This window comes from Cibotium barometz, chromosome 53 (assembly GCF_041138505.1).
Source record: "Cibotium barometz isolate CiBa-2024 chromosome 53, ASM4113850v1, whole genome shotgun sequence".
Taxonomy (NCBI): Eukaryota; Viridiplantae; Streptophyta; class Polypodiopsida; order Cyatheales; family Cibotiaceae; genus Cibotium; species Cibotium barometz.
This window is the reverse complement of record NC_141098.1, coordinates 22,019,727-22,308,084: the sequence shown is the minus strand read 5'-3', so window position 1 is coordinate 22,308,084 and position 288,358 is coordinate 22,019,727. Positions and strand designations below refer to the sequence as shown.

Sequence of the window (288,358 nt, the reverse complement as noted above, 5' to 3'; positions counted from 1 at the left end):
TCTCTCCCACTTGAAAAACGCGAGATGTCCTCATCTTGCAAACTGGGGGGTAATCCCACAACAGTTCGGCTTCTTTCTCCCAGGTGGCATCTTCAAAAGGATAGAACTTCCATTTAACCAATAATTCTCTCAGATTTCTATTCCTGGGAACCTTCTCTCAAACATCAAGGATTTCTTCAGGTTGGAGTTCCATCTGCCCTTGGGTTGAAGAAGTTAAGATTTCATCAAGCACATGATTCGGGCTTGGTATATACTTTTTAAGAAGACTGACGTGAAATACATTATGTACTTTAAGATGAGGAGGCAGAAGAAGCTCGTAGGCTAAGTCACCTACTTTCTTTGTAATCAGATATGGTCCACCATATCTGGGGGATAACTTCTTGTATTTTCCAATAGATAGAGAACTTCTTTTGGAGCATACTCGAATGAAGACCATATCTGCTTCTTCGAATTTTCTGTCTGTCCTCATCTTATCTCCATACTGCTTCTGTCTATCCTAGGCAGCTTTTATATCTTTGCGAATAAACTGCATCTGCTGCTCCATGTCGTCAAGCATCTGTCTGGACATCTCGACCCTAATCAATGGGTCGGACCAAGTTAATGGAGTTAAGCAATCTTGTCCATACAGAGCTTTGAATGGGCTCATCCCAATACTTCGGTGATAAGAAGCATTGTAGGCGAACTCGACTAGGTGGTGCAGATAGCTTAGACACTTCTTGGGTTCCCTGCCACCATAGCATGACCGAAGTATATCTGCGATTACTTGGTTCACCCTTTTAGTTTGACCATCGGTCTCGGGGTGGTAAGCTATGCTGAGATCAAAGAAAGTTCCTTCTGCTTCGAAAAATGCAGTCCAGAATCTTGACGTGAACTTGGGATCTCGATCACTTACTATTCTCCTGGGTAGGCCATGCAATCTGAAGATTTCCTTGAGGAACACTCTGGCCACATTCACTGCAATGTAGGTTTCTTTTACTAGAATCAGATGGGCAACTTTGGTTAGTCTATCAACTACCACCAAGATGGAGTTGTAACCCGATTACACTGAAGGTAATCCAGTAATAAAATCCATATTGATACGTTCCCACTTCATCTGGGGGACGTCTAATGAATGTAACTTCCCAGGCATTTTTACTCTCTCGGCCTTGACTTTCTGTGTGACAGGTCAGACATTGACGTACATGATTAAGTACATCCTTTTTTTAGACCAAGCCAAAAGAAGCTTTTCTTCACAGACATGTAGGTTTTTATGAAACCTGGATGTCCTGCAATAAGGCTGTAATGGGCTTCATTCAGAATTTGACCCCGTTAGTTCCCTCATCAATGGGAATGCATAGCCTACGATTATAATACATAATTCCATCATCCAGGCTGTACCCTCCTGCATAAGTAGGATAGCAATAGGGCCAAAGAATCTATCCTGCATGATCTTCTCTATTGCTTCAATAATCAAAGGATTTGACACTACAGTAATTGCAAGCAAGGAGGCTTTTCTGCTGTGAGGGCATCTACTACCACATTTTCTTTGCCTGGGCAGTACGCGGTCTTGAGCTTATCAAAAGCACTCTGGCACCTGGCAAACCATTGAAACAGGATATTCTTCTTGAGAAGATTAGTCAAGGGGAAGCTATGAGAGCATACTTTGGTATAAAAATTCTATACTAACCAGTAAATCCCAAGAATCCTCCAACTTCTTTCACTGTCTTTGGTTTAGGCCAATCTATGACTGCATGGACTTTTGCGAAATCTAGAGAAATTCCATCTTTGGATACCAGAAAGCCCAAGTATTCAACATGGTCGGCAAAGAAAGTGCATTTGCTCTTTTTTGCAAAGAGTTCATGGCAGGAGTCGGGTAATCTTTCAGCTAGTGATGAAAACACTAACATCCAAAACACCGGTTCTCACTTCTGAGCTCATCCCTCTGAATCCTTGAAAGAGGTGGGGCTCCTCAAAAAGTGTTCTGCGGGAAGGGTCTTCCTTCACTTCTAAATCTCCCAGTATCCTGATTCTGATTTGGGCCTTGCTGTCTCTTTGGGGGAGGAAAGTATGAAGTACTTCCCGAGGTTAGAAATCTTTTAAAGTTAAAGGGTGCAGGCTTTGGCGGGACCTTAACTACAAAGGCTTTGGCAAAGTTCTTTGCCATTCTTATAGCTTCGGCCATTGAGATAGGTTTGGCATTCTTCACTAAGGTGTCCAACGGCTCGTTCATTCCTCGAATGAATCTGGCCACCATCAACTGCTCTTCATCCAATTGCGGGGAATATTTGAGGAGAAGGGCAAAAGCTTGATGGTACTCTTCAATTGTATGGCTATCCTACTTTAGTACCAAGAACTCATTCATTTTAGTTTCAAGGAAGCCCGGAGGACAAAACCTCTTTCTGAGGTAAGCTTTAAGATCGGTCCAGGTCTGGGTATTCCGGTCGAGACGGTTAGTCTCGCAGTAATTCCTCCAAGCGACCCTGGTCATTTCCACAATCTTTAACCTGGCGAGAACCATCTTGCTTCTCTCATTATAGCCAGTTACATCAAAGTATTCTTCCATAGCCTCAATCCACTTCTCCACCACTACTTCACCTAACTGCTCCCCTTCACCCTTGAAGGGACCAGGTTGAGATCTGTGTAGGGCTTTTCGAACATCCGGATCTAACTCTTCATCATCGGTTAGAGAATCCGGGTTCCTTGCATGGGCCACGCGCCTCATGATTCTTACAAAATGAGACTTTCGTCAACTTAACTTTGACAACAAATTTATGATTATTTAATTTTTATAATTTATTCTTTAAACAAATAATTTTTTCATCATACTTCATGAAAAAAGATTTACTCTAATAAATTTATTAACCATATTCACAATCATGAAAACAACACGCATAAAGAGGCAAAACTGAAAAGGAGACATATCATGGTACACACGACTCATTACAAAAAGAGGTGCTGTAATTCTACTTCTAGGGATAAAGTGGCTAAGAAGCCTAAAAACTCGACATGAAATTCTGAAGTTCCTCTTTAAATGATCAAAGAGTTGAACATGCTCAACAAGCCCTAGCCTTATCAGAATCATGGCTAAGAAAATATTTGCTTGAGCCTCTGACGCTAACTGGTACTGACATTAATACATCGTCCTCCAAAGAACCACATATACCGACATTGCTCAATAGGATCAAAAAATTAAAGACTCTCAAAATGACGTGCGAGTCTCACTCTGCTTACTCGGATCGTAGCAGAGTTGATGAGGTGAATCATATCCTCACTCTAGGAGAGTTCAGGAATGCCAAATAGATTCTCGGGGTATCCATCTATAAATTTCCAATTCAATTTATGAGTTTTCAATTTTTGAAGTTCATTCAACATAATTTCAACAAGTGAAAACATTATTTCCTAGATTGACTTTAAAATTTTAAGCAACTTTTGTTGCTGTTATGTAAATTTACAACAGTGCTCTGATACCAACTCTGGGATCCCACTGTCCCCTCCACACATCGGATTCCTGGTAGCTGGCAGCGAAAGCAGCTCCCTCATACACAGGGCAGGGTTTCCCACTCGGGGCCTCCCCTCGAATGTCTAGGCATGAGACTAAGCCGGTGGTTATTCCGAAAACCGAAACCGGGAAAATTTTCCATGCCCAAAAAACGAAGACGATTCCACCATTTTTTCTTCTTAACAAATTTTTCTAACGAAGTCAAGATACTGAACTAACCTTCATCTCTAAATAAACCAGATAGAAGGGAAACTATTACAAACTTAACTTGAAGGGATCAACGCTTTTTTCCTAATTGAATCAGGCATAGCCATTGATCTATTCATTAGAGAAGTCTTCAAGCTTTTATTTAATTACTCGAGTTCTAAACGTATTCCTATTAATCAATTTTATTTTTTAAAACTCTACTGATTCCAGCCCATCCGGCCCATGGGTTAGCCACTGCCCAACCACTGGAATTGGTAGAACCAGACAAGTACTCACCCACCCATAATTGAATGCCTTTCTTAACTTTTACTTTAGAATACAGATACGCACACACTCCTCTTTAAACTTTAACTTTTAAAACAATCCATTGACAAACAATTATTGGTTACACATGTCATAACTCAAATTTCCATTCAATGCTTGTTTCTCACAAAACAGTATCACTCTGGACTCTCCGTTAAGACCAACAGGTCAGCAACAAGATCCAGTAACATATTACAATAATTTTCTCGTCATCATACATATATATATCTTCCACGACATATGCATGGGTGTCCTAAGAATCGCGAGCCCGTGCATTGCCTGGTCAGAACCCTCTAGGATCCTCCTTAGGTGTCCTGACACTTCACTCAGGGACTGCTTTGTCGGCCCTCGCCCATCGTACCGGAAGCATACCATTTTTCACCATACCAAGGCTAGTCAAGACCTGGGCAGGTTTTTGCCGCGTGAGCCATCCTTTGACACTCCCCACCAGCTGTTGCAACCGCAGTTCCCTTAGAAAAACACATATACCAAATGCTCCCTCCAGCATTCTGGCGTAAAATAGTCCTTTAAGAAAATAGGGCTTCTATCCAAGTTTTCAGTTTTGATTTTCTTTTGAATACAATGGGTATATCTTAAATCCGCATCCCAATACTTCTAGATCGTAGGTCTAAAATTCCAACAGAATTTCTTGAATTGGGTTGTTGCAAGATCAGGGTGTCCAGTTTTGTCCAGTTTTTGCTGGACTGGGACAATGCTTGGAGAGCAAATTTTAGGGGGTAAGGTACTTAAAATGAGATCAAGCAAATAATAGAAAATATGCTTGCCCTTAAATTAACCCAATATAACTTAAATTAATATAAATTAGTCTAATTAATCAAAATTAATTAAAAATATGATGAAATGATAAACAAATGATCTTTCCATACTTAGAGTGATCCAATTTATTTTTCCATAGATGCACCATTACAAGTACACTAGTCCCTATAGGTTTTAGATGATTCACATCAAAAATGTAATTTTACTAATTAGATTATTAATATTTACAGGCCTTCTGATAGTCTGGAAGAATTTTGAAAAAGAGATCATTAAAAATCCAACCATTGGATTTGCAATTTTCACTAGCCACCACATTCTACTAATGTCTCAGTATCTACCCACTCTTTTGATCTACAAGATTGAGGACTTTAAGTGGTACCTATTGTGGGTACAAAAAGTGGCGTATATTATAACACTTTAAAGACCTTGAAATATTCAAAGAAAATAGACAAATATCTTAAAATTTTCTCAAAAAATCAAGTTAAGCTCCATATTATGTGAAGATCTAAGGTACAAAGTGGGAATCTCATATGAGTTTATATGTAAAAGATATTAGCATTTTATGGAATCAGCTCAAATTTGGGACAGGGTGTATACATTAACTTTGTACCTAAGAAAATGAGGACTTTTGACTATCTAATTCTTAATCAAATTATGCAACTATATTTCCAACTTTGAATATGATGTTCCAACAAAAGAACTTGAAACGAAATTCCTTCATTTACTAGGAGAGATTAGCCACTAAAGGTAAACAAATGCCTGTTTTTTTACTGTTTACAGGGTGCCTGAGTGGACAAAACTGGGCACCCTGATCTTGCAACCACCCAATTCTGTAACCTTGATCCTCATATCAGAATCAAGGGTCTTAACTTGATTTCAGATTCGGTGGGTGGTGAAATTTTCCTGAACTGGTCACATCGTCTTTTCTTGAAAGTGACGAAGGAGATTAAGTCTTGGTCATAGGGTTTGAGTCTGGAAAGGTTCTTCCTGAACTAACTTTCTCGAAGGGTAATATTTCAATTACTACTTTACTGAATTTCAATCATTGAGTATTTTGCTTAACTGAATTTAAAACTAATCATGAATTCCTATGAGAAATAAATTAATCATTTATCTAAAAATTTGACTTCGATCGTTTTTTTGAATTTTCTCATTACCATCCTAGAGAATATGAAACGGTAGAATTCTCTCTCACAGAGTATTTACTTATTCATTTACCAATACGCATGGGATTTAAACATAATATTAAAGAGAACTCTTATTTTGATATAAAAATTCTGTATGTATCTATTTATGCATAAAATCCAACTTCTATGGAAATAACACTTTTATATAAAAGAAAATCCTTTTATGCATCTATTTATGTAAAAAAATCAATTTTGATGAAAGTGAAATTTTAATAATTAAAAAAATTCTTTTATGCATCATTTTATGCATAAAAATCAATATTGGTGAAAGTAACACTTTTATAATAAAAGAAATTATTTCCAATATGCATCTTTCTATGCATAGAATTTAAATCTAATAAAAATCACTCTTTTATAATAATAATAATAAAATAACCAATATGCATCTTTCAATGCATAGAATTTAAATCTAATGAAAATCACTCTTTTATAATAAAAAAATAACCAATATGCATCTTTCTATGCATAGAATTTAAATCTAATGAAAATCACTCTTTTATAATTTAAAAAAAAACCAATATGCATCTTTCTATGCATAGAATTTAAATCTAATGAAAATCACTCTTTTATAATAAAAAAATAACCAATGTGCATCTTTCTATGCATAGAATTTAAATCTAATGAAAATCACTCTTTTATAATAAAAAAATAACCAATATGCATCTTTCTATGCATAGAATTTAAATTTTAATGGAAATAACACTTTTGTAATAAAAATATTTATAATATGCATTTTTCTATGCCTAGAATGAAAATAACACTTTTAGAATACACAAATGGTGGGGATTACTCTTTTTGAATAATAAGAGATAAAACGTAATTCACAAAATTTAAGAAAATTTTGCCATAACCTCCTTTGTATGGCTGACCATTTTTCAATTTTTTCTATCCTCAAGTTACTTGAAAATTATCCCAAATGGTTTAAAGCATTCTAAACAATATGAAAAGTTTAATTCTAATAATTTGATTACTTATCTAGGATAAAGAAAGGTTGAATTTAAGAATGAAGAGAGGGGGAAAGCCTTTCCAAAACAAGGCATAACATCATTTTTTTATTTTAAATAAAACAAAAATTAGAAAACCATTAAAAGGAATAAAGAAAAAGTAGGATTTCTAGCTTACTTGAATTTTTGTGAGCTTTCCTTTGGCTTGATGGTTTGAGGGATCTACTCTTGTTTGCAACAAGGGTGGCCACCAATTCTTTTGAAGAGGGAAAAGTCAAAAACTAATGAATTATCAATAAATTCACTGTTTTTGGCTCTGGGGTGGAGTAGAGTAACATTGCATAAAATATTATTAAGCTTCTACAAAGGGGGAGGCTTCTATTTCAAGGAAAAAGTTAGCTTCTAACCAAACAAACTAATTCTAGAATTTTCCAAATCAGTTTGGTCAATTTTTGACCATTTTTGGGTTTGTTTAGCTTACTTTTTGGAACTAGACTTGAATTAGGAGAGAGGAGAGATGAAATATCTCAATATTTGAGAATTTAAAACTCCACCACACGTGAAATAGGCGCCTCCTTCATGGGGGGGAATCCCCACTCTGAGGTTTCAAAATTTTATTTTGTTAGTATTTCCTTTGGTCCTTAGTCCACTCTTCATCTTATGTGAGTATTTACTCATTTTTGGGAGGATTTTCTTTATTTCTTCAATTTATCTCCTCCATACATTTGGATGAATCTGATTGGCCCCTCAGAACCTTAATTTAAAATTTTTAAAAATTTTGGACCCTTAGGATAAGGCCTTTTGAACAGATTATAATTTATTTCTAATGCACCTTCTCAAAATCTTTTTCAACTTCTGTTTCAGGGGAATTTATTTTAATAAGAAGAGATATCCTAAACCCCGTTGTGTCCACTATTCAAAAAATGGGGCATTGATTTCATAGGACCCATTAATCCCCCGACTCAATACACACAAGCTCAATCCATCATTGCAGCCATGGACTATTGCACGAAATGGGTCGTGGAGGTAAGGGCTACCACTTTATGAGTCAGTGATCACTCACTTTAGATTCCTCTTGAAATTATGAGCAATAATGGCACACACTTTATTAATGAGGTAATAAAATTCCTCTTATAAGAATTCCTCGTCACTCACAAGAAATCTTCCCCACATTACCCCCAAGCAAATGGGCAAGAAGCAGAGAGCACCAATAAAGTTCTTTGTGCCATTTTAACTAAAAAAGTTGAATCCAGCCGCACAATTGGGAAAAAAAGTTGCATGCAGCACTCTGGGCCTATCGAACATCCTACAAGGCTGCCACCATTGCGACACCCTTCAGTTTGAGCTATGGTGCTAAAGCGGTCATGCCTATGGAGTTCTCAGTCCCGAGTTATTGTGGTAGAAGAAATACTCATAGGCAATGTGCTCGGTTTGCACCTATTCAAGCTTGAAAAGCTTGATGAAACACGCCTCCTCACTGTCTATAGTATGATTATCAAAAAATTGACGCGTAAACAATGGTTTGATGACTAGCTTAAGGACAAACAAATTAACGAGGGTGACATGGTTCTCCTCTTTAGGACAAAAGCCCATAAAAAGAAACTCAAACTCAGAGGCTTAGTACCTTTCCTAGTCACGATCCCCGCAAGGAGGAGTGCGCATAGAGACACTCGACATCGTCAAGATGGTGGGATATTTCAATGGTAGCAAATTGAAACGCCACTATGGCCCACTAACTGAAATCACCCTTGGGGCCATTCATGACCAAAAAAAATGAAAAACCAAACACAAAGAGATGAAACAAATAGCCCAACGAGAGGCCAAAGAGTGGTAAGCCAAACTTTGAGGGAAAAACATTGTGGTCAACATGTCCCCAGTAGTAGACCTTGAAGAGGAAGATTGGAAGGTGAAACCTGCTTGGTTGTGGTCAGGAGAATGACCACCCTAAAAAGCTTCACCCAAAAATTGGCTCTTGATACAGGGGCTAATCACAACTTAATGTCTTATGACATATGGCTTTCCCTCGGGAAACCCCCAAACATGAAGAGATAAAACAAACAGCCCAACGAGAGGTCAAAGACAAACTTCGGGGGAAAAACATTATGTTCAACATGGCCCAAGTAGTAGACCTTAAAGAGGAAGATTGGGAGGTGAAACCTTCCCTGTTGTGGTTAGGAAATGACCACCTCAAAAAGTTTCACCCAAAAATTGGCTATTGTCGATATACAAGGGCTAATCACAACTTAATATCTTATGACACATGGCTTTCCCTCGGGAATCCCCCATTAAAAGAGACCCCTGATGGTCACAACAGTGGCGTCGTAAGAAGTTCAATGTTTCAAATGGCACAATCATAACCTTATTCCACATTGGAAATAATCCCTTGGAAGGGAATTTTTATACGATGCATGTAGGAACTATGCATGAGGAAATTCTTCTCGGACGAGGATGGATGGTACACAACTGCAACTGGGATACAAGGACTGCCACCCTACAACTAGCCTCCAGCCAAGTTACAATCCTAATGACGGACGAAGAACCCGTGCCCTCTGATCACTCATGCCAAGATGATAACCTCCCTCCTTCCCTCACCGCTATTATTCCGCCCTCTAATTAACACCCCTCCACACCACTTATTAAAAAAAAGAGGCCTCTCCCCACTCTAGATACCTAGTTGCCTCGCATATCCTCACCACTATCCAATTCTGTAGCCCAATCTGACTTCCCCAATGTCACCACTGCTGCTGACCCCCCCACTGCTGTCTGCTGACCCCCCCACCACAAAATTAACCTCAGTAACAACACTAACCCTACTAACAAATCTAACTGATGCACACAAGGCACGCACTCTCACCAATGGATACTTAAGAAGCTTCTCATGGCCCAAGGGTATTATGAAGGTACCACTACTCTATGGATCCCACTGATCCACTGCCCATACTCACATACCGGCAACACCAGCTCCTCGTCCCCATCAAAGGAAACCCATTCGGAAACCCCAAGCCCACAGGGGTTGTTTCATCGACCCCACGTCCTTACCATTCTCACCATCAAGAGTGTACGCCCGTTCCATCCACTATGCCATGGTCGTATCAACTTCTAGCCACACCCATACCCTAAAGAAGCCACACAATGGTACCTTTATGGTTGCCACAACCATACCATTCTTTGCCACGCCCGTGTCCTTTTTGACAAACTATAAAAAGAGGCCCACCACTTAATTTTCCTCACTCTTTACAAACCCTTACCAAATTTTTTTCTTTAGCTTGTACCTTCTTGCCTCTTATCCTCCACCCAATGGCCAAGCACTCAGACTCCTCTCTCAAAGACCACACCCACACCCCATAGAAGAAGAAGTGTCCCAGTTGGGGGGACGCTTCGAGGAATATGGTAGGCACCCCATGTAGTTGTCCCACCTCGGGAAGCCTTTGATCAAACAAGTGAGTGGACACACTATCCACAGCCTTATTAAAAACAATCATAAGGTGGAGCACAAGCTCCTCTATTATACAGGGCCTTGCTATACAGAGCTGTCGAGAATCCAGCTATGTCACCTGCGTGGAGTAGATTGGGCTTGGCGGGCTGCCCACCTTGGAACCTTGGGGCCCCGATCTATTCAACTACCTATATTTGACCGAGACCTACGACGCAAATGCCACCACTAGAAAGCTACCGGACAAACGCATACCGTCCACGTGAGTCAAGATGTGGTCCGCAAAGCCCTACACCTCCCCACGAATGGACCAACCGTACGTGCAACTCACCAATGCCACACGTCTGGCTTGCAGAACCTACCACTACACCACCACTAAGGATGGGGTGAAGTGGGCCAACATTACCAAGGAGGAGCATGTAATGACGGCTAGGGCCCTGTCCTTTCTGCTAACCACTCCATGGATAGATCGATTCAACCGATGCAGCCTATCTACACTTGCCTAGGTCCACCAAGGCACACTCGTCCAACTAGGCAAAGTACTTGCATTAGGAGCTGCACTCCATATGTGCCAACCCACAAGAAAATCTCACGCGACCACATCTCTACTCACAAGGTGATGTACCATGCCCATAGGGTGGGATGAACTCCCTAGGGCCATTCAGCTAGAGGGACTAGTAGATGCAATGCCAACCTCTCTCCCTCCCCCTCTCTCCTCTCCCCACCTCTCCACCCCCCAAGAAATACCACCCCAACCCTCAGCCCCATAGGAGTAGGTTCCAACCCAATCTGGTCCTAGCCTAGATAAAGAGGCACAAGCCACGGAATCCCACTTCAAGGTTGCTAAGGAGGAGGCGCAACAAAGGCCTTTTTTGAGCAGAATCTATACAAAACCCCACCACCCACGGGCTCCTCTCCATTCCCTCCTCAATTCTCACAAGCTGGCCCATCTTCTCCTGCTTCCTCTCATAGAAACACGTTGTGGAAACCCTCCGATGGGCGCATCAACCCCCTCCTCCCAACTCCTGTCACCCCAACACAAGCACCCAACCACCCCCACCCAGCACCACCACACTTCCTCTCTTCCCCTCACAATCCTCTACACCCGCTCACCTCCCCACTCCACCTCCATCACCAACTCCTCCCTCACCTACCACTCTCAATCTCTACTTAGGCCTTCCCATAACCCTAAAGACTTACCCTCAACATCGGCAAGGCCTACCCCATTCCTTACCACAACACTCGGCACCCTTGCCTCGACATCGGCCACCCCTCTACCTTCGTCCACAACCGACACCCAACATCCCTTCCCCCACACCCTTGGAGGAAGGGGAAATCCCACCATCACCCCTCAATCAGGAGGAGGTTAACACCCCACTAAACCCTCTCAACTGATGTGATCCATTAGCTTGTATGAAGTTCGAGCATGCTATAAATATCCTACCTGGTCGACAACTCCAGGAGGCTCACATCATCAAAGTGACCAATTGCATGTACCTCCATGTCCTGCGACCATACCTAGATACCAAGCATCGCACCTGGAATTGGGAGCACCACCCTCAACAACACGGAGGCTACCATAGTCCCCCTGCCGGCTAATTGCCCCATCATGCTTGACCTTATGGGTGGACAAGCATCTAGCCTAGCGACTTCCTTTCCTCCTCGAGCCCTTCATTTGGGAGCAGTACTGCAAGGCATCATGCCAGATCCAAATTAATCCTGAATATCTTCTGATCCACTTGTGTTACACCTAGTGGCTTAGTGGGTGGCAAGAGAGAACTCAATCGGACCACCTTCCACGTCGTGATGAGCACCACCTCGGTACTGCATGTGTGAAGGTGGCAGGCTATAACCACAAGGATAGCCATCACCAAGACCAAGAAGACAAAGCTTAAAAGGGTGGCTAATCATAGAGCATGCATGCACGGGGTTAATAGTTGACAGCCATTAGTGTGAAGTACAACATGGTCATAGTTAAGAAGTAATAGTCTCTATGTTGAGAAGTTTCTTTGTAATGATCTTGTAATGAATCTGGAAGTAATACAGTAAACAAGGAGCAATGTTGTCGTTCATTATGTCTCTCTATAATGTGTTGAATAAGAGTGTTGTGTCTTTGTTTTAATAAAACATGTTATGAATGTGAAAGAGAGTGAGAGATTTATGTAGTAGAGTGAGAGCAGAGTGAGAGTGTGTGAAGTTCTAAAGCCGAGCAGTGTTCTGAGTGTCCCCATGACGACTTTAGAGTTGGTGTTCGAATCCAGAAATTCTGGTGGGTGTGGATGCACACTTCCCATGGTATTTCCTTACTGGTCTGTTACTTCGGCTGTCTTGCCATTCCGTCGAGAGGAAAATCGATGAGAAACACGTGGCAATCTTGCTGGGGAAACTCCACCACAGCTTCGCTGAAAAACTTCTTGTTAAATGGTCTATTACTTCAGCCCGCCGACTGTTGCCTTTTCATTCTACCAAGAGGAAAATCGACAAGAAACACCTGGCGATCGTGCTGGGGAAACTCTACTGTAACTCTGCTAGAAAACTTCCTGCTAAGGGAAACCTCTACCGCAATAAGGTCGAAAATCTTTCCTTTTTGGGAAATTATGGCGAAGCAGAAAAAGTCTCCACTAAGTAGCATTTTGCACCTTTAAGCAAAGGAAATTATGAAAGAGAAAGTTTTGGTTCTACTCAAACAAATCCTGCTAGAAATAGATCCCTAAAACAAGTCTGTGGAGAAGCCATAGCATGGAGGTAATTTTTTGGGCAAGTCAGTGCTGCAAGGACCTTCCACCACACAACCCAACCAGCAAAAATGGAGTCAAGCATGCCTTTTGCATGATTGTGAATGTATGGATAGAGAGAAGCAATGCCTTCCAAGAAACCCTCTAGGAAGCTTGCAGTTGGGAGTGTTGCACCGTTCTAACCAAGAAGATAGTGCGAAAACTTCTACAACCGCACACAAGCAAGAGCAAGCATCAGATTTCAAGCATAATTTGGACCAAGAAAAGGAGTGCCAAGAGCTAGAAGTTGTGCACAGTTCAAGTCCAAAAAGCCTAAGAAGGGTGGAGGAACAAAACCAAGAAGAATAGCCACAACAATAAAACCCCTGGAAAAGGTTCAAGGGAGCCATGGCATCCTTAGCCAAAATTTCCTAGTGCTCTCAGGAGAGAAAGGGGAAGATACAGATCTACATGTAAGGAGGTTTGAGCAATACTAGAAAGTGGCCAAACCTCAGGATGTGGAAGAACCAGAGCTAGAACCAGAGCTAAGTGAAATCCGCAGAGATACTTTCATGAACACCTTCAAAGACAGAGTCACGAAGTGGGTGTCAAGATACTAAGACAATCATTTCCAGACTTATGAAGAGGTCATGATTGCTTTTTTGGGGAGATTCCGCAGATAAAGTTCACAACTCAACTCTGTGATCAAATGAGAGAACTCTGACAAGAAGACATGGATGTAGATGTCTATGCACCAAAACTGCTAAGCTTGAGGCAGAGAGTGGCGGAACAAACCCGACCCTCAATGCAAATAGTTACAGATACTAAGACAAGAAGTGGGTGTCAAGATACTAAGACAATCATTTCCAGACTTATGAAGAGGTCATGATTGCTTTTCTGGGGGGGAGATTCCGTAGATAAAGTCCACAACTCAACTCTGTGAGATCAAATGAGAGAACTCTGACAAGAAGACATGGATGTAGATGTCTATGCACCAAAACTGCTAAGCTTGAGGCAGAGAGTGGCGGAACAAACCCGACCCTCAATGCAAATAGGTACAGATACTAAGACAAGAAGTGGGTGTCAAGATACTAAGACAATCATTTCCAGACTTATGAAGAGGTCATGATTGCTTCTCTGGGGAGATTCCGCAGATAAAGTCCACAACTCAACTCTGTGAGATCAAATGAGAGAACTTTGACAAGAAGACATGGATGTAGATGTCTATGCACCAAAACTGCTAAGCTTGAGGCAGAGAGTGGCAAAACAAACCCGACCCTCAATGTAAATAGTTACAGATTGGTCTATCCAAGGGCTTAAGGCCGGACATCCATGTAGCAATCAACACAAAGCAGGCAAAAACTAAAGAGGAGTTCGAGGAACTGGTCGAGCTGACCAAAATGGCAGAACAAAGAAGCCAAGAAATAAGACAAAAGAGAAAGCTTAAGAAAAGTGTCACAAACTGAGGAGGATGATTCAAGTGACACCTCATAGGACACTCTAGAGGCAATAAAGAAAAGAAAGGACAAAAAGAAGAAAACCATGAGGCCACAAATGAGCTTCGGAGAACTTGTGCTATAGGTGAAGCAACTGATGCAAGAGATGAAAAAGAGGAAAAGCTCAGAATTCTGCAAAAATGTGTTCTGATCTACAAGAGATGAAAAAGAGCAAAAGCTTATAATTCTGCAAAAATGTGTTCTTCTCTCAATGTAAACAAGAAGGCCACCTCAAGGAGGAATGCACACTACCACCAGTGTGTATCATTTGTAACATGTACAGTTATAGTACATGGAACTGCAAGTACAACTTGAAAAATAAAGCTCCCATGGTGAACAATATGGAAGGAGCGGAAAGAAGACCCCCAGGGATGGGAAGGTATGGGAGCAGAGGCCGCGTAAATTATTCAGGAAGAAGAAGCAAGGATATGCCAGTGGTTCTACAACCTTCACATGCTACTATTGTCAACACCCTAGGCACACCAAGGTAGAATGTGCCATGGAAAAAAAAACATGATGGAGAAAGACAGGCGAAATTGATGGAACTCAAAGAAAATTCGCCAAGTGCCAACATGATGCGGGCGGATGACATACACATGGAGGTTCAAGACATCTTGACAGTCACAAGGGCAAAAGAAAATGAATCTGGTGTAGTAATCACTCTACTAGATAATCAGGACTCACCCAAAGCCCACAAGAAGGCAGTTGTGGATTGGGAACAATAGGAGAAGGTGAGGATCCAAACCACCAAGGAAATAGAAGAAGGCAACGTAAGCAGAAGGAGGGTGACTCATGTGAAGTCATTATAGATCACCCGGAAGCAGATGGAAATCTGCACAAGATGCATGCAGAAGAGCACAACAATGAAATTTGCTTGGAAGAAAGCAAGAAGGATAATGATTGGTTGCAAACCAATGTAGTATTAATGTTATAAGATAGATAGGTTTTACTAAGACAAGTGCTGCACTTATGTCCAAGATTCAAGGCTAAAATCTTGATGGGGTAGGCATTGAAGGACTAAGCAAGGAATTGAAACACTCAGAAGGAGAAGAAATCCCAGAATTCAGCAAAATGTAAGCTAAGGAACTCGCAGCATCTAGAGATGATGAAGTGAAGAAAGTCACAACAATGTGCTCATCAATGATGCAGTACTCGATGGTGGATCCAGAGTAAATGTCACTACTGAGGAAACTACAGTGGGATTGATTCTCAAATGGGAGCCCATTCCATTCAACATAAGAATGGCAGATAATAGAATAGTGGTCCCTAAAGGGGTTATCTCAAGAATGTCTATATGAAAATTCAACAAGTAGACTTCAAGGTCAACTTGGTGGTCATAACCATTGAAAACCACACCGGGTCCTACCAGGTGTTATTGGGAAGGCCCTAGTTTAGACATGGCAAAGTGAAACAAAACTGGGGTAGAAATAGAATCTCTATCAGAAAAGGAAAGCAGAAAGTCCATGTTGATCTTTTTGATGTGAAGGGATCAGTAACACCTACTCAAAGGCTAGTTCATGTGGAGACAATCAATATGTCAAAAGGATTTGATGATGATGAAGAAGACAAAATACTATGTAAACATCATGACCTGGTGCCCTTATACATGTTATATATGGATGAAGTGATGGGGCACTATGCGGAAGCAAAATATGAAAATGTGGACAAAGTAGCCAAAGAAATGAAGAAAAGAGAATCAAATTCCCCAAAACCAGAGGGCTCAAGGAGAACAAAACTGAGCAAAACCATGCAGGAGAAAGCCTCGAAAGAGATTGAATGGGCCTAGAATCTAGAGCAAGAGGAAGAGATTCAAGAGATTCGTGATTGGGTGCACAAGAAAAAAGAGAACCAAAAGAAAAATGCTCCAAAAGTAAGCCCGAGGACAGACTACTACAAGAGGTGAATCTCGGAGATGAGAAAGAAGAAAAGCCTGTGAAGATTAGTCTAGAACTGGAAGAAGAATTCAAGCAAGAGTTAATGTCCTTACTGAAAGAATACTAAGATATCTTTTCTTGGTCGTACAAGGACATGGACGGCATTGACCCTAAATTCTTCCCGCACAGCATCAACTTAAGAGAAGAAGCCATACCAGTCAGACAGTAGAGGGAGCAGAATGAACCCCAACTATGCCAAATAAGTCAAAGAAGAAATTGACAGACTACTAAAAGTAGGTTTCATTGTGCGAGTAGAGAAAGCTTCTTGGTGGATATCCCCAATTGTGGGGTAGTTTCCAAAAAGAACATGAAGATCAAATTTGTGTGGACTACTGCAAGTTGAATGCTACAACTACCTCGGATCCCTTTCCACTCCCGTTTACAGACTCTTTGTTGGATGAGGTAGCTGGAAAGGAAATGTACTCTTTTCTAGATGGATTTAATGGGTATAGCCAAGTAAAAATGGCACTAGAAGATAAGGAGAAAATAGCCTTCATCATTGAATGAGGTGCCTTCATGTGGCGACTGTCATGATGTTCGACTTGAAAAATGCACCTACTACTTTTCAAAGTATGGTGCAAGGGATCTTCTATGATTACCTGACAGACTTCATGAAAGCTTTTGTAAATGACTTCAGCATGTCTGGAGATAAGGCAAAACACATCTATTATTTGAGGCCGTGTCTATAGAGATGCAGAGATACAAGGCTTAAGCTAAATCTAGATAAGTGTGCATTTGCAATGAGATCAGGAACACTGTAAGGACACATTGTGTCAGCCCAAGGACTGGCCATAGACCCTGCTAAAGCAAAGGCCATATCCAGGATGTTTGCCCTTAGAATATTAAGTAACTAGAGAGGTTCCTTGGTAAGGTTAAGTGGCATGCTACAATTTTAAAATATTTAGCACATATGGCTAACCCATTATATGCGCTTACCAAGAAAGATGCAAAGTATGAATGGAATCTGGAGTGTCAAAAAGCATTCCCATGGCTAAAGAGAATGGTGTCAATTGCACCAATAGTAACCACCCAAGACTGGAATGAAATGTTCCATGTGTATGTTGATGCTTCAGACAAAGCAATAGGTAGTGCACTGATGTAGGAGAAGCAAGAGGTGTATATGCAACCCATTCATTATCCTATCAAATCCCTCACAAGGGCGAAAAGGAACTACAACACAAAAGAGTGGGAAGCTCTCTCAATGATTTATGTTGTGAACAAGTTCCAACACTACCCATTGGGAAACAAGTTTGTTTTCCATGTGGACCATCGAGCCCTGATTTATCTGGTGAACAAAGCCTTTTTGGTAGGGAAGATGGCAAGGTGGATGCTTCTATTACAAGAGTTTGAGTTCACCATCCACACACCTGGCAAAACAAATGTGATGGTAGACTTTTTGTCCAAACTGGATTTTGGAAAACCTGCTCTAGATGGAGTGGATGATTAACTCCCAGATAGCAGCCTATTCATAGTAGCAGCTTGTAGAAGTGAGAGAAAATTGGTATTATGATATGATGCAGTTTCTAGAGGATGGAACTTTCTCAGAAGGTTACACTGCTAACAGAAAGAAAAGGATTGCCTTAAGGAGCAGAAACTTCACTATGGTTGTAGGGCAGCTCTACAAAAGAGGCATAGACCAAATCTTATGCAGGTGTGTCTCGGACCATGAGCAGCAAGCAGTATTAAGAGAAGCACACTATGGCATTATCGGAGGACACATGGGCGAGGAAATCACAGCTCGAAAAATTTTGCAAGCAGGCCTATAGGGGCCAACGGTCATGAGGGATGCCAACAGCGAAGCAAAGCAATGTAATGTCTGTCAACAAGATGGGTCAAGCTGGTGATTCTGATAGATTTACCATCTCGCCCATGTTGCTGCTGTTTCCATTCATGAAGTGGGGATTGGGTTTTGTTGGACCAATCAAGTCGCCCCCACAAAAGGCAACAAGTGTGAATACATCATTGTGCAACTGATTATTTCAACAAATGGCCGAAAGCTAAAGTGTGAAGAGAAATTTCGCGAAAGAGGTGGTGAAGTCCTTCTTCAAGGAAATTATTGCTAGTCATGAATTGTCGATGGAAATAGTAAGTGTGATCAGGGAACCCATTTCGTGAACAAGGTAAAAAGCTGCTTAATCGCCAGTGGGAGGATCTTCAGGACCCCAAGGATGGGGGCAAGCTCAACTAGTTTCTTGAAACAAACAATGTACATATGGAGGGGAAGGAACCCATAAAGATCTCTGAGCTTGTAGTGCACCATGCACTAGGGTTGCCAATGCACGGAGCATTGGGTGGACACAAGCATGAAGCCCAGAGTGGAGGAGGAGATTCCCAAAACAGGCAACATGCATCAGGTAAAAGATGTGTCAGATGAGACCAGGCAAGAGAAGTTTGTCTTCTTTCTACAGAATGTAATGTTCATGGGAAAGCCAGAAGATATGTCAAACAAAAACTATAGGTTCTCAGAGCGGCAAAAGCAGAAGAAAAGATCAATTGGGCTGCCATCTACAAGGAGAATTTGGCAAAGACACCGGCCATATGGGCCAAGGAAAAATAGCCAATGGTGGTGCATGCACACCTAAGGGCCATCGCACAAGCCACCAGGTTTGTGGATCTCAGGTCTGGAGAATCCTACGCGGAATGACCACACCACGAAGTTGGAGGATCCTCAAAACCCACCAGAGTGACCTTTAGCTCCTTTAAAGATGATGTGAATGATGAAGAAGAGTGGCAGAAAACTGCCCAGAAGGCCAGCAACAAGAAGAGAAAGCTCAAAGTAAACGAAGAGCTACTGCCAGACTCGGATAAGGTAAAGAAGTAGAAAGCAAAAGAATAAAGAAAAAGAAAACTAGAAGAGAGATAGAGATATGAAGCCTCCACAGAAGTAGAAAAGAAGAAAAGCTAGAAGAAGAGAAAAGGAAAAAGGAGGAAGAAGAAAAGAGAAGAAAGGAGGAGGAAGAGAGAAAGATGAAAGAAGGGGAACAACAGAAAAAGAGAAAAGAAGAAGTTCAAAAGGGGAAGCTATCTAGGGACTGAGCTGACCATAGCACCAAAACTGTAGCCTTGGGTGGTAGCCTTGGAATAGAAGATGTAGGAAGGACGAAGCCACATCCCCAAACTACCTGGAGAACTGGAGGCACAACTCCCCACCCAATAGATACACATGGACAAAGGGCTGATGATCGTAGCCCAAAGCATCCTTCCTTATGGCCTCACTTATGTTGAGGAATGTGAGTCAAAGGTCTGGAACACCATCAATCAGATGTGCACCCTGAATTAGCAACAACATGGGCTACTAAAAAATGCTACAACTAAAGCCAGGGACCTGAAGAGCAAAGCAAATATAATGGCTCACCATAATGTAGAAATGAAGAATAAGCTCACTATGGTGGAGAAGGGCTTAGTCCGGTAGAAAGAGATGAGTGAGGAAGATCAGAACCCTCACCAACGAGAAACACATGCTCAAAACTCAGGTGGACAGGCTCAGAGTAGAGTTAGCAGAAGCACAAAAGCCAACCACCAAGGTCTGGGGCAACTCCATCTAAGGGCTAAAAGAAGAAGTGTTGGAGAGCACAACAACATTGGCGACCACCCAGACAGAGGTCCAAGCGCTGAAGATCCAGGAGGAAGAAGCGATCATCTACCTTCAGCTTAATGCTAAAGTGGTAATCATTAAAACAACGAAGGCTAGACTCAGCAAGGTCTAGGCCCAGGCCTTGGGAGCCCTACTACAAATTTAGGAACAGATGGCTTGCAAGGCTCAAAAGGTCATCCATGACCTAAATGAAGATGATGACACAGACAAGGAGCAGCAGCAATAGCAACAGCAATAGCAATAGCAACAACAACAACAACAACAACAACAACCACAACAACAGTAGAGTAGCCTGCAGGCCAGGGGTTCCTCCACCCAAGCACTTTCGGAAAGGACAAGCAAGAAGCAGATGAGAACCACAACCTTGTGCTAGCTCTGAAGGCCACTTCTTAAAAGGCAGATCACTGGGAGAAGGAAGCTAAAAAGCTAGCAAAAAGAAACAAGGAATTACACTAGGAATTGCAGGATGCCACACCCCCTAGGAGTATGTAGAGATTTTGAGAGAGGCCATGGAAGATAGAGACAAGGCCAAGACATAGGCAGAAAAATACAAAGAAAAGTTCAAGAGGACATAAAGTTTGAAATCGTGAGCTGAATGCGCTAGAATTAGAGATGCAACACTGTCTAATGAAACTCAACTTAGACGAGAAAGGCCTGGAGACTGGGCATAGTACAAGATGGCACTTCACAGGCAAATAGATGAGGCACGTCCAGTGAGACGGAAAGGGTACAAACAGACAAAGACAACTATATTGTAGTGGAAGCTGGAGCTGGATGAAGCAAAAGAAGAGGGTGCCAGGCTACAAGCATAACTCCAACGGTGAAGGCTAATGCGGAATTAGCTACGGAAAACACAAAGATGATGTTGGTTGGTATGCCAAGAAAGGAGAGCGGATAACTACTGGTTGAGGTCTGGAAGCTGTAGGATGCCAAACCAAGCTCTAAACAAAAAAAATGTGCGCTTGAAAGATAAACTAGAAAATAGTTCAGCAAGTTCATGGGCCAGCACAGATACTCGGGGGGGTCACTATATGTAAACCTCTATATCACGTTTGTTCAAGGCCTATTTAAAAACTCCCTTATCTGTGAATTTTTTAGTGAATATAATGTATCCTTTCCTATTCAAATCTGTAATTTTTTTTAAAAATACAATAAATAAATCCCCTCTGTAAATATATTTCTGTAAGTTTTAAATATTTAAAATGTCCTTCTGTTGAACCCACGTGATACTTACATATTTATACAAGTGACCCCCCCGAGCACAGATAATCCATTCTTTGAAGCCTCCCATGTAATGTTCTTAGAAATGTTGAAGGCTAACAAAGAACTATTAGCATACTTTCAAAACGAAGACATAATAAGGTCCATACTTTCAAAACGAAGACATAATAAGGTCCATACTGACCAGGAAAACCCTTCCTCAATGCTCTCAATACTTGTTCTCTTAGACTCCAGAAGGAAGGAAGATGCTACCACCAAGGATGCAACCACCAACCAGCATCGATGTCTGGAAGTGGGGCACCGAAGATCCAGATGTGGAAAAGACACAAAGCCCACTTCCAGAACATCTGGCAGAATACAAAGAAACCACAAAAGTCAAGTGGAGGCCTATCCCCATGGCAGAAAAGGAAATTCTAAGGCACACCCCACTCTAATCAGTGGTAAGAGTTTTTGACTTACAGACTCCGCACACCGACAACAGAGGTCTTGGGTGCTCAAAAAAGTAGGCAACAAGGCTGAAGAGGATGTAGAAGCATGCCACCTACTTAGATAATGTGTACATTCTAGGTTGTACTCCTTTGGAAATGTTCATAAAGTTTAAAGATAAATTTGTCAAGGGAACAGGTTCGGGATCAGAAGCTCTAGCACCGGGCATGCCAGGTGTTGCGCCCAATGGCTCAATGGAGATAGAGAACTCAGTTAGACCACCTCCCACATCATGAGCACCACCTCGGGACTACACGTGTGAAGGTGGCGGGTTGTAACCACCAGGATAGCCGTTGCCAAGATCAAAAGACAAAGCTTAAAAAGGGTGGCTGATCACTACTACAGAGCATGCATGCACAGGGTTGAAGGTGGCAGAGGTTGCACGATGCTAATAGCTTACAACTAATAGTTGACAGCCAGTAGTGAGAAGTACATGGTCATAGTCCTTAGGAAGTAGTAGTCTCTATGTCAAGTTACTCTGTAATGATCCTCTAATGATTATGGAATTAATACAATAAACAAAGAGCAATGTTGCCATTCATTATGTCTATGTGTTACTCTCTGGTTGAATAAGAGTGTAGTGTTTCTTTTTTAATAAACATGATGTGTAGGTGAAAGAGAGTGTGAGAGTTATGTAGTGGAGTGAGAGCAGAGTGAGTGTGTGGAGTTCTATAGCGGAGTGGTGTTCTGAGTGTTCCCATGACCACTCTAGAGTTGGTGTTCTGAGTGTTCCCATGACCACTCTAGAGTTGGTGTTCGAATCTAGAAACTCTAGCGGGTGCCTACACGCCTCCAACGGCATTGCATGACTACTCTGTTACTTAAACTCGCTATCTTTCCATTCCGCCAAGAGGGAAATCGGTGAGAAACAGTTGAGCATGGAACCTTTTCCATCAGGAGCAGGAAAAGAACCCCACGCTTCTCTGTAACTTCATGTGGTTCTCTCCGCCGATGCCATAGAACCCATGGACAAAGAAACCATGTTCAAACACATCCATGACTTTATCACCAGATACGAGCAAGTGCCAGATCTAGTTGTGTTTGCCACCATCCAGTTCTTCAACCTCGTCTCATCACTTTCTTGGAGAACTTCCCATATTGGCGCCACTACCATGAGGGCAGTTAAGGCTTGGCCTTTGACCTCAACAAAGGCCCCACTTTGAAGCAACGTTTTGGCTACTACGAGTGCATCCAATGGATGCTTGCTTGGTGCCTACAAACATTTGAAGATATGATGGAGACAACCTTCTGAACGAGTTACAAAGTCTTCCATTGGGCCCTCCCACATCCCACATCGCAGCACGACTTCGTCCACACATACTGGATCTAATACCTCTAGATTCCTTGTTGCCAGCTCCAAGGACGGACCTGAATTAGGTAGGGGGTATGTTAACCACACTCGTTAACATCATTTTTCAAGTGTGGTTATAGTTCTTGTAATCTAGCATTGTGTAACCACGTTAAGCACTTACTAAGAAAAGATATATGAGATGACCGAGCTTATAGCTTGTGTAATGCTATAAGCTGGTTAATATGATTTTCCATGCGTGGCTATACTTCTTGTAATCTACAATTATGTAACCGCATTAATTGCGAAAAGATATATGGGATGACCAAGCTTACAACTTGTGTAATGTCGATCCTAGGAATGAGCTAGATGTACGTAGAGCTAGGAAGCCAATTTTGGGCCCCCAATTGTAAATGGGCGGTCAGCCATTGTAAAACGTGAGTTCATGTATATAAATGATTTTATGGAATATGAAAAGACAATCCCATTTGTCACAATTGAGTCTTGCATAGCATAAAACAAGAGAAATAGAACATCACCACATCAAGACACTATTAGGTGCAATCTTCCCCCCTCATGCGTGTAGCTCCACTTCCACGACATGAGTATTTTGAGAATTCTATTCAATATATAGACGAAGGAGCTATCAATAGTTGTGCGTACAAAATTGGGCTTGCTTTTCCACTTTTACAAAAATAGCTCAAACACTAGTGCTTATTCACACACTAAGTGCAAATAATCAAAACTCTTATATAGCAATGCCACGCACATGAATAATATGTACAAGCATTTAGCACATGGTCAACTCATAAAATAACCTTATGCACATTCGCACATTCCATTTATTACGCCAATTTCTCCACACAGTTAATCAGGTATATTTTTCTTTGATTATTATACATCAAAAATTGGATAAAATATATACATATTAATAGTCCTCCCATTTAAATCTAATTAATATTTAAATTCTAATTTATGTCTAGCTAGTATTTACAACCTAGTTAGTGTTTGATTAGTTTAGTTTAAGTAGTGCTTAATTAGTTTATTTTAGAGTTATTTAGTTTAAAATTAGCATATGCATACTAATTAATCCTATTTTAATGGAGCTTCAAAATACATAAGAAAATCAATATAGAAGAAAGTTCACCTTTCATTTGTTTGGTTGGACGTTGACGATGCCGATGCATGGGAGACTTCGGAGGGAAACCTTATGAGCCCAAACTGGAGAAAATTTTGAAATATTGTGAACTTGAAATTGGGTGGAAAACTTTGGGAGAGATGGCTAAACAGTCTCAATTGAGGGTGGGAATTTGAAATTGGGTCTAAACTTTGGGAGACATGGGCAAAATAGACTGAGAGAGTAGCTTGGCCCTAGGGCCAATCTCCATTTACATTGGCCCTAGTTACATCCTCAAATTTGAAATTTGAAATTTGAATTTCCCTCCCAAAAATTTGGAGTTCAAATTTCCCCCCAAAATTTGAAATTCAAATTTTCTCCCAGAATTTGAAAGATGGTCCAAGGGCTATTCTTGCATGACCCCAAGGTCTCAAGATCCTTTTGGGATAGACATGGGGCATCCAAGAATGGCCATAGGGCCATTCTTCTCATGCACAACAGGTGGAAGAATGGCCCTAGGGCCGTTATTGCATGACCCCAAGGCCTCAAGGTCATTTTGGAATGGCCATGGGATGGACATGGGGCATCCCCAAGAATGGACCTAGGGCCATTCTTTTCATGCACAACATTTGGAAGAATGGCTGGAACAATGGCCCAAGGGCCATTCTTGCATGACCCCAGGAGCTCAAGGTCATTTTGGGATGGACATGGGGCATCCAAGAATGGTCCTAGGGCCATTCTTTTCATATACTACATCTAGAAGAATGGCTGGAGCAATGGCCCACCAAGGGCCATTCTTCTTGCATGACCCCAGGGCCTCAAGGTAATTTTGGGATGGACATGGGGCATCCGTGACGAGTGAAGATCAATGCAAGGATGCAACAAAAAGATGCTTAGGGCTCTTGTAAAGAGTTCCAAGTTGTAGATGAGTGTGGGAGTGGGCTTGACAATAATCCCACATGGGAACTTTTGGGAGTTTTAGAGTTTTTGTATAAAAAGTGGCTCATTTGAGAGCTTATGGACACATTGGGCAAACTCATGTTTGAGCTCTCTTGAGACTAGCTCTCCCTCTTTTCCCATAGAGGTGCAAGCTCTTCTCTCTCCCCATCTACATTGTTGTAAGTTCTATTTTTGTTAATTCAATGCAATGAGTTGATGTTTGTCTCTCTTCTCATGTCAATTCTCAAGTGTGCATGTTTCTTGTTGATAGCTTCAAGGTTTGTGTGCATGCTAGGGAAATGAGTATTTGAGAATGAAGAATGCTTTGATCTTGTGTATGCAATAGCTTAGCTTTCTTCTTGTTTGGATGCATGAATGAGTGGGATGATGAGTGAGTGAGCAATAGCAAGATTGAGCTTGTGTGTGTGTTAAGTCTATGTCAATGGTAGTAGTATTCTTAGCATTCTCTCCATCAAATGGATAAGCTTTTGTGCACCGGTACGGGTTGAATCCCTAGCTCCGAAAGGGATGCAAATCCCATTGGATTGAGCTACATGTGGATCATACTACTCTTGCTACAAGTGAGAGAGTTTTTCGTCTCTCCATTGGCATCGCTGCCGGGGAGAAGACTCAAATCCGGTTGAGAGTGTGTGGAAACCACCACTATTTTCTCTTTTGGTTGCAAAACCATTGAGTGATTAGGTTAAGTTAGGGTGTGCGATCCCGGTGTGAGTGGATAAGGTTGGGATAAGAAAAAAACCATTGAGCGGTTGAGGTTTCTCCCGCATTGTTTTTTTTTGTTTTATTGCTTTTATTCTTTTTCAAGTACCGTTCATTATGCTTACCTTCATTGTTTTTTGTCATTTCATGCTTTCATGCTTTTTGTTAACATGTAATTAGTAAAAAAATAAAAAGAAAAGAGGTGCGTTGCATAAGCTCTTCCATAGCTTATGCAAGCTCCATAGGCTCCCGAGTGTGAAGCCCGCTTAAGGAAGAGAGGAGAGAGGGAAAGAGAAGGTAGAAAGGAAAAAAAGAGGAGGAGAGAGGTTGCAAATTTTGTTTTTTATTTTTGTTATATATATATATATATATATATATAACACACAAAAGGCGGTGGCTGTTGGCTGACTGGTTCAAAGACGGTGAAGTTGGCCGGCGTTGAAGTTGGCCGTGTGGGCCGGCGTTGAAGTTGGCCGTGTGAGAAGAGGCGTTGAAGTTGGCCGTGTGAGAAGAGGCCGTGTAGGAGGCGGTAGGCGAAGGCCGATGTGAAGGCGCCTGCAGCTAAGGGCCGGCGGTGGCACAGTGAAGTGCCGCTGTTGTGGCCAACGCAGGCAGCAAAGGGTGGCAGCCGTGTAGAAGGTGGAGCGGTCGACGTCGGCTGCAAGCCAAGTGTGGAGGCGCCAAAGAGAAGCAAAGCGAGGAGGCCGTTGGTTGTAGGCAGAGGCGGAAGGCAGGCCGAAGAGAAGTAAAGCGAGGACGGCTGGCAGCTGGAGGCGGGGTAGCAAAAGGCTGTGTGGAAGCGTGGAGGCGACTGGCAAGGAGACGAAGAAAAAAAAACACAACTGCAGCAGGGCGAAGGTATTGGCGCAAGGAGCTGAAGGGCTGCTGAAGGCTGGTGCGAAGACGTGGTCGGCTGTAGGGAGGCAGCGTGAAGTAAGCCCAGGCTGCTACCGTGTAGAAGATGCGAAGACGTGCCCGGCGGCGGTGGCTGTAGCATGAGGTGGCGTGGAAGGAAGTGGCGTTGCTACAGTGGCCAAGGTTGTTAAAAGCCATTGAAGGCCAGGTAAGGAGGCGCCAAAGAGAACGCAAGGAAAAAAAGCAGAGATGAGCGAAGGTGAGAAGGCGCTGAAGGTGCAGAGAAAGAAGCTGCGAAGGTGTGAAGGCCGGTGGAGTGGAGGGCAGCTGGCTGGCGAAGAAGCATTGAAGGCGAGAAGGCGCACCCGCAGAGCAGGAAAATCCGGAGCCGCACGATCCGCCGGAGGAGATAACGATAAGGAAAAAAAAAGAGGTTAGTATTTTTTCTTCTTTTTTAATTTGTCATTTTGTTATTTTTTTTATTTTTTTTGTTGACGATTTTTATGTTGTTGTATTTTTTAAAAAAAAAGAAAAAAACCATAAAATAATAAATTAAAAAAAGAAAAAAAAGAAAAGAAAAGAAATAGAAATAGAAAAAATTTGATAAATTATGTATTTTTTTAGGAGTCCATATTCTTTGCATATTTTATAATTTTTTATTTTTTTTTAAATTTCTGTAATTTTTTACATAATTAGTGTTACTTGCATTGTTTTAATTTTTTTTAATTTTGTGCATAATTAGTATTTTTTTACATAATTCATATTTTTATGTAATTAAAAAAATAATTTAAAAAATCAAAAAAATAAATAAATAAATAAATAATAGGATAGATAATTACACACATATTCAGGTTAGTTGCATTTAGTGGTTAGGTAGGTTAAAATATATATATATATATATATATATACATAAATATATATATATATATATATATATTTAAAAAAATTAAAAATAAAAAACAAAAACAAAAAAAAACCAAAAAAAATTGACCTTATGCACTTGCGGTCGGGACATCTTATAGACTCTGCCATAGGGCCTAGGGCACCGTCTAGAGTACCTACGCAAGAAAGTGGGACCCAATCAGTAGGAAATTTGGCAGATATTGCTGAAACCTTTTCCGAATCCCAATCTGATACCCTTTCCTCTAGAACAACTAGCTCATTGTCCATGGACAGTCTATGGCCGTCAAATAGTCATCCCTTAGTCCCAAGTAGGACACCCACAAGATCTTTTAATCCATTTGAAGCTGACACCATGGGGTTAACACTCAATGTGCGACTCCAATATGTCTGCACGAACGCTCAAAGAGCTGAGATCTTTAGGGATCCACAACAACGATATCTTGTTAAGATCGCAGACTTTTTCTCAGAACTTGATAGAGCACCTCTCGTCAATGACCAGGGTAACATGTACATGGGTGGAGATGATGTTCGCTACGAAGTCACCTATCATCCAGAGAATGTAGACAAATCAGGGGAGCTCTCTAAAAACGAGTTCTTAGACTTATCAAAGCTTTCCAGAGCAAGGGAGTCTAGAGATGATTGGCTCATTGAGCCGGACATGCTTGGACCAGCCAATGCCCAGTCCTCAAAGCCATCCATAGATGATTTACTTCTTGTAGATCTAAATTTGGACAGGGATAGGAAAGGCAAAAGCAAAATGGATCAGGGGGCTGAGAACCAATGGGAGTTTGTACGACAAATTCCAGTGACAAAGGTCTTACAGGATGACCCACTTCAAGAGGTCTATAAGGACTCTTTAGAGGGATATTATGCCACAACTAAATTGCCAGAGCTAGATCTTCCTCTAGCACTTGTGGTGGTAGTCGAGAAGATTGCCGGACACATAAACCGAATCGTTGATAAATGGGCCAATGAATACCGAACCTTGGATTGGAAGGAGATTCGGGAGCTCACGTGGAAAGGACAACCATTTTTCATGGAAGTGTTCTCAACAAATACAGCTAAACCAGGAGAGACAGCCTTTCTTGGAGAAACTGTTGCTCCTCCCCTACGAGAGTTCATTAGAGAGGGACCCTCAACATCAAAGTGGACCACTGCAAGTAGCCCAACTCTAGCAACAAGATATTATCCTACACCAAAAGTGCGACCACAGATCACTCCACAACAATGTTTCTCTCACTATGACAATCCGAGGGTAGGGGAGCCAACTCGGCCTTCCATAAATGCACCTCCTGAAATTCGGGTAACAAGATCTTTGGAGGGGGTTGGTGAGGCAGGTAATAGGGGACCCACACCAATTTGGGATGCATGTGGACCATCTTACCAAAGAGAGGAACAATTCCCACTGAGAGTGAGAGGCCGTAGGCCCTATGATGAGTATTCAAGACAAGTAAGGCCATCAACTCTTCAAAAACTGGTAAAGAAGTATGAAGGGTCAGGAGATCCATACAACCATGTAGCAGCATTTAGGCAAGCAGTTCGAGCTGAGCAAGTGGCTGACAAGCATACTCAAATTGAAGGATTTGGGCTCACTCTTGAGGGAAAGGCCCTTGCTTGGTTTCAGGCACTAGAGGCTTCAGACAAATCTTCTTTACGAGTTTTGGAAGAGAGATTCATTGCTGCTTTTTCCTTGATGGGGATTCAACATGACACGATAGCAAACATCTACTCTTTCAAGCAAGGCGAGACTGAGAGTGTTAGAGACTGTGTAAATAGAATGAAGTAGTACATTAATCGTTGCCCAAAAGATGAGAAGCCACCCTAGAGTCGATTAATTTCTCTCTTCTTAAAAGGACTCAAAAATTCAACACTGCATACACATCTCTATGCAAAGAAGCATACAAATTTCAATGAGTGTTGCCATGATGCTATGGATTTCCCAGATAACTTCAAATTCCAAGATGGTACTGGCCCTGAGGTGAAACCTAGAGATCAATGGGGTGATGACCAAAGTTCAGGGTCTAGCGCGCTAGTAAATCTAGACCAGATAGCTAACCTAGTACTAAGGAGATTGGACAGACCTATCACCCACCCATGCAGCCACAACAACAGCAGCAGCGAATGAGGAGTGTACTACCTACAGGTCCTCATCTTTGTGGAGCATGTGGTGGTAACCATAAAACTAAAGAATGTAATACCTTTTCTCCTCTAGTCACAAACCAACCCACAAAGAAGTGGTGCCAAGCCTGTGCTTGGAACTTTACCCGCACCACACAGGAATGTACTCGCATTGCAAGAATGAGACATGAGCGTGAGCAGCAAAGGGGTGGAGTGGCTCCACAAATGCATCAACAGTATACTAATTTTGAACGTAAGCCACCGATGGCACAAGAGCAAGCACGACCTATTCTTGGAGCTCAACCTCCTGCTCCTGGGACTGCTCGTGTGAGGGTTGTTGACTATGACAATTCAAATGTGTGTAGAGACTTGGTAAACCCAGGCTATGTGGAGGAGGAATATGCATCATATTCATCCAAGGAAAATCTCTTTGAAAGTTTTGCATTACCAAGCCAAGCACTGAAGGCCAGGGGAACAAAATTCTTTAATGTTGCTAGGCGGCTACCAACCTAGGACTCCAGGCCCCTCAGGTCAATGGCAGCAAAGGAAAGTAGAAGCCAAACTAATGGGCCCCTGTTATGAGTGCAGAGAACCCCATTGGGCTCGTGATTGTCCACATCGCTCAAGGCAAGCAGCTCGATCCAATACAACAGTACCACAGTTTTCACCAATTGAAAGATATTGTCTAGGGTGTTGTGTAGAACACTTTCCAAAGGATTGTTTACTGAAACCACATGAGGAAGGCACCTCTCAACCAAAGGTCTCACTCAACCTTGTAGAGGCACTTCCATCACCACCTTCATCTGAGAATGAGGATGTTGTGCCACTTAGAGTCATGACTAGATCACAGACACGAAATGTCGAAATGCAAACTGATGAGACACCTCGAACTAGGGATGCAAAGGCAAATCTAGTGGACAAGACCCTACATTCCAATAGAAAAAGGACCACTAGGAGGAAAAAAAACCGCAACAAGCGAACTAAAAGTGCATCCACTAGTTCTCAAGAAGTCTCTAAACAAAACATGAAGGATCAAACTTTTACATCCCAAGAAGTGCATGAGGAGCATCAACCTCAACCTGGGCCTAGTGCCAAACAAGATGAGGCTAGTACGACCGAGGATAGTTCTAGGGGTTCTGTTTTTGTGGATAAGGTGAATGAGACTCTAGATGCCATCATTGATGCTCATAGAAGTCGCATTGTAGCTTTGTCTGAGCTACGCAAGAAGCTTCAAGAATACCCAAACCCTCGTGAGGAGAAGATCAATCTAGCTGTACATCAGCAACTCATTAGGGAAGCTCAATCAATACTTGAGGGACCACCTCCACCTATTCCTCGGGGCCCAACCTCTCTTAAGCCAACATTAGAAACCATACCAGAAGTGTCATCAAGTCGGGAAATGAAAAGTGAGCTCATCTCACAAGCTCATAGCAAGAAGTCTGCACCAATTGACACCCCATTGAAAGAAGGTATTCTGCCATCACCTAGCCTTTCCTTCCCATGCAATGATGAAGTTATTGATGCTAACATGGCAAATGAGATGTGGGCAGCAGTTCATGAGAAAGTTAATGAGAATATGTCCTCTATTAGTTCACCTCCATTCTCTGAGGTAGATTTTACCAGAGGCACAGAAAACAACTTTAGACGCCCAAGCATCCAGGAGGAAGTTCAAACAATTGTTTCTCCTAGAAGTAAGCATACCATGAAAACCTTACCATCATATTTGGGAGAATATGAGAACTGTTCTCTATGCATAGAAGGTTGACAAAGGAGATGGATATGGGTATCGTGCAAGCTATTTTGTCAGCACCAGTGGCTTGTACCTTACCTTTGCTTGATTTGAGAAAGCTTCGACCTGAGTTGTGGAATGATATTGCCACATGTTTGTCAGAGCAGGTATTGCTACAAAAGGGTCACCATCATTGTACTATACACCCTGAGACAAAGCATGTTATGCCAATTCCTATCAACAAAGTAGAAAAATTTTGTGAGGACGATCAGGGAAATGCTACCCTCCCATTAGAAGTGCGAAAAGTAGCTTCAACTGCAATACTTGATAGTGGTGTAGGAGTGGGCATTGTGACAAGGTCCATTTGGGAAAAGTGGGGCAAACCAGCTATTAGGAGTACTAGGATGCACTTGCAGCTAGCAGATAGAAGCTTAGAACATCCCCTTGGGCTGCTTGAGAACATATTGGTCACCACATGTGGGATTGAATATGAGGACACCTTTGCAGTAGTGGATTTTGGAAAACATCCAAACTATGAAGTGATATTGGGTAGACCATTCATGCGACAATTTTAAATGATTCAAGATTGGGGATACAATTATTTGTACCTCCGACATGATTCTGTCATCACAAGGGTCAACCTAAAGAATCACTCATATCGTGATAAGGTCTCTAATAGATGAGTTTGATTCTGCTTCATCTGAGGGCTCAAGAGTTACATTGTCAGATGGGCGAGAAGATCTATGGATGTGTGGAGCCTCATGTAGGGATTTCAACACTGAGAGACTTAAGTAATCGAAGTGTATCAGATGAGGTATACATTCCACAACCCTTCCCTGAGCACTTAATTGATCCACTAGAATGGAGTCATGTCCTTGCAACATTATCGACATGTGCTTTACCTAAGCCAATTCAATTTTGTGACTCAGATGGATATGACATTATTCCTATATGAATGGTACAACCACGTGACCTTCTAGATGATTTGTACTATAGGGATGCATCCACAAATTCTCAGGAAAGAATGGATATCTATACTATGTCCAAGCACAAGATAGTATCAAAGACCAAGTAAAACGATCAGATGGATTCCAACCAGGAGAAAAGCTAAAAAGCGTTAGCAAAAATCGCAAAAAAAATGAAGAAACAAAAAACAAAACTCAAGTCTAAAACCGATTCAAAAGAGAGTGTCGGAAGTGCCAAGATAAAGGTTGAACAAAAAAATCCGATGCAAGATGGTAAAGGAGAGTTAAAAACCACATGGTCTTCAATGAGTGATGACTCAAGTGGACAAGAACAAGGTCTCAATGTTCCCCCCAACTTCACACAGTACACTCTTCAAGATCGGAAGATTGTTCTTCAACAGCCCATGCGACAAAAGCCAAGCATGCCAGGGGTTTCATATGATGGTCCAGAAGATGCAAAAAAGATTGATATTGCTAAGCCAGAAGAAGAGTCTCGCCATGTGTGGATTGCCACAGACTTGTCCTTAGATGAGGAGAAGTTATTAATTTAAACAATAAAGGAGTATCGCGATGTTTTTGCTTGGAGTTATAAAGACCTCAAAGGAGTTGATCCAAGCATATGTCAGCATACAATTCCATTGCGAGAGGATGTAAAGCCTTCCAAGCAACGTCCTTATACTTACAATGAGAATTTTGCACGAAAGATAAAAGAAGAAATAGACAAGCTCTTAGAGGCAGAATTTATCTATGAGATTGAACACACTGAATGGGTCTCCCCTATTGTAGTGGTGCCCAAGAAAAATGGAAAACTTCAAGTATGTGTAAACCTCAAGAAGGTAAATGCAGCTACTATACGTGATCATTACCCACTTCCAATCACGAATCATGTTCTGGAACGAGTTGCAGGGAAAAAGGCATATAGTTTCTTGGATGGATTCTCCGGTTACAATCAAGTGTCAATTGATCCAAAGGATCAACACAAGACAGCCTTTGCTACTAAAGATGGCATCTTTGCCTATCGTGTTATGCCATTTGGTCTAACAAATGCACCAGCAACCTTTCAGCGGTTAATGAGTCATGTATTCAAGGAGTACCTTAGGCAATTTCTTGAGATCTTCGTGGATGATTTATGTGTTCACTCACAAGAGCGAGATGATCATATAGAACACCTCAGACTTGTGTTTCAAAAGTGTCAACTTTATCGTATATGCTTGAATCCTAACAAGTGCAAATTCATGGTAAGACAAGGGAAAATTTTGGGCCATATTGTTTCTCACAATGGGATTTCAATAGATATGGATAAAATTGATGTCATTGTCTCATTACCTTGGCCTATCAACCCTAAAGGGGTACAAACATTCATGGGACATTGTGGCTATTATCGTCGATTCATCTACATGTACGTTGTCCTAGCCAGACCATTATATGCTCTTCTTGTAAAGTTTAATTGGACTGATGAGTGTGAGGAATCCTTTGAAAAGTTGAAGCAAGCATTAGTGACTGCACCCATCTTACGGGCACCAGATTGGAACCAAATCTTTCATGTCCATATTGATGCTTCAAACTTTGCAATTGGATGTATTTTGGCTCAATCGCGAGAACATAATAAGGATTTCCCAATCTCATATGCTAGTCGACAGTTGAACAATGCTGAGAAGAATTATACCACAACAGAAAGAGAAGGTTTGTCCATGATATATGCAGTGAAAAAGTTTCGCCATTACCTTTTGGCAAACAAATTCATATTTTTTGTGGACCATCAAGCATTCCTATATTTGGTGAATAAGCCTTGTGCAATTGGAAGGATTGTGAGGTGGTTTATCATCCTTCTTGAGTTTGATTTTGAAGTGGCAATCCGAAAAGGAACAACTCATCTTAGGGCAGATCATTTATCTCGAATCACCTCTAGCTAAGCTCCTGTGGGTGTGGATGATGATATGTTAGATTCAACACTTTTCCTTGTAGAGACAGCTCCTAAATGGTCTGAATCCATCTTAGAAATTTTGACAAGTGGGCAGATACAACTAGCGGGTCCTAATATGGACCTATGGCGACCATTCAAGTTAATCTGAGGGAGATTATATCGTCAGGGTAATGATGGAGTGTTGAGGCTTATGCCTAACCCTAACCAATATGAGGAGATCTTGGAATGGGCACATGCGGGTATCGGTGGAATCCATGCATCAGCTACTACTTGTGTGTGACGTATATCTCAGGATGGACAATGGTGGCCTACCATGCATGCGGATGCTGAAAAATTTGTTCGTAACTGTGCTTCATGTCAAAGTCAACAGCCAATTCATAATGTCACATTATTCCAAATTTCAACTACACCAGGTTGGAGTAAGTATATTGTGGACTATCTTCAGCATGGTCGGACTGATCAAAAAATTCCTAAACATCGAAAGCGTGCTATTGAAGTTGAAGCGGCAAACTATATGCTGATAGAGGGCCAACTCTACAAGAGGGGCAAGGATGGCAACTTACGCATGTGTGTATGTGAAGCTGACTACTTGAAAATCTTGACTTATGCACATGCAGGTGTTGGGGGTGGACATTTTTCGGGCAATACCAACTAAGTTGATTAGGTGGTCTGGGCTTTGGTGGCCAACCTTACAAATGGATGCCGAAGAATATGTAAAACGTTGTGACGATTGTCAAAGGACCAAACCTCCCATTACTAAGGACAATATGCCATTGCGGCCTATGTTAAGCACACGTGCTTTTGCAAAATGGGGTATTGATTTTGTCAGTCCCATTAAACCTCCAGCTCATCACACGCATGCTGAATATATTATAGTCGCAACTGACTATTTGACCAAATGGGTAGAGGCAAAGGCGACAGTCAAAAATGATGCCAGAATCACAACCAAGTTCTTGTATGAGTACATGTTTACACGCTATGGCTTACTTATTGAAATCGTTAGTGATCAAGGTGTGCACTTTGTGAATGAGGTCATAGAGTTTTTGCTTCAAGAATTTATGGTAATTCACAAGCGTTCTGCACCCTATCATCCCCAGACCAATGGACAAGCTGAGAGTACTAATTCTCTGCACAGTACTCACAAAGATTGTTGAGGGACATAGGACTGATTGGGAGCAAAAGTTGCACTCAGTTCTTTGGGCATATAGGACAGCCTATAAAACATCTATGGGTACAACCCCATTTGAGCTTGCTTTTGGGCTAGATGCAATTCTTCCCATTGAATTTCTTGTACCTACTCTACGAGTTGCTAAACAATTGGACTGGACTGGTCATGAGCTTTCACAACGCGTTGATGAATTGGAAAAGCTTGATGAGACCCGCTTATTGGCGGTAATGGGGATGTATGCCAAGAAGAGGAGACAAAAGCAATGGTATGATAGAAATGTAACAACTGGCCGCCGATTCAAAAAAGGGGACCTTGTGCTCTTGTACACACTTAAGAAACATAAGCGAAAGCTCAAGAAACGTGGCCTAGGACCGTTTGTGATTAATGAGCTTACTCCAAGTGGTGCAGTGCATTTAGAGACACTAGAAGGTGAGAAAATGCCTAACTTCATTAATGGAAGTCGTCTCAAGAAATACAATGAACCATTAACTGAAGCCATGCTTCAACAAATGCATGTTGCACACACACGGAAAGAAGCACATGACCTACTTAAACGTCAGGCTCAAGAAGAGGCTAAAGCTAGAGTTGCAAATGCCAAGGAGCGTCGCAAGGCTTCTATGTTGGCCTTACAGTTGGCTACTGATGAACCATATGTCGATCCATTCAATATTCAAGTGTGCCTTCATCTTCATGAGACTACCTACTTTGTCTCTGCCTTAATTGACTCTGGTGCAGATTATAATATTCTCTCGTTTGACACATGGTTAGCCTTGGGACAACCAACACTTGTGCACATTCCTGTTGACTTACGAAGCTTCTCAAGTGAAGATAACCCTATAGAGGGAAAATGTGTCATTATGATGTCCATTCAGGACCACCAGATGTCAGTTCACTTTTATGTGGCAAGTAAGTCCAAGGCAGTGGTAGAGGCTGTTCTCGGTCGATCATGGTTAAGTGCTACCAATTGTTCATTAGATTGGAAGAATAGACAATTCAAATTGTAAATTGATTCTGATTACATCTTGGGATCTGCTACTCCACGAGCTTTATCATGTCAAAAGGGTGGTGTTTCTACCTTACACAACCCACTTTCAAAATCTGCTCTTCAACCTCCAACACAAATGATGTGGACAATTGATGAGTACTCAAGTGAGGGCCATGGCTGGCATGTTCCAACTACTCTAGTCACTGCTCAAAGAAGGCCAGGCAAGAAGGAATTATCAATTTGGCTACCCAAAGATGCGTACAAACTTGTACCATCTAGCCTAGTTGATAAGCCTCCTAAAAAGCACATCTTTTCCAAGCCTAAACGTCAGATTGTTACTCGTTGGGTCCCAAAGCATGTTCTTAAAGCACAAGGCTATTATGAGGGTGCAACAATAATTTGGCTTCCTAATAAATGCCATGGTTTGCTAGGGGTAAAAGAGTGTATCAATAAGATTCCAAAAGCCACCCTCGGTTTTCCATATCAGTGGGTGCAAAAGAAATCAACACAACCTCTTCAAGATAGGATAGGTGGCTGTGATAGCACCTACAAATCTACTTGTGTTGACCTTCCCAAAACATGTATTGAATCACCAGTTGTCCCAATTTCTCCTTGTTACACAATTCCACCATCAACTTGTGTACCTAAGACAAGTCCAAGTCCAACCTCACATGAGTCTCCTTTGAGCATAGATTATAGCACTTCAATGCCTAAATCCTCTTATCTTGCTCAAATTCCTCGATAATTGCTAACCTTCCCACCTCTTAAGAAGGACATACCCAAAACCACAGATAAGGCATTAACACTATAATTGAAGCTCTTTGGTAGATCAGTGTTTAAATAGTCTTACATTTACTAATGTGGTTCCTTATGCCTTTAGAGGATTGTGTTCTTTTTGAGATGATCTTGTCTACAATGTTTTTGGTTGGGATTGTAATCATGGATATGAGTGTTTCTAAATTTCATTATTCTATGCCCAGATACCTCCTGATGGATACTTGGCGCGATACATGTCCACCATGCATTGACCCTGATAGTACTCGACCTGAACATCGCGGGGGTTATAGTGCTCCTCCTTTTCAAACTCATTCTAGGTACTTTTATGCTCCTTTAGGTGAAAATTGTTGTGGGCATCACTTTGTCACGTTATTCTATCAATAGCATCACCCATTTCCACATTGTCAAGAGTGTGCACGACTCGTATTAAGAGAAGCTTCACACATTTGTTGGATATGCCGCTTTTACTTTAGACGATATGGCACGGGCTTAATGAAACAAATTGTGGGAATTACACCCCAACGCCATAATCTTCTTAATGTGAGAATACCAGAGAGAGGACCAAATCAACGTAGATTACCTGAGGAGGTTCAAGCACAACAATGGAGGGATACATGCTTAAATGACTTGCAACCACCTATCTTGCAAGCCCTCCTTCCCCAAGCCTCAACATGTCAATTTTGGATCAATATGAGTACCTATATGGCGCAATTCCAAAATCGAAATTGTCTGCTTAACCTTCCCATAGAACCAATGCCATATTTTAGCGAGGAAGCACTCCTTCCTCTACCACCTTCTCCAGAGGCCGGTTTTTGTGAAGGGTTGTCCCTGCATTCTGAAGTAATTGATACCATCTTTCCAGAAGAAGTGGACACGGATCCACCACCAGTGCAAGGGTAAGCTCATCGAATCCACAATAAGATCAACAAGCCAGGGCACTTTTCTCCCACTGGGTTTTTCCCCTCGGCTATATTCGGTGATTGGCACGAATAACAAATTTTATTCCTTTCTTTTCTTTTCTTGTTTGTTAATAAAAATTTTGCAGAGATCTCAGCTAAACAAGAGCATCAACCACGCCCCAATAGTCCACCTACCGTGCACACAAATTAGGAAGGGGGGAGACATGCAATGCCTACAAAGAGCAAAAAGAAGCAAAACTTACAGCATCAGCAATGCATCAATGCAAACGCACAACATCAACGAGCTCTACAACAGGTGTATTCAAATCATATTCTTTTGTTCTTTATATGCTTTTAACTTTTGGATATATTGTTTGCATGTTCACACACAGTTGGCTGGTTTAAGTTTTAGATTAGTTGTTAAAATGTGGTGAGTAATTTCTAGATTCTTAGAGGACTTAGTAGAAGGTAATTCTATTTGAAGACAGTGTAGGATATATACCAACAGAGTATGCCAAGTTCTTATGCTCTCAAGGTATATTAGTTATCCCTAGTGGTAGCTACCTCTTAGGTATGAGCTAGGTGCTATGATTAATAAAAAATTTACGAAAAGATACCCTAAAAAAATATATACAAGTGAATCGAGACATGACGTGTCTACAGCCATGTGGAATGCTTGGTAGGACCTGGGGTTGTCTTAGCACCTTGGGGCCGATGCCTTGGTTTCCATGGGGTGCACACTGACGTCTAACAGATTCAGAAAAAAAGATCTTCAAGGACTCTATCGCCTTGATAGATGTTGGTAGGACTCTGGGGTACATTATGGGCCCTCGAGACCGATGCCCTCATCTTCATGAGATACTCCTTATGACAAAAAGAAAGAAAAGGGTCTGTCGCCTTTGAGATACTTAGCAGCCTTTAGATTCTCTTGGCGGAGGTCTCTTGGCCATTGCTTGGGTCTCATTGGGATGGAACCTTCATCTTTATCATCTTTTACACACACACCTCAAAAAAAAAAGGGAGAAAAGAAGAAGAGGTCCAATCACCTTTGCTCATATTTAGGAGTAGGTTTGCCACTTAGGAATAACTTAAATACTTGTAGGACATTGAGACTGCGGTCATAACCTGTGGTATACAAGCACACTTGCCTTTACATAGCACTATCTACCACTTAGTCTCACTTTGACTAGTCTTTACTCACCTATTTTAGCACTCTTTAAAACTCTAATCAGCCTTTCACTTGTATGCTCATGTGTGAAATTGTCATTGCTGGTTTTTTTCTTTTCTTTTCTTTTCTTTTCTTCAATAAAAAGCTTTACTTGTATCCATTGTTTTTTTTGCAGCTTTTGCTTCTACCGCGCTCGAGGACGTGCGCAAAATAGGAAGGGAGGAGTGTTGCGTGACGAGTGGACGAGTGAAGATCAATGCAAGGATGCAACAAAAAGATGCTTAGGGCTCTTGTAAAGAGTTCCAAGTTGTAGATGAGTGTGGGAGTGGGCTTGACAATAATCCCACATGGGAACTTTTGGGAGTTTTAGAGTTTTTGTATAAAAAGTGGCTCATTTGAGAGCTTATGGACACATTGGGCAAACTCATGTTTGAGCTCTCTTGAGACTAGCTCTCCCTCTTTTCCCATAGAGGTGTAAGCTCTTCTCTCTCCCCATCTACATTGTTGTAAGTTCTATTTTTGTTAATTCAATGCAATGAGTTGATGTTTGTCTCTCTTCTCATGTCAATTCTCTAGTGTGCATGTTTCTTGTTGATAGCTTCAAGGTTTGTGTGCATGCTAGGGAAATGAGTATTTGAGAATGAAGAATGCTTTGATCTTGTGTATGCAATAGCTTAGCTTTCTTCTTGTTTGGATGCATGAATGAGTGGGATGATGAGTGAGTGAGCAATAGCAAGATTGAGCTTGTGTGTGTGTTAAGTCTATGTCAATGGTAGTAGTATTCTTAGCATTCTCTCCATCAAATGGATAAGCTTTTGTGCACCAGTACGGGTTGAATCCCTAGCTCCGAAAGGGATGCAAATCCCATTGGATTGAGCTACATGTGGATCATACTACTCTTGCTACAAGTGAGAGAGTTTTCCGTCTCTCCAGACTCCACGGGCTCAAGGTCATTTTGGAATGGACATGGGGCATCCAAGAATGGTCCTAGGGGGATTCTTTTCATGCACTACATGTGGAGGAATGGCTAGAACAATGGCCCAAGGGCCATTCTTGCATGACCCGAGGGCCTCAAGGTCATTTTGGAAGGATATGGACATGGGGCATCCAAGAATGGCCCTAGGGCCATTCTTTTCATGCACTACATGTGGAACAATGGTCCAAGGGCCATTCTTGCATGACCCTAGGGCCTCAAGGTCATTTTGGGATGGACATGGGGCATCCAAGAATGGCCCTAGGGCCATTCTTTTCATGCACAACAGGTGCAAGGACAATTCATGCATGACCCCAAGGCCTCAAATATCCACTATTTTACTTTAAAGTGTATCACAATGCCTAAAATAGTGGCCATGGGGGCATCCAAGAATGGCCATAGGGCCATTCTTCCATGACCCCAAGGGGCCATGGGGCATCCAAGAATGGAAATGGTGCCATTCTTTTCATGCACAACATGTGTAAAGACCATTCTTGCATGACCCCAAGGCCTGAAGGTCATTTTGGAACAGCCATGGGGCATCCAAGAATGGCCCTAGGGCCATTCTTTTCATGCACAACAGGTGTAAGGACCATTCCTACATGACCCCAAGGCCTCACATATCCACCATTTTACTTTAAAATGCATCACAGTGCATGGAATAGTGGCGATGGGGGCCTCCAAGAATGGTCCTAGGGCCATTCTTTTCCATGCACAACATGAGGAAGAATGGCCCTAGGGTTATTCTTGCATGACCCCAAGGCCTCAGGGTATTTTTTGGGATAGCCATGGGGCATCCAAAAATTGCCCTATGGCCATTCGTTTCATGCACGACAGGTGTAAGGACCATTCCTACATGTCCCCAAGCCCTCATATATCCACCGTTTTACTTTAAAATGCATCACATTGCATGAAATTGTGGCCACGGGGGCATCAAAACATGGCCCAAGGGCCATTCTTGCATGACCCCAAGGGGCCATGGGTGCATCCAAGAATGGTCCTAGGGCCATTCTTTTTCATGCACAGCATGAGGAAGAATGGCCCTAGGGCCATTCTTTTCATTCACAATAGGTTGAAGAATGACCCCAAAGGTCATTCTTGCAATACCCCAAGGCCTCAAGGTCATTTTGGGAGGCCTCTTTTCATGCATAACAAGTCATCAAAGAATGGCCCTAGGGCCATGCTTGCATGACCCCAAGGCCTCAAGGTCGTTTTGGGATGGATATGGGGGCATCCAAGAATGGCCATAGGGCCATTCTTTTCATACACACCATGTGGAAGAATGGTCCTAGGGCCATTCTTCTCATGCACCCCAAGGCACGATAAGTGTAAGGAACATTCCTACATGACTCCAAGGCCTCATACATCACATTACATGAAATTGTGGCCATAGGGGCATCCAAGCATGGTCCGAGGGCCATTCTTGCTTGCATGACCCGAAGGGGCCATGGGTGCATCCAAGAATGGTCCTAGGGCCATTCTTTTTCATGCACAACATAGGTAAACTCAGAGGTCCGAACATAGCTCAGAGGCACAAAGGCTCGAGTGAACATGGACTCCAATAATGAAACTCGTGCGACACCTAAATCGATGACCCTCGCACTTATCATCAAATCACAAATAATAATATGATATAGACAAGATCCCTTATGTGTGACACACGCACTACTCATCACCTATCTCTCAAATGTAAACATATTAGTTATTCCAATTAATTGCCCTTCTCTATAATTAATCCCAATATGAAATGTTGATAGTCACAAACACAACATCCACTTACAACTTGTTTCACTATGATGAGAGTATCATTATACACATCATCTAGCATGGAGTGTATTGGCACTTGTACACCTTCAATTAGCATGGCACATCAATTGCATAGACCACTTGTTACACTTCAACCCAGTGTAGTTGTCTAGCATAGTGCACGTTTTTCACTTTGACCATAATACAGTTGTCAAGCATGGCACTATTTTTTACACCTCAACAACATACATCCGTCAAGCATGGTCTCAAGCTATACCAATAACACTAGATAACTAGTATTTAATGTGGGGTCACCGATGATACCAATTCATTAGGATGGCACACTAGTGTTTGGGCATTCCCATACAACTAAAGGGTGGACTTTATGTAACATCCCTCCTGCCTGGATAAGCAACTGACCTCAGTTGCTTATTTGCTTATTACGAGAAAAGGAGATTAATTGTCTTATAATATATAAATTTGAGTATCTTCTTTAATTATGACAAAAAGGCATTGTATTAAGGACTTGTATATGTAATAAATGCTCGTGTCCCATACCACTAGAAATTATCCCACACAAATCTAATCCTTCACATAGGATAATCTTGTGTCCCATACCACAAGACTAATATATGGTGAAAATTTCATAAAGTATAGTTCACGATGGAAGGACCAGTTCCTCCAAGAAGTTCTACTTTTGATATATAAAAACTCTCCTTAAATAAAATTTGTTGTAAAAAAATGAAATGAAATGAATATGTAGAAGTCTTCTTGTTTGTCAGTGAATTTTAGTACCTTTTTTTACAAAATAATTTGAGAAACGATAATTTAAAAAATTATAAAAGTAATAAACTTATCCGATTTTCGTTTGTTGGAAAGATGCTTGTCGTGCTCTTTAAGTCAATGAAAACGTAAGCTTTGAAGCCGATGATGATAAGAACTCTCATGAATTTTGTTGTCCACTTGTTGAAGTATGCATAGGAACTGCCTCTATGCATTTGTAGAAGAAGTAGAAATTTTATAAATGAATCCTCCGTTCCTCCTACTGAATTTTGGCTTTGATAAAACTCCCTCCTTTGCTTTTCTCTTTTTAAAAGGCTTTGAGGGGTTTGGGGATTAAGGAATATAAACTTAAGTAAAATATAAGCTTTTTGAGCTTATTAAAGTAATAAGCTTTTAATAGGTTATAGTAGCAAGTATTATAAAGCTTAATCATTTAAGCTTTTTAAAAGAAACTCTACACGACGATTTTTCTCTCTTGGTAGTGCAGTATGAAAACAAAAAAGAGAAAAAATAAAACCCGCGAGCACATAGCAGAAAGGAGGCGATCAACGGCTAATTGGAGCTCAAGGGAGAGAAAAAGAAGAAATCGGTCGAGGTGGCTAGTAGCACAAAAGAAAAGAAAAGAAGGATTAAAAACAAAAAGAGCCAAACAAAAATCATGGAGGGAATTTTTTTTTTAAAAAAAAGCTCAAGCACTAGAGCTTGTTCACACACTAAGTGTAAATAATAAAAAATCTTCTAACATATGTGCTAGGAATATAGCAACACCATGCATAAGCGTGCATAAATAATATGTACAAACATTTGGCACATGGCCAACTCATAAAATAACCTTATGCACATTCGCAGATTCCATTTATTACGTCGGTTTCTCTACACATTAATCAAGTATATTTTTCTACGATTATTGTGCATCAAAAATAGGATAAAATATATACTTGTTAACAGTCCTCCCATTTAAAGAAACAACTGTCCTCAGTTGTTTGGAAGAAATTGAATAACACAAAATGCTACAACAATAACATTGTGCTCGCTATTGACAACTGCTCTTAGTTGTTTAGAAGAAATCGAATAACACAAAATGCTACAACAATAACATTGTGCTCGTTCCGCTATCGACATCATAATCTACAAGGTAAACTCAGAGGTCCGAACATAGCTCAAAGGCACAAAGGCATGGCTCAAAGGCTCGGGTGAACATGGACTGCCAACAATGAAACTGATGCGACACCTAAATTGGTGACCCTCGCACTCATCATCAAAGCACAAATAATAATATAATAAAGACAAGATCCCTTATATGCAACACGTGCATTGCTCATCACCTATCTCTCAAACGTAAACATATTAGTTGTTCCAATTAATTTCCCTTCTCTACAATTAATCCCAATATGAAACGTTGATAGGAACAAACACAACATACACTTACCACTTGTTTCACTACGATGAGAGTATCATTATACACATCATTTAGCATGGAGTGTATTGCAACCTTTTACACTTTCAATTAGCATGGCACATTAATTGCATAAACCACTTGTTGTTACACTTCGACCTAGTGTAGTTGTCTAGCATAGTCCACTTGTTTCACTTTGACCATAATACAGTTGTCAAGCGTGGTACTACTTGTTACACCTCAACAACATACACTCATTAAGCATGGTCCCAACCTATACTAATAACATGAGATAACCAGTATTTAATGTGGGATCACCCACAATACTAATTCACTAGGATGGCACACTAGTGTTTGGGTGTCCCTGTATAACTAAAGGGTGGACATTATGTAACAAATGAACACTCCTAAAATCTAGTAGGCCCATCATAAGATTCACCTTCTTGTACTTATTTGGATTGTTGTTCTCTAAGACAAACTAGAAGAACTATAATTCTTTCATTAATTGTGTGTATGGCTTGAAATGTTCTAGAGCTGGTTTAGAGCTAGCTCATCTTCCTCTTCCTTTTGAGCCATGATTCTCTTGGCTTCCCTTTCAGCTTTAGTGAAGGCTTTTTTTCTGTTTCTTCTCTCACTCTTTAGTGAGTCAAGGCTATGCCTTTTCCTCACATTTTTCTATTGTTCGTTTCTCACTGTTTTTTACTACTTTGTTTAGTTCTTCACCCCATTCCTCAGAGAATTCCTTATGTAATGAGGCTTAGTTGGTTTTCCCTGTAAGATGTCATTGTTCTTAAGCCTTGTAGTGCTTTTGTTTAAACCATTTTCTAAGTCACAAACCTCTCGTTCACTCCTCATTGTTTGCACTATTTTTGTTGGATGAGGTGCAAGAAGTTCATTATCATAAACATATGATGGTAGTGGAACTTGAAGTCTTTCATCCTGAAGTTTTGCAAAACTTCCACGGGTCTTGCTAAAGTTCCATCTACCTATGAGATCCATTCAATCTAAGGCAAGTTTTTTCCATTTTTTCGAGCATTTCTTAGTGATAATGCTAACTCCCACTCCTCTATCTAGGATCACAATTGCTTGATATTCATTATGGTAGATTAGAATACTAGCATTAGTCTCATCACTCTTGTAATAGCAACCTAGTTGGTTCACTAGGATCTGGATGAATCTTGGAACACTACCATCCTCCCTTGGTTGGAGTAGACCTTTAGTGAACTTTCAACCCATTCCTTGACATCTTCCCACATTGTGGGGATGTGTTGCAACAATGATCCTATAGGTATGTTAATCTATGATGATGATAGGAAACATCATAAGAGTAGCCATATCTCTTGGTCTCTTCATAACTTGTAGTTCTATCTTGGGGTCATCTATGTAATCCTCCAAAAAGAAGGATCTTGGGAAAGGGATTTCAAATGTCCATGCCATGAGATCATTCCCTAAGTCATGGTGGTCTTCCTCTCTTTGCTCAGGGATTGACTTGAGCACATTATTTAATATTTCTTAGCATAGATAGATTGTATCCAATGCCTTGTTAGTCCTTCATTTTCCCTTGAATTTTACTTGACATTTTTCTACTAGGGGTTTAGATGTTTCTAGCTTCTCAATTTTGTCTTCGGCATTTGGATATCTAGTGACTCCTTTGGGAGTTACAAGTTTGTCATTAGCCTATTGATCCTTCTTTGTCATTATCTAATGACTCCTCTAGGAGTTACAAGTTTGTCATTAGCCTATTGATCCTTCTTTGATTGATGATCCACCATCATTTCCTATGATAACATGTCCTCTTTAATGGACTATGTTGACCCTAAATCTATGGTTCCTTTGTCCAAACCATCCTAAATTTGGACCCTTGCCTACTTTCTTAACTCGCCTTCTTCTACCTGGTTTAGAGACTGAGATCGCTAACTGAACATTTACCTTGCTTTGTTATTAGGTTTGGGCACAAGTTGAAAACTTTAATGGAGCCACTATATATCGAAATTGTACACTAATCATGCAAAGAATTGTGGCAAGATTGGTAGAAGTTGATATCTCTTCACTTGGTGGAAGCTTAATGCCTCTTCGCCTAATTTGTATGGATAGTCTTTGATTAAGTGATCCACTCCACATATGGAATATGTATAAGTTGGAACACTCGTCATTTGCCTAAGAGCTTGTGGTTGAGCTAGAAAACTTACCTTAAGTAGGTGTGCTACCACTCTGTGGGATTAATGGAAACATTACATTATAGCCGTTCTTATTGTTGAGTTAAGGTCCCATGCTTTCCACCGAACACCGTATGAGTGTGGCTCCTTACATAACGTGTAAAAGTCATGTAGAATATCCTACAACTCCTCATAATATCATGTGGTGTGGAACATTAGAAGTAGCGTGGCTCCTTGCATCACGTAGAACTCGGGCTCAATATAAGCTTAGGTGGAGTGGTAGTAGCGTGGCTCCTTGCATAGCGTAGAACTTATGCATAATATAAGCTTACGTGGAGGTGGTTGCATTGGTAAGAAAGATGTTGGTGTAGGTATGTTGGGTATTCTATATATACACCTTGGATAGTCTTAAATGTTATGGAGTTGTGCCATTGGGCTCTATTTGTGCGAAACTTGGCATGAACACGTTTTTAAGTTGAGTGAAATTAACTCCATCGTTAGGCTTCAAGGTTCTGTATTATTGGTGTTCCTTTCCATCTAATGTAAGGAAAAACAGATGAATCTTCGTTAGGTTGTCTATTGGCCCACATGTCTCATGTCTCATGTCTCACAAGTTGCCTGAAAGATTTCTATATGCTGAACTAGGTCTCCGTACACCGATAAATTTTTGTATCAACTTTTCTATATGACATGGCTTCGAAGATCCACGTTGGCCTTGGTGAACATGTGCTAAATCCCTTAGCCACCCCCCTTTCTATTTCAGTAGCCATTTTTAATAGATCAACTTGGGTAACTTTGGCCACCATTGACGAAGTCCGTCCCTGAAAGACCCATTGTGTTGTTGAAAGACCCATTGTGTTGGGTCTATGTTGCTTTAATTTTTTATATTGCCATGATTTTGCCCAATAGACTCTTTATTCCACCCTTTGTGAAGTGGAGGGGAGGGGTGGTGTTGCTTTCTAGCTCATGTCAAATGAATTCTTGCATGGCATTGAAAATTTTTTGCAAACAATGTTTGTGCCATGGATGTTGGGCTATTCACCTAGTTGCTCTGCACTTGTGGGTACACCAAGGATCTGTATTCTTCACACAAATTATGAGGTGAAGTCTTTAACATGCCTAGTTTTTTGTCTTGTGTTTTTCTAGTAGTGTCTGCCACTACTTGGACGATAGCTGAACGCAGAGCTCTAGGGTACCATCCATAGAACAATATAGGGACAATAGATAGTATCAATAAAAGATGTTTTTATATTAGTATCAATAAAAGATACATCACCCACAAGTAACAATGGAAGCTCCACTAGGAAAGTAGTAGCCAAAACAGTTCTTAAGGAGCTGTTGAAGCTCAGTATGGGACTCGAGTTCAAAGGAGGCATTATATATATATATATATATGTATATACTAGTATTGGATCCGCGCGTTGCTGCGGCCGACAGGTAGAGTTCTAGAAAAAATAAACTCAGTTTCTCCAATTTAGGTCATGTTTTAAGTAAACACAATACATTATTTCAAGTGACTTTATATATACATATCTCAAAATAACATCCATGTCTCATAGATTTATGGCGAAAACAAAAATATCATAGTAATGTAGCATACAAAGATGCAAAAAAGGACCAATATTACATATTCTCAAAATGCACCACGAAATACGTATTCTTAGTCAGTAATGTCAGAATCAACAAATTGAATTCTTCTCTTATGAGAAGGATCATTCAATTGTCTCCTCATCACAATACGCTCTTTATTGTAAAGCGGTGATCCATCCCGCACATGCTCTACTATCAATGAATGCAAAGGACCTGCACAAACGAAACAATGATAAATCAAATCTGCACATAACGACACATCGATAAATAAAATCTCAAAAAAATCTTATAATAGAAAAACATAATCAAAATTACCTCGTATAATAGAACATCAAGTCGATGGTACATGAGGAGCTCTAGTATAAAACGCATAACGAATACCAATGGCCATGATGGATGTAAGAAACAACCACTCATCGGGTACTGATGCAAAGCATCTGTCCATCTCTCTCCAAAACAAATAGACACCCCACTCCTCATCGGGAACACCAAATGATGCAAAGCATCTGTCCATCTCTCTCCAAAACAAATAGACACCCCACTCCTCATCGGGAACACCAATCCCGTACATCTCGATGCCTTCGTCGACAACTCTTACCATAAACGTATCAATGTCATGTAATATCCTAAAATCAAAGCATAACAAATAGATTATACAATTATTTATATATAGGTTCAAAAAATATTCATACAATGCCTAACAATTACACTTATACTTACCCATCCCTATAAGCATCAATCATAATCCCTGCTACGTGACCTGCAGTAATAGGAGCTGACCATAGCGGTGGCTCTGTATACAGATAGACATTAGTATAGAATTTCATGTTCCATACTTTGTAATCAAGAAAAGTTAAGCAAATATAGAGAAAAACTCACGTACTATCCTCGATAAAGGCATGTCCAATGTAAAGGTAATCTTAGACATGTCTGTCAAAACATAAACAACAAAAATAGGTACTTTTACCATGGACAAATATGTATAAAAAAAGAAATCACAACAAAATTAATCAAATTGCAGAACTTAAATAAGAAACCTGACTTGTCACTCTGAAGTCATTAAGATCTCCTTATAAACAATATTGTTTGTTGTAGGTGTATAACTTTGAAGATCATCAAATGAACACTCCACATTAGCGTTATCCTCAAGTAACACCTTAACAACATGAGGAGACCGTGCTCGTGACAACGCGACATACAGTTGTCCATGAGTAAACACTGGAGTCACCAAATACAACCCCAAGACATTTAGGATTTGGCCCTGTGATTTGTTTATTGACATGCCAAATGCCAGCCGCACGGGAAACTGTCTCCTCCTCATGGTGAATGGTAGTTGGGCCTCGCTGCATATAAAGGTAATCCGTGGAAGAAATACTCTTTCACCAACTTTAGTACCAGTGATGATTTCAGTCTCCAAGACTTTAGAGTGAAAGGCCTTACATATCATCCGCGTACCATTACAGAGTCCACGTCTTGGATCCAAGTTACGAAGCAAAATAACAGGAGCTTCTAACTTTAAAACCAAGCAGTGAGGTGGATATCCGCCCCGAAGGTCGATTGTGTTCAAAAATTCTGTGGAATACAGGAATGAATTTTTATCATTTTCAAGAATTGAATCTGCACTGAAATATTCCTTAGGCTCACCAGGCATTGCATCCAAAGCTGTCTTATTCACAATATCCACTTGACTGTTTATCGGAGCAAGAATAGCACGCTCACTAAAGTATGAAGCATATGTCGTAGTGATAGCCAATTCAGAGTATACCCAATGTACCAAGTCTTTAAGACTCGATCTTTGCAAGACCATATTACTTGGTAGTGTCACCATCGTATTATCATTGCTACAATCCACTCCATTCCCAATATTCATGACCCACTGTTTAAACTCATTGCATCCATTAGTATTTCTTGATTGAATACGCATATTTCCAGCTAACTTTAGAACTTTGATAGAGTTCCGTAGAAAGGAACGACACAATGCTGCATTAACAATATCCTCACGTCTTCCCTTCATAATAACAGGCAAGATTTGTCTAAAATCTCCTCCCATTAATACAACCTTTCCACCAAATGGCTTATCTGAGAATAATACATCTTGTAAGCTCCTATCCAATGCTTCAAAAGCATAACGATGAATCATTGGAGCCTCATCCCAAATAATGAGCTTACAAACTCTCAAAACCTCAGCAAGTTGTCCATGTACAAGGATTTTGCAAGTTGAAGAATTGTTTAGCTCCAGAGGTATCTTGAATCTAGAATGTGCAGTACGTCCATTCGCCAAGAGTAGAGAAGCAATACCTGATGATGCAGTGGCCAAAGCAACATACCCTTGTCCACGTACTCGCGCAAGCAAGCAATTATACAAATAGGTCTTGCCCGATCCCCCCGGACCATCCAGGAAAAAAATGTCACCTGCATCTGTCGCAATTGCATGCATTACAGCATCGAAAGCAACACGCTGGCTATCTGTTAAAGTTGACTCCATAGCACTTGACAGGTTATATTGTTCCACAGTATCAAAAGATCTCTCTTCCAAAAGCAATGTATTTTCACCCAAGACTTCCAAATCAGTTCTGTTTAGTTCAGGCATCCCTTCAAAATCTGCCAATGTCCGTCTCTGAGCACGAAGAATTTCTTCCAAATGTAGTGGCGCATGAGTTTCAGCTAATTGTTCAATACCAATAAACTGACCCCTGCTTCTCGATAACTAGTATAGAAAATCTTCTATCATTTCTTCTCGAAATCTCTTCCACAATATTCCTGGACAGGAAGGCTCACAAAATAGCAATATAGTATCAAAAAGACATCTCAATTGCAAGGCATTTTGCATAGATGATGCTTCCTCCATACATGCAACCCATTCAGAATCATCTTCCAGTATCCCTCTGGCAATGCAAGCTGCCTTGAAAGAAGGATAGATGTGACCATTGACCTACAAAACTACCAAAGCGGGATGACCCTCAAGTAGATATGACATGGTACTCATAACCTTGAAATACATATGTGGTACTCTTAACCCCGAGCTACCCCACTAGTGGAAAAGCTATTAGAAGCCCAAGTCTTCTACTAGGGGAACCCTCGCTACCCACACCACAACCCGTTAAGCAAAAAAGATCCAAGCCACCCTATTGATCCCCCATTAATAAACATTTTAATGGATCCCAATAGAACTTCTAGAAGACCAAGGATTCTAAGAAGGTATCACTTACCTCTAGGTTCTAAGATCAAAGAAAACTATGCCACCCTGAACCCCTGCAAACACACCCTAGAATATCAAATCCAAGTGGGTGTGGAGACCCAAGGCCATGTCTCCCAATGCCACCCCCAAAGGTTAAGTAGGAGAGGAAAGTAGTGACATCACCTCCAACTTGTGTACCAAACTCATCAATGAAGTAGTGCAAAGGTCCCATGGATGTTTCACCAAATCCATGCATAGACCCGGGTGCCAAGTAATCAACTGAGCTACATACATACTCCTTTGGCACTCTTAGATGCTTCCCCAGACCCAAAAGGATCACAATGGAGAGACGCCTCCATGTGCCATGTCACAACATTAACTTGCTAGTTGGAAGGCCAAAGTTTAGACAAGCGCACTCACAAAATGCCAACAGCGATGGTCTCAAGCTTTTGTCGTGGATGGACACACAGTTCTCCACCTTTTCGAGCCTACACGATAAGCCATAAACCCTGAACCCCAATTGTATTTATGTAACATAATACCCCCACTCAAGTGTATAGCCACATTTATCAGGAATGTTTAAAAAACTAAAAACCTAAAACAAAACTAGAAATAATAAAAAACTAAAAACATGTACATGCACTCACGTGCATAACCCACAAATGCATGTGCGACATCATGCCCCCACACACACTTGCACACACAACACACACTCATGTGCACAACCCACGGGCCACGACCACACATGCACACTCTCTGTACACACACATGTGCACCCAAACACACCCACGCATACATGCATGCACGTGCAAAATCATCGCACAACCTACATTAGTGCACATCCCATGCACATGCACACTCCTTAAAAAAAGTAAAAACCCTCGCATGAACACATCACCCACAATTGTACATAAACCTTGCATGAACACACCCCCCACAATGGCATATAACATATCCTCACACTCGTGCGCCCATAGAGCAAAAATAAAGTACACATGCACCCACATATGCACACACAAAAAACTTACTCCAATGGATGCAGAAAAAAAACCCCCCCTCCCCCCCTTTTTTTTGTTTAAATCCCCCCTTTTCCCCTACCCCTTAAAACATTTCCCCCCTTCTTAAAAATTTCTGGTCTTAATGACGTTATTTTTCTTTTTTTACATTTATTTTTCTATACTTTCCTTTTGTTGCCTTCCTTTTCTTTTTCCATTTTATTTTGAAGTTTTATTGTTCTTATTAAGAAAAAAATTATTTTAGTATATATTTATATTTGACTTTTTTTCCCCCCTACGTGGCCATGTGGCCATGCACGCCACGTGGCCGAGGGAGCCGCCAGCATGCTTCACCTCTATGTGCTACCACCCCTCGTGCTGCTCTCTGCGCTCAGCCCTTGACGAGCCACGCCATCCTCAGTGTCGTCCTCTGTGATGTTTTTGCCTCCTCTGGACGCACCCATGCGATGCACCCGTCTGCCCACCAATGTTTCTCTTTGTTGTCATATGCACGTCTCTTCCAAGTATTAATTCCAAAGAACTATGTTGGAAGCTACTATCTCCCTCGCCTTACTAAGGATGTAATTATGTTTTATGTAGCCATGGCCAATGATGCACATGGGCTACTTAATGTTATCCTTCACATAATTGAGGATGATGATGATGTATGTGTTCTTTGCTGATGATGTGTTCTTTGATGTAGATGTAGCCATGGCCGATTATGCACATGGGCTATTCGATGATGACCCTCATTTCATTTGAGGATGATACAGTTATTATGAAGGAAGGAAGAGAAAGCTCCGCCTTGCTACCATGAGAGACGATTCATTGTCGCATGGCTGCTGCCAAACCATAGAGGGAGGAGAGCTAGCTACTGCACGTTTCTGCCCATCTGAGAAGGTTATGCACGTTGCCGATCCAGAGCCAGAGAGCGGGAGAGCATCACCCGCCGCTGCCAAGCCGGAGAGAGAGAGAGAGCAACCAACCCTCACCACTGATAGCAACTCCCTCCCCCCACAGGCATAACCGCCCGCAACCCCTAAGAAACCGGCCCCAAACATCCATTGCCAAGAAGACAAGAAGACAAGCTACCATGCTACTTTCTAGCCAACCGATAAGCCTTTAAAGTTTACCAATAAACTCCCAAGCTCATGAAAGAACCTAGTAAGCAAGGTACATTGATGTGTCTCTTCAATACCCCCAAACCCCATCCTTCCCCAAAGAGAGGAGACATCTTGAAACCCAAAACCCATTTATTTCCTCACCCCGGACAACCATGGAGAAACCTTTAACCATCCACATGCCTCTAGCACAAGCCCACCCACAACCATCGCCTCCCCGGTAACCATAATCCCCATTCCCCCAATCCACTTAAAAGGAAGCTCATATCGGTTCCGCAATTGATATGTTTTAACCACGGGACTTCTTCGCACTAGAAGCACATTCGGGTGACGTGTCTGGAGCCCAAGCAGAGATGCCCATAATTTGAGATGTGGTAGATGGTAGGTGATTGAGGGAGCCTATGTTGACATTATCACTTAAGAATGAAGCCTACATTTTCACAGCTATGAGAATGAAGGTTAAGAGACTTAGCTTTTTTGGGTGAGTCGTATTTCCCCTTATCTCATTGTACCTCAATATATGCCATAAACTCAAAGAGATGGACATGAATAATGCAGATTTCATTAATCAAGCATAAATTCAAAGAGGGTATGATGCTAATTGTCATGTATGCAAGGGTAAGGTAGCAAATGACAAGCACAAAGACTCGGGAAGACTAACTTGATGATGGAAATGGAAAAGGCACCAAGGATCTTAAGTAGTGCCTACTAATATCGATGGTCTTTATAGTGCTAGTGGTGATGATGGCGGTAGTGGTGCCATTGTAGTGCTAGTGGTGATGATGGTGGTGATGGTGATAATGATGATGGTGTGTAGAGCAAAGTCCCTTTGTAGAGGTGACATACAAAGCAAGTCCACTCCTACATGGTATCCTTTAATGCATGGAGAAGTAGACAACACATGTCCACACTTGCATGGTTCCGTGGAAGCACTAGAGAGTCTTACATAGCGGGTCCACACCCGCATGATGGTACCACAAGGGATACGGCTTCATAGCATTGGGCTTATTGATAATTGTATAAGAAAGTCTCTTGATGTAAAGCTATCTATGGAGAAATGAACATACAAGAGGTTGTGGCCTCTGGGTGATTAATATAGTGTGATTAGGCGTGTACTTTTTAAGGAGTTTTGGCTCATTATGTTGTGTTAACCATTTAGCATGATGATGTGATATGTGATGAACATGAAAGCAAAGCATGTCGTGATGTGGTATTTTTGTCATGTCTTAGATGTCTTATGCTTAGTAGCTTGGTGATGTTATAGTACTAGGTGGATGGACTAGTAGATTGATGGTTTATTGGGATGGAGTTGGTTTAGCACAGGTAGCTTCACAAGAAAAAGTGAGAGTGTGAGACCCTCATGACAATGGTATCAAAGAACACTGAAACCAACAAATCACTAAGTTACCGCTCTCTACCATGTTGAAAGTTAGAGACTTAGAAAGGAGGTTCAGCACTCTAGAGCAGGGTGTACCTAATTTCAAGAATGAAGTAGATTGCCTAGACAATGGATATAATCAAATTTCATTAGATATGGCCACTTTGAGTAGACAGTTGGTGGATGCAAAGATTAGGATGGCATAATTCTGGAAGCCAAGGCTAGTGGATCAGTTAGCAAGATTAAGTCAAAGGAATCGGAGTCCTATGAAGTATCCAGTGAAGCCAAGGTGCTAGAGAATTTCCTGTATGACTGTGAGCAATTTTTGAAGTGTGCCAAGCTCACATTGGAAGCCAAGAGGATCTTTCTTGCATCTACCTTTCTTGCCAAAGATGCAAAGCTTTGGTGGAGAAACTACTTGGACGATGTGTCCAACAATAGGAATGTCTTCATCGTCTCAACATGGAGGAGATGAAGAAGGCTGTATAGAAGCAGTTTCTACATTTAAATTTGGAATGGAAAGCCAAGCAAGATCTGGATAGCCTAAAGTATACAACAAGTATTCAGGAATACATAAAGGCTTTCCAAGCATTGATGCTGCAAATCAAAACCATGTCAGATGAGGACAAGTTCTTCCACTTTACTCACAGGCTTCGGGAGTAGGCTCAAAATGAATTGTGGTGCCATAATGTGACCAACTTAACCCGAGCTTATGAGGCAGCAGACCACCTTGACTCTCATAAGCTTAGGTGTGTGGAGCCCAAGCAGAGGCTTCATTCTTAAGTGATAATGTCAACATAGGCTCCCTCAATCACCTACCATCTACCACATCTCAAATTATGGGCATCTCTGCTTGGGCTCCACACACCTCACCCGAACTTCATTCTTAAGTGATAATGTCAACATAGGCTCCCTCAATCACCTACCATCTACCACATCTCAAATTATGGGCGTCTCTGCTTGGGCTCCACACACCTCACCCGAACTTGACTCTCATAGCTTAGCAACAATAGGTGGTTACCAATCAGTCAAGTTAATGTGACCAACTTAGCCCAAGCTTATGAGAGCCGTGTTGTCAAGGTGGATCTTCATCTCCCAAGGGAAGAAGGGGGCATATTATGTCCGATTGCATCCAAGAGTGATTCTAAAGTGGGATTCAAGGGTGAAAGGGTGTACACACTATTGGCCAAAATAGTACAAAAATTCAAGAGTACTAATATCATATGTGAAAATTTTGCTTTAAGAATTTCCTTTCACAAAACATTGCATCCAACATAGCCAAACCTAAAAAGTACTCTAGTTTGACATGCAAAAGAATCAAAGTACTCAATAAGTACAATACTAGTACAATACTAGTACCAATTTTTCCTTGGTCTCAAAAGGAGTACTTTTTTAGACACCCTTACTTGCTTTAACCCTTCAGGTCAAAGGTGGTTTTAAAAATAAGAAAAAGGACTTTAAACGTGGCAGCACTATGTATGTTCCAAAGGGTGTAGCAGGAGATGCAACCAACACTTCCAAGAAGGGGGCTTTGAGAAGTAAAGCTGAAAGTTCTAAATATGGTGCGCTAAGTCCATAGCCAAGGGTAAAGAAGTGGATTGCTTTATCTATAGTGGTAACCATTTGGCTAGGGATTGCCCTCTTAAATAGTCCATGCCTGGGATGCAGCAACTAACAAAAAATCCAAGCTCCGGTGTACAGAGCTTGGGTGTCGTTCAGTCGGCTGAATGCAATTAAAGAAGGGGTTTAAGGGAACCCCAATAGATTGATGTACATTTCAGCCATAGTCAATGGGGAAGGGCTATGGTGGATAGTGGGGCAGCCCAAAATTTGATCACTCTGCAAAAAGCTAAGGAGTGTGGGATGAAAGCAGTAGATCCATCATATGTGATGAAGACCATGAATTCAGCAAAGAGGTTGAGCAAGAAGGGGGCCAGGGGCTTGCCTAGCACCGTGGGTGAGAATATGGATAGCACTTTGGCAAACATGGCTGAGGGCAGCCAAGGTGCTCACAGTCAAAACAAAGATAAGAGGCTAGCTAACAACATATTCATTCGTCTCATGAGCTTCTATGATACACATCCTATCTTCCTAATCCATTCTCTAGGGGTGGATTCCTCCCTTACAATATACATACTAAGAACTTTAAAGATTACAACCTCCTCGTAACACTATAGCTCAATATCCACACCTTGTCATCATGATATCTATTACAAGAAAGATCTTTGATATCTATTACACCTAGATATCCACACTTGTCTCATGATATCTTCTATTGTATGAAAGATCTTCCAATCCACAATCCATCAGGGAAGGGGATCTACCCTCACCATGAGAAAGGGAGGGGGAGATAAGAGCAGTCAAGAGAGATCTTTTCTCACTAGTGATGATGGTCGGAGAGGACTGAGAGCTTGGAGAGCACCGGCAGTGTGATGGTGACCAAAGAGGACGGAGAGCTCAGATAGCATGGGTGATGATGAACAAACAAACACAGCTGGAGAGGACAAAGAGCTCAGAGAGCACTAGTCAGTGGTGATGGTGGCACGACCGGAGAGGATGGAGAGCTCAAAAGAACTAGGGATGAGACAATCGGTGAGGTCGGAGAGAACTCAGAGAGCACCGATGGTTGAGGAAGCCAAGTGACAGTTGTCGGTGACATCAAAGAGCTCGAAGAGCATGGCGGCGACAAGGACCAAGTGTGGAGGACCTAGCTAGAGCCATCTACAGTGAGTGAAATCATTTATGGTTGTAACCTTAGTTTTTTTTTTTTTTAAAGACAAGCCCATTTTTGTAAGAAAAGCTAGTTTTGCATGTTGAGCTATTTTGGAAGAAATATAAAAAATACTTACATGTGGTGCTAAGTGGAGTGCCTCATCCAATGCTTTGTCTTGTGTTATTTCTTCACGCTTTTATATGCTTTTGCCATGGTTGATTTATTTGCAGATGTCATTCAAACCTAATTTCAAAGGTGAGTGGTGAGAGAATTCTCCTAATGCCAACATCCTATTAGCTTTGCCATGCATAAGAGCACTATGCAAAGACTCTTATAAGACTATATGCATAGAGTCTAAATTATGGTTTTCTTATTTGGCATGCATAGAGCTATAGCATGCTCCCACAAGTATCATTTTAATAAGGTTTGACTAAACATGTTAGTGTATAGTTGTTTTATATTTTTGCAAGTTTTCATCTTTTTACTGGGTAAGGGTTCATGCTTCTTCTTATAATAGCCCATCTCCAAATTCAATTTCACACTTTCTAGTCCTTCCATAAACTCATGGAGGGAGTAGAAGGTTTGTAAGTAGATATGGAGGGATGAGATTTTAATGACGGGAGGACTACACTCTATGGCAAAAGTTCAAAATAATTACACTCTATGGTAAGAGTTCAAAACAACCAAGTGTAAGATAAGTTTCTAATCCTTGTTTGCATGGCACCTCTAGTGTAATAAGTTCTTTTCTTCTTCTTATTCCGTCTCTATGCTCTTATACATAGATGCTTCATGCATAGAGTTCTTTGCTCTTATGTCATAAAGATTAGAGTTCTAAGTACGAATAAGAGTTTATGCATAAGATCTCTATATATTATGCATAGAGCTTTGTGTATAGAGCTTGTGTTTAGAGATATGCATGCATAGAGATCTATGCTTTCAAGCTCTTTAAAAAAAGCATATTGTTACTTTTTGGCATGCATAAGAGCATGTCTTTTTCATAGTTATTTTCCTCATCTCAACACCCAATATGAAATTGCCTATTTCACGGATTCAGTTGTTTTTAAAACAATCTTTTAATGAAACCATAGTATCACTGATCATAATCCTCCAAAATATCCGGTTGAATTCTAATTTCCAATCATTCTTTCATCGATGTACCTATGGCATCACTTCCCATGCTTCCACTTATGGGATAATCCAAGGCACATTCTAGCCATAGATCACAAGCTCGAAATCGCCAACCTTCCAACACCCTCCCTTCCATCACGTGGGCACGCTGTTACCCTGTTCTCGAGGGAGAAGGACTTCACCTTCATGGAAACTCAGTTCGCTAACTCCGCCATTCGAGCGCGAATGAATGCGAAATGAGCGCACAGATGCAACTCAACGTCTTAACCTGTGAACAGGTCAGCAATTTTTGTAATTTGTGAAATAGCTTTAAAATTTTGAGTGAGAGTGAATTAGAGTCTCACAAATCTTGAACCCTTAGGTAAGTGAAACACATGATGGTTCTTTTTTTAAAACCGCTCATCTTAGGAATCTTTTACTATAAGATTTTTACTTAGAGTGAATTATCGAGGTGAATATCGCCTGGAGGATGTATGCATGCCATGCATGCCTTTTCCGGAACGATCGCTTCAGCACTTCATGCATGGGACACGTGCCGGTCAACTGGTGGATTCTCATAGCCGCCAAATCGAATTGATTAATGTAACTCGTGTGGCCGCTCTTACGTGCTCTAACACGTCACGCTTTCACGAATCCTTTGCCACGCGTGGCAGCGCCCTTAACGAAAAAATATTGGAACCTGGTTGGGGAGAACCTTGAAGCTTCATTGAAATGGGTATTTGTAATATTAGACATCCATCACATCACAAGGTTATGTCCAAAAAAAACTGTGCCTAGGCCTATATTTGATGAACTAAAGACTAGGTAATAAGTGGGTTGCAAGTATGAAACGACCATAACTTAATCTATGAACATGAATATGTCCCATTTTTCACTTTAGGAGCTCCCTTCTATCTTGCCCTCTTTCCATCTTGTGTATGCTTCTCATCACTCATATTTGTGATACTTATCTCTTGATATTTTTTGTTCCATGAATCTTGTGAGTGTTCTAGCTCTTATATGAGCTTTGGTCGTACTAATTTATGGATGAGCTTGTGGATTTACTTGAGATTTATGACGTGAGTGTGGGAACCTTGCAAAGTGTTCTCTTAGGTGAAGGAGCAAGATTTGGGCTTTAATCTCATACTTAGGTGAAGTGAAGCTTGAGTATGGGAAGGGAGTGGAGAAGGGAAATATTCCTTGAGAGAGGAAGAGGGTAACACATAAAGATGTGCTAGGTAGGAAAGTGGGATTGAAGAAGGGGTTGTGAGTGTCTAATGGCGGAGAAATGTCCATTGTATTTTCTCTTCTATTGCTTCGAGAAGGTGTAGGCACAAGTAGGCACAAGGAAGAGGGTAACACATAAAGATGTGCTAGGTAGGAAAGTGGGATTGAAGAAGAGGTTGTGAGTGTCTAATGGCGGAGAAATGTCCATTCTATTTTCTCTTCTATTGCTTCGAGAAGGTGTAGGCACAAGGAGGCACGGCCCTTAATGGAGAAAGAAGGAGAGCAAAATCAAGTAGAATTGGTTCTCAAACTTAGGTAAGCAACACAACAATTCTTGTACGTGTACTTGTGAGTGTTCTAGCTCTTACATGAGATTTTGTCGTATTAATTTATGCATGAGTTCATCGATTTACTTGAGATTTAGGACATGAAATGGGAATCTTGCATAGGGTTCTCTTAAGCAAAGCAGTAAGCTTTGCTATCAAATCTCATACTTAGGTGAAGTGAAGCTTGAGTATGGGAAGGGAGTGGAGAAGGGAGAGCTTCCTTAAGAGAGGAAGAGGGTAACACATGAGGATGTGCTAGGTAGGAAAGTGGGATTGAAGAAGGGGCTATGATAGGGAAAATGGTAAAGAAATCTACATTGCATGGACCATTCTTCTAGGGCATTCTGTGCATATTTTTGCTAAATGATCCTAGAGCATTCGGTGGACCGTTTCACTGGCCCATCTTGGAGCATTCAGTAGACCATCCAGGAATAAAAGCACACCATCAACGATACATGAGAGGTGCACATACTAGCGTTGAAGGCACCGCATTGCCATTCCCAATGGGCATCTACCAGAGGTAGGAGATGCCACTAATTCCACCGCCTTGTAGGAATCATTTAAAATTTCCCCTCAACTCATCCTTGGGACATCCTGTTTGATCTAATCATGTTCATTGAGTGTTGTAGTCATTGGTTTTTCTGTCATGTGTGTGGTCCTACTCACTGTGATCACTACTCGGTGTGCACACTACAATGATGGATATGTAACAGCTTCTTAGAAGTAATGTAAATAATGTTTACAATATTCTTGACATTATATCATGAGTATTGAGGACTCCGAACATATTGTCCAAGGAGAACCACCACTTTTGTATACCGAGCAACCATCCCTACTACACTTCAACTTTGTCAATCATAAAGAGTGCCTAGAAGGCCATTTTTTTCCTTGTCCACTAGAAAAGACAAGGGGATCTTTGCCTATAAGTAAAGCCAAGTTTCAATCCAAGAAGGTAACATTTTTTATTCCCAATGCAAGAGAGCCTTTGAAGAATTGACCTGAAGTCAAGGATTTCACTGACATGATCACATAAACGTTCACATGTTATTAACATTTGTTATTAATAACGTTCTCCAAATCCGTTATTGAAGTTAATTCACATTAATATCAACATTATTGATTTTTCACCGCTTGAAATCTTGCACTAGGCTCACCCATTACACTTTGGTTGTTACTATTGGACCATATACACACCAATCAAGGTACTTGACTCATTGAATTTGTGATGTTGGACAATGTGCTATAGACAAAATGTTTGTCGTTAATATACCCTGTTAGTGTTGTTATCACGTTGTTAACATGTTATTAACGTTTGTTAATAATGTAAAATTTTACGTGATCGCGTAAATATCAAATCCCTGCCTCAAGTTTTATGTGAGCACTACTCTTTTAATGCCTTTTCTACTATCAGATCTAAGACAGATAAATTGATTATTTCAACAATATTTTCGAGCACTCATAATTTACTAAAGGCATGTTGCTTCTTGAGGTGAAACAACCACACAATTTAATGATTTCTACAAAGAACTCCTCAAGCACTTCAAAGTTTTCAAGATAATAAGAAGCAAGGTTGCGAGGTTATCGACTTGGAGCGACGCAATAAACCTAAGCTATCTCAAAATATCTTTAATGCACACCTCTTAGAGCCCTCCTTGACAAAAACCCCATACCCACATTCAAGTGTACAAGAGTATACATAGAAGATGTCATCCAAGTAAAAGCCACCACATGCCACAAGCCTAAAACCAAGCACTCTCCCACCAAGAGGCAAAGACATGTAACCAATATTTAAAAGCTACATGCCATTGCTTCACAACCTATCCTTGACTTGAAGGAATTTACTCCAAAAGCTCATAACTATATGCTATGTTGTTATATTCAAAAAATGTATTTATATCCAATTTTTTAACGAGAAAGTTAACATGGCCAAGTCAAAATGCTACTCATCTACCTCCACCAAGCACATAGTACCATCAAGGTGAACCTAAAGAACCCTTCCTATAGAGATGTGACCAAGACGCCTATCAATGACTTAGGGTTTGATATGACAGCACGTTCGAGGAGTTTAAACTTATGTCAAGTGAATGAGCATACCTGTAAAAGGTGTGAGCACGATGAAGAAACTTCCATTGCTTCACTGTCGAACCTTGAAGACTAGTTTTTTTTTATGTAAAGTAACTAATTCAAGAGATGTGTTGCTATCAATGAGAGGGAGTTTACGGTAGAACCCGTGTGCTAAACCCTCATGGCCTTCAATAGTTTTATCAATAAGCTCATAACTAGAGGCAACATGGTTAAAACAAATAGAGGTGTTGCTATCCACATTCTTGATGAGATGCTAATGGATGAGGGGCATGATAAAATGCACTAGGACAACCCTTGTGTGTGCGCTCTAGTAAAGTTTTGCCTTCATTTGTGACTACTATTGTCTAGTTCTTAGTTTGTGGTTTTATATCTTCATGATATCAGTCTGCACTTTTTTTTTTTGTATTGTGAGGGATATTTTTTATTTATTTTTAGCGAGAGAATGGACAAACCACATGCCATTAAGGCATGCTAGAGGGGCAGGTAACTCTCCACATTTAAAGTATATTGATAGGTTACCGGTGTCTCATAGACTGTTGTCTCTCTCTCTCTCTCTATCTCCAATTACAAGGCAATAAGATTACATACTGTCATACACTATTACTCATATCTGCTATAATAAATATTTATCATTATTCAATGGTTGAGACTTTCTATTTTCGCTCATCTTTTTTTATTCTCTTCTTATAAACTGAGTGTTTTATTCACTACATTTTTTCTTTTCTATTATACATTCATAAACCCATACAATTTGTTTCATTCTGGGTTTCAACTTTACATTTTCTTTCTTCATCAGACATGGATTCACACTTGTTGGGTTGAAACAACACACTCCCTTAAACAACCGACACAGCCACTGGTGGTGAAACTTCATGCTTGCTTTTATTCATAATTTTTCTTTGGAAAGCACTAGAGGAGAACCCACCAAGGTACTACTATGAAGAAGATGAGGTGTGTGCCTCCTGAGAACTTGATTGGCTCATTAAAATCCTCAGCATTTCACTCAGGGGCTGTCCTTGAATAGCAAGGGGCCAGCTTCTAATCGCTTTGATTAGCAACCTGCAGTTGCAATGTACGAGGATCATGTATTCTACCGGAAAATACACATGCACCCACTTCTTACATTCAAAAGGGGGACGGATTGGGGAGGAAATGGATGGAAATATGTTGCAATTTATAACTCCACATGGACAAAGATCTCATTTTCTCTTTGCTTTTGTGCAATGAATAGCAATGCTAAACCATCCAGGTAAGCATTTAGATGGGGCTAAAGGGGGTTTGAAAGGCACCCATCTTGTGTGTAACCAATCTATGTGAAGTTCCTTAGTAGGCTTTAAGTTGCAAATGGGACACCACGTCTTGATGGCAATTCACCTGGGCTTCATTGGCGACATGGTGTGCTGGCGTACTTTGCAACTAGATGCACATTTGTCTGCACAAAATTTCTACAGCATTTTCTACACCATCCTGCAGGGGAAAAGCGTAACCACGAATCAAATGAAGAGAAACAGATAAAGTAACAAGGAGAAGGAGAAGGGAAAGAAGGGGCAGAGGGAGGGACGAAGGGGGAGGGGGGCGCATTAGGAGTTGTTATATATTATCAAAGCTGACCTCCTTCCTTATTCTCTCTCCAAGAGCAGCAGCACATGCTTGCAATTTTGGACTGGAGGCTTCCTTTACTGCATGCAAAAGGTTCCTCACTGCTTCATCTTTTTCCCAGTTTGCAGGAGGTATCAGGTGTTGTTTCTTCAATGGATCCGGAGCTACCCCGATCCATGCCATCCGCTCTGCCCAGTAAAACTGATCAAGAATAAATGGGCAGATGACCTGTAAGATGCAAGAAACATCAATAACATCATGTAATAGTCAAAGTGGTGAAAACATTTGATAAAATAATTACAAATTCATTTCTGGAACCTGAGGAATCCCAGATTGAAGAGCAGCTGCGGTTGTCCCACTACAAGATATGATCAAAATGTAAGATATCACACATCAGAAGCCAAGCTTGGTGCGACAATCAATACCATAAAGATTGCTCGTGATTGTACCTGCCTCCATGGTGGATAATCAAAGAGCACTTTGGAAACAACCAGAGGTATGGCACAGAGCTGTTGAAGAAACCAAGTTATGGCGAGTACTGCTTGTAAAATAATGGAAAAGAACAGCATAACTCTATGCCTGCAAAAAAGATGATTTTTGGATCTACGCACCCAGAAAAGCAAAACAAGCTGTCACCAAACACACGCACTCCTTTCCTCAAGGACTTCAAGTCATTTGATTGGCCATCATAAAGCTCACTAGTCTGCACCCTAATCCCACTTGACTCGCTTGCACCCACTTTAGGTGGTGAGGTTGCATCTTGAGTCGCTGCAGCAGCCAAAACAGCAGCATCCAAGGGCGTATAAGCTGCTGTAAATAAGATAGCTTTACGATCAGCTGCTTGCAAGGCCGCTCCAAGAACACAAAGCATGCCTTCTGGATTGTCTAAAAGGCCCATGCTAGAAAAAAAAAATAGGGGGCAAAAAAGATAATATTAGATTCATGAAAGTCAATTCATATTTTCAAGCTCAAACTTCACTATTTCTGCATGGTATAATACTCAAAAGGTCTTTCAAACCATCAAAAGTATTGGGGAAAAACGTGCATGATGCTACAATCAAGGTAATAATGGACAGATAGAAGCGTTGTGAAGCACTCTGAGGAAGAGCTTGGTTTGGCGACACTCGTGTATACCTTACAAAAGCTGAGATGGGTGTGCACTGTGTACAATCAATGCTGCTCGATGTGTAAGATCCACCAGGATTTCCTAAACACAAACAACCAGATTAGTACCGAATAGAAGGGGTTCAAGCTAGCTCACCTCCCAACCATACATTCCATCCGGAATCACCCCTGAGCTGGAGACAAAGGCTCCAATCCCACAAACCATGCCAGTCAACACTGGTATGCCACTAACACCTGCTGCTTGTTGAGGCCTTCAAAGTTCGGCATGACCGTCCGTGATCCATCGAATCCAATCGTGTTCCTAAGGGTAATCTTGGTCCATCACAGACCACTAGTCAAGAGACATAATAATACACCCATAAGTCACTTATAAAGTGACAATCGCCGCTATAATTAACCATCCAATCATAAATAGCCAGTAATCATAGATTTACTAATAATCCACCTTACCCACCCATATCAGCTTACTTTTCCTAATCCCGGCCCCCCTAACCCTAACCGGATTAGGTCACTAATCCTGAGGATTAGCATTGGGTACATAGCATACTTCCCCTCTTAAGACATTTCCTCTCTTGGAAATAAAGCAAGGGAAACACACCCACCTCAAACATCTGCCTCCGAAATCAAGTTCATACTTGTCTAACGAAACCACATAGCTAGGTATCCAGGAATCAGTTCAACTAAAGGTAATATTCCTCCAAACTGTCACCATGGAAACAAGACAAACTAGAACCGATTCAGGCTCTTGAGAAACACAGCAATCTCTCAAAAACTTGAAATCACCGAGATGACTGTCTGCAAGCTACAACATAATACCTGTACCTAGGGAATAACTTCCTAACCTTTCCCGTCGTAACGTCTCATAACTCTTGTGTACTGTCAAGCAAACCAGCATTCCACTGGGTAACTCTCTCAATGAATGCCTCCTATCAGAATATAACCTTGCTATATCCTGAGCACTCCTGATAGCATCCGATGCACCGACTAGCTATCCTCTCAGAAACCTCTAGTTGTATCAATCCAAATAGCCTTAAATTCGATAGTTACCGAAGATGCAGGTTGAAAACCATTGTTACCGAAGATGCAGGTTGAAAACCATACATTAGCATACTTAGACTGTAATTAGTATCTGAATGCTAGTACAAGATAGACAAAACCGACCATAGGGATGTACCTCTCCCGATCAGATGGTCACCTGGAGACGTATGCATAAAGCATATCCTCCGAAACCTGATCACCCTCCTATTTGCCCAACAGACCAAGGATGATCAGCAAATACTTCCCTATCCGATAATCATCTCAGGTATCTCAGCACTCTCATCATAAGTAACCTTAGAGAATGCTCCTATCACGACCGTGATCAATACAAAACACCAATGATATAAGACATCGAGACTGTGTTACACTGTCGATAAAAACCCTCCAATCAAGTCAATATCTGTCATCGAAAGTCTCATGGAAACCAAGGCTATCGAAACCCACACTAAACATAACCTAGTTGTTGCCAGGAGTCCTATGCTCAGCATCATCATAGGAAAATTGACCAAATCATATGGTCGCCTGGTGCCAAATGCGAATAGCATTCCACCAAAATATGCTATATCCTCTCTGTTGCCTAACAGACCGAGAACAATCATCATGAGCAGGAACCCAACCCAGTCAATCATGATTGCCTGAAGTACATAGAAACTTCAAGTTCTGCCCAACCACTATGTCAAGGTAATCCAAATGCCAAACAACATCACAATGTTATTGGGACTGGGTCAAACTAGTATAACCCCACTAGTCAACACTACCACTCAGTCCTCGATAACAAATCCAATCACTAGATATTTGCCTCATTAGAGGATAGAGCTCATACCTTATGAACAAAGGCAAGTAAAACATCAGTTACCATCCAGCAATCACGAGTTCTAGATCACATCAGAGGTTAAAACATCTACCTCACTAAAATCCTGTAAACCGCACATGAAGTAGACCCTAGCATCCCATACCACCAGGATATGCCCCATATACGTTTTACAAATCCATTACTCACCAGTCTGCAGACCCCAAATATTTAAATTGCTAGCTATATCTGGCACAAAAACTAACCCTTCATAGAAGAATAAATCTATCCATGAGATCCACTGAAAGACCGTCAATGATACACTCTCTGAGTATGGATCTCTACAAAATATATGCACACAGCTCAAACCCACTAGTAACCCAACCGGTTTCCAACACCACTCAAAATAAACAAAACATATCAGCTTCACCATACCAATAACGAATTCATCACCCCAATCCTAGATCCAAACATAGATGCAATCAATCCGCAAAACAGCACTTCAATCATCTCCAATCCCTATCCATTTTTCCCTCTTCTCTGTAATTTATTCAAAAATCAATGCATCTCACCTTCGGTCAACTAACACCCAAACAGAAATATGGATGGATCCGTAAATCCTATATGCAACATATCCTAGTGTCCCATACCACCAAGATATACTCCATATAAGAACTCCTTTAGACCCAGAAGTCTAGGTTAGAGTGGTCAATTCCTTCCTGGACCGTGTCTTGACACAACTAGACTCCTACCTGAATGTCGGCCACTTTAAGGTTAGACCCCCACATCAATCTACCAATACAACATTCCCTAAGACCTCCCCAATCTTGGGATTACCATATGTGCTTAACACTAAAAAATGACAAACTACCTCCCCAATCTTCGGATTACCATATGTGCTTAACACTAAAAAATGACAAACTATGTCAAATTTAAATACCCCAAATAACATTGTTCCCGTAGCTACTCACTGGCACCGAGCATAGCCATAAATGCCTAACCAATCTTTTGAGTACTACTACCACAATAAGTCCTACACAAAAATCTTTGAAGAGCACTAATAGCTCGTCATTTCCAATCAAAGGACCCATAGAAAACTGCCCAAATAACCTGAGAAGAAGCCTAGGAAATCCCAAATAGTAGAACAGAATCACACTGCTCCTCGTAAGAGAGTAAATCCCAGCACAACGAAGTTCACAATCCTATTGAGGAAATTCACCCATTTCCACCCTTTGTATCTGCCCTCCCCAATGTACATGCCCCATCCAATAGATCCAAAATCCTTGGATAACTAGGTTCTATCAAAGAACCTCTTTCCACATACCAAAGCTATTGCATCTCTCATCCAGAAAAACTAAGACAAGGTCTTGGAAATAAGATAAGGGACACCATGTCACAAAGACATCATCCTCGTCTACCGTATGACACCTAGTATACTCGTTTAACCAACCACATCACATGGTTCATTCATGACCCCTCGATCACGGAGAAGGATATCTATTCTGTTGAGCCTTAACTTGCAAACTTTAGAATAACTAGACAAATACCAATAGAACTAGTACACCTTCAAGGAAAAGTAATTGAACAGAGACCCATCCTCCACATGAATATAACTGTAAAGCTATCTCATGTGACCATAGAGAAATCACATCAGTGTATCAAACCACATACCTGAATCGGTCTTGATCGTAGTCAAGACTCATGCTCCTCATGGCTTGGACTCGTGTGAGCCACAAAATTACCACCCCACTAAACCCCAGCATAAAGCCGTAACCTCTGTCAATGGATGCTCAAAAAATACCTCCAAGAGTACCATGCACTACAACAGAAATGTGCCCAATCTCCTCCATGATCCCTCTGTACAATAAATAAGACCTAGGGACCAGATTGTAAAGACCAAGGCTCCCTAATCAGTAGTGTCAAAACAGGCAAGATCAATGATCGTACAAGAAAATAACATCAACTACGAATGGCACTCAGCTATGACAAGCGTAGATTGCAATTGAAGTGACAACCCTGACGAAATTTTCTCCTGGATGTTTTTCTAATTGGTAAATAGTAAAATCATTGATAAACTATCCAGAGTAAGCAAAGTTAGGGACCAGATTGTAAAAACCAAGGTTCCCTAATCAGTAGTGTCAAAACAGGCAAAGATCAATGATCGTACAGGAAAATAACAACAACTACGAATGGCACTCAGCTATGACAAGCATAGATTGCGATTGAAGTGACAACCGTGACGAAATTTTCTCCTAGATGTTTTTCTGATTGATAACTAGTAAAATCATTGATAAACTATCCAGAGTAAGCGAAGTATCCCTGAATCTAAAAGTGTAAGAAGGATTCCCCATGTCAATCTTGACAACCGTGATAAACATGACAAACATGCTAGCAAAAATTTGGAGGTTCGGTGTCATGCTATCAACCATCCCTCTGATCATCGTCCCTTGGTATCCACCAGGTAGCCTACAATCACAAGGATCCACACAATAAAATACGTGTGTCCCCCTCTCGTACTACACAAGGCATGGAATGTGTATCTAAAGATATGTCGCGTGCACGCTCGTGCCATGGCTAATCCTGAGCATGAACATCAGTATTCCTTGATCAAGGTTGTTTCCGTACGGCGTAAGACGGCTTATCGTACAGAATACCGTACGGATCTTTTCAGGAAAAAAAATTTAAAATTTTCTTTTAAAAAAAATTTAATAAATTTTTTCCCAAAAAATTTAATAAATTTTTTCCCAAAAAATTTAGTTCTTTTGGGAGCTAATGGTCTTTTTTTTGCTTATCTATGGCTGTTTGAGCTTCCTCTATACTATGATGCTTCCCTCCTTTCTAAAATACTCCATATCTGGACTTGGAAATACCTAAGTTTATAAGTATTTTTTTAAAACACCGTATTTTATCGTATGATTTTTAAAAATATATATATATTGTACCATATTTTCCCGTCCGGTATCGTATCGTACGAACCGTACGGTATCGTACCTGACAACTATGTCCTTGGTTAATAAGCAGTTAGGACAGCAGTACATCTTCATCGCATCATCATCAACATCATCTGCAGCAGCATATCATCATCGACATAATCATCATCATCATGAAAGGAGGGCAGGGGACCATGTCGGCAGGCACCAGACGGTCCCATGCAGCAGGCGCCAAGCAACAGCTTGCATGGCAGCCGATTTGGACAACATTAAAGGTCATTAAAGGCAATTAAATGCCCATTTTCAGGTCCAGGCATCTGGCCGATTGCAGCTACGCTGGCCGACCAGTTTTTCCTAGGATAATATATAAGCATCAGTCATTGTTAAGTCATTTCAGCAAGTCTCGTCCATGCGCATGGCCCATGGCTACAAAAGCGCACTGCAGCCCATGCATAAAACCAGTGCAACCTGTTGCTACAGCACTTCAACAAGAAGAAAGTGTGATCCAATTAGGGTTTCTGCATTTACGGTTTCCAGGAACAAATTTCCCCCCTTCTTGCACATACCCTCCCGGGGATGGCCTACAAAATTCTTGCCAAGGCCATCAACCAAAGACTGCAGCCCTTTCTCCCTAACTTGATTCATGGTACACAGACGGGCTTTGTTCAAGATCAAAGTATTCCAGACATCTTCACCTTTTGGGAGGCGACCACATTGGCCAAGATGCGTCAGCAGATCTGATTGTTCTCCTTCTTTATTTTGAGAAAGCCTATGCGGAGTAGATTGGGGCTTTCTAGAGGGAACGATGTGCATGATGGGTTTCTCGAAGGAGTGGGTCCGAGGTGTATTGGGACTTTACTCGGCTTCACACAGCCAGGTTCTTATTCAGGAAGCTAGAGGTGACAAATTTCCGCTTTCTCACTCAATCCAACAAGGGTGCCCTCTAGCACCTTATCTCTTCCTGTTTGTCGTCAAGGCCATGAGTAGTTTTCTCTCCACATAGGAGACCAGACTCCAGGGTCTACATCTTCCCATCTGAGCACAAGAGGAGCTCCTTGATTCTGAGTTCGCTGATGTGATACGGCAGCATACCTGTCGGGGTAAGGGGAACCTCCAGAGATTCGCCGAGGCGATTGAGATTTTATGTCGTGCATCCCGAGCACAAATCAACTGGCACAAGTCGTGTGGATTTTGGGTTGGCTCATCGCCTACCCTAACTTGGCGTCCAGTTGAGGCTTTTCACTGGGTCTCGAGGGGCACTCTAGTTCGTTATCTTGGATGCCAGGTTGGCATTGGCATCTCCCCTAAGCAGAAGCTAGCCCCTCTTCTTCTGAGCATTCGGAAGAAGCTATTATACTAGTATTCTGTCAGGCTTTCCTTATCTAGCCACGTTGAGGTGGCGAACCAAGTTCTTCTCGCCACCATGTGGTACATCACCTCCTGCTGGTCTTTCTCCCAGACTTGTATTGGTCATATTCAGCATTTGATCCGAAACTTTTTGTGGGCTGGTAGTGACGAGATACCTACCCAAGCCAAGGTGGCCTGAAGAGTGATCATTCAACCGCGACACAGAGGGGGCTTGGGCATCATCGACCCCTTCATTCAGAGCTGTGCCCTGTTGGGCAAGTTGATTGTTTGAGGTCTTCTTCCAGGTAGTGAACCTTGGAAGGACTTCCTCTTGGCTAGGATCTCCACCCGCACCCCAATGCTAGGAGGCCCTTGGCCTCAGAGCACGAGATGGATTTTCCCATAGATGCGGGCACAAGGCTTTAGCGCAACATTTGAGGATAGATTTGCAGCCAGTCTCTTGCGTGCTTGGGATCATCTCAGGCCGGCCTTTCAGCAATCAGCTCTAGTAGCCTTTGAGGAGCGGCTCCAACAGCCTCTAATCTAGAATCCCATGGTCCATCTGCCTAGTGGTCACATGCTTGGAGCTTGCCCGCACGTATCATGGAGAGCTTTGAGCATGGCCCCCGCTAGGTCACTTGGAGATTGGCTTCCATTCAGACAATTGTCCCAGAGGCTTAAGAGAGAGGCCTTATTGGGATCCAAGGTAGAGACGGACTTAGCCTCAACATCGACTCCTTAATCCCTCCGGAGTGGCTAGCCACAATGCCAAACCCTCCTCCCCCGCAATGGCTAGGAGTGTCCACTAGGCACAATATACCTTTGGCAGTTCATGGCATGGGCCTTACTCACCTTCTCTATTGGACTTCATGGCAGACTGGAGAGAGCAAAGACCCCCTTAGAGGACTTCACAGGGGATGCACCTTGCAGAGGGTGAGGGTGATTGGTTTCATGCACATGAGTGGCACATCAACCCTCCACCGGCCAAGGTGGCTAGAGAGAGACTCTTGCGGTGATGGATTTGGGAGGGCCGGCCTCTCACCAGTATCAAGTGGGACCTAGGAGAGTGAACATGGCAGGATCCAGAGGACGGTGAGGAGAAACCTCGCACCCCCTTCTTCGCTTACACTGCTCAAAGGTGGAGGGCACTCCAATAGCAACAACACATTGGCAGTCCCAGGGCCTCCCGCCACACTCTCTCAGATTTTAGTTGGCACTTTGTTGGCCAATGGGGGTAGCCCAACATTAGAGACTCAAGGTGTGGCCGTCTTCAGGAGTCTCAGCGTCATTGTCTTTGGGATTCAGTAGGTTTGGCAGAGGATCCTACACGTTTTCACTATGGATCAGGCCCCCACCCATATTGTTACATGGGGCACAGTTGCTAGGCCAAAGAGGCCACGATCATCATGCCATATGAGGAGGAAGTTGGGGGACTAGCCCTTCAGGTTTCTCACCTTCATATTTCTATAGTACAATTCCAGCTCCTCCTACAAGTCGCTGGACTCCAGGTTCTAGCCAAAGATGGGAGATTTGCAACAATATAGCTATGTGGCATATATGGAGAGTGCGATGCAACAAAGCCATCGAAGGCACCCTCACCCCACCAACGGAGTCTATCTGGAGCATCTAGCTCAATATCATTCATACCCTCCAAGGTCAGTGGGGGCAGCTTCAGGGTGGCTCAAACTGCATGAGGAAGCACCAAGAAGCCTTTCTGAGGATCTAGCGGCACGGTCCCTTTCTTACAGATGGTGGTGGCAAGCTCACTTGGCATTATCGACCACCAGTGTGGTTGTTTCCCCCTCCCCCCATTGTATGAGATAGCCTTCTCCTCCTAGAGCGGCCAACCATAGGAGAAGTGCATCCTCCCCTTCTGTTCATCTTGACTCTCATCTCCCATTTGGGGACAGGTTTGTACCATAGTCACAAGAAACGTTTCGAGGTTTTTGGGGTTTTGTTTCGAAAGGTCCCTCGCCTAAGAAACTGCAAGGTTTCGAAAAATCAATAATTTCATAGAGTATAAATACTTAAAGAACTTATAGTAGCCATCTAAAAACATAGTGTAATGATGAAAAAATAGTCTCTTCTCACACATCTCGAGGAATCATCCTTATTTTGGTGAGGCATTTTGGCATTTTTTCTTGATTAGATGCCACAAGTAGTTCAATCAAGGACTCTTAATAAATTGAAGAAGAGAAGGTAGAAATTGGGAAAGATTTAAGACATTGAAGGAAGAAAAAGGGGAAAGAAGAGAGGAGAAGATGAGAAAACGAGAAGAAGAGCAAGGGAGAAGAAGTGGAGAGAAGAAGAGAAAGGAAGAAGAAGAGAGAAGAAGAGAATGGAGGAGGAGTAGATGTGAAAGAAGTAGCAGAAGATGGAAAAGGGAAGGAGGGAGGCATGAGAAATTTGGGCGAAACTGCCGTACTTGAGAGGTTTCGAGGTTTTTAAAAACCATTTCAAAGTTTCAAGGTTTCGAAAGCTAGAAATAGGTTTTTTTGTTACTATGGTTTGTACCTAGCCATTTTGGCTGTTCTAATAGAAGGATCTTTTTTCCGGAAAACACAAATAAATAAATAAATAGCATAGGACTGGGGAAAATACACTCCATGAGCATAACCACCTCCCTTGCTTCTTTGGACAGAACAATAATATGTTATTCTATGATCTAGGTGTCTCATCACAAACGAGGAGATCAAGTCAAGGATCCCACAACCTTTGTTTACGGAAGGCCAAACCATGAGCTAAAGCATTGAGGTGTGGAAACTTTGCCTAGCTTCTTAGCTCAAACATGAGCAAGCCTTAGAGCTTTGGATTATAAAATGTGAGGACTTTTAATAAACTCAGGTAGAGGCAGTCAAAACAACGAGATTTCCACATGACGGTCTAGAAGATTGCATCTAGCTCAAGCACTGAAAGTCCAAATTCATCCATATTTAATATGGTGCCAAGGGCATATTCCCAATAAATTGTAGTCTTTCTATCCTTGCCAATCCTCCCTAAAAGCTCCAGCCCCCAAAATGGAACCACATACATGACTGTAGTGCAAACTAGCAAGTTGAAGAGTTTCCTCTTCACCTAGAGGGATCCTTGAAAACATTGTGCATCTAGCCTGGACAGCCATGTCCATGGCTACATTGTGCATCTGTAATGCATCTCAAAAAAATTATCCGCCTTCAAAAACAACCCCTTGTTAGAGTATGAGTCCACAATCTCCACAAGTTTCCATCTGTTGTCAAAAGATGTCTCTGAATGGCATTGAGTACTGCAAGTGGTCACAATAAACACTTCTCAAATTTTGGCCAAAGAAAGTAAGAGTATATGTAGAGATGAAGTTTGATCAGGTTGGTGTTGAAAAACACTTCATATACCAAAGCTAAGGTGTGTATGATCAGAAGCCATCAGTGGTTGTGGTGTTTTGCACACACACAGGGAGTATACCATGAAGCCTATGCACTAACATTTTGGCAATAAGTTTGTAAATTACCGGCATCAATGTAATAGGCCTCCAATCAAATATGTGATCACACAGATGGTTTTTGGGCACAAGCTTGACTATGCCATGTTTCCAAGAATGCAGCAACTGATTTTCTTGCCATGCCACATTGATCATTCTCAAGAGGACCTCTTTCAAATCATCCCAAAAAGAAATGTAGAATTCCACCGTAAGGCCATCCCAGCCAGGGGACTTATATTTACCGAGGTGGAACAATGCATTATCCAGTTCTGTGTGAGTAAAAGGTCTCTCCAAAGCAAGAGCATTATCCGGCTCAACTATTGCAGAAACATATTGGAGTAACTCAGTCCTTGCATCAATCACTTGATTAGATGGGAAAGGAGGAGCAGAGAATAATTTCTGAAAATAGTTGTGGCATTCATCTTGGAGATCCAAAAAAGAATGAGTCCAAGAACCATCCAACTTCCTAACCCTCAAGCATGAGTTTTTCTTTCGAGTAGCATGCAATCCCTGAAAGAAAGCTTTTGATGAGCAGCCCTTGTCCATGAGGGGCTTCATTCTCGCCCTTATCTGCCATTTGTGCAATTTCCTCTTATCATTAGCAGAAAGTTTTGATTGAGCACGTGATAGGTAATCCTTTTCTGAATCCGTAAGTGGCCTAGATTGGGAAAACTCAGTCAATTGTTGCACTGTCTCTTTTGCCCCCCTAATCTCATTCCTCCATTCAGTCATATGCCACTTGCCATACTCCCTAATGACATTTTGCATACGAGAGACAAAGCTGTCCCAAGCAAAATTCATGTCCTCCTGGGCATGCAATAGCAAAGGATGAATAGCAAATTTAATCATCTGCCGGAAATATATGTGCTGAAAATATGCGCTGTTAACATGCAACAATCTACTCGGGAAAAGTGGCAAATCATCCAGAGGCATGCCAAGCTGTAAATTCATCCACAATGGAGCATGGTCTGACAATCCCAATGAGAAATCTATCAGTAGATGAGGGCTGAAATCTGCAAATTGTTGTGGATAAAACAGATACCATCTGTCCAGCCTTGCCCAATATGTGGTAAGTGCATTATGGTGAAAGGTATATCCAGGGACCGACCCTTGAAGAAGTAGCCATAAATCTTCAGCCTGCACAGAGAGAAGCATGTCATCCCATTTCTGCCTTTCCAAAGATAGCATATGAGACCGTTTTGTGGTGTTATCCCTAGGCAGAGGGGAATTATTAAAATCCCCACAGATGAATGCATTGGATCTCCATGGATATCTACATATAGAGTCCCACAATGTGGCCCTCATGGCCGAGGTCTGGGAGGCATACACTGATGCAAACTCAAAAATATCACCATTGACATTACATTGTATGACAATCCATCTGCCACTGCTGTCATTGAAGGCCAACTGAGGCTCCAACTCATGTCTCACCAGTATGCATACACCTGAATAGGTAGCGGTACCAGCATAATATATATCATAACCATGCAAAAAGCCATGATGTCCAGCCATGGAGTGCTGATTGTGCTCTTGCAAACAAACAATATCTGGCTGCATTTTATGTACATAATTCCATAGAAGCCTCCACTTTGAAACATTGCAGAGGCTCTGTACATTATATGTAAAGCACTTAAGTGTTTGAAGCATAAAAGGGGTATGTACAAAAAAGTGAGGATGAAAGGAGAACTTCAAAGAGGCTAAGCCTCTGCCTCCATAGGCTGCATGCCTTCACTACTCATGTAGGACATAGCATTTTCCCCCTCCTCTGAATCACATATGGGGATGCCTTTCTTCAAGACCCCCACCCAATTTTGAAGGACAGGGGCGGAGGCTGAAGTAGAAGTCTGTCCTGGCGAAGGAGAAGAAGCATCCCGTTGACGAGATTGAAGAGGGCGTTGCTTCAGAACAACTACCTTCTTAGGTTGTTGGAAACCATCCTGATCAATTCCCACAGATTCATTCAGCTTCTCTTTCCCTTTATCTTTTCCTTTTCCAACAAGCAAGTGCACCTGATTAGCTGATTTTGCATTCTTGGCTGCATTTGTATTTGCTGCCTTAGCTTGCAAATTCTCATTCTTTTCCCGGGGCTGAGGTGGCAAAGCATTTGGAGGGGGCTGATGGAGAACCATCGGGCATTCAGAAGCTAGATGCCCAAACTTGTGACAGGTAAAACAAGTACCTGCAAACACACCCCACTTCAATTCAAAATACTTTTTGCCCAATTGCACCCCCTCAACTTCGACTGCAATAGAAGGAGGGGTAGGTATATCAGTGTCCCAAAGTATACAGAATCTGTTACGGTTTCCCATGGGGCGTGGAGGACAAATAACCTGTCCCAAAGTGGCAGCCAGGCCAGGCAACTCTTCACGCATATAATCCGGAAAGTTTGCAACCTCAACCCATACTGGGCAGTGGTGCCGTATCAGGCTTTGGTAATCCTTGTTGGGGGACCAGGGCATAGCATGCACCATTTGCCTCCCATAAAACAGCGGAGAAAACTCAAGAAGCCTCTGTTTGCATGAAGCATCTGATAGATGCACCTCATAAAAACCTCTGGAAGCAAAGTATACTCCTTCTACAAAGCATCCTCCAAGGATGGATTTGATCCATTGTGCAACATCACTGGCTGCGGGAATTCTTCCTGGAAAGAATATTATGACCGCAGTTTGAGACAGCTTCCCGAGGGGATTCACAATGGACGGCAATTTCAACTTATAGGTGACCTCTGGAATGGGTTTGCCCCATTCTTGGCGAGACTGCTGGAAGTCATCTTTAAGAGTGTCATATACATATTGAGCTTCTGATGTAGATTCTTCCTGCAACAAAGGAGGCTCTGATAAGCGACGTTTCGCATCTGTATTTCTTTCTTTCCTGGCATATGTACAGACGTCCATTCCTTGAGCCATAATCAAAGCACGCAGGAAAAGGAGAGAAAGGTTGTCAAAGGAGGCAGATGAGATATTGACAGAGAATTCAAGCAGAGGGCAGAATCAGCAGAAGTGGATACGCAGGTACGTGGACAGATAGGGGAGGAAGATTGAGGGCTATTTGGCGGTCAGAGTGCAGAACAGAAAAGGAGAAAAACTGGAACAAAAAACTGCGAAGCAGAAAACAGAAGCGTAAACAGTGAAAGAGGGCAGCACAGGTGCGACAGACAGACGAGGAGCAGGGAGGATGATGAGCGTCAGTCTGGGAGACGATGGTCGGATGCTGCAGGCCGCGTTTAGCAGGGCAGAGCTTGCAGCGGGTATCCTCTGTCGACGTCTTGAAGGCAGGCGGCAGGGTGCTCTCTCTCTCTCTCTCTCACACACACACACACACACACACACACACACACACGCACACTCCACCAGAGTCATACACTCCCTTCTCTCTCACACACACACCACACACACACACACACACACACACACACACACACAGAGGAGCACATAAAAGAGAATGTCACCTTATGAGAGGAGAAGAAAGGATAGACTCTAAACTGAAACGAGAGTATGGAGAGAGAAAGATTGATTAACGTCTTTGGAGGGCTGAAACAGCCCAAGAGACCAATGATGATACGATATCTGTGAGTACTATGTTGGGAGATGCATAGGGCATCCCCTATAACCTAAACAAAGCACAATGAAAATGGAAACTGTGGCCAATGAGGTGATAAACCAAGTGGTGAATGTGTTTGCCTAGGACCAGGAGGTCTTGGGTTCAAAACCCCACAAGCCGCTTCCTCTGCAGCGTCACCTACAGGCGGATAAAAAGCACCTGGGCAGGCGCCTGCGGGCGGTGAAAAACAGTAACTACAGGAGGATTTTGGGCCTAAGGCTAGTTAGAAAAAAAAAATGGAAACTGGTGTCCACGAGAGGATCCACCAATTCACAAAGAAGTCGTGACATGTCAAAGGCTGATAGGGTTGCAACGTCATCTCAAGACCTCGTCTAGTCATGGAAATGATGAGGATCCAAAGTTCAAACTCATAGATCCTGATATGATTGGAAATGATTCTCTTCCCGAAGGAGAAGTGTCTTAGAATGGCATCTCATGGAAGGTGGTCTCTTCTACTGGGCTTTGAGCCTTTGATGTGTTCTGTGTGTCATCATCTGAAGGTATCTAGGAGCAGCTAGCATTTGGATTGTCAGGATGGAAACTCCCTGTGGCTGCAATATCTCTATGTGTGCCTTGATATTGTGCACTGGTCTCCTCCTCCCCACACTAGCTTTGTCCTTCTTGCCTCTTTGTCCCTTCATGCGTTGGTCTCTGTGTCCCTCATTTCTCATGCAGAAGAGGGCCACGTACATTTGGTACTCATCCTCTGTGGCATGACACAGACCAAATCCCTCTCTAAATAGGCAGTGAGAGAAGCATTTAATCTCATAATATGTTGGGCATCGAAGGATGGGGTGCTCTTCAGTCTCAATCTCATGCATAACACACAAAAAATGCGCATTACAATTACTTGGGAGAAAAAAAACTGTGCTACAATTTCATTTTCTTAAGGATAGATGAGAAGGAAGTCTATCCACTAGAGTATAGAATTATTGTAAGATTATGTTCCTATAGAAAATTAAGTTGTCCGTGGCATGTAATCGAGTTGGTAGTCGATGAACTCTGGAGCCAGAGGTCTCAGGTTCAATCTCAGCATGTTGCTTGAGATGGGCACCTCCTCACGTGAGGGTTGTATTCCGCCTAAGGGAAGGTATAGGGCTCTCCGCTCCCCCTAACCCTCCGAAATATGGGTCGAGATAGAAGAGTGGTTGAAATTTTGACTTATTATCAGGAACTCAACTTGGGGCATAAAAGGAGGAGACTGAATTCTAAAGCCGGATTGGGGGCATACTCATTTTTAAGGCAAAGAGAAATAAAGATTATTGATTGATAATTTATATGTTGTTTGAGAACCTAATCTCCAACAAACACAACATGCATTCATTCAAGGACGAACTTGTCAGATTTAAAAAGCACCGCACCTTCCAATGGAGCTCAGCCCGATAAAAATTGGAGGGGTGTTGGATTCACTGAGAAAAGCTACCAGCTCGGGAGAATTTGAGTGTTGAGAACCGAGTCCCCAAATGTGAGAGTCTATGTTTGATTCCCAAAACCAAAATCCACAAACATGTACATTGCAAGGCCAATAGGCTGGGTATTAAAAAAAAAAAAAGCAGCCATTAGACTGTTTCTTGGATAACCCAGGCACCAAACAACAAAATTAGGACACCACATTTCTCAAGAAAAACATAAATGGCAAGTAAAACATCACACATACAAGGGCACTCCACAACTTCTTTGCTGAAGCCATACCTGATTAAACACCACAGTGCAGATAAGGAACGTGGTAAAATGAGGAAAAAGCATTTACTGAATTTCCAACCCATGCACAAAGCACTTGCTGCCAAATGGTTGCTTTATGATTTTGATATGTTTTGAAGTACAAATATGCTTTCAACGCACGAGAAAGAAAATACATACAAAAGAAGAGGTTCATCAGGCCAACTTTGTGTGACTGGAATTTCCGTTACTGGATCCTGCAAAAATGAAACCCATCATTCATTATTGATCTCCTTGACAGACAACTGCATGAAACCTTTTCATTGCTTATCATCAGTATTTGACCTCATAAGTCAGCTGGTCAGATTGTCACAATGGGGCTGGTAGGGAGGTTTGCATTAGAAGCAATCATCAGCATGTATAATATTCCTGAATAAGGCAGAGGCAAGCACAATGGATTCCTGTTCAGAATTGAGAAAACAGGCCTGGAGTATTGGTCATGTAAGCACCTCCATATAAAGCACCCAGGGCACGTAGTTGGTAAGGATGGCCTTCATAGTGCCAATGCCTAGTTTGTTGCAGGGGGGATAATTTTTATAAGATTGAAATACATTCAATCTTTAAAATTAAGAGAGATTAGATAAACACGCAATAATACAAAACTATTTTCAACTAATTTAAAAAAAAAAAAAGCTAACAATAACAAAAAAAAAATGAATAAAATCTTGAAAGTGTGCGAGTGACACACTATTGCAGTTCCCACCAAGAAGGCCCAATCCATTCTGTCGTAGGCCTTCTCAGAGTCAAGAATAAGCACAGCAAGATCCTCGCCTCTGAGCCTAGTGGAACATTGTCACCTCCCAGAAAGTGAATATGTTATCCAAGATGCTCCGATGTTGGATAAAGCTGTTCTGGGTCGCATGGATCAAGTCCGGGAGATAAGGCTGCAGGCAACTACCGATTGCCTTAGCGAGGATCTTATAGACCGACCCTAGGAGAGTAGGTCCGAACACTACAAAGAACTCTCTTGAAACTCAATCACTTATCTGAGTCCAAAAGCAAGTGCTCACATGATATCTGTACTCAATCCTCTGTTCCTATAGGGCCTCAGGAGGCCAAGGCAGGCTGCTGAGGGGATAGGAGTTGGGCGGGGTCTCCGCTCCTAGAGTCGTAGCCACTTGAGGTCTAGGTGCCTGAGTGGGAGTGGAGTGACATCCAGCCCATCTGCCTGCAGATGAAACAATAACCCAGAAGCCCCGAGTACTCCACATGCTAAGGGAGGAAGGGCTCGTCGAGACAAGGAACAGCCACCTCCTGAAGGCGGTTCTCCAGTGAGGACAAGAGGACGCAGAGTGATGGAAGCCCCACGGCCCTGGCTTTGACCAAGGCGGCTGAAGGAGGGGACTCAATCACCTGTCCCAAGGTGCGGCCAATCGCTAGTAGGAGCTCCATGTACTCCTTTGGGAGCTCGGGGAAGCAAATAGTAACTGGAAAACCAATGACACCCACCAAGGGGTCCATGTCAGAAGAGAAGCCGTGGTGCCGTGGTGCAAAGAAAACCGGTGTTGCATGCACGGAAGCCTTGCTGAACTGATCCACAACCCTAAGCCTGATTAAGAACAAGATGCTAATTAAATATGATTAAGACAGAGGAGAGAGAAGAGCTGAAGAACTAAGCATCTACTCGACAATTGTCCCCATGCTTGCTATCCCTTTCCCTTAACACAAGGGCAGGTCACCTGCCGGAACTGATCATGCCTGTTACTAGGCCTTTGGAACTTATCGGAGAGTTTAATGATGTACTGGTTCTAAGTACATATCCCCAGAGAATGCTTTCCTCCAACTTCGCCTATTGCAGACCACTCCATACATGTAGGGGCTAGATGTCACTCCTAAGGGGTTGACCAAGGGCCTAGATTATGTACATTCTTTCATGTCACCTTTTTGTATCATATAAATACAAAAAACCTAACACTAACTCTCTCTCTCTTCTTCTCTCTCCTCTGTTCCTCAACATTTAGCCCATGGAAGTTAGGTCCTCAAAGGAGTACCTTAGTGGTTTCCCGGGAACAAGAGGTGCAACTTTAGTAGGTGCCTTGAACAACCTCAGCCATCAATCATAAGTCAGTGTGTTCAGGGACAAGGGTATACATGTAAGGGGACAACGTTGGAACAGATGCAAAGCCATGGAGTGGAATCAGAAGCATAGTTCCAAGGAGGTGCACAGATCCATCGGAAGAATGCAGCCTTCTACAATGATGAATATATACCTAAATGAATCCAAGAACATGCCCAAATTGACCTTATAAGAAAGTGCAATTTATAACCTCATGGTAGTCATCCACAAGACAACAAACAATCAACTCCATAGTGCATTACTATGACATCCACACTAACGTCATCAACGCCCAATAGTGGGTGTAGAACTTGGTATCGAGACATGCTCCCACACACACACACCCCACGCACACGCGCACACACACACACAAACACACATAAGAGCATACATTCATACAAAGGTCTGTGTACTGAGTTTCTGTCAGTGCTCTGGAGATACAAGGCAGACTCAACCATAATGAAGCCTAGCACTAAGGATCATAACAAAGAGAAAGAATTATTACAGCAAAAAGGTGGTTGATAGGGCATATGCACCACTAAAGATAGAAAGAATTAACACAATATCAACTGGCTGCAACTTGGACGAAAACTTCACAATGTGAAATTTGCATGTCCGCTAATATAGCATAAAGAATTATGCTGAATGAATGATGCCAATGATTGGCTTATGCTTATTGAGTGTTGGTCGACCAGCCTTTTGCTGGCCGACTAGGTGTGATGCCGGCCGACTGGACCTTTCCGAGTCATGCGTATTTTCCATGGGTTGTCGGCCTGTTGTATACTAGCCGACCAGCAGCCCTTGGTAGTATATATAGCACTCAGCCCCCCCACACACCATTGTACCGGATTTCGTGTATATAGTAGAGTTTATACAGCATTTCTCTCTCCTACTGTTCTGCGTTTCTGTTCTCACAGGTGTTTGTCTCATTTCCGTTGTCCATTCCGACATGGTATCAGAGCCCTAGGTGGCTTGAAGCTTGGAGATAGTGAGAGCATTTGGGACAGCAGCGATTGGTGCTGATTGGAATGATTTTGGGCTGTTTGGGATGTGGAGAAGCAGGTAGAAGGTGGGCATCATTGCTGGACAGCCACCTTGCATAGCAGTTGCAGCCTCTTCTTCATTTTTTTTCCCACCCCTTCCTTCACAAGACCTCCTGACCCCCGAGATGGCAGATTTGCTCCAGATGGCATAAAAGCATGTGAAGATCCCCACCCTCCCGACGTCCTAGGTGGACCAACAGTTGGATAGGAACAACTATGGCATCTGGAAGGTAATGATGGAATCTGTCCTGGAGTCTTATGATTTGGTTGATTTCATTCCGGTTGGAGTTCCAAGGCCAGTGCTGTGGGTGTGCCCGCCCGTGTTAGAATTCCCTCCATTTTTTTCTGTCCATTCCCAGTTTTGTAGGACCCGTAGGGAGGCGCCTCTTTTCTGCTGTCAGCGGTAGTTTTGTTGGCCGACCAGGAGGTGCCCGCTGAGTGCTCGCCGACGAGCCTTTTGCTGGCCGACCACGTGTGATGCTGGCCCATAGTGGTTGAGTACTTCAGGTACGGTGCGGTATGGTACCTGTACCGTACAAGTACGTAAAGTACACATCAAGAAAAGTACTTTAAGTACGCTCACGTTTTTTACTATATATATATATATATATATATATATATATATATATATATATATAGTAAAATAAGGAATATCTAGCATCCATACAATAATAGCATGAAAGAAAATGGTAATGCTAAAATGAAAACTAATCTATTAACTACTAAGCAATGACCACTCACTAAAATAATGAAAAAACGGGCCAAATAAGTGTTGTACATTGAACCTCATATTTGGTACGCAGACCTTATCCGTACGAGGTACGGTACGTATGGAGTGGTACGGAAAGTACTGAAGGTACACATCAGATGAGTATGGGTACGGAATGCAACTATGTGCTGGCCGACTGGACCTTTCCCAGTCATGGGCATTTTTCATGGGCTGTCGGCCTATTCTATACTAGCCGACCAACAAACCTTGGTAGTATATATAGCACTCAGCCCCCCCCCCCCCCCCCCAACACCATTGTACCAGATTTCATGTATATATTAGAGTTTATACAGCATTTCTCTCTCCTGCAGTTCTGCGTTTCTGTTCTCACAGGTATTTGTCTCATTTCCGCTGCCCATTCCGACAAAGAGAAGGGGGGGGGGGGGGGGGGGGGGGGGTGGTCAGGCAACACAAGAGCTCCAGCTGTGTATAGGACTTGAGCTAATATCCTTCGACGGAAGGCAGATAAAACACCACCTTACCCAGTGTCTAGTGTCTGACACTTAAATTCAGCCCTCAAAGTTGCCTTACCTACATTTGGACTTGTCAAAGCCTCTAATGGCAATGCATTACTTATTTAATACATCAAGACTAAGAAAATCCAAGATGGCACCACTAAACGCCTGGAAACCCCAACATGACCTGTAGTGGAAAAAATGAAATCCACCATTCATTACCTTGCCATAGAACTGTATGAAACCTTGCTTTTCATCAGTAGTTGACCTCATAAGTCACCCGATCAAATTGTCAATGGGACTCATAGGGAGGTTTGCATTAGAAGCAATCACCAGCATGTATAATATTCCTGAAAATAAGGCCAAGGCAAGCACAATGGATTTGAGAAGAAAGGCCTGGAGTATTAATAATGGAAACACCTACATATCAAGCACCTAGGGCACGTACTTGGTAAAGATGGCCTTCATCAAGGTGGAAAGGTACAGTAAGGTACGCATTCAGGTACGGGTTGAGATTTTGAGGTACGTTAAATACGTAAGGTCCGTAAAAACATAAAAAATATACTATATAGTGTACATATATATGTAGAAAAATGAATTAGAAAACAATTCATTTCTAAACATTCAACAACAGAATTACCAAAATGAGAGCTCCATCTGTCAACATGTTTCCTTCGCTATCATACTCTCACCTCTAGCTCTGCAATGGCGGTGACCGCATCGGCTGGCACCACCACCACATCATCATCATCTCTCGTTGCAATGTCTATATCAATGAGAGGAATGGCTATATTCGCACTTGCATAAGCCAGCTAAAATCGGCGGTGGCGGCCGGCCTAGGGTTTTTTTTTGGCCCAAATTTTTTTTAAAAACTGCCACGTACTTGCCAGTGGGATGATAGCTCAAGTGGTGAAGGTGCTTACCTAGGACCAAGAGGTCTTGGCATAGTAACATGGAACACCATTCCATAGCCTTGGGAACGAGGAAACGCGTTCCATAACCTCTATCGCTCCTGTTCCCGTTCCGCAAATGTGCATCCTTTGCTAAAGGCATTCCGGGTCTAATTTTTTAGTAAATGAGAATTTTTGTATTTTTCTATGATCATATCATATCATATGAGAGTAGAGTATGACCTTGCATCTAAAAGGCTGGGCAATATATGCCCTTGCATCTCCTATCTAAAAGGCTGGGCAATATATGCCCATTTTCTTTTCGGGTTCCCGTTCCCGTTCCAGAACAGACCTCCATTTCATCTGTCTGTTCCCGTTCAATGTGACTATGGGTCTTGGATTCAAAACCCCCCCTTTGTGCTTCCTCGGCGGCATCGCCACGGGTGGATAAATAAGCGACTACAAGCGGGCACCTACGAGCGGTTAAAAATCGGTAACTACGGGACAATCTTGGGCCAAAGGTTAGTCGCCGGGGGGGGGGGGGTCCATACAGTACCGTACTGTACACTCAAACGTGCCCCCCTTGGTGCTTCCTCGGCAGCATCACCACGGGTGGATAAATAAGCGGCTACAAGCGGGCGCCTACGAGGGGTGAAAAATTGATAACTACGGGAGGATCTTGGGCCAAAGGTCAGTCGGGGGGGGGGGGGGGGGGTACGGATCCATACAGTACCGTACTGTACACTAAAACGTACCTTATAATAAGGTACGTACGTATGGATGCAACCTTGGCCTTCATAGTGCCAATGTCTAGTTTGTTGCAAGGGAGGGGATAATTTTCAAAAGATTGAAATACATTTAAGCTTAAAAATTAAGCGAGATTAGATAAACACACAATAGTACAAAACTGTTTTCAACTAATCAAATGAAGCTAAGAATAACAAAAAACTAAATGAAGAAAATTTTGATAGTGGGCGAGTGACACTATCGTAGATCAAATGGGTAATTGCAATATTTTCCAGATGGTGAAGCTGGAATTGGAATTGCACAAAGAGATGCAAGTAGCGAACCAGGAACCCATTACAAACTTAAAAAGTCAGATCCGCACTATGGAATCCTCGCATGCCTCAGCACTCCAAGAATGCAATGGGACCATAGATGGATTGAGGGTCCAGTTGGAGCAGGAGAAAACTTCCTTGGCTGTGAAAGCACAGGAGTACATTGCTTTACAAGAATCCCACCAAGATCTGGTCTAGAAAAATACCACTTTATAGGAAGCTAGAGTGGCCACTTTGAAATAAGCTGTTGGTAGAATATTATGCTTCCCCAGGACCCGCAAATGAAGGGAGAGTTCTTCTTTTCGGGATTTCTCAAGCTTGATATCTCCAGATAGCTGCTTCGCCCTACAGTATCACGAGGTACTTATCACAAAGGGAGAGTTCTTCTTTTCAAGATTTCTCAGGCTTGATATCTCCAGATAGCTGCTTCACCCTACAATATCATCAAGTCAATTCCCTCAATCGTCGTGCCAAACTGGTGGATTCCTTGTTTTCCGAAGTTGATGCATTTGATGCTCGGATGCAAGGTCACCTCACTTTCTTGATTGATTTATATGATCAAGACCTGCCATTACCCAATTCTGGTAATTAGTCTACCATGTGGAGCCTGGATGATATGGCTCGTGTTTTTCAAACACAGGAATATGCATTTGTGAGACTTAGGATCAAGTTTGGTGCGTATTTCCCTGCGTATGTGCACGTACGCAACACAACCAAACACTCTCAAGTGCTTGTAGGACGGAGGCTTCCCTGTCCATACTTCCTCTGGCACTTTCCCACCAAGCCTTGTGTTAGGTGACCTGTTTATAAGATGAACGGCTGTCATAACAGCTTCAGCCCAAAAACCATGAGGTAACGTAGCATGTGACAACATAGAACGGACCTTCTCCTGAATGGTCCTGTTCATCCTCTCTGCTGTCCCGTTTTGTGGAGGATCATAAGGAGTAGAGAGATCCCTCTTGATGCCTTCAGCATCACAAAAGTCTTGAAACTGTTTGGACATATACTCTCCACCATTGTCGGAACGCAAAGCCTTCAGTGTTTTGCCAGTTTGATTCTCAACAAGAGCAACAAACTTCTCAAACACTGAGAATGTATCGCTCTTCAAACGAAGAGGATAAACCCACACCTTGCGTGTGGCATCATCAATAAAAGACACAAAATATTTTGCCCCTCCCAAAGAAAGCTGAGGCATCTCACATACATCTGTATGCACAAGCTCTAACTAAGCATCTTTCTGTCCAAGAGCTTTCTTGTGGGGGCACTGGAGTTGCCTGCCATATATACAATGCTCACAAAACTGAAAACTTTAGAGAAGGCAAGTAACCAAAACGAGACAATTGCTCCATTCCTTTGACACTCATGTGTCCAAACCCGCTATGCCACATAGAGATTTCCGGCAGCTCGGTTGCATTTACATTAGCATGGTGACAAACACCTGCATGCATGAAGTAAAGAGTGTCCACCTTAGAGCCTCTGGCAACAACCAGTGAGCCCTTACAAATCTTCCACTTTCCACGACCAAATGTGGTAACATAATCAGCATCATCAAGCTGTCCAATAGAAAGCAGGTTCTTCTTGATCTCAGGCACATGCCTGACATCATGGAGCATAAGCTGTGAGCCATCTGAAAACACAAGCCTCACATCACCTCTGCCAAGAATCTTGCATGCATGGTTGTCACCCAAATAAACTACTCCTTCATTGCCAGTAGTATACCTGACAAACAAGTCTCTGCACCCTGTGACATGAAAGGAGGCACCTGAATCAATGATCCATGAGTGCATACCATGACCATCTCCTGTAAGAAGTGAATGGACATCAAGTGAAGACGTGAATAGGACTTCATCCTCACTGTCACCTGCATGTGACACATTGACTTCTTCAATCTTGACTCCACTTTTGCTCTTTGGCTTTGCATCTTTGGCTTCATCTTTGTCTTTGTCTTTTCCTTTGCCCTTTTCCTTTTGATCATTCTTCCATTTGTAGCATTGCTTTTTGATATGTCCCTTCTTGCCACAATAATGGCATTCCAAGTCCTTTTTGGAGCAGGACTTGCTCCTTCCCCGTTCTTGGCTTTTACCCCTTTGCTGGGATCTCCCACGTGCATTCATTGCATTGGACTTTCCAACAGAGTTGTTCTTCCTGTTCATCTCCTCTTGAAGAAGAGCACCCTCCACATCTGCATATGACAGCATAGCATTTGAATTGCTAGTGGCTGTCCTGAATGTGTCCCAACTCTCTGGCAAAGTGCATAAGAGAAAAGTGGCTTTGAACTCATCGTCCATTGCCAACTTTTGATTGATAACCTGGCTGACAACACCATTAAACTCATTTAGATGGGCTGTCATAGACGCCCCTTCCTTCATTTGAAGACCTATGAGTTTCTTCAACCAATACACTTTGCTTGAGGCACTTTGCTGGGCATACAAGTTCTGCAATCTTTGCCACATTCCCCAAGCTGTCTTCTCTTCACGTATGCTGAAAAGTAAAGAGTCTGACACAAACAACATGATGGTAGATCTTGCCAGCTCATCCATATCTTCCCATTCTTTAGCATTAAGAGAAGCGGGCATTACACCCCTTTCTTTGATGGGCTTGTGCTGCTTCTTCTGGAGCAACACATTATAGCACTGGGTTTGCCAAATATCATAATTATGTGAGCCTTCAAGCTTCTTGATGTGAAGCAATGAAGAGCTCTCACCTGTGGTTGCCATAGCAATATGCAACCTTTGACACAGTCAATGCCTGACTCCTTGCAAGATGTGCAAACACTGCACCAAAAGCACACAAAGTGCTCACAGTTGTTCTCCCAAAGTTTATCTCCCACTGCGGAAGCACGAATGCAACTCTTTTAAAATCACCAAAATCTGGTTGCTGCAGATTTATGACAGCACCTTAGATGTGCTATGTTCCCCTTCCAAAACACTGTACAACAGTACTAAGTGCTCACCAATGATGTACCAAACCTGTACCGGCAAGTACAGCAGCTGAAAATGAGCCTTTTCCTCACTCAAATCAATGTACAGCCATGCCAAAACTTGTACAAAGTTGTACCAAATCTGTACCAGCAAGTACAGTAGCAATAAATGCTCTCCTGGCTGTCCAAATGAGTGAAAATCAGACCTTGACAGTCCCCACCACTGCATACAACAGTCCCGGACAGAAATTGGGCAAAAGCCCCTTGACTGCAAGTGGATTTCTGAGGGTTCAAGGCATAAAAGTCTTCCTTGCTGCTTTGCCAAGCTCAACAAGCACAAAATCTTGAAAAGCCCCTTGTTTCAAGATCATTTCTGATCATGCATGGTACATTAATGCACATGAAGGCATCCAGAGTCTTCACAATGCTTCCCCCTGGCCGCATATACATCCAATACATAAAAGCCCCTTGATTTACAAGCACATTGAGTGCTTGACAGGCATCAACACATTGCCCAAAGCATCAAATGCCAGTGCCTGCATGCAAATCAACCCAATTGGCACAAAAGCCCTTTGATTTGCACTCCAATTTCCTGCAATTTTGCCCCAAATGTGAGATTGCTCACATCATACAGCATGTATGAATGCCCAATGGCACAATTACATCAAAAGCCCCAAATTTTGACATCCAATTTCCTGCAAATTGACGCGGAATGTGACCAATGTCACCTAATTGTTGCCAATTTTGCTCAAAATCTGAGCAATTTGGACCTGTACCTGCTCAATTGATGATTGTACCTGCTCAATTGATGATTGGAAATGCAAATTCCAAAATTGAAGCAAATACCTCAGGCAATTTCTGATTTTTGTTTCAGAAAGGGAGGAGTCGTATTGCTCTGATTCGTGAACTGATGATGCTGCTGCTGTGCAGGTATTGAGAGGGCAGCTGTATTCGTGCAGGTTGGCGTAGACAGGCAGCGCTGATTCTATGAGCTGGCAGGTAGTGGCGAATCAGACCCACACACGGCAACACTCGTGGGCGGGGTATCTTGGCGATGGACGAGTCCAACGCTATAGAGGCACTGTAGGAGGCACCTGCTCTCATCGAAGCTGGCGGGCTGCACACAGATGGTGGCGGGTTGTGCTCGCCCAGTCTGGCTTCGACGGCTCGCTCGTAGGCGTGTTCGCCTGAGTATGGACGCCCGCCTGCCTGCATGCGCGTATCCGCCCAACACCTGCGTGCGCTTATTGACCACCTGCCTGCGACTGGTTCAACAGCTCTGCGCACAGGCGACCAGCGACCAATGAAGAAAGGGGAAGAACGCTGCAGCCCTGCCCGTGGCTCTTCAATGCTGCGCGTTGCCCTGCATTGGAGGTTATGGTGTGTGAAGCGAAAGCTACAGAGGTGAAACCGGTGGCCCTTGCAATTGGCGTCAAAAATGCCTGTGGGCACGCACCCCTGCTTCTTCAAGCAAATGCTGCAGTTGCAATCGCCATGGCTCTGATACCAATTGAAGGGAGAGAATTAGGGTTTCATGTGGGAGACATACACAGAGAAGAAGGGAGAGAGAGAGAGAGACATATGTGGGGATAAGTCAACTCACAGTATGAGTGTGTGACTCCCCTATCACACATGTATATTTGCTCTAGTACACATAGTGCACTTAGTACATTAAAAGTACTAAGTGTACTATGTACTATAAAACTTATGGACTAGTATACACTGTAAGGGTGGGCATAATGCCTTTACCCCAACATGTACTTTCATACACAAGCCATGAGTAGGCGCTACAGTCTTCTAGTGGAGTGTATATGCACATTGCAGTATCTCCAGAATGCTCCGTCACACTACTCTGATGAGACTCGAGGTCGAGATAAATGTAGAGCCATGGACTCATTCTGCAAACACAAACATGGCTAAGCTTCCAAGTGTTTAATGGGTTATGTATCGCATAGTTGGAGTGACGGTGTCACCCTATCCTCCAATTACAAATAATACATTTCATTTTCACTTGGATAGTGTGTCTCATGGATGTAATGGTCATTTCAAAGGAATAAAGATCTCATATTTCCAATGATTTTTCTATCAATACTGGATTGAAGACAATATTTTAGATCAAGGGAACTTTGTATTTGATTGATGAATGTTTAATATATTGTTGAGAATTTTACAACGAGAGGAGCAAAATGGCTCTCGCAAGGCTGAAGATTGTAGAAACAGCCGGGGTAGCATGGAGAAACCATTGCGACACCAACTAGCTGGATAGGAATGATCTCAAAGCTTATCTAAGGAAGAGATTTTGTCCCTCCGGATTTTTAGAAACCAAGAATCAAAAATGAAATATACACTGTTCTTGGAAGATCTTAAAAGGTGCCTTTTCAAAACAGTGTCGCGTCACATCTTGGATATATGCACCCCTTAGCATCTCCCTTGGAAACCTATATATAGACGAGGAAATGAGCTCATTTGACACACCATACCACACGAGAGAGCCTCGCAACCAAAAGTCTAGCCCATGAGCTCTTGCTCTCCCTCAACATCCCATGATTACTTTCTTGTTTACTCTCATTCTTGATGGAATTAACCAAGTTTTCCTTATGAAGATCAATCAAAGAGAGTAAAAACAAAGTCAAAGGATAAAGAATAGCAAAGTTTAAAGACAAGGACTTCAGAAAACCATTGAAGAAACAAATCAAAGTCTTAATCATGAAGAAGTTTTAGAGATCTTTGATTCCTTTTTGGAATTCTATGAACAATGTATCCAACATTCATCAATCAAATACAAAGTTCCTTTGATCCAAAATATTATCTTCAATCCAATATTGACAGAAAAATCATTGAAAATATGAGATCTTTATTCCTTTGAAATGACCATTACATCCATGAGGCACACTATCCAAGTGAAAATGAAATCGTGTATTGCTTGTAATTAGGAGGAGAGGGTGGCACCATCACTCCAACTATGCGATACACAACCCATTAAACACTTGGAAGCTTAACCATGTTTGTGCTTGCGGAATGAGCCCATGGCTCTACATCTATCTTAACCTCGAGTCTCATCAGAGTAGTACGATGGAGCATTTTGGAGATACTGCAATGTGCATATAAGCTCCACTAGAAGACTGTAGTAGCTACTCATGGCTTGTGTATGAAAGTATAAACTATCAACATCCTGACATCTAACATCTTCATTGATATTAATGTAGAGTATTGGATATTCCCTTAATATAAAAGCCAAAAAGCCACAAAAGTGAGCTACCAACTTCACTGAGGGATCACCACTGGCATGATGTATAAAAGGACCGGTAGTTTCGATAGTAGTTGCTGGAAACACTCCAATCTCCTCAAACGAATGGCCAGGACCTGTGAGAGTATCAAACTTAGACCACTATCTTCTACGGACTATTTTCCCATCATACAAAGGATTCTATTTAACATTTGGAGGAGGATCATTGGAACACTCGACCAACTTAGGCAAAGTAATGGGCAAGCGAAATTTAAAAAAATATGGTATTGGGGAGCTGACTCACGGTAAGTAGAAAGGGTGGACTCATAAAAGGAGGTGACCTGAGAGGAAAGAAGAAGAAATGGAAGTGGGAGGACAAAAGGGAAGGCATTCCAAAGAGAGCTCATCAATGAAAGTGGTGGGCTTAAATACAGGAAGGTTAGATTCTGAAAAAGCTAAAATGGGAATGAAGGAGGGATTAGATTTCAAAAAGGAGAAATAAGCACGAAAGCGATGGATGTAAAAGGTATAAAGTGCGACCCGAGGGTAGTGTAGCTTCCTCCATGAAAAGTTTTGAAGAAGGGTTTTCACAAAGAAAGAGTCCTGGATTGACGTGAGAGAAGAATGGTGGCTGACTTCCTAGATTGGTATTCTAACGAAGAAGATTCCCTAAGTTTGATACTCTCATAGGAAATGGGATCGTACCATGTCTCGACGGTGAAGGACCGCACTTTGCCTTTGAAAATCTCAATACCTACATGGATCCTTTCCTCCAAAGATCCCACAGAGATGAATGCTTGTAGAGCTATATCACCAACAAACCATATGAAATCCATATCGTCAGGTAGTAGAAGACCACCTTTGACATACATGTAGCTAAGGAGCTGGGTTGCCTGACACAAGAAGGGAGTGTCTGAAAAACACGAGCCACATCATCCAGGCTCCACATGGTAGACCAATCACCAGAATTGGTTAGTGGTAGCTCCCGACTATATAAATCAATCAAGAAAATGAGACGCTCCAGCCTCCCGATGATACTGTAGGGCAAAGCAGCTATCTGAAGATATCAAGCCCGAGAAATCCTAAAAAGAAGATACAAGACCTTGTATCCGAGCATCAAACGCATCAGCTTTGGACAACAAGGAATCCACCAGTTTGGCACGGCAATTGAGTGAATTGAACTCTCACTTTGTGATAAGTACTTGGACTTAAGAATTCATTTCATTTGCGGGGCCTAGGGAAGCATAATATTCTGCCAACAGCTTATTTGCCTCAGCCTCAAACTTGTTCAAAAAGGCCACTCTAGCGTCCAACTAGGCTTCTCCTCATTGGTTACACTGAATTGGTCCTATAAAGTGGCATTTTCCTAGACCAGAGCTTGGTGGGATTCTTGTAAAGCAATATACTCTTGTGCTTTCACAGCCCAGGAAGTCTTCTCTTGCTCCAACTGGGCCCTCAATCCATCTATGGTTCAATTGCATTCTTGGAGTGCTAAGACATGCGAGGATTCCATAGTGCGGATCTGACTTTTTAAGTTTGTAATGGTTTCCTCGTTCGCTACTTGCATCCCTTTGTGCAATTCCAATTCTAGCTTCACCACCTGGAATAGTAGCTTACCCTTTACCCTTGCCTATAAAAAAAGACCCTTTCTTAGGGCTCTATCTGTTGACACGTCCTTGGGCTAATTTTGGGTTTGTGGCAATCCATCTGGTAGTAGTTCAAAATAAAGCACCACCTTTCCCATTGTCTAACAATCTGTTCTTAAATTCAGCCCTCAAAGGCACCTTATCTACATTTGGACTTGTCAAAGCTTCTAATGGCGATGCATTCCTTTTTCAATACATTAGGACTGAGAAAAGCCAAGATGGCAGCACTAAATGCATGGAAACCCTAATGTGAGCTGTAGTGGTGTTGAGATGGTGGGTTTTTTTGTGTTTTTTCTTTTTTGGGGGGTGTGCATGCGTGTGTGTGTGTGGCCGCGAGGGGGCGGGGGCGGGGGTGGAGGAGAAGGGGTATATATGAAAAGAGAAATGTGATTAGTGCTAAGTAGGTAGCATGATACTCCTACCTGTTAATAAAAACAACTTCCGAAAACATGAAGTGTATTTACTTAACTGTAAGAGGGCACGGACTAAGGTGCAAATGTTTTACACGCCACTCTGTCCAGCGTTCAGTAAAAAGAGGCCACATCCAATGTATCACATCATCCCACCCCACCTGATGTAAACACCACCCAATTAAGAGCATGCGTTTCTCTCCTCAACTTCTGTTATATGATTATATTGCTTCTTTATTAGGACAGCATGTTTGCAAAAAAAACTAAAACAAAAACAAAAATAAATACCTTCCCAGGCATAGCTCTCTTGAGGTTGTCATACAGGAGGGGATGTGTACTTCTAAACCTTCTCTCAAATGATACAGGAGCACTGTTCAGAGAGAAAAAAAAAAGTTACTTTCTTCTTTAACCTTGAGACAAAACAAAGAAGAACAACTTATTTATAGGAGCATAAATGCGCACAGAAGTTGCTCACAAATCCTATTATTTAAGAGATTTTCTTGAATTTACCCCAAAAAAAAAAAGCCACCCCAACGCACTTTCAGTACCAACCTGCCATGTCCTCCATGCACACACTGCAGCCAACACACAAATTGCCAATGCGAAGTTCAATTGTGCTTCTAGCTTCTGCATAGAGAGAGTGGAACCCCGATGTCTAGTGTTTTAGCTTATTTGACACTAGTCTAGTTCGCACAAAGCAATTTTTTTAATTAAAAAAAACCGCTGATATTCACAAGCATATAAGATGACAGGAGGAGAGGGAGGGGGGATTTTATTCAGGCCCTGCTGCAACGCCATCACTCACAAGCACTGTACATTACATTCTTTTTTTTCCCGGGAAAAAGATCCTTCTATTAGTTAATGAAAAAACAGCCAAAAAGGCTAGATACAACCCCGTAGGGCTAGATACAAACTTGCCTCATGGATGGGGCGGGAATCAAATGATCACAAGGGAAGAGACACTTCTCCTCTGGCTGGCCGCTATGTGAGGAGAAGAAGGGGGGGGGGGGGGGGGGAACAACCACACAGGTGGTCTATAATGCCAAATGGGGTCTCCGTCTCTATCCGTGAGGAAAGAGCCAGGCCTCCAAAGCCTCAAGAAAGCTTCAAGCCTTCTCCCGCTCTCAAGACAGTCTTAGTTTCTCTCGGTCGGATCGCCAGCAGGGAGGGACTAATCTATCACGGATTGATCGCTTGTATGTGGGCAACTGGTTAGGGGAGCGAGGGGGCTCCGTTGGCATTCTCGCTGGCACCTCTTTTTCAGACCATGCGCCAGTTATTTTGACACTTGAGGAGAGGACACGGGAGACCAGCTTGCAGTTGAGGATCCCAGAGAGGGTACTTACAGATCCTAGTCTCGCTGAGGACATTGAGAGGATATGGCATGATAGTCAGAGCTCTGACCAGGATGCAGCAGGCCAGTGTGCCCAGGGACTCATCGAGCTTAGCTCTTTTCTGCACGCAGCAGCCTTGACACGGCTGGGAGAGACTCGCGATCGAGAGCATCGGCTGAGACGTAGCCTTGCTTCGCTTCAGCGCCTCCAGGAGCAGCAGCCTGCATGTGAGTGGGTGGCGTCCCAGCTGAGCCAGGCACGCCAGGAGGTTAGAGAGGCAGAGGAGCAGAGACACGAGTTTTACTATCGTCGCCAGGCCTCTCAGTGGACGCAGCTTTGTGATAAGAGTGACTGGGGAGTTTTTGAGATTACTGGACCCCGCCATGCTCGAGCAGGAGTCCGCCAGCTTGGGAGGCCGGACGGATCGGTAGCTACTGAGCCCGAGGAGATCAGAGCCATTGCCACTGAGTTCTATAGAGACCTGCTTTCAGCGGAGCCAGCCACTGAGGCTCGGGATGCTTGCAGACAGACTGTGTGGGCCCATGTGCAGAGGAGGGTCACAGATCGTATGCGTACAGTTCTGGGAGGGCCTCTTTCAGAGGTTGAGCTTGCTGAGGCCTTGAGGGTCCTTCCGCGTCATAGTTGCCCAGGAGAGGACGGATTGACACCTGCCTTTTTTATGCGCTATTGGGACCTTTTGGGGCCAAGCCTCCGCAGGGGCTTCCAGTATGTTTTGGACACTGGGGTGATGCCATAGAGCTTTTCAAGAGGGCTTGATCTTTCTTATCCCCAAGGGGGAGGGAGTATCAAATGATATTCGGCATTCGAGACCTATTACGATCCTCAATACTGTCTACAAGGTCTTAGCAAAGGCCTTGAGATTGAGGATCCAGCCCTTCCTGGGGGAGTTGATTCATGCTACCCAGACAGGATTCGTCAAGGAGCGTAGTATCCTTGACAACATCTTCACCTTCTGGGAGTCGACGGCCCGAGCTAGATTTCTTGGTGAGGACTTGGTCGTGATGCTTCTCGATTTTGAGAAGGCATACGATAGAGTCGATTGGGGATTCTTAGAGGGCACTATGCTTCGCCTGGGCTTTGAGCCAGGTTGGATTCAAGGGGTGGCGGCTCTGTATTCCACAGCTCAGAGCCAGGTGCTGATTGCAGGACGGGGGCCAAGTTTTGAGCTGACCAGATCAGTCCGTCAGGGGTGTCCTCTCGCACCGTTTCTTTTTCTCTTCGCTATGAGCATGTATCTGACGGCGGCAGAGGAGGTTGGTTTGAGAGGACTCCAGCTCCCAGTCCAGGGGGAGGACCTGCTCGATGCTGAGTTTGCTGATGACACGGGCTTATTTTTGCATGGCCGGGAGGCCAATCTTCATCGGGCAGAGCAGTCGCTTCAGGTTTTTAGTGCAGCTTCGGGAGCATTGATCAATTGGCGCAAGACAGTGGCCTTTTGGATCAGTAGCGCTCCCACTCCGGCATGGAGCCCAGACCCGAGATTTAGATGGATTCCTCCTGGCGGCACAGCAGTGCGATATTTGGGATGCCAGATTGGACTAGATTTGTCACCTGAGCAGCAGATCGCCCCGCTTCTTCTGAGCATTCGGAAGAATGCTTTTGTATTGGAGTACAGCTCGGCTATCCTTGGCGGGGAGGGTAGCGGTGGCAAATCAGGTGCTTTTAGCGACCATGTGGTATATTACGTCCTACTGGATCTTCTCGAGCTCTTGCATCAGCCAGGTACAGAGGCTGATCAGGAACTTTCTTTGGTCTGGGCGCGATGGTCAGCCAGCTCGGGCAAAGGTTGCTTGGGCAGTCATTACACTTCCGCTGGTCCAGGGAGGCTTGGGCATTATAGATCCAGTTGATCAGAGTAGAGCCTTATTGGGGAAGCTTATTGTTCGAGGGCTGCTTCCAGGCGCTGATCCTTGGAAAGAGCTTCTTTTGCAGCGGCTGCAGGCTCGGGCTCCCCCAGCAGGGGGCACTTGGGCACCAGAGATACGATGGATCTTCATAGAGATGAGGAGGACAGGCCTCAGTAGAGGATGGGAGGACAGATTTGCCTTGAGCATCCTAAGAGCTTGGGAGTTGCTGAGACCGGGGCTCTCTCAGAGACCTCCTGCTTGTGTTGAGGAGCGGGCCAGACAGCCGCTCATCTGGAGCCCAGCGGTTCGTACAGAGCAGGGTCATATGCTGGGTTCTCAGCCTCGTCTAGCCTGGGGACCATTGGCGGCGGGCCCAGCACGTAGTTTTGGAGATTGGCAGGCCTTCTGCAGCCTCCCAGAGGAGATCCAGGTGGAGAGGCTGAGTCACTTCAAAGAGGGGTTGATTATGAGGGATGACATTCAGGCGGCACTCACAGAGGAGTGGTTCACGCCTCTCGAGCTAGTGGCCCCACGGTGGATGGGAGCCTTTACACAGATGGAGATCCTGATTGCTGTCCGAGCTTGTACTGAGGATGACAGATGCCTCTACTATAGATCCAGGATGAGGGCAGACTTCAGAGAGTGGAGGTGGAGTCGCCTTTGGTTGCAGAGTGCATCTTTCAGAGGATACGGGTAGTGGCCGCCGCTTCTCGGAAGTGGCATATTGACCCAGACCCTGCAGATGTGCTCCCTAATTGGCACATATGGGCATATGCAGCGCGCCCCTTGGCCCGGCTCCAGTGCGACCCTGGTGAGTACGAGTGGCATGATCCTTATGCATCCCCTAAGACCACGGAGATCACTTTTTTCCAATATACTGTTCGGTTGGGGCGACATATTTTGACGACGAGGAGGATGGTCTCTCCAGATGCATCGGGGCACTGGCGGCTACAGGGACTCTCACAGGAGTTCCTGGAGGATTTTTGGACCCAGCTCTGGGCTAGTCGACAGGCACGCAGGATCTCGACTTTCCAGTGGGGCTGGTCGCCCACAGGGGCTCAGCAGTTGGCACCTGCCTTGTCTACAGCGGTCTTCCGACGGCCTGCGTCCGATGCGGCCACCCTCTAGAGACACAGAGACATTGCCTTTGGGACTGCCCTCAGGCGCAGCAGATTTGGCTGCGGATGCTGCGCATTCTAGCCCCCCTCTCTCTAGAGAATATGTATATGTGGGGAGCCGCTGCTTGGTCGACTTCGTCAGGGCCTGCTATGGACTATGAGACGGAGCAGGACAGCCAGGCCATCAGATTCATTAGGGGCCAGCCTCGCCTTGTTCCTTCACCGGATTTCTCGTCCGCCAGCTGGACACAGGAGAGGGATTTACGATGGGAGCTCCTCAGCAGCCTCACCATCTGGTTAACCTGGAGGGTCCGGTGTTTCAGGGCCTTTGAGGAGAGACTGGAGCCACCAGCAGAGACTGTTCGCGGGATTTGGCAGGAGTTGATCCACACCCTGCGAGGACAGTATGACCGCATCCGGGGCGACTCGGATGAGGCGATCTTGCGGCGCCAGGCTTTTCACACCACTTGGCGCAGCGGCTCCTTCTACACCCTGCACGCGGGGTCCCCCGTTGGCATTACAGGCCACCTGTTTGGCTCTTTCCCCCTCCTATTATATGATATAGCCCCTCAGTTTTTTGTACTGTTACTTGTACTTTTCAACACCTAGGGAGAGTCTCCTTGGCTGCCTTGTTTTGTTCTCTGCTCTGCTTTCTTATGAGCAAGAGAGGATCTTTTGTAGCCCTACGAGCGTTTTTATATAACTAATGAAAGGATCTTTTTTCGGAAAAAAAATATATCTCATTTTTTTAGTAATACTCATAGTTTTTTACTAATAAACCTTGTCCTTAGTCAACTCTTCATCTTATGTGAGCATTTACTCATTTTTTGGAGTTTTTCTTTTATAAATTGGATTTATCTCCTACACTTGGATTGATCCTATTGGTCCATAGAAACCTTAATTGGAGCATAATTCGAAAATTTCTGAAAATCTCGACCCTTAGGCTAAGGTCCTTTATACTTCTTTTCAATTAATTCCAAATGCACATTGGAAAGTTCTTTTTGAATTTCTGTTTCAGGGGAAACCATTTTAGACACTAGGAGGATTTTTATATCCAAAAATATCTCAATTGTGGATTACCTCTCTCTAGACCAAAACAGGGTAAAACAGAATCTTTCTTTTATTTCAAAGAGGAGAATAATTACAAGATCAGAAGGGGAGGTTCTTACACCTGTACACCTCAAAAGCTGAAGGGAGGAATCTTACACAATCCTAGGAAACTCTGCCTCCACCAACCCTCCCATTCTCCTGCAATTTGAGGCATTATCTATCACCACCTGTACTACATTTTCTGTACCCACATCAATAACGGCTTGGCGTATGTGCTGGTAGATAAATTCACGAGTTACACTCTCCCTAGTATTCCCTGCATTCACAACACGTAGAAAATATGTGCCCATGCATGATGACACTAATATATTAATCATGTGGCGTCTCCTAATGTCAGCCCATCCATATGACAAAATAGTGTAGTCAAACCTTTTCCAATTATCGCGTATGGGCTACAAGGCCACATCAATCCTGGCCTTCTCCTCATCTAGCATCTTTGTGCGCATCTTCTTGTACTTCATCCCTGACCAATCATCACATGGGCCAACAGATGCATTTTCTCGCACAACATTCTTTTCCACTGCTCTGTGCGAAGAACATTAAAAGAAATATTACACTCGACCAAAGTGCGAGCAATATCTATTTCGACAACTCTTTGCCACTCCTTTACCCATGAGCTGGAGAAAACACCAGATGGAAGTGTGCTTTGTTTGCGGGGGATATCCTCAATGTGTGAGGAAGGAGTGTCATGGCCAACATAATTACCTATACCTGCACCTGTATCTGTGTCTATGTTGCCTTCTACACGAGGCCTCTTTCAATTAGGCTCTCCTCTTGGAGAGGATGCATGGGAAGATCCACAGTCGAATGAGTTGAAGAAACACCCGGGCGAGGAAGGGGCTCCAAGAAATCCTCATCATGTACTACGATTGCTACATTAGCCTCACTTAATGGTTGAAGATTTTGCTCCTTTCGCACCTTCTCTACAACGTCTCGCGGAACAGACTTGCACACTCCAATCCCACGTCTTGCAACCCCTACTAGATGATATATGAGACGTGTACTGGAGCTTGAAAATTCATTGGAGCAATAGCGACATTGCCACCTGTTTGAGCCATCATCTTGCCAGTCTATTGTGTGAATTTTCCAATATGGGTGCTCCTTTCTATCCATGTTGAAAGAAATCACCTTTGAGAGAGAAGTATACAGTGTACACTATAATGTTTAATGTGAGTTTGTGAGAAAGAAAGAAAGAAAGATATATATTAAGCGTCTACTAAAGACCCAATGGACCTATGAGACCAAAGTGGTACAATAATGTCCATGGCATATCTCATCATGGAATGAAAAATAAAACAGAATGAAAACACAAATATAGCTATCTCACTGGGGTGATATGTCCATGGAAACTCGTCATGGAATACTAAGAGAGAGAGAGAGAGAGAGAGAGAGAGAGAGAGAGAGAGAGAGTGTGTGTGTGTGTGTGTGTGTATCACAGAGAGAGAGAGGGAGAGAGAGAAATGAAATGAAATGAAATGTTATATTAACGTCTTCAAAAGGCCATAATGACCTATGAGACCAAAAGTTACATCATGGTGGATCTGATACAATGTCTGGATTAAAAAACCCAGAAAATGAAAAATAAAGATGATACTACTGGCACCTAGAAAATGAAACTGGAACTGGAAGGTAAACAGAAACCCTTATAGGGTGTGAATATAGTGAGGGGGGGTACGCTATGGAGGTGAGTGGAATATAGTGAGGGGATACAATATAGAGAGAGAGAGAGAGAGATTAAGCTTCTACTAAAGACCCAATGGGCCTATGAGACCAAAGTGATAGAATAATGTCCATGGCATATAAACTGGAACTGGAAGGTAAACAGAAACCCTTATAGGGTGTGAATATAGTGAGGGGGGGTACGCTATGGAGGTGAGTGGAATATAGTGAGGGGATACAATATAGAGAGAGAGAGAGAGAGATTAAGCTTCTACTAAAGACCCAATGGGCCTATGAGACCAAAGTGATAGAATAATGTCCATGGCATATCTCATCAAACATAAACATAGCTATCTCACTTGGGTGATACAAAACTGTCCATGGAAACTCACCATGGAAATACTAAGAATATAGAAACATGAGAGTAGCATCAGCTCCAAGTAGATGGTCTACCACTCTCCAAAATATCAAGCATGGGGCTAATGAGTATGGCCGAGAGGTCTCCCTCAGCTATGTCACGTGTAAAGGTAGCTCGATGGCGGTGGAGCATTTCTTGGATATGGAGCTGATGAGGTGATCGTGACCGCCGGGGGGGGGGGGGGGGGGGGGGCAGGGGCAAGGGGGTCGGCACGTTGGAGTGCGGAGGCTCGGTCCAAGGTAACTCCTCTCGGGCGAGGTAGGTCCAGTGCAGCTCGTGGAGAAAGAAAGAAAGATTTTATTAACGTCTTCCAAAAGACCGAACTAGGTCTATGAGACAAATCAGTGTACCTATATGGGGTATCCTCCGTCATCCCAACAAAATGAAAAAGTACTGAACTAAAAAGCTGAATCTGGGTGTGCAATAAGTACAATGAGTGGGGGAGGGGATGGAGCTCTACTACTAGGAGAATGCAAAGCTATATGCATGGAGTATACAATCATGATATGCAACCTAGCTAGCTCCATCCTGTACCATACTGGGGGGTATAAAATGGTATACATCAATGAAGGGGGTGTCACAGCTCCTTGAAGAAAGCTCCTTGAAGAACATGCCTGGGTCTGCTTTGAAGCGAGCCAGTCGCTCCGCACCCTCTCTGTGAAACTGAGCTCTGATCTCTGTCATCTCTCTCTGGTATAGGCGTGCTGTCCGAAAGCCAGGTGTCCTCTGTCTCCTACGGGCTCTGAGTGTCTCTGCTCTCTGGAGAGTAATTCCCTGCTGTGTAGGGGCTGGGAGTGGGGTGGATCTCTGAAAAAATGTAGTAATCTGTGTCTGTCGTCCCCCCTCTGGAGCTGTCTAAGCCTGTAATGATGTCTCTCTGTGACGCTGTATGTCTAGAATGAATCTCCCCAGTATGCGTTGGTCTGCTGCCTCAAAGATCTGGCGTAGGGAATGTGGCTCTCTGAACAAAATGGGATATCTCTCTCTGATGGTTGTATATGCTCTGCATCTGCATACATAATGCTCCTCACTCTCCACCTCCTCTCTGCACAATCTGCATACCCTCTCCTCTCGGGGGATCCGTGCTGCTTTGCCAGTCTCGATCTCCAATCGATGTGATGAGACTCTAAGCTAACCAATAGCTACTCGGGAGCCGTGTGGTAAAAAGCCCTCCATGTATCTAGGCCTCTCTATAAATCCATCATCAGTGATACTCATGAAGTGATCTCTGTAGTATAGCATCTTCAGTGGAAGAGGCTATGTAGGCGATATCCATGTCTCTCGTGTATAGAGCTGCCATAGGTCCTGTCTCAATACTCTGTTCCTCTCACTATGAGAGAGACGGATATGTGGTGCATCCCTGTCATACTGGAATGGTGGTAGATAATCCATGTCTAGGCCATGCTGTGAGAACCAATGTGTGACCTGTGCATACCATGATCCTTTGTCTCCTGCCTCAGCCAGCTGTCTAGATGCCTCAAAAGCTCTGTATGACAATCTGTCCTATGGCATCTCTCTGAATCTGTCTAGCAGACATATAGTCTGGAATATGGCCTCTACCATCATAGGAGGCGCAGCAAACTCTACTCGGATAATGTCATGAGGTACTGACAGTTTGTTGCGTATCATGCATGCCATCATGAGAGCCTGTGGTCTATCTGTGTCCACCAATGGGTAGCAAGGCCTGGCGCCCATACCGCTGCTCCATACATCAGTGCCGGTGTGACTAATGTGTCAAATAGCCACCCCTTCGCCTGGGGCTCCTAAAAATGCGCCAAGTGGCACTGTCTCTCTAGCATAGCCAATGCTCCATATCCCCGTGTCAATCTAGCTCTGGTTGCTGAACCCATGGTGAAGCGCGTGGCTGCTGCTGCAGAGAAGGTAACCCCTAGGTACACGTATGATGTCACCCCTCCACCTGGCGTCCTGCGAGAGTGAATGTCAGCCGACTCCTACCCTGTCTCGATGTATGAAAGACCATAACCTTGGTTTTCCCAAGGTTCACAGTATGACCCCTCTGTGTGCAGAAATCATCATGTGCATGTAGATGTTGTTGTAGACCTCCTGGAGACTCAGACACTAATACAATATCATCAGCATAAAGCATAATATGTACTGAGGTACCTGCTAGATCAACTCCATCTCCGCCTCCCCATGTAACGAAGTCAGCCACCTCATCAATGTATAACCCAAATAGCGTGGGGGAAAGTGGGCATCCTTGCTTCACACCAATGGTGCTAGCAATAGTCTCGGACATACCTCCTGGGCATCTGACTCGCCCAAAAACCTGCTCATATAATGCATAGATGCCCCTATAGTGGAAAGCTGGGAGAGACCCTCTGAAGTCCGCACCTGCCTAACTACTGTCTCATAAAGTGCCATAATACCCCAAATGAGCTCACATGGAACCCCCAAGTCTTGTAGCCTGCGCATCAGTCTAGCTCTGGGCACTGTGTCAAAGGCCTTGCAGAAATCCACAAAGCCACAGTAGATCCTCCTCCCATGTGCTCTGCCCTCCTCAATGATAGCCCTGAGGGTAAAGATATGATCCAAAATAGAGAATCTCCTCCTGAAACCGGCTTGTCCCTGAGCTCGGACCCCTTGTCTCTCTGCCCATATGCTCAACTCCTGCTCAAGAATAGAGGCATATAGCTTGGCCAGCGAGTGACCAATCATAATGGTGCGGTAGTTAGTCGGCAGGCTCGGATCTCCAGACTTGAGTACCGGCACAATCGTGGAAGTACTCCAAGTCCCAGGAAACCCCTCACACATGGCTCTATTAAACATGAGAGCTAGCAAGTCTGCAATCATATCTCTAGCATGTATGAAATGCTCGGCTACAATGCCCTCATGATCCTGTGCCCTCCCTGTATGCAATCTGTTTTGATGGCCCTCCTCACCATCTCTGCTGTGAAGAAGGTAGACGTGGGTGGACAAGGCTCTGGAGGGTTCGGTAGTGGTGGCTGCTCTGGTACTGTGTAGAGGGAGGCTGCATACTCGCCCCATGTATCTGGAGAGGTAATGGCCAGAGGTGGGGGGTTCTCTCTAAGCAATCTCCAGGCCTCCCCAGAATCCTGACTCAAAAACAGCTGATACATGTCTCTCTCCAGCCGATCTAAGAATGCTCTCTTCTTCCGCCGAATGAAGCATTGGAAGATGATGCATGACTGTCTATATGTAGTAACACCTGTGGCCACCTCTCTCTCTGTAGCCGAGCTCTGAGCTCCCTACAGTCATCATCATACCAACTATTCTGGGGCATGCTCCCAGGACGTGGTTATACTGTGGGCTGCGTGTGTGAGAAGGCCGTCGCTGCAGTTGTATGTAAAGCCTCTGTCAGGATCTGTGTGAGCTCTGCTAATGGCCTCTGTGGATCCTCTGCACTCAACAAGCTGTAGATCTTTGCAGTGTATACTCCATCAGTCTCTCTACAGAAGGTATATCTCGGGTGATAGGAGGACTGCCCAACCTAGCAGGTAATGTAGTGGAAATCCACCGTAAAGGAGAGAAGTGCATGATCCACCGTAACTCTGATGGGCCTGGGGCCAATCGCAAAATCCTGGATACTCAGGATGAAGGTTGGCGAGGCTAAAACATAATCCACTGTGCTAGCCCCATGTCTGTGTGGAAAGCAAGTAAAGCCACTGGCAAGTGGATACCTCTCTAGGCCATTTAAAATGGCCAGCCCATGTGCAGTCCCCATCTCCAAAAGGTATCTCCCATACTCATGACACTCCACCTCATCCTGTGATCTCCGGATCAAACACATCTCCTCCACATCTATCTCTCTCAACATCTCCTCCGAAGTGTCAAAGAAGGAGGTCTGGTACTGAGCCGTTCGAGCATTAAAGTCCCCAACTATGATAACATCTCCCTCCCTGGAGAACTCCCATATGTCCTCATCTAGAATCATATATGGAGATTTCCCCTTGGGCGCTGCATAATGAGATGTGCTGGGTGGAAAGTAACATATAGCAATGTATAGGGGTCTACCCTCATCTGCCCTCACTCTGACCCACATGTACCTCGCGCTCTCATCACGGCGCATAACATGGATGAGTGGCTGAAGCTCCTCTCTAAAAAGAACTGCAACTCCTCCAGATCCGTGACCACCATGCTTCGAACGGGCCTCCTGTCTACAAGTCGTCTCCCATCTGTATCCCACCACTCTCGGTAATGTGCTGCCTAGGGCCTGATGTGTCTCCGAGTAGAAGATGATGTCCCTATCTCTGAAGCTGTCCTCAAAGGCCCCCACATCCAGTCTCAATGCTCCATTGCAGTTCCATACTGCAAGTCTCAGACTGGTCCCATAGGTCTCGCACCGTCAAGTGGTGCGTCTCTCTAGTATCACCACTCTGCCTCCTTTGTAAAATGCTAGCTTCCCTTTTTCTCTGGCTGCCCTAATCTCCGGCATGCACTCCCTCATATGTGCTAGCTGTGCCAAGGTGAGGTCATCTCCTAAAAGATGCCCGTTTTCTTAAGGGCGGAGCGCTTGGCCCAAGAAATCCTTCTTGGCCTCCAAGGTGGGAAAGCGTAAAATGAGAGCTCTCTCCTTCGAGCTCTCTCCTCCATTCTTGTCTTTCTTGCCCACTCTCCAAGCCCCCGTGTGTGTAGGCCTCGAAATGCCCATGCGTGTGTATAAATCTTTGGCTTCCTCCTCAACATTGTCACCATCCTTAAGACCCGTGATCCGCACATGATGTCACCAATTGGCCGACCATTTGGTCCATCTCCAGTTTTTGCGTCTCGTTCACTTGAGGCCAGGCCGGTGTCTCATGTGAAGAGGCCAGTATTTTGCTGACATGGACGGGAGCCAGACTGGTGCCACCCGTGTGTTAGCAGGATGGTGTCGTATGGACGGGAGCCAGACCAGTGCCACCCGTGTATGACCTGGACTGTGTTCGATCCATGGGATTGTCACGCCATGGAAGAGCCAGTATTCGTGCCGTGTTTTGCCTATGGGACTGTCACACCATAGGGAGACTCGTGCCTGGAACTGTGTCTTACCTATGGGACTGTCACTCCATAGGAAGACCAGGTTTTTATGTTTTTATGTCGTGCCAGTTTTGTGCCGACAGATATTTTGTACTTGTTCCATGAACGGGAGATATGTCCATATTACTATTTGCACATGCACACATGATTTGCATGCTTGAAACTGTTTTCGCATGACATGTATTTGTGTGTTTGCCTGCTTGACGTGTTACTTACTGAGCGGGGACGCCTGCCAGTGAGTCGTGAAGTCTGCTCTGTATTCTGACGAGTTTTGGTGCATGTGAACAGGTGGTAAGTATGTTGCACATGTTGTTTTTATTATTTTATCTCTAACCTCTTATTTTATAAGGTTAGGTGTTCACATTTATTTAAAAGTGGGCACCCCCTTTGGGCACCCACTTTGGGGCCAAGGTGGGGAGCCCCACTTTTAAGTGAGTGTGGGGGTGGGCATGGTCACCTACCCCCACTAGTCCCCCCACATGCATGCGTGGGTATCACCAAAGTTAACTTCACCTTAATTTTTATAACAAGGGACTCTCTCCTTCAAGCGTGGGCACCCATCGCTTCTATCTGGCGTTTTGTTCATCATCATCGCTTCATCCTACGTGAAGGAACCGGCGACCACCTTTTCGCTGCTGCCTTCTCCATGCAAGCTGTGCATGCTGCTGTACGGCTGCTTCTCCGTTCTCTACCAGGCGACTGAATCTTGCTGCAGGCGACTGCCATCTCCCCCTGTACTGCTGCGCATACCCTCATCGAGACGGCTGCATCATCACAGGCTGCAGGCGGAAGGCCACGTTTCTGCCCCAATCACACTGCAGTCAGGCGCTTCTGCTTCAGGCGGCTGGTGGCTGCGCTGGACATTCAGTAGGGCTGCCCACTACCAAAGCAACAGGCTGGTGGCTGCGCTGGTCATTCAGCAGGGCTGCCCCCCCACCAAAGTAACCAGCTGTGCGCCTGTTCTCCAGCCTGCAGCCCTCTACCCTCAGGCGACTGCATCCCCTTCCTTCTACGCAGCCCACCAAAGCAACTGGCTGTGTGTGTCCAACACCTGCAGGCTGCGTGTGCATCACCAACAAATGGCATCTTGCTTCCAGGACATTGTCCACCACCAGTAAGTTGTGCTCCTTCTCTCACAGCAGGCGGCTGTGGTCTTTTGTGGTGATGCTTGTCTTGATAGTTCTACACGAGGCAACTCTTTCTTCAACAAGGGTGGCTTCATATTCTACACAAACACATCAAGTATTGGTTTTCTATCAACCATCTACAAGTAAGTGAATTTCAGATTTCAATAAAGTATTTTATGTTTAAATCTGATAAAGGATTCATCCCGCTCGGCCAACACCCGTTCGGTGCCGGGTTGTCCAAGCTATATTGGCGAACCTCGGTCCAAAGGTGCTGAGATCGGGAGAGCCAGGCGTTAGTACGAGAGCGCCTGTTTGTGCGTGGTCTCGGAACACCAGTGAGGCGCTCTCCGCGGAAACAAGTGAAAGCACAGGACCGTAGCAATTGGACCACACTAGTGGTCGTTCTGCTTCGAGCTTCTACATCGAAATTCGAGCCTATTTGTTTGGTACTGTTTTCATATGTACATGGACATTATCTGGTTCTTGGAACCCATGGAGCATTGTATTTATTAAATACTCCCAATAAATATATCATATATTGAGGGGGGGTCGGCCCGTTTCGGCCCCAGTGCTGGTGTCCATTTTTCCATTTCATTTCATTTAAATTTCAAGTTGTTTTAAGTTGTCCATTTCAAATTTAAAGTTTTAAAGTAGTGCTATTAAGCGTGTGGGTGTCCAACGGAGTCTTTCCCACTTGACGGGATCGGTTTCATTGGTATCAGAGCACGGTTGTTTCCCTCTTCTTAGTGGGGAAACGAACCTGTGTACTGGACATCCCGCTTTTAGCAAACTTAAAACACAATGGACAGCCAAGGCAACCCTTTGGAAGTGCCAAATTCGAGGGGTCCATCTAGTGCTTCTCGTGGGTCTGATGCCCTGTGTGGTAGGCACAAGCCCCTTGAAAGGATTCTTGATAGTGAATCAAAGGGTAAACTGTCTCCAGGAAAGACAGTTATGCTTGAACAAGAGCCTGATGCTATGAAGGCTGAAATGGAACATATGAGAAAACTTTTGCAGGCTCAAGAGCAAGAGTTAAAGTTTTTACATGAAGATCCCCATCTACAAAGTGCTATTGAAGCCAGGAAGGCTGATGCTATGGTAGATGTAACTTTTGAATCAATGGCTCGTGAAGTGGGCAAGAAACCAAGGGAGTTGGCACTTGCCTATCTCCTTCGCAAAGGTGATATCAAAGAGGGGGATGACGGAGAGCTGAAATTCAGAAATCCACCTCATTTGAAGCATGGAGATCCCGCATCCCAGAGGCTGAAATCTTTTATGCAAAAGGAAGAGGTGACTGTCACCTCTCGACATGCATCTTCTCCCCAAGGCACTAAGCCTGACAGATATATGTATGCCAGTGCTCATGGAGGGCATGAAAGTCACATGCATGCAAGACATGTATCTCATGGTGACAGGTCTACTTCCAGAAAAATTTTGCCTTCTGAGTTGTCTCATGGAGAGACAATGCCATATGCAGGTAAGTCACATGCATCTGAGTTTCGAGTTCGTGGAGCACATGCCACCGTGCCCCATGAAGCTTCTATGACGGCCCATGGAGCCCATGCAAATAGGGCTACCCCGTTGGAAAAGGGGAAAAGAAAAAGAGAAGACCATGAGCCTCATGCCAGGAAGCTCAAGGAATTCAAAGCAGGTGATAAATCTGTCAAATTTGATGTCTTTCATGGTGAACATGATGCTTCTAAGGTGTTAGCATTTGTGGCACAGTTCGACATTGCTTTTAGCGATGAGGACTTCACAGAAAAGTCAAAGGTGCGCCATGCTAGCATGTTTTTGAAAGGGACTGCTGCTCATTGGTGGATCACTGAAAAGATCACCAAGGATCCCATTTCTACTTGGAAGGAATTCAAAGATAGATTTTATGCTCAGTTCTTGCCACCCAATGCAGAGCAAACTCTCACTCAAAAGTGGGACAGGCTGGAACAAAAAGATAACGAGAGTGTGCACCAGTATGTTAACAAATTTTGGAAAGTGTTGCTGGAAGTGACTCCCTTTATGCAAATCACTGAGGATGAAAGAAAAAGGAAGTTTCGTTCTGGATTGCAACCAGCATATAGATCGGGTATTGAATTGCACCCAAAACATACGTTGCAACAGCTCACAGCTTCTGCCCTTGCTACGGAGCAATTGGTGCTTAAGATTAAGCAGGATCAAGGAGGTTCAAAGGGGAAGGACAAGGCTGTCCCAAATCAGCAAAAGGGTGGACAGCCACCTAAAAAGAACTTCCGAGAGCCTTACAAGGGTGGTAAAGCTGAAAATAACACATCTAAAGAACAGGGCCCAAGGAAGAACAAATTCGGCTTAACCCCGGAGCAAAGAGAGCAATATGCTAAGGATGGAAAATGCTTTTCTTGTGGTAGCAAAGACCACATGTTTCGGCAATGCCCAGATCGCAAATCAAAGCACGAGGACAAGCACACCAAAGCTAATGTACATGCAGTTCCTGATGTGCAAGGAAATACAGGTCATGATGCAAAAGAGCGAATGGTTTGCAAGGCTTGGGGGCAAATCAAGGATCAGCCCGCACTCTTCATGTTTGATGACTGTGCAACTGACAATTTCATCTCTATGCAAATAGCAGCTGCATTGGGTATTGAGGTTGAAAACATGGGACCTCAGATTGAAGCCGAAGCTGCATTTATTGGTAAAGAGGTGCAGGTTACCCCTTTGATAGGGAAGTTGCGCATCCATATACAGGGCTACCTTGATAATGAGCATTTCTTAGTTGCTCCACTGAATGGATGTGATGTATTGTTGGGCAAGCCGTGGCACCATAGGCTTGAGCCCCGCAAAGACTACAAGTCCAATATGATTTCTTTTATGCATAAAGGCCGTATGCATTTTATTGATGCTGGCAAAGAAGGGGATTCTATCCCAGTTGTATCACACATCCAAATTAATAAAGCAATGAAAAAGAGTCTTTCAGCGTACTTGATTTTTGTGCGTGATAGTCTTGTGCCAAATCATCAAAATGTGGATGCTATGTCTAATGATAGGCTGAATTTTCTTAATGCATTCAACGACTGTTTTGCTGACTCGTTGCCAGGTGAATTACCTCCCCAAAGGCCCGAAGATCACCGCATAGATCTTGTGCCAGGTAGTTCTCCTCCTAACAAACCCGCATACCGAGTGAGTGCTGCACAACAAGAAGAAATTATGAAGCAGGTAAACGAGCTTTTAGAGAAAGGTTTGGTTCAGCCCAGTTCCTCACCTTACTGCTCTCCTGTGCTTCTTGTTCAAAAGAAGGACGGATCATTCCGTATGTGTGTGGACTATAGAGCTTTGAACAAGCTTACCATCAAGAACAGATTCCCAATTCCACGTATTGATGATATCTTGGATAAGCTTGATGGCTCAGCTTGCTTTAGCAGACTTGATTTGAAGAGTGGTTATCACCAGATCCGAGTGGTGCCACAAGATGTCCATAAGACTGCATTCAGGACAGCCTTCGGATTATATGAATTCTTGGTAATGCCTTTTGGTCTCACCAATGCTCCTGCTACTTTTAATCGTATGATGGATAGGATATTCCGACCCCATCGCAAGTTTACAGGAGTCTTCTTTGATGATATCTTGGTTTTCTCCAAGAATGAGCAGGAACACAGAACTCATTTGGTCACAGTGTTCGAAGAGTTGCGGAAGCATAAACTTTTCGTCAATGCAAAGAAAAGTGGGTTTTTCCTTTCAGAGATTCATTATCTGGGTCATATTGTATCCAAGGACGGAGTTACAATGGATCCTGCAAAGATAGAGACTATTCGGAATTGGCCCGAATTGCAAAACGTACATCAAGTACGTGGTTTTCTGGGATTATGTTCGTATTACAGGCGTTTCATAAGGCATTTCGCCATGATTGCCACTCCTCTACATGATCTCACAAAGAAGAAAACTACTTTCAAATGGACTTCAAAGGAACAGGATGCTTTCTTGCAGCTCAAGCATGCGATCATATATGGTCCAGTATTGATTGTTCCTGACTTGCACAAGTCATTCGTGGTTGAATGTGATGCTTGTGGTGATTGCATAGGAGCTATCCTAAATCAAAAAGGGCATGCAGTTGCATACGAGAGCCGTCGTTTGCATGATGCTGAGCTTCATATGGATATCTATGAGAAAGAGCTCTTGGCTGTAATTCATGCCTTAAAGATTTGGAAACATTACCTTCTTGGGGCTGAATTTGTAGTCAAGACAGATCATCAAAGCTTGAGATACTTTCTATCTCAAACCAAGCTTTCAGAGAAGCAGATGAGAATGGCAAACTTTCTTTCCATGTTTCATTTTCAGATTGTGCATACTCCAGGAAAGAAAAATGAAGTGGCCGATGCACTATCTAGGAGGCCTTATGTTGCTGCAGTCTCAATGGCCTCTCATGGAGATCTATCTGCTATGAGAGATTTGTATCATTTGGATGCTGATTTTTGCCATATATGGACTGATTTGATGGCTGGTCATTCACATGCCTCTTATGTTCTCAATGAGGGTTATCTCATGAAGGATAATTGCCTATGTGTGGTGAAGAATTTGCGTCCAAAGGTTATGGACGAATGTCACGCTCCACCTTATGCTGGTCATAGAGGTATTATGCCTACTCTCGCATGATTCAGAGGTACTTCTTTTGGCCAAGCATGCGTAAAGACATTGAGGCTTATGTGCGTGCATGTATTACTTGCCAAAAGGTGAAATTTGACAGGCAAAAGCCTCCAGGTTTGCTTCAGCCATTGCCTAATCCCTCGCAACCTTGGGAAAGTATCACGATGGATTTTATTATGGATTTGCCTAGATCCCGGCATGGGAATGATGCTATTTGGACTATTGTGGACAGGTTTAGCAAGCAAGCTCATTTCTTGCCCGTCAAGAAAACCATTAAAGCTGATCATATGGTAAAGCTTTTTCTTGCTAATATTTTCAAGCATCATGGTATGCCCAAATCCATTGTTGGGGATAGAGATCCCAAGACTACAAGCCTATTTTGGAGGGCTTTGTTTGATAATATGGGTACTCAGCTTGAGTTTTCATCAGCTTATCATCCCCAAACGGATGGCCAAAGTGAAGCTGCAAATTCAGCCGTGCTGGATTTATTGAAATGTTATGTGGCAGATCAAAAGAGTGCATGGGAGAAGTATCTTCCACTTGTTGAGTTTGCCTACAACAATACGATCCATGCTTCCACGGGCAAGGCTCAATTTGAGATTATTTATGGCAGTGGTCTTGCCACCCATCCTTCGTACAAAGGATGAGATTTTTGCAGATGATGAATATGTTCGTGACTTGGATGTTGCCTTTGGTCAGGTGCGGACAGCCATTGCAAGATCTCAGGATAAGCATAAGATGGCTGCTGACAAGCATAGAAGGGACATGGAAGTCAAAGAAGGTGATTGGGTATTGCTGAAATTTGAGAAGGCTAGGCTTCGGAAGAGGCCAGGGCGAGAAGGATCATATCCTAAGCTTTCTCCTCGCTATTATGGACCCTTCAAGGTGATTCAGAAGATCAATGAAGTGTCCTACATGCTTTCTTTACCTAGTCATTGGAAGATTCACAATGCTTTTAACGTGAGTCTCTTTCGGAAATATGTGGGGCCAGATCCTGATGAGCCTGTCACAGAAGATCCGCCAGAAATTGAAGAGCTTGAGGAGATCCTCCAGCCAGAACAGATTGTTTTTCACAAGGAGAGAAAGCTACCTGCAAGAAAGCTTTCCAGGAGATACCTTGTGAAGTTTAAAAATTATTTGCCTATTGATGCCAAATGGGTAAATGAGGATTATTTTGCAGATTATCCGCAGTTGTTGCAGGCATATCTTGAGGCTTTTCAGTTGAGGTCAACTCTTTAGAACCCCGGGGGGATGTCACCAATTGGCCGACCATTTGGTCCATCTCCAGTTTTTGCGTCTCGTTCACTTGAGGCCAGGCCGGTGTCTCATGTGAAGAGGCCAGTATTTTGCTGACATGGACGGGAGCCAGACTGGTGCCACCCGTGTGTTAGCAGGATGGTGTCGTATGGACGGGAGCCAGACCAGTGCCACCCGTGTATGACCTGGACTGTGTTCGATCCATGGGATTGTCACGCCATGGAAGAGCCAGTATTCGTGCCGTGTTTTGCCTATGGGACTATCACACCATAGGGAGACTCGTGCGTGGAACTATGTCTTACCTATGGGACTGTCACTCCATAGGAAGACCAGGTTTTTATGTTTTTATGTCGTGCCAGTTTTGTGCCGACAGATATTTTGTACTTGTTCCATGAACGGGAGATATGTCCATGTTACTATTTGCACATGCACACATGATTTGCATGCTTGAAACTGTTTTCGCATGACATGTATTTGTGTGTTTGCCTGCTTGACGTGTTACTTACTGAGCGGGGACGCCTGCCAGTGAGTCGTGAAGTCTGCTCTGTATTCTGACGAGTTTTGGTGCATGTGACCAGGTGGTAAGTATGTTGCACATGTTGTTTTTATTATTTTATCTCTAACCTCTTATTTTATAAGGTTAGGTGTTCACATTTATTTAAAAGTGGGCACCCCCTTTGGGCACCCACTTTGGGGCCAAGGTGGGGAGCCCCACTTTTAAGTGAGTGTGGGGGTGGGCATGGTCACCTACCCCCACTAGTCCCCCCACATGCATGCGTGGGTATCACCAAAGTTAACTTCACCTTAATTTTTATAACAAGGGACTCTCTCCTTCAAGCGTGGGCACCCATCGCTTCTATCTGGCGTTTTGTTCATCATCATCGCTTCATCCTACGTGAAGGAACCGGCGACCACCTTTTCGCTGCTGCCTTCTCCATGCAAGCTGTGCATGCTGCTGTACGGCTGCTTCTCCCTTCTCTACCAGGCGACTGAATCTTGCTGCAGGCGGCTGCCATCTCCCCCTGTACTGCTGCGCATACCCTCATCCAGACGGCTGCATCATCACAGGCTGCAGGTGGAAGGCCACGTTTCTGCCCCAATCACACTGCAGTCAGGCGCTTCTGCTTCAGGCGGCTGGTGGCTGCGCTGGACATTCAGTAGGGCTGCCCACTACCAAAGCAACAGGCTGGTGGCTGCACTGGTCATTCAGCAGGGCTGCCCCCCCACCAAAGTAACCGGCTGTGCGCCTGTTCTCCAGCCTGCAGCCCTCTACCCTCAGGCGACTGCATCCCCTTCCTTCTACGCAGCCCACCAAAGCAACTGGCTGTGTGTGTCCAACACCTGCAGGCTGCGTGTGCATCACCAACAAATGGCATCTTGCTTCCAGGACATTGTCCACCACCAGTAAGTTGTGCTCCTTCTCTCACAGCAGGCGGCTGTGGTCTTTTGTGGTGATGCTTGTCTTGATAGTTCTACACGAGGCAACTCTTTCTTCAACAAGGGTGGCTTCATATTCTACACAAACACCACAAGTATTGGTTTTCTATCAACCATCTACAAGTAAGTGAATTTCAAATTTCAATAAAGTATTTTATGTTTAAATCTGATAAAGGATTCATCCCGCTCGGCCAACACCCGTTCGGTGCCGGGTTGTCCAAGCTATATTGGCGAACCTCGGTCCAAAGGTGCTGAGATCGGGAGAGCCAGGCGTTAGTACGAGAGCGCCTGTTTGTGCGTGGTCTCGGAACACCAGTGAGGCGCTCTCCGCGGAATCCAGTGAAAGCACAGGACCGTAGCGATTGGACCACACTAGTGGTCGTTCTGCTTCGAGCTTCTACATCGAAATTCGAGCCTATTTGTTTGGTACTGTTTTCATATGTACATGGACATTATCTGGTTCTTGGAACCCATGGAGCATTGTATTTATTAAATACTCCCAATAAATATATCATATATTGAGGGGGGGGTCGACCCGTTCCGGCCCTAGTGTTGGTGTCCATTTTTCCATTTCATTTCATTTAAATTTCAAGTTGTTTTAAGTTGTCCATTTCAAATTTGTGGTTTTAAAGTTGTGCTATTAAGCGTGTGGGTGTCCAACGGAGTCTTTTCCACTTGACGGGATGGGTTTCACATGAAGTTCCCTTGTCTTTCTTCTTTGTTCCTCCTCAATGGTTAGGTTGATAATCTTCGAGGTAGATGTGCTTTCGGCCTCCTTGTTCTTACCTTTCTTGACCACTTCTATCCATTTCTCCATTTCATCTACTTGCTTTTGCGTCTTCGTGAGCACCTCCACCCACAAGGAGGTCTCCCGGGCCTTCTTTTCTTCTCCCTCTTGAAGTGTTCTCACTTGGGCCTTGATGGTGTTCAGCTCCTCCATCATGACGGGCTGAATTTCACCTTCCTCGAGCTTATGTTGAGCACGTGCTTCTTCTATCTCCTTGAGATTTGCGATCTCTGCATCTTGGGCTGCTATCCGCGCTTCAAGCTTCTTGACTTTGTCAAGAAGGCTCCGGTTGACCATATTAATTGCATTGTCCGTCTCTTTCTTGTGTTGTTGGATGGCTGCCTTGATCAGGTCTTCAATGTCGATCCTCTCCATCTTGTCTTGGGCTGAAAAAGGCTGGTTTCTAGCTAAAAATTAATTAACCCTTGGCCATAGGAAGAGCTCCGTGCGTGTCTACAACGCTTCCCACACAGAGAGAGGCCAGAGGGGGCTGTTGCGAAGAGAGAGAAAGATAGGCAGCAAGCACGAGAGAGAGAGAGAGAGAGAGAGAGAGAGAGAGAGTGGCGGGAGAGGGCTACGAGGAGAGAGAGAGAGAGAGAGAGAGATGGCCGAGTCCTTTTGGGGAAAGCAGAGAGAAGAGAGAGAGCGTCAGCAAGCGGGAGAGGGAGGCGACACAGGTTTGGAGAGAGAGAGAGAGAGAGAGAGAGGGAGAGAGGGCAGCAGGCGGGGCAACAGGCGGGAAAGTGAGGCGACACAGGTTCAAAGAGAGAGAGAGAGAGGGCAGCACGCGGGGCAGTAGGCGGGAGAGGGAGGCGACACAGGTTCGAAGAGAGAGAGGGAGGCGACACAGGTTCGAAGAGAGAGAGAGAGGGCAGCACGCGGGAGAGGGAGGCGACACAGGTTCGAAGAGAGAGAGACTAGAGTGTGTATGTAGCAGGTTCGAAGAGAGAGGGCAGCACGCGGGAGAGGGAGGCGACACAGGTTCGAAGAGAGAGAGGTATGAGAGAGAGAGAGAGAGAGAGAGAGAGAGAGATGGGCCGAGCTTGGGAGCTGGTGGGTAAGAGCCTACAGGTTTTTCTGTCGACTTGCCTAAGCTTGCAGGTGGCGTTGCTACGTTTTTCTGCCGACTTGCCTAAGCTTGCAGGTGGCGACTAGCGCAATCAACACCGCATTTTTTTAATCTTTTTTCCCGAATATTTTTATTGGCAGCTAAGCCTACATGTCACCTATAATCCTTAGTTTTTTTTAAAAGCCAAGCCCGTTGCCCGTCGTCCACGTGGTTTTTTTTTTAGAAGAACGCTGCCCAGGCACCGGGCTTTATTTTTCTTTTACCATGTCGGCACACGGGTTCGAGCAGTACACGTAACTTTTTTAAAAATTATTACAATTGGGGGCCAGCAAGCACTACACGTAGCTTTTTAAAAAAAATTGCTAATGAATCCACACCTATAATCCTGAGTTTTTTTTTTAGCCAAGTTCGTTGCTCGTTGTCCATGTGGTTTTTTTTTTAAAAGCCCGCTGCCCACACGATTTGGGTATTTTTCCCAACAACAGGCTTTTTTTTTTAATACCATGTCGGCATACGAATTCAAGCGCTAGCCAGTACACGTAGCTTTTTAAAAAAATATTACAATTGGGGCCTGGGCATTGACCAGCGAGCTCTACACACGTAGCTTTTCTTTTTAGAACCGCTACACGTAGGTTTTTTTTTTAACTTTTGAGTTCAAAACGTACTCAAACGTACGCATGTATTAAACGACCTTTATCAAACAAAACGCGTTCAGGACCCAACCTTGGGTGCATCCACCACTAAAATCCTCCAAAAAGGGCTCTACTTTGTCGAGTCTGCCATGCGGTCCGATAGAGAAGGTGAGTAAGGCGGAACTCTCATCAGCGCCATGGACGGCCAAGGGTATGTCATGTCTGTGGCAACGAACACTCCCAACCACGGGGGGGGGGGGGGGGGGGGGGGCAACTACGGGGGCAGAGAGAGGGTCCGGGATCAAGACCAACCACTCCGAGGGATGAAAGAGTCCATGTCAAGGCTAAGTCTATCCCGACTCCATATCCTAGTGAGGATCATCTCCTAGCCTGTGGGGGCCAATCTCCGAGTGACCAAGCGGGACCCATACTCAAAGCTCCCCACGACACGTGCGGACAAGCCCTCAACATATGACCATCGGGCAAATGGACTAGGGGGTTCCATATCAAAGGCTGTGGCTGCAAATCTGTCCTCAAATGCAGGGCTACAGCCACCACGAGCCTGCAACTCCATGAAAATCCATCTCGAACTCTTGGCCAAGGACCTCCCAACACTAGAGTGCAGGGAGAGATCCTAGCTAGGAGGAAGACCTTTCAGGGCTCGCCACCCAGAAGAAGTCCGCGAACTATCAACTTGCCCAAAAGGACGCCGCTCTGAATAGGGGGGTCAATGATGCCAAGGTCCATAGCATTCCACACGTATGGCAGTCCCCCCCAGAGTCGAGATTGAATGATCACTCTCCAAGCCACCTTGGCTCTGGCAAGCCGCCCATCATTACCAGCCCAAATAGCATAGTTCACCACCACAACGCGGCCAGCTAAGGAAAGCCTCGCTAAATTCCAATATAGCTACTTCTTCCGAATGCTCAAAAGAAGAGGGGCTAACTGCTACTCCGGGGAAATATGGATACCAACCTGGCATTCAAGATAACAAACTAGAGTGCCACTCAAGATCCGCTGAAAAACCTCAACTGGCCTCCGACTTGGGGTGGGTCATGTGCCAACCCAGAATCCACACAACTCGTGCCGGTTGATCTATGTGCTGGATGTACAGCAAAAGATCCCTATCACATCGGCAAATCTCTAGAGATTCCCCTTCCCCGCATCTCAGGATAAGTATGGGGGGGGGGGGGGGGATCAAGACCAACTACGGGGGGAGAGAGGGGGTCCGGGATCGAGACCAACTACGGGGGGAGAGAGGGGGTCCAGGATCAAGACCAACCACTCCGAGGGATGAAAGAGTCCATGTCAAGGCTAAGTCTATCCCGACTCCATATCCTAGTGAGGATCATCTCCTAGCCTGTGGGGGCCAATCTCCGAGTGACCAAGCGGGACCCATACTCAAAGCTCCCCACGACACCTGTGGACAAGCCCTCAACATATGACCATCGGGCAAACGGACTAGGGGGTTCCATATCAAAGGCTGTGGCTGCAAATCTGTCCTCAAATGCAGGGCTACAGCCACGAGCCTGCAACTCCACGAAAATCCATCTCGAACTCTTGGGACACTAGAGTGTGGGGAGAGATCCTAGCTAGGAGGAAGACGTTTCAGGGCTCGCCACCCAGAAGAAGTCCGCGAACTATCAACTTGCCCAAAAGCACGCGGCTCTGAATAGGGGGGTCAATGATGCCAAGATCCATAGCATTCCACACGTATGGCAGTCCCCCCCGGAGTCGAGATTCAATGATCACTCTCCAGGCCACCTTGGCTCTGGCAGGCCGCCCATCATTACCAGCCCAAAAAAAGTTGCAGATCAACCATTGAACCTAAACAATGCAAGCCTGGGAAAAGGCCCAGCAAGAGGTGATGTACCACATAGTGGCATAGTTCACCACCACAACCCGGCCAGCTAAGGATAGCCTGGCTGAACTCCAACATAGCTACTTCTTCCGAATGCTCAAAAGAAGAGGGGCTAACTGCTACTCCGGGGAAATATGGATACCAACCTGGCATTCAAGATAATGAACTGGAGTGCCACTCAAGATCCGCTGAAAAACCTCAACTCGCCTCCGAGTTGGGGTGGGTCATGTGCCAACCCAAAATCCACACAACTCGTGCCAGTTGATCTATGTGCTGGATGTACAGCAAAAGATCCATATCACATTGGCAAATCTCTAGAGATTCCCCTTCCCCGCATCTCAGGATAATGGGGGGGGGGGGGGGGTCGAGACCAACTACGGCGGGAGAGAGGGGGTCCGGGATCGAGACCAACTACATGGGGAGAGATGTCAGAATACGCAGCGGAGATGATGACCAGATCTGGGAACACAAGAGCAAAAACGCAGGCAGAAAAACAGCACAAGAGAAAGAGAGATGTAGGCGTGAAACTCTGCTCTGATATACACAAGAAGATCCCGAATATGATACAAATAAGGTATGGGGGTTGGGGGCCTATTTATATGCCCCTAGGTAGGCAGTCGGCCTGCTGAAGAAGCCTCCACGACTGCAACAACAGTCGGCCAGCAGCAGGTCAAGCCCACGACTGCATACATCCAGTCGGCCAGCATAACAGAGGTCCACGACTGATGTCCAGGCAGTCGGCCAGCTACTGATCCTCCAGCCGCCTCAGGGCTGCCTCCCAAGCCTCAGAAAAATGGGAAAAAACAGGGGGAAAATATGGGGAGTGAGGAAAAATGATAAAACACCTCATAAGGGCGGGCACACCCACAACAAAGGCCCTGGTGTATAAATCTAGACAGGAGATGACTTCTAACACCCCCTCTCAGCTCCTGGCTGTGTAACCAACCACCACAGGGAGCTAGGGTGCCGCCTGAGCAAATCCTGAGATAGCGACTTCGTGAAGAGGTCCACCGTACTGTCCTCCGTCGAACAGAACTCCAGCAAGATGTCATCAGCAAACGATCTGTTCACGAACAAAGTGCCTCTGGATGACCATGGGTTCCTCCAGTGGAAGCCCAAACCTGCAATGCAACCTCTGCATCCGCACTACCTCACAAACAACATCACAAACAGCCCGGTACTCTGCCTCTGTTCTCGACAAGGCAAAAGAAGACTGTCTCCAACTGCTCCGTAAAACTGCTCCTGGGCCTGAAGTAGATCCCCTCGTGTCCGGATCTCCTCCCCAAACTGAGTCACTCCAACCGTGGAGTCAGACTCCATCCAACAATCCCCCTCCTGTGTACAAGAGTCCATGATCCTTCGCATGCCGCAGAAACCACAGGAAACGCAATCCTGCCTCCCAAAGAGTCATCCGCAACCATGAGCTCAACTGCCTCATCAGGAAGCTCTCATCCAAACTGGTGTCCATCAACCAGATCAATGAACCATACAGCTTCTGAGTCAAAGAGGCATCACACAGCCCACAAGGATCAACACCTGTTACGGTGCACAAACAAGTCCTGGAAGCCTGATGAAACCTGTCAACCACCCTCTCTGAATCCGGAACCACAAAGCCTAGAGAAACCACCTCCTTCTGCAAGTAAGCACCTGCCGCCTGCCTGGCTTTCCGAAAGGTCCCCGTGGAAAGAACATCCTCGTCAACTGGAGGTTCTATGTCCCGAACATGACGAGACATCAGAGCATAAGTGACCTGTTCAGCTTCCTCTGACTGACGAACACGGGAACTACCAACATCAGTACTGGAAAGTTCCTGCCAACTGCTGCCATCTGCTGGCAAGCTATCCACCATCTGGTCCCGGAAAGCCCGCACCTGCAGCGTATCCACACTTGAGTAGCCATTACCAGACTGCCACTCATCACAACCCTGAGGACCTGGGAGAGAGAGTGCTGAAAGCCTGTAAACTCCATTCTCCACTCCGCCTTCCCAAACCACTTGGCCTGTTGCTTTGTCCCACAGAGCAACAAAATGCTCATCAAACTCCACCCGTACGCCAGTCTTGCAAACCTGGTGCACTGACAACAGATGAAAACCAAGTGCCGGAACATACAACACCTGGGAGGAATGCTTTCCCCCTCTGCCATCGGGAACGATCTCCATTCTGCCCTCATTGTGAACTGGGATAGTGGACGTATCCCCAGTAAGAATATGACCAGAACACCTGCAGAGATCCTGTAAACCGGAACGGGAAGGAGTCATGTGCCTGGAAGCACCACTATCGAGAATCCACTCCCGAGTATCCGTTGCGGAGAGTCCTCCAATCTCCTCCCTGCCTGAAGAAAATGAAGCATCGGTGTCCATCACCTCCAAGTGCACAAAAGCCGGAGTCTTCATGATTGCTGCTGAGGAGTCTTCACCCTTCTCGGTCTTCCGCTTGGGACACTGCCTCCAGTAGTGGCCTTTCTCGCCACAATCATTACAGGTCCTCTCTGCCTTTAGTTTCTCGCGGTCAGAAACGGACGTCTTCTCAGAAGACTTCTCAGATGAAGCCTTCCCTTCGCCCGAGTTACGGCCTTTCGGCCGTTGGCCAGTAAAGGCCTCCGAACCACCACCCTGAGGAGGGTTCGTGAATCGTTCCTCTTGGTCCAGGACCATGGGCACAAGCTCCTCCCACGTGATGGTGCTGAGCCTGCCACTGGTAATCAACGACGAGTAAAATGCTGAGTACGAAGAGGGCAAGTGTGTTAGCAACGTGATGGCCATGTCCTCTGACGATATCTCCTTCCCAGCCTGAAGAACTTCCTGCTGAAGAGCCTGCAGCTTGTTAATATGCTCCCGCATCGTCGACGACTTTCCAGGGCTCATAACCCGCATCTGTACTTCCAAGGAAATCCTCTTCATGGGTGACACCCTGTTGTAAAGTGAGGCCAGATGCTGCCATATACCTCTGGCCAGCATCATATGCTTTACATGATTGATTACCTGCGGTGTGCAGTTGAGGAAAATAAACGAACAGACCCTGGCGTTGACACGATCCCACATCTGTGTCTGTGCCTCCCGGTCCTTTCGGATCGACGGTAACTCCCCTTCCTCTACTTCCGGCCATGGAACACCAACAATGACGAAATCGGCGAGGTCGTAGGACTCCAGAACAGATTCCATCATCACCTTCCATATGCCGTAGTTGCTCCCGTCCAACTGACGGTCCACCGGGAACGTGGGGAGTGTCGGGATCTTCACATGTCTCTCGGCCATCTCAAACAGATCTGCCATAGCGGGGATGTACTCTGAAAAGGGTGGGTGGGTGGGAACAAAGAAGAACTAAAACCTGCAAGTGGCTGTCCAGCACATCAGCCCGCCTTCCTCTTGCTTCTCCTCTTCCCGATCAGCCCAAAGCAGTCCACCAATCAGCCACAAAACAGTCCCCCTCTTGCTCACAAAAATCCCAAGACCTATCTAGAGCCTAGGCTCTGATACCATGTCAGAATACGCAACGGAGATGATGACCAGATCTGGGAACACAAGAGCAAAAACACAGGCAGAAAAACAGCACAAGAGAAAGAGAGATGTAGGCGTGTAACTCTGCTCTGATATACACAAGAAGATCCCGAATATGATACAAATAAGGTATGGGGGCTGGGGGCCTATTTATATGCCCCCAGGTAGGCAGTCGGCCTGCTGAAGAGGCCTCCACGACTGCAACAACAGTCGGCCAGCAGCAGATCAAGCCCACGACTGCATACATCCAGTCGGCCAGCATAACAGAGGTCCACGACTGATGTCCAGGCAGTCGGCCAGCTACTGATCCTCCAGCCGCCTCAAGGCTGCCTCCCAAGCCTCAGAAAAATGGGAAAAAACAGGGGAAAAATACGAGGAGTGAGGAAAAATGATAAAACACCTCATAAGGGCGGGCACACCCACAACAAAGGCCCTGGTGTATAAATCTAGACAGGAGATGACTTCTAACAAGAGAGGGGGTCCGGGATCAAGACCAACCACTCCGAGGGATGAAAGAGTCCATGTCAAGGCTAAGTCTATCCCGACTCCATATCCTAGTGAGGATCATCTCCTAGCCTGTGGGGGCCAATCTCCGAGTGACCAAGCGGGACCCATACTCAAAGCTCCCCACGACACGTGCGGACAAGCCCTCAACATATGACCATCGGGCAAACGGACTAGGGGGTTCCATATCAAAGGCTGTGGGGCTGCAAATCTGTCCTCAAATGCAGGGCTACAGCCACAAGCCTGCAACTCCATGAAAATCCATCTCAAACTCTTGGCCAAGGACCTCCCAACACTAGAGTGCGGGGAGAGATCCTAGCTAGGAGGAAGACCTTTCAGGGCTCGCCACCCAGAAGAAGTCCCCGAACTATCAACTTGCCCAAAAGCACACAGCTCTGAATAGGGGGGTCAATGATGCCAAGGTCCATAGCATTCCACACGTATGGCAACCCCACCCCCCCCCCCGCCCCCCCCCCGCGGAGTCGAGATTGAATGATCACTCTCTAGGCCACCTTGGCTCTGGCAGGCCGCCCATCATTACCAGCCCAAATAAAGTTGCAGATCAACCATTGAACCTGAACAATGCAACCCTGGGAAAAGGCCCAGCAAGAGGTGATGTACCACATAGTGGCATAGTTCACCACCACAACCCGGCCAGCTAAGGAAAGCCTGGCTGAACTCCAATATAGCTATTTCTTCCGACTTCTCAAAAGAAGAGGGGCTAACTGCTACTCCGGGGAAATATGGATACCAACCTGGCATTCAAGATAACGAACTGGAGTGCCACTCAAGATCCGCTGAAAAACCTCAACTGGCCTCCGAGTTGGGGTGGGTCATGTGCCAACCCAGAATCCACACAACTCGTGCCAGTTGATCTATGTGCTGGATGTACAGCAAAAGATCCCTATCACATCGGGGTCCGGGATCGAGACCAACTACGGGGGGAGAGAGGAGGTCCGGGATCAAGACCAACCACTCCGAGGGATGAAAGAGTCCATGTCAAGGCTAAGTCTATCCCGACTCCATATCCTAGTGAGGATCATCTCCTAGCCTGTGGGGGCCAATCTCCGAGTGACCAAGCAGGACCCATACTCAGCTCCCCACGACACATACGGACAAGCCCTCAACATATGACCATCGGGAAAACGGACTAGGCGGTTCCATATCAAAGGCTGTGGCTGCAAATCTGTCCTCAAATGCAGGACTACAGCCACGAGCCTGCAACTCCATGAAAATCCATCTCCAACTCTTGGCCAAGGACCTCCCAACACTAGAGTGCGGGGAGAGATCCTAGCTAGGAGGAAGACCTTTCAGGGCTCGCCACCCAGAAGAAGTCCCCGAACTATCAACTTGCCCAAAAGGACGCAGCTCTGAATAGGGGGGTCAATGATGCCAAGGTCCATAGCATTCCACACGTATGGCAGTCCCCCCTGGAGTCGAGATTGAATGATCACTCTCCAGGCCACCTTGGCTCTGGCAGGCCGCCCATCATTACCAACCCAAATAAAGTTGCAGATCAACCATTGAACCTGAACAATGCAACCCTGGGAAAAGGCCCAGCAAGAGGTGATGTACCACATAGTGGCATAGTTCACCACCACAACCCGGCCAGCTAAGGAAAGCCTGGCTGAAACTCCAATATAGCTACTTCTTCCGAATGCTCAAAAGAAGAGGGGCTAACTGCTACTCCGGGGAAATATGGATACCAACCTGGCATTCAAGATAACGAACTGGAGTGCCACTCAAGATCCGCTGAAAAACCTCAACTGGCCTCCGAGTTGGGGTGGGTCATGTGCCAACCCAGAATCCACACAACTCGTGCCAGTTGATCTATGTGCTAGATGTACAGTAAAAGATCCCTATCACAACGGCAAATCTCTAGAGATTCCCCTTCTCCGCATCTCAGGATAAGTGGGGGGGGGGGGGGGATCGAGACCAACTATGGGGGGAGAGAGGGGGTCCAGGATCAAGACCAACCACTCCGAGGGATAAAAGAGTCCATGTCAAGGCTAAGTCTATCCCGACTCCATATCCTAGTGAGGATCATCTCCTAGCCTGTGGGGGCCAATCTCCAAATGACCAAGCGGGACCCATACTCAAAGCTCCCCACGACACGTGCGGACAAGCCCTCAACATATGACCATCGGGCAAACGGACTAGGGGGTTCCATATCAAAGGCTGTGGCTGCAAATCTGTCCTCAAATGCAGGGCTACAGCCACGAGCCTGCAACTCCATGAAAATCCATCTCCAACTCTTGGCCAAGGACCTCCCAACACTAGAGTGCGGGGAGAGATCCTAGCTAGGAGGAAGACCTTTCAGGGCTCGCCACCCAGAAGAAGTCCGGGAACTATCAACTTGCCCAAAAGGACGCGGCTCTGAATAGGGGGGTCAATGATGCCAAGGTCCATAGCATTCCACACGTATGGCAGTCCCCCCCGGAGTCGAGATTCAATGATCACTCTCCAGGCCACCTTGGCTCTGGCAGGCCGCCCATCATTACCAGCCCAAATAAAGTTGCAGATCAAATATTGAACCTGAACAATGCAAGCCTGAGAAAAGGCCCAGCAAGAGGTGATGTACCACATAGTGGCATAGTTCACCACCACAACCCGGCCAGCTAAGGAAAGCCTGGCTGAAACTCCAATATAGCTACTTCTTCCGAATGCTCAAAAGAAGAGGGACTAACTGCTACTCCGGGGAAATATGGATACCAACCTGGCATCCAAGATAACGAACTGGAGTGCCACTCAAGATCCGCTGAAAAACCTCAACTGGCCTCCGAGTTGGGGTGGGTCATGTGCCAACCCAGAATCCACACAACTCGTGCCAGTTGATCTATGTGCTGGATGTACAGCAAAAGATCCCTATCACATCGGCAAATCTCTAGAGATTCCCTTTCCCCGCATCTCAGGATAAGTATGTTGCTATGTCATCAGCAAACTCTCAGTCAAGCAACTCCTCTTGCGCATGGATGGAAAGATGCAACCCTTGAAGCCCTGTCTCCTCTGCCGACAGAAAACTGCTCATTGCCTCGACAATAAGGTGCTAGTGGACAGCTCTTCCAGACCGAGCAAGACAGCGAAAATCTATCACCTTTGGCCCCCTAGATGAGAGCCTGACTGTGCGAAGCCGAATAGAACCTAGAAACACCTCAAACCCAGTCCACGGGAAATCCCATCCGGCACATCGTCCCCTCCCGAAAGCCCCCGTCCACCCTATCATAGGATTTCTCAAAATCCAGAAGGAGAAATATAAGATCATACTGCCTCAACCTAGCTGAAGCAATCGCCTCCCAAAAAGTGAAGATATTGTCCAGAATGCTCCACTCCTAGACAAAATCCATGTGCATGCCATGTATCAAATCAGGGAGTAAAGGTTGCAGTCTCCATCTGATGGCTTTGGCTAAGATTCTATAGGCGGTCCCTAGGAGGGTGATGGGTCTCCACTACCGAATCTCCAATTTGTCACCACCCTCCTTGGGAATTAAACGAATCAATCCCTCTGACATCCTCTCTGGCATGGAGCCCATGGTCATAATCTCATTGAAAGCGGCTTTAAAGCCGCCTTCCATGAGATCCCAATGATGAAGAAATAGGGAGGTACTTTGGACAATTAGACTTCTCAGTTTCCCACCTGGTAATGCACTAGAGCACAGTGAAGTATTTGTTACAGTTTTTCATCCAATTTCTATTTGTCACTCTTATATCAATAACGCATTTACTCCACAGTTTCAATCCATTGATCTGCTAGGTGCTTCTACGATTCTATCTTTAGTGCAGCAAATGCACATTCCACCAACTCTCCTACTCAATACTCTTCTGTTTTTGATCCTGTCACTATCAAGGAATGATCATTACTAAAGCCCCACCATGATAGCCAAAGCCTTAGCATACCTCACCTTGAAATCACATTTCTGATTAACTTTTGTGAAAATAAAATAGTACTATGGTGAATTGCTCTGATATACACCACTCCCACCAATTGAAAAACCAATAGGCTGCCACCCATAATTAGAGATAGTAAGGATCTATGTCCAATGTTTTCTCCACCAGTCCTGCCCCAAATTAGCCAGTTTCAACAATGAAGAAGCCATCCAACTTCCATTTCAACAAGGATTTCCTACTCCACTGCCCTGCTACTGTAAAACAATCCTCATTGACATTTGAGACTCACTGCTCGCCTAAAAGAGCTAGTTGCGGAAGCAGGAAGTCTGCCCCAATCCCTCGCTTCACTGTGTTTTCCCATGATTATCCAAGATAAATCCCAGCAAGAATGTTCTTCTTATGGATATGCACTGTGCCAAGTGAATGGCTTTGTGTTAACCAGTCTGCAAGTATAGTGAGCAACTGAGTGTTAAAATATTGTTAGCTACCTTGAGAGAATAAAGCGTCTGACTAGCAAGGGTGTTACTCGACCTCTTCAGAGTAACAATGGCATACCGGAGGCATGAAAACAAACTTAAAAGAGAATCGCACCTGTAAGGTACCACATAGGGTGCTGCTATTACACAAGGGACCTGATATAACTCTGCTAGATGCCATCCTTCCTATAAGAAAAGTAATAACAATTAAAATGAGTGCAAATTCCTACTATGTTCTATCCACTTTTGAAGATAAAATTTTGGGGCAAGACTAATGACACACATACATCTACAACGAAGTAAAGAGTTACTCAAACTTACCAATGCAAAGAAGTTTATAATGATAAAATCCCGATTATGTCTAAGCTCAGAGCCCATGATCCTATCCACTGCCTTGAGGCATTCTTGTCTATGTTGTTGCTCAGTCTTCGACTTCCCATAATCATTTAGATGGGATGCAGCTATTCAAAAATGAAGATCATATCAAATATCACTTCTGGCCTCATTGAAAATGATTTCAGTACAGGACAGTCTGCTACCAGATAGTGCGGCCAGCCCCCAGCCCAAGAGGGAAAAAAGAAAAGCTTACCAATAGTCTCTGTGGTGTGTTCGGGTTGAGGCATGCTTTCTTGCACAACAGTTCCTGGCATGATTTGTGCCAGACAAGTGGTGGACAAAACTGGGGGAGATGCAATAGGAACAAATACAACTCCCAAAGACGACAGTGGCCTCATTAAACTCTGTCAAAGCAGGACCGTGGAGGTCATACATACATTTATTGAGCAAAAGTGAACCTTTAGCATAAAATGCACTAATTGCAAAGCCACACAAGATCAGAATGAGCAATCTGTAAGATAAGACCAGCCACGCTTGAAGGCTACACATTCTGAGCAAGATCTCACAACTCAAGGTATGCAGGTAGCAAAAACATTCCTTTTAAAAAGGTTGCAATAAAAACATTCTAAGTGAGATCTCACAACTCAAGATATGCAGGTAGCAATTAAGAAGGTTGCAACAAAAGGGGTTCCCAATGTAGTTCTTTCGTAACTTGGATACAAAACTATTGCGCCACAGTAAATAGTACCTCATGAGCAGCGTGAGTAATAAAGAATATTGAGCAGTGGTGTTTTGCCTTCGCTAAGCCAACAGCAACAGCCTGCACATGGTGAGAACAAGTTAGGGATGCAGAAGGGGACTCACCACCAACAATGAGGAGAGAGAAACAAAAAAAGAAAGATATAAGGTCTATGAGACCAAAAATGTTACATAAGTCTATGAAATGACTAGTTCATGGAAAAGAAAAAAAAACTAGCTACATATACAAAGAACCAGAGAGTTACAAGGTAGCCATGTGGCTTAATACAAAGGTCCACACAGATATATATGGGAGTCACTGTGCTGGCTCTGCATCTATAATCTCATATATGCTCTCCATGTCCACTGTTTACGGAGGAGCATCTCTATGTCTCTAAAGAATCTTCTCGATCTTGAGCTATCGCATAGAGGGTCGCCTACCCATAGTGTCAGTTCCCCTTCCTCTCTTTCAACATCCGAATCTCCTCCTCCTGGTGGTTCACCTTTGCTGCCAATTCTTCACTCTTGTTATTCTTGCCCCATATCTCCTTGCGGAGGCCTTCCAACTGTTTTTCATGTTTGTTCAGGACCCTATCCAGCACCTTCTTATGTTCACCCAGCACCTTCTTGGTGTTGTCCTCCTGTGTCTTGATGTATGCCTCAAGCTCCTGTAGGTTCATCCTGGCCATTTCCCCCTAGTTGCTGCCTTGGGGGCGTGATCAAGGGTGATATATATCTATAGATATATATGTATATATATATATATTAAGCGTCTACTGAAGACCCAATGGCCTATGAGACCAAAGTGATACAATAATGTCCATGCCATATCTCATCATGCAACGGAAAATAAAATAGAAACAGAACAAAGCTATCTCACTGGGGTGACACAAAACTGACGCTCGTGCCTGACTTATCCTGGACTGAGGATGTACAATGGAGTCACGGCGTACGACAAATATCATCCTACTGGGTTCTAATACTGTACAACTGTTGCACTGCTGATGATGAGCCATCTTGTCACCATGCACTGAGTGCAGAGTGCATGTGACATTGATGGTACCATATGTTGAACGTGTGCTACAGAAGAAGATACCCAGTAGAGTTAGGAACATAAGTACTAAAAGGCACAAACAAACCTGACGTGGTCACCGGCAGGGTTGATGATGATGGATCTCCGAACAAACGAGGAGGTACCTGTCCTTCTTGAGAAAAGATCCCATACTGGCGTCCATGCTGTCGGCTAGAAAGAGTGGCAGGGCTCTCCAGATTGGGCTGAATACGTAGGTCCAATACTGGCACACTGGTTGTAGGCATGTATCCTCCTCTGGAAGTCACGCTTGATGAGCTCGGAGAAGAAAGATGAGATGCCAAGGGTGTAGAGGGTGAGTAGGTCAAAATTGGCTGGTCGTCTCCTAATGAAAGACCTCGAACGGGGCTCTCCAGTGAATAAGGAGTCCCATCTTCTGTGTGATCTATATGAGAATAAGGAGAATCAACATCTGGTAAAAAAGGTTGGTCCTCTGGAATCATGGGTAGACGATCCATGCTGTGTGTGCTCAAGGTCTTCAATCCTTTTGCTCACGATCGCTCTGATACCATGTGAGGGCAAAAGAACCAAAGGACCAAATATATGAGAGATCAGAGCAAATCACACAGCATGCAATGAGTGTATATATATATATAAAGTCTAGTACAGGAGCTCAGTGTGAGACTCCGAAGAAGCAGAGAGGGCTGTTGTCCTGTGATAATGCGGAGGGTGGAGAAAACCACAATCCGAGGCAGATGGTAGGCTGCCGTCCTGAAGAAGACAGCAGAGAGGGCTGCCGTCCCGATGTTGAGGTCAAAGGAGCAGAGAGGGCTGCTGTCCCATAAAACGCAGATGAAGTGCTGCAGGCGCTGATGTGTGCTGATGTAAAATGCTGAAGTCAATCTGATGTAGGCAATGAAGTCAGGCCTGATGTAGGCGATGGAATCAGCCTGTTGTAGGCGCTGAATACAGCCCTGATGTAAGCGAAGAGTGGATGATGTAAATGCTGATGAGAACCTGATGTAGGCGGCCAGAACCAGCAGCAGTAAACACTGAAGATGAGCCTGATGTAGGCGGCCTGCACACCAGCAGCAGCAAAAACCAGAGCGAGAATTGAAGAAAACGTTGGGATCCTTTTATATGAGTGAAGGGCTGCTGGTCGGGCAGGGTGAAGTGGTGGCCAGCAGCACAAGACAAAAATAAAAACCAAAAATATCCAAAAAGTGCCCTTTTTGGGCTGGATAAAATGGCATATGTCCACACACAAGGAATTGCATGCAGTTTGCTATGGCAACAATTTAATGATGTCCTCCTTTACACATCTTTCCATGATACCACTTCTGAAAGCTCTGTTCGATATGTTAGCAACATGCATGTGGAGATAAGGCATCTTCGGAGGTTTGACAGAAACTCAGTACAAAGGGCTTTGTGTGAATATATGCTCTTATGTGTGTGTGTGTGTGTGGAGTGCGTGTGAGAGCATATCTTGATACAGAGTTCTACACCCACTATTGGGCACTGATGATGTTAGTGGGAATGTCGTAGTATCTAGTCCATACTATGCATAATGGAGTTGATAGTTATAGAGTCTTGTGGGTTGACTACCATGAGTATATAACATGCACGTTCCTAAAAGGTGAATTTGGGCATGTTCCTGGATTCATCTAGGTATATAAAAATTCAATGAACTCTACAAAAACGCCACCCCAATGTTTAAAAGCCATGAGGCACTCATCTTGCTCAATGTGGAAGATGATTGATTTGATAGTTAGCACGAGCTAGAGGTAATGATCAGTCCACTAGCTAGAGCTAGCTATGTGATCCATCCACTAGCTAGTGATTTCTAACTATGAGAAAGATCCACTAGCTAGTGAACTGTTAACATAGTCAGCACTAGCTAGCCAGTGCTGGCTATGTTGACAGTACACTAGCTGTATAATGGAGCTTTTAATCTATGATGGAGCCACTAGCTAGTGAACTGTTAACATAGTCAGCACTAGATCAGATTTCTTTAATCGTCATGCATCCTCTACATCAGAGCTCACCGCCCACACTAGCGGTCCGGTCCAGTGCCCTAGAGGGGTCCTCAGTGCTAGAGTTCGATCTATTTTGCAGATGTCCTCGACCCAAAGCATAACAGATGCAGATCCGGGAGGCTCTTCAACGCCATGGCGTGTTTTCGTCATAGAGACCAGATATTCTCTTGGCCATCAGATCCGTATTGGCTGAGGAGGGCATCCTTATTAGTTCATCGTGGCTAGTTTCTCTCGTACACGGTCACATGTTGACATCACATTTGCATACACTAGTGATAGTCGTTTTTCCTTTTCTCCGAGCTGCTTTTTCCATGGCTCAGTATATCCATGGTATCATTGTACCACTTATGGTTTCATAGACCCTTGAGGTCTTTTGTGGACGTTCATATTACTCTCTCTCTCTCTCTCTCTCTCTCTCATTGAGTCATGTAACATTCTCTCTATTTAAGCTTTGTCATATTTCTATTTGAGCTTTGGACAGCACCAAAGCCATGATTGGCACCTTAGAAGAGGGGAAGAAGAGGCAGGCCAAAGTCTTCAATGTGCGAGTCACTAGATTGAAGAAAGGATCCTCTCCCAAAGAGGATGGAGCTAGTTTGTGTGACATGCTGAAGATTCAAGGTCCCCCACTCTTCATTAATGCATGGCGGGTCGGTAAAGACCCCAACAAGGAGCAGCCTCTTCTCTTGAAGTTCAAGGACATGCAAACCAAGAATGACTGCCTTAAACACCGGGGGAATCTCAAAGGTATTACACCTCAAGTGATCCTTGGGGATGATCTCACGCCACTTCAACTTGAACAAAGAAGGGAAGCCATGCCGGCCATTCTAGAAGCTCGCAAGACGGGCAAATGGGCAATATGGAGAGATGGCCGCTCCCTCATCTTAGACTCGTGGCCCAAATAGGGACACAGGGTCTATGGGACCACACATGGCATACATATGGCTGTATGGAATTGCAATGGCACGCTATGGTCAAACCCAGGAGGTTTCTCAGACACTTACATAGGTAGGGACATGGTCTTCTACACCAAGACTCACTAGAGTCCTCCTGAGAGGGGGCTACCAGAGATCTCCAGATATGCGTGGGAGTCAACTTACCGCCGTGGGGAGACACGGACATGTGGTGGAGTTCGAGGTTCGGGAGGGGTGGCTGTCCTCTTTAAGCCACACCTCTGCGGCATCATTTCAGTGGCTCGCAAAGACGGGTAGGCACGCTACATGTGGCTCAAGCTTCACCGGTCAGGAGGTAACCCCATCTTCACAGCCATTTGCTACTTCCCACGTGCAACTTCCAGATTTTCAGCCACTGATGGGCAATCCCCATTTCTAGACATGTATGCTGACATCTTGGAGTTCTCTACACAGGGATATGTCCTATTGTTGGGGGACTTCAATGCATGCACTCAGAGCTCCCAAACTAGTTTCTTTGAGTTTTGGGGAGATGACTTTCTCTTACGAGATGTGGATATGCAAGAGATGGGCTTCCAAAGAGTGTCAGGATGTCAGTCCCGTCATAGCTTCTGGCAGGTTCTTCTTAGAGATGGGATCAGCACATGGGCTGGTCATCTTCAATGGGATGGCCCAATGGCCAGCCTCGGGTCACCTTACTTGCTTTACCTGTAAAGGAGGTTCCAGTACGGTGGATTATCTCATGGGCTCCCCCCCGGCCTTGACCGGTTACATTCATGATTTCCGTATCTCCACGCCGCCCCTTCTTGGCGATCATGCATTCCTCACCTTCTCCATAGCCATTTCTGTCCCCAAGCAGCCAGCCCTTACCCCCGGTTCATCATTCACCAAGGTACACTTTGATCATGCCCTTGATGGTGTCTACCAATCCAACCTTGATTCATACCTCTCAACTATTGAACCCCCTCTCTATTATTACTACTCAGCTTTCTGACCTTCTACATGATGCTGCCAATAGCTCTTTTCCCACCAGCCATCATGTTGGAGTATGCACAGGCGGAAGCATAGACAAAACATGAGAGAGAAGAGGGAGCAAAGGAGAGAGAGCTTGTGGACAAGATCACCTTTTATAATAGCATTAAGCTTTACAATGGCAATAGCCAGCAAGAAAGTGTTGAACTTGTGCTTGGGATTGAACTACATCAAGTGAATATGTGAGGCCCCTTTTATAGTGAAGGGAGTGCGCTGGCCGATTGCTTATATAGCTGGTCGACTTGCTCACGACTTCCTAAAATAGAAGAAATAGCTAAAATATCCAAAAATAGGTAAAGCCAATAAATACACTGAGATGCACAATTCTAACACCCCCTCTGCAGCTCATAGTGTGCAAGAGTTTAAAGAAGATAAGCTGACGAAGATGCAACCATGGACCCTCCAATACTGCAGATACCGGAATCACCTCGGAGAGAGCACCCGCCAACTTGTTTCCTCCAAACAAAAATGCCCCCACCTACAGCAAGGAACTTTGCTTGGCTCCGAATTCCTACACAATTGTGTAGTGAACTCCAAGAATAAGATGATGAGCTGCTAGACACACCGTGCCCATAATCCCCAAGAGTGGATGGTGAACACATCACGACCCAAAAGCCTCGAACAATGAACTCGGAACAGATCTAGTCCATAATCTCTACTATACCGAAGATGACCATGTTTTGCCAGATTTTCAATGCTTGGAACTCCAACTCACGGTTCTCATGCACCAACAAATGGAGCTGCTACTAGCTCCCTCTCCTCCTCTGGCTGGCAGCACATGGGGGGAACTGCATGTATACTAGAGAAGTACACCATCTTGGTCTTCCCGAGCCGGAACTGCCCTGGGAGCCCTAGATGTGTTACTAGAAGTATCTGTATCACTGTGGTGTGTCATGTCTTTACCCTTCTTCTGAGATGAAGACTTTCCCTTGGTCTTGTCCTTCTTCTTGGACAAACAATCCTTGGACAGATGTCCTCTCTTCCCACATGAGAAGCAATGACTCCGACCTTTCTTCTGTATTGAAGTAAGTGCCTAATCATAACTGTTAAGAGACACCTTTATCTTAGAGAAACGAGGACGGACTCTTCTTCCAAGAGAAGGGAGCTAAGGTCATCAAAATCCAGCTGAGTGGTTGTGACATGGCACCGCAAAGCTCAAGAAACCACATCATACTCCGGGGAAAGCTTGGTGAGGAAGTGCAGCCGATTGAACAGAGGACAAAGTAGCACCCATCACCAGTAACTGGTCATGGATAACTTTGGCCTTCACGAGAAAGGACTGCATAGAATTGCTAGTAGGAAATAACAAACCGTAGAGTTTCCCTTGCAAAGTAACTTCCCTTGTCGACGAATCTCGAGCAAAGGGATCCTCCAATTTGGACCATACCTGATGAGCACTGGTAAGAGTTTGCACGGTTGGTGAGACCTCCTTTGTGATGATCCGCACAAGCACTGAATGCGCCTTCGAATCACGATTCTCCCAGTCTTGTAATTTTGCATTTCCGTTCAACTTGTCATCTTTGTTTGTAGGGGGGGGGGGGCATATCCACAGCAACAAAGTAAACACAAATCTCAGCACTCCAAGACTCCTCTCGAGCACTCTCCAACGAAGCGAGGCACCAGGACCAATCTACCCCCTCTCAAATCTGAGAGAGAAATGAAAGAGTGCACAGAGCGGAAGCAGAATGGCACTAGAATGTGCTGAACAGAGAGTGCAAGAGAGAGAGAGAGAGAGAGAGAGAGAGAGAGAGAGAGAGAGAGAGAGATGGAGAAAACTATGCTGAATATACTGAACCAAAACAGTCCCAAGCAAGAGACACTACAAGTCTCATAAGTGAGGGAGCAAAATAGGTACAAGACTGAATGAACAATGAGAGGCCAGCACCCACTATTTATAGTAGGGGTAAGCTGGTCGACTGGAGCTGCAAAACTGGCCGATTGGAAAATGCCAAAAAAGCTGGGAAAAATCCCAGAAAAATACTAGAAAAAGGGGTGGCCAGCCCACAAGCAAAGGCCATGCAAAAGGGACCAAATGGGCACCATAAAAGAGCAGAATCTGGGGATGAATATGTTAACACCCCCTCTTAGCACCAGATGCTGAACAAACTCCGAGAATCCAAAGATGAGCCAAAGAAGCCTGAGAAACCGGCTTGGTGAACAAATCTGCAGCATTCTCTGCGGAAGGACAATACTCCAAACGCAAATCTCCAGCAAGATCCCGTTCACGAACATAGTGATACTGAATCTCAATGTGTTTCGTACGAGCATGAAACACAGGGTTCTTGGCGATGGCGATGCAACTCTGATTGTCACACCAAAGAAGAGTAGATCCGGTAGGAGGATAGCCGAGCTCCTCCAATAATCTTTGCAACCATATCGCCTCACATGCAGCATAACAAACTGCACGGTACTCCACCTCGGTAGAGGAAAGCGCCACAGTAGGCTGCTTTTTACTGCTCCAAGAAATGGCTCCAGATCCAAGTGAAAAAAGACAACTAGTGGTCGAACGCTGTGTATCTGAATCTCCAACCCAGTCTGAGTTAAACCATCCAATAAGAGTGCGTCCTTGGCCATAAAAGATGTCAAAATCCAGAGTGCCACGTAAGTACCGAAGAACTCTGAGAGCACACCGCCAATGCTGCTGATGGGGTTTAGATGAGAAGGAACTCAATAAACTAACTGCGAAGCATATGTCCAATCGGGAGTAGGTCAACCATACCAAACAACCGACGAGAACCCGATACTGTCCCTGATCAGTCCCTGGAGAAGCATCAAGTGAAGAAAGCTTCTCACCAATATCCATAGGAGAAGATACTGGTTTGCACCCAGTCATCTGAAATTTGTCGAGAATCTCCCGAGTGTACTTCTGCTGAGATAAGAAAATGCCGTTCGAGGTTTGCCAAATCTCAAAGCCAAGAAAATAATGCAAGAGGCCAAGATCCGTCAACTCAAACTCTGTCTCCAAAGCATCCATAATAGAACGGATCCGCACAGAATAAGAATCTGTAAAGATGAGGTCATCAACATAGACCACAATGATAACAATCAACCCCCTCTCAAGGAGGATATAAAGGTTCGAATCTGCGTGAGAATGGCATAGGCCGAGCTTCTGAAAGAACTCATCAATCCGTTGGTACCAAGCCCGCAGAGCCTGCTTTAGACCATATAAAGCCTTCTTCAGCCGGTACACATGATCCTGTTTGCCCGGAACAACAAATCCTGGTGGTTGATCAATATAAACCTCCTGTGTAAGCTCTCCATTTAGGAAAGCCGACTTGACGTCCATCTGGAAAACGGGCCATCTATGATGTCCTGCAAGTGCAAGAACGGTGCAAATGGTTGTCATCCGGGCCGTCGGAGCGAAGGTCTCATCGAAGTCGACTCCAGGGCGCTGCATAACCCTTGGCAACCAACCTCGCCTTGTGCTTGTCCAAGTTGCCATCAGCTCGGAACTTTGATTTGAAGATCCAACGCACACCAATCAGCTTACGCTGCAGTGGCCGAGGCACCAAAATCCAAGTGCCATTCCGTTCGATAGCATCCAGCTCTGCCTGCATAGCACGACGCCAAGGCTCATGTAAAAGAGCCTCGTCTACAGAAGTGGGATCAGAAGGACCATTAATGATATTAGACATAAGAGCATAATTAACAAACATGTTGCCCTCATGAATTTGTTTCCCTGTAACTCTGGAAGAACGCCGAAGAGAACCAGGCGGAGGAGCAGAAGGAAGCTCACGTAACCCAGAATCACGAACTGCCTGATAATACCAACCAGGTACAGATCTACTCGAACTTGTAGGAGGAGGAGCAGGGTCATCATCATCTGATTGAGTGTCCTCAGCTGGAGGTGTAACAGAAGTAGCGGGAGCAGGAGGAAGAGGAGGAGGAGGCGGAGACGGAGGTGAAGGAAGAAGAAGCTCACCACCCCCCTCTGAAGATGTGGGAGTCTCGTCGAACACCACATCACGGCTCACTACAACTTTACCGGCTTGAGGATCATAAAGACGATATGCCTTGGACACAGTGCTGTATCCGAGAAAAGTCATGCGCTGAGACTTCGAGTCCAACTTGGAGCGATGCTCCTTAGGCACATGAACATACGCCGTACACTCAAATATCCGAAAATGAACAACGGAGGGCTTCTCACCATGGAAAGCCTCATATGGAGTTTTATCGGGAAGAGCAGCAGCAGGAGACTTGTTTTGAATGTAGACAGCAGTGGAAGCCGCCTCAGCCCAGAAACGTCGAGGTAGTGAAGAATGCTCAAGCATAGCACGGGCCATCTCCATAATGGTCCTATTCTTCCTCTCTGCAACTCCATTCTGTGATGGAGTATATGATGTAGTAAGCTGTCTCCGAATGCCATGTGTCTTGCAATATTGCTTAAACTCCTGGAATGTGAACTCACCCCCTCCGTCGGTCCTGAGAGCCTTGACCGAGTGACCGGTCTCTTTTTCCACCTCGGCTCTCCAATCACAGAAGTGCTGAAAAGTCTCATCCTTGGTCTTTAGAAAGAAAACCCAAGTATATCGGGTAAAATCATCCACCATCACGAGCATGTACAACGCCTTACCGAGGGATACATGGAGATCCGAAAACCTTCTATTTGGAGATTGGTGCTCAATGAGCTCAGAGTTGGAGGCTTGAGTACCAGGGCTGATGTAGACGTTGTGGGCCTCTAGGGTGTCTAGAGGGGGTGCCAACAGGGAGACAGTTTGGCGGTGTTCTCTAAGGAGCAGATTTTTTTTTTTTTCTTGGAGGTAGAGAGTCAGACGACATCCTTTCTTGGGCTGAAGAGGGAGCACATTGTGTGACAGGTGTGATATAGATTGGGTTGGAGATATGGACATTTGGTGGTTCATTCTTTGGATTTTGTTGGCCTTCTGGATTGGGAGCAGTTTCTTTGAGTAAGTGGCAGAGGCGGGAGCAGATCGACTTTTCGACTTGCTTTGGAGGTTTCCTTTTCCAGCTCCTTGGACCAATTTCACTCCGAGGATCTGAGAGGGGGTGTTAGCATTATTCATCTCCTGGTAGTGTGCCCAAGTTGTGTATCAGGGGTGCCCAGATTTATGGGTAACACCTTATTTTTTCCTCATGTTTAGGCCCTTGGTTGTAGGGTTGGCCACCCATTATCACATGTTTATTTTTGTCTAGTCGTGAGACTTTTCTGGAGCAAGTCGGCTAGCTTATCTTGGGGCTATATAAGGCTTGCCTCCTTCTCATTTGTACTCACTCTGACAGGGGCTTCCAGGCCCGGGTCCTCCCAAAGGGGAGTAGTTCATCATGCCCACACATACGGGGACCACCCCTTGCACAGGGTTGATTGTATCATTGCTTCTTCATCATTATGAAGATTTGTTTTCTTTCTCTCTGTGCCTATGTCTCACGCTTTCCGTTGCGCACTTTTGACAGGTTTTGGGCTCTACCTTCTGGAGTTACGTAGACACAGGGACCAGTTGCTTGGATCACGCAGACAATGTTTGGGCACAGATACCTCGTAGCCTTGGATCATGAGCTTTTTATCCCACATCCAAGAAGCCTCTCACTGTCGCTTGAGAGAAGAACCCACCTAGGACCCCCCACCTCTCAGACGAGTCGGACAGTGCACACAAGAGCCTCTTCGTTTCCCCGGGGTTACCGTAGACTAGGCGGTTCAGATGCAACGAGCTATGCATCCAAGACCTACTGGGCCGCATAGGTGCACCGCCTGTCAGCTCCAAGTCTAGGAGATGCTTCGACGATATAAAGATGCCCACACAGAACATGTGGAGATTGATGCCCTTTACGCAGTTGTTGAGGATGATGATGAGACCTCTCAACCAGCCACCCTAGCTTGATGTTCCTTGGACCTTGGGTCATCGTGCTATTGTATTCTTGAGGATGCTACTTGTATTTGTAGCTAGTAATCTTTTTCCAGTTTTTATGTTTCTATTTTACTAGGGTCAGTAGAGCTTTCCTCCTCAGCCCTAGGAGTTCCCTTGCCTTCAGCACTAGACTAGTCTCATCCAGTCCTTGGAGAGCTTGAGTTTGCTTCAGCGAATCTTGGTTCTCCAACGCATGCATCTTCAACAGCCCTACAGCCATAAGCGCATCAGATCAGCCCCAAATCAGCATAAGATACCTGCGTTTTCTGCATGTGAACAGCCGCCTGCTTTCAGCTACTATTCAGGCCAGTATTCAGCTTGCGTTTTCTGTCCAGCATCAGTATTCAGCAAGCGTTTCAGTCCAGCCTCAGTTCCACGCCAGAAAACAGCCATTCAGCCCTGCGTTTGTGTTACCATATTATAGTAGTGATGTGTGTGAACACACTTAGGACCGCCGGGGCACTTTTTCCCTCACTAGGAGGTTTTTTCCCCCGTGCATTGTATATACGCCCATTATCTTCTAGGGCTTGTTATCTTTCATTTTTGGCACTCATAATACACTACTGTGTTGTGCTCAAGCTTCCTCATCTTCTTGAAGTTGTGTGTGCATTCCTGCAACCCTAATTCCAACAATTGGTATCAGAGCAGGCTTCCTCCTCCCGGGCAGCATCACCGGCACCTGCCGCTTCATCTCCTCCGATTGCGACGAGGTTTCACGAGCGTCTGCAGGTTAGTATATGCCGTGGGTGAGCCCATAGGGCTCGTTCGTTTTAGAATTTTGATCTGAAGTCATTTCGCCCTCCGTTTTTGCATTCCAAGTACTGCGCAGGCAAAATCGTCCTACTGTGCAGATTTTCTGTCAAGATTAAAATCTGCAGGACAGGTGCCCATTCGTCTGTTTTGGGCTGTGCTACATAGCACAGGTCGATTTTATACAGGTTTACCTCTTACAGACAGCATTTACATCTAGTAGTACAGTCATTGGCCATGGCTGACAACAATGATGTATTCCGCATGTTGGCTGCTGAGGATAAGTTGGATGGCACCAACTATCCATTGTGGGCATATATGATGCGACATGTATTGGTAGCAAAGGGGTTATGGAACATTGTGCAGGGTATTGATGCACGTCCTATTGTGGCTGGGAATGCTGCAAATACATCAGAAACAGGTACTGTTGATGATGGTGCAGGCACAAGTGCTGTAGCAGCTGTTCGAGAACCACCACTTTCAGCAGAGCAGATTCGTTGGGATGGTAGAGATGCGCAGGCTCATGCCTTGATTGCGCTGTCTGTCAAACGTACCATTATCCCCCATATTCGCTCCTGCAGGACTTCTAAGGATGCTTGGGATGTACTTGCCACATTGTATCAGGCAAGAAATGAGGCTCGTGTTGCTTACCTCCGAAAACAGTTGGAGAGTGAGCATATGAACGAAGGTGATTCTATGGATAGCTTTTTGACAAAGATCAAGGATTTCAAAGAGCAGCTCATTTCTGCAGATGAAATCCTGTCAGACAGTTCACTTGTGCAGACTGTTTTGAATGGTCTACCAGATTCTTATCAGGGTTTTGCTTCCACTCTTCGCTTGATGATGAAAGGCAATCCCAATGCCTTATCATTTGAGGAGTTAGTTTCTGTTTTGCTGCAAGAAGACCAGTCAAGGCAAAACAGGAATATTATGCGTGTCGCAGATCAAGCTTTTGTTGCTAGTCAGAGAAGCGGGAAAGGTAAAGCTGGCTTTTCTTCTAGTAAGCAGAAATCTGCAAATGCTGCGCAACCAAAGAAGGAAGACAAAGATGAGAAGAAGGGTGACAAACAGAAGACATTTTGCAAGTACTGTAAGGGAAATGATCATGTCATCAAAGCGTGTCCTAAGCTGGCTGCGAAAGAGGCTAAGAAGAAAGAGGCTGGTATGGCTGTTGCAGATGCCTCTCCTTCTAACAATGAATCTGCTAATGTTGTGCTAGATACAGAATGGGCATTCAATGCGCAGTGCAGTTATGACCCATCTTTGCATGACACATGTATGTCTGCAGTAGATTCAGATGTATGGTACTTTGACAGTGGTGCCACTAAGCATATCACCTCGCAGCGCAGTTTATTCACTTTCCTTGAGTCTGCTCCCACAGGGAATACTGTCACTTGTGCCAATAACTCCTCTTATCCCGTTAAAGGAGTTGGACAGATTGTGCTGAATGTTGCAAATGGCAACACCTTTACACTTTTTGATGCATTGTATGTGCCAGGGATCAAAAAGAATCTGCTGTCAGTCTCCGCATTTGCCAAAACAGGTTTGGTTGTAAAATTTGTGGATGACAGATGTACTGTTCATGATCTCTCTTGTGGTGACATCATTGTAGCATCTGGTTCACTATGTCGAGGGCTGTATAAGCTCAATATGGATGGCAAATGTGTAGAGGATTCAGCATGTGCTATTATGGATACGCAGGCTATTTCAAATGCAAAACTGTGGCATGCACGTTTTGGTCATCTGAATTTTGCAAGTTTGCTGCGCCTGCAGAAATCTGAAATGGTGTCTTCTTTGCCTAAGCTTGAGGCACCTGTCAAGCATGTTTGTGAGGGCTGCATATTGGGTAAAATGCAGCGTGCTTCCTTTCCCAAAGATGGATCAGTGAGAGCTGAACGCAGATTGCAGCTTGTTCACAGTGATGTTTGTGGTCCCATGCAAACTCCATCATTTGGAAACTACCTTTACTTCGTGACTTTCATTGATGATTTTACCAGGCATGCATGGGTATATCCTTTGAAGGCAAAGTCCGAAGTGTTTTTGTGCTTCAAACAGTTTTTGGTTATGGCTGAAAATGTGTCAGAAAGTAAGATGGGCACCCTCCGTTCAGATCGAGGGGGGGAGTATATGTCTTCAGAATTTAATGCATTTCTGGCTGAGCGTGGGATAAAACACCAATGTACAGTGCCGTATACACCACAGCAAAATGGTGTGGCTGAGAGAAAAAACAGGTCTCTCATGGAAATGGCAAGATGTATGGTTAAGAGTCAAAGTCTACCACATGGTTTTTGGCTTGAGGCTGGCATGTGTGCCACTTATGTACTAAACAGGTGTCCCACCAAAGCATTACAGGTTGTCACTCCATATGAGGCTTGGCATAGCCGCAAGCCATCTGTTGGCCATTTACGTGTTTTTGGTTGCCTGGCATATGCATTAGTGCCTGTGCAACATCGCAGAAAATTGGATGACAAAGCTGTCAAATGTATTTTTGTTGGATATAGTGCTGAGAGCAAAGGCTATCGTTTGTATCATCCACAGACAAAGCGCATTTTGGTTAGCCGTGATGTTGTATTTGTGGAAGATGCAGTTCAGCCCTTGGTTTCATGTACTAAGGAGACAGATATCAGCTCACGTGATGTCTATGATACATTGTTGCCTCTTTTCAGTGGTGCACAGTCAAGTGCAATACCTCATGAGGCAGTTTTTCAGCCTATGCAGGTTTTAAATGATGGCACAAATCAGCCTATATCTGATGCAGATGTGCATGATGCACTTGAGGATGAGAGACAAGAGATTGAGGGCTCTAGGAACATGCCTAGATGGCTGGTGCAGACTTTGCGTGACAGCAAGTTGGATGCCCCTTTGTCTAGTCGCACTCGTTCTGGCTCTCATGGTGCCTCTTATGCGTCAGATTGTTATGCATTGGCTGTTTCTAGTATGTGCGATGAAAGTGAGCCTGTTTCATTTGATGAGGCACAAAGTTCAGAAAATTGGATGGCTGCTATGCAAGCAGAATACGATACTATTATGAAGAATGGTACATGGTCTTTATGTGACTTGCCCCCTGGCAAGAAGGCCATTGGCACTAAGTGGGTATACAAATTGAAGCGTAAGCCTGATGGCACAGTGGATCGCCATAAGGCTAGGCTTGTTGCAAAAGGTTATGCTCAAGAGAAGGGCATTGATTTTGATGAGACTTTTGCTCCCACATGTCGTATGACCACTGTTCGTAGCATCTGTGCATTAGCAGCTCATAATGGTTGGAATGTACATCAGCTGGACATAAAGACTGCGTTCTTAAATGGAGATTTGCATGAGGAGGTGTATGTATCGCAGCCTCGTGGTTTTGTTCAAAGAGGGCAGGAAAACAAAGTGTGCAGGTTAAAAAAGGCTTTATATGGTTTAAAGCAAGCTCCACGAGCTTGGTATGAAAAAATACATGCATATTTGACTGCACATGGGTTTCAGAATAGTCCAACAGAAAGCACTTTGTATGTTAAACGTGTGGATGGTGTACATCTAATCATTGCTCTCTATGTCGATGACATGCTGCTCACAGGACCAAATGAGAGTCATATTGCTGATTTTAAGGCTGATTTGAATGCCTCTTTTGAGATGTCAGATTTGGGGCATTTGCATCATTATTTGGGGATACAATTTAAGCAGTGTGATGGAGGTATTGCTTTGTGTCAGACAAAGTATATTGAAACATTGTTGCGGAGATTTGGCCTTGAAGACTGCAAGCCTATTGCTACTCCAATGGAGACAGGTTTGAAGTTGAGTCTTCATGATGCTGGAGATCACTTTGATGTCACACTCTATCAGACAGCTGTTGGTTGCCTCATTTATGTATGCATTACGAGGCCAGACATTCAGTTTGCAGTCTCACAGGTGAGCAGATTTATGCATAGCCCAGGCATTAAGCATTGGCAGGCAGTGAAGCGTATCTTTCGCTATTTGAGTGGTACTCGGCATCTTGGGTTGTTTTATCCCAAGGGGGGATCATTGCCGCCAGATTTACATGTTTTTTCAGATTCTGACTGGGCTGGTTGTTATGACACACGCGTGTCCACGAGTGGTTTTTGCTTCATGCTTGGAAGCTCATGCATATCATGGTTGAGCAAGAAGCAGCCTACTGTGGCCACTTCTAGTTGTGAAGCTGAGTACAGGGCAGCTTTCACAGCTACGGTTGAGTGTGTGTGGCTCAGACGCCTTATGGCTGATTTGGGTGTTGGGCAGCCATCTGCCACCACCATCTTTACTGACAGTCAGAGCGCATTGGCAGTTGCGCGGAACCCAGTGTTCCATGCTCGTACGAAGCACATTGAGGTGCACTACCATTATGTCAGGGAGAGACTCTCTGCAGGAGAGATCAGTTTGGCTTATGTGCCAACACAGGATAACCTTGCAGACCTTTTCACAAAGGCTCTGCCTCGTGAGAAGTTCGAAGCTTTTCGCAAAGCTTTGGGCTTACTCCCTTTTGTGGATTCGTCCACATAGCTAGACACTTCCCTATACATGAGTGCTAGCTCTTGTTCACCGCATCACTCCAGGGGGGATTTGTTACCATATTATAGTAGTGATGTGTGTGAACACACTTAGGACCGCCGGGGCACTTTTTCCCTCACTAGGAGGTTTTTTCCCCCGTGCATTGTATATACGCCCATTATCTTCTAGGGCTTGTTATCTTTCATTTTTGGCACTCATAATACACTACTGTGTTGTGCTCAAGCTTCCTCATCTTCTTGAAGTTGTGTGTGCATTCCTGCAACCCTAATTCCAACAGTTTGCAGATTTCCAGCAGCCCCTTTCATGCGTTTTCAGTCCCACAACAGTTTACATCAGTATTCAGCATCATCCAGTCATACACCAGCCCTCTGGTGAAGGTAACATAGCATTCATAAGCATTTACAGCATTCTAACATAGCTTAGAACAGTCCACCATCTTCTTTTCTCAGCCTCAGGTGTGCAGCCCTTCCTCATGCCTTGGGAAGAGTGCATAGGCTCGAGATCAGTTCATCGAGGTGTTTCTACAGCCGTGTACAGTTCAGCCAATCTCCGATCCTCCGAGATCTTGCGTTTGGCCTATCTACAGTCCACAGTCATTCTCTCTAAAGAAATAAAGCAAATACTATCTCGTTATCGGGATAGGGGCCCTTCAGTGGGTAATTCGGGACCCAATCTGGTGTAAAGTTCTCATATCTCTCTCTCATATCTCTTTAAAGTTTGAAGTATTAAAGTGGATTGCTAAACTCACGAAACTCGGGATACAAAAGACGGTGTGAGCATTTGTGTGACAGGATCTTCCAATACAAAGACTTCCGCTGCATATCACATTGGTATCAGAGCAGATTGTCCACACACACCGTATCCTAGCGTGGGGGCATCCTTGGATGGTTAGATTGCGTTCCGGCACGACCACCTACTTTAGTATCATGTCTACAGAAGAGAGTACTCATCAGCCGGAAGACGTCTCCCCCGAAGGAGACCTTGTTCTTCCGCCTACAGCAGACACCATAGCTCTTCTTAGAGCTCAGAACCAGCTGCTCATGGAGCGTCTCCAACTCTTGGAGGCAGAAGCAGCACGTCCTTCTACACCTCCAGCAGCACCCGACTACATCTCCCTCTTCTTTCAGATGGAACAACAAAGGAGAGAGGATGAGGCCCGAAGGAAAAGAGAAAAAGCAGAAAGACGGGACTATGAGGAAGCCCAACGCAGGATCGACGAAGACCGGCGTCAGGCTGAACTCGCCGCTCGGGAGCACCAACGTGAGCTTGATCGAGAACGTATGTTACTCGAGCACCAACGGAAAAAGGAGGCCATACACTTGAGGTATCAGCAGCTCTCCTCAATCTCCCCAGTCATAGGTGTCACCAGCCAGCAGTCCGTAGCAGCATCAACCACCATCATTCGCAGTCAACCAAACTTCAGTAAGTATGATGGTAAGTGTGATCATTCATTACTTAATCAATTTATTCATCAGTTTAATGCTCATTTTCCATTAGCTAGGATCACAGACCCTCAAGACAAAGTCCACTTAGCGGCTCCCCATCTCACTGGTGAGGCAATCACTTGGTGGCAGCATTGGTCTAGTATTCATGGACCAGGCCACAGGTGTCATAGCCTTTGACTGGGACATCTTTGTCCATGACCTAAAGTCCAGATTTCTCCCACCCCAGTACATGACCGGTCTGAAAGACGAGTTCTATGGACTCAGACAGAACGGATCCCCAGTGCTTCAGTTTTCCGGTAAGGTTATTACTTTAGCACATCAGTTAGGGTTATCTGAGCAGGCTAAGATGGAGCAATTCATTCGTGGATTGGACTCTAACATTCGGTTCACAGTTCGTAACTTTGAACCAAGTACATATGACCGGGCTCTGACTCTCGCTCGGAATGAAGAAATGAAGATGAACGGAGGCAAGCCCAAGCAGTCATCTCAGTCCAGTACCAAACCCCAACAGGGGAAGGGTAATTCGTCTTCTAAAGACACTAAGACAGACAACAGTCCTAGCTCTAGTTCACGGGGTAAGGAATCCAAGCCTAAGAAGACCCTTGAGGAAAAGGCTCAAGCAAGCATCACTGGAGGCTCTCTTCCTCCAGAGGAGCAAAGACAGTATCACTCTAAAACAGATGTTTTTTCTGTCATACCATTGGGCATGGTAAGAAGGATTGTCCAAAAAGACAAGCGGAGCAAGCCTCTAAAGAGCCTTCTGCCACAGTTGCCGCAGTATCCCCCGCTCCTCCAGACCTGCCTGCTACCACCAATGCGGTTCAGATCTTACCTTCTATGCATTCCATGCCATCCATGGTACTTGATGCTAAGCAGGAGGGTGAGGCAACAACCACACAGAAAAGCTTGATCCGAGCTTATGGCTCTGCCAAGGGCCGACAGTTCATAATCCTTTTTGACATGGGCAGTTCTGAGGACGCCATCTCTCCCCAATTGGCTACCAACATGAGCTGTACCTTAGTGCCCTATCATTTGGAGGTAGACGGGTTTACACCTGGTCTCCGCACCCACATCTCTCAGAAGGCACAACAATTTTCGTTTCAAGTTCAAAAGGCCTCATTCCAGCGAGATTTCATTGTCTCTCCTCTTTTGGGATGTGACATGATCTTAGGAATCCAGTGGTTTCGTCAGTATGAACCTATTCCCAATTGGGGGCAGGACACCTTTATTATCTCTAAAGGTTTTCCTGAGCCTGTCATGATTCGGGGGGATAGGAGCATTCTTGGCGTTCCTATGATTTCTCATCTCCAGGCCTGACGAGCTATGTGCAAGGGAGCAGAAGGAGCATTAATTTATGCTCAGACAGCTTCTATCTCATCAATAACCGCTGTCTCATCATCTTCAATCCCTCAGTTAGCAGATCTCCTTTCGCATTCAGACATTCTTAAGGATGATCTCCTACCCAGTATCCCACAGTTAGCAGAACCTCCTAGCAAGTTTCCCTCTTGTCTTTCCAAGACTTTCAAGGGCAAGCTAGAACAGCAGTCAGTTCTCAAACATTTGAAACATGTTCCTTATGGACACATTTTCACAGTCACCACAGACCACCAAGCACTTAAGTGGCTCCCGACGATGCCAAGTGCCCAGTGGAGTGCTGAGCACACTAGACAGGGTCAGCTCTTCCAACAAGTTGGAGGAATGATTAGGTACATCCCTGGTCAGCATAACCCAGTAGCATATGTTCTTAGTAGAAAGACCAGCATCCCGACCAGTCAGGAGTCTACCATTCTCAACATCTCTGGAAAAGACTTAGAAGATCAGTATGTCGATTCCGCTTGTTTGGTACTCAACCCAGTTTGGCCCTCAATTTTGAGCCTGGCCATCACTCAGTTCACAGACAGGCATGTAAGTTTAGACGAGATATCCACTTCAAGGAAGGGGATTGGGTCTCTCAGTGCATCATGAAACAAAGATTGAAACAAGTGGGCAAACATTGTCCCAAGCTTTCATTCCATAGTTTTGGCCCTTTTCCAATAGTCAAAAAGTTAAGTGATGTCTCCATGAAGTTAAAGTTGCCTACCAGTTGGACAATGCATGATGTTTTCCATGTTTCTTGGCTAAAACCATATGTTTGTCCAGAAGTGTTTGATGTTTCAGATGAACAACCGCCAGACGTGGTAGACGAAGCAGAAGTTATTGAGCCTGAGCAGATCCTTCTTCATCGATGGAAGCATGGTTCCGGTCGATGGATTCGTCAGTTTTATACAAAATTCCGAGATCGAGGCACCCACGAAGCCGTATGGCTAGACGAGCAGTTCTTCCATGAGTACCCCCAGTTGTTGGCGGATTACTTGGAAGCATTAAACCTGCCGCCAAGCTAAGCAGGAGGGAATGTCACATGCACTCTGCACTCAGTGCATGGTGACAAGATGGCTCATCATCAGCAGTGCAACAGTTGTACAGTATTAGAACCCAGTAGGATGATATTTGTCGTACGCCGTGACCCCATTGTACATCCTCAGTCCAGGATAAGTCAGGCACGAGCTACGTAGGTCATTCCTCAGCCTTAGCGGGTCAGTCAGTCAATCAAGTCCCTTAACCCATTTGGAGAGAATCATTCATGCACGTAGAGTCAGTAGAAGCCTTAGGGTTTGCATCAGAAAGCACTCTGCATCCTGCATAATATGCATTCATATGCCTGTGCATCATTTAGAACATCCCAGAAGCCTTAGGGAATTTACTAGGATTTATCTGGTATTTTCCCCATATTTTTTGGTATTTATTTAGCATTTATTGTCATTTATAAATATAAACTTTATTAAATAAATGACCAACCACCTTGACCAGCCTCTAGTTAGTATAAATAGGCTTGCATAGGGCTTAGTTTCTCATTCAGTCTTCAGTGTGCTAAGAGCTTTCCTCCTCAGCCCTAGGAGTTCCCTTGCCTTCAGCACTAGACTAGTCTCATCCAGCCCTTGGAGAGCTGAGTTTGCTTCAGCCAATCTTGGTTCTCCAACGCATGCATCTTCAGCAGCCCTACAGCCATAAGCGCATCAGATCAGCCCCAAATCAGCATAAGATACCTGCGTTTCTGCATGTGAACAGCCACCTGCTTTCAGCTACTATTCAGGCCAGTATTCAGCTTGCGTTTTCTGTCCAGCATCAGTATTCAGCAAGCGTTTCAGTCCAGCCTCAGTTCCACGCCAGAAAACAGCCATTCAGCCCTGCGTTTGCAGATTTCCAGCAGCCCCTTTCATGCGTTTTCAGCAGTCACAAGGGAACGTCGTTCCAAGCTCTTAGAACGGGGGAACGCGTTCCATAGAGATAGCCGTTCCCGTTCCCGTTCCAAAATGGCACCGCAGACCATGTAAGAAATATAAGTGAACTATGTATCATGTAGAACACATCTATGCATTATCATGGCCACTACTGAGATGGTTTGAGGTTCTTTCTTTACTATGCCTCTTTCCAAAGCATTTACAGATATATAAAGTACATTTATAAACACATTTATGCAATGATGTGGCGTTCCCGATTCCGTTCCCTTTTATTCAAGCTTTTCGTTCCCGTTCCAAACAGTCATCCGTTCCCCAAAACGTTCCCGTTCCCTTGTGACTATGGTTTTCAGTCCCACAACAGTTTACATCAGTATTCAGCATCATCCAGTCATACACCAGCCCTCTGGTGAAGGTAACATAGCATTCATAAGCATTTACAGCATTCTAACATAGCTTAGAACAGTCCACCATCTTCTTTTCTCAGCCTCAGGTGTGCAGCCCTTCCTCATGCCCTTGGGAAGAGTGCATAGGCTCGAGATCAGTTCATCGAGGTGTTTCTACAACCGTGTACAGTTCAGCCAATCTCCGATCCTCCGAGATCTTGCGTTTGGCTTATCTACAGTCCACAGTCATTCCCTCTAAAGAAATAAAGCAAATACTATCTCGTTATCGGGATAGGGGGCCCTTCAGTGGGTAATTCAGGACCCAATCTGGTGTACACTTCTCATCTCTCTCTCTCTCATATCTCTTTAAAGTTTGAAGTATTAAAGTGGATTGCTAAACTCACGAAACTCAGGATACAGAAGACGGTGTGAGCATTTGTGTGACAGGATCTTCCAATACAAAGACTTCCGCTATATATCACAATCAACTACCCTCAATCCCTGGCATTATGTGAACCCAAATAGAGGAGGGTCTAGGAGTACAATTCATTCTCAGACTTCTGGTGTTCAAGGAGGTAACACTGTTTTCTCTTCTGGTTCACCTTATGTTCCTGCTCCTAATGTGTTTTGGAATACTGCTCAACTTCAAACACAAAACCCTCCCACCCAACCCATGTTTTTTCTTGCTAGTGTTGGCATGCAGTCATCACCGACTGCACCCCCTTTGGGTCCTACGTATGAATTTTACCCATCACTGGTATCTATCAGCACTATGCCCTCTGGCACTGCAGTGCCACCCAGCATTCCAAGATATCAAGTGGTTTACCAACCCATCTCTAGCACTAATGCCTTTCCTACTTATGTGCCCATTCAAGGATTTGTGCCTCAGCCAGGTATTCCACCTATGTCGAGTGCCCAACCTTATATTCCATCTTATGGAGTACCCTCTCCAAGTCCCACACCTATGCCTGGTACTAGTGGACTTTTTGGAGTTCCTCCTCAACCATTGGATATGGGTACCAGCCATCCTGGACTCCCCCACCTTCTTCCTTTCATGTTTCTATGTCCAGAAATGCTTTCACAGAAAAGACTCGTTTTAACGGGTCTAATTATACCACCTGGGCTAATCTTATGGAATAGGTGTTTACTTCCCAAGGTTCCTGGAGCCTAGTAAAGGGATTTGAACCAAAACCCCACCCCATAGTCACAGGGATAGACTCGAGAATGTTGGGGATGGCAGCATCCTCCCGTTCCCATTCTCGTCCCATCTCACTCTATAGTCACAGGGAATGGCCATTCTCAATCTTTTCCGTCCCTGTTCCCATTTTGCGTCCCATGTGACTGCCCCACCCCTCCCTAGCACCTCCTAAAGTCATCCACTATTGGAAAGCTAGAAATGCCACTGCCATAGTGGAGCTCATGCAAGGCCTTCTGCCGAAGTTTCATTCACAACTCCAGCAGTTCCCCTATGTGTCTGATAGATGGGCACACCTTGTACAGAGATGCCGCACGTGATTGCACGCATCACATTGATCTTGAGCATCACATTCAAATTTTCTCTATCAAAGAGGGGGATGACCTGACCGTCAAGGTTGCTGAGTACCAGCGCCTTAACGCGGAGTATGCCACCACTGGCTCCGCCAAGTCACAAGAAGACCAGGTCATCACCTTACTGAACAAGTTGCCGCCTAGTTTCTTTACTTTTGTCACATAAACCATTAGTTTAGAACGTATATACCTAGATAAATCCAAGAACATGCCCAAATTCACCTTTTAGGAACGTGCATGCTATGCCTAACCTATATGAGTGTGAGCGCCAACTCTTGCGCTTCGCTCGGTTGCATGACCAATTTCATCCCAAGAAGTCATCCTCTTCCTCCTCTACTCAAGAGGGGGCCCTTGTGTCCAATACCACCTCTACTCAAAAAGGACAGCAAGGGAAGGAGAACAGCAACTCAGGTAATCAAGGCAAACCTCCAGGCAACGATACTGATCCCAAAAACCCTGCCTCAACACCCATTCCATAATCCAGCACTTACTCTGCAGGGCTCCCCACCAAGGAACCATCAACAAGGCAATGGTACGACTTGGCCGAGATCCTCTCAATGGCGATCCACTGGTCAGGTTGCTCAAGGCCCCCCCTCCCAGTCAGTATCTTTCACCACCCCGGAAGAGATGTCTGATTGGTCTTCCCTTACACCTCATCCCGGCCCCTCCGCAAATGTCGCTCAGGTCACATTTGAGGTTGACTCTGGCCACTCCTCCAAAAGGAAGAAGAAACAAAGACCTAGACGAGGCCATCCGCGTGTGAAAGCCTCTGCCTTCATTCAGATCTGTCAGTTACCTGACAATCCTCCTGTGCCCATCATTGAGGCCCATGCAACTGTTCCCTATGGTCATCCGGTCACTTGGGTAGTTGATAGTGGAGCTACACACCATATCGTCATCCGGTCACTTGGGTAGATAATAGTGGAGCTACACACCATATGGCACGCAATGCTGACATTTTCATCTCTCAACATCCTGCTAAGGGTGAAGTTCGATGTGGCAACAACACATTGATGCCCATCAAATCTATTGGCACCGTCTTATTTGACACTAACACAGGCCCCAACCAAGCTACCTTAGACAATGTCTATATTGTCCCTAACTTGGGCCTCAACTTACTTTCTGTATCCCAACTAATCCAACTCGATCGTGGAGTTTACTTCAACAAATGAGTTGTCGAGGTAATTGATGAGACTACCGGTCTTGTTGTTGCCAGAGGTCAAGATCAAAAGGATGGCTTATACCGGATGTCTAGTTTTTTATCCGAGCCCTCCTCCGAGGGATCTGAATTTCATCAGGTTCGTGCCTATGTGACCCAAGCTCCCTTGGACATTGAACAACTATGGCACTATCGCCATGGTCACCTTCCTTATGACACGCTCTATGAGTTGTCTAGAGACCAATTGGTTGAAGGCATACCCCGCCTCAAACCGACAAAAGATGTTTGCCAGCCATGTCAAATGGGTACGCAGCATCATACACCATGCTACTCATCATGCTCAAGGAATACTCAAGTTGAGTGGGCAATCCCCAACTCCCTCCTTGAATGGGTCCCTCTACTACATGCTGATTGTAGATGACTTCGAGATACATGTGGGTGTACTTCCTAAAGCATAAATCACATACCTTCCAGTACTTTTTCGCGTGGGTTCGTTAGTCACTAACCAAATGGGCGTCTCAATTGGGATTGCTCGCAGTGACAATGGTGGTGAGTTTATGTCCCATCAATTTATCGAGTTCTTGCAAGAGCAGGGCATTCAACGCCAACTCACCTCCACCAACTCACCCTCACAAAATGGAGTGGTCGAGCGCAAGAACCGCACCGTTATGGGCATGGCACGCTCCATGCTCTTTGCAGCAAAACTGCCTAGACGCCTTTGGTCAGAATCAGTCAACACTTGGGTGTACCTTTTGAACCGTTGCCCCATGATTGCAATCCCTCACAAGACCCCGTTCGAGGCATTTTACGGCGAAAAACCGATCTCCGTGTATTTGGGTGTCGTGCGTATACACAAACTCCAAATGACACAAGGGGAAAGCTTGAGCCCACTAGTGAGTTGTCATTTTTGTGGGCTACTCTTTTGAATCAAAGGCTTACAAAGTTTTTGATCCTAGATCCAAAGGCTTACGAAGTTTTTGATCCTAGATCAAACAAAGTCTTCGTTCGTCGAGACATTGTCTTTGATGAGCGGGATTTACTTCGTCTTCCGCTGCCCATAACACCGCAACAACAATCTCCGACTATGCCACATGAACCCAATCCAGTATTCCTCAACCTCTTGAAGAGCCTTCCTCCCCCCCCGACAACCACCCAGGGACCCTTTACCCCGCTGGTACCAACAGACCATGCGTGACTCTGTGACTCTGGCATGCTTCCTCATGATACTCCCTTGGACGGTCCTTGTCGGTCCAAGAAGCTCAATCCTCATGCCTCCTTTGCCTCTGTCTTTTCCGCAGACTATGTGGCGCATGATGAGCCAACACCGTGGAAAGATGCTATCAAACCTCCATCTTGGAAATAGGCTAAGGAACTAGAACTCGAAAGCATTGACCGTAATGGCACATGGTCCCTTGTGGATCGCCCTCATCATAAGAAGGTCATTGGAACCAAATGGATCTTCCGCACCAAATTTAAAGCCGATCGTACCTTGGACAAATACAAAGCCCGGCTTGTTGTGCAAGGCTTTCGCCAGAAAGAAGGCATTGATTTCGACGAGACCTTTGCACCCACTACGACAATCCGTCTTTTACTCAATCTGGCTGCTCACCACAAATGGCCAGTCTACCAGATGGATGTTAAGAGTGCTTTTTTAAATGGCATTCTCGAAGAGGAGGTCTATGTTGACCAACCTCCAGGCTTCCCGCTCCCCGGGTTTGAGGACAAAGTCTTTCACTTACATAAAGCTCTTTATGGGCTTAAGCAAGCCCCCTTAGCGTGGTATCATCGCATCGACAAATTTTTTCGCAACCAAGGTTTTCAACCATCTCACTGTGACCCCAATATCTATATTCACACTGATCAACAACCTACTACTCATTGGGGTCTTGGTAGGAGACTTCCCAATTCTTAGATCAATTAGACAGGGCTGCCACCTGGACCCCCTCTTGTTCTCTTTGGCCACCCACCCATTGATTGAAGCCTTGGAACTTGTTGCCCATGAAGGGCGAATTGAGGGGTTGAAACTCCAAAATGGCTGCCAGCTGATCATACAATGCTTTGCAGATGACTCAATGTCGTTTCTCAAAGCTGGCAGTCAAGTTGTCAGAAGAGCTTTAATGATTATATAGTGTTTTGTTGCGGCCTCTTGCTCAAGGTGTAACATTGCGAAATCAAGGATAATAAGTCTCACTGAGCATGAGACTTTTGACCAACACAGGTGGGGGTGCCAAGTAGCATCTTTAGACACCTTGACTGTCCCATAGGGGTGGGGGGCACAAAATTAAAGCAAACAAAATTTTGTGGGTCAAAAAGGGCTGGCCCACCTGAACCCGACCTTAAAGGGATTTGGTTTCTCATTTGTTCATCTCAACTCGGGGTTTCTGGGGCACACAATCAGAAGCAACTACTTGAGGGCTGATTGGAGGTGCTAGAAACATATCTAGAGCAAGGTACTCACACTAACAAGTGAACTTACCCTCTTCTTGTAACCCTACAAAGAAACTACACCAGTGACCACATGCATCACCATCACAAAGATGCATGTGAGGTCAAAGGACATGACTCAGAGCGTGATATAAATTTTGAAAACGTCTCCTCTCTAAAACGGATGTTGTCACCTGCATCATGTGTCATGCTGGGCTACCGTTTAGGGTTAGGGTTTAGCAAAGGAGCCAGCCCATATTGTGGTCTGCAGTCTGTAAAGAGACGCTTGAGTGTGAGTGAGGCAGGGCGACCTGATTGGGCTGCCTGTCAATGCAATTAACAAAACATACAAATGCAAAAGCCATAGACATTAGCAGTTTGGAGTCAAGGAGAAGTGAAGGTGGTCTGTGCTTCCTACAGTAACCAATACATTTTGGTGATTGCTTTCTATGCACATTGCACACGCCTCTTCAGCAAGGAAAATGGCGTGTCAGCAAGCAAGCAAGCAAGCAAGGTGTACTGATCCGTGCTGATGGCACATCAGCACCTGTACGGATTTGTCACTGTACAGCTGGCAAGGTGTGCTGATGCCAGGTCCGCATCTGGAGACTCGTGCAAATTGTACGGCCAGCAAGGTTTACGGATCACATGTGCACCTTTACAGATTTATACAAGATATACGAATATGCCATGCATGACGCTACTTGATCTTCTGAACACATGAGATTTTTGAAAACAAAAAAATTAAAAATGCACATTCAGAAATTCCATGTTTCAGTCATATGAAGTCGTACAGTCGCGTGAAGTGTACGACAATGCCATGCTTACCGCAAGGGGGTAGACGTCTCCTTGGGTGCCCATTGCCATGAACACTGCTCTGGGTCTTCTTTGCCGTGCCTGCATTACCTCCTCCATCACCAAAATTTCCGAGTTACGTGCGTGTGTGTGTGTGTGTGTGTGTGTGTGTGTGTTGGGGGGGGGGGAGGGGGGGGTGCATGAGCCCACAGCAGTCTTGGGTTCAATTCGTGGGAACCAAAAAATTGTTCAGTACCCTCTTCTCATATGCAACACTATATATATATACATATATATATATAATGCCTCCTTTGAACTCGAGTCCCATACTGAGCTTCAACAACTCCTTAAGAACTGTTTTGGCTACTACTTTCCTAGTGGAGCTTCCATTGTTACCTGTGGGTGATGTATCTTTTATTGATACTATCTATTGTCCCTATATTGTTCTATGGATGGTACCCTAGAGCTCTGCGTTCAGCTATCGTCCAAGTAGTGGCAGACACTACTAGAAAAACACAAGACAAAAAACTAGGCATGTTAAAGACTTCACCTCATAATTTGTGTGGAGAATACGGATCCTTGGTGTACCCACAAGTGCAGAGCAACTAGGTGAATAGCCCAACATCCATGGCACAAACATTGTTGCAAACAATTTTCAATGCCATGCAAGAATTCATTTGAAATGAGCTAGAAAGCAACACCATGTTTGCAATGCACCACCCCTCCCCTCCACTTCACAAAGGGTGGAATAAAGAGTCTATTGGGCAAAATCATGGCAATATAAAAAATTAAAGCAACATAGACCCAACACAATGGGTCTTTCAGCAACACAATGGGTCTTTCAGGACGGACTCCGTCAATGGCCAAAGTTACCCAAGTTGATCTATTAAAAATGGCTACTGAAATAGAAAGGGGAGTGGCTAAGGGATTCAGCACATGTTCACCAAGTCCAACGTGGACCTTCGAAGCCATGTCATATAGAAAAGTTGATACAAAAAGTTATCGGTGTACGGAGACCTAGTTCAGCATATAGAAATCTTTCAGGCAACTTGTGAGACATGAGACATGTGGGCCAATAGACAACCTAACGAAGATTCATCTATTTTTCCTTACATTAGATGGAAAGGAACACCAATAATACAAAACCTTGAAGCCTAACGATGGAGTTAATTTCACTCAACTTAAAAACATGTTCATGCCAAGTTTTGCACAAATAGAGCCCAAAGGCACAACTCCATAACATTTAAGACTATCCAAGGTGTATGTATAGAATACCCAACATACCTACACCAACATCTTTCTTACCAATGCAACCACCTCCACGTAAGCTTATATTATGCATAAGTTCTATGCTATGCAAGGAGCCACGCTACTACCCTCCACCTAAGCTTATATTGAGCCTGACTTCTACGTGATGCAAGGAGCCACGCTACTTCCAATGTTCCACACCACATGATATTATGAGGAGTTGTATTATATTCTACATGACTTTTACACGTTATGTAAGGAGCCACACTCATACGGTGTTTGGTGGAAAGCATGGGACATTAACTCAACAATAAGAACGGCCATAATGCAATGTTTCCATTAATCCCATAGAGTGGTAGCACACCTACTTAAGGTAAGTTTTCCAACTCAACCACAAGCTCTTAGGCAAATGACGAGTGTTCCAACTTATACATATTCCATATGTGGAGTGGATCACTTAATCAAAGACTATCCATACAAATTAGGCGAAGAGGCATTAAGCTTCCACCAAGTGAAGAGATATCAACTTCTACCAATCTTGCCACAATGCATGATTAGTGTACAATTTCGATAGATAGTGGCTCCATTAAAGTTTTCAACTTGTGCCCAAACCTAATAACAAAGCAAGGTAAATGCTCAGTTATTAATCTCAGTCTCTAAACCAGGTAGAAGAAGGCGGGTTAAGAAAGTAGGCAAGGGTCCAAATTTAGGATGGTTTGGACAAAGGAACCATAGATTTAGGGTCAACATAGTCCATTAAAGAGGACATGTTATTATAGGAAATGATGGTGGATCAAACAAAGAAGGATCAATAGGCTAATGACAAACTTGTAACTCCTAGAGGAGTCACTAGATATCCAAATGCCGAAGACAAAATTGAGAAGCTAGAAACATCTAAACCCCTAGTAGAAAAATGTCAAGTAAAATTCAAGGGAAAATGAAGGACTAACAAGGCATTGGATACAATCTATCCATGCTAAGAAATATTAAATAATGTGCTCAAGTCAATCCCTGAGCAAAGATAGGAAGAGCTTAGCTCCAACCACCATGACTTAGGGAATGATCTCATGGCATGGACATTTGTAGATGAGGATAAAATCCCTTTCCCAAGATCCTTCTTTTTGGAGGATTACATAGATGACCCCAAGATAGAACTACAAGTTATGAAGAGACCAAGAGATGAGGCTACTCTTATGATGTTTCCTATCATCATCATAGATTAACATTGTTGCAACACATCCCCACAATGTGGCAAGATGTCAAGGAATGGGTTGAAAGTTCACTAAAGGTCTACTCTAACCAAGGGAGGATGGTAGTGTTCCCAGATTCATCCAAATCCTAGTGAACCAACTAGGTTGCTATTACAAGAGTGATGAGACTAATGCTAGTATTCTAATCTACCATAATGAATATCAAGCAATTGTGATCCTAGATAGAGGAGTGGGAGTTAGCGTTATCACTAAGAAATGCTGGGAAAAATGGGAAAAACTTGCCTTAGATTGAATGGATCTCATCGGTAGATGGAACTTTAGCAAGACTCGTGGAAGTTTTGCAATACTTTAGGATGAAAGACTTCAAGTTCCACTACCATCATATGTTTATGATAATGAACTTCTTGCACCTCATCCAACAAAAATAATGCAAATAATGAGGAGTGGACAAGAGGTTTGTGACTTAGAAAATGGTTTAAACAAAAGCACTACAAGGCTTAAGAACAATGACATCTTACAAGGAAAACCAACTAAGCCTCATTACATAAGGAATTCTCTGAGGAATGGGGTGAAGAACTAAACAAAGTAGTAAAAAAACAGTGAGAAACGAACAATAGAAAAATGTGAGGAAAAGGCATAGCCTTAACTCACTAAGAGAGTGAGAGAAGAAACAGAAAGAAAGCCTTCACTAAAGCTGAAAGGGAAGCCAAGAGAATCATGGCTCAAAAGGAAGAGGAAGATGAGCTAGCTCTAAACCAGCTCTAGAACATTTCAAGCCATACACACAATTAATGAAAGAATTATAGTTCTTCTAGTTTGTCTTAGAGAACAACAGTCCAAATAAGGACAAGAAGGTGAATCTTATGATGGGCCTACTAGATTTTAGGAGTGTTCATTTGTTACATAATGTCCACCCTTTAGTTATACGGGGACACCCAAACACTAGTGTGCCATCCTAGTGAATTAGTATTGTGGGTGATCCCACACTAAATACTGGTTATCTAGTGTTATTGGTATAGGTTGGGACCATGCTTAATGAGTGTATGTTGTTGAGGTGTAACAAGTAGTGCCACGCTTGACAACTGTATTATGGTCAAAGTGAAATAAGTGGACTATGCTAGACAACTACACTAGGTCGAAGTGTAACAAGTGGTTTATGCAATTAATGTGCCATGCTAATTGAAAGTGTAAAAGGTGGCAATACACTCCATGCTAGATGATATGTATAATGATACTCTCATCATAGTGAAACAAGTGGTAAGTGTATGATGTTGTGTTTGTTCCTATCAACGTTTCATATTGGGATTAATTATAGAGAAGGGCATTAATTGGAACAACTAATATGTTTACGTTTGAGAGATAGGTGATGAGCAATGCACGTGTTGAACATAAGGGATCTTGTCTTTATTATATTATTATTTGTGCTTTGATGATGAGTGCAAGGGTCACCAATTTAGGTGTCGCATCAGTTTCATTGTTGGCAGTCCATGTTCACCCGAGCCTTTGAGCCATGCCTTTGTGCCTTTGAGCTATGTTCGGACCTTTGAGTTTACCTTGTAGGTTATGATGTTGATAGCGACGAGCACAATGTTATTGTTGTAGCATTTTGTGTTATTCGATTTCTTCTAAAATAACTAAGGACAGTTGTTTCTTTAAATGGGAGGACTGTTAACAGGTATATATTTAATCCTATTTTTTATGCATAATAATCGTAAAAACAATATACTTGATTAATGTGTAGAGAAACCGACGTAATAAATGGAATGTGCAAATGTGTATAAGGTTATTTTATGAGTTGGCCATGTGCCAAATGTTTGTACATATTATTTATGCACGCTTATGCGTGGTGTTGCTATATTCCTAGCACATATGTTAGAAGATTTTTGATTATTTACACTTAGTGTGTGAACAAGCTCTAGTGCTTGAGCTTTTTTTTTAAAAAAAATTCCCTCCATGATTTTTGTTTGGCTCTTTTTGTTTTTAATCCTTCTTTTCTTTTCTTTTGTGCTACTAGCCATCTCGACCGATTTCTTCTTTTTCTCTCCTTGAGCTCAAATTAGCCGTTGATCGCCTCCTTTCTGCTATGTGCTCGCGGGTTTTAATTTTTTCTCTTTTTTGTTTTCATACTGCGCTACCAAGACAGGAAAATCGTCGTACAGAGTTTCTTTTAAAGCTTAAATGATTAAGCTTTATAATACTTATAGGCTTATTGCTATAACCTATTAAAAGCTTATTACTTTGATAAGCTTAAAAAGCTTATATTTTACTTAAGTTTATATTCCTTAAGCCCCAAACCCCTCAAAGCCTTTTAAAAAGAGAAAAGCAAAGGAGGGAGTTTTATCAAAGCCAAAATTCAGCAGGAGGAAAGGAGGATTCATTTATAAAATTTCTACTTCTTCTTCAATTGCATAGAGGCATTTGCTTTGCATACTTCGACAAGTGGACAACAAAATTCATGAGAGTTCTTATCATCATCGGCTTCAAAGCTTCCGTTTTATTGACTTAAAGAGCACGACAAGCATCTTTCCAACAAACAAAAATCAGATAAGTTTATTACTTTTACGATTTTTTAAATTACCGTTTCTCAAATTATTTTGTAAAAAAAGGTACTAAAATTCACTGACAAACAAGAAGACTTCTACATATTCATTTCATTTCATTTTTTTACAACAAATTTAATTTAAGGAGAGTTTTTATGCATCAAAAGTAGAACTTCTTGGAGGAACTAGTCCTTCCATTCGTGAACTATACTTTATGAAATTTTCACTATATATTAGTCTTGTGGTATGGGACACAAGATTATCCTATGTGAAGGATTAGATTTGTGTGGGATAATTTCTGGTGGTATGGGACACGAGCATTTATTACATATACAAGTCCTTAATACAATGCCTTTTTGTTATAAGAAGATACTCAAATTTATATATTATAAGACAATTGATCTCCTTTTCTCGTAATAAGCAAATAAGCAACTGAGGTCACTTGCTTATCTAGGCAGGTATCTAGGCAGGAGGGATGTTACATAATGTCCACCCTTTAGTTGTACGGGGATGCCCAAACACTAGCGTGCCATCCTAATGAATTGGTATCATCGGTGACCCCACATTAAATACTAGTTATCTAGTGTTATTGGTATAGCTTGAGACCATGCTTGACGGATGTATGTTGTTGAGGTGTAAAAAATAGTGCCATGCTTGACAACTGTATTGTGGTCAAAGTGAAAAATGTGCACTATGCTAGACAACTACACTGGGTTGAAGTGTAACAAGTGGTCTATGCAATTGATGTGCCATGCTAATTGTAACAAGTGCCAATACACTCCATGCTAGATGATGTGTATAATGATACTCTCATCGTAGTGAAACAAGTGGTAAGTGGATGTTGTGTTTGTGACTCAACATTTCATATCGGGATTAATTATAGAGAAGGGCAATTAATTGGAATAACTAGTATGTTTACATTTGAGAGATAGGTGATGAGTAGTGCGTGTGTCGCACATAAGGGATCTTGTCTATATCATATTATTATTTGTGATTTGATGATAAGTGCGAGGGTCACCGATTTAGGTGTCGCACGAGTTTCATTATTGGAGTCCATGTTCACTCGAGCCTTTGAGCCATGCCTTTGTGCCTCTGAGCTATGTTCGGACCTCTGAGTTTACCTTGTAGGTTATGATGTCGATAGTGACAAGCACAATGTTATTGTTGTAGCATTTTGTGTTATTCAATTTCTTCTAAACAACTAAGGACAATTGTTTCTTTAAATGGGAGGACTGTTAACATGTATATATTTTATCCAATTTTTGATGCATAATAATCGAAGAAAAATATACCTGATTAACTGTGTGGAGAAATCGGCATAATAAATGGAATGTGCGAATGTGCATAAGGTTATTTTATGAGTTGACCATGTGCTAAATGTTTGTACATATTATTCATGCACGCTTGTGCGTGGCATTGCTATAATGCTATAAGAGTTTTGATTATTTGCACTTAGTGTGTGAATAAGCACTAGTGCTTGAGCTATTTTTGTAAAAGTGGAAAAGCAAGCCCAGTTTTGTACGCACAACTATTAATAGCTCCTTCGGCTATATATTGAATAGAATTCTCAAAATACTCATGTCGTGGAAGTGGAGCTACACGCATGAGGGGGGAAGATTGCACCTAATTGATGGTGATGTTGTTCTATTTCTCTTGTTTTATGCTATGCAAGACTCAATTGTGACAAATGGGATTGTCTTTTCATATTCCATAAAATCATTTATGTACATGAGCTCACGTTTTACAATGGCTGACCACCCATTTACAATTGGGGGCCCAAAATTGGCTTCCTAGCTCTATGTACATCTAGCTCATTCCTAGGATCGACATTACACAAGTTGTAAGCTTGGTCATCCCATATATCTTTTGCGATTAACGCGGTTACATAATTGTAGATTACAAGAAGTATAGCCACGCTTGGAAAATCAGATTAACCAGCTTATAGCATTACACAAGCCGTAAGCTCGGTCATCTCGTATATCTTTTCTCAGTAAGTGCTTAGCATGGTTACATAATGCTAGATTACAAGAACTGTAACCACACTTGAAAAATGATGTTAACGAGTGTGGTTAACACACCCCCTACCTAATTCAGGTCCGGTCCTCGGAGCTGGCAACAAGGGATCTAGTGGTAGTAGATCGAGTATGTGTGGACGAAGTCGTGCTGCGATATGGGATGTGGGAGGGCCCAATGGAAGACTTTGTAACTCGTTCAGAAGGTTGTCTCCATCATATCTTCAAATGTTTGCAGGCACCAAGCAAGCATCCATTGGATGCGCTCGTAGTATAGCCAAAACGTTGCTTCAAAGTGGGGCCCTTGTTGAGGTCAAAGGCCAAGCCTTAATTGCCCTCGTGGTAGTGGCGCCAATCTGGGAAGTTCTCCAAGAAAGTGATGATGAGGTTGAAGAACTGGATGGTGGCAAACATAGCTAGATGTGGCACTTGCTCGTATCTAGTGTGATAAAGTCATGGATGTGTTTGAACATGGTTTCTTTGTGCATGGGTTCTATGGCATCGGAGGAGAGAACCACATGAAGTTACAGAGAAGCTTGGGGTTCTTTTCCTACTCCTGATGGAAAAGGTTCCATGCTCAATTGTTTCTCACCGATTTTCCTCTTCGATTTTCCTCTTGGCGAAATGGAAAGATAGCAGGTTTAAGTAACAGACTAGTTAGGCAATGCTGTTGGAGGCGTGTAGGCACCCGCCAGAGTTTCTGGATTCGAACACCAACTCTAGAGTGGTCATGGGAACACTCAGAACACCACTCCGCTATAGAACTCCACACACTCTCACTCTGCTCTCACTCCACTACATAACTCTCACACTCTCTTTCACGTGCACATCATGTTTATTAAAACAGAAACACTACACTCTTATTCAACACATTGCAGAGAGTAACACATAGACGTAATGAATGGCAACATTGCTCTTTGTTTATTGTATTAATTCCATAATCATTAGAGGATCATTACAGAGCGACTTGACATAGAGACTACTACTTCCTAAGGACTATAACCATTGGCTGTCAACTATTAGAGCTGCTGTAAGCTATTAGCATCGTGCAACCTTTGCCACCTTCAACCCCGTGCATGCATGCTCTGCAGTAGTGATCAGCCACCCTTTTAAGCTTTGTCTTTTGATCTTGGCAACGGCTATCCTGGTGGTGGTTACAACCCGCCACCTTCACACCTGTAGTCCCGAGTGGTGCTCATGATGTGGGAGGTGGTCTAACTGAGTTCTCTATCTCCATTGAGCCGTTGGGCGCAACACCTAGCATGCCCGCTGCTAGAGCTTCTGATCCCAAACAAACTTGTTCCCTTGACAAATTTATCTTTAAACTTTATAAACATTTCCAAAGGAGTACAACCTAGAATGTACACATTATCTAAGTAGAAGGCATGTTCTACATCCTCTTCAACCTTGTTGCCTACTTTTTTGAGCACCCAAGACTTTTGTTGTTGGTGTGCGGAGTCTGCAAGTAAAAAACTCTTACCACCGATTAGAGTGGGGTGTGCCTTAGAATTTCCTTTTCTGCCATGGGGATAGGCCTCCACTTGACTTTTGTGGTTTCTTTGTATTCTGCCAGATGTTCTGGAAGTGGGCTTTGTGTCTTTTCTACATCTAGATCTCCGCCGGTGCCCCACTTCCAGACATCGACGCTGGTTGGTGGTTGCATCCTTGGTGGTAGCGTCTTCCTTCCTTCTGGAGTCTAAGAGAACAAGTATTGAGAGCATGGATGCTCCGGAGGAAGGGTTTTCCTAGTCAGTATGGACCTTATTATGTCTTCATTTTGAAAGTATGCTAATAGTTCTTTGTTAGCCTTCAACATTTCTAAGAACATTACATGGGAGGCTTCAAAGAATGGATTATCTATGCTGGCCCATGGGGTTGCTGAACTATTTTCTAGTTTATCTTTCAAGCGCACATTTTCTTTGTTTAGAGCTTGGTTGGCATCCTACAGCTTCCAGACCTCAACCAGCAGTTATCCGCTCTCCTTTCTTGGCATACCAACCAACATCATCTTTGTGTTTTCCGTAGCTAATTCCGCATTAGCCTTCACCGTTGGAGTTATGCTTGTAGCCTGGCACCCTCTTCTTTTGCTTCATGCAGCTCCAGCTTCCACTGCAATATAGTTGTCTTTGTCTGTTGTACCCTTTCCGTACACTGGACGTGCCTCGTCTATTTGCCTCTGAAGTGCCGTCTTGTACTATGCCCAATCTCCAGGCCTTTCTCTTCTAAGTTGAGTTTCATTTTCTAGACAGTGTTGCATCTCTAATTCTAGCGCATTTAGCTCATTGATTGTGTCGATTTCAAACTTTGTGCTCCTCTCAAACTTTTCATTGTATTTTTCTGCCTATGTCTTGGCCTTGTCTCTATCTTCCATGGCCTCTCTCAAAATCTCTACATACTCCTAGGGGGTGTGGCATCCTGCAATTCCTATTGTAATTCCTTGTTTCTTTTTGCTAGCTTTTTAGCTTCCTTCTCCCAGTGATCTGCCTTCTAAGAAGTGGCCTTCAGAGCTAGCACAAGGTTGTGGTCCTCATCTTGCTTCTTGCTTCTTGCTTGTCCTTCAGAGCTAGCACAAGGTTGTGGTCCTCATCTGCTTCTTGCTTGTCCTTTCCGAAAGTGCTTGGGTGGAGGAACCCCTGGCCTACAGGCTACTCTACTGCTGTTGTGGTTGTTGTTATTGTTGTTGTTGTTATTGTTGTTGTTGTTGATGATGATGATGATGATGATGATATTGCTATTGCTGTTGCTATTGCTGCTGCTCCTTGTCTGTGTCATCATCTTCATTTAGGTCATGGATGACCTTTTGAGCCTTGCAAGCCATCTATTCCTAAATTTGTAGTAGGGCTTCCAAGGCCTCGGCCTACCTTGCTGAGTCGAGCCTTTGTTGTTTTAATGATTACCACTTTAGCATTAAGCTGAAGGTAGATGATCGCTTCTTCCTCCTGGATCTTCAGGGCTTGGACCTCTATCTGGGCGGCCGCCAATGTTGTTGTGCTCTCCAACACTTCTTCTTTTAGCCCTTGGATGGAGTTGCCCCAGACCTCGGTGGCTGGCTTTTGTGCTTCCACTAACTCTACTCTGAGCCTGTCCACCTGAGTTTTGAGCATGTGTTTCTCGTTGGTGAGGGTTCTGATCTTCCTCACTCATCTCTTTCTACTGGACTAAGCCCTTCTCCACCAGAGCGAGCTTATTCTTCATTTCTACATTATGGTGAGCCATTATATTTGCTTTGCTCTTCAGGTCCCTGGCTTTAGTTGTAGCATTTTTTAGTAGCCCATGTTGTTGCTAATTCAGGGTGCACATCTGATTGATGGTGTTCTAGACCTTTGACTCACATTCCTCAACATTAGTGAGGCCATAAGGAAGGATTCTTTGGGCTACGATCATCAGCCCTTTGTTCATGTGTAGCTATTGGGTGTGGAGTTGTGCCTCCAGTTCTCCAAGTAGTTTGGGGATGTGGCTTCGTCCTTCCTACATCTTCTATGCCAAGGCTACCACCCAAGGCTACAGTTCTGGTGCTATGGTCAGCTCAGTCCTCGGACAGCTTCCCCTTTTGAACTTCTTCTTTTCTCTTTTTCTGTTGTTCCCCTTCTTTCATCTTTCTCTCTTCCTCCTCCTTTCTTCTCTTTTCTTCTTCCTCCTTTTTCCTTTTCTCTTCTTCCTGCTTTTCTTCTTTTCTACTTCTGCGGAGGCTTCATATTTCTATCTCTCTTCTAGTTGTCTTTTTCTTTATTCTTTTGCTTTCTACTTCTTTACCTCCGAGTCTGGCAGTAGCTCTTTGTCTACTTTGAGCTTTCGCTTCTTGTTGTGCTGGCCTTCTGGGCAATTTTCTGCCACTCTTCTTCATCATTCACATCATCTTTAAAGGAGCCAAAGGTCACTCTGGTGGGTTTTGAGGATCCTCCAACTTCGTGGTGTGGTCATTCTGCGTAGGATTCTCCAGACTTGAGATCCACAAACCTGGCGGCCTGTGCGATGGCCCTTAGGTGTGCATGCACCACCATTGGCTATTTTTCCTTGGCCCATATGGTCGGTGTCTTTGTCAAATTCTCCTTGTAGATGGCAGCCCAATTGATCTTTTCTTCTGCTTTTGCTGCTTTGAGAACCTATAGTTTTTGTTTGACATATCTTCTGGCTTTCCCATGAACATTACATTCTGTAGAAAGAAGACAAACTTCTCTCGCCTGGTCTCATCTGACACATCTTTTACCTGATGCATGTTGCCTGTTTGGGAATCTCCTCCTCCACTCTGGGGCTTCATGCTTGTGTCCAATGCTCCGTGCATTGGCAACCCTAGTGCATGGTGCACTACAAGCTCAGAGATCTTTATGGGTTCCTTCCCCTCCATATGTACAGTGTTTGTTTCAAGAAACTGGTTGAGCTTGCCCCCATCCTTGGGGTCCTAAAGATCCTCCCACTAGCGATCAAGCAGCTTTTCAAAGCCGCACTGCCTCGCCCACTCCTGGTGTTCTTTCTTCCTCATGTCAGGAATCATCATAGGAATACAGAGGCTTTTCTATGGCCTCTTGTCTGTCCTTAGAGTCTTCCTAACCTTTGGCATGGCTTTGTCTTCTGAGAGAGCGTTTTGAATGGGTGAGAAAGCTGTGAGCAAGAAAGTGGGTTGAGAGTGTGCGTTTTGGGTCCTTGTGCTCCTTTTTGCCACGCTTTTTCCTTTTTCCTTCCTTTCTTGGGGCATTGTGATTTTTGACTTCCCACTTCTCAATGCGATTTGACTCCTGATTCATATCATCCTTGCCGTTCTGGTGTAAAGGCATTAAAGTTTGCTCGTCGCCTCCCCGTCTTACCGTTGCATGTGAAATTTAACGATGTTGTGATAGTTGTCCTTCATGTAGTTACTTATGCCAATGTTGTGGCAATTTGCATTATTGACGTGGATCTGGCTGGCATACACTTGGTTGTTGCTTCTTTGATGTCATGGCCTTGATTGGTTGCAGCATTGTGTTCTTCTGTGGATTGGCCACCCCTGTGGAATTCTTTCGTGGGCTATGTTGCTTCTTGGATTTTCCGCGTCATTGTCTACTAGTGAGATCATGCCACAACGGATGCTTCGGACCAGCTTCTTGTCCTCAGCTTGTACTTCTTCTGGTGTAACTTCCACCAATTGGTTCATGTATTTCCTCATCCCAAAACCGTCACTGTTTTGGGAAAAGGCATACCATCTAGGATTTCTAATGTGAAGGCATTCTGACTGACTGAATTTTTCACCATGAATGGTCCTATCCACCGGATTTTGAAATTTCCAGGGTGTTATCCCAACTTGGAATTGTAGACTAATACTAGGTCTCCTTGCTTGAAAATTTTGTGCTTGAGATCCTGTAAATCCAAGATTTTCTTCTCCGCTACACTATCTATGTCTTTAGAGAGCTAAGTTGTATTTTTTCTTCTCCGCTACACTATCTCTGCCTTTAGAGAGCTACGTTGAATTTCTTCTTCTAAGTCTAGGAGCTCCTATATTTTATGCTCTCGTGATTCTTCTATTGGTAGCTTTTCTTGTATTGCCACTCTCAAACTAGGCACTGCAAATTCCATGGGCACTACTGCCTCTAGCCCATAGACTAGTTTGAATGGTGTTTGCCCTGTTGAGACTTTGTAAGATGTGCGGAATGCGCATAGGGTTGCATCTAGCTTTTGGCCCCAATCATCCTTGTTAGCATTTATGATCTTCTTCAGGATTTTGGTTAGAACCTTGTTGGTAGATTATGCCTGGCCATTGCATTATGGGTAAATAGGTTGAGGACTTCTTGTGATTGATTAGGTACTTTTCCATCAATCCTTTTATCACCTTGTTCACGAAATGGGTTCCTTGGTCACTAACTATTTCCATCAGCAATTCATGCCTAGCAATAATTTCCTTGAAGAAGGACTTCACCACCTCTTCTGCAAAATTTCTCTTCACACTTTAGCTTTCGGCCATTTGTATAATCAGTTACCACAATGATGTATTCACACTTGTTGCCTTTTGTGGGGGCGACTTGATTGGTCCAACAAAATCCAATCCCCACTTCATGAATGGAAACAGCAGTAGTATTCGCGAGGTGGTAAATCTATCAGAATCACCAGCTTGACCCATCTTGCTGATAGACATTACATTGCTTTGCTTCGCTCTTGGCATCCCTCATGACCCGTTGGCCACCATAGGCCTACTTGCAAAATTTTTCGGGCTGTGATTTCCCCGCCCGTGTCCTCCGGTAATGCCACAGTGTGTTTCTCTTAATACTGTTTGCTGCTTATGGTCTGGGACACACCTGCGTAAGATTTGGTCTATGCCTCTTTTGTAGAGCTGCCCTACAATCATAGTGAAGTTTCTGCTTCTTAAGGCAATCCTTTTCTTTCTGTTAGCAGTGTAACCTTCCGAGAAAGTTCCATCCTTTAGAAACTGCATCATATCATAATACCAATTTTCTCCCACTTCTGCAAGCTGCTACTGTGAATAGGTTGCTATCTGGGAGTTAATCATCCACTCCATCTAGAGCAGGTTTTCCAAAATCCAGTTTGGACAAAAAGTCTACCATCGCATTTTTTTTGCCAGGTGTATGCTGGATGGTGAACTCAAACTCTTGTAATAGAAGCATCCACCTTGCCATCTTCCCTACCAGAAAGGCTTTGTTCACCAGATAAATCAGGGCTAGATGGTCCATGGAAAACAAACTTGTTTCCCAAGAGGTAGTGTTGGAACTTGTTCACAGCATAAATCATTGAGAGAGCTTCTCACTCTTTTGTGTTGTAGTTCCTTTCCGCCCTTGTGAGGGATTTGATAGTATAATGAATGGGTTGCATATACCCCTCTTGCTTCTCCTACATCAGTGCACTACCCATTGCTTTGTCTGAAGCATCAACATACACATGGAACATTTCATTCCAATCTTGGGTGGTTACTATTAATGCAATTGACACCATTCTCTTTAGCCATGGGAATGCTTTTTGACACTCCAGATTCCATTCATACTTTGCATCTTTCTTGGTAAGCGCATATAATGGGTTAGCCATATGTGCTAAATATTTTAAAATTCTAGCATGCCACTTAACCTTACCAAGGAACCTCTCTAGTTACTTAATATTCTAAGGGCAAACATCCTGGATATGGCCTCTGCTTTAGCAGGGTCTATGGTGTGTCCTAACAGTGTTCCTGATCTCATTGCACAAATGCACACTTGGCTAGATTTAGCTTGAGCCTTGTATCTTTGCATCTCTGTAGACACGGCCTCAAATAATAGATGTGTTTTGCCTTATCTCCAGACATGCTGAAGTCATTTACAACAAAAAGCTTTCATGAAGTCTGTCAGGTAATCATAGAAGATCTCTTGCACCATACTTTGAAAAGTAGTAGGTGCATTTTTCAAGCCGAATATCATGACAGTCGTCGCCACATGAAGGCACCTCATTCAGTGATGAAGGCTATTTTCTCCTTATCTTCTAGCGCCATTTTTACCTGGCTATACCCACTAGAAAAGAGTACATTTCCTTTCCAGTTACCTCATCCAACAAAGAGTCCGTAATAAATGGGAGTGGAAAGGGATCCGAGGTAGTTATAGCATTCAACTTGCGATAGTCCACACAAATTTGATCTTCATGTTCTTTTTGGAAACTACCACAATTGGGGATATCCAAGAAGCTTTCTTTACTGGCACAATGAAACCTACTCTTAGTAGTCTGTCAATTTCTTCTTTGACTTATTTGGCATAGTTGGGGTTCATTCTCTGTACCTCTACTGTCTGGCTGGTATGGCTTCTTCTCTTAAGTTGATGCTGTGCTGAAAGAATTTAGGGTCAATGCCGTCCATGTCCTTATACGACCAAGAAAAGATATCTTAGTATTCTTTCAGTAAGGACATCAACTCTTGCTTGAATTCTTCTTCCAGTACTAGACTAATCTTCACACGCTTTTCTTCTTTCTCATCTCTGAGATTCAACTCTTGTAGTCTGTCCAGGCTTACTTTTGTAGCATTTTTCTTTTGGTTCTCTTTTTTCTTGTGCACCCAATCACGAATCTCTTGAATCTCTTCCTCTTGCTGTAGATTCCAAGCTCATTCAATCTCTTTCGAGGCTTTCTCCTGCATGGTTTTGCTCAGTTTTGTTCTCCTTGAGCCCTCTGGTTTTGGGGAATTTGATTCTTTTTTCTTCATTTCTTTGGCTGCTTCTTCCACGTTTTCATATTTTGCTTCCGCATAGTGCCCTATCACTTCATCCATATACAACATGTATAAGGGCACCAGGTCAGGATGTTTACATAGTATTCTGTGTTCTTCATCATCATAGAATCCTTTTGACATATTGATTGTCTCCACATGAATTGGCCTTTGAGTAGGTGTTATTGATCCCTTCATGTCAAAAAGATCAACATGGACTTTGTGCTTCCCTTTTCTGATAGAGATTCTATTTTTGGCCCAGTCTTGTTTTAATTTGCCATGTCTAAACTAGGGCCTTCCCAATAACACCTGGTAGTAGGACCCGGTGTGGTTTTCAATGGTTATGACCACCAAGTTGACCTTGAAGTCTACTTATTGAATTTTCATATAAACATTCTTGATAACCCCTTTAGGGATCACTATTCTATTATCTGCCATTCTTATGTTGAATGGAATGGGCTCCCATTTGAGAATCAATCCCACTGCAGTTTCCTCAGTAGTGACATTTACTCTGGATCCACCATCCAATACTGCATCATTGATGAGCACATTGTTCAAATGGATTGTGACTTTCTTCACTTCATCATCTCTAGATGCTGCGAGTTCCTTAGCTTACATTTTGCTGAATTTTGGGATTTCTTCTTCTTCTGAGTGTTTCAATTCCTTGCTTAGTCCTTCAATGCCTACCCCATCAAGATTTTAGCCTTGAATCTTGGACATAAGTCTAGCACTTGTCTCAGTAAAACCTATCTATCCAATAGCATTGATACTACATTGGTTTGCAACCAATCATTATCCTTCTTGTTTTCTTGCAAGCAAATTTCATTGTTGTGCTCTGCACGCTTGTGTAGATTTCCATCTGCTTTCGGGTGATCTGTAATGATTTCCATCTGCTTGTGGGTGATTTCCATCTGCTTCTGGGTGATCTGTAATGACTTCACATCTGCTTTCGGGTGATCTGTAATGACTTCACATGAGTCACCCTCCTTCTGCTTCCGGGTGATCTGTAATGACTTCACATGAGTCACCCTCCTTCTGCTTGCGTTGCCTTCTTCTATTTCCTTGGTGGTTTGGATCCTCACCTTCTCCTATTGTTCCCAGTCCACAACTGCCTTCTTGTGGGCTTTGGGTGAGTCCTGATTATCTAGTAGAGTGATTACTACACCAAATTCATTTGCTTTTGCCCTTGTGACTGTCAAGATGTCTTGAACCTCCATGTGTATGTCATCCGCCCGCATCATGTTGGCACTTGGTAGATTTTCTTTGAGTTTCATCAATTTCGCCTGTCTTTCTCCATCATGTGTTTTTCTTCATGGCACATTCTACCTTGGTGTGCCCAGGTTGTTGACAATAGTAGCATGTGAAGGTTGTAGACCCACTGGCATGTCCTTGCTTCTTCTTCTTGAATAATTTACGCGGCCTCTGCTCCCATACCTTCCCATCCCTGGGGGTCTTCTTTTCGCTCCTTCCTTATTGTTCACCATGGGAACTTTATTTTTCAAGTTGTACTTGAATGCAGTTCCATGTACTATAACTGTACATGTTACAAATGATACACATTGGTGGTAATGTGCATTCCTCCTTGAGGTGGCCTTCTTGTTTACATTGAGAGAAGAACACATTTTTGCAGAATTATAAGCTTTTGCTCTTTTTCATCTCTTGTAGATCAGAACACATTTTTACGGAATTATGAGCTTTTCCTCTTTTTCATCTCTTGCATCAGTTGCTTCACCTATAGCATAAGTTCTCCGAAGCTCATTTGTGGCCTCGTGGTTTTCTTCTTTTTGTCCTTTCTTTTCTTTATTGCCTCTAGAGTGTCCTGTGAGGTGTCGCTTGAATCATCCTCCTTAGTTTGTGACACTTTTCTTAGGCTTTCTCTTTTGTCTTCTTTCTTGGCTTCTTTGTTCTGCCATTTTGGCCAGCTCGACTAGTTCCTCGAACTCCTCTTTAGTTTTCGCCTGCTTTGTGTTGATTGCTGCATGGATGTCCGACCTTAAGCCCTTGGATAGACCAATCTGTAACTATTTGCATTGAGGGTTGGGCTTGTTCCGCCACTCTCTGCCTCAAGCTTAGCAGTTTTGGTGCATAGACATCTACATTCATGTCTTCTTGTCAAAGTTCTTTCATTTGATCACAGAGTTGAGTTGTGGACTTTATTTGCAGAATCTCCCTAGAAAAGTAATCATGACCTCTTCATAAGTCTGGAAATGATTGTCTTAGTATCTTAACACCCACTTCGTGACTCTGTCTTTGAAGGTGTTCATGAAAGTATCTCTGTGAATTTCACTTAGCTCTGGTTCTTCCACATCCCTAGGTCTGGCCACTTTCCAGTATTGCTCAAACCTCCTTACATGTAGATCTGTATCTTTCCCTTTCTCTCTTGAGAGCACTAGGAAATTTTTGGCTGATGATGCAATGGCTCCCTTGAACCTTTTCCGGGGATTTTATTGTTGTGGTTGTTCTTCTTGGTTTTGTTCCTCCACCCTTCTTAGGCTTTTTGGACCCTTGGTCCAAATTATGCTTGAAATCTGACGCTTTCTCTTGCTTGTGTGGGGTTGTAGAAGTTTTTGCACTATCTTCTTGGTTAGAACGGTGCAACACTCCCAACTGCAAGCTTCCTAGAGGGTTTCTTGGAAGGCATTACTTCTCTCTATCCATAGGTTCACAATCATGCGAAAGGCATGCTTGACTCCATTTTTGCTGGTTGGGTTGTGTGGTGGAAGGTCCTCTGGCACTGACTTGCCCAGAAAATCCCCTCCATGCTATGGCTTCTCCACAAACTTGTTTTAGGGATCTATTTCTAGCAGGATCAGTTTGAGTAGAACCAAAACTTTCTCTTTCATAATTTCCTTTGCTTAAAGGTGCAAAATGCTACTCAGTGGGAGACTTTTCTGCTCCGCCACAATTTTCCAAAAAGGAAAGATTTTCGACCTTGTTGCGGTAGAGGTTTCCCTTAGCAGGAAGTTTTCCAGCAGAGTTACAGTAGAGTTTCCCCAGCACGATCGCTAGGTGTTTCTTGTCGATTTCCCTCTTAGCACAATGAAAAGACAACGGGCTGAAGTAATAGACCATTTAACAGGAAATTTTTCAGCAGAGCTGCGGTAGAGTTTCCCTAGCAGGATCGCCACGTGTTTCTCATCGATTTTCCTCTCGGCGGAATGGCAAGACAACCGAAGTAACAGACCAGTAAGGAAATGCCATGGGAAGTGTGCATCCACACCCACCAGAGTTTCTAGATTCGAACACCAACTCTAAAGTCGTCATGGGGACACTCAAAATACCACTCGGCTTTAGAACTTCACACACTCTCACTCTACTATATAAATCTCTCACACTCTCTTTCACATGCACAACATGTTTATTAAAACAATGACACAACACTCTTATTAATAGAGAGATAATGAACGGCAACATTGCTCCTTGTTTACTGTATTACTTCCAGATTCATTACAAGATCATTACAAAGAAACTACTCAACATAGAGACTATTACTTCTTAAGGACTATGACCATGTTGTACTTCACACTACTGGCTGTCAACTATTAACCCTGTGCATGCATGCTCTGCACTAGTGATTAGCCACCCTTTTAAGCTTTGTCTTCTTAGTCTTGGTGATGGCTATCCTTGTGGTTATAGCCTGCCACCTTCACACATGCAATATCGAGGTGGTGCTCATGATGTGGAAGGTGGTCCGATTGAGTTCTCTCTTGCCATTAAGCCACTAGGTGATGGCTATCCTTGTGGTTATAGCCAGCCACCTTCACACATGCAGTATATCAAGGTGGTGCTCAACGACGTGGAAGGTGGTCCGATTGAGTTCTCTAACACAAGTGGATCAGAAGATATTCTGGATTAATTTGGATCTAGCACAACACCTTGCAGTACTGCTCCCAAATGAAGGGCTTAAGGAGGAAAGGAAGTCGCTAGGCCAGATGCTTACCCATAAGGTCAAGCATGATGGGGCAATTAGTCGGGTGCAGGGGGACTATGGTAGCCTCCGTGTTGTTGAGGGTGGTGCTCCCACTTCCACGTGCGATGCTTGGTATCTAGGTATGGTCGCAGGACATGGAGGTACATGCAATTGGTCACTTTGATGATGTGAGCCTCCTGGAGTTGTCGACTAGGCAGGATATTTATAGCATGCTCGAACTTCATGCAAGATAATGGATCGCGTCAGTTGAGAGGGTTTAGTGGGGTGTCAACCTCCTCCTGATTGAGGGGTGGTGGTGGGATTTCCCCTTCCTCCAAGGGTGTGGGGGAAGGGATGTTGGGTGGTGGTTGTTGGACAAAGATAGAGGGGTGGCCGATGTCGAGAGGCAAGGGTGCCGAGGGTTGTGGTGGTAAGGAATGGGGTAGGCCTTGCCGATGTTGAGGGTAAGTCTTTAGGGTTATGGGAAGGCCTAAGTAGAGATCAAGAGTGGTAGGTGAGGGAGGAGTTGGTGATGGAGGTGGAGTGGGGAGGTGAGGGGGTGTAGAGGATTGTGAGGGGAAGAGAGGAAGTGTGGTGGTGCTGGGTGGGGGTGGGGGTGCTTGGGTGCTTGTGTTGGGGTGAAAGTAGCTGGGAGGAGGGGGTTGATGCGCCCATCGGAGGGTTTCCAACGTGTTTCTATGAGAGGAGGCAGGGGAAGATGGGCTAGCTTGTGAGAATTGAGGAGGGAATGGAGAGGATCCCATGGGTGGTGGGGTTTTATACAGATTCTGGTCAAAAAAGGCCTTTGTTGCGCCTCCTCCTTAGCAACCTTGAAGTGGGATTCCGTGGCTTGTGCCTCTTTATCTAGGCTAGGACCAGATTGGGTTGGAACCTACTCCTATGGGGCTGAGGGTTGGGGTGGTAGTGCTTGGGGGGTGGAGAGGTGGGGAGACGAGCGAGGGGGAGGGAGAGAGGTTGGCATTGCATATGGTCCCTCTAGCTGAATGGCCCTAGGGAGTTCATCCCACCCTATGGGCATGGTACATCACCTTTGCGAGTAGAGACGTGGTCGCGAGATTTTCCTGTGGGTTGGCACATATGGAGTGCATCTCCTTATGCAAGTACTCTGCCTAGTTGTTGACGAGTGTGCCTTGGTGGACCTTGGCAAGTGTAGATAGGCTGCATTGGTTGAATTGATCTATCCATGGAGTGGTTAGCAGAAAGGGCAGGGCCCTAGCCATCATTACAAGCTCCTCCCCTTGGTAATGTTGGCCCACTAGTGGTGGTGCAGTGGTACATTCTGCAAGCCAGACGTGTGGCATTGGTGAGTTGCACGTACAGTTGGTCCATTCGTGGGGAGGTGTAGGGCTTCCCGGACCACGTCTAGACTCACGTGGACGATATGCGTTTGGCCAGTAGCTTCCCAGTGTGGTGGCATTTGTGTCGTAGGTCTCGGTGAAATATAGGTAGTTGAATAGATCAAGGCCCCAAGGTTCCAAGGTGGGCAGCTCGCCAAGCCCAATCTGCTCCACGTAGGTGACATAGCTGGATTCTCGACAGCTCTGTAGCAAGGCCCTGTATAATAGAGGAGCTTGTGCTCCACCTTATGATTGTTTTTGATAAGGTTGTGGATAGTGTGTCCACTCACTTGTTTGAACAAAGGCTCCCCGAGGTGGGACAACTACATGGGGTGCCTGGCAAAGCTAATAGGGAAATCCATCTTATGTTCACCGAGCTGAGCCAGCACACACCCAAATGCGAAGGCGGAGGAGGTGTCAATGTGTGCACATGAAATATGATGTCCCAGTTGGGGGACCTCAAAATAGGAGCACTTGTTGCTAAGGCTTTCTTTAGGGTGTTATATGCCTGTTGGCATTTGTTTGTCCACTCAAAGAGGATTAGGATTCTTTAAAGGGGGCGAGCTATATTCGCATACATGAAAATGAAGTGCCGATAATACCCAACGTGTCCCATGAAAGCACTGGACTCCCTTAAAGTTGGTTGGTGGTGGGAGCTCAAGGATGAGCCGCACCTTCCTCTCATTAGTGGGGGAGATCCCTTCTTGGAGACAATATGTCCTAGAATGACACCATGCCAAGCCCAAAATTGACATTTGAGAGAGGGTTCAGGGAAATACGGTATAGCTACATCTTTCTAGCACCTTCCGTAAATATTCAAGGTGTGCTTTCCAAGTGGAATCGACATTTCGGAGATTTTCCTTGTAAGGTGTGCACATCAGATGCTAGAAGGTGTCAGGGGCATTGGTTAGCCCAAAAGGGGTGACACGGTATGCATAAGTTACCCATTTAGTAGAGCAAAGGCTGTTTTGTGTTGATCTTTGGGATCGATCAATATCTGATTGTATCCAAAAAATCCATCAAAGAGGCTATAGGCTTCGTTTCCCTGCGCCTCTTTCAAGCACGTGCTTTGTGAAGGGTAAAGGGATAGTGATCCCATATAGTGGCAGGATTGACCTTTTTAAGGTCCATGAACACTTGCACCTTTTTGTTCTTTTTGGGCACTATCACTTTGGGTGATACCCATTCCGTGTGCTCAATTTCATAAATGAATCTAGCATTTATGACAATCAATTTCTTCCCAGACCATCTTGGAGTACTTTGGATTCATGGGGTAAGCTCTTTGCTTGACCAGTCTCGCTCCAGCAAACATAGGAGTGATGTGTTTGACCACTTCGGGAGGTACACCCTTCATATCTGTGTACTTCTAATTAAAGCACTCCTAGAATTCAATGAGAGGAAAGAGATGACTTTGGTTTCTTCCTCGATCAAGAGGTCATTCCCAATGTAAATTTGCCTTAGGTCTTTGCCCGAGTGAGCCAGGTTAACTTCCTTCACCTTGGCTGGACCATCATATGAGGTCCCTAGCTCTCTATTGTGAGACCTTTGGGCTGAGTCATATTGTACAAATCTATTAGCCATTTGAAAGGTTCTGAAGTGTTTGGGGACTTGTTTAGTCTCTTTTGCTTTAGCGCTTTCCTCTTCTATCAGATTTTAAGCCTCTTTCTCTGCAAGCATTAACTTCTTGTTGTGTGCTTTGCGTAGAGAGCGGTAAAGCTTTTGGGGTTTGGGTTGGGGGTGGTCGTGTGGACCAGGAGGGAGTTATTGGGGTGAACTCCTTTTGTCAGACTTGGTTGAAGTATTTATGTGCTTCAACTGCCCCTAACGCATGTAAGCCAGTGGTTATCTGAGTCAAGTGGGAAGACATAGCGTTCTTGTCATCCGAGGAATCCATCGGGTTTATGAGTTCTATGTGAGTGTGTTCCCTATGTGATGGTTCTGCATTATCGGCCTTTTTAGGCTCATGAGTGATGAGTGATGACTTTAAGCAAGTATGTGGTGCTAAGCATATAGAGAGATGCAATCTCTAGCACATTGGCTGTCTCGCAAACCGAGTTCCTGCGCACCTAGGAAGTATGTCCAAGGTAGCAAGGATATGCATCCAATTCTCAGAGTCTTCTTGGTCAGAGAAGGGTGCACATTCCTTTCTATCCTTTTCCTCGTCAATTGTTTTATGGTAGGTTTAGCACATGTGGACTACCATGGATTGGGTGATTGTTACCGAGTCCTCTACAAAGGATGGGCCGCTCATGGGATGGACCTTCCAAGTGCATAGGTTGATCTTGATTGTTTGGTCTTTTCTCTAAATATAGATGTGGTCAGTATCCTAGTCTCATGGATCATTTTTGTCTCCCTCATAAAGGGTCAGCCAAGGATGCTTTCGTATGAAACTGGCTATCGGTCAAAGTTTATCACCACGAAGGTGTGGTGGAAGGTGGTCCTAAAGATCTTGATTTTAAATCCTTCAAAAGACCTATGGGCCTAGCGGTGCCTCCATCAATGAGTTTTACCAACAAGGTCATGTCGTCCATGGTGGGTGTCCCTCATTTCTCCCAGAATTGCTTGGTGAAGAATGGCAGTGACCTAAAGGCCATCGAAGATTATGGGTAATGCTGCATTGAGTTCATCACCTTCAAAATATTGTCTGAGTTTGTTGACTCAAACCGTGGGGGTGCCGGTGATCCCATGGGGTTCAATGGGCTCATCCTCCTCAGTGTCATTAGAGCTTTCTATCTAGCTCTGTGGATTCTTGCATCCTTGCCCCGAGTGTCCCTCCATCTAATCTTTTAGATCCTTCCATAAGCTTGGGCTACCTTGAAGCAAAGTGCTAATGGGGATTTGGATCTGAGAAGAGAGGAAGGATCGTGTCCCTCCATCTAATCTTTTAGATCCTTCCATAAGCTTGGGCTACCTTGAAGCAAAGTGCTAATGGGGATTTGGATCTGAGAAGAGAGGAAGGAAGAGAGACCCGCAATGTCTCTAGGAGTAGACGTGGTTCCCTGAGATAGGAAACCTTGGCTTGTCCTCAAGCTCTTGTTCGTATAGGGTATTGGGATTTGGACTTCTGTGTCTATCCTTTTGAGGCGGTCATCCCCCAGGTTTTTGAGATATTTAGCTACCCAGTTTCCTTGGTGGGGGGTATCTATCCCAGTGGGTGCTGCTGCTTGTGTTGGCCTATTAGGGAGTGCTTGTTCCGGGAGCTCTCTATTATATACCTGAGCCTCCTCGGTAGGTTGCATGTTGGAAACTAAGGGGCATGGCTCGAGGTAAGCCATTGGAGGCTCATCCTCTAGTTGAGCTTGGTAGTCCTAGACCAATTCTTGGGCTGCCACCATAGCCTTTGTGCTAGCACCCCAGAATTCGATGCGCAGAGGGGGCAGGGATCTTTCATCTGGTATCAGAGCAAATTGGCTAAAGTTGATAAACGAAGAAGAAAGAAATGTCAAAAATCCATGAATTACCAGTAAAAGATTGTAATTGAATTACCTTGGCTATTTCCACAATCTTCAGCCTAGCGAGAGCCATTTTGCTCCTCTCGTTGTACCCGATGACATCAAAATATTCCTCCATGGCTTCAACCCACTTCTCCACAGCCTTGCCCAAGTTCTCCCCTTCACCTTTATAGGGTCCTGGCTGAGTTCTATGAAGAGCCTTGTGAATGTCGGGGTCAAGCTCTTCCTCATCTCAGTGAGAGGATCTGACTACCGGGCCACCATTCCCTCGCCTCATAATTCTACCAAAAATGATACATTATTCAATTTTTATTTTGATTTCGTCAACGAGATCCTAATACGTAAGAGGTTTGGAAAATAATTGCATAAACAAGATAAACGATCTTATTGGGGATCTATGACATATGTCCGAGTAACAAATCTTGTTTCTTCAATTCGTCAAATAATAAACAATCACTTATATAACAGTGAATTTTCCACATAATATTTCTTTATTCATATAAAGGTTGCAATATGTACATAGAGCATCTCCGGCTCCAGAAAGTCAAAACCTCCTCGGGAAATGCATAAGATGGCGATACTGCCCCGATACAAACGTTCCCTTACTACTAAAGGAGCTACTATCTTCTCCTTTGGAATAAAGCGGCTAAGAATTCTATAGATATGGTAGGAAAGTATGAAATCTCAAGGCGTAGGGTGATATAAAATGACACCATGAATCACTTTTAGCCTCATTAGAATCATGGCCAACGAGATGTTTTCCCTTAGCATCACGCGCTGGTCGCAAGAGGCGTGGACATACTGCCCTACAAACCACTTGTGCTGCCGTCTCTCCAATGGGTCTGGGAAATATGAATCCTTGAAATGGTTTGCGAGTCTGGCTCAGCTCATTTGAGTTGTAGCAAAAGAGATGAGATGCTTGGAGGCGAAAGCAGTCATATCTTTTGTCTGGGTGAGATCGGGAATACCGGATAAGAGTGGAACTTTCATCTATAAGACCAAGTTCTTTGATTAAAAATCTTCATTAATGAAGCATAAGGAATGAAAATACAATACGTAAATGCTCTTTCTGAGTTTTTATTATAAATTTCTGATAAGAATTTATTTTTCCTTATTAGCTTTCAAAACAAAGCTTTGATACCAGCTGTGAGACCCCCGCCCCCTCCGCGATGCCCCCTCTGAAGGCACTGGTAGTAGAAGTAGCGTCAGTCTCTCACGCGGGGCAGGGATCCACACTCGAGGCCTCACCCAGGGATATCCGGACAAGAGACTAGCTTGGCGGTTTCTTTGAAACCGAACTCGAAAAAACTTCCCTCGCCTGGAAGGCACGGGCGATTCCACCAAGAAAAGCATCTAGCGGGAGAATTGATCTAACAAGTCAAAGTCTTAACTAACCAAACTGATCCGAACGAACCCAAAAGTCACATGGTCAGATCAAGGAAGAGACTTGCACTTGGTCCATAGAATCACCGCTTTTTTCCTCCTTTAGCGAGGCATAGCCCCGCTGATTCCTTCCCACAGAACAAGGGTCTTCCTAGGACTTATTCTAACTAACATAACTTAATCATAACTATTTGTATCGCAGAAATCCCCCGATCCAACCAACTGGCCCATGGGTAGCCAACTGCCCAACCACTGTATTGGTGGGATTCCTTCATAAAAATTTGGTTTTGTTTTGCCCGGGTATCGAGGAAAAGAGTTACCAGGTCCCCTAGCCAGCGTTTCAAGCAAAATTCAAGGTAGTCATACCACTTACACACCCAATATGAAATTGCCATTTTAACAGATTCGACTGTCTTTAAAGAAATCTTTCAATGAAATCATAGTATTACTGATCATAATTCTCCAAAATATTGAGTCCATTGTGTTACAAAATATATTGTGCGGACTCTCCGTTGAAGACCAACTGGTCAACCAACGAGATCCAATATCAAAAATCCATTCACAAAAGTCATTCTTTTGGTTCATCCATATCTTCCTCGACGTACGCATGGGTGTCTTAGCAACCTGTGTATCACCTGGTCAGCACCTGGTTAGAACCCTCTAGGATCCTACTTAGGTGTCCTAGCACTTCACTCAGGCACCGCTTCGTCGGTCCTCGCCCATCGTAACACGGAAGTGCACCATTAACCATATCGAGGCTGGTCAAGACCTCGACAGGTTTTGCTATGAGCGACGTCCCTCGACGACTCCCGGCCAGCTGTTGCAATGAGTCTCTCCTTAGTTAAACACATACCAAATGCTTCCTCCAGCATTCTGGCGTAAAACCATCCTTTAAAAGAAAACAGAGGTTCTATGCAAGTAGAATTCTCGATTCAAGATTGGTTCTACAAAATCCTTTTCCCTTAATCCAGATTTTCTTAATGAGAATCATTGATCTCTCATCAGGGTAATATACCCATCATTTGACTGAATTTTCAACTAGATTCTTGGTGATTTCGGTTAAGGAAAAACTATGCTAATTCAACGGGAGTCTATTATTTGTGTCAAGAATTGGAATTGGTCACGAGGTTTTTGCTTGATTCAGATTCGAGAGATGGGCAAGTAGTTTACTAGCCGTCCCTCTCACAGTCGTGGTCTAACCAAAATTATTCAGTTTACTTCCAACTTTGATTCCTAAGGATTTTCTTCAGATAAAAATCTACTGAACTTCTAACCGTAAGGAAAATTTCAACTTTATGAATTTCATTCCTTCCTAACCATAATAGATTAAGAAATGGTTCTATATGAGAATATTGGATTTTTATAAAAATACTCTTCTTCCATTAATCTAATTTTGGTTAAATATCAATTTGGTGATTTATCCACATTAAATATCTAAGAATATTCTTTCTACCAATTTAATTATCAACCCTAATTTTTTTAGGTGAAATTATGGTGAAAATTCCTCTTTTGTCACCAAAATTTAATTTAAACATTTCTCTACTTAAAATACCATAAAAATTCTTCTTTTAATTAAATAAAATATCCATTTTTTTGAATATGCTTAAAATTCCTCTTTTTGCATTTAAATGATTGACTTCCAAATGTCATGAAAATTTCTCTTTTATCATAAAATAAATTTATATAAAATTACTCTTTTTTAAATTAAATAAAAATATCCATTATTTCAAATATACCAAAATTCCTCTTTTGGTATTTAAATGATTGAATTCCAAATGTCATGGGAATTCCTCTTTTATCATTTCAGAATTTCTTATGCATAAAATAATTTTACCAAAAATAAATATTTATGCATAAATACTAAAATTTATTTCACATGAATATGATGAAATTCATTCTTTTTGCATAGGATGTCCAATCCTAGAATATGGTAGGAAGTTCTCTTTTAGCATTATGCATAAAAAATAAGATATGTATTATTGAAAATTTTACAATAGCTTCACTGCTATTACTGATAATTTTTATTTTTATTTTTAAAGAATAAAACATTGTAATGCAAATATGATAGAAGATCTATTCTTAAACTTAAATCTAAACTATGAATTTAAATCATAATTTTAACCATAATCATAAACTTAATTATGATTATTCTACTAGATTAAGCTATTTCCATTATTCCTCTTTTTCCAAATTGATAGGATTATCTCTTTCCCATTTAGAATCAATTAAAGTAGTTTTTAACTACTTATAAATAATCTAAAATAATTAACCATTATTTTGCTAACATAAAAGCATAAAAATACCATTTTCTTATTCTCTAGCTTAACAAGCTTAGAGTTCAATTTTGAATTAAGAATTTATCAATGAGAAGCATTCTTTTGCCAAAAAATCAGCCATAGGAATGACTATTCTTTTTGAGAGAGAGATATACATAAGAAAGCATTCTAATTAAGCATAAAGATTAACTTTTTGTTGATTACACATTAAAATTCTTAGGGAAAGCTTGATTTGAATTTAAAACAACCAATTAGAAAACTTCTCAAGCTTGAGAGGGGTCGAGAAGAGAAGTCATTTGAGAAAATTTAACAAAAAACCATAAAATTCATTCTTACCTCAAGGATTAGCTTGCTTCTTTTTCTAGAAGTGAAGCCCCCAACCAATCAATTGGTTTAGTAAGTGGAGAAGAGATCTCCCTTGAAGAGAGAGAGAAGCTTCAAGCTCCCCAAAAGTAGAGGATTTTTAAGGGATAATAGAAAATATGATTATTTTAATGTAATACTAGCATGGTATAGCTCACATATGAGAATACAAAAGAATGAGGGTCTATTTATAGGTGAGGGAGGCCACTAACTGAGTCCAACTGGGTTTTAGAATTTTCCAGCTTCAGTTTGACTAAATTTGGATAAGATTTGGACCAGTTTGGCTTCCCCTTTGATCCAGTTTGATCCAGGAGAGAGGAGAGATAAAAATATCACAATGTTTTTGAATTAAAAACCCTCCCACACATGTGAATGAGGCGCCTACCTCAAAGGTCCCCCTCTCCTTACCAAGGTGCCAAAAATTCATTATTTCTCCAAAATATCTCATTTTTTTAGTAATATCTCTTAATTTTTAAACTAATAAACCTTGTACTCAGTCAACTCTTCATCTTATGTGAGCATTTACTCATTTTTGGGTATTTTTTTTTATTCATTGGATTTATCTCATCCCAACACTTGGATTAATCCTATTGGCCCATAGGAACCTTAATTGGATCATAATCCAGAAATTTCTGAAAATCTAGACCCTTAGGCTAAGGTCCCTTATATCATTTTTAATTGATTCCTAATGCACCTTGGAGAATTTATTTTAAACTTTTGTTTCAAGAAAATATATTTTAGATATTAGGAGAATTTTTATATCTAAAAATATCTCAATATTGAATTACCTCTCTCTATAATTTTTCTTCTCTCTAGGCAAAAATAAGGAAAAACAATATTTTTTTATATTCAGAAATAGGGAATGATTACAGGGGATTGAGGTAAAAGCTTATTCATTATTCAGGCTGAGGAGGAGTCTTACATCCTCTCCCACTTGAAAAACACGAGATATCCTCATCTCGCAAAGTGGGGGTAATCTTTTGCCAACTCTTTTTCTTTCTCCCAGGTGGCGTCTTCTAGAGGGAAGAACTTCCACTTGACTAAAAACTCTCTGAGGACTCTGCTCTCGTGAGAACCTTCTCTTGAACGTGAAGGATTTCTTCAGGTTGGAGTACCATCTGGCCTCCTTGAGTTGGAGAAATCAATTGTTCATCACTCATCAAGTACGCGGGTGCACTGGATACATATTTCTTAAGCAAACTGACGTGGAATACATTATGTACCTTTAGATGGGGAGGGAGAAGAAGTTTATAAGCTAGATCACCTACTTTCTTTATAATAGCATAGGGTCCACAGTATCTAGGAGAGAGCTTCTTGTACTTCCCTAAAGATAAGGAACTTCTTTTTGGTCGTACTTGAATGAAGACCATATCTGATTCTTCAAACTCTCTCTCTCATCTCTTTTTATTTGTATACTGCTTTTGCCTATCTTGGACTGCCTTAATATCTTTACGGATTGATTACATTTGCTGGTCCATGTCATCAAGCATTTGTCTGGACATCTCGACTATGATCAATGGGTTGGACCAAGTCAATGGTGTAAGGCAATCTTGTCCATACAGAGCTTTGAAAGGGCTCATCCCAATGCTTCGATGATAAGAAGCATTGTAAGCAAATTCAACCAGATGCAAATGGCTTAACCACTTCTTGGGTTCCTTGCCACAGCATGACCGAAGGATATCTTCTATTACTTGATTCACTCTTTTAGTCTGGCCATCTTTCGAGGTGATGGCTATATTGAGATCCAAGAAAGTTCCTATTGCTTTAAAGAATGCAGTCCAAAATTTCGATGTGAACTTGGAATCTCTGTCACTTACTATCCTCTTGGGTAAGCCATGCAATTTGAAGATCTCCTTTAAGGAAAACTCTGGCAACATCCAGTGCAGTGTATTTTTCTTTCATTGGAATGAGATGGGCAACTTTGGTTAGTCTATCAACTACCACAAAAATGGAGTTGTAACTAGATTGCACTGAAGGTATTCCAGTGACAAAGTCCATACTGATACATTCCCACTTCATCTGTGGAATGTCTAGAGGCTGCAGTTTCCTTGGCATCTTGACTCTCTCTGCCTTGTCTCTCTGACACATTAAGCATTGCCGCACATGATCAAGTACATTCTCTAGAAGAAGCTTTTCTTCACAGACATATAGGTTTTTATAAACCCTGGATGTCCATCTATGAGGCTATCATGGGCTTCTTCTCTTAATTCCCACATCATTGGGAATGCATAGCTGGTTATTATAATACATGCATAGCCGGTTATTATAATACATGCATCCTTCATCCAATTTATACCCAAGAACTCGACTCATTTCCTGAGGAGTTTTGCTTTCCTGCATCAAAAGGGTAGTAATAGGGGCAAAGAATTTGTCCTGCATGATTCTCTCCCTTGCTTCACTGGTTAATGGATTTGACACCACTGTAATTGCAAGCAAGGAGGCTTTTCTGCTGAGCGCATGTGCCACCACATTTTCTTTCCTTGGCTGATACTTAATTTCAAAATTGAATTCCTGCAAGGTCTGCATCCATCTCCTTTGACGCATGTTGAGATCCCTTTTGGGTGAAGATCCACTTCAGACTTTGATGATCTGTCATCAAGGTGAACCTATGTCCCAAAAGATAATGTCTCCACAACTTTAGAGCATAAACTACTGACAGTAAGTCCGTCATGGACGGAATAATTTCTCTCATGTGTTCTGAGCTTTCTGGACTCATAGGCCACTGCATGACCTTCCTGCATAAGAGCACTACCTAAGGCAAACCCATTGGCATCAGTAACTACTTCAAAAGGTTTGGTAAAATCTGGCAATTTAAGGATAGGGTTGGTTACTAAGGCTATCTTCAGCTTATCAAAGGTACTTTGACACATAGCAGACCACTGAAATAGGGTACTCTTCTTGAGAAGGTTAGTTAAAGGGGATGCTATCTGAGCATACCTGGGTATAAAGATCCTATACTATCCGGTTAATCCTAGGAATCCTCTGACTTCCTTTACCGTCTTGGGTTCCAGCCAATCTACGATTGCATGGATCTTTGCGGGGTTAGGAGAAATCCTATCTTGAGACACTATGAATCCCAAGTATTCTACTTGGTCAACAGAAAAAGAACACTTGCTCTTTTTTACAAAGAGTTGGTGCTTCCTTAGGATTTCCAGGACCTTGCGCACATGGTCTTCATGAGATTAGTTGCATTCTTCGAGTACACCAAGATATCATCAAAGAAGATGAGAACAAAATCATCCAAGTATTCTTTGAGAATATCTTGCATAAGATGATTAAATATTGTCGGGGCATTAGTCAATCCAAACGGCATGACTATGAACTCATAATGTCCATAGCGAGTATTGAGTGCTGTCTTCGAGATGTTCTATTCCTTGATTCTGATCTGGTAGTACCAGTATTTGAGATCTATCTTTGTGAACATTTGGGTCCCACTTAACCGATCCAGAAGTTCATCAATCCTCAGGATAGGATACTTATTTTTAATTGTTAATTGATTCAATCCTCTGTAGTCAATATAGAGTCTTAACGTTCCATCTTTCTTCTTTTGAAAGAGAACGGGCACACCCCAAGGTGAGACACTGGCTCTGACAAATCCTTGCTCTAATAGTTGTCTTAACTGCTCCTTAAGTTCTATGGCTTCAGGGACTGGCATTTTGTATGCATGCTGGGCTACTGGCTGAGCTCCGGGGGTTAACTCGATCTCATGATCTACTTTGCGAGACGGAGGCATCTCAGTCAGCACTTCTGGGAACACATCTGCATACTCACTTAACCACTCTAGTTCTTTAGCCTTGTACTTTATATCTACTAGATTCATCTTAACAACATAAACAGCTTGCCTCTTTTTGAGCCCTTTTTTAACAATTTAGAAGCCTTGACCAATTGCAGTACTGGGGATCTGAAAATTCCAGTTCCTTGAACTTTATTTCCGTGAAGGTCAAGGAAAGAGATGGTTCCATTGTGAGACGATGAATGTCAGCCTGATTCTTATGGAGCCAATCCATTCCAGGGATTCCATCATAGATTCCCAAGGGTAGGACTCTGAACAAGCACTCTATTACTTTCCCATCTAGACTAAACTGAATAAGGTCTGTCTCAAAGTGTGTGAAAAGAATCTTTCCGCTGGCCAATTCCACTTGCACATAGGTTTCCTTGATTTTTGATTTAGGACTAACTTACGCAGACATCCTGGGAAAATAAAAGAATGAGTACTGCCTGAATCAATCACAAGCTTGATATGCTTACCATGGTACTCTACTGGAGTCTAGAGGACTGAAAATTGATGATTATTCCCATGATGCTCAATTGCGGCATAGATATGTCCTTTTTCTTCCTCCACTTCCGGGTGGTTGCAAGATCAGGGTGCCCAGTTTTGTCCACTCAGGCACCCTGTAAATAGCAAAAAAACAGGCATTTGTTTACCTTTAGTGGCTAATCTCTCCTAGTAAATGAAAGAATTTTGTTTCAAGTTCTTTTGTTGGAACATCATATTCAAAGTTGGAAATATAGTTGCATAATTTGATTAAGCATTCAAAAGTCCTCATTTTCTTAGGTACAAAGTCAATGTATACACCCTGTCCCAAATTTGAGCTGATTCCATAAAATGCTAATATCTTTTACATATAAACTCATATGAGATTCCCACTTTGTACCTTAGATCTTCACATAATATGGAGCTTAACTTGATTTTTCGAGAAAATTTTAAGATATTTGTCTATTTTCTTTAAATATTTCAAGGTCTTTAAAGTGTTATAATATACGCCACTTTTTGTACCCACAATAGCTACCACTTAAAATCCTCAATCTTGTAGATCAAAAGAGTGGGTAGATACTGAGACATTAGTAGAATGTGGCGGTTAGTGGAAATTTCAAATCCAATGGTTAAATTTTTAATAATCTCTTTTTTAAATTCTTCTAAACTATCAGAAGGCCTGCAAATATTAATAATCTAATTAGTAAAATTACATTTTTGATGTGAATCATCTAAAACCTATAGGGACTAGTGTACTTGTAATGGTGCGTCTATGGAAAAATAAATTGGATCACTCTAAGTATGGAAAGATCATTTATTTATCATTTCATCATATTTTTAATTAATTTTGATTAATTAGACTAATTTATATTAATTTAAGTTATATTGGGTTAATTTAAGGTTAAGCATATTTTCTATTATTTGCTTGATCTCATTTTAATTACCTTGCCCCCTAAAATTTGCTCTCCAAGCATTGTCCTAGTCCAGCAGAAACTAGATAAAACTGGACACCCTGATCTTGCAACAACCCTTCCCCAGCTATAGTGACGGCTCTAGCTGCTGCAGTCTGAAGTGGAACTCTCTCTCTTTGGTTACCCCAATTCTGGGAGGGAGTTCGGAGACTGCTTTTTGCATGGAGTTTTGCATGGAGGCTGCAGGGCTGAGCTAGCACTCTTCTGGGGTTGCCCTGATTTTGGCGTGGGGGACCTTGATTGGACTGATACGAAGGAGTTTGTCTCTCTGAATTCTAGGACCCTGGCTTCCTTGGCCCACAGAAGAAGATGGGCAATCCTTGAGCTAGTGACCAAACCCTTGACATCTGAAGCACCTGTTCTCACTTCGAAGCTCTTTCCTCTACATTCTTGAAAGAGCCGGAGTTCCTGAGAAAGAGCTTGGAGGAAAAGGTCTTCCTTCATTCTTGAAACTTCTTGAGTCGAGATTCTGGTTGGGACCTTGGTGTCTCTTTGGAGGCGGAAGGGTGGAAGAACTTCCCGGTGTCTGGAATCTCTTGAAGGATGAGGGAGCTGGCTTTGGCGGGACTTTAACGAGATGAAGGCTTTGGCAAAGTCCTTCACCATTCTTATAGCTTCAGCCATGGAAACTGGCTTGGCATTCTTGACCAGGGTGTCTAAAGTTTCGTTCATTCCCCGAATGAACCTGGCCATAAGTTGCTCTTCGTCTAGCGGTGGTGAGTACTTGAGGAGAAGAGCAAATGCCTGTTGATATTCCTCAATAGTTTTTCTCCTCTGGTTTAGCTTTAAGAATTCATTCATCTTGGTTTCTAAAAATTTGGGGGGACAAAATCTCTTCCTTAGATAAGCTTTGAGATCATCCCAGGATTGGGTATTCCTATCCAGATGGTTAGTGTCGCAATGGTTTCTCCATGCCACCTTGGTTGTTTCCACAATCTTCAGCCTAGCGAGAGCCATTTTGCTCCTCTTGTTGTATTCGGTGACATCAAAATATTCCTCCATGGCTTTAACCCACTTCTCCACAGCCTCGCCCAACTTCTCTCCTTCACCTTTGAAGGGTCTTGGCCGAGTTATGTGTGAAGAGCCTTGTGAACGTCGGGGTCAAGCTCTTCCTCATCAGTGAGAGGATCTGGTTGTCGGCCATGGTTCCCTTGCCTCATAATTCTACCAAAAATGATACATTATTAAATTTTTATTTTGATTTTGTCAATGAGATCCTAACACTTAAAAGGTTCGGAAAATAATTGCTTAAACAAGATAAACAATCTTATTAGAGATCTATGACATATGTCCGAGTAACAGATCTTGTTTTTTTAAATTTTCAAATAATAAACAATTACTTATATAACAGGGATTTTTCCACAAAACATTTCTTTATTCATATAAAGGTTGCAATATGTACATAGAGCATCTCAGCTCTAGAAAGTCAAAACCTCGTGCGGGAAATGCATAAGATGGTGATACTGGGCTACAAACATGCCCCGATACAAACATTCCCTTACTGCCAAGGGAGCTACTATCTTCTAATTTAGAAAAAAGTAGCTAAGAAGTTTGTAGATATGGAAGGAAAGTCTGAAATCTCGATGCGTAGGGTGATATAAAATGACACCATGAATCACTTATAGCCTCATCAGAATCATGGCCAATGAGATATTTTCCCTCAGCATCACACACTGGTTACAAGAGGTGTGGACATACTGCCCTGCAAACCACTTGTGCTGCCCATCTCTCCGATGGGTCTGGGAAATATAAATCCTCAAAATGCCTTGCGAGTCTGGCTCAGCTCATTCGAGTTGTAGTGGAAGAGATGAGATGCTCGAAGGTGAAAGCAGTCATATCGAGATCGAGAATATCGGATAAGAGTGGAACTTCCATCTATAAAACCAAATTCTTTGATTAAAAGTCTTCATTAATGAAGCTTAAGGAATGAAAATACAATACGTAAATACTCTTTCTGAGTTTTTATTATAAATTTCTGATAAGAATTCATTTTTAGTCACATGGTCAGATCAAGGAAGAGACTTGCACTTGGTCCATAGAATAACCGCTTTTTTCCTCCTTTAGTAGCGAGGCACAGCCTGCTGATTCCGTCCTACAGAACAAGGGTCTTCCTAGGACTTATTCTAACTAACGTAACTTAATTGTAACTATTTGTATCACAGAAATCCCCCGATCCAACCGGTCCATGGGTTAGCCAATTGTCTTTAAAACAATCTTTCAATGAAATCATAGTATTGCTGATCATAATCCTCCAAAATATTGAGTGCATTGTTTTACAAAATATATTGTCCGGACTCTTCGTTGAAGACCAGCTGGTCAACCAAAACGAGATCCAATATCAAAAATCCATTCACAAAAGTCATTCTTTCGGTTCATCCGTATCTTCCTTGACGTACACATGGGTGTCCTAGCAACCGCGAGCCCATGCATCACCTGGTCAGAGCCCTCTAGGATCCTACTTAGGTGTCCTAGCACTTCACTCAGGCACCGCTTCGTCGGTCCTCGCCCATCGTATTGGAAGCGCACCATTTTAACCATACCAAGGCCGGTCAAGACCTCGACAGGTTTTGCTGCAAGCGACATTCCTCGACGACTCCCCGCCAGCTGTTGCAATGAGTCTCTCCTTAGTTAAACACATACCAAATGCTTCCTCCAGCATTCTGGCGTAAAATAGTCCTTTAAAAGAAAACAGAGGTTCTATGCAAGTAGAATTCCTAGTTCGAGCCACAAAACCCTTTTCCCTTAATCTAGATTTTCTTAATGAGAATCATTGATCTCTCATTAGGGTAATCTACCCATCATTTGACTGAATTTTCAACTAGATTCTTGGTGATTTCGGTTAACGAAAAACTATGCTAATTCAACGGTAGTCTATTCTTTGTGTCAAGAATTGGAATTGGTCTCACGAGGTTTTTGCTTGATTCAGATTCGAGAGATGGGCAAGTAGTTTACTAGCCGCCCCTCTCACAGTCGTGGTCTAACCAAAATTATTCGGTTTACTTCTAACTTTGATTCCTAAGAATTTTCTTCAGATAAAAATCTACTAAACTTCTAATCGTAAGGAAAATTCCAACTTTATGAATTTCATTTCTTTAACCATAATAGATTAAGAAATGGTTCTATATGAGAATATTGGATTTTTATAAAAATACTCTTCTTCCATTAATCTAATTTTGGTTAAATATCAATTTGGTAATTTACATTAAATATCTAAGAATATTCTTTCTACCCATTTAATTATCAACCCTAATTTTCTAGGTGGAATTATGGTGAAAATTTCTCTTTTGTCACCAAAATTTAATTTAAACCTTTCTCTACTTAAAATACCATAAAAATTCTTCTTTTAATTAAACCCAAATATTCATTTTTTTTGAATATGCTTAAAATTTCTATTTTTGCATTTAAATGATTGACTTCCAAATGTCATGGGAATTTCTCTTTTGTCATAAAATAAATTTATATAAAATTTCTCTTTTTTAAATTAAATAAAAATATCCATTATTTTAAATATACCAAAAATTTCTCTTTTTGTATTTAAATGATTGAATTTTAAATGTCATGGAAATTCCTCTTTTTTTATTTCAAAATTTCTTATGCATAAAATAAATTTACCAAAAATTTAAAGTATGGTTTCCTCTTTTCGTACTCCAACGAGAGTAATGCCTCATTGAAGGGTGCCTTCACAAAGACCAAAAAGAAAGGAGAGGTGCAATTATATGGCCTCAATACACATGATTAGCACTGTTGAAAGTATGGATCGATCTCTCTTAATGACAAACATCTACCTAATCAGATTCTAATCTTACTCTAATGACAACACAATTAACATGACTAATCTAAGGTGGATGATACCTACGTGAACTCATTATGATGAGTATGTTTAATAAAATCAAGCACAATTGGGTTACAAGATTAAGACTTGTATTCATAAAGACGCTTGAGATGTGTGCAAGTGATACACCTTCATCCACCAAATATGTAAGCATATGCTTTTAATATGACGAGTCTACAAGCTTTTTTGGACTTAATATCAGTGTAAGTCTGTCTTTACCACATGAATGCTTATTACTACACACACTCCATGCGTCATGAAAGATTGCCTTCTCTATGCATTGAATCAATAGCGACGAGGATATGTTAGCAATTTGTAATATATGAAAATTTAATTGGCTACTTTGTCACTTAGCGTGAGTGTGACCTCTATATGAAAATTTAATTGGCTACTTTGTCACTTAGCGTGAGTGTGACCTCCTAAGTGGGGCTTCACAAACGTTGTAGACACTATTACCTCGAAAAGGAAAGCCCTTCTCTTTTCCAGGCAACCAATTACACATCTTCCATGCCTTTCGTGAGCAACTAGTCATTTCAAGGTTTTTTGTATTTTAGTGTAAACTGTTGCAGCAAGATTTGGTGGGGAGGAGAATGAGGGTTCTGTCGTCATGGTGTGACAACCCACCCTAGGACAAGGAGTAGGCATCCCTCCCACTGAGCCCAAGTAGGTACCTTCCAACAATAAAGTTGTTTCAAATAGTGTAGCAACCCAATCCAAGAAGTGTGTAGCACACAGTAGGTTGTACCACAAATCAGTAAACATCCCCCCTGTTATGGAACTAAGCATGCGCAGCATCTACTCACTTCTATCATAACCTCCATGTTTGCTAGATGATGCATAGTTGCCTTGCTCTGCAACTTCCCACTTTTAATGTCATTCTGCTTTTTGTAGCAGTCCTTTGCCATGTGTCCTGGTTTGCCACAATAATAGCACTCTGCTATTTGCATTTTAATTTCTTTACCAACCACCTCGGTCTCTTTGGCGGCTCCCCTTGCCTCTAGACTAGCCTCTTCCACCTATGTATGATTGTTGCTGTGAATCATTGGACTGCTGAGAAGTTCTCTAGATTTCAAGATATGCTTGGAGTTCATGAGCTGGAGTTGGCAAGCTTTTGGAAGCCCAAATGGTGGCTGTTTCTAGATCCGTTTGATGCGAATCGTCTCTCTCCTAGCATATCATATCCACCCCACTCTCTTTCTATTCTGTACTAATAAGGGCCTTACTATGGCATCAAAATGCCGTCGAATTGAAGAATCACGTGTCATTTGAGGTGGAAATGAGGAAGCATGCATCCACGCAAGTGACTTCACCCCTTTCATAACGAATCTTCATGAGGAAGACAACCAGGTTGGCCTTATTTTTAATTCTCCTAAATATAAGTATTTTCTTCCTTTTGGGTCTTAAGATTAAGATTCTCACACTTAGCGAGGTTACGTTCCTATTAGATAAACTTCTAACGATTACGTCTAGCATTTTAGAAACATCGCACCTCTCCTTGAAGTTAAGTGGCCTAAAAATTAAGTCTCCAATATGGCAAATTGACACTTTCATCCTCTAGTATCTTTAAATAAGTCCAGTAAGCAAAATTGTGAGTGAGTAATCTTCTACAATTCTTTATGATTTTTTTTATTGACAAGGATTGTAGCTGAAAAGATCATTGTTCTATCCGATGTTGCTTTCTTATCGCTCGATGAATTATTGAAAAGAAAATAATGTTTTGATATTTTCAATGGATATGTTTATTGGTTTCATTTTCTAATCTTCAAGTACATCTTCTCCCCTACTTAGCTAACTCCACTCTTGCTTGCATACTTAGCAAGCGAAGGCAGTAGCAAGCCCGAGAGTCGGCCCAGGGTAATCCCCTCCTATGCCACTGGGAATCAGATTTTCACCCCATGAGGGTGGACATGTGATTATGGATGCTGCCTAGTTCTGTGAGCTGAGGCTAGTGCGGTGAATTAGCCCACCTCATGAGTAGACATCCCCTCTGAGAAGTGGGAGGGTTTGGTACAAGCGGCAAGACCTAAGGGGGTGTTACACTAGCATGACCCTTGCCGACTGGTCTGAAAGATTCCTGTCCCCACCGCGCAACGAATTCAGGGCTGCTAGTAGCGAAAGTAGCACTTCTTACGCACGGCAAGGTCCCTCACTCGGGGCCTCACCCACGGATATCCAGACAAGAAACTAATCCATCGGTTCTTCCAAAACCGATCCCGAAAAAACTTCCCTTGCCTGAAAAGCACGAGCGATTCCTCTCTAGGATAATTTTACTCTAATGTAGTCAAAAGCCTTAACTAACTAAACTCATCTGGCCGAACCCGTAAGTCCCATAGTCAGATCAAGGAAAAGATTGCACCATAGAGACCAACGCTTTTTTCCTCATTGAGAGGCATAGCCGTTGATTATTTTCCATAGAATGATTTTGATGCGGGATTTACTTCATCTATCGTACCATAACAGAATTGAGTCTTAATTTAGGGATCCATCAGTCCAACCTAGCCCCATCCACTCCCGTGGGTTAGCCAACCGCCCAACCACTGTAGTGATGGAATCCATTTAAGAATTTGGTTAGGTTTTGTCCCGGGTACCAGGGAAAAGAGTTCCCAGGCTCCCTAGCCGGATATTCATGAAAACTTAAAACTAGTCACACCACTTACACACCCAATATGAAATTGCCTTTTTCACAGAATCAATTGTCTTTAAAACAATCATTTAATGAAACCATAGTGTCACTGATCATAATCCTCCAAAATATCCGGTTGAATCCTAATTTCTAATTTTCCTTCATCGATGTACCTATGGCATCATTGGCAACCAGAACGCTCACCACCTGTCCACTCAGGGGCCTTTTCGATAGTTCCTAGCTCATAGTAACCACAGCAATATTTTCACTTATGAAAATCAAAATGAAATCTCCGTTTTGAAGATCAGCAAGATCAACCAACAAATCCATATAAAAGAGCCATGGACTCATCCGTTGAGGACCAGCAAGATCAATCAACCAGATCCATGCCCAAATTCAGAAAACAACTCTTACTCCTTCTTCCAATATCTTCCACGATGCACGTGTGGGTATCTTCGATGACCCAGAGCCCGAGCACCGTATGGCAGCACCCTCTAGGATCCTTCGCAAGTCACCTAGCACTTCACTCATAGGCTACTTCCTTGGTCCCTCATCCACTGTACCGAAAGCTCACCATTTAAATCGAACAGAGGCTGGTCAAGACCCCGGTCGACCTTGCTATGCGAGACATCCTCCATTGACTCTCTGTCAGCTGTTACAACTTTATCAGATTAGGTCTTCACAACCTCATTCACAAGACGATTAAAATGCTTCCCCAACATTCTTGACATAAAACAGTCATTTTAAAAACAGGTCACAAATACAGTTTCTATAGAGCGAACTCTCGTCTTTCCACATTGTTCCACATCAATCCACCTGATTTAAATCATATCCATTTCATATGTACTCCCATTCTCATCCGATCACATCATTTTCATCTCATCACATCTTTCCTCATTTATCCTCATCAGATCTCATCCACTCACGTCTACCCATCTCCACATCTCCACATCTCATCACATCACATTCATTCATATCTCATCCATTCATAACTACCCTGATCCACATAACATTACATCACATTCATTCATAACTACCCTGATCCACATCACATCACATCACATCACATTCATTCACATCTCGCATCTACCCATCTCCACATCTCATCACATCACATTCATTCACATCTCATCCATTCATAACTACCCTGATCCACATCACATCACATCACATTCATTCACATCTCATCCATTCATAACTACCCTGATTCACATCACATCCATTTTACCTCACATCTCAATCATTCACATCTATCTTGATTCACATGACATCACATCTCATTTATTCACATCTTGATTCACATCACATTCCCTCATATCCATCACATTCATTCTCATCACCATCCCATCACATTCATTCTCATCACCATCCCATCACATACATAACATCACATCACATCTATCCACATCATATCTCATTCATACACGTCTCATCTCATCTATCCACATCATATCTCATTCATACACATCTCATCTCATTCATCCACATCCATCCAATCGCTCACATGTACGATTACCCACATCTATTCATACATTCATATCTATCACTTCACATCCACATATATTCATGTCACATCACATCTCTTTACATCACATCACATTCTTTCACATACATATCCACATCCATTCTTTCACATACATCCACATCCATTCTTCATATACATCCACATCCTTTCTTCACATACATATCTACATCCATTCTTTCACATACATCCACATACATAACCACATTCATTCTTTCACATACACATTCGCATCCATTCTTCATATATACATTCACATCCATTCTTCACATACATAACCACATCCATTCTTCACTTATACATTCACATCCACTTTCATCACATATCATCCACTCATATCCCATATCATTCATTTACATCCTGATTTACATGACATTATATCTCATCCATTCATTCACATCTATCTGATTCACATTACATCTCGTCACATCTATTCACCTCACATCTCATTACCTCTATTCACATCACATCCATCCATCCATTCATTCACACCTATCTGATTCTCATCACATCTCATTACATCTATTCACCTCACATCTCATCACCTCTATTCACATCACATCCATCCATCCATTCATTCACACCTATCTGATTCTCATCACATCTCATTACATCTATTCATAGAATTTAAACATAGAATTTAAGAGAATTCTAATTTTGATATAAAGATTCTTTACGCATCTATTTATGCATAAAAATCAACTTTAGTGGGAATAACACTTTTATAAAAATCCTTTTATGCATATATTTATGCATAAAAATCAACTTTAATGAGAATAACACTTTTGAAATAAAAATAAATCCTTTATGAATCTTTCTATGCATAAAATCAATTTTAATGAGAATAACACTTTTGAAATAAAAATAAATCCTTTATGCATCTTTCTATGCATAAAATCAATTTTAATGAGAATAACACTTTTGAAATAAAAATAAATCCTTTATGCATCTTTCTATGCATAAAATCAATTTCAATGAAAACAACACTTTTATAGTAAAAAATTTTCATTATGCATCTTTCTATTCATAGAAAATAAATTCAATGAAAATAACACTTTTATAATAAAAAAATTTTCATTATGCATCTTTCTATGCATAGAAATTAAATTCAATGAAAATAACACTTTTATAATAAAAAAATTTCCATTATGCATCTTTCTATGCATAGAAATTAAATTTAAATAATTAATATCAGTGATATCCATGCATATTCATAGGTGAATATGTACATGGAGTAAATTAGAATATTTCTTTTAGAATGCACAAACGGTGGGAATTACTCTTTCGGAATAACATAAAAATAAACCTTCTTTTCCACAAAATTCTAGAAAATTTTACCATATTCTCCTTTGTATGGCTGACCATTTTTCATTTTTATCATTCTATTTTCAACTTAAATTAACCCCAATTAGATGTAAAGGACTCTAATCTACACAATTTTTAATTTCCAAGTAAACAATAAGAAAAGTTTAATTAATCTTTTTGTTAATCATTCTAGGATAAAGAAGGACTGAATTGTAAAGAAGAGAAGGGGGTGACCTTTTTCATCAAGGCATAGCATTAGAATTTACTTCAATCAACTATGAAATAAGAAAATCAAGAAAACCATAGATTTAAAATTAAAAAGAAAGAAAAATTTAGCTTACATGGAGTTGTAAGCTTTCCTTTGGCTTGAGGGATTGAGGGTTTTACTCTTGTTTGAAGCAAGAGTGGCCACCAATTACTTTGGAGAGGATTAAGCCAAAAACAATTGAATTATCAAGAAAATTCAATGTAAATAGAAGTAGCTTTGGGTAGGAGTAGAGTAACAGTGCATAAACACCATTAAGCTTGAGAGAGAGAGAAATGTAAGAGGTACTATGTGTTACGATTTCAACCAAGAACACTTATTGGTGTTTTCCATGGATTTTGTATTCAATGTCTCATGTATCGGAACAACTTTTATCAATATCTCATAAAAGTGTGAAATGTGTTAATAACCCGAGAGAGAGAGAGAGAGAGAGAGAGAGAGAGAGAGAGAGAGAGAGAGAGAGAGAGAGAGAGAGAGAAGGAGGGAGGGAGGGAGGGAGGGAGGGAGAGAGAGAGAGAGAGAGAAATGTAAGAGGTACTACGTGTCACGATTTCAACCAAGAACACTTATTGGTGTTTTCCATGGATTTTGTATTCAATGTCTCATGTATCGGAAAAACTTTTATCGATATCTCGTAAAAATGTGAAATGTGTTAATAATAACGAGAGAGAGAGAGAGAGAGAGAGAGAGAGAGAGAGAGAGAGAGAGAGAGAGAGAGAGAGAGAGAGAGAGAGAGAGAGAGAGAGAGAGAGAGAGAGAGTTAAAGAGAGTAATGTTAAAGGTACCTATGTGTTATGATTTCAACCGCTTGCCAGCTTCGTAAAATTGCTCACCCATAATTGTGCAAAAAAAAGCACCCCTGCAATATGGTTGGTCTGATTTTTGGTTTGATTCGAATAGGAAGTATTTTCCTAGATCTCCTCTAGGGTATGGATAGTTATTCATTCCATGACCTCTTTCATTACAATTGTAACATATATATTCATATTGTTTCCTCCTAATTGGTATGTTTGGTTTTCCTTGGAATAATGTATCTTTGTTCCAAACCTTGCATCATATGTAAATTTAGATTTTCCTATTTTTTTGAGTAATCCTTTGAAGTAAATGAGAGTCTATAGTACATCCTTGATTTGTCTAGTCAATAGCTCCTTGATCCTCGTCAAAAATTTGATCCTCTCTACCCCTATCCCTAGTCATTTTCTATTCAAATATGATTTTCCTCTCCTTTTATCTAGCTATAGTAATGGCTTCATTTAAATTTTGAAGAAATTTACCATGTGCCTTACTGTTCAAAATCGGATGTAGTCCTTCTATAAATCTATCTTTTTTCAAAAAATCAGGTGAAACTCCATGAAACTTTCCACTTTCTCCATATATCCTGAGATTGGGCTTTATATGAATTCCTTTATTTGAGTTGTTGGAGATGAGTCTAAATAGCTTAAAAAGTTTCTTCTCTCCCATACTTTATCATGAAAGCTTCCAAAAATAGGCACCAGCTATTTTGAGTGTATCAGAGCTGGTAAGGCTGTGAACTATAATTTGCCTTCATCCTTTAGAAATAAGTGTGTAGTCCTTAGCTTCTCTTTAAGCATGTCCCTTCTTGACTAGAAATATAACATTTCTAGCTCATCTAAAAAGTTCTACACATTCTCACTTGATCCTCTATGAAATATTGGTAAAGATCCATCATATACACACCATTTTCAAAAGTTGAGCATCCTCTTTCAATTTCCAATATTCACGACATGATTATGAATAGAACTACTCGTACCATGTTCTCATTCACACATTACAAAACATCCGTCACAAACTAGTAAAGACCAATCATTGTGTACCTCATCCTAGTTGAACATACCAATCATTGCGTACCATGCATACCTACCATGAACTCATGCTCTTTTCCATCATGATCCAAAGGCAATAAAAGCACATGTATTCCCCTTACATAGGCATGTCAAAAGCATGGGAATTCAACACTTCCATGTACATGCATATTGAGCATTCACGTATACATTTGACATCTTCATGAGTTTTAATCTAACCTGATGAAGAAGCATAGATAGTTTCATTACACTTCAAATGGCATCCAAGAACATCACTTGCATTATTTGATTACTTCTCAAATGCTTGCAATCTTCTCCATAAAGCATGAAGAGTGTTAAAATGCTTCAAGAAGGAAGTGTCCAATGCTCAAACCCTCATGCAACAATCAAGCCCACAAGGCATGTAGATATGAGAAAGGACAAGCCAAGAAGCTGAAATTCCATGAAAATGCCTAATCTTATGCATGAAGATGTGAGAATGATCTTTATATGTGCAATGAAGTTGAATGGAGATATGTAAAGCTTAATAAGCTTGCATTTAAGGCAAAGCCATGTGGAAGAATTCCATCCAATCATGGAAGAAACCAAAAAGCCTTGATTTTCATGGAAATCCCCAAACGAGCATGGCTATGATGAAAAATGTTCATAATTTGTGTTTTGATGGCTCATTAATGAAGTTAATCCAGGATTAAATGAGTGAAAAGACTTAAGCTTCATGAGAAACCCCAAACCCCTATTCTTGATGCAAGAAAGGGTGATTCATGCCAAAAATTGATGAATTTAGTGAGTGAGTATCAATTAAGAGATGATATGGTAAGAAGAGCTTTACTAAGCAAGAAAAAAACTTCATTATACATTTAATCTCCCATTAAACTCTAAATGAAGTAGGCGCAACCCATATTTCCCATTATGAGAAAGAAATAGTACTAATCACCACCGTAATAGCCCTTGTATGCCACATAACATGAAGAAAGAACATAATAAAGCAAAGCATTGTGCATAAGGCAGTTAGGGATTGAAATATTGACCAAAACAAAGGAGATGATCTATGCGCACAAGCCATGAGGCTGCAAGGGCAAGTGGCTATCATTCTCCAAATGAAACTTGAAAATGTTACCAAAAACCTCCCTACTAATAGTGCCATCCCATACTTCAAAGTTGAACAATATTTCTCCAAATCCACCATAAAATAAAAAAGTGAGAGAGCGATGAGGGAGAAGAAGCTATAGGTCCACACCATGAAAATTTAACCACACCGATTAGCATGCAAAAGTTATTGAAAGCTCTTTATAGTTATCTCTAAAGTTGGAACGTAGGAGCTGAAGCCAGGAAAAGCTTATGCCACATTATAACATGCTTAATGAAGGCGTTGTAGGGGGACAAAAAAAACTATGGATTTGATAGGTATTAATTGACCAAATGATGCCATTGATCACTCAAGATGACCATTCCCATAATTCTTATCATCAAACTTAAAATATATGTCATGTTTGCACCAATTTCCTCAAGAAAATATTAGGAAAATTAAGAAACTCAAGAAAGATCAAGAATATAAAGAAACTCAAGAATCGCACATTTTTAAAGAATTTGTTTGCAAAAGTGAATTGAAATGAAGATGAAGATGGATCAAGAGCTAGGCTTTGATACCAATGCAAGAAAGAAATTAGGACTAGGGTAAAAAAATGTACTCAAATGGAGTACCACACATATGCACTCAAGGGAGCACCATCATACCAAAAGCTTAGGCTTAAGATTTGTAATGATTGTCACAAAAAGATAAGTGTATATACATCCCCTAACTCACTTATATTGCCCATAGTGTATTTGCATGGCCTTAGGGTTCATTATTTATTTACATGTCCGGTCTCCCATGGCTAATTTCCCAATTAATGTGTTCCCCTTCATTACATACTATCAACAAATTTTAGTTTGCTTGTGTCAGCAAAATTTTGTTACTTTGTCAGCAAAATTTTGCACAAGTAACAAAATTTTGCTGAGCATCAAAAATTTTCTAAGAAATGAGATTTAGCAGTGATATTTCATTGCTCATCAGAGTGACCTACAAAAAAAGACTCCTACCCAATTTCTCGCCGGTCACTTTTCATCTCATCTCGGAATAGAAGCTGCCATAGTCCTAACCTAGGAGGGGGGATTCCTTGTAGCCATATCACTTCCATCCCTTTCACCTCTTCCACCCATACTCAAGCCCCCTCAAGCTTTCCATTAAAGCTTCATCTCCCTCTCCTATGGTCTCAAGCTAAGCTTCATCTAGGCTCTATTATGAGTTTTTATTTTCTTTCCCCTCTTTTTTTTATCTTCTATGCTCTCAAGCTTTCCATGAAAGATTCATCTCCTTCTCCTATGGTTTTAAGCTTTCCATGAAAGATTCATCTCCTCCTATGGTTTTAAGCTTTCCATGAAAACTTCATCCAAGCTCTATTATGAGTTTTCTTTTCTTTCCCCTCTTCTTTGTCTTCTTTACTCTCTTTTCTCTATCTTCTATGCTCTCAAGCTTTCTAACATAGCTTCATCTAAGATCTATTCTGAGGTTTCTCTTCTTTCCCTTCTCTTGAAGCCCTTTCCCTAACCCTAGCTCTTCTAATCAACCGAATACCTAGCATAATTCTCAAATGTGAGCATGTCGACTGTTAGCTATTTTATAAAGCCAATTCACAAAAGTTTTCATCATGCAGATTCCAAGAAGGTTTATCTCATCTCCAACCCACTTAGGATTATTAAACAAGAAGGTTGGAGAAGAAGTGCCCTTGTCCCTGGCCAATTCTTCATTAAGAGGGTTTTCCATGGTCTTCTCACTACTTGATGAATAGAATCTAGTCTCTATAACCCGAACACGCTCCTTTGTGTGATGGTGAGCGAGAGTTGACCCTAGGCTACATCGATATGATTCATGTCGACATGATTCTATAGGTTTTGATGAGAAATTGATAGTTGGGGGTGAAAATCCCAAATTTTCCAATCCAAAGTTTCCAGTTTAGTCCTTTACAACATGAAGGTTAGTATGATAATTAGCAAAAGACCCAATGGTTCCTTATTTTTTAAATTTGTTATGACTAAGGAAAATGCAAAAAGGGTGTTTACTGTATAATCATGTCGGATTAATGAGCTCCCACTGATGCAAATGACTTGTTTTTTTTGCTTTTTTAACTCTTTATTAATGCAAACAATAATCCAAAATGCAAAAACAATTAAAAACAATCATTTCTTTTCTCTTTTCTTCTCCTTTCTCACAACCTTATCCACTTCTCAACCATCCACATAGCTTCAAGAAGCCATATCTAGGGAACAGAGACTTGTAAGAAGATGATGGGAGTATAAAGAGAGTAGAAAGAGATTGGTTGATTCCCACCAGGAAGATGGCACCAAAAATGTTAACGGTTACACTACCCCTCGAGTGTAATGGATAATGCTTACCTTAACGTGTCGTGGGGAACTTGCCAACTCCAGGCTCATATCTCTTAAAGATTCCAAGCTTCTGCTAGTTTCACTCCTTTTCTTTCTCCCTCAAGGTGTCACTAATAGGTTGCATTTCTCCTCAACCAAGACTCTCACTCCTCTCTACTCTTGCACTCATAGTCAAAAGCACAATAGGAACATGTACAAGGAATAGAGAATTCTCAACTCTCTCTCTCTCACACCATAGACACACTGAAGAGATCAAGAAGATAAGCACAAGACTCAATTGGCACATACTTGCTTTATGAGATAATTGCCTTATATACATGGCCATATGTGTTACTCTTTTTGGCAAAGAGTGTATGATTTCTCAGGATCTCTATAACTTGACGAACATGCTTCTCATGTTTGGAAAAATTCTTTGAATAAACAAAAATATCATCAAAGAACATGAAGAAGGATACTAATCAGAATATACATATCAATGGTGTGGCAGTAAAACTTCCCTTTGATAATTAGGCACCTAAGATTATTTGTATAATATTAGCTTTCAATGAGGTAACAATGGAGAGAGTATGACATTACCATTGGAAACTCTCTTAACTTGACCCTATTTCTATTATCCCTTTATTAGAGCCATCCTGGATCAAGACCATTGTCGCACCATTGCCTACCCTTTTTGATTGTCTCCTTCTACCTTTTTTAGAGCTAAAAACCGATGAATAGTGATGAACATCCACATTGTCTTTGTTCACTTGGTGGCATGGGCATGAGTTAGAACATTTATCGGTGCTATAATACGTCTTGGTTATATACTTATCAAGTGGAGGTTTGTGTTGCAGGATTGGTGGAGGCATGGTTTTGGACCACCTATCTGGCTCCTAAAGAGCAATGATTATCTCTATTGTACCCAATGCGATAAGCCAACACCGAGCGTTAAGCTACTAGTCTACCCATGCACAAGGGAGTTAACAAGGATTATGTGCGGATTAGCTTCCAGATCATTCATGCCTCCTGATGATGGTTACACAAAGATGGAAATACAAGTGACACAGAGTAGAACAAGAAAGATAGAATCATGAAAACAAAATAGCGACAAGAGAGAGGACCAACCCTGATGAGGACATTCTTCTTTCCATATTAGCCCATATGTACATTCACACACAGGCATACTATCTCTCTTATCCCCTCGAGAGTTCCCGTTTTCTACTTACATCCATATGGGTACTATCTGTTCGAGTCATGATAAGTTTGTTACTCAAGGGAGGAACCTTGCGGCGGCAGTTAGATGGGCTGATCAGCCCACCAACACCTGGCAATCATGGTGGACGCTACATAGTGAAGCCCACCTTTTCTTGCTAGCTTTCTGGAAAATGTATGGATCGAGACTGTGTTTCCATCTTCGGACTATGTTGTCCTGACACTTCATGATCGGTCCCACCCTAGTTCCTCCAAGTTGAGATGAGTGGTGGTGCCCTTTAAATACAAACTGAATCGTTCTTTGTTAGTTGTATCTGGGCTAATAAGCTCTTTTCCCATTTCTCATCTCCAACCCACTTAGGATTATTAAATAAGAAGGTTGGAGAAGAAGTGCCTTTCTCCCTTGCCAATTCTTCATTAAGAGGGTTTTCCATGGTTGTCTCACTACTTGATTAATAGAATCTAGTCTCTATAACCCAAACACACTCCTTTGTGTGATGGCCGAGCGAGAGCTGACCCTGGGCTACATCGATATGATTTATGTTGATGTATGATTCTATAGGTTTTGATGAGAAATTGATAGTTGGGGGTGAAAATCCCAAATTTTCCAATCCAAAGTTTCCAGTTTAGTCCTTTACAACATGAAGGTTCGTATGATAATTAGCAAAAGAACCAATGGTTCCTTATTTTTTAAATTTGTTTTATGACTAAGGAAAATGCAAAAAGGATGTTTACTGTATAATCACGTCATGAGATTAATGAGCTCACACCGATGCAAATGACTTGTTTTTTAGCTTTTTAACTCTTTATTAATGCAAACAATAATCCAAAATGCAAAAACAATTAAAAACAACCATTTCTTTTCTCTTTTCTTCTCCTTTCTCACAACCTTATCCACTTCTCAACCATCCATATAGCTTCAAGAAGCCATATCTAGGGAACAGAGACTTGTTAGAAGATGATGGGAGTATAAATAGAGTAGAAAGAGATTGGTTGATTGCCACTAGGAAGATGGCACCAAAAATGTTAACGGCTACACTACCCCTCGAGTGTAATGGATAATGCTTACCTTAACATGTCGTGGGGAACTTGCCAACTCCAGGCTCATATCTCTTGAAGATTCCAAGCTTCTGCCAGTTTCACTCCTTTTCTTTCTCCCTCAAGCTATCACTAATAGGTTGCATTTCTCCTCAACCAAGACTCTCACTCCTCTCTACTCTTGCACTCATAGTCACAAGCATAATAGGAACATGTACAAGGAATAGAGATCTCTCAACTCTCTCTCACACACGATAGACACACTGAAGAGAGCAAGAAGATAAGCACATGACTCAATTGGCACAAAGGGGGATTATACTTGCTTTATGAGACAATTGCCTTATATACATGGCCATATGTGTTACTCTTTTTGGCAAAGTGTCTATGAGTTCTCCGGATCTCTATAACTTGACGAACATGCTTCTCATGTCTAGCAAAATTCTTTGAATAAACAAAAATATCATCAAAGAACACGAAGAAGGATGCTAATTAGAATATACATATCAATGGTATGGCAGTAAAACTTCCTTTTGATAATTAGGCACCTAAGATTGTTTGTATAATAGTAGCTTTATGAGGTAACAATGGAGAGAGTATGACATTACCATTGGAAACTGTCTTAACTTGACCCTTTATATATGAAATCCCTTTGTTAGAACCATCCTGGATCAAGACCATTGTCTCATCATTGCCTACCCTTTTTGGTTGTCTCCTTCTACCTTTTTTAGAGGTAAAAACTGATGAATAGTGATGAACATCCACATTGCCTTTATTCACGTGGTAGCATGGGCATGAGTTAGAACATTTACCGGTGCTATAATACGTCTTGGTTATATACTTATCAGGTGGAGGTTTGTGTTGCAGGATTGGTGGAGGTGTGGTTTTGGACCACCTAGCTAGCTCCTAAAGAGCAATGGTTATCTCTATTGTGTCCAATGCAATAAGCCAACACCGAGCATTAAGCTACCAGTTTACCCATGCACAAGGGAGTTGACAAATATTATGTGCGGATTAGTTTCCAGATCATTCATGCCTCCTGATGATGGTTACACAAAGATGGAAATACAAGTGACACAGAGTAGAACAAGAAAGATAGAATCATGAACACAAAATAGTGACAAGAGAGACAACCAACCCTGATGATGAGGACATTCTTCTTTCCATATTAGCCCATATGTACATTCACACACAGGCATACTATCTCTCTCATCCCCTTGAGGGTTCCCATTTTCTACTTACATCCATGTGGGTACTACCCATTTCCAAACCAGTTACAAGGTTGTTACAAAAACAAGAAGACCCGAGTCATGATAAGTTTGTTACTCAAGGGAGGAACCTTGTGGCAGTTATATGGGCTGATAAGCTACCAACACCTGGCAATCATGGTGGACGCTACATAGTGAAGCCAACCTTTTCTTGCTAGCATTCTGGAAAATGTATGGATCCGGACTGTGTTTCCATCTTCAGAATATGTTGTCCAGACACTTCATGATTGGTCCCACCCTAGTTCCTCCAGGTTGAGATGAGTTGTGGTGCCCTTGGATACAACAGTGAATCGTTCTTTGTTAGTTGTATCTGGGCTAATAGGCTCTTTTCCCATTGATCACATTGAAGCATGTCCTAGCCCATTTCTCTAATCGGTCCTCCTGATCTACACCTCAATAGGCCATGAATTCGGGTACTTGGCGCTGGGGGGGTTCCCCTCAAAAAATGTTAGTGTACCACATGAGTTCAACAGACGAGGTTTTTTAATTAGATACATTGAGAAAAATTAACACGATTACATTAACAGGAGGGGTTTTTTAATTCAACTTTTTAAAAAAATCATTTAGTTCATAAGTAAAGAGGGGTTGTTTTTTATTGGGGGAAAATTTTTGGTTAAGGGGTTTTTTTAATACCTCTTGAACGCATGTGATACCTAGGGTTTTCTAGTGCACCCCCTCGAGACTTGGCCTTAGCTCTTGTCATTGCGGCCACTACCATGTCAACCACAAAAGCGTGGGGTTTTGTGTGTTCCAAAAAGATGTCTATTCCGATTCTCTTGTGCCCCTTCTTCTGCCCTTCCACCCATAGGGTGGTCTTCCAAACTGGTTCAATTTTGGCAACCCCTTTGTTGTTTCTATCAGCTTACTCCGTTGTTGGTGAGGGGAACTGATAGTGCTACTCTTTGCTTGAGCCATTGCCTCACCAGAATCGTTGGTCATAATATTTCCCCACTCCCACGCACAACTCTTCATCCAACTTTGCATTCTACACTAGGGGATGGGCTTGTGTCCTTTCCTCCTAATCTAGCCTCCAGAGGTGTACCCAACTTAGTTATGAAATTAGCTATGTCGTCCCAATTGGAGGGCCTCACGACTCCTGCTTACTGTGCAGTGTTCGTCACTAGTTGCTACATATGTTGTAGTGTTGTTTCCTTCTAAGCACTTAAGCTTTTGTGCCCCAATTCTTTCTATAGCTTTAGTTACCACTCTTTTTTAGCCTGTATCTCTCGATTGGCCCAACCTTGGAAATCTTGAATCATTTTTGTCCTTGGATTGTAATTCTTCAACATGAGCTTTTCTCATGGCATCCATTTGTTCTACTCTTTTGTTGATTTCAACATTGGTAGTTTTCAATGCCATGTTAAGCTCATTGATACTCATTTTTCTAGCTTTGTCACTTTTGTGGACGTGGCTACCTCTACCTCTTTCAATAAAGTTTTAATGGTCTTTCCATATTTCTTCTAGTGTTCCTTGTACTCCTCAATGAGTGCCTCCAACTCTTCCACCTGCACCCGTAGTGCTACTCCATCATTAATTTTCTCTTCAAATTTCTTTGTGGCCGCCCATGCATGTTCTTTTAGCTCATTTGCAGGGATTCGATCCATTGTTGAGCTGGTCCACAACACTATTTCTTTGACCTTTTCTTTTGCTTCTACTACTAGTTTCTTTCTCTCTCCTTTCAGGATAGCAAACTTCTTTTTCCTTATCTCCAACAGCTCCGTATTTTCTTTTTGTAGTTCTTCAGATCATTTGCCTCCACTGCTACCTCCTTCTTCCTTTTCAACTACAATCAAGGTTGGGACATCCGAATCCTTTCTAGATTTTGGTCATGACAATGTAGTCGGATCTAGATGTCCCGACCCTCCGTCCGGATTCCTATCTCCTTGTTGCTGATGCGGAGTTATTTGTTTACAGGTATGTGTGGGTGCTTCCATTATTGATTTCAATTTCTCCAAGTATGGCTCCCATTCTCCTTGAGGTCCTCCAATGCATGCATCTCCCATTGATCCATGCTCTCAACCTCTAGCTCATAAACCTCTGGATACTCTTTGGCATCCAGCACTATCAATTGGCCCTCCGCCTTCACCAATTACACTTTTTCCTTTTCTTCTCTGTTCTAGACATCTATTATTATTTGTAGGTGTTCCTCCATGATTAGTGCAACCTATGCGCATCAGTGCTCCTTCGCCTCTGTATGGCCTTGTTTTGCTCCTCCTTGGCATATGTTGGGCTTCTAGGTCCTGTCTGTCCATATTTCTTTTTAATTTTTCCACCTCCTACCCTAGCCATTTCTTGTCCTCTTAGAGCTTCATTAGCTACCTTTGTAGGTTATCTACTTGGCTGGTTTCTACTCTCCTTCGATGTAGTTCTTCTTATGGTGGCTCTTGCTGGCTCCTCAAGTCATGCAGTGCCTTTGTGCTTTGGGCACATGTTGCATCCTTCTCCTTGGATGATTGTTTGTAGTTTGGTCCTTTCCTTGAGGCCATCTAAGATGTATCTTTGAAGGTAGATTAATGCTCCTTGTACCCACTCCATTTCTATGGTCTCTAAAAATTTGGATAGTCTTGGTACAATTGGGGTTGATTTGGGCATGGTGGATTTCCCTCTATGGGAGCTGCATCTCTAATTGTACAGTGGCTATGGACTCTGGCACAGTAAGGTTCCCATTAGAGGAAGCTGATGATATGCCATTGTTTCTTCTTCATTCCTATTGCATGTTGCTCCAGCCTCTAGGTTAGGAACAAGGATCCGCCTAGTACAACTAGATCCTCCTCCATCTTTTGGTTGGTTGGCACCTCCACTCCACTACTAGAACCTCTCTTAAGGATTTTCTCCTTCTTTTTGTTGAATTTCCTTTGCCCAAGATCAAACAATATCTTCTTGCCCCCCTCACCTACAATGGGCTATATCATGTGTCTTTTCGGATAGCTTAGATATTTCAGGTTTTGTAGGGGCATGGTCCTTTGTGCCTTCCTCCTTTTCCCTCTCTGCAGCACCTGGTTGAACTTTGCCTTTAAATAGGGCATTGAGGTACGACCCAATTTTGGTCTTGGTGTATGGCTTGGTGAGCTTCCCAATGTTCTCTTTGAGGTTGTGGTAGAGAACCTCCACCCATGCCACTTGTGTGCCTGCTTATGTAGCTTTTACCATTCCAAATATTTTCCTAGACATACCATAGGGTTTGTGTGTGAGATTTATCATTTCTACCACAAACCTCATCTACTTTTGCCTGTCCTAATTGGTGTTGCTCGTTATTTTGTATTCATTTTCCTTTACTTCCAGCACATCCTCATCTTCTCCTGGCTTAATTTCTACCTCCCCTTCTATGGGCAAGCAGAATACCTCTGATACATACATGGGTGAAAACTCTTTCTTCTCTCTTGAGGGCACTGTGATGATGTTGGAGCGCTGAAGCTGCTCCAGTTACTCTCCTCCTTTGAAATTGTGTTGGAGAAGATTTGCAAATTCTTTTAAGCCCATCTTCTCCAGCAACTCTACTTGCCTATGTGCTTCTTTGTATAAGTTGGATGACAAGTACTTGAACTCAACCATCCTTCAAGACAGCAGGTAGCTAGAGGAGGGTAATAGAAATTAGGGATTGCAACAAAGTTTAGTAAAGAAAGGACACTAGGGAACACAATGCAGCTTAGTGAAGAGAGATTGGGGAACACAGTCGTTGTACAATAGAGAGATGCAAACCAAGCAAGGCAGTGTTTGAGTGAGAAACTGTTGTGCATCCCGACCGTTGTCATGGCACATGCCTCCCCTTGGTACAATCATAATTTCTTGATGTTTTCATGATTTTTCAAAATTATTTTAAGATATTTCTTTAGTTCTTATTGCATAGGCCACGAGGTTGTTTATGACCGGGTAGTGGTAGGCTAAAATTGATGTGACACCTTTCCCTTTCCATCCATGCACTCTTTTTCATCAATTTTCCTACTACCTCCATGTGATTAACAGTTGGCTCTTTGCTTTTTATACATGCAAAAATTACATATATATTGATAGTTTCTAATTTTAGATCTTGTGCTTCTCCTTTTTTTCACTTTCTAGAATCTTGTCCTGATCCTCCCAATTCTTGATCTTGACTGGATTTGGATTCTACTACCTGGATGCTTTCTGGTTCCTTATGTACTTGTCCTGCTTGTTTCCTTTCTCATTCTGACATCCTTTTATGATAAGGCTTTAGCCTATATCCATTCACCAACTTCTTTAACCTCTCTCCATCCAGGCTGGCGAGTTCAAAAGTTTTTGTCCCCATTTTCTTGATGATTTTGTTTGGACCTGCCCATCTCATTTTTAGTTTTCCTGGGCGAGGTCCTATTCTTGAGGAGAATAACATGATTACATTTCCTTCCTTAAAGATTTTGAATTTGGTGTTCCTGTCCACTTGGAGCTTCCTTCTCTTCTGCATAATCTCATTTGTCCATGCACTATATAGTCTTTTTTCATCTAATTTAAGGAGTATCTCAATCTTGTGAATTTCATATTCTTCCAGGAATAATATTTCTTCCACAGCCATTCTGAGACTTTGTGTGAGAAATTTCATAGGCACTATTGCTTCCAGCCCATACACCATGCTAAATGGTGTAGTCCTATCACATTCTTGTAAGTTATGCTGAATGCCTAGAATGCAGAGTGAAATTTGTGTCCCAATTTGTCTGATTCTCATTGACACTCTTGATCAGAATTCCTTTCAAGATCTTGTTCGTGGATTCCACCTATCCATGTGGGTAGTAGACTATTGATTTCTTGTGTATAATCATGTGCTACTTTGTTAGTGTCTTGATCACTTCATTGAGGGAATGGCTTCCTTGATCACTGACTATCTCAATTGGGCATCTCAATCTTGTCACTCATGATCATTTCATATAAAAATCTTGCAATTTATGATGCCTTACAGTCTTTCATAGCTTTTTCTTCCACACAATTTGTACAATAATATGTCGCCACACTAGTATGTACTTATTTCCTATCCTTTGAGTTGTTGGCTTAAATGGGCCTACAAAATCCAAACCCCATTTTTGAAATGTTTATAGTGGTTGTATAGGGTTATGAGGCATTCTCTCTGAATCATTCGGTTGCCTTAGCCTTTGGCACGTCACACTCTTTTGCAAATGTTGTTGGCCACCACAGTCCTTCATGGAACACTTTCCTTCTTGTGATTTCTCTAGAAAGATGGCCTCCACTAATTCCTTGATGTGCCTCTACCAGCACAGCTTGTTGTTCATGCTCAGGAACACACCTTCTTAGTATTTGATCTATGCCCATTTTGTATAACTATTCTACCACTGCTATGAATGACTTGCTCTAGAGAGTCAACTTTTTCCTCTGATCTCTTGACATGTACTCTAGAAAGGAGGACAAGTCAGAAAGGAATTTTAGCATTTCATTATATACCAACTTGGTCTTTGTCCATCTATGATGAAGAGGTGTGCATTTGGAAATCATCCTCCACCCCATTTGGAGCTTCTCCTAGCTCCAACTGGACATGACATCTACAACTGCATGTTTATTTCTTGGGGTGTGTTTTATTGTGAACTTAAACTCCTACACCAATAGCATCCATCTAGCTAGCTTTCCTACTAAGCTTGGCTTGTTTACCAGAAACAAGAGTGCCTTATGGTCCACATGAAATTTGAAAACATTCCCCAATAGATAATGGCAAAATTTCTTGATTGAGTAAATCATTCCCAGTGATTCCTTCTCCATGGTGGAATAATTCCTCTCTGCTTTTGACAGTCTTTTGCTTGCATATAACACTAGTAGGAATCATCCTTCATGATTCCTACTACTAAAGCAGTTCCTATGGCCAAGTCGAAGGCATCCATGAAAACGTGGAACACCAGCTCAAAGTTCGACTGAGAATCAGTGCTAAGGAAAGCATCTATTTCAGATTTTGGAATGCTTCCTGACATGCACCTACCCAAACATATTCCACATCCTTCATAGATAAATTGTATAGAGGTATTGCTACATTTGCCAAAAATCTCGTGAATCTATTGTGCCATTTGATTAATCCCAAGAATCTAGCTAGTTCCTTGTTATTCTTAGGTGGTTGCAACTTTACTACGATTTTGACCTTTGTCAGTTCTTCTAGTCCCTCTGTGTGGAAACTATATGCCCCAACAAGGATCCACTTGTGACTGCAAAGGCACACTTAGCTGGGTTAAGACTTAGTCTGGCTATTTTGCATATTTCTAAACACATCACTAATTGCTTTATGTGGTCTTCTTTTTCCCCAAACACACTGAAGTCATCTACAAAAACCCTCATGAAGGTGGTCAAATATTTATAGAATATTTCTTGCACCATTCTCTAGAATGTGGTTTGAGCATTCTTCAGTCTGAAGGTCAGCACATTAGAGGAAAAACACCCCATCAAGTCACAAATGTTATTTTTTCTTTATCTTCTGGAGCCATGCGCACTTGATTTTGTAATTGTTGAATCCATCTAGAAATGAATATATTTCATGTCCAGCTACAACATCCAATAGTGAGTCAATGAATGGTAGAGGGAATGGATCTGATATTGTAGAGGCATTCAGCTTCCTATAGTTTATGCTGATTGTAAGATTTCCATTCTTCTTGGGGGACAATGACTATAGGTGACAACCATCATGCTTTATCAGTAGATGAATCCCACTCTTAATATGCATAATGTAGCTTCCTATAGTTTATGCAGACTCTAAGATTTCCATTCTTCCTGGGAGACAATGACTATAGGTGACAACTGTTGGGCGTTTTTCGCCAAATGAAACCCTTCCATGGGATGGATGGAGATTCTCTGGCACATGAAGTGCGAGCTTTTAGCCCACCGATGTGTACAGTGTAAATAGTTGGTGATTTCTCTGTTTTTTTTAGATGGCAAAGGTTGCTTTGAAAGGATGCCCAGAAGCTCTATTTGTGGACATTGCCCTGTATGGCTCCAGGGGCTTATTTATGGTCTGGATTTCCCCGAGATGCATGTGGTATAAGTGAAATCTTGGCAGGATATTTGGAAAAGCAGGAGGATGGCGTACCCGGAACAAAGGTCTTGCAAGAGGCACTAGCATACACAATGATATTGTGCCAAGGGGATGCTTGGAAAATACTCATATGCTCTAGTGATCATGTACGCGGAATGCGGTGCTCTTGGTGGATAACTATGGTCGCCGGTCATAAAAAAGGATTTTTGGGCTAATATTAGTAAGCACATGGTTGAAGGATGGCGCAAGGTGGTGATGGCTATTCTAGTGAGTTCTTGTTTTTTTTGGAAGCAGGAGTAGTTGGTAGCGGGAGGAAAGGAGAAGGGTTGCTTTGGCTTACTGTCTGGCGTGGAGTGTGGTGTCGACATGTGAAGGAGCCTCTGGTGGCTGGCGATGACAGAGACGAGATAGGCTGGGGAGCTGCCTTTGGCAGGAGTCCACTGTGAAGGGAGTCACCAAGGGAGTGCATAGACAACGCGTCGATAGCATAAAGGGAGCGATGGTGGTGCCAACAACAGCGAAGCAGTGAGGAGGAGAGCGATGAGCAGTTGATGCTTGTGAGAGGAAGGAGCTTTTGTGGGTCACGTGTGAAGGAGCCTCTGGTGGCTGGTGAAGACTGGCGAGCGACTGGCAGAGCTCACTGAGCGGAGAGAGCTGCAGAGGAGAGCTGCTGGCGCGACAGAGAGGGAAGAGAAGCCGTGGAGACCTGGGCTAGCTGGCGCACTGGTGACTGGCGAGACGGGCTAGAGAGATGCCTTTGAGGGATGCTTCTTGTTAGCTGCGCAGAGTTGCTCTACGAGGCTAAGGAGGCTACACTCATTGCCCAGAGATGAGCGGGTGATGCGGTGCAAGCTGTGGTGGAGCTTTGGGTGAGTTGAAGAAGCTTTTTTGGTGTGGAAAAAGCTTGTTTGAGCGGGCTGTTTTGGAGCAAGCAGTGGAGAGAGAAAGCACGAGGTGCAGAAGCCGAGGGAGGAAGCTTTTGGAAGGAAGTTTTTTTGGAGTGAAGGAAGCTGAGTGAAATCGGCTGATTTGTGGAGGAATTTTTGTATTATTGTGAATAAGTATGCGGTCTTTGATTATTTGGTGGAGAATGAAGAATGCTTTGATCTTGTGTATGCAATAGCTTAGCTTTCTTCTTGTTTGGATGCATGAATGAGTGGGATGATGAGTGAGTGAGCAATAGCAAGATTGAGCTTGTGTGTGTGTTAAGTCTATGTCAATGGTAGTAGTATTCTTAGCATTCTCTCCATCAAATGGATAAGCTTTTGTGCACCGGTACGGGTTGAATCCCTAGCTCCGAAAGGGATGCAAATCCCATTGGATTGAGCTACATGTGGATCATACTACTCTTGCTACAAGTGAGAGAGTTTTTCGTCTCTCCATTGGCATCGCTGCCGGGGAGAAGACTCAAATCCGGTTGAGAGTGTGTGAAAACCACCACTATTTTCTCTTTTGGTTGCAAAACCATTGAGTGATTAGGTTAAGTTAGGGTGTGCGATCCCGGTGTGAAGTTTTGAGGTATGTCTGTGTGGTGTTTCGCGTTGGTTGTTGGTGCCCTTGCTTTGTGCTGTCTTTCTGGTGTGGGTGGTGTGGTGAACCGTGAGAGAAGTGTTCGAGCCGGTGGCTGGTGGTCCCCCGTTGGTGTTAGTGTTTCCAAGGCTGTTGGATGGACAGCTATAGAGGCAGGTGATTCCGTGTCCGGAATTTTTGACAGCTTTCTGGTGCCCCCACTGAGGAGAGCTCAGGTATATTTCTCTTGCCTACGAGGTTGTATGGCCCAGAGTAAGAGATTGAAGGAAGGTGTTTCCAATTTTTTTCTTTCGTTTGAAGGTGAATCTTGGGGATAAAAATGATGTCATATCCAGAGTTTTTTGGTGGTCCTAAGGAAGATGTAGCAGATTTTCTTGAAAGAATGGAGGTTGCATGCATAAGCAATCACATCAACGAGCCGGCATAGGTATTGCGGTTGCTGAATATATGTTACAGCTTCTGATGAAGGGCTTCAACAGGACATGAGGCAAATAGTGGATTGTATGAAGAATCTGAGCTTGAAAATGATAGGGAACACAGGTGGTGGAAGTGGCCGAGGCAAAGGTTATCAGGAAGGGGTTGAAGGTCAGACAAGCTATGGAAGTGGCCGTGGTTTTGGCAGGGGTAGACGGTTTATTCCTACATGTTGGAATTGTGGTGAATTGGGGCATATAAGTCCTGACCGTGATAAGCCTCAGCGAATGGGGGGTGATATGTATCCCTTACCCTCTCAGATTCCCAATAGGGCAAATGATAATGGAATTGAAATTAAAGGTGAAGTAGGGACCAGTGGGTTGACAAATGAGGAGAAAGGTAAAACTAAGGTGGTGGATGTGGTCACCCTTGAGAAGATAAAGGAGACGGAAGCTGCTGTAATGTCTTTGGGGAAATGGACGCCACTGGAAAGGGAAAGCAGGGATGCTGCAGGGCCTAGCAAGAAGAAAGGTAAAGTGAAGGAAGGAGGGGATGTAAAGGTCAAGCGGAAGCAAAAGTCTTGTAGGAAGTTTCAAGTGACTGATTTTCCATTGGGGGTTGGGCCGGATAGCTACAATTTGCAGGAGGACATGGATGGAAGGAAAGCTAATATTACTTTTGGGCAATTGATAGAGTTAGCTCCCAAATTGAAACGTCAGTGGAAAAGACTTGTGAACCCGAGAGAGAAGGAGCCTGCCAGAGGGATAGTGACTGTTTTATCTGTTGAGGAGTTGCCTGATATATGTCTTGTGGTGGATGTATGGCTTAAAGGGAAGAATCTGGGAGAAGCATATATAGATGGTGGTGCACAAATTTGTGTAATCACACTAGCAGCTGTGGAGAGGCTTGGTCTTAATATTACTAAAGCGTTTGGTTTCCATATTCGGTTGGCCAATCACCAGAAGGTCAAATGCTTAGGTATGATCAAGAAGTTAGAACTGCAGGCTTTTGATGTAAAGGTGCTTCATGTTATGCCAGCAGGAATGGGTGCATTCCCCATCATTTTGGGAAGACCATGGCTGAGAGCGGTGAAGGCTATTCAAGATTGGAGGAAAGGGGTCATTACTTTGTATGACAGGCGAGGGGATAAAAAGCAGTTTAACATGGATAATCAGAAGCCTGTTGATGATGAAAGGGAAAGTGAAGCTGATTTGAGTGTTGATGACACAGCTAGTAGCACCACTACTAGTGAGGGAATAGATGACACTTCATCCAGTGAGGAGGATGCAGACATGGATGCCCTGGTTATTGATGAGGAAGTGCTTAGTGAGGTTGCCCAACAAGAAGAGGCCATACAGGAAGAATGCGAGGAAGTACAAGTGAATCATAAGCAGAGGTATGCATGTGATATGACAGAGTATGCTTTTGAGTCTTTGGATGATGAACCTTGGTGGGATGAGTGGGATATAGAAAGTCTGCAGGATGATGAACCTGAGTTGGAGTTGGATGATCAAATGTGTGTTAATGTTAAGAAAGCCATGACCAGAATTGATGCTATGAAGGAGGAGCAACACCAGAAGACTACGAATGATGTTGATGCTATGGATGAGACTATGGATGCTGTGATAAATGAATTTCTTATTGGCCTTGATAAAGGTGAGCATACAGGAACTGAGGTGGATGCTTTGGCAATGGTGCCTTTTGAAGGGGAGTTTGTTTTGCCTGTAGTGGTTGGCTTGGATGGTGATGTTTCTTATGTTGATGGACAAGAGAGTGCTTTGGGGCAACATGTAATAGAGTCTCGTTCTTTGGGATATGCACAGCAAGTCTTTCTTGATAAAGCTTTCATCAGTTATTATTACCCTCAGCAGGAATTGCTTCACTGGTTCTCTAATATTAGTGTTGACCATATCAGTGATTTTGGAATTGAAATGAGGCAGGATGCTATGTATGTCAAGAGCTTTGTTTCTAAAAGTTCTTATGTTATGTTGTGGGATGTGGGATGGCAAGTTACGTCTTGGGAAGATGACTGTGTTTCTTTGAACACATGGAACAGAGATGTTTTGATTACCTTGTATGATGCTCAAAGGATTGACGGAGGGAAAGGTGGTCGTAAGCTTTTTGCTGCTAATCATAAATGATTCAGCAGGCTAGGGGGTGGGCAAAGTATGTTGGGCATTTTTTGCCAAAGGAAACCCTTCTAGCATGGGATGGATGGAGATTCTTTGGCACATGAAGTGCGAGCTTTTAGCCCACCAATGTGTATAGTGTAAATAGTTCGTGATTTCTCTATTTTTTTAAAGCTGGCAAAGGTTGCTTTGAAAGGATGCCCAGAAGCTCTATTTGTGGACATTGCCCTGTATGGCTCCAGGGGCTTATTTATGGTCTGGATTTCCCCGGGATGCATGTGGTATAAGTGAAATCTTGGCAGGATATTTGGAAAAGCAGGAGGATGACGTACCTGGAACAAAGGTCTTGCAAGAGGCACTAGCATACACAATGATATTGTGCCAAGGGGATGCTTGGAAAATACTCATATGCTCTAGTGATCATGTACGCGAAAAATACTCATATGCTCTAGTGATCATGTACGCGGAATGCCGTGCTCTTGGTGGATAACTGTGGTCGCCGGTCATAAAAAAGGATTTTTGGGCTAATATTAGTAAGCACATGGTTGAAGGATGGCGCAAGGTGGTGAGGACGGCTGTTCTAGTGAGTTCTCGTTTTTTTTGGAAGCAGGAGTAGCTGGTAGCGGGAGGAAAGGAGAAGGGTTGCTTTGGCTTGCTGTCTGGCATGGAGTGTGGTGTCGACGTGTGAAGGAGCCTCTGGTGGCTGGCGATGATGACAGAGACGAGATGGGCTGGGGAGCTGCCTCTAGCAAGAGTCCACTGTGAAGGGAGTCGCCAAGGGAGTGCGTAGACAACGCGTCGATAGCATAAAGGGAGCGATGGTGGTGTCAACTACAGTGAAGCAGTGAGGAGGAGAGTGGCTGATTCCTGTGAGAGGAAGGAGCTTTTGTGGGTCACATGTGAAGGAGCCTCTGGTGGCTGGTGGCTGGTGGCTGGCGACTGGCAGAGCTCATTGAGCGGAGAGAGCTGCAGAGGAGAACTACTGGCGACAGAGAGGGAAGAGAAGCCGTGGAGACCTGGGCTAGCTGGCGCACTGGTGACTGGCGAGCGACGGGCTAGAGAGCCGCCTTTGAGGGATGCTTCTTGTTAGCTGCGCAGAGCTGCTAATACGAGGCTAAGGAGGCTGCACTCATTGCCCAGAGATGAGCGGCTGATGCGGTGCGAGCTATGGTGGAGCTTTGGGTGAGTTGAAGAAGCTTTTTTGGTGTGGAAAAAGCTTGTTTGAGCGGGCTGTTTTGGAGCAAGCAGTGGAGAGAGAAAGCACGAGGTGCAGAAGCCGAGGGAGGAAGTTTTTTTGGAGCGAAGGAAGCCGAGTGAAACTGGCTGATTTGTGGAGGAATTTTTGTATTATTGTGAATAAGTATGCGGTCTTTGATTATCTGGTGGAGTACAGAGTTTTGAGGTATCTCTGTGTGGTGTTTCGCGTTGGTTGTTGGTGCCCTTGCTTTGTGCTGTCTTTCTGGTGTGGGTGGTGTGGTGAACCGTGAGAGAAGTGTTCCAGCCGGTGGCTGGTGGTCTCCCCGTTGGTGTTAGTGTTTCCAAGGATGTTGGATGGACAGCTATAGAGGCAGGTGATTCCGTGTCCGAAATTTCCGATAACAACCATTATGCTCTATCTATCAGATAGATGAATCCCACTCTTAATAGCTTATCTATCTCTTCCTTGACTTGCTTGGCGTGGTTAGGATTCATCTTGTACCTACTCTGCCGCCTTATTGGAATTGCATCCTCCTTCAAATTGATTTTGTGATGATAGAAGGTGGGATCAATTCCCTTCGTGTCAATGTAGCTTCAAGAAAATACGTCTTTGTAGGAATCTCAAAAGCGCTAGAAGTTTTTCCTTAAATTCTTGACTCATTTTTGCACTGAATTTGACTGTTCTGGGCTCTTTTTGATCTCCTAAGTTTCTCTTCAAGTTCATCTTCTTGCATTATGATGTTATGTCTCTTCAATTTGTCTTCTTCATGCTTGAGAACAAACACGACCTTTTCTTGGTTTGCTTGAATCTCTGTTTTCTTGTCCTAATTGTCTTGACTGTCTTTATCTTCTCCCCTATTTTTTTCTTTTTAATTTCCTTAATTCATTAGCACCTCAGGTTGGGTGACCAGGAATTATGGGTCATACCTTTGAAGAATCCTCTCTATGTCTCCTTTAAAGCTTTACAACAGGTCTGGATTCTCTCTCAAGATCTTCTCTTCTTCATCATCCTCCACTCCTTCCTAATAGTTAAGTCCTTCTACAATGGTCGGTTGTTGGCTAGACTTATCTTATCCTTTCTTGCAACCGAGATGTACACATTCTTATTTCCTTTCCACATTGTAATCCTATAGTTTCCCGATTGTGTTTGGATTTTCCACTCCTGAGCCACGGTCTTCCCAACAACATGGGATACGCTCTTGTAATCTCAGTCATCTTGAGAACTGTGAATACAACAGTGAACATACATCTTGCCACTTCAATCTGCTCTCCTCTGATATTTTTGGTTGGTTGTGGAATGGAGCAGGCTGGATTTCTTTGATTCCTAGCTTCTTCATAAGGCTGTCTGATATTATGTTAACTCTAGATCCCCCATCTAGGATGATTCGTGACACCATCTACCCTCTTATTTTTATAGTCACTTCAGGAAGAGTTGTGTCACAATCCTGAAATGTTTCCACATTTTTACACTCTATAGCCAAATTCTCCATTTCCTAAACGGGCACTTGCACCAACTTTTCACTTCACACTGTGACTTAGAGCAACTTTGTGCCTGTAGTTGGGTACTGGATTCAACATTTGATTTAGTGATATATTCAGCTTCATTTTGCTGAGATCTTTCCATAGGTCATATTCTTCTTCAGTGTTGCTTCTCCTCCCTTCCTGACCTGGCATAATCTGGCTTGTGCTCATCTTTCCTTCTTCCTTATTGGCTTTTTTTTCTTTCTCCCGACCTTTCCTTGTCAGTTCTTTTATCGAGACTTGCTATGGATTCTTTTCCAATTCCTTTTGCAAGACTCTTTTACTACTATGGGCTTTTGTGGGCTCCAATTGGCACTCCTGCATCCCTTCTTGAGGCATCTTCACACTACCTAAAGGCTTTTTGCCTATTGAAAATGTATTGTCTCTTCCTAAAGAGGCTTGTCCTATTGGGATTAGTGTCAACATGCTCATTTAGGAGGAGTGGGATTTTCTACATCATCCATACCAATCCTTGTGCACTCTGCACAAGTTAGGTGATTTGTTCTCGGACGCTCTGTTACCCTACCCACTATTCTGGCTTCTGTGTTCCTTCCATACCATCATTATTGCCTGTCACGCTGTCTTGATAGGTTCTTGCGACCTTGCCACTTCCATTACTACTGGTGGCTTCTCTTGATGCTTTATTACCCATTCATACACTTTCACCAGGTTTACTACTCCATTAGCTCTTGCTGGGTTTACCTCCCTTTGTGGCCTTGCTTCTAGCAATTCCTGATGATGACATTGTATTATGGGATAGATAGTTTGCCTATGCCCAGGGGTACTCTAATAGTAGCATATCAGCCCAGCTTCTCTTTGTCTAAAACTTCCACCTCCTCCTCTGCCGTATATACATGTGCTAGCTTGTGCACATTTTGCTTTATTTGGAAAACCTTAGTTTATCAAGCATAGATTTGATCTTTAATATTTTTGTAAAGCGTGATATGCTTTAAACCCTAGCCTCAATTTATGGAAACTCTATTTTGAGCATAAGAGAGTAAGAAAAGCACCTTTTTGAATTTTTGGAGGCTATGGCCTAATTTGGAATAAAAAGTATCTCATAAATACTCATGTGTGGGGAGAGGCCACACACAAAAGAGGGGATGATTGAACCCAATCTTGGAGTCGTGCTTTGTGAGCTAAGTACTTTTATTTGTTTCACTCAATTATTGAATAGGTTGAGCATGTGGTATTTGATGAGTTATTTGATTTAATCAACTCTTGTAAAGTTTCTTTAAAACTCTATTTTCCTACAAATTTAGATCCGTGACACTGTAGTTGCTCAAGCAAACCTCAAACTATCAACTCACCTCATCAAGGATTGATTTTTGTATATTTTAAGACCCTGTGCCACCCCTCACTTTCGACTGCTTGAGCGCACGATTGAGGTCATCTTTACCAACCACCTAGGTTATTTTGCCAGATGTTTTGCTTGGGAGAGGTATCCTAGTGTGCTCTTTTAAAGCCTCCAATTATCTAGCCAGATGCTTTACTCGAGGACTTGTCTCAGTTTCATACATAGGATTTGCCTTGTCAGATGCTTTGCTAAAGGGATAAGCTTATGAGAGGAGTATGTATCCCTTTGTATCTCACACTGAGAACAATGAATGGAGTAGTGGTGGGTGACTTGTAAATGGCTAGCTAGGTTCTCCACACTCATTTCTCATCTCCGCCATGCTCTTTGACATCACTGGCTATGTTGTCACACTGGTGCTTTTGAGCTCTCCAACCTCTTTGAGCTCTTTAAGCTCTCTAACCTCACCAGCCCACAATCACCACTTTCACTACTCTCTGAGCTCTGTGACCTCATTAGCTATTATCATTACCGGTGTATATCAATTTTTTGAAGTCAAATGGGTGGTTATAGGATCAAGGTGCCCAGTTTTGTCCACTCAGGCACCCTGTAAACCATAAAAAAATAGGAATTTGTTTACCTTTAGTGGCCAATCTCCCTAGCTAATGAAGGAACTTCCTTTCAAGTTCTTTTGTTGGGACATCACATGCAAAGTTGGGAATATAGAACTTTGCATAATATAATTCAGCATTAGATAGTCAAAAGTCCTCATTTCCTTAGGTACAAAGTCAATGTATACACCTTGTCCCAAATTTGGACTAATTCCAAAGAATGCTAATATCTTTTACATATAAACTCATATGAGATTCCCACTTTGGAGCTTAGATCTTCACATAATATAGAGCTTAACTTGATTTTTTGAGAAAACTTTAAGCTATTTGTCTATTTTCTTTAAATATTTCAAGGTCTTTAAAGTGTTATAATATATGCCACTTTTTGCACCCACAATAACTACCACTAAAAACCCTCAATCTTGTAGATCAAAAGAGTGGTAGATAGTGAGACATTATTAGAATGTGGTGGTAGTTAAAATTGCAAATCCAATGGTTGGATTTGTAATGATCTCTTTTCTAAAATTCTTCCAGGGTATCAAAAGGCTTGTAAATATTAATAATCTAATTAGTAAAATTACATTTTTGATGTAAATCATGTAAAACCTATAGGGACTAGTGTACTTGTAATGGTGTATCTATGGGAAAAAAATTTGGATCACTCTAAGTATGGAAAGATCATTTTTAAATCATTTCATCATATTTTTTATTATTTTTTATCAATTAGAATAATTTGTATTAATTTAAGTTATATTGGGTTACTTTGAGTGCATGTGTATTTTCTATTAGTTGCTTGATCTCATTTGAAGTACCTTGCCTCCCCAAATTTTCTCTCCTAGAATTGTCCTAGTCCACCATAAATTGGAAAACTGGACACCTTGATCTTGCAACAACCCAAATATCCTATCTTGTATTTGGATACATATTGTTTACAAGAAAAATACAAGTTTTCTACATAGATCTTATTAACTATAAATTTAGAATCCTTTCTAAAAATATAATGAATATTCAATTCATGTACATTGATTGCTTTCTTAATACTAATATACTCGATTTATTTTATGAAGATTGAAATATTTAGTTAAAGACCATATACTAATTATATACACCGATGTTGCTATTTTTTCTATATAGAGATCACTAGTTTACTCGATTTCTTTATGAAGACTGAAATATTTAGTTAAAGATCGTATATTAATTATATATGTGTACCATGAGTTCTCAGCTATATAGATGTTACTAATTTTTCTATATTGAGATCACTAGTTTACTAGATAAAATTTATATTTCCTATATAGATATTCTATGTTGCTATATAGACTTTATTTCTTTGTGAGTTGTGAGGTGGGTTTTCTATATAGTTATTAGCTTTTACTATATAGAAACTTTACAATGCTATATAGTAAATGCCATTTGCTATATAGGAAAAACTTATTATTTACTAGTTGCTACATTAATTTTCTATATAGATATTTGTATTTCCTACATAGAAATCACTTCTTGACTATATGTAAAGTTGATTTCCTATATAGATATTGCCATTTTCTATACAGGAACCACTTATTTGCTAGATCAATAAATAGGAAATCACGTTTGTTAGATTGAATAAGAAAAAGCTATCTTAAGATCCAGCAAATTTATCCAAATTTGCTAGATAAACTCAACTTTACTATATAGCAATGTGTTTAAAGTCCCTTGTAGCACTGATGGTGGCCGATGGGGAGAAGAAAGACCATCCCCATCATGGTAGCAAAAGTTTTCAAACCATTGATGGGGAAAAGAAAGACTTCACCCTCATCATGGTGGCAAAAGTTTTCAAACTATTGATAGAAGGAACATTAAAGGTGGATTAATCAAAGTCTGATAAATAAAACAAAAAGATGGCTCCATCCCCATCTTTATCACATTGACCAAACTTCATGAATAAAACAAAAAAAAATTGAGGTGTCATAATCCGATTAGTTGTAGATCCGAAAAAGAGTGGCCCCATGCATTGACCAAACTTCACGAATAAAACTTCACAAAAAGTGGATTGACCAAACTTCACAAATAAAACAAAAAATTTGAGGTGTTGTAATCCGATTAGTTGTAGATCTGAAAAATAGTGGCCCTGTGCCAAAGTAATACTCCCTCCTTTGTGTGACATTATGGGGATGGTCGATTTTCAATAGGGTTATCAATAATGTTATCTTTTGGCCATACTACTTAAAAATTGCATTCTCACATCCTTGAGAGAGAGACCGTTAATGTTTTTTTGAGAATGATAAAAACCAAAAGGCCCTTATTAGTGCTCGAAAAAAATGGCATTCTATTGTGCCCAGAATTAAGAAAAACCATGTAAGATATTAAGTAGCCCTTATTTTAAGGAATGATTTTTATATATTTTAGTTATAATAGTAGTAGAGATTTTGGAAACATAACCGTATTGATTTAAAAGCTCTCCTTATTTTGATTGGTTGAAAATTAGGTTTTTTTGGAGCATTGGCCCTTATGGGAGATACCTATTGAAATTAGCGTAGATCCCCAATAATATGTTAGTGGGATTGGCTTAGGGTAGAGGGACCTATTAAAGAACACCCTGCACTAGAATAGAAATGGCTCCACTCCCATCTTTATCGCATTGACGGCGCGGTTGATAGGGAAAAGAAAGACTTCACCCCCATCATGCTGGCAAAAGTTTTCAAACTACCGATGGTGAAAAGAAAGACTTCACCCTCATAATTATGGCAAAAGTTTTCAAATTGAACATTGAAGGTGGATTGACCAAAGTCGGGAAAAGGATGACTCCACCCCCATCTTTATCAATGCTCCAAAAGTGGATGCCCATTGAGGTTGGCGTAGATGTCCTAGTCAAGTTAGGGCCTTTACACACTGCCCAATCTTGCCCAATGCGTGCTCATGGGCATGAATTGGTAGTCTTCAATGGGCAAGGGGTTTACACACCGCCCAAGACATAATCTTTCAAAAGGTTAGTATTAAATGCATTATTGACTCTTAAGAGACTGCAATTGTATTTGAATTTGATTGGTGGGATGAGTGGGTGCCCAAGTTTGGGCAGCCAAAGTTGGCTGCCCATGAAATTGCTTATCATGGGTGCTAGTCAGCTACCACCTCACTTTTTGAACTTTGAAGTGTGCCCAATTTTGGCTGTGTAATGGGGGTGCGCTCATCCAGCCCAATTTCAGCATTCCATTGGCTCCCAACATTAACTATGGTGGGCAGACCTTGGTGTGTAAAGGCCCTTAGATGATTCCCATTGCCCGAGTAATTTTAGACTAATCAATTGACCAAGTCATTCAATTGCTTTGTCAGACCACTCCAGTCTTAACTACGCTGGGCAGTTTAATATTAAAAATGAACACACGACCCATCTCAGAATTCGGCAAGATGGCAACAGCACCTAATCTCATGCTTCCATGGGGTTATTACTTCAACAAACTGCTGCTCTTCTTCTTCTTCTTCTACTTGACCGCAGCTAATATATGGCTGCATAGTAGGGCGAGAGGATCATGCATTCCGACACCCGAGGAGGCAAGCATTCTGATGGAATTCAAGAATGCGGTTCTCGATCCGTCGCACCAGCTCTCAAGCTGGCACGTCGAGACCAACCTGAGCTGTTCTGAGAGCAACTCTTCTTCTCCGTTTTCTTCCTCCTCGACCAGCAGCTGCACTAGCCGTGGCGCATGGAGTGGTGTTATATGTGGTAGGCGGCATGGGCGCGTGATTTACTTAATCTTGCCCAACGCGAGTCTCCAAGGTCCCCTCCCCGCCTCGCTTGCGCAGCTCCGATTTCTGCGCTTCTTCAACCTTTCCTCCAATAATTTCTCCGGTAGCCTTCCCCCCCAGCTCGCCAATTGCTCGCACCTGGTAGCTCTCGACCTCACGCAGAACAGCCTCATCGGAAGTATTCCCAGCGAGTGGGGCACTCTGAGGAACCTGCAGTTGATCCAAATTCAGGGCAATGCACTGACGGGCGTCATCCCAGCCATGTTGGCAAACTGTTCTGCCTTAAGGGCGATTGTTTTAGGGGTGAATCGCCTCTCTGGCAGCATCCCATCTGAGCTGGGCATGCTGAGTAGCCTTGAGTGGCTTGACCTATCGGGCAATCAAGTGACGGGGAAAGTTCCAGCAAGCTTGGCAAACTGCTCGTCTCTGGTAGCCATTATTTTTGCGTCAAATAGCCTCTCCGGCGACATCCCGCCCGAGCTCGGCATACTGAATGCACTGCAGGTGCTTTTTCTCTTAAGCAACGAACTGACGGGGGGTATCCCTGCGACTTTGGGAAACTGCACCGCTCTAACACAGCTTGGTCTGGAAGACAATCAGCTCTCCAGCAACATCCCACAGGAGCTCGGTATGCTGAATCGATTGCTTTTTCTTCGCCTTAACGATAATAATATGACGGGTGATATTCCACCCACCTTGGCTAATTGCTCAGCCCTACATCACCTTGATCTCGACTCAAGTGGCCTCTCTGACAACATCCCGCCCGAGCTCGGCAGGCTCAATGCACTCCAGGTCCTTTCTCTGTGGGGTAACACACTGACGGGGACTATCCCTGCGAACTTGGGAAACTGCACCGCTTTGAACGTGCTTTATCTCGACGAGAATCAGCTGACCAACAACATACCACAGGAGCTCGGTATGCTGAATCAATTGTGGAATCTTGGTCTTCATACAAATTATCTAACGGGTGACGTGCCAGCCACCTTGGCTAACTGCTCAGCTCTGCATGAGCTTGATCTCTCCTTCAATCATCTCTCGGGAAGCATCCCATCTCAGTTGGGCATGCTCAAGAGTCTGTCCTGGGTCTCCATGTCCACCAACGCATTGACGGGCAAATTCCCAGCAACAACGCCAGCCACCTTGGCAAACTGGACGGCTTTGCAATTCCTTGATCTCAGCCACACCCAACTCACCGACACTCTTCAATTTCTCAAAGAATTGCCCAACGTCACAGCACTATACAATCTGGACCTGGGTGCGAACAATTTTGAAGGGGAAGTTCCCGATGTCTTTCACCGCTTCAGCAGCCTCCAACATCTAGGCCTGTGGCACAATTCTTTGCGTGGTACCCTTCCTAGTTCGCTAGGATCGCTGAAGGATCTCACACACGTATGGCTCTGGGACAATATGTTCCAGGGAAGCATTCCCAACGTGTTTGTGACCTCCCTCCAATTGCAGGAGCTGGCCCTCTCCTCAAACAATCTCTCAGGTGAAGTTTCTCCTGACTTGAGTTCGTGGTAATCAGGTGTAAAAAATTGTTTGGTTTGTAGCTCACAATTTGCATGGAAAGACGTAGCTAGGAGGATTATAAAACAACAATCAGAGGGTGCAAATGTTGTGGTCATTAGTATCCCCATTCCAGATATATTTACCAGTTAGTCATTGAGCTCCGATGTTTCACATGTCCTCTGCAGGTGCCATTCCCGCCAGTTTGGGAGCCCTTCCCGGGCTTGTACGCTTAAATCTATCCTACAACTTCTTAAGCGGTAGCATACCAGCACAACTTGGATCACTCGTTCACCTGCAAACGTTGGTCCTCTCCAACAACAATCTCTCGGGCAGTATTCCTCCCGGCCTCAGCGATTGTGCTGAACTGCTCACTTTGAATCTATCAAGCAACCAACTCAGTGGCAACTTACCTCCCAGTTTGGGTGCGATTCACAGTTTAACTCTGCTGGATCTTTCCTACAACGAGTTCACGGGTCTTGTTCCCAATATAGCACCCTTCAATAATAGAAGTGTGACAAATTTAACTGGGAACACAGGTCTTTGTGGACAAGTTGTCAACAAAATCTGTGCCAACAATCCACCCATTAATGATTCAAGTGACAAACATTCCAATCGAAAGACCATGTTGTTAATAGCTGTAATTGGGGTTGTCTTGGGTGCAATGATATTAATGATTGTGTTGGCCGCTCTCCGCCGCTACTGCAATAAGCCCAACGAGGACCAGCTGACCTTACAGTTAGCTGCAGCAGTACCCAGAGCAGGGGTGCAATTTCTGAATATCAAGGCTGCTGAGGTGAGACAAGCAACGGGATGCTTTAGTGAAGAGAATGTTCTGGGCAAAGGTAGTGTTGGCACCGTTTACCGAGCTATTCTTTCAGGAGGAAAAGAAGTGGCAGTTAAGTTGCTGAACAACGACACGGCCTTGGGGGACGAGGCTACGTTCCTAAGGGAGGTCAAAATACTGGCTAAAGTGAGGCACAAGAACGTTTTAAGAGTGTGGGGCTGCTGCTTCAACTTGGACATGAAGGCTATCATTCTTGAGCTTATGCCCAATGGCAGTCTAGACAAGCATCTTCATCTTCGACAGGATGGTGGAAGGCAACTTAATGCAGAGCTTTCCGGAGAGCAGAAGCTAAAAATACTCCTTGAAGTGGCACAAGGATTAGAGTATCTGCACCACCGCCATCCCGAGGGCTCGATTGTGCATTGCGACATCAAGCCAGAGAACATCCTGCTGGATGCAGATTTGGAAGCGCACATTGCCGATTTTGGGATCGCAAAGGTGCTCAAGGGAGGCAGCTTTCAAGAATCTGCTTCCATTTTGCTGAGAGGATCGGTTGGCTACATTGCCCCAGGTATATCCTCAAGCTCTATGCATTTCGCCCTTCCTAGAAGCTGCTGCTACGTACTATAGCTAGCATTAACATTGGTTTTCACTGTTTGGATCTAAGATTGATCAAGGCGATTTCGCAATTAGTTAGTTTTGATGCCAATATAATTATGGTGTTGCAGCTAACTCCTTCGAGTCAAGTTAGCAAAGCAATTAATCGTTTGGATATGTAGTTAGGGCTATCACCATGTCCAACATGATGTAATTGTCTAAATGATCTGTTGTCCAGCTCCTACTAACACCTCTAGCTAGCTAGCTGCAGCTGGGCCAGAGTCGCGAGCCTTCTGCACGCGATTCATCGCATCTTCTTCTGTTTGTTGGGTGACAAAGTGCATGCGATTGCTCTCGAAATGGTTGATTATCTTCATGTATTCTCTTATAATTTGTTTCTTGACAAGGTAGTGATTTTCTTGGCAGCGGTTAATGATCGCCTGCTTGCATAATATTGTGTGTTGTGTAATATTTAACGTGCAGAATATGGATACAAGCCAGATCCTAGTACCAAGGGGGACGTTTACAGCTTTGGAGTGGTGATGCTCGAAGTCCTGACCGGCAAGAGACCAACATGCGATGAAATCTTAGAGCAAGGTCATGATACATTTCTGTCTTGGGTGAGATCTGCGTGGCCACACCAAATGCTCACCATTCTCAACTGCAGTGCTACTCCAGCAGCTCTAATTTCCCCCAGCGTTGCATCGCAACTATTCCACCTGGCACTCTTGTGCACACAAGATTCACCCGCAGACCGCCCCACGATGCTTGACGTCTGTCGCATCTTGATGGATCTTCGCAATACAGACTCGCATGGCATTAGAGGGAGGGCTAATTATGCATCTCATATGAGCCAAATGCTGCATTAGAGGGCTAATGCATCTCATAATTCTCCACATAACGCTATGTAATTATTTAAAAACTTAAGTAAACTGGGATAATTTTCCTCATGTGGATTTTTTTTCCCCAATTTTAAGTTGAAAGTGGTATTTTTTCCCCAGATGGAAATGAGGTTCCCATGAGTGAATAGAGTTAGTGTCAATTGGAAAAACATTTTCCCTTCTGGAAAAAAAAATCCCTTTTGTTGCCTAATAAATTCCCACATGTGATAAGTCTTTTTTATTGGAGTTCTATCTTTCAACCTACTTTTTCTTTACACATGGAAAGCTAAACTTTTCAGAACTGAACATTACCTTCCTTATAGGACAGTGAAAAGTCTTTTTTTATTGGAGTTCTTTCTTTCAACCTACGCTAAACTTTTCAGAACTGAACATTACGTTCCTTACAGGACAGTGATAAGTCTTTTTTAATTGGACTTCTTTCTTTCACCCTACTTTTTCTTTACACATGGAAAGCTAAACTTTTGAGAAATTAACATTACCTTCCTTATAGGACAAAACGTTACAAAAGTTTTTTTAAAAATATAATCTGGCTACAATTTGAGAAAAGTCTACTATCAAGAGGTTGGCCACTCCTTGACAAAAACTTTTTTCTTAACCCTTAAAAATAAGGACATTTAAAAATATTGATTGGTTTCTCACCCTAAATCTATTTGTTTTCCTATTAATTTAACTTAAAGTTAGTGAAATCCAACCCTTAAATGTAAGGACATGATAATTTCTTAGTTGGATTTTTTAAATCTAGCCGAAAAAATTACATGTTAATGTCGTTTTTGTTGAGCACACTGAGGCTGGCCACCACTAATCCTTAGTAGTAAGGCCAAGGAAATTATGCAAGCACTCGAGTTCTAAAATACATAGCTCTTAGTTGCAAGATGCTTTTTCCGTGGGCATGCCCACGATCTGTAAAGGGTATTATCACTCAGCAATTGTTTATCAAAAAGGTGCATGTCCACAGCTCTCAACTTTTTTGGTGGCCAAGCCCATAGTCTTGTAGACACCCTAAATATATTTATCCACGTTTTTTTTATAACTTGTAGAAATTTAGTATATTATTTAGTTAATTACAAAAAAAGTGATTTTTTTCTCTCCTATAATTTTTATGCCCTTAAATAGGATGTGAGGTAAGGATTTTGTAGGTGTTTTAAAACGTTTTAAAACTAACTTTTTCTAATTTTCTCTAACCTTTAAAAGGCATGCATAAGCAAGGGAAAAAATGTAAAACTTTGAAAGTTAGAATCAAAAAGTAGAAAAACTGTCTAAGTGTGTTAGTATGCTTAGTCTCACTACAAGAGACGGGGCCATTACCCATGCTTTTTTCGACGCTTTAGAGCTAAGCTTAAAATCCCCTAAACGTCGAAATACCCATCGAAAAAGCGTCGAAATAGAAACGTTGAAATAAGCGTCAAAACAAGAGTAATTTTACCATGCATTTTTCGATGGTGTTTTCAACGACTATCTGACTACTATTTCGACGGTAATTTCGACACTTATTTTTTGACTGTCCTTTCGACGCTTTTTTCAACGGATGCAGGAAACTTTCGACGCTTTTTTTGACGGATGCAAGAAACTTTCGACGCTTTTTTCGACGGATGCAGGAAACTTTCGATGCCATTTTCGACGGATGCCCTGCAAAAACCATACATGACGCTTTTTTTGGTATACCAAAACAATGATCTAACATGACAAGGCAAAGCAAGTATAAAAATCATAAGAAAGCAATGTTCATATTCCCTGTTAACAATTATGAATGGGCTTCACCAATAGTAATCACCCCAAAGAAGAATGGTAAATAGAGAGTATGTGTTAATTTTAAACCTATTAATGTTGTAACCAAAAGAGATCATTATCCATTGTCTCTCCAAGATGAGATTCTAAATAGTGTGGCAGGACCTGAAATATATAGTGTATGTGATGGATATTCAAGATACTTTCAGATCTTAATTACTTAAGAAGACCAAAGGAAAACCACCTTTAATACCCCATGGGGGTGTTTTATGCCCTTTGGGCTAACGAATGCCCCTACAACCTTTCAAAGGTTTATGAATCTGGTCTTTGAGCCCTATGTGGGGTCCTTCCAGAGTGTTTATCAATGATTTTTGTATCTACAGTGGGAAGATGGATCCATTGTGAGAAGCTGAGGGTGGCTTTGAAAAGACTTGATGATGATTTAGGTGGTCAATTTGAATCCAGATAAATGTCATTTAGCTCAGGCCAAGGTGACTCTTCTTGGTCATGTGGTTTCTGAAAATGGGATTAAAGAAGATCCTGAAAAAATGAAAGCTTTGCTTTTATTAGTAGAGACTCCTCAAGATGTGAGTCAGTTGTCTTTTACTCATCATAAAGTAAGATATCTTGCAATGTTTATATTTCTCTTGTCCCAAGCTTTATATCCATTACAGCAAGCATCCCAAAGGGATCCTTTTAGTTGGAGAGACAAAGAGGAAGAGGCCTTTATGCAAGTAAAAGAGATCCTAAGCACTTTACCAGTAGTTATGCCTCTCTTGATTAGAGCAGAGAATTTTTTGTGAACCCTAGTGTGGGTGAGGATGCTATGGGAGTAGTGCTATTACAACAACAGGGGAAAGAATATTCTTATATGAGGCCTATGTATTTTGTTAGCAAAACTAAGATAGAAGGGTAGAGGACATATTCTGAGGCTGAGCAAGTGATGGTGGCTGTTGTATTTTCGGTGAGGAAATTTAGGTCCTACCTACTCCCAAAGCCTTTTACTATTCTTAGCCATTATTCCCTGCTTCCTCATCTAATCCAGTTTAACATTCCTTCCAAGAGATTTTCTAAGCGGTTGATTGAATTGTAGGAATTTGAGTTTACATGTATGGTGGAGGACAACACTAGGGCTACACTAGCTAATATTCTGACATATAGGCAGAATCCTGTAGTAAAGTGGTAGGAAAGAAAGTGCCCATATAGAAGAACCCAGAAACAGGGCTATCAGATACAACATGAGTTGAGAAAGAGTATTGTATCATATGGGGCTTTTGAAAAGTGGGGATTGAATGCAATTGGTCCTCTACCCACTATTGCTAGGGGTAAGACCTACATTTTTATTGGAGTATACTATCTAACCAAATTAACCAAATGGACTCAAGCTAGATGTGTGAAGAATATAACTGCTAAAGAAGTGGCCAAATTTGTATTTAAAGACATATGTGCCAGATTTGGCATGCCTTTGGAGTGGAAATATGCCCAATGAATGTGTCCACCCAAACCCCAACAATAAGAATAAGTGCATCGAGCAGGTGTAGAAGCCTTATGAAGAAGGGGCCTTTGTGTGGCCACCTACTAAAATGGAACTAGCCGTTGTCATCCCAGCCAAAAGAAGAAAGAACCCTTGCATGCAGTAGAGGAAGGGGAGATACTGGAGAACTAAGAGGAGAAGTGTAGAGTTGCGAGAAGCAGTGTGGAGAAGAAGTGCATGATTGTGTGTAAAGCTAGTTGCAGAGTAGAGAGTCATGAGAGAACCAAGGGGTATTTTGGTGAGGAATTAGTTCTATGTAGCTTGCTATTGAATCAATTGTTTTGTTTAAGAAGTAGGGGATGCAAGATTTATTGGAGGAAGTTCGGGTCTACCTAGAGCAGAGGTTTATTAGGTGATAGAGGGTCTTGCAGGAGGTTTTCAGTGCCCGAAGACCTCTGAACAATAACTCTATTGGAACTTGGACCAGCTCAAAGCCTTACTCAATAATCCTCTATAGTATTTGTTGGTGGAAGTCTGTAGAGTATAGCTACAGTTCCTTTTGTTGTCGTTAGTCTTTGTGGAGTTGAAAATAGAGGACTTTTGTTGGGGATAATCGTGTGGAAGTCCCTTGATTTCACGGGTTTCTCTCTTTCCTATTCAATCCCCAAATCTCAGGGTTGTTGAGATTAGCTCAGTTTGATATATACTCAGGAGGTCTAATTGTTTTGGATTGATGAACTCTTATTCTATTATTTTTTATTGTGTTGATTTGATGGAGTTTGTTGAGAAGAACCAATTGTGAGTGAAGAGTTGAACTGTACTAACTCGAAGAAAGTTGTGTCATGAAGATTTGTTTTTGAGTTAGTAGGGTCTAACAGTGTCAAAAGTTAATCAATTGGAGTGAGTTATGTGTCTGGAGGACAGGTCAGCTGATGTGTTGAAGTATAGATTTTGTGCTGTTGAATAGAGTGAGGTTTGGCCTGACAATCAAAAATAGTGAGAAGTTAGTCTCATAGATTGGGCATTGTTATTGGTCTAGGTGTCAGCTGAGGACTGTGGTAGGTCAGAAGGTTCTCAACTGAGTATAAGAAGGAATTGGTAGAGAATATTCAATGATAGATCTAGTTTATCTCAGTTAGACATAAGAGATTTTGAGTCAGGCCTGATAGTTAGAGGACTGTCAGTAGTAGAGGAGTAGATAGGTGAGTGAGTTCCTAGTCAGCAAGGGAGGGGAGAGCTGATAGGCTTAGTAGAGTCCAGAAGTAAGTTTTTGAAGATAGATGATACTAGAGTAACTTTGAGGAAGCTTGGTGTCAGAAATTTCAGACACGGAATCACCTGCCTCTATAGCTATCCATCCAACAGCCTTGGAAAACACCACGAGCAAGGGGCACCACCAGCACACTGGCTGGAACACTTCTCACACAATTCACCACACCACCCATACCAAAAAAATAGCCAAAATAGGGGCACCATAGTCAAGGTAAACACCCAGCAAACACATACACTTCCACTGTGTCCATGACGAGGTAATCTAAGGCTAGCACAAAGTGCGCTGTGAGAGTGTAAACCTATGGACTACACCACCAAACACGTCAATCACGCCTTCTCCTGCAAATCAACACACACAGGATACCAACACACAACATAGCCAGATACATTACCAGTATCATTCATCCTTGAATTCCCAATCAACACTTCCATACAGCTTCTGCCGACACAGAAGCTTTTCCACACACCATCTTACATATACAAAGATGTATACTCACAAGGCTCTCCCCGTTCATCTTGGTTGGTCCCTCTATCACTTCCTCTCAAAATATCATCACCTCAGCTACGAGCTCTGCACTCACCAGCTGCAGCTAACCAACAAACCCACACCAGAAAAACTTTGCCGGCTCTGCGGTAGTAAAGGCAACAAGACACCCTCTCTCTCTGCTACTAGCTCTGCCAGCGTCAAAACAAACCCAAGCAACACCTACCAAAAAAAAATCTGCATTCAGCGGTGGCGGCCTCCCAGCAAGTCGCTAGCCCCCCTGTTTTTTGTTGCTTCTCTACCTGCAGTCGACCCTCCTCTCACTTTTTTTGACTCCCTTTCATTGCTTCACTACCGTCAGCACTCTTTGCGCTGCGCCTCATCTAAAGGCAACCCTCTGGTAGCTACTAGCCTCCGCCAGCTCCAAAGACAAAAGCAAGGCAACTCCTCTATCCTTGCCTACGCACACCAGAGGCGGCCGCCTTCACACAGTACCACACGTAAGGGCTCTCTCTGTCCTCGCCAGCCACCAGCCGTGTCCAAGCAAACCTGCTCGCTACATTAGATGCCACCTTTCACACTTAACTGCAGTCAGCGTTCCTTCCTTCCACGGCTTTGCTGCTGTAGTTGATGACTTCGCCCCCTTCTCTTCTTCGCTATACCAGCCACCGCCGGCGACTCAAAACCCTCTGGCGATGGCCACGATCACCCTTCCCTGCTCGCCACATGTACTCTATTCTACACCTCAACTGAAGACAACGATCTCCAGTGCTATCAGCGACGACTGCCTGCGACGATAGGTCCTTGATGCCGCATCCTGTTGGCATCCACCAGCACACTAAGAGCAGCGCCCTCCAAAACCAAAGTACCTGCCTCTGCTGAGACTACTATCGCCAGCCCACCTATTTTGTTAACGCCCCCTCCCCTTCCTGCCAGCCGTCGACCTTTGTTCTGGAAGAACCCACGACCTGGCCTGATTTGGCATCTTCCCTTCTCAGATCCCCTGCACCACCATTCTCTTTTGCCACGCACATGTCCCTCATCACCTTCCATATGCTTCCCCTTCCAGAACCATCTCATGCACACACTTAATTGGCATCCCAATAATTAATTGCCCACATGTTCTTGCACTTCTTCGAATTTCAAACTACAAGTGCCCATTTATTTTTGGGACGCGCACACATACAAAGCAACCAAACGACTGATACCATCTCCAGCAGACCACGCTTCGGGGACAAGCCTGTACTAGCCCACTACCAAACCATCCACTCTGTACACCTGCCAGGGTATTCAGGGCAAAGTATTTCACATGCCATGCATCCCATATGTACACAAGCCCAAAACACCTTACAAAATTTCGCCTGACATACTTTGCCAACACCCCTGTCTGCTAGAGCATTTATGCTCATCAGCAGCAAAAAGATAAAGTCCAATAGCTATCCACTAGGATCAAAAGGAAACTGCTGCAACTCACCATCCCATTTCCCAACATCTGTGAAAAACAATGGCTGCATCACTACATACCAAACGTCAACCATATGTGCCACAAAATCATTTCCGTCCATCACTTGATAAGCATTCACAGACTCTAACCACGCAGCATCACCCTCAAGCCTTTGCTCTTCAAATAAACTATAAGAGAACAGTTCACCCACAACAAACCTCCTTGTCTTGAAAACCTATGGCATTGCAACATCTAGCATCCAATTCATCAATACCAGTGAAGGCCAGGTTCCAACAATTTGACCTTTATGCACACAAAAATCCACATCCTTTCCAACCGCAGTGTCCACAAGAACTTCCAACTCTTGTAAAATAGGCATCTCTTCACAACCATACAGCTCAACTGGTTCAAAATCCTTGTCATCCATGGACTTTGCCTTTAGCATTTCAGCAACACGCAAAGAAGCCTTGGTTACACTCTCAACCATATTTGCATCCATGTCTATCTCTGGCTCCTGTTCATCAAGGCTAGCAAATACTCACCTCACAACGCTCTTCATCAGCCCAATCTACATGCATATCTTCTTGAGTGTTGCCAACCCCCTAGTATCATGTTCCAAAGACTCCCCAGCACATAATGAATCATATGGAAAAACATTCACATCATTCATCACAGGTGCAGACCATCATCAAGCTGTCCAAGAAAATCCATAACAATAGGATCTTCCTCCATACTCTCCATATCCACATTGTAAACCATCTTCACTTCATCACAAGTCTCTACCCCATCCTCCTCCCTTGTAGAATAATCTAGCAAAGAATCATCCTCAAAGCATTCTGTATCCAACTGTTCTTCCTTCTTATCATCAGCCAATCCCATGGCATTATCCTCTTTGCTTCCATGTACATGCATATCATCCAGATTCGAGTATAAATGATCTTCAATAGAGCATTCCAAATCACTGTCATGCAAAGCCATGACGTCCCATTTCAAAGAAGAATCCACTGGGAACTCCTCATTTGCAAAAGTCTCAAATCTTGACCCAGATTCCTCATCCTGCTTTTCAACATGCACATCCTTAGTTTCAATCGCAACATCAATAGGGAAAACCTTAGCTACATCCACATCATTCATCAAACACATATCTTCACTTTGCTCCTTCACCTGCTTTTCATCCACCTTCACATGCTTTAAAGATTTTGGAAAAAAATCAGAAGGCACATAGAACATCCCCCTTTGCACTTGTATAGGCCTTTGAGGTTCCTGTCTAATCAAACTTTGCATAGGACTCTTATTCACTTCAACCAAATTTACATGCATATCCCTTGTAGACACAACACCTTCATGCGGATAAATACCCATCTCCATCTGCTTCAAAATCTTACCTTCCTTTTCCCTAGCAACCCTAACTGCATCATCAAAATGACTTGGGATTCTTCAACTCAACCCTGACCTTCAAATCGGGTAACAAACCATCAATAAACAAGCTCTTCTTCAGAAACATAGGAGGAACTTCCTGCTTCAATGTCTTACACCACTTACCCCACAAACATGTAAATACCTTCACAAAATCATCTAGTGATTGCCCATGGACCTGCTTCAAGATACTCAACTCCTGCCAAAGCACACTAGGCTCCTGCGCTTGCTGAAAATGCTCCAAAAGGCCTTCTTTCAACCTGTCTAAGGTCAAAACACCATGTAGCTTATATGCCGCATCCTGTGCTTCAAAATCTTTAAGCCAGCTTCACGCATCTTCCTTCAAGAAAATCTTTATTAGCCTCAAAACCTGCTCTTCATCTGTAACATGATTGCTAATGCATGATGCCAACTCCATTTGCTCCAAAAAGTCAAACACATCCTCACCCTTCCTACCATGAAATTCTGGATAAGACCACATCATGAAAATCCGCAACAATCCCTCTTCCACAAAAAAGCGGTACGAATCTCTTTCCTATGGGACATACACCCTTCCAGGCAAAGAAAAATACTAAGCTCTCCTCAGTGGGGGCACCAAAAAGCTGTCGAAAATTTCAGACACGGAATCACCTGCCTCTATAGCTGTCCATCCAACATCCCTTGGAAAACACCACGAGCAAGAGGCACCACCAGCACACTGGCTGGAACACTTCTCACACAATTCACCACACCACCACCCACACCAAAAAAATAGCCAAAAGAGGGGCACCATAGTCAAAGTAAACACCCAGCAAACACATACACTTCCACTGTGTCCATGACGAGGTAATCGAAGGCTGGCACAAAGTGCGCTGTGAGTGTAAACCTGTGGACTACACCACCAAACACGTCAATCACGCCTTCTCTTGCAAATCAACACACACAGGATACCAACACACAACCATAGCCAGATATATTACCAATATCATTCATCCTTGAATTCCCAGTCAACACTTCCATACAGCTTCTCCCGACACAGAAGCTTTTCCTCACACCATCTTACCTACACAAAGATGTATACTCACAAGGCTGTCCCCGTTCATCTTGGCTGGTCCCTCTCTCACTTCCTCTCAAAATATCATCACCTCAGCTCTACGAGCTCTACACTCACCAGCTCAGCTAACCAACAAACCCACACCAGAAAAACTTTGCCGGCTCTGTGGTAGTAAAGGCAACAAGACACCCTCTCTCTCTGCTACTAGCTCTGCCAGCGTCAAAACAAACCCAAGCAACACCTACCAAAAAAAACTCTGCATTCAGCGAGACGACGGCCTCCTAGCAAGTCGCCAGCGCCCCTAATTTTTGTTGCTTCTCTACCTGCAGTCGACCCTCCTCTCACTTTTTTTGACTCCCTTTCATTGCTTCACTGCCGTCAGCACTCTGCGTTGCGCCTTAACTGAAGGCAACCCTCTGGTAGCTACCAGCCTCTGCCAGCTCCAAAGATGAAAGCAAGGCAACTCCTCTATCAATTGCCTGCGCACACCAGAGGCGGCTGCCTTCACACAGCACCACACGTAAGGGCTCTCTCTGTCCTCGCCAGCCACCAGCCGCGTCCAAGCAAACCTGCTCGCTACATTAGACGCCACCTTCCACACTTAACTACAGTCGGCGTTCCTTCCTTCCACGGCTTTGCTGCTGCAGTTGACGACTTCGCCCCCTCCTCTTCTTCGCTATACCAGCCACCGCCGTCGGTGACTCAAAACCCCCTTGCGATGGCCACGATCACCCTTCCCTGCTCGCCACATGTACTTTGCGTTGCACCTCAACTGAAGACAACAATCTCCAGCACTATCAGCGACTGCCTGCGACGACAGGTCCTTGATGCTGCATCCTCTTGGCATCCACTAGCACACTGAGAGCAGCGCCCTCCAAAACCAAAGTACCTGCCTCTGCTGAGACTACTATCACCAGCCCACCTGTTTTGTTAACGCCCCCTCCCCTTCCTGCCAGCCGCGTCGACCTTTGTTCTGGAAGAACCCATGACCTGGCCTAATTTGGCATCTTCCCTTCTCGGATCCCCTGCACCACCATTCTCTTTTGCCACGCTCATCACCTTCCATATGCTTCCCCTTCCAGAACCATCTCATGCACACACTTAATTGGCATCCTAATAATTAATTGCCCACATGTTCTTACACTTCTTCGAATTTCAAACTACAAGTGCCCATTTATTTTTGGGACGTGCACACATACAAAGCAACTATCGAACGATTGATACCATCTCCAGCAGACCACGCTCTGGACAAGCCTGTACTAGCCCACTACCAAACCATCCACTCTGTACACCTGCCAGGGTATTCAGGGCAAAGTCTTTCACATGCCGTGCATCCCATATGTACACAAGCCCAAAACACCTTACAAAATTTTGCCTAACACTTGGCAGATGTATTTCTGACTGGAGTCAGCAGTAGTTGTCTAATTTAGTATATACAGTCAGAGTCTGATCCATTTGTGTCAGTTGGAAGTGTTCTTGGGACTAGCTGGTGGTTAGATAAGGGAAGCTGAAGGTTTGTAAGTGAAGATCAAAGCTTTGGGAGGTCAGACCTGACCTAGGAGGACGGCTGCTAGAGTTAGCTATACAGTTTGAAGAGTTTGGAGAGTGCTCAAGTATCCACCTATGTCAGCTAAAGATTAGGGGACATCAGCTGAGTGGACTGGTGCTTTTATTTGTTGTTTTTTTTGCTAGTGTTGTGGTTCTTTTCTCCTCATGGTGTAGTCAGATGGGCTATAGAGGCAAGTCTCGCCGACACATCAATGCGAATAGGCCATTTCTACATGTACAAAGACAGTTGTATCGCGTTGTGGTGATTCAAATGGAAGTCAAAGAAAAAAGATTACTTTTGTCCATTAAGATAGATTCACCACAACGCTAATAGGCCATTTCTACATGCACACAACCCTATCACATTGTAGTGATTTGTATAGTAAAAACCTTGTGAAATAACAAAAATAGATATTCTAAATGAATTATTTTTGTGTATTAAGATATAATCACCCACAACACTAATAAGCTATTTCAACGTGCACGGAGACAGTCCTAATCGTGTTGTGGTGATTTGAAAGAGAGTAAAGGAATAAACGTTATGAAATGAACAAAAACATAACATTTTGAATATAGTATAAGGGTTTAGGGTGCATTGAGAGATGGGGCGAAGCTTTAATAGGCAAGAAGCATGGTGACGAAGGAAAGGTGCCAACTGAGGGAGGGGAGCGAAATGTTACGTTGAGAGAATAAACATTGAGAAAAGAAATAGTGTACGCATTACCAAACATGGGATATAAATAAACAAACCCTTTGATAGCAAGAACCATGATGAGATGAAGGAAAGGCATAAACTGAGAGAGGGGAGCGAAATGTTACATTGAGGGAAAGGACAACGAGCAAAGAAAAAGTGTAAACATTACTAAACATGAGGTATAAACAAACAAACCTACACAAAATTAGAGATGTGCGGCTGCACGATAGATAGTAGTATTGTGTCGCATCGATAATAAATTTGCACGTGAGAGAGGTGGTTAAATGATGACATGGATATGTTTCTACATATGTGATAGACACGTGACAATGGTGCCTTGTCATCACGTTATGGTGATTATGGATAAGTTATTTATGTGTATTAAGGTAGAATCACCACAATGCGAAGCGGCCTATTTCTGCGTGCAGGGATGTGTATGGCTGGTTCCTCCCTCCACCAACTTTTGAGGTGTGTCGGTATAAGAACCTCCCCTTTTGATCTTATAATTATTCCCCTCTCTGAAATAAAAGAAAGATCTTGTTTTGGCTTGGAGAGAGAAAATGTCTAGAGGGAGATAAATCAAAATTGAGATATTTTTGGATATAAAAATCCTCCTAGTGTCTAAAATGGTTTCCCCTGAAACAGAAATTCAAAAAGAACTTTCCAATGTGCAATTGGAATTAATTGAAAATAGGTAAAAAGGACCTTAGCCTGAGGGTCCAGATTTTCAAAAAAATTTGGATTATGGTCCAATTAAGGTTCCTATGGACCAATAAGATTAATCCAAATTTAGGGAGGAGATAAATTGAAGAATAAAAGAAAAACCTCCAAAAAATGAGTGAATGCTCACATAAGATGAGTTGTTGACTGAGTACAAGGCTTTATTAGTTAAAATTAAGAGATATTTAGAGGAAATGATGTGTTATTCTCATTAAAATTGATTTTTATGCATAGAAAGATGCATAAAGGAATTATTTTTATTTCAAAAGTGTTATTCTCATAAAATTGATTTTTATGCATAGAAAGATGCAAGGAATTATTTTTATTTCAAAAGTGTTATTCTCATTAAAATTGATTTTTATGCATAGAAAGATGCATAAAGGAATTATTTTTATTTCAAAAATGTTATTCTCATTAAAATTGATTTTTATGCATAAAGGAATTATTTTTATTTCAAAAGTGTTATTCCCATTAAAATTGATTTTTATGCATAAATAGATTCATAAAGACTTTTTATATCAAAATTAAAATTCTCTTAAATTCTATGTTTAAATTCATGAATAGATGTAATGAGATGTGATGAGAATCAATTAGGTGTGAATGAATGGATGTGATGTGAATAGAGGTGATGAGATGTGAGGTGAATAGATGTAATGAGATGTGATGAGAATCAAATAGGTGTGAATGAATGGATGGATGAATGTGATGTGAATAGAGGTGATGAGATGTGAGGTGAATAGATGCAATGAGATGTGATGAGAATCAGATATAGGTGTGAATGAATGGATGGATGGATGTGATGTGAATAAAGGTGATGAGATGTGAGGTGAATAGATGTGATGAGATGTGAATAGATGAGATGTGATGTGAATCAGATAGATATGAATGAATGGATGAGATGTGATGTCATGTGAATCAGGATGTAAATGAATGATATGGGATATGAGTGGATGATATGTGATGAAAATGGATGTGGATGTATGTGAAAGAATGGATGTGGTTATGTATGTGAAGAACGGATGCGAATGTGTATGTAAAAGAATGGATGTGGTTATGTATATGAAGAATGGATGTGAATGTATAAGTGAAGAATGGATGTGAGTGTATATGTGAACAATGGATGTGAATGTATATGTGAAGAATGGATGTGAATGTGTATGTGAAAGAATGGATGTGAATGTATATGTGAACAATGGATGTGAATGTATATGTGAAGAATGGATGCGAATGTGTATGTGAAAGAATGGATGTGGTTATGTATGTGAAGAATGGATGTGAATGTATATGTGAAGAATGGATGTATGGATAGATGTGAGAAGTTGTACATGTGAACGATTGGATGGATGTGGATGAATGAGATGAGATGTGTATGAATGAGATATGATGTGGATAGAATCGATGTGATAATGTATGTGATGGGATGGCTATGAGAATGTATGTGGTGGATATGAACAAATGAATGTGATGTGATGTAAATGGAGATAGATGTGATGTGTGATGTGTGATGTGAACGAATATGATGTGATGAGATGTGGATATGGGTAGATGCGAGTGGATGAGATCTGATGTGGATAAATGAGAAAAGATGTGATGAGATGGAAAATGATATGATGAGAATGGGAATACATATGAAATAAATGAGAATTGATGTGGAACAATATGGAAAGACGAGAGTTTGTTATAGAAACTACTTGTTTTTAAATGACTATTTTATGTCAAGAATGCTGGGGAAGCATTTTGACCGTCTTGTGAATGAGGTCGTGGAGACCTAATCTGATAAAGTTGCAAGAGCTGATGGAGAGTCAATGGAGGATGTCTCACGTAGCAAGGTCTCGGTTGAGGTCTTGACCAACCTTGGTTCGATTTAAATAGTGAGCTTTCGATCGGTGGATGAGGGACCAAGGAAGCGGCCTATGAGTAAAGCGCTAGGTGACCTTCTAAGGATCCTAGAGGGTGCTGACCATATGGTCCTCGGGCTTCGGGTCATCGAAGATACCCACACGTGTATCGGGGAAGATATTGGAACAAGGAGTAAGAGTTGTTTTCTGAATTCGGGCATGGATCTGGTTGATTGAACTTGCTAGTCCTCAACGAATGAGTCCATGGCTCTTTTATATGGATCTGTTGGTTGATCTTGCTGATCTTCAACGGAGATTCTATTTTGATTTTTTTTTAGTGAAAATATTGCCGATTACTATGAGCTAGGAACTATCGAAAAGGCCCCTGAGTGGACAGGTGGTGAGTGTTCTGGTTTGCCAATGATGCCATAGGTACACCAATGAAGGAAAAATTGGAAATTAGGATTCAACCGGATATTTTGGAGGATTATGATCAGTGACACTATGGTTTCATTAACTGATTGTTTTAAAGACAGTTGATTCTTTGAAAAAGGCAATTTCATATTGGGTGTGTAAGTGGTGTGACTAGTTTTAAGTTTGCATGAATATCCGGCTAGGGGGCCTGGGAACTCTTTTCCCTGGTACCCCCTGGGACCAAACCTAGCCAAATTCTTAGATGGATCCCATCACTATAGTGGTTGGGCAGTTGGCTAACCCACGGGACTGGATGGGGTTAGGCTGGACTGATGGATCCCTAAATTGAGACTCAATTCTGTTATGGTACGATAGATGAAGTAAATCCCGGATAAAAATTGTTCTATGGAAAAGAATCAATGGCTATGCCTCTGAATGAGGAAAAAAGCGTTGGTCTCTATGATCCAAGTGCAATCTTTTCCTTGATCTGACTATGGGACTTACGGGTTCGGTCAGATCAGTAGTAAGGCTTTTGACTACGTTAGAGTAAAATTATCCTAGAGGAATCGCCCGTGCTTTCCAGACACAAGGGAAGTTTTTTCGCGGTCGGTTTTAAAAGAATTGAGGGATTAGTCTCTTGTCTGAATATCCGTGGGCAAGGCCCCGGTGAGGGACCCTACCCCACACAAGAAGTGCTACTTCCGCTGCTAGCACCCCTGAATTCGTTGCACGGTGGGGACAGGGATCTTTCAGCACAGCTGGTATATCAGAGAAAAATGGCTAATGTGGATCAATCGAGAAGCCAAAATGTCAAAAGATTATGAAGTAGTAGTAAAAGGTTGTAATTGTGTGATGAAATTCATACAAATTGATATTCATACTGAAATTCATAAATTAGAAATTGGGTCTTCAGATGGAGGTACCGCAATTGCATGGAATCCCTGACTTGCTTGAGGCCTAGACATGATGATATATACCTTAAAATTCCAAGGACCGTGACTACCCGTATATACCGAGGATATAACTACAGCTCTTTATAGGAATTATATACGAGTAAATCTAAGACTTGAAATTATAAGCAAAAATGCTATCCAGATGATGAATTAGAATGTGGTTGATATGATTTTAAAAACTCTGGTTGAGAACTGATGAGTTGATTTGGATTCTAATTGAAAAATGATGATTCCTGAGTTTTGGTTGAAAAGCGATAAGCTGAGCAAAACCCAAATAAGGATGAATGGGACAAGTCCCTGTGATGATGTTCGTCTGGAATGACGATAATGACTTCAGCAAATCACTATGAGATTAGTGGATTGTGCAAACAGATTGCTACTGTTAACACTTGACCCAGTGGATCAAGTTAAGGGATGTCAAATTAAAAATCTGTATAATTGAAAATTCCCATGGAGGACTGTTCAGATGGAAAGTTCAGTCTAATGGACCATTATTGTGTTAAAGATATGAATGATATGATCTGAAAGAATTGTTATCTGATGAGTTCTATATAAGGGATCTTTTTCCTAGGATTCTGTTGGGTTCACCAGACTATAAGGAACCACAGAATCAGTTGGATCTTAAGGGAAAGAGTTGTCCTCTAAAACGCGAGATGAGGACATCTCGCGTTTTTTAAGTGGGGTAGGATGTAAGATTCCTCAGTTGGACCTTAAGGGAAAGAGTTGTCCTCTAATTTGCGAGATAAGGACATCTCGCGTTTTTTAAGTGGGGTAGGATGTTAAAGATATAAATGATATGATCTGAAAGAATTATTATCTGATGAGTTCTATATAAGGGATCTTTTTTCCAGGATTTTGTTGGGTTCACCAGACTATAAGAAACCCCAGAATCAGTTGGATGTTAAGGGAAAGAGTTGTCCTCTAATTTGCGAGATGAGGACATCTCACATTTTTTAAGTGCGGTAGGATGTAAGATTCCTCCAACTTTTGAGGTGTGCAGGTATAAGAACCTCCCCTTCTAATCCAACATTTTTTAAGTGCGGTAGAGAGAGAGAGAGAGAGTGTGTGAGAGTTCTTCCCTTCCATTCTTCTTGGCCGCGTCCCTCCACACCCTCCATTCGAGATAAGGATGAGGAGATGAATGGTTGAAAACCATTGAGTGGCTCCGGTCCTCCGGTCACGCGCGGACCCTAACGACCCCATCGAACCACGCTCTGATACCAGTGTTACATATCCGTAACGCCACTACGGGCATTACCACAAGAGGGGATGGCCTCTGGCTCACCACCCAGCCATAGAGGAAGAATGAGGATTGCCCCTCATCCCCCAGACTATATAGTGTGTGGCCTGCCGTCCACACTAGCCTGGCCGCCCATGACTCCGCATGGGCGTCCTCTCCCACTGAACCCCGGACATGGCCATCCGGTTTGCCGTCGGTCACAGGCATTACAACCTACGTGACAAAGGAGTAAGAGTTGTTTTCTGAATTCGGGCATGGATCTGGTTGATTGACCTTGCTGGTCCTCAACGGATGAGTCCATGGCTCTCTTATATGGATCTGTTGGTTGATCTTGCTGATCTTCAACGGAGATTCCATTTTGATTTTTTTAAGTGAAAATATTGCCAGTTACTATGAGCTAGGAACTATCGAAAAGGCCCCTGAGTGGACAGGTGGTGAGCGTTCTCGCGAATGATGCCATAGGTACACCGATGAAGGAAAAATTGGAAATTAGGATTCAACCGGATATTTTGGAGGATTATGATCAGTGACACTATGGTTTCATTAAATGATTGTTTTAAAGACAACTGATTCTGTGAAAAAGGCAACTTCATATTGGGTGTATAAGTGGTGTGACTAGTTTTAAGTTTGCATGAATATCCGGCTAAGGGGCTTGGGAACTCTTTTCCCTGGTACCCGGGACAAACCTTAACCAAATTCTTAAATGGATCCCATCACTACAGTGGTTGGGCGGTTAGCTAACCCACGGGACTGGATGGGGTTAGGTTGGACTGATGGATCCCTAAATTGAGACTCAATTCTGTTATGGTACGATAGAAGAAGTAAATCCCAGATAAAAATTGTTCTATGGAAAAGAATCAACGGCTATGCCTCTCAATGAGGAAAAAAGCGTTGGTCTGTATGATCCAAATGCAATCTTTTCCTTGATCTGACTATGGGACTTATGGGTTCGGTCAGATTAGTTCAGTTAGTTAAGGCTTTTGACTACTCTAGAGTAAAATTATCCTGGAGGAATCGCCCGTGCTTTCCGGGCAAGGGAAGTTTTTTTGGGTTCGGATTTGAAAGAACCAAGGGATTAGTCTCTTGTCCGGATATCCGTGGGCAAGGCCCCGAGTGAGGGACCCTACCCCGTGCAAGAAGTGCTACTTCCGCTGCTAGCAATCCTGAATTCATTGCGCAGTGGGGATAGGGATCTTTTAGAGAGAGAGAGAGAGTGAGAGTGAGAGAAAACCACTACAACAGAACCCCCCCTTAGCAAGATGGGCCTGAAATGAGGAGCTTTTACAAAAGCATCGTTTATGTGATGACAAATTTCATATAAACTATACTTTTTTGAGCTAAAAACACTGCATTGCATGAACCGTTACATGACTAGCTGCATATGCGATGCTTCTTTTGTCATCGCTTAAACGACGTAGGTAGCCTTACTTAAGCAGACACCACTTAAGCGATGCTCTGGGGTGTTTTAAAAAAACCGATGACTCCCGCGAAATGGTAGGAGACATTGATTATAGCCATGATGGGCCTGAAACGAGGAGCTTTTACAAAAGCATTGTTTACGTGATGACAAATTTCATATAAACTATACTTTTTCGAGTTGAAAACACTGCATCGCGCATGAACCGTCACATGACTAGCTGCATATGCAATGCTTCTTTTTTCATTGCTTAAATGACGCAGGTAGCCTTGCTTAAGCATATGCCACTTAAGCGATGCTTTGGGGTGTTTTAAAAAAACCGATGACTCCTGCGAAATCATAGGAGACATTGATCACAGCCACGCTTGGCCACACCAATCCATCAATCACTCACCCCAGCATCGATGCCAGTCCATGCCCTTTTCTCAGTGTGTCCAGGCCACCTTCCTACATGACAAGTCTGTGTGTGTGTGTGTGTGTGTGTGTGTGTGTGTGACACTCTAGGGTGTTTTAAAAAAAATAGATGGCCCCTGCGAAATCGCAAGAGCCATTGATCTCGTCCATGCCAGTCCATTGATCACTCACTCGATGCCAGTCCGTGCCCTTTCCTCAACATGTCCACACTACCTGCCCTACATGCCAAGTCAGTGGGACACACACACACACACACACACACACACAGAGAGAGAGAGAGAGAGAGAGAGAGAGAGAGAGAGAGAGAGAGAGAGAGAGAGAGAGAGAGAGAGAGAGAGGATCAAGCACTTGCTCTAGTGTAAAAGATAGGACAATGTCACTGTTACGTTTGTGGAAGGCACAGTCATTTGGCCAAGGATTGCAAGAAAAAAGATCAAGCCATGGCACGGGCATGCACGTGACATTTCTTTTTGCTAAACTTGATGACGGTATGGACATTGAATTTGACCTTCTACTTTAATGACTTTGACTTTAACTGATATGTTTTTTAAACACCTTCACTCTTGATCTCCACTTCCAAGTCTGGATGAAGAACTGAGCATCTATTCAACTATTGTCCCCATGTCTAGTGCTTTCCCTTAACCTTGACACAATGGTGGGTCACCTATCGAACTGGTCATGCCTGTTGTTGCTAGGCCTTTGGAAATGGTATGAGAGCTTAATGAGGTACTGGGTATGTGTACTTACCCTCAGGGAATTCTTCCTTTAGCTTCGATTGCAGAAGACCACTCCATCGGCTACCCTGTTGCATCCTTTCTGCTAGAACTGCGCACCTTTCTTGGGACTATGCTTAGTGGTTGAGCCTAAATGCTCTGATACCGATGTTGCATATGCAAAAGACTTACTGTACTGATACACAGCTTGAAGCCTGATTAAGAACATTGATGTTGATTAGCACATGATTAAGAGAGAGGAGAGAGAAGAAAAGAGATTGGTGTGTAGGAGTTTTCTATATTTATATATGGTATAAAAAGGTTGATAAATGCTTGTACATGGGTGGGCCTTGGTCAACCCCAACGGGTTTACCTTCAAGCCCCTTTTCTACATGCTTCTACTGAGGCCAATGATGATGTGACATGACAAAGCTTGGTGGAAGAATCGATAACTTCAATGCTCAAAATTTAGCAATTGTTCGTGATGACAATAACACACAACATAGAAGAAGATGTGCAGAGACAAGAGAGAGGGAGGGAGAAGATGACACAGTATTGGGTCTTGAATACCCTTTATAGGGCCCCCACCACAAATGGTGTGTTTGCTCTATTAGAATGATGTAAATCTGAAATAAAGACTAGCTCTTCCAATTTGGTGCTCTGTCCTCCGATTGCTTGCATCATCTGCTAGAACATATCATACACACTCATGTTTGTTGCCCTCGAAGGATTTCCTGGTGCGCTTTGTTCCAAGGTTCATCATTCTCTCTCTTTGTTGAAGCTTGCCCATAGTAGGAAAATGCACTTCCTTTTAAGAGCATAGTTTGACCATCCACTATGTGTGTGGGAGACTTCCAAAACCAATCATCCTTCTAGGGATAGGAGTCACACCAAAAGGGGTGGTTTGCCGGAGTCTAGAAACCAACCACACAAGAGAGAGAGAAAATATTTCTTTTTTTTAATATTTTAGCTAAATCTTCACACTTGAAGAAGGCTTTGATACCAGTGTAACATGTAAAAGCTCGATGGAAGAATCGGTGCTCATAATTTAGCAATCATTCGGACGAAGATAACGCACAACATAGAAGAGAATGTGCAAAAAAATAGAGAGAGAGAGAGAGAGAGAGAGAGAGAGAGAGAGAGAGAGAAAAGAGGACATAGTATTGGGTCCCAAATACCCTCTGTAGGGCCCCCACCACAGGAATGGTGTATTTGGTTTATTAGAATGATGTAAATATGAAACAAAGGCTGATTCTTGACCTACACTTCTTCACCTTGGTTGAGCACCTTTCCCTTGGTTGTCTTGGCCCTTCGAACGTAGAAACCATTATGAATAATGCGATGAGAAGACTAATTTCTATTTTGGGTATTTATACCCTTAAATGCTGCTGGGTCAGCTAGTTCAAAACATCTTCACCACCACAACTTTGTCTTTTTGCATCACAATGCTTTTAATCTAGTGTTTTCACACTCGAATGCCCTGGTCATCTTCAGATCATGTCTAGCTAGCCTATGGGCTGTTGTCTAGGCCTACGTAGACTATTGGGCAGCCCTTGGGCGGCACTGGTTGATTGGGTGCTAAAGCAGCACCTAGGCTTGGCCAAGCCCTCTTGGGCTAGAAAATAGCCTACCTAGCCCTTCTAGTACTGGTGTGGGCAAGGCTTGGACCTGCTGCCTAGCCCCTCTTGGGTAGCCTAAGCATACCTAATGCTTAATTCCCAATGCAAGAGTCTCTAGGGTAGCCTTATGGGCTGGACACCATCCTACATGCTTCCTATAGATGCCTGGCATCTAGTTGCAAACCAAACACACAGGTCATTTGACATCATTATAGATGGAGACTCACAATACGTATTGACACTGATTCATGTGTAAGGCAATGCACACCTCACGTGGGATGCGTAGAGTGGAACCCTAGCTGACTCCTCCTAGACTGGGCTCACATGGGACTAATTTCCAACACCCTCCCATGAGCCAAACATGGGTGAGAATAAAATAAGATAGCTAAGGTGTCCTAGGCTTGAATTCCCCTCCCATAATCAAAAAGTGGATAAAAAGCTTAAGATATTGTGGGTATGATGACTAAGATGAGGCTCCATAAAATAAAAGCGGGTGACTCATAAACAAATATGCCCATATGAAAAGATGGTACATCAAAAACTCCTTGGTTTACAATGCCATAAGAAAAGTCTCTAAGCCATAAAACAAATAAGGGAAATAAAGTGAGATAAATAGACCAATGCCATGGAGCATTAAAAATCATAATCAACAAAAGAAAAGTAGGCCCCAAAGAAGGCCTCATGATGTTCCACTAGATGGTGTTGCACTTCTTCTTCTCCATATGAGTAGCCAGTCTTTGGAAAACAAGCTTTGTCTTTGTCTTTGGTCTTCAAAATCACCAAAGAGCACAAGAATTGTTGCAATAGTGTCTCGTGTTGAAAAATAGGTCCATAAAGTAAACATAACAGATATAGCATACAAACCATATAAAAACACAAAGACCAAGACAAAGAAGTATTGTTGGACTTGAGCAGCGTCTTCTACAATTGTTGAGAGCAATCAACTCAGAGCGATGGTGCTTTTAAAGTTGTCTTGCTGAATTTAAAAAACTTCAATAAGCCTTAGGCCAAGGCTTTAAGTCTTATAAACATTTTAAAAAGAAACAAGAAGTGCCTAGAGCAGTGTGGCTAGAACGTTGTGGGTATGGAGGGAGGCACCTGGGTATGGATAGAGGGAGCACCATAGCAATGGTGGTGGGTAGGTATGTTAACAATCAATAGCACCAAGAAGTAACTATGTGCATAGAGCAAGTCTAAAGCTCAGAATGAGCTGGGTAGTCAGGTTCAGTCAGTCAGGTTGTCGAATTCAGTCGGGCAATCAGAATCAACAAGACAAGGCAATCAGATTCAGCCCAGTAGTCAGAATCAATTGGATAGTCAGAATCAACAAGATAGGTTGGAAGCAGGGATCTTAGTAGCTTGCAATAGTTGAAGGCAACATAGCACTTCTTAGGCACAACAAAGGTTTACTACATAAGCCACAAGTGTGGCTAAGGGTCACCTTGAAGGGAGGCATCCAAGGTGAAAAGTGGGTTGAGTGCCGCCCCAAGGCGGGGTTTGTGAGCTCACTAATGCTGGAATTAGGGTTGCAAGAAAGCACACAAAGCTTGGAGAAGAAGAAGCAAGAATGCACACAACACAAAGTGTATTAGATTATGTCAATGCACAAAAGATGAGTTAGCCCTAGAATGATGGGCGTATATACAAGCCGGGGGAAAAACCTCCTAAAGAAGGGAAAAGTGCCCCGGCGGTCCTAAGTGTGTTCACACACATCACTGCCTATGTATATGGCAACAAATCCTCCCTGGGAGTGATGGTGTGAACGAGAGCTAGCACTCATGTATAGGGGAGTGCCATGCCCGAAGTAGATCAATCCACAAAAGGGAGCAAGCCCAAAGCTTTGCGGAAAGCTTCGAACTTCTCACGAGGAAGCGCCTTTGTGAAAAGATCGGCGAGGTTGTCCTGTGTTGGCACATAGGCCAAGCTGATCTCTCCTGCTGAGAGTCTCTCCCTGACATAGTGATAATGCACCTCAATGTGCTTTGTGCGAGCATGAAAAACTAGGTTTCTCGCAACTGCCAATGTTCTCTGACTGTCAGTGTAAATAGAGGTGGCAGACTCCTGTCCAACACCCAAATCAGCCATAAGCCGTCTAAGCCACACACACTCAACCATAGTTGTGAAAGCTGCCCTGTACTCAGCTTCACAACTAGAAGTGGCCACAATAGGTTGCTTCTTGCTCAACCAAGATATGCATGAGCTACCGAGCATGAAACAAAAACCACTTGTGGACACTCTTGTGTCATAGCAACCAGCCCAATCTGAGTCCGAAAAGGCATAGATTTTCAAAAAATTTGAATTATGCTCCAATTAAGGTTCTTATAGACTAATAAGATTAATACAAATGTAGGGAGGAGATAAATTGAGGAATAAAAGAAAAACCCTCAAAAATGAGTAAATGCTCACATAAGATGAAGAGTTGACTGAGTACAGGTTAAAATTAAGAGATATTTAGAGGAAATGATGCATTTTTGACACCTCAGTGTGGGGATCTCCCCTCATGAAGGAGGAACCTATTTCACATGTGTGGAGGAGTTTTAAACTAAAAAATAATGAGATATTTTTATCTCTCCTCTCTCTTATTTCAACTAGATCCAAAAAGTAAGCTAAACTGACCCAAAAATGGTCAAAAATTGACCAAACTGATTTGAAAAATTCTAGAATTAGTTTGCTTGGTTAGAGGCTCACTTTTTCTTATAAATAGAAGCCTCCCCCTTTTGTAAAAGCTTAATGGTGTTTATACACTGTTACTCTACTCCTACCCAAGCCTCTCCCTTTTGTAAGCTAAACTGACCCAAAAAGTAAGCTAAACTGACCCAAAAATGGTCAAAAATTGACCAAACTGATTTGAAAAATTCTAGAATTAGTTTGCTTGGTTAGAGGCTCACTTTTTCTTATAAATAGAAGCCTCCCCCTTTTGTAAAAGCTTAATGGTGTTTATGCACTGTTACTCTACTCCTACCCAAGCCTCCCCCTTTTGTAAAAGCTTAATGGTATTTATGCATTGTTACTCTACTCCTACCCAAAGCTACTTCTATTTACATTGAATTTTCTTGATAATTCAATTGTTTTTGGCTTAATCCTCTCCAAAGTAATTGGTGGCCACTCTTGCTTCAAACAAGAGTAAAACCCTCAATCCCTCAAGCCAAAGGAAAGCTTACAACTCCATGTAAGCTAAATTTTTCTTTCTTTTTAATTTTAAATCTATGGTTTTCTTGATTTTCTTATTTCATAGTTGATTGAAGTAAATTCTAATGCTATGCCTTGATGAAAAAGGTCACCCCCTTCTCTTCTTTACAATTCAGCCCTTCTTTATCCTAGAATGATTAACAAAAAGATTAATTAAACTTTTCTTATTGTTTACTCTCTTGGAAATTAAAAATTGTGTACATTAGAGTCCTTTACATCTAACTGGGGTTAATTTAAGTTGAAAATAGAATGATAAAAATGAAAAATGGTCAGCCATACAAAGGAGAATATGGTAAAATTTTCTAGAATTTTGTGGAAAAGAAGGTTTATTTTTTATGTTATTCCGAAAGAGTAATTCCCACCGTTTGTGCATTCTAAAAGAAATATTCTAATTTACTCCATGTACATATTCACCTATGAATATGCATGGATATCACTGATATTAATTATTTAAATTTAATTTCTATGCATAGAAAGATGCATAATGGAAATTTTTTTATTATAAAAGTGTTATTTTCATTGAATTTAATTTCTATGCATAGAAAAATGCATAATGAAAATTTTTTTATTATAAAAGTGTTATTTTCATTGAATTTATTTTCTATGCATAGAAAGATGCATAATGGAAAATTTTTATTATAAAAGTGTTGTTTTCATTGAAATTGATTTTATGCATAGAAAGATGCATAAAGGATTTATTTTTATTTCAAAAGTGTTATTCTCATTAAAATTGATTTTATGCATAGAAAGATGCATAAAGGATTTATTTTTATTTCAAAAGTGTTATTCTCATTAAAATTGATTTTATGCATAGAAAGATTCATAAAGGATTTATTTTTATTTCAAAAGTGTTATTCTCATTAAAGTTGATTTGTATGCATAAATATATGCATAAAAGGATTTTTATAAAAGTGTTATTCCCACTGAAGTTGATTTTTATGCATAAATAGATGCGTAAAGAATCTTTATATCAAAATTAGAATTCTCTTAAATTCTATGTTTAAATTCTATGAATAGATGTAATGAGATGTGATGAGAATCAGATAGGTGTGAATGAATGGATGGATGGATGTGATGTGAATAGAGGTGATGAGATGTGATGAGATGTGATGAGAATCAGATAGGTGTGAATGAATGGATGGATGGATGTGATGTGAATAGAGGTAATGAGATGTGAGGTGAATAGATGTGACGAGATGTGATGTGAATCAGATAGATGTGAATGAATGGATGAGATGTAATGTCATGTAAATCAGGATGTAAATGAATGATATGGGATATGAGTGGATGATATGTGATAAAAGTGGATGTGAATGTATAAGTGAAGAATGGATGTGGTTATGTATGTGAAGAATGGATGTCAATGTATATGTGAAGAATGGATGCGAATGTGTATGTGAAAGAATGGATGTGGTTATGTATGTGGATGTATGTGAAAGAATGGATGTAGATATGTATGTGAAGAATGGATGTGGATGTATGTGAAGAATGGATGTGGATGTATGTGAAAGAATGTGATGTGATGTAAAGAGATGTGATGTGACATGAATATATGTGGATGTGAAGTGATAGATATGAATGTATGAATAGATGTGGGTAATCGTACATGTGAGCGATTGGATGGATGTGGATGAATGAGATGAGATGTGTATGAATGAGATATGATGTGGATAGATGAGATGAGATGTGTATGAATGAGATATGATGTGGATAGATGTGATGTGATGTTATGTATGTGATGGGATGGTGATGAGAATGAATGTGATGGGATGGGATGGTGATGAGAATGAATGTGATGGATATGAGGGAATGTGATGTGAATCAAGATGTGAATAAATGAGATGTGATGTCATGTGAATCGGGATAGATGTGAATGATTGAGATGTGAGGTAAAATGGATGTGATGTGGATCAGGGTAGTTATGAATGGATGAGATGTGAATGAATGTGATGTGATGTGATGTGGATCAGGGTAGTTATGAATGGATGAGATGTGAATGAATGTGATGTGATGAGATGTGGAGATGGGTAGATGCGAGATGTGAATGAATGTGATGTGATGTGATGTGATGTGGATCAGGGTAGTTATGAATGAATGTGATGTAATGTGATGTGGATCAGGGTAGTTATGAATGAATGTGATGTGATGAGATGTGGAGATGTGGAGATGGGTAGATGCGAGTGGATGAGATCTGATGAGGATAAATGAGGAAAGATGTGATGAGATGAAAATGATGTGATTGGATGAGAATGGGAGTACATATGAAATGGATATGATTTAAATCAGGTGGATTGATGTGGAACAATGTGGAAAGACGAGAGTTCACTCTATAGAAACTGTATTTATGACCTATTTTTAAAATGACTGTTTTATGTCAAGAATGTTGGGGAAGCATTTTAACCGTCTTGTGAATGAGATTGTGAAGACCTAATCTAATAAAGTTGTAACAGCTGAGAGAGTCAATGGAGGATGTCTCGCATAGCAAGGTCGATCGGGGTCTTGACCAACCTCTGTTTGATTTAAATGGTGAGCTTTCGGTACGGTGGATGAGGGACCAAGGAAGTAGCCTATGAGTGAAGTGCTAGGTGACTTGCGAAGAAGGATCCTAGAGGGTGCTACCATACGGTGCTCAGGCTCTAGGTCATCGAAGATACCCACACGTGCATCGTGGAAGATATTGGAACAAGGAGTAAGAGTTGTTTTCTGAATTTGGGCATGGATCTGGTTGATTGATCTTGCTGGTCCTCAACACATGAGTCCATGGCTCTTTTATATGGATTTGTTGGTTGATCTTGCTGATCTTCAAAACGGAGATTTCACTTTGATTTTTATAAGTAAAAATATTGCTGGTTACTATGAGTGGACAGGTGGTGAGCGTTCTGGTTGCCAATGATGCCATAGGTACATCGATGAAGGAAAATTGGAAATTAGGATTCAACCGGATATTTTTTGGAGGATTATGATCAGTGACACTATGGTTTCATTAAATGATGGTTTTAAAGACAATTGATTCTGTGAAAAAGGCAATTTCATATTGGGTGTGTAAGTGGTGTGACTAGTTTTAAGTTTGCATGAATATCCAGCTAGGGAGCCTGGGAACTCTTTTCCCTGGTACCCAGGACAAAACCTAACCAAATTCTTAAATGGATTCCACCACTACAGTGGTTGGGCGGTTGGCTAACCCACAGGAGTGGATGGAGCTAGGTTGGACTGATGGATCCCTAAATTAAGACTCAATTCTGTTATGGTACGATAGATGAAGTAAATCCCGCATCAAAATTATTCTATGGAAAATAATCAACGGCTATGCCTCTATGTGAGGAAAAAAGTGTTGGTCTCTATGGTCCAAGTGCAATCTTTTCCTTGATCTGACTATGGGACTTATGGGTTCGGCCAGATGAGTTTAGTTAGTTAAGGCTTTTGACTACGTTAGAGTAAAATTATCCTAGAGAGGAATCGCTCGTGCTTTTCAGGCAAGGGAAGTTTTTTCGGGATTGGTTTTGGAAGAACCGATGGATTAGTTTCTTGTTTGGATATCCGTGGGTGAGGCCCCGAGTGAGGGACCCTGCCATGCGCAAGAAGTGCTACTTTCGCTGCTAGCACCCCTGAATTCGTTGTGCGGTGGGGACAGGAATCTTTCAGACCAGTCGGCAAGGGCCATGCTAGTGTAACACCCCCTTAGGTCTTGCCGCTTGTACCAAACCCTCCCACTTCTCAGAGGGGACGTCTACTCATGAGGTGGGCTAATTCACCGCACTAGCCTCAGCTCACAGAACTAGGTAGCATCCATAATCACATGTCCACCCTCATGGGGTGAAAATCTGATTCCCAGTGGCATAGGAGGGGATTACCCTGGGCTGACTCTCGGGCTTGCTATTACTGCCTTCGCTTGCTAAGTATGCAAGCAAGAGTGGAGTTAGCTAAGTAGGGGAGAAGATGTACTTGAAGATTAGCAAATGAAACCAATAAACATTTCCATTGAAAATATCAAAACATTATTTTTTTTTCAATAATTCATCGAGCGATAAGAAAGCAACATCGGATAGAACAATGATCTTTTCAGCTACAATCCTTGTCAATAAAAAAAATCATAAAGAATTGTAGAAGATTACTCACTCACAATTTTACTTACTGGACTTATTTAAAGATACTAGAGGATGAAAGTGTCAATTTGCCATATTGGAGACTTAATTTTTAGGCCACTTAACTTCAAGGAGAGGTGCGATGTTTCTAAAATGCTAGACGTAATCGTTAGAAGTTTATCTAATAGGAATGTAACCTCGCTAAGTGTGAGAATCTTAATCTTAAGACCCAAAAGGAAGAAAATACTTATATTTAGGAGAATTAAAAATAAGGCCAACCTGGTTGTCTTCCTCATGAAGATTCATTATGGAAGGGGTGAAGTCACTTGCGTGGATGCATGCTTCCTCATTTCCACCTCAAATGACACGTGATTCTTCAATTCGACGGCATTTTAATGCCATAGTAAGGCCCTTATTAGCACAGAATAGAAAGAGAGTGGGGTGGATATGATATGCTAGGAGAGAGACGATTCGGATCAAACGGATCTAGAAATAGCCACCATTTGGTCTTCCAAAAGCTTGCCAACTCCAGCTCATGAACTCCAAGCATATCTTGAAATCTAGAGAACTTCTCAGCAGTCCAATGATTCACAGCAGCAATCATACATAGGTGGAAGAGGCTAGTCTAGAGGCAAGGGGAGCCAAAGAGGCCGAAAGAAATTAAAATGCAAATAGCAGAGTGCTATTATTGTGGCAAACCAGGACACATGGCAAAGGACTGCTACAAAAAGCAGAATGACATTAAAAGTGGGAAGTTGCAGAGCAAGGTAACTATGCATCATCTAGAAAACATGGAGGTTATGATAGAAGTGAGTAGCTATTTGTGATGCTGCGCATGCTTAGTTCCATAACAGGGGGGATGTTTGAGGATCTCAAGATATATGGTATGTGGATTCTGGCGCCTCTAACCACATGACCAGTCATGCTGAGTGGTTTAGAGATATGTAAAAAATGAAAAAACCAGGTTATGTAGAAACAGGTGATGATACTGTGCATCCAATTATTGCGCATGTTGATAAAGTGCCATTGTCTGTGCAGGATGGCAAAATGAAGTACTTGGCTGATGTACTTCATGTTTCAAATGGTTGAGCAGGGCGTGCAAGTGAGGTTTAATTCTCAATGTTTCGAATATTACAAAGAACCTAGTTTCTGTTGGACAAATGGTTGAGCAGGGCCTGCAAGTGAGGTTTAATTCTCAATGTTTTGTGAAAGACTTCAAAAATAAGTGTTGCTTGGTTGCAAAGGGTAACAAAAATGGCAGGATGTTTACTTTGGATGTGAACATGCTTGAGATAAAGGCAGCCATGTTTGTGCATGGAACAATGTCATTGCAGATATTGACATATGGCACAAGCGCATTGGTCATGTGAATGTACAGCGAGACTGAAGTCTATGTAGGCCAAAATATTGTTTTGCAGGTTTACCAAAGTTTAGGCTGACGGTATGCATAAGGTATGTGAAGCATGCCAATTTGGTAAAATCAAGCCAAACATGCTTTCCCACATGAGAAGCATGTCAGTGCAAGGCCATTGGATGTCATACATTCAGATATTATATGGGGACCGACCACCAAGACTGCAACGATTGCAGGTTGCAGAGGTACTATGTTACATTCATTGATGACCACACTAGGAAAGTGTGGGTTTATTTCCTGAAGGAGAAAAGTGAGGTGTGATTTAAAGCCTTGGTTGTCAAGAAGGAAAAAGGCATGCAAATAAAATGCCTAAGATCAAATGGTGGGGGAGAATATTTATCCAATGAGTTCAACGATTTCATGAGAAAGCTGGGAATCAAGAGGCAATTTACGTACAGGTACACTCTACAAATAGAATGGTGTTGCAGAAAGGAAAAACAGGCACATTGCAAAAGTGACGCGTGCCTTGATGGCTGAAAAGAATATGCTACATTACTTTTGGGCAGAAGCAGTAGCAACTGCTGTGTACATTATGAATAGGACACCCACTGCAGTTGTTCATGGTATGACTCTTGAATAGAAGTTTATAGGCATAAGATCGGATGTGTCTCACTTAAAAGTATTTGGGTGTATTGAATATGTACATATTCCTGATGAAGGGAGAACAAAGTTGGATCCAAAGGCAGAGAAATGCATCTTCATTGGTTATGCTATGGAGCAAAAAGGTTATAGATGCTATAACCCTACCACTCATGAGATGCGAGTAAGAGATGTTGTCTTTGATGAGATTAGTAGCTGGTATGCACCAATACTGAAGGCAACAAAAGATGCAGATGTAAGAAGTGCTGATGTTGCACCACATGTAGAGCAGCAAATCATAGGTGCTGAGTGGACCTAGGGAGTCCTCGAGTAGTGGATCTAATGTTAGCCCATGGTCAGGCAGGTTGAGGAATGACGCACGCACACATGTATAATGGAAAGGGAAGGAAAAGGTAGATTAAACTTTTGTGCCTGATCTGTCAGTAGGTCACTCATATGTGGATGGTGACTCTAGTGGCTTTGAGTAGAGCCTTGATGAGGAGCTTGGCATTCTGTCTGTGATTACTCCTGGTGTAAGGAAAACCATGGCTATTTTGAGGACACCTTACAGTGATCCAAGTGTACGTAGGTCTACGAGGGTTAGATACCTTGTTGACAGGTTGAGATATGATGGATATACAGCTCATCATTATTCTTACATGGTAAAAGCAATACAGGAGGTTAAGCCCACTTGCTTTGAGCAGGCAATTGGAAATAATAAATGGGAAGATGCCATGGATGAGGATATGGCAGCATTGGATGCAAATGCAACATGGGAGTTAGTGCCTTTGCCTAGAAGGCAATTGGATGTAAGTGGGAGTTAGTGCCTTTGCCTAGAAGGCAATTGGATGTAAGTGGGTGTATAAAGTCAAGCACAATGCTAATGGTTCAGTGAGTAAGTACAAGGCAAGATTGGTTGCCAAGGGCTATGCACAGACTTATGGCATAGACTACGAGGAGACATTCAGCCCAGTTGCAAGAATGGCAACCGTGAGAGTTGTCATTGCTATAGCTGCATCGAAGGGTTGGTATTTACATCAAATGGATGTAAAGAATGCTTTCTTGCATGGTGATTTGTAAGAAGAAGTGTACATGATGCAGTCACCAGGTTATGAGAGTGATGCACAGCCAAATTTTGTGTGCAGGTTACGCAAAGGTTACGCAAAGCCTTGTAGATTTTTGTGTGCAGGTTACGCAAAGCCTAGTATGGCTTGAAGTAGGCACCCAGAGCATGGTCAAACAAGATCGGGGAGTATCTTGTTACCATTGGATTTTAGATATCTAATGCAGATTTTTCACTATACGTGAAAAAGACAGATAGAGGGATCATGCTATTAGTCATCTATGTGGATGACTTGATTATCACTCGCGATAGTGATGCAGACATACATGATGTCAAGATGCTTTTGAAGTAGAAGTTTGAGATGAAGGATTTGGGTGAGCTGCGGTATTTCTTGGGCATAGAGGTGGTGAGATCACCTCATGGCATTTTGCTATTGCAGAGGCAGTATGGCTTGGATATGTTGTCCAAGTATGGTATGATAAGCTGTAAGCCTATTTCAGTGCCATTGGAGCAGAACACAAGGCTTTCCACAGATACAAGTGAGCTTTTGGAGGACCCCTACTACATATAGGCGCATAGTGGGTAGTTTGATCTACATGACCATTACAAGGCCAGAATTGAGGTATGTTATTAGACTTGTGAGTCAGTTTATGCAGGCCCCTAGGAAGCCAGACTTGGATGCAGCTAGATGGATTCTCAGGTACATAAAGTCCACAGTTGATTATGGACTTTTCTATGAGGCTGGTATAGAGATACAGTTGCATGGGTACACAGATGCTGATTGGGATGGTAGTATTGCAGACAGGAGATCTACCAATGGTTTTATGTTCTCATTTGGGAGTGCTGCTATGAGTTGGAGCAGTAAGAAGCTGCCAATAGTTGCCTTGTCGAGTACAGAGGTAGAGGGGTGCTGCTAATAATGGCAGCTTATGAGGTAGCTTGGTTTCAATTGCTACTTGGTGACATGGGAGAGCCTGTGGATAGGGCAAGTGTCATATATTGTGACAACATGAGCATCATATAGTTAGCTAGTAACCCAATATATCATGCTGGAATGAAGCACATTGAGGTACATTATAACTTTTTGAGGGAGAAGGTTCTAGCAGGAGATGTAGATTTGGTATATGTCAGCACAAAGGATCAGTTGGCTAACATCTTCATGAAGGCATTGGGCACAGAGAAGCTCTACAGGTTTAGGAGATTACTTGGAGTGCAGTGTGTGGAGTTGAGCTCGAGGGGGAGTGTTGAGATATCGAGCTCAACTAGTGTTACGGGCAGACACAACGGGCAGACACATTGATGACCCACCTGGGTGATAGCTTCCACATCTACACCACTAGATTGGTTGGTGAGATTATGGGTGATATGCGGCCAGTGGGATGTAGAAGAGCTCCACTAACAACATGATCTCATTAAGAGCAATGTCATTGTCAATATCCATGATGCATCGGACCACTTGCATGAACTCCTTGCCTAATTTTTGCACAAATCCACCTATGATGTCCTTCTCCTCAATGTTAGGCACAAAAAAGGAAAGGTACCAATATTCCTCGGTCGGCATACTTAGGCAATGAATCCACATGTAATAGTGGCATGCATTTTTCCCTAAAGCTCCATTGCTCTCGAGTAGCCACAAAGTTTTGCACCACTTCATAAGCTAGATTCACCCAATCCCACTTGTACTCATGCATTACTTGAAGCCACCATTGTCTAGCTTTGCCTCCAAATTTGCATGTCACTTGCTTCACTTTGTTCCCCTCATTGCATGGAAATGCACAAAAGTAGGCATCCCAATTGCGAATCCATTCCTTGAGCTATATACAAGTGACTCCTTCCCCCCATCAAAAGAGAGCAAAGCTTCTACAAATGATTCACCATGCTTGAACCATAAGCTTCCAATAGGAGTAGAAATCATATGATCCACAAATTCATCCTTTGTCAAGGACTTTGGTAACTTGGAGTGTATGATCTCATCATACAACCGTGCATACCTATCTTTGTCATCATCATTGAAAATTATGGCTATTTCCCTTTGTTTTGACTCCATCAAATCTTGCCTAACCTTTTCTTCCTTTCCATAGGGCTTTGACAATGGTGATTCAAGATGAGAAACATCTTTTGGGTTGTTTGAAGTTCTATCTTCATATTTTGAGTGTTTCCATTGGAAGTTCCCACCTCAAATACAACATTTCCATGCCAACTAAGCCCATAAGATGATGGATTTGAAAATTACCTTTGTGATTGTGACCAGCCTCTTGTCTTATCAAGAGAAGTGTCAATCTTTTTCACACACCTTTGCACTTCATTTATCCTATCACCAAGCTTCTTAAAGCCCTCATTCATAGCATTGAACATTTTCTCCATGAGAACATTGCTTTGCCACATATGCTCACTGTTTTGCCTCAAAAAGCTCACTGTTTTGGAAGCAAATATCCCTTTGTGCATCCTTTATAGCTTCGGTGATAGTTACCTTTAGCATATACAAAGTAATGTGCTTCAAAGAAACTTGTGTACTTCCACTTGTGTGCCCTGACATGCCCTCATTCACTATGTGATCACTCATGTCATGTAAAGGCATTCCCTCTTATTCAACAGTCACCCATGGTACCAAATTAGGGTTTTTGGTGCTACTGATGTCGGAATTGAATGATCAAAGGCTTGTCGCATTTGTCTTGATGAGAGGAACACTCCTATCACCCTGAATCACCACTTTGAGCACCCCTATACCTCTCTATTTTGACTTTAACTGAAAGTCAACTATGTGAGGTTGACCATCCAAACGGTAACAGAATTGGGAACTTGTTGGCTCATTTGGAAGCTCTTAGGTAGTGCTCTTAAGCTATGTAAACACCTTCAATTCAATCCGCACTGTTTTTGACTGAATGAGGGTTTTCAGTCTGACCAAATTATCCCCTTTGCACCTTGAGATGGTGTCCAAATCAACCATGTTGCAACTTTATCAGTTAGGTCTCCCCACGACCTCATTACACTTTTGTACACACTACAAAGTGTAGGAAAATCACAAAAATTATGCCATAATCTCCCCGCAATTTGGACCAAATCTCAATCAAAATCCATAAGCACTTGCCCAATGTCCAATCATGATATAATGCCCAAGTAATCACTATCAAAAGCATGCACTTGCTCATGCAACTCTTATGACCACTATCAAGTATCCATGGCATGCTCAATCAAGTGACATTTGGGTTCCATAGCCTTGGCATGCTTGCAATATAGTTGAGTGTGTGTCGAAGGAGCGCTTTATGCTTGCCGATCTCCTACCCAAGCCTTCCCACCCTCGTACAACCTAGTCCAAATCTAGGCACAATTTGGGTCAAGTCTTCACATCCAAGTATCTAATCCCCCTCCTTGCCGGTTTTCCAAAAGCGTTCACGACCTCGACAAGGAGAGTTCATGCCATGCTCCCCCCGGGCCTCTCTCCACCAATGCCCGAGGTACTCTCACACGCATACTAGATGCTAGGAATTGAATTGAGAGTACAAGTGAGGTGTATATGGATGTAGCTTCAAAAAGATAAGGTAGGAGCACTTACAATGTGTTTAGCATGACTCATGCTATTGTTATTTTATCCATTACAAAGACCATGTACTCATGCTTTCCTCCAATCATCCAAAAGCTCCGATACACCAAATCACCACAAAAACAACATCCAAATAGCATCCAACATCATGTGAATCACAAGGCAAATGAATTGCAAGGATTAGCTTCAAGTAGGAACTCCCAATGCAATCATTGGCTCAATGATCACCAAAAGTGTGATGCTTGCTTATTGCTTCCAAAATCACCTCAATGGTAGGTATCATGGCCATACAAAAGCTTCCACAAATATCATAGGCATACCACCATTGCATGTAGCATGCAAATGTTTGGAGCATTGGCAATCAAAACTTCAATCCATGGTATTCAAGTAGCTTGAAGAGTAGTTTTTAAACATGCTTGAAACCTCAGTGTTCAATTAGCTTGAAAGGCCATCCTACAATGCTTTAATCCATGGCATTCAAAGGCATAGATGAAACCTTACTCCAAGCACAATTACTCAATGGTTGAAGCTTGAAGAAGATGATCATATTCATTGAAATCACAGCTTGATACATGCAGCTTCTTCACGACCTCTCCATGTCCATCATCATCCATGCCCATACATCCATGCCCATAGTCCTTCAGCCAAGAAAAACGCAACCTTAATGCCTCTTTTTTTGCCAAGATCGAGCAAGCTTTTGCTTGCTCCCACGAACCCTTTGAGGCAAAATGGCAGCCACGCTCAGTTCCTCACAAACAAGAAAACGCGTAAAGTGTTGTGCTAAAGAAGAAAACGTCGTATATGGAACATTAATAAGGCCTAAATGCATGCATTATCTTGGCCTAAGCTTAAGAAGGAATATGAAGGTTGTGTAGACACTGATTTGCGTAGAACAGCATCACAACCCCCTCAAAACGGTGCTGAAAACATACTCAAATTCCTCCATGAAAAAAAATCATGGATCACAAAATTGACAAGATCATTTGAAAGCTCATGAAATGCTCCCTCAAAACCCTAAAACAATGTTGCTCAATGGCAAGAGGATGAAACCCTATTTTCCCTCAGAATCAAACATGTGGAGAGGAAGGAAAAATTATAAACGTTTTGGATTAGTTCACTAATCATCATGATTAGTTCAAAATTTCCCCAATTTTGGTCCTGTCCCTCCAATTTTGGAGTGACCTCCTCATAATTTAGTCCTCCTCAGCCAACCCATGACCCCAAAAACTTTAATCAATTCAAAAAATCAAGGAGATTTCCAGCATTCCACACTCCCCATGTCCCATTTCTTGATCAAAATCAAGAAAATTTCCAAGAAACTCCAAGAAGATCAAGAAAATGCAAAAAAAAAAAAAAAAATTCAAAAAAAATTGGATCAAAGACAAAGCTCTGATACCACTGTAATGATGGAGGGAGAAAGAAAGAGAATGCACTCATGATGGAGTACCACATGCACTCAAGGGAGTACCACCATAGCCATAGAAGCATAGAGCTCCAAGAAAATATGATTTGATTAGTCAAAAGTGATTAGCTGCCCCTAGTTATAATTTTCCCTTATGTACTTGCCGACCTTTTACACTCATTAATGTTGGGTCTCCATACTTGCCTGAACATATCCATGCCCATGGGCTCCCTTTATGTCTAACTCCAAGCCCCCTTCATTATAATATCCCTCTAATAGTTGGAAACTCCCAGAAGGCATGCCTCTCCCATCTTCCAAATCATTAGGAGATCGGAGAGAGAGAGAGAGAGAGAGAGAGAGAGAGAGAGAGAGAGAGAGAGAGAGAGAGAGAGAGAGAGAGAGAGAGAGAGAGAGAAATATTAGGAGAACGAGAGCCAATTCACTTAGCCCTGATGCAACCCCCTAGGCAAAAACAAGCCATTTCAATAAATTCAATCATAGTAGTGACTCTAATTCTACCCACGATGGCATAGAGCAAGCAAGGAAGACTAATTTTTTTTTTCTACAAAGTGTCTCTCTTGAGTCATAGAGACCAATCGTTATCAATTGTGAAGATGAATTACAACTTCATTTTGACTACCAAAAGTAGCCTCTCTGAGGAGTAACTACAACCCAACGTAGGCAGGTAATCCTTGTCACCCTTTTGCAGCTAGTCTCATCGGTAACTCCAAGCCATTGCATATCATCCCTTATGTGTTATTATAGCATAACATTGTTAGCTAGTATTAAGCAAATGATAAACAACAAACAAATCCGTAGTAGCAAGCAATAATTTGCATAAAGGTGGCACAATAGCAAAGAAGATAGAGTAGCAACAATCTCTACATGCAGCCCATCAAAATGGCATGAAAGTGGCTCATCACCATCATCATTGAGCTCCAATTAGCCTTCTATACCTATATCTTGTGCAAGCATGAATATAAAGGAGGGAGGAGAAGTGTTACAAATGAGAGAGAGAGAGAGAGAGAGAGAGATGGATTAGTGAAAGTAGGACAACTCCATCATCCTCTTTGCAAGTAGCAGCATAGCGACCTTTGAAGATATGTCAACACCTTTTTGGGTGGCTCTAACCCTAGCTTTAACGGCATCTTGTGTAAAATAACTTTAATAGTGAGTGTTCACATGGGCATGCTTATGTGCATAATTGTTTAAGTCTTTTTACACCATAGATGCCATCCACTTGACTTGGGCATCATTTTATTCTCCATTGGTATTGATTTTAGAGTCTTCAACAAAGGCCTTCACAACATCATTGAATTTTTCATTTACATTTTTCCTTTGCAAATAATTTACTTGTGGCCTTTGTAATAAATTCTACCAATATGAGTAGGCAAAGCCTTGACCATGAGTCAATAACCTTTGAGATAACAGGGACAAATAAGTACATGTGGAATGAGAGTTTGTACTCTCAAGAAAATCTAGGAACAAGAAGACCAACCTCAAAGCCTTTGAGTCTAAAGCAAAGAACAAGCCAATAAACCTTAAAAAATCGAAGGTTATCTCAAGGTAGCAAAGAAAAAAAGGGCATGGCTTCTCACCCTTGGCTGTAACCCCATCCTCCCATGTGTAAAGTTTCAAGTCAAAACCAACATTATTCCCATAGAGTAAGCTAAGATGGACCAACATTTCACTAGGAGCGTGAGTCCAGTGTAGCATATTAGGTGATAAACCCTCATCACATTGAGGGGAGTGTTAAAATAGCAATGTGTGAGTATACAACTCATGTTATAGAGCAAGGGAGAGAGCATGTACATTAGAATGGAAGAAGAAATACTAAGGGTCCTAACTCAAATATTAATTTGCATGGTTACTTGTAAAAGGTGAAGTCAATGGTAAAAAATGTAGCATATGGAAAGCATAAGGAGGCACGTGGAACTATCAGATTTTATTAACACATGAATGGCACAAGAAGGGTGCATGTATCTTTTGGGGATGAGGGCTCCTTGAGAGCTATAAAATCATGTAATCCTTGGATCACTTTAGGAGCTTAATTAATACAACCATCATGTGATTAGAGTCTTAATTATGCTTTAGTTAATCATTGTTTGAGTGATTTTCTTATTATTTAATCATGAAGTTTATTGCTTTCTATGAGCCTCCCTAGTAATGCTGAATTCCAACCTCTCTCACGGAGCGGTTAGTTGCCTTAGAGAAACTAAGCGATCAAATATTACAGATTGAACCCTATGGTGCAAAGATGTGGTTTGATCACCAACTCAAAAACAAGTGCATAGAGGTAGGAGACATGGTATTTATGTACAATGTCAAGAAGAGTAAATAAAAAGTATAGAGGCCAAGGTCCCTACCGAGTTACAGAAATTAATCCTCAAGGTATATTACAGATAGAGACCTTGGATGGGATTGAGATGGAAGGACAATTTCAATGGTAGTTTCTATGGACCTCTCACCCAAGACTTGTCACTTCATGCTTGCACAATCAATTGTTGTGGCAAAGAAAAACCATGAGTCGAGCTCCCTAACTAATGGTTTACCATAACGAGGATATCTTAGACCTTTCAACATCCCAACCCTCATCGTCCAACCACACATTATCATTTCGAGTAACCCCTAACGAAACATCCCCCTCACCTTTCAACATCCCAACCCTCGTCGTCCAACCACACATCATCATTTCGAGTAACCCCTAACAAAACATCCCCCTCACCTCGACACATTGGCCACACCACCTTGAAACCTATTGGAGACCCAAATAATTGCCAATAGAGACAAATATCACCCCACCAATGCCACCGCAAAATAGACCGCTAAGAAGGAGTGAGTTCCTAAGAAGGGGCTGATGTGCCCAAGTAAAGACCTAGAATATAGCCACCATTTGGTCCCTAAAACCTACAAAACTACCAAAGCGGGATGACCCTCAAGTAGATATGACATGGTACTCATAACCTTGAAATACATATGTGGTACTCTTAACCCCGAGCTACCCCACTAGTGGAAAAGCTATTAGAAGCCCAAGTCTTCTACTAGGGGAACCCTCGCTACCCACACCACAACCCGTTAAGCAAAAAAGATCCAAGCCACCCTATTGATCCCCCATTAATAAACATTTTAATGGATCCCAATAGAACTTCTAGAAGACCAAGGATTCTAAGAAGGTATCACTTACCTCTAGGTTCTAAGATCAAAGAAAACTATGCCACCCTGAACCCCTGCAAACACACCCTAGAATATCAAATCCAAGTGGGTGTGGAGACCCAAGGCCATGTCTCCCAATGCCACCCCCAAAGGTTAAGTAGGAGAGGAAAGTAGTGACATCACCTCCAACTTGTGTACCAAACTCATCAATGAAGTAGTGCAAAGGTCCCATGGATGTTTCACCAAATCCATGCATAGACCCCAGGTGCCAAGTAATCAACTGAGCTACATACATACTCCTTTGGCACTCTTAGATGCTTCCCCAGACCCAAAAGGATCACAATGGAGAGACGCCCCCATGTGCCATGTCACAACATTAACTTGCTAGTTGGAAGGCCAAAGTTTAGACAAGCGCACTCACAAAATGCCAACAGCGATGGTCTCAAGCTTTTGTCGTGGATGGGCACACAGTTCTTCACCTTTTCGAGCCTACACGATAAGCCATAAACCCTGAACCCCAATTGTATTTATGTAACATAATACCCCCACTCAAGTGTATAGCCACATTTATCAGGAATGTTTAAAAAACTAAAAACCTAAAACAAAACTAGAAATAATAAAAAACTAAAAACATGTACATGCACTCACGTGCATAACCCACAAATGCATGTGCGACATCATGCCCCCACACACACTTGCACACACAACACACACTCATGTGCACAACCCACGACCACACATGCACACTCTCTGTACACACACATGTGCACCCAAACACACCCACGCATACATGCATGCACGTGCAAAATCATCGCACAACCTACATTAGTGCACATCCCATGCACATGCACACTCCTTAAAAAAAGTAAAAACCCTCGCATGAACACATCACCCACAATTGTACATAAACCTTGCATGAACACACCCCCCACAATGGCATATAACATATCCTCACACTTGTGCGCCCATAGAGCAAAAATAAAGTACACATGCACCCACATATGCACACACAAAAAACTTACTCCAATGGATGCAAAAAAAAAATCCCCCCTCCCCCCCTTTTTTTTGTTTAAATCCCCCCTTTTCCCCTACCCCTTAAAACATTTCCCCCCTTCTTAAAAATTTCTGGTCTTAATGACGTTATTTTTCTTTTTTTACATTTACTTTTCTATACTTTCCTTTTGTTGCCTTCCTTTTCTTTTTCCATTTTATTTTGAAGTTTTATTGTTCTTATTAAGAAAAAAATTATTTTAGTATATATTTATATTTGACTTTTTTTCCCCCTACGTGGCCATGTGGCCATGCACGCCACGTGGCCAAGGGAGCCGCCAGCATGCTTCACCTCTATGTGCTACCACCCCTCGTGCTGCTCTCTGCGCTCAGCCCTTGACGAGCCACGCCATCCTCAGTGTCGTCCTCTGTGATGTTTTTGCCTCCTCTGGACGCACCCATGCGATGCACCCGTCTGCCCACCAATGTTTCTCTTTGTTGTCATATGCACGTCTCTTCCAAGTATTAATTCCAAAGAACTATGTTGGAAGCTACTATCTCCCTCACCTTACTAAGGATATAATTATGTTTTATGTAGCCATGGCCAATGATGCACATGGGCTACTTAATGTTATCCTTCACATAATTGAGGATGATGATGATGTATGCTGATGATGTGTTCTTTGATGTAGATGTAGCCATGGCCGATTATGCACATGGGCTATTCGATGATGACCCTCATTTCATTTGAGGATGATACAGTTATTATGAAGGAAGGAAGAGAAAGCTCCGCCTTGCTACCATGAGAGACGATTCATTGTCGCATGGCTGCTGCCAAACCATAGAGGGAGGAGAGCTAGCTACTGCACGTTTCTGCCCATCTGAAAAGGTTATGCACGTTGCCGATCCAGAGCCAGAGAGCGGGAGAGCATCACCCGCCGCTGCCAAGCCGGAGAGAGAGAGAGAGCGACCAACCCTCACCACTGATAGCAACTCCCTCCCCCCACAGGCATGACCGCCCGCAACCCCTAAGAAACCGGCCCCAAACATCCATTGCCAAGAAGACAAGAAGACAAGCTACCATGCTACTTTCTAGCCAACCGATAAGCCTTTACCAATAAACTCCCAAGCTCATGAAAGAACCTAGTAAGCAAGGTACATTGATGTGTCTCTTCAATACCCCCAAACCCCATCCTTCCCCAAAGAGAGGAGACATCTTGAAACCCAAAACCCATTTATTTCCTCACCCCGGACAACCATGGAGAAACCTTTAACCATCCACATGCCTCTAGCACAAGCCCACCCACAACCATCGCCTCCCCGGTAACCATAATCCCCATTCCCCCAATCCACTTAAAAGGAAGCTCATATCGGTTCCGCAATTGATATGTTTTAACCACGGGACTTCTTCGCACTAGAAGCACATTCGGGTGACGTGTCTGGAGCCCAAGCAGAGATGCCCATAATTTGAGATGTGGTAGATGGTAGGTGATTGAGGGAGCCTATGTTGACATTATCACTTAAGAATGAAGCCTACATTTTCACAGCTATGAGAATGAAGGTTAAGAGACTTAGCTTTTTTGGGTGAGTCGTATTTCCCCTTATCTCATTTTACCTCAATATATGCCATAAACTCAAAGAGATGGACATGAATAATGCAGATTTCATAATCAAGCATAAATTCAAAGAGGGTATGATGCTAATTGTCATGTATGCAAGGGTAAGGTAGCAAATGACAAGCATAAAGACTCGGGAAGACTAACTTGATGATGGAAATGGAAAAGGCACCAAGGATCTTAAGTAGTGCCTACTAATATCGATGGTCTTTATAGTGCTAGTGGTGATGATGGCGGTAGTGGTGCCATTGTAGTGCTAGTGGTGATGATGGTGGTGATGGTGATAATGATGATGGTGTGTAGAGCAAAGTCCCTTTGTAAAGGTGACATACAAAGCAAGTCCACTCCTACATGGTATCCTTTAATGCATGGAGAAGTAGACAACACATGTCCACACTTGCATGGTTCCGTGGAAGCACTAGAGAGTCCTACATAGCGGGTCCACACCCGCATGATGGTACCACAAGGGATACGGCTTCATAGCATTGGGCTTATTGATAATTGTATAAGAAAGTCTCTTGATGTAAAGCTATCTATGGAGAAATGAACATACAAGAGGTTGTGGCCTCTGGGTGATTAATATCTAGTGTGATTAGGTGTGTACTTATCAAGGAGTTTTGGCTCATTATGTTGTGTTAACCATTTAGCATGATGATGTGATATGTGATGAACATGAAAGCAAAGCATGTCGTGATGTGGTATTTTTGTCATGTCTTAGATGTCTTATGCTTAGTAGCTTGGTGATGTTATAGTACTAGGTGGATGGACTAGTAGATTGATGGTTTATTGGGATGGAGTTGGTTTAGCACAGGTAGCTTCACAAGAAAAAGTGAGAGTGTGAGACCCTCATGACAATGGTATCAAAGCACACTGAAACCAACAAATCACTAAGTGATGGAGATCTTAGAGGAAAACGAGCCCGAAGAAGAACACCAGAACCCAAAGGCCGACCAACCAGGGGTACCACCTATTGTTGTCGGAGTGCTACAAGGCAACCGACTCTCTACCATGTTGAAAGTTAGAGACTTAGAAAGGAGGTTCAGCACTCTAGCGCAGGGTGTACCTAATTTCAAGAATGAAGTAGATTGCCTAGACAATGGATATAATCAAATTTCATTAGATATGGCCACTTTGAATAGACAGTTGGTGGATGCAAAGATTAGGATGGCATAATTCTGGAAGCCAAGGCTAGTGGATCAGTTAGCAAGATTAAGTCAAAGGAATCGGAGTCCTATGAAGGATCCAGTGAAGCCAAGGTGCTAGAGAATTTCCTGTATGACTGTGAGCAATTTTTGAAGTGTGCCAAGCTCACATTGGAAGCCAAGAGGATCTTTCTTGCATCTACCTTTCCTGCCAAAGATGCAAAGCTTTGGTGGAGAAACTACTTGGACGATGTGTCCAACAATAGGAATGTCTTCATCGTCTCAACATGGAGGAGATGAAGAAGGCTATATAGAAGCAGTTTCTACATTTAAATTTGGAATGGAAAGCCAAGCAAGATCTGGATAGCCTAAAGTATACAACAAGTATTCAGGAATACATAAAGGCTTTCCAAGCATTGATGCTGCAAATCAAAACCATGTCAGATGAGGACAAGTTCTTCCACTTTACTCACAGGCTTCGGGAGTAGGCTCAAAATGAATTGTGGTGCCATAATGTGACCAACTTATCCCGAGCTTATGAGGCAACAGACCAACTTGACTCTCATAAGCTTAGGTGTGTGGAGCCCAAGCAGAGGCTTCATTCTTAAGTGATAATGTCAACATAGGCTCCCTCAATCACCTACCATCTACCACATCTCAAATTATGGGCATCTCTGCTTGGGCTCCACACACCTCACCCGAACTTCATTCTTAAGTGATAATGTCAACATAGGCTCCCTCAATCACCTACCATCTACCACATCTCAAATTATGGGCATCTCTGCTTGGGCTCCACACACCTCACCCGAACTTGACTCTCATAGCTTAGCAACAATAGGTGGTTACCAATCAGTCAAGTTAATGTGACCAACTTAGCCCAAGCTTATGAGAGCCGTGTTGTCAAGGTGGATCTTCATCTCCCAAGGGAAGAAGGGGGCATATTATGTCCGATTGCATCCAAGAGTGATTCTAAAGAGGGATTCAAGGGTGAAAGGGTGTACACACTATTGGCCAAAATAGTACAAAAATTCAAGAGTACTAATATCATATGTGAGAATTTTGCTTTAAGAATTTCCTTTCACAAAACATTGCATCCAACATAGCCAAACCTAAAAAGTACTCTAGTTTGACATGCAAAAGAATCAAAGTACTCATAAGTACAAAAGTAGTACAATACTAGTACCAATTTTTCCTTGGTCTCAAAAGGAGTACTTTTTTAGACACCCTTACTTGCTTTAACCCTTCAGGTCAAAGGTGGTTTTAAAAATAAGAAAAAGGACTTTAAATGTGGCAGCACTATGTATGTTCCAAAGGGTGTAGCAGGAGATGCAACCAACACTTCCAAGAAGGGGGCTTTGAGAAGTAAAGCTGAAAGTTCTAAATATGGTGCAAGCAACTCCGCTAAGTCCATAGACAAGGGTAAGGAAGTGGATTGCTTTATCTATAGTGGTAACCATTTGGCTAGGGATTGCCCTCTTAAATAGTCCATGCCTGGAATGCAGCAACTAACAAAAAATCCAAGCTCCGGTGTACAGAGCTTGGGTGTCGTTCAGTCGGCTGAATGCAATTAAAGAAGGGGTTTAAGGGAACCCCAATAGATTGATGTACATTTCAGCCATAGTCAATGGGGAAGGGCTATGGTGGATAGTGGGGCAGCCCAAAATTTCATCACTCCGCAAAAAGCTAAGGAGTGTGAGATGAAAGTAGAAGTAGATCCATCATCTGTGATGAAGACCATGAATTCAGCAAAGAGGTTGAGCAAGAAGGGGGCCAGGGGCTTGCCTAGCACCGTGGGTGAGAATATGGATGCACTTTGGCAAACATGGCTGAGGGCAGCCAAGGTGCTCACAGTTAAAACAAAGATAAGAGGCTATCTAACAACATATTCATTCTTCTCATGAGCTTCTATGATACACATCCTATCTTCCTAATCCATTCTCTAGGGGTGGATTCCTCCCTTACAATATACATACTAAGAACTTTAAAGATTACAACCTCCTCGTAACACTATAGCTCAATATCCACACCTTGTCATCATGATATCTATTACAAGAAAGATCTTTGATATCTATTACGCCTAGATATCCACACTTGTCTCATCCATCAAGGAAGGGGAGATAGTGCTCAACAAAGATCTACCCTCACCATGAGAAAGGGAGGGGGAGATAACAGCACTCAAGAGAGATCTTTTCTCACCTTGGGAGAAAAGGAGGGGGATATGTGATCCTTGAGTAGCCTAGTTGAGGGTGGCCTTGCACGTTGAGAGTGCACACACCCATCAGTGGTCTTCATAAAAGGATGTCAGAATGAGAAAGGACACAAGCAGGACAAGTACATAAGGAACCAAAAAGCATCCAGGGAGTAGAATCTAAATCCAATCAAGATCAAGAATTGGGAGGATCAGGACAAGATTCTAGAAAGTGAAAAAAAGGAGAAGCACAAGATCTAAAATTAGAAACTATCAATATATATGTAATTTTTGCATGTATAAAAAGCAAAGAGCCAACTGTTAATCGCATGAAGGTAGCAGGAAAATTGATGAAAAAGAGTGCATGGATGGAAAGGGAAAGTTGTCACATCAATTTTAGCCTACCACTACCCGGTCATAAACAACCTCGTGGCCTATGCAATAAGAACTAAAGAAATATCTTAAAATAATTTTGAAAAATCATGAAAACATCAAGAAATTATGAAAGCTGTAGAAAGAATTGGGGCACAAAAGCTTAAGTGCTTAGAAGGAAACAACACTACAACATATGTAGCAACTAGTGATTGAACACTGCACAGTAAGCAGAAGCCGTGAGGCCCTCCAATTGGGACGACATTGGATACACCTCTGTAGGGGGAAAGGACACAAGCCCATCCCCTAGTGTAGAATGCAAAGTTGGATGAAGAGTTGTGCGGGGGAGTGGGGAAATATTATGACCAAAACGAATCTACTAGTGAGGAGGAAATGGCTCAAGCAAAGAGTAGCACTGTCAGTTTCCCTCACCAACGGAGTAAGATGATAGAAACAACAAAGGGGTTGCCAAAATTGAACCAGTTTGGAAGACCACCCTATGGGTGGAAGGGTAGAAGAAGGGGCACAAGAGAATCGGAATAAACATCTTTTCGGAACACACAAAACCCCACGCTTTTATGGTTGACATGGTAGTGGCCGCAATGACAAGAGATAAGGCCAAGTCTCGGGGGTGCACTAGAAAACCCTAGGTATCACGTGCATTCAAGAGAGGTATTAAAAAAACCCCTTAACTAAAAATTTTCCCCCAATAAAAAACAACCCTCTTTACTTATGAACTAAATGATTTTTTATTAAAGTTGAATTAAAAAACCCTCCTGTTAATGTAATCATGTTAATTTTTCTCAATGTATCTAATTAAAAAACCCCGTCTGTTGTTGAACTCATGTGGTACACTAACATTTTTTGAGGGGAACCCCCCGAGTGCCAAGTACCCGAATGCATGGCCTATTGAGGTGTAGATTAGGAGGACCGATCAGAGAAATGGGCTAGGACATGCTTCAGTGTGAGCAATGGGAAAAGAGCCTATTAGCCCAGATACAACTAATAAAGAATGATTCACTGCTGTATCCAAGGGCACCACCACTCAGGAGGAACTAGGGTGGGACCAATCATGAAGTGTCTGGACAACATAATCTGAAGATGGAAACACAGTTCGGATCCATACATTTTCCAGAATGCTAGCAAGAAAAGGTTGGCTTCACTATGTAGCATCCACCATGATTGCCAGGTATTGGTAGCTTATCAGCCCATATAACTTCCACAAGGTTCCTCCCTTGAGTAACAAACTTATCATGACTCGGGTCTTCTTGTTTTTGTAACAACCTTGTAACTGGTTTGGAAACGGGTAGTACCCACATGGATGTAAGTAGAAAATGGGAACCCTCGAGGGGATGAGAGAGATAGTATGCCTGTGTGTGAATGTACATATGGGCTAATATGGAAAGAAGAATGTCATCATCAGGGTTGGTTGTCTCTCTTGTCGGCTATTTTGTGTTCATGATTCTATCTTTCTTGTTCTACTCTGTGTCACTTGTATTTCCATCTTTGTGTAACCATCATCAGGAGGCATGAATGATCTGGAAGCTAATCTGCACATAATCTTTGTTAACTCCCTTGTGCATGGGTAGACTGGTAGCTTAATGCTCGGTGTTGGCTTATTGCATTGGGCACAATAGAGATAACCATTGCTCTTTAGGAGCTAGCTAGGTGGTCCAAAACCACACCTCCACCAATCTTGCAACACAAACCTCCACTTGATAAGTATATAGCCAAGACGTATTATAGCACCGGTAAATGTTCTAACTCATGCCCATGCTACCACGTGAATAAAGACAATGTGGATGTTCATCACTATTCATCAGTTTTTACCTCTAAAAAATGTAGGAGACAACCAAAAAGGGTAGGCAATGATGAGACAATGGTCTTGATCCAGGATGGTTCTAACAAAGGGATTTAATAGAAATAGGGTCAAGTTAAGACAGTTTCCATTGGTAATGTCATACTCTCTCCATTGTTACCTCATAAAGCTACTATTATACAAATAATCTTAGGTGCCTAATTATCAAAAGGAAGTTTTACTGCCATACCATTGATATGTATATTCTAATTAGTATTCTTCTTCGTGTTCTTTGATGATATTTTTGTTATTCAAAGAATTTTGCTAGACATGAGAATCATGTTCATCAAGTTATAGAGATCCAGAGAAATCATAGACACTTTGCCAAAAAGAGTAACACGTATGGCCATGTATATAAGGCAATTGTCTCATAAAGCAAGTATAATCCCCCTTTATGCCAATTGAGTCATGTGCTTACCTTCTTGCTCTCTTTAGTGTGTCTATGGTGTGTGAGAGAGAGTTGATAGTTCTCTATTCCTTGTACATGTTCCTATTATGCTTGTGACTATGAGTGCAAGAGTAGAAAGGAGTGAGAGTCTTGGTTGAGGAGAAATGAAACCTATTGGTGACAGCTTGAGGGAGAAGGAAAAGGGGGCGGCTGTCCTTTGGTTCTTGTGCGGCCATCATACGGGCACCCTAGTAAGTGTGTACGGTCTAAATTTTTGGGACGGGGTCCCCAAATTTGGAGCACCTGCCTCGATTTGCGTGCCGGACCGCCTTGAGGGGTGATTTTTTTTTTGTCCGAGAGGTTCTCCTTGTCGTTGGGGTTCAGACCGTTCGTCATTCGGACACCCGGTCGTGCATTTATTAAGGTTTAAAGGTCGTCGCTTTTTAACTAAAATGACTGAAATTTGCATATAAGCTTGATCCGGTGTCCGTTTTGGATGCTGTAAAATCCTATATTAGGGTAAAATTGCACGCAAATTCTAAATTTGGGATTAGAATTTGAAGATTCTAAGTAGAAATGACTCAAATAATAAAATCATTGATTTTTATACCATAAAAACTCATAAATTTATCTATTACATGGACATTTCTTTATTAGTGAAGATGGGTATGTTACAGTAGCTTGATCTACATGACCTTTATCAGGACAGACTTGAGCTATGCTATTGGACTTGTGAGTCAGTTTATGCAGATCCCTAGTAGGAAACCACACTTGGATGCGGCTAGACGAATTCTCAGGTACATAAAGTCCATAGTTCATTGGATTTTTCTATGAGGCTGGTATAGAGATACATATTCTAAGAAGACAAAATGAATGCTTTGATGTGTCATAAAACAACACTGCCTCTGATAAGCTTGCATGACTCATTATCTCTTTCTCTGTATTTTTTTAGTAGGATACTAATATGACAATCAAATGTCTAAATCATGGGTTTATGAGTTAAGGTAACTCTAGGATCATCTGTTAAGAGACACTAAATTTGGAAATAAATACTGTCATGAACCATAGAGCTTGATTTCCACATGTACATAGAGGCCCATGGGCAAGAGGAGAAAGTGACTATAAATAGGCTTGGGGTACATTGGTAGGGACCTTTTGACACTTTTACTAACTTTGGTCATCTTGTACCTTTGGGCTCCATCTATGGAGATATGGCCTTCCATGGTCATCCTCTTGGTGAGAGGTTAAACACACTTAGGCTATTTGTGCATCTTCTCTTGCTACATGCACTTATAGATTTTCTCTCTCTTTTGTATATTCATGTGATGAGCCATTGGATCACTAATCTCATGATTAATGGATGCTAGATTCTTGCTTTGATGTGTTTGATTCTATATTTTTCTCTAGATCCATTTCATTTGGTATCAGAGCCTTGATTTTGATCCATTATCAAGGTTTTGGGCATGAGATTAGTAATTTTTTTGATAATTTTCTGAATTTTCTCTTGATTTCTTGGAGTTTTGGCTTAATCTTGCTTAATTTCTACTTAATCTTTGGAGATTAGTGGAGAAAAGGCATCATTTCATGTGATTTCATGTGATGTCATGGAGATTTAGCTCATTTGGACCTAATTTGGACACTCTGGACCAAATATTTGGGGTGGGGTATAAAAATTAGGAAAATTTTAAATTAATCACCTTTTAATCTCTTTGTTAATCATGTTTATCTTTTGTGCTTCTTTTCCAAGCTTTCCATAGCCATTACTTCTCATTTTTCCCCCGTTTTGCTTCCATTTTTGCTAGGGCTTTTGATCTTGAGGAGAGGAACACATAGAGTACCAATTTACATGCAAATTTCTGAAATTTTTTTTCGTCTTCCTTCCCTTTGCTCCAAACCCTACTCTCTCTCACATAGCTCACCATTGTCCATCTCCACTCACTCTAAATGGCTGCAAGTGTATGCTATGGCTATTGAGGGCTAATCTTAGAGTTGATTTTTGCTCTTTTCTACCATGAAGCTAGGCATTGAGCGTCATTTTTCAGCGCATCCTCACGGCCATATTTCACAAGAGTAGGCTCCATTACATGATACTCCATACCATGTGGTTGTTAGCTATGGTGTTTGGCCTCTTTTTGGTGGATTTTGGGGAGTTCTTCATGGCTGTTGGAGAGGGAGAAGAGGAGGTTTGAGCAGCCCACAGAAATTGCAAAAATCTTCAAGATTTGGTTCCATTGGAAGCTCTATCAAGCAACAATCCAACCATTGAGCTTTCGGAATACCATTGGTGAGTTGCTATGGCTATTTTCTCAAGCATTGGTGATTAATTTTCATGCTATGGACAAATTGGGGTTATTCATGAATGAAAACCCTAATTTATAGCATTTTAACATTCCTACATAACTCATGATCCATTGGAAAGTGATTACATGCTCTTATTGCTCACATCTTTCTTTAATCACACCCATTTGGATGTCATGTGGCCATTTATGATACAAATGCAAGATTATTTGATGAATCCATGCATAAATGGATGAAGGAATGCATATGCCTAGATGCATTGATTGAGCCACATGCATGGGGTGGATGTTGGGTAATAATGAGAAGGGTATTGCTATGGACATGATGCTTTTATGCATTGGTATGATGCTATTGAGCATTGGAAGAGCTTGATATGTGATTGGAATCAATTGGTAATGCTACATTCAAATACAAGTTGATGCCCTTGAATGCCATTTGATGCCAATTACTCATAAGCAATGCTTTTAGGAGTGATACCAATTGGATATTAATATCATTGGTATATGGTATTACCTCACTTGTGCTTATTGATTGATGTTGGATCTTTGGATGAATGGTGGACATTTGGAGCCATGTGGATAAGCATGAGTTCATGCATAATGGTTTATGAGTATATTGTAATGGGCATGAGTCATGCCACATCTTTGTAAGTGATCCACCTCATTTTTAGATTCAAGCTATATGCACCTCACAATTGTTTACACTCACTTCAATTTCTAGAAACTAGATATGTTGGTGACCCGGGTGTTGGCGGAGAGGCCGGGGGAAGAGCATGGCTTGAATCCACCGTGTCGTGAGTGCCATGGTATAAAGCGGTACGGTGGAGGATTAGGTGTGGAGGTGAAGACTTGGCCTCAACCCGTGCCTTGGTTCGAACTAGGTACGGGGGTGAGAAAAGCTTGGCCGGGAGATCGGCAAGCTTCAACGCGCTACACCGACGATCCTCTTGGTTTATGTACATGGCAATTGCGCCTTAATATGGACATCTCATGGGAATTGATCTTGCATTATGCCATGGGAAACATATGGTGAATGCTTGGTATTGCAAGGAATTTGTATGCCTTTTGGTGATGCAAGTTGAGGCACATGCTATGTAATGGATGGGAATTGATAAGAGGATTATGGATTTTTGCATTGCTACTTGAGAAAAATTGAGATTTAGCTCCTAAAACAAAGGAGACTATGTCAAAATTTTCTCAAATTTCTGGTCATACATGGATAATTGAAGCTTGTGGAGCATAATTTGCAGACCTTGGGATGCCAATGAGGTGCCGAAGGTGTTGACATTGGTTTGGGAGCAAACAAGGATCAATTGGGCACAAAAAGGGTCACTTTGGTAAGAATCTGTAGATTCACAAAAACCCTAATTCAGTCCTAACTCTTTTGGACTGAATTAAAAGGGACCATATGAGCTGTTAGTGCTTCCTTAGAGCTACCCAACGAGCCCTTAACCTCCACATTTCGATATCTCTTTAGGGTAGAATTTAGGGTTTTTGTAGAAATAGTAAACCCTAATTCAATACAAGGGTTTGAAGGTCTTCTAGATCTAATTACATAGGCTTGTAGTACTCATCGAGGGCTTCGATTTAAGCTAAAAAGTTTTGCATTTAGATATTTTTAGCTCAAGTTATACCCAAAATACCGTTTCAGTCTATAACCCTGTAAACACTAAAATAACAGAGAATAGTAGCACACCTCATCTCTTACGGGTCTTTGCATAGTGGTCTAGTACACTTCCTTAGCTCTCCAACAAGCTTTAGATCACTTCAATCGGACATCTCTACCTCAATTTAGAGCCAAATTTCTGAAACCGAAGGTTTCCATGGGGCCGAAGCCAAAAGGGCGACCGAGGCGCAACACTTTGGCTTCCGACGAGGTAGAGGATGAAGAGGCAATGATGAAACAAGGAATTTTGGATGCTTTGGAGGATACTCTTGGGTACACTTCAAGAGAAGGGGATACTTTTGGGCATACTTCAAGAGAAGGGAATGAGGAGTTGAATGTCGGAGTGCCCATAAGCACACCCCACAATCTTCGCATACCATCCCCATCAATTCGATCATGCAAATGCTGATGGAAATGAATGCTAAGATGGACACGATGGCTACAAGGGTGGAAGTCAATGGTAGGCTTGAAACTATGGTTCTACAAGGATGGAAATTTTGGAAGAGAGGGTCGCTCGGCCAATGAGCCAACCTTCCTATGATAGTGGTCATGGTGCTTTACATGAAGGCAAGCAATTTGGGACAGCTTTTGAAGGCCATAGGGAAGGCAAGCTACCCATGGTACAAGAGGTTTCTCCCAAGGTAACACATGAGCATTCCACCAAGAATGTCACTTTTGGATTCATGGCGGATGCTAGGAGGCCTTCTATGCGGGAGATGAAGCCTACTACATTCCAAGCGGGTTCTTCTCAATTGGTGGAAAGCAACATGCACCTACATTCAGACATGAGGAGTCAAATTTTGGGGATCCAAGGAGAGTACCTTTGAAACCCAAAGTAAATCAGTTCTCCATGCTTGAAGAGGCGGTGTATGATATGGATGATGTGGTTGAGCTTGATTGGGAACATATGTCATTCATTGAGAGACAAAGAGAAGCTCATGATAGGTGGATGGAAATGCCAAATTTCCTCAAGAGGGAGTACAAGGATTTTGCACAATTCCTTAGATCTTTTGTGCAAATGCAAAAGCACAAGCCCTCGCACCATCATGAGAATGCATCGTCAACCGTGTCAACGGATGTAAAGAACAAGATTTCACTCTCTAAGTTCAAGGGTGATGGTTCAGCCCCACATGAGTTGGAAGAATGGATGAATAAGTTGGATACATACTTTCAGCTCTATCCGAAGAGTGAAAGGGAGAAAGTGCATTTTGCATCCTTGTATTTGGAAGACTATGCACATCAATGGCGGAGACATATGCTCAAGGAAGGAGTTATGCCACATACTTGGGAAGAACTCAAGCATGAAATGAATATGACATTTGTGTCACTTTTGGTTCTTGACCGATACCATGAATGGTATGAACTCACACAAAAGGGCATGTCGGTTAGGGAGTACATCAAGAGGTTCATGAAGCTCTCTATGTTCGTGGATGGACTCAATGAAGGCATGCGATTGAAGAAGTTTGTGCATGGTCTAGATTCATACATCAAAGCGGATGTCTCGGCACAAAGACCAAGCACTATCAAGGAGGCTATGAGGTTGGCGGAGTTATATGAGCCAAAGTATAAGAGGGTTCAGCCCAATGTACTTTTTCATAAGCCATTTCATACTTCTTCAAATGTGGGGAAAAGTCTACCTTCTTCTACATCTACTTACACTTCCAAATTCCATACATCTTTTGGAAGTGGACAGCCCACAAGTGGAGTTTATAATGATGCTAAGAAGAGCAATGGGTTTGTCAAGGAGCCTCCTTAACCATTCAAGAAGACTAAATGGATGGATGATCCTAAGATTGAGGAATTGAGGAGCAAAGGCCTATGTTTTAAATGCAAAGAGAAGTGGTCACCCGGGCACATTTGCAAATCAAAGAAAGTGGTGGCTACTATGATCATTATGGATGCGGATTACGATTCCAAGTCATCTCATGATGTGGAAGAGTTTGAAGATTACAGCGAGGAGACACATGAAGAAGACTTGGAGGGTCATTCTTTTGTCAAAGAAGAGGATGAGTTTCCTTTCGACCCCAGTGGAAGGGATCATGCATGCATTTTGATGGACAATATGCCAAAATAGAGTGCTGCCCATATTTACAAAAAATTACAGCAAGGAGATGGTGAAGAATTTCCTCATTATAAGCTCCGAAATGGTCTACTATGGCACAAGGATAAGGTGTATTTGGTTCCAACCTCATCCTACATTCTCAAGGTGCTTCATGAGATGCATTCACCCTCAAACGGATGGGCAAATGGAGTGCACAAACAAATGGCTCAAAGTGTACTTGAGGCACTATTGTCATGACATGCAAGCATCATGGGATGAATGGCTTTACCTTGCTGAATTTTGTCATAATTCAAGCAAGCATTTGAGTATTGGGATGTCACCTTTCGAGGCTCTTTATGGGTATCAAGTGCATGTGCCATCTATTGCTTTCCATGAGGATAAAATGGTTAATCCTTTAGCCAAGGAAGAGTTGGAAAGGATGAGACAGCTTCTTCAATTATGCAAGGATAATATGAAGAAGGCACAAGAAGTCATGAAGGCAAATACGGATGAGCATAGACGCAAAATGGAGTTCAAGGAAGGTTATTATGTGTTACTACTCAAGCTTCCTAAGAGCCGTCACAATATTCTCAAAGGGTCTTCTAATTCCAAGTTGGCACATAGATACTATGGACCATATTTAGTAGTCAAGAAAGTGGGTGATTTGGCTTATAAGCTTGACCTACCAGGCTTGCTAGATTCTTGCTTTGATGTGTTTGATTCCATATTTTGCTCTAGATCCATTTCAAATACATGTTAGGTTCTACTTGCATGATAGGAGATAGATTGAAAATCCACGTGGCTATTGGGATTACTATAAGGCCAAATGTCTTAATTATATCTAGAAGCCAACAGTCTTCCATACATATAGATTAAGGCAAGTATTGATTCCTTTACTTATGGATTATACTAAGGTGACAAACCTATTACATATCAGGGGTCCAAGATTGAAAAGATGCAGGGGGGAAGAGAGCTTGAGCTCTTGCAAGCACACACACACACTCACAAAACCCTAATAGAGAACACACAAGGTGAGAGGCTGAAATCTTCTTCTTCTCTACTCAACACTCAACACTCAACACCTATATACAAGAATAAGAGTACACACAATATGAAAGGTACTCAACCAAATACATACACGGGTTCTCTATAGTGTGAACCCGACTAAATGAGCTGGCGCTATAACTATGCCAGTCTCTAGAATGGCTGTCACATAGCCTGTCATCCCACTGGCCGCATATCACCCAAGATCTCACCAACCATGCCAGTGGTGTAAGTGTGGGGCCTATCTCCCAGGCGGGTCATCAGTGTCCACCGCCTCACTAGAGCTCGATATCTCAACACTCCCCCTCGAGCTCAACTCCATCTCATGTACACCAAGTGAAGCCCTGAATCTACGGAGCTTCTCTGTACCCAATGCTTTGGTGAAGATGTCAGCTACCTGATCCTCTGTGCTGACATAGACAAGGTCAAGGTCTCCTGCCAAGACCTTCTCTCTAATGAAATGGTAGTGAACCTCTATGTGCTTTGTACGAGCATGAAAGACTGGGTTCCTGGCCAACTGTATACTGCTAATGTTGTCACAGAAAATGACAACTTGTCTATCCACTGATAGACCCAAATCTTCAAGTAGCTTCCTCAACCAAGCTACCTCACATGCTGCCATAGCAGCTCCTCTGTACTCGGCCTCTGTACTCGATAGAGTAACCGTAGGCTACTTCTTACTGCTGAACGATGCTTTTGTAAAAGCTCCTCGTTTCAGGCCCATCTCGCTAAGGGAGGATTCTCTTGTAGTGGTTCTCTCTCACTCTCTCTCTCTCTCTCTCTCTCTCTCTCTCTCTCTCTCTCTCTCTCTCTCTCTCTGTCTCTGTCCCACTGACTTGGCATGCAGGTAGGTAGAGTGGACAGGTTGAGGAAAGGGCGCGGACTAGCATCGAGTGAGCGATCAATGGACTGGCATGGACGAGATCAATGGCTCTTGCGATTTCGCAGGAGCCATCTATTTTGTTTTTTTTTTAAACACCCTAGAGTGTCACACACACACACAGAGAGACGGCATGCAGGAAGGTGGCTTGGACACACTGAGAAAAGGGCATGGACTGGCGTCGATGCTGGGGTGAGTGATCGATGGATGGGTGTGGCCAAGCGTGGCTGTGATCAATGTCTCCTATGATTTCACGGGAGTCATCAGTTTTTTTTAAACACCCCAGAGCATTGCTTAAGTGGCGTCTGCTTAAGCAAGGCTACGTGCATCATGTAAGCGATGACAATAGAAGCATCGCATATGCAGCTAGTCATGTGGTGATGGTTCATGCGATACAGTGTTTTCAGCTTGAAAAAGTATAGTTTATATGAAATTTGTCATCACGTAAACGATGCTTTTGTAAAAGCTCCTCGTTTCAGGCCCATCTTGCTAAGGGGGGTTTCTATTGTAGTGGTTCTCTCTCTCTCTCTCTCTCTCTCTCTCTCTCTCTCTCTCTCTCTCTCTCTCTCTCTCTCTATCTGTGTGTGTGTGTGTGTGTCCCACTGACTTAACATGCAGGTAGGTAGTGTGGACAGGTTGAGGAAAGGGCACGGACCGGCATCGAGTTAGCGATCGGATGGTGGACGGGCATGGACGAGATCAATGGCTCTTGCAATTTCGCGGGAGCCATCTATTTTGTTTTTTTTTTTAACACCCTAGAGTGTCACACACACACACACACACACAGACTTGGCATGCAGGAAGGCGGCTTGGACACATTGAGAAAAGGGCATGGACTCGCATCGACGCTGGGGTGAGTGATCGATGGATGGGTGTGGCTGAGCGTGGCTGTGATCAATGTCTCCTACGATTTCGCAGGAGTCATCAATTTTTTTAAAATACCCCAGAGCATCACTTAAGTGGTGTCTGCTTAAGCAAGGCTACCTACGTCGTTTAAGCGATGACAAAAGAAGCATCGCATATGCAGCTAGTCATGTGACGGTTCATGCGATGCAATGTTTTTAGCTCAAAAAAGTATAGTTTATATGAAATTTGTCATCACATAAATGATGCTTTTGTAAAAGCTCCTCGTTTCAGGCCCATCTTGCTAAGGGGGGGTTGTTGTAGTGGTTTTCTCTCTCTCACTCACTCTCTCTCTCTCTCTAAAAGATCCCTATCCCCACTGCGCAACGAATTCAGGGTTGCTAGCAGCAGAAGTAGCACTTCTTGCACGCGGGACAGGGTCCCTCACTCGGATCCTCTCCCACAGATATCCGGACAAGAGACTAATCCCTCGGTTCTTTCAAAACCAAACCCAAAAAAACTTCCCTTGCCCAGAAAGCATGGGCGATTCCTCCAGGATAATTTTACTCTAATGTAGTCAAAAGCCTTAACTAACTGAACTAATTTGACCGAACCCGTAAATAAGTCCCATAGTCAGATCAAGGAAAAGATTGCACTTGGATCATAGAGACCAACACTTTTTTCCTCATTGATAGGCACAGCCGTTGATTCTTTTCCATAGAACAATTTTTATCCAGGATTTACTTCATCTATCGTACCATAACAGAATTGAGTCTCAATTTAGGGATCCATCAGTCCAACCTCCAGTCTCATGGGCAACCGCGAACCACTGTAATGATGGGATCCATTTAAGAATTTGGTTAGGTTTTGTCTCGAGTACCAGGGAAAAGAGTTCCCAGGCCCCTTAGCCGGATATTCATGTAAACTTAAAACTAGTCACACCACTTACACACCCAATATGAAGTTACCTTTTTCAAAGAATCATCTGTCTTTAAACCAATCCTTTAATGAAACCATAGTGTCACTGATCATAATCCTCCAAAATATCCGGTTGAATCCTAATTTCTAATTTTTTCTTTCATCGGTGTACCTATGGCATCATTGGCTAGAACACACACCGCCTGTCCACTCAAGGGCCTTTCGATAGTTCCTAGCTCATAGTAACTGGCAATATTTTCACTTATAAAAATCAAAATGGAATCTCCGTTAAAGATCAGCAAGATCAACCAATAGATCCATATAAGAGAGCCATGGACTGATCTGTTAAGGACCAGCAAGGTCAATCAACCAGATCCATGCCGGAATTCAGAAAACAACTCTTACTCCTTGTTCCAATATCTTCCCCCACGCACGTGTGGGTATCTTTGGCAACCCAGAGTCGGAGCACCGTATGGTCAGCACCCTCTAGGATCCTTCGCAGGTCACCTAGCACTTCACTCATAGGCTTCTTCCTTGGTCCCTCATCCACCCTACCGGAAGCTCACCATCTAAATTGAACCGAGGCTGGTCAAGACCTCGGCCGACCTTGCTACGTGAGACGT

At 42.8% G+C, this 288,358-nt stretch overlaps 3 protein-coding genes across 4 annotated transcripts; 1 reads left to right on the top strand and 2 right to left on the bottom strand.

Moving 5' to 3' along the window:
* Positions 1-62,961: 62,961 nt before the first annotated feature.
* LOC147608410 (UDP-Glycosyltransferase superfamily protein) lies at positions 62,962-156,343 on the bottom strand. Of its 2 annotated transcripts, XM_086789530.1 has the most exons (16): positions 156,092-156,341; positions 128,905-128,976; positions 128,410-128,560; positions 128,142-128,281; positions 127,936-128,006; positions 94,468-94,549; positions 94,239-94,340; positions 79,848-79,903; positions 79,645-79,679; positions 79,349-79,517; positions 64,315-64,602; positions 64,153-64,212; positions 64,022-64,061; positions 63,716-63,931; positions 63,479-63,571; positions 62,962-63,163 (listed from the first exon to the last, which is right to left on the bottom strand). In XM_086789530.1, the coding sequence occupies exons 1-15, from the start codon at positions 156,176-156,178 to the stop codon at positions 63,521-63,523; spliced, it is 1,620 nt and encodes a 539-aa protein (XP_086645656.1). In that variant the 5' UTR covers positions 156,179-156,341; the 3' UTR covers positions 62,962-63,163; positions 63,479-63,520. The 2 variants fall into 2 exon arrangements, with proteins under 2 accessions (XP_086645656.1, XP_086645655.1); XM_086789529.1 differs by having other exon boundaries at positions 62,962-63,571; positions 156,092-156,343.
* Positions 115,613-116,370, bottom strand: LOC147608411 (uncharacterized). The gene has a single exon (XM_086789531.1). The coding sequence runs from the start codon at positions 116,270-116,272 to the stop codon at positions 115,751-115,753; it is 522 nt and encodes a 173-aa protein (XP_086645657.1). The 5' UTR covers positions 116,273-116,370; the 3' UTR covers positions 115,613-115,750.
* A 70,161-nt stretch (positions 156,344-226,504) lies between the features above and the next one.
* Positions 226,505-230,749, top strand: LOC147608409 (uncharacterized). Its single transcript, XM_086789017.1, has 3 exons — positions 226,505-228,348; positions 228,554-229,723; positions 230,233-230,749. The coding sequence occupies exons 1-3, from the start codon at positions 226,521-226,523 to the stop codon at positions 230,616-230,618; spliced, it is 3,384 nt and encodes a 1,127-aa protein (XP_086645143.1). The 5' UTR covers positions 226,505-226,520; the 3' UTR covers positions 230,619-230,749.
* Positions 230,750-288,358: the final 57,609 nt, after the last annotated feature.

Excerpts from the sequence above, each read along its gene's own strand:
- LOC147608411 (XM_086789531.1), bottom strand. The coding sequence starts at position 116,272 with ATGGAGAGGATCGACATTGAAGACCTGATCAAGGCAGCCATCCAACAA.
- LOC147608410 (XM_086789529.1), bottom strand. The coding sequence starts at position 156,178 with ATGGAGGAGGTAATGCAGGCACGGCAAAGAAGACCCAGAGCAGTGTTC. Across the intron at positions 79,680-79,847 it reads CCTGATGAACCTCTTCTTTT|GTATGGCTTCAGCAAAGAAG; the intron begins GTATGTATTTTC and ends GTGTTTAATCAG. Across the intron at positions 64,062-64,152 it reads ATTATCCACCATGGAGGCAG|TGGGACAACCGCAGCTGCTC; the intron begins GTACAATCACGA and ends CATATCTTGTAG.
- LOC147608409 (XM_086789017.1), top strand. The coding sequence starts at position 226,521 with ATGGCAACAGCACCTAATCTCATGCTTCCATGGGGTTATTACTTCAAC. Across the intron at positions 228,349-228,553 it reads CTCCTCAAACAATCTCTCAG|GTGCCATTCCCGCCAGTTTG; the intron begins GTGAAGTTTCTC and ends TGTCCTCTGCAG. Across the intron at positions 229,724-230,232 it reads GGTTGGCTACATTGCCCCAG|AATATGGATACAAGCCAGAT; the intron begins GTATATCCTCAA and ends TTTAACGTGCAG.